General features: G+C 41.4%; 5 protein-coding genes, 4 long non-coding RNA genes, 11 other non-coding genes and 1 pseudogene across 42 annotated transcripts in view; 14 read left to right on the forward strand and 7 right to left on the reverse strand.

The window, feature by feature from the left end:
* LOC137491160 (NACHT, LRR and PYD domains-containing protein 3-like) overlaps window positions 1–2,127 on the forward strand; it is a 17,457-nt pseudogene extending 15,330 nt beyond the window's left edge. The window contains exon 9 of the transcript XR_015483309.1: window positions 1–2,127. This exon is cut by the window's left edge and continues 1,329 nt beyond it. The product of XR_015483309.1 is annotated as an NACHT, LRR and PYD domains-containing protein 3-like (transcript).
* The window catches only part of LOC137491115 (NACHT, LRR and PYD domains-containing protein 3-like), a 70,817-nt gene extending 21,590 nt beyond the window's left edge, over window positions 1–49,227 (forward strand). The window contains exons 1-12 of one of the 2 annotated variants that reach the window (NM_001444601.1): window positions 5,190–5,257; window positions 6,373–6,484; window positions 6,797–6,901; window positions 14,121–14,228; window positions 14,607–14,691; window positions 35,635–35,830; window positions 36,306–38,085; window positions 42,749–42,922; window positions 43,052–43,225; window positions 45,519–45,692; window positions 46,985–47,031; window positions 47,922–48,577. In NM_001444601.1, coding sequence (NP_001431530.1) covers window positions 6,441–6,484; window positions 6,797–6,901; window positions 14,121–14,228; window positions 14,607–14,691; window positions 35,635–35,830; window positions 36,306–38,085; window positions 42,749–42,922; window positions 43,052–43,225; window positions 45,519–45,692; window positions 46,985–47,031; window positions 47,922–48,448 — 3,414 coding nt within the window. In that variant the 5' untranslated portion in view covers window positions 5,190–5,257; window positions 6,373–6,440 and the 3' untranslated portion in view covers window positions 48,449–48,577. Of the gene's footprint in view, window positions 1–5,189; window positions 5,258–6,372; window positions 6,485–6,796; window positions 6,902–14,120; window positions 14,229–14,606; window positions 14,692–35,634; window positions 35,831–36,305; window positions 38,086–42,748; window positions 42,923–43,051; window positions 43,226–45,518; window positions 45,693–46,984; window positions 47,032–47,921 lie in introns of those variants that run through there. The other variant, XM_087245943.2, reaches the window with a different exon arrangement.
* On the reverse strand, window positions 10,387–13,791 carry LOC148680307 (uncharacterized). Its single transcript, XR_015943007.1, has 3 exons — window positions 10,792–13,791; window positions 10,713–10,747; window positions 10,387–10,599 (listed from the first exon to the last, which is right to left on the reverse strand). It is a non-coding gene; the product is annotated as an uncharacterized LOC148680307 (long non-coding RNA).
* On the reverse strand, window positions 38,736–42,491 carry LOC148680308 (uncharacterized). Its single transcript, XR_015943016.1, has 3 exons — window positions 42,406–42,491; window positions 40,234–42,354; window positions 38,736–40,120 (listed from the first exon to the last, which is right to left on the reverse strand). It is a non-coding gene; the product is annotated as an uncharacterized LOC148680308 (long non-coding RNA).
* Window positions 49,228–49,929: 702 nt separating the features above from the next.
* Window positions 49,930–59,610, reverse strand: LOC108183319 (uncharacterized). Of its 2 annotated transcripts, none has more exons than XM_088650400.1 (3): window positions 59,591–59,610; window positions 58,072–58,160; window positions 49,930–51,462 (listed from the first exon to the last, which is right to left on the reverse strand). In XM_088650400.1, the coding sequence occupies exons 2-3, from the start codon at window positions 58,154–58,156 to the stop codon at window positions 50,201–50,203; spliced, it is 1,347 nt and encodes a 448-aa protein (XP_088506526.1). In that variant the 5' UTR covers window positions 58,157–58,160; window positions 59,591–59,610; the 3' UTR covers window positions 49,930–50,200. The 2 variants fall into 2 exon arrangements, with proteins under 2 accessions (XP_088506526.1, XP_087104902.1); XM_087248776.1 differs by lacking the exon at window positions 59,591–59,610 and adding an exon at window positions 58,766–58,821 and having other exon boundaries at window positions 58,072–58,221.
* A 14,105-nt stretch (window positions 59,611–73,715) lies between these two features.
* LOC137491092 (uncharacterized) lies at window positions 73,716–126,697 on the forward strand. Of its 2 annotated transcripts, XM_087248830.2 has the most exons (4): window positions 73,716–73,745; window positions 77,121–77,270; window positions 83,536–86,420; window positions 120,792–126,697. In XM_087248830.2, the coding sequence occupies exons 2-3, from the start codon at window positions 77,186–77,188 to the stop codon at window positions 84,759–84,761; spliced, it is 1,311 nt and encodes a 436-aa protein (XP_087104956.1). In that variant the 5' UTR covers window positions 73,716–73,745; window positions 77,121–77,185; the 3' UTR covers window positions 84,762–86,420; window positions 120,792–126,697. The 2 variants fall into 2 exon arrangements, 1 of the variants encoding a protein (XP_087104956.1); XR_015483352.2 differs by lacking the exons at window positions 83,536–86,420; window positions 120,792–126,697 and adding an exon at window positions 77,939–80,383 and having other exon boundaries at window positions 77,121–77,619.
* Window positions 93,077–93,148, forward strand: trnap-cgg (transfer RNA proline (anticodon CGG)). The gene has a single exon. It is a non-coding gene; the product is annotated as a tRNA-Pro (tRNA).
* trnap-cgg (transfer RNA proline (anticodon CGG)) lies at window positions 93,457–93,528 on the forward strand. The gene has a single exon. It is a non-coding gene; the product is annotated as a tRNA-Pro (tRNA).
* On the forward strand, window positions 98,034–98,107 carry trnat-ugu (transfer RNA threonine (anticodon UGU)). The gene has a single exon. It is a non-coding gene; the product is annotated as a tRNA-Thr (tRNA).
* On the forward strand, window positions 98,533–98,606 carry trnat-agu (transfer RNA threonine (anticodon AGU)). The gene has a single exon. It is a non-coding gene; the product is annotated as a tRNA-Thr (tRNA).
* On the reverse strand, window positions 104,989–105,061 carry trnar-ccg (transfer RNA arginine (anticodon CCG)). Its single transcript has one exon. It is a non-coding gene; the product is annotated as a tRNA-Arg (tRNA).
* Window positions 105,779–105,851, reverse strand: trnar-ucg (transfer RNA arginine (anticodon UCG)). Its single transcript has one exon. It is a non-coding gene; the product is annotated as a tRNA-Arg (tRNA).
* On the forward strand, window positions 112,821–112,892 carry trnae-uuc (transfer RNA glutamic acid (anticodon UUC)). The gene has a single exon. It is a non-coding gene; the product is annotated as a tRNA-Glu (tRNA).
* Window positions 112,981–113,067, forward strand: trnay-gua (transfer RNA tyrosine (anticodon GUA)). The gene is given in 2 exon segments: window positions 112,981–113,017; window positions 113,032–113,067. It is a non-coding gene; the product is annotated as a tRNA-Tyr (tRNA).
* Window positions 113,522–113,594, forward strand: trnar-acg (transfer RNA arginine (anticodon ACG)). Its single transcript has one exon. It is a non-coding gene; the product is annotated as a tRNA-Arg (tRNA).
* Window positions 114,858–114,929, forward strand: trnae-uuc (transfer RNA glutamic acid (anticodon UUC)). The gene has a single exon. It is a non-coding gene; the product is annotated as a tRNA-Glu (tRNA).
* trnar-acg (transfer RNA arginine (anticodon ACG)) lies at window positions 115,303–115,375 on the forward strand. Its single transcript has one exon. It is a non-coding gene; the product is annotated as a tRNA-Arg (tRNA).
* A 10,410-nt stretch (window positions 126,698–137,107) lies between the features above and the next one.
* Window positions 137,108–215,222, forward strand: LOC137491075 (NLR family CARD domain-containing protein 3-like). Of its 19 annotated transcripts, none has more exons than XM_087248391.2 (17): window positions 137,108–137,221; window positions 137,746–137,796; window positions 150,695–150,768; window positions 158,875–158,969; window positions 159,213–159,326; window positions 163,027–163,140; window positions 166,467–166,551; window positions 179,336–179,531; window positions 180,030–181,812; window positions 190,881–191,054; window positions 191,184–191,354; window positions 194,197–194,370; window positions 194,506–194,679; window positions 205,563–205,736; window positions 206,565–206,611; window positions 208,327–208,397; window positions 212,600–215,222. In XM_087248391.2, exons 4-17 carry the CDS (start codon window positions 158,920–158,922, stop codon window positions 212,627–212,629), a joined length of 3,357 nt encoding a protein of 1,118 aa, XP_087104517.1. In that variant the 5' UTR covers window positions 137,108–137,221; window positions 137,746–137,796; window positions 150,695–150,768; window positions 158,875–158,919; the 3' UTR covers window positions 212,630–215,222. The 19 variants fall into 19 exon arrangements, with proteins under 19 accessions (XP_087104517.1, XP_087104516.1, XP_087104519.1 ...); XM_087248390.1 differs by lacking the exon at window positions 212,600–215,222 and adding an exon at window positions 210,965–211,891 and having other exon boundaries at window positions 208,327–208,402; XM_087248393.1 differs by lacking the exon at window positions 212,600–215,222 and adding an exon at window positions 211,042–211,891 and having other exon boundaries at window positions 208,327–208,402.
* On the reverse strand, window positions 137,594–179,693 carry LOC148680309 (uncharacterized). Its single transcript, XR_015942978.1, has 3 exons — window positions 179,669–179,693; window positions 146,470–147,299; window positions 137,594–140,430 (listed from the first exon to the last, which is right to left on the reverse strand). It is a non-coding gene; the product is annotated as an uncharacterized LOC148680309 (long non-coding RNA).
* Window positions 215,223–217,385: 2,163 nt separating the features above from the next.
* Window positions 217,386–286,065, reverse strand: LOC137491167 (NACHT, LRR and PYD domains-containing protein 3-like). Its single transcript, NM_001444537.1, has 9 exons — window positions 286,024–286,065; window positions 256,179–256,319; window positions 254,141–254,284; window positions 243,007–244,825; window positions 242,306–242,479; window positions 241,125–241,298; window positions 222,243–222,416; window positions 219,348–219,394; window positions 217,386–218,919 (listed from the first exon to the last, which is right to left on the reverse strand). Exons 2-9 carry the CDS (start codon window positions 256,312–256,314, stop codon window positions 218,390–218,392), a joined length of 3,198 nt encoding a protein of 1,065 aa, NP_001431466.1. The 5' UTR covers window positions 256,315–256,319; window positions 286,024–286,065; the 3' UTR covers window positions 217,386–218,389.
* Window positions 222,526–228,723, forward strand: LOC147844860 (uncharacterized). The gene is made up of 4 exons (XR_015483875.2): window positions 222,526–225,288; window positions 225,342–225,578; window positions 227,108–227,798; window positions 228,075–228,723. It is a non-coding gene; the product is annotated as an uncharacterized LOC147844860 (long non-coding RNA).
* Window positions 286,066–287,500: the final 1,435 nt, after the last annotated feature.

Raw genomic sequence — 287,500 nt, forward strand, 5'->3', positions numbered from 1 at the left:
TCTGATCCCGAATAATCATCAGGATATCAGACGTGTGTTTGGACATGATGTGCTCTCTTCAACATGCAGCTGTTGTCTTCATTCTGCAGGCTGTTCGCTCTGGCAGTGGCTCAGATATGTGTGCGCTGGCCTATAATAAACAGCAGAGTTCTTCTGCAGTCAGGTGATGTGCTCCATCAGGCACAGTCGTCTCAATAGTATCCTGAAGTGTGCTGTGCCCGATGTGTTCAGATCTTGTAGTGTGCGCACGTTGAAGAGTTGAGAGAATATAAGGGTCATTCCTGGCGTTGGCTAATATTTCAGCTTGAGCAAACTCATGTTAAAAAGTGTGTTGATGATATTGTTAATAGCCTACATAATGAGGCACAATTGAAGCGTTCACAACATCATCTTTTCCCAACTCAGGCATTAAAGCTTTATATTATTTTCTCTTTTATTCTTATTTGCACAGCCGTTATTCTCAACCCCGTAACGGACTAAACTGAGTTTAATAATAGCATTTCACAAAGCTTTTGCTGTAAAACCAACATTTCCCTGTTGCTCATGTGTGCCTCAAACCAGTTTAATGGCTAAAACATCACATTTCTGAGGAGTTTTACATTCAGATGTGATTTAATTACAATTATAAAACTTTTGCACCTGTGCTCTCTTCATTTCTCTAAAAAAGCTTTAACTTTAGATGTCTTACCCAAACCACATGTTCACAATGTCAGGCTTAACATGGCGGCTGGTCCTCAGCAAGACGTTTTTCTATATTTATTTGTTTCTCTTAAACAATCTGAATATCACAGGGCGGAGAATACAGTGACGGGGGTGAAGACCGTAACAGGGTTGAGGAGACACTTTCATTTCAATGTTAATTTGTTTTAATTCATGTGAAATTAAATCTAAGACTAAACCAAAACACTTATTTATTTCAGTAAAACATTTAGGCATTGATCACACTGAGATGACATTAAACTTCATTAAACCAAACTACAGTCAGAATTCAGAACAGTGAAGTGCTGCAGGTAACTGGAGCGTTAGTAACCTTTACAAATGCTGATAAAGGCCTGTGTTCCCAAATATACTGCTGAACAGAACCTACAGTGAACAGCAGCAACAGCTACATCATGACTAAACCTTTATTTCCTGGAACATCAAGAAAAACTGCAGCAGAAAACAGTCTTCTTAATGAAAATGCTTAATAATAATAAAAGTATACAGCCAGACGGGCTGCTCTGTGCTCTGAGTATTTCAGAAACTGCTGATCTACTGGGATTTTCATGCACAACCATCTCTAGGGGAGGAAATATCCAGTGAGTGGCAGTTCTGTGGGTGCAGATGCCTTGTTGATGCGGTCAGAGGAGAATGGCTAGACTGGTTCCAGCTGATAGAAAGGCAACAGTAACTTAAATAAGCACTCGCTACAACCGAGCTCTGCAGAAGAGCATCTCTGAACACACAACACGTCCAACCTTGAGGCGGATGGGCTACAGCAGCAGAAGACCACCAGGGATTCCTAAACCTTTTGACAGCTGAAGCCTCTTTATCTGTAATATTAATATAAATTCTGCCCTTAATGACCCCCTCTCTAACGTTGGCTAATTGTCACATGACAGAGATGAACAAATGAACTGTTTACATAATTAAAGTCTTTTTTTTACTTCACATGTTCTGATTTGATCAGCTTTAACTCATGATGAAACTCGTGACACATTCAATATAAAATCTGCTGCTGATACGGGCGCCATGTCTGAGATAAGATTGTGTCACAGTTACAGAGAAAACACTGCTTCAAATATTCTCACAGTGACTAAATAAAGTTATTGTCAGTATATATTTACTGAAATGTTCTTGATAAATTAGGAGAAAATCTCAATCCTGTTACAAGTTTACAACCCTGAAACAATGAGATGTGTGACGGGGTTGAGTGTGATGGGTTGAGTTACTGAAACAAAATGGCCGCTGCTCCTCGTGTGGTTTAAAAGAGAAGGCCCACATGACAGCAGTTAAACTAGAATATGTCATATTGTTTAGAAATTTACAAACAATTATACTCCATCTTAGTTTTACGTTACAGGGTTGAATTGTTATGCTTGACCGTACCCTTCCTAATCATAATAAACCTCAAATAATGTAAATAAATGACAATATATCTCACCTTCTTTTCCACCGTGCTGTTAAAGAGAGCTGAATGATGTCACTTCCTGTCTGTGATGTAATAATACATAAATATAAATTGCTATAGGTGGAACAATGCTAACGTAATAGGGTTGAGTTTATATTGAGGGATGTAACTATGTAACTTTGTAGCCTGTTTTTCATTTTTTTTTAAATCTTATTTTTAATTTTATTTTTATTTATCACAAGAAAATAACTCAAGTAAATAGTTGTAATACTGAAAAAAAATGTAGACACTGTGTGTATTTGATTAATTTGTTTCTACATGCAATTTCAGAGAAGTGCCTCGGGGACATGACAGATAGCTTTGGTTTGTGACAGAAATGTTGAAAGTTCTCCCAGTTCTTCTTCTTTCCCACCACACATTTATGCATGTGTAAATAATGCTCCATAGTTCCACAATCATTCCTCTGACTGTTAAATCACATGTAAATCTCTTATAACCTCATTCACTTACTGCTTCAAGAAATCCAAGAGGCGAGGGCTGGGACAAATGCAGTGTTTAGTTTACATCCACTAACATGGCCAGCAGGCCTCACTGATCTGGGCTACATCACTGTGTAAATGTTTTCTGCATTGGGTTGAATTTATTTGAACCCTTTCAGAAACACATGGAGTCAGATGTGCTTCAGGCATTAGTGATGAGCCAGTCTAGTTCAAACACAATGACTCTGTGCTAGAAGACTGAGTAACTGTCTTACTTCTGTCCTCACAGAGAAAACTGAACAGAATGCCACAAACTTAAAGCAGGACTTCCAGGACTGAGAGAAATAAACAACTATTAACTGAAGTGAAAGCACAAGCGGCCGGCACTTCTGTTGACATACAGTACATGAAGGGCTCTGTCCGTGAGAGCAATAGCCTTGACCCCCCACTTCTGTGTTCTGCTCAGTTGCTTCAGCTCTTCTGTGACTTTTCTTGACGACTCAGCATCATTCTACACTTTTTATTCAAGCGAGCTTCCCCTGAAAGAAGATTTTATTAGTTTTTATTTAAGGCTTGGTGCTTTCTGTCCAGCCAATATGTGTCCAGATGCAGTTTAATGTACATGTCGACTGAACTCCTTCAGCATGAACCCCATCAAAATAAGCGGAGTCAGCAGTGTGCTCTTCCTTCTGAAACATTACTCCATGCTATTTAAGTTTAATGTATTTATAATTGATTTATTTCATGAAAATGTTATTTATGAAAGTGTTTTTACCTTTTCTGTTAGATTAATACGATGAACTTTAAACACTGACAGTTCTGAGCTTTAATGGCAACAAACTGCAACCAACAGTTCTGGTTCAGGGTTTAGTGGCGGCTTTCTGAAGTGGAGCGAGGAAAATGTCCAGAACACATCAGCTGACACCCGATCTCAATTCAGTTGAGAAATTCAAGAAATGTACAGTCGCCTCAGAGATCTAATGAAGCTGGAATATATTTATTATTCATTCATTCATTTTCTGTTCGGTTTAGTGCCTTTATTAATCAGGGGTCACCACAGCGGAATGAACCGCCAACTTATCCAGCACATGTTTCATGCAGCGGATGCCCTTCCACATGCAACCCATCTCTGGGAAACATCCATACACACTCATACACTACTGACAATTTAGCCTACCCAATTCACCTGTACCTGTAATCTTTCCATTGTGGGGGAAACCGGAGCACCTGAAGGAAACCATGCAAATGCAGGGAAAACACACAGAAAAAGCAACTGACCCTGCCGAGGCTCGAACCAGCGAACTTCTTGCTGTGAGGCGACAGCACTACCTACTGCGCCACTGTGTCGCCTTCTCGGAAATCTTATATGCATAAACGTAAATATATTAAATGTGACCTCCTGTACTTTTATTTTGCCATCCCAGCGCTCACCCTGGGGCTGATGTGTTCAGACTCAGCATCAGTTGAACATCTTTAATCAGCCGCAGGTCATCTAGAGGAGCTTTAACACATGAGCTGTTCACACTTCTGTATGGTCTATATCAGAAAGAGGGACGGTTGAGTTCTGCTGGAGACCTGCACATAGAGGAACACATGGACATCAGACTGCTGATCAATCTGCACAGGAGACGATGAAGAGGAGGAAGACAGATGATGGAGGAAAAGCTGAAATAAATCTATTATCAAGGGAAATATTAAGACAGAATGATGAGGATTTTAGGATGAAGATAAGGAGAGACGACATTTATATAACATTAAAATATTAGTGGAGACAAAGAAACGTGTGTAAGTAACAGAGAGGAGGAAGTGATGTGAACTAGACTGAGGTGAGGACACACTCGACTAAACTAAACACTGACATTAATGGAGTTCAGGAACAGGATTAATGTGGAGACTGTAGAGTTCTAGAGAACATGTTCGATTTGATGGAGGACATATGCAAGAGAACAGTAAAGTGGCTGCAATGCAGTACTGGGAAACACCCACACAGTCTCACATTTACACACAGATCAGGGTAAATTAAGTGAAGCTGAAGTCAAAACTATAATAAAGATACAGACAGAGAGTATGAGGCAGGAATACTGGGGTATAAATGACTCAGGAAGACATCTGTATACAATCCAATGGTGTATCTGTGAAGGAAGAGAAATGGGGAATAATCGGAGTGAGGAAATGGTCATAACCGCCTCACATACAGGACTAAACAAGACACTGTGTTTATAGAGAAGCACACACATGACTTATACTCACATTGTAATCAGTGTGAAACATGTGCAGCATGTAATAATGTCAAGATTATCAATACAAAAGACAAATATTAAGAGAAGTATTTATTAGATATAATCTTACATTTACTCTGGATTATATACTAGAGTCAACATATGGAAGCTACAATAATTCATGTCTGAAAGAATCTGGTCTGTTAAAAAAAAATACAATTTTAACCGGATTTCTTTGTTTAATCAGCGATTTATTTGATTTATTTCCCTTGAATTTATGGTGAGATTTTCCCCGTCTCTCTCCATGTTAGAATCAGCCAGTCCAGCAGGAGGCGGTGAAGCACATTATAGTTTGACAACCGCCAAAATACTGAAGAATTTGACAAACCGAAAGCGTCAAAGAGCTCACATCGTGTTCCTGGTGCACAAGAACGTCTGTACTTCTGTATGTGAGTTTAACACTTCTACATTAAGCTGATTTGTGGAGATGATGAAGGGGTTTATATGTGTATAAGCGTGTTTATAAGCGTGATTTATAGCACTGTCTGCTCCTGAAGCTCAAAGCCTTAAACACCGATTAAACACGTCCAAACACGGTCATTTGAACAATATAATGGGTCATTTGTATCTCTTGAATGTGTTTGTGCTTTTCTATATCAGGTTGACTCGATAATTTCAGCTCATTCAGCACAAAATAAACTTTAAACAGAGTCAGGAAATCGAAAGTGAAAGCAGAGCTTCCGTTAACCGGAAGAATGCGGTTGATCTTTAAACTGCATTTAACTGTCCTCATCATTTCTTCCTCAAGCAAATGTGTAAATATTAGATCTGTTCAACATTATTGTTAATTGCTTTGGCATATTTATCTGACGTTTTCCTGGCTTGCAGTAGTCGACCAAAAAGCTATTTAGTTTCTTGTATGTACACTAGCAGTGTAATTTACTGCCATGTGAAGGGACGCCACCTGAAATCATAGAGGTAAAGTTAGTTTTATATTCGCACATTCGTTCATTTAGAAGTCTCTATATTGTTTACCATGTTACTTTGAATATTCAATAGGAATTAGCATGCAAGTGTGACTTGAAAACAACATTAACACTGTTTATTTGACTGTGAACAATGTTGTACTTTGATAGTCATTGAGTGCTAATATGATTTCACTATTTAGAGTTTGCAAATAATACTTTAAAGAAATTATATTATTAAGGGGAAAGTCCGAATGTGTGAATATAAAACCAACTTTATCTCTATCCTGAAATCTTGCCTAGGGCGCCAAATTGGTTGGGGCCGGGCCTGCTGGTAACGTATCAATACTAACTAACTATTAACTAAGCAAATAAATAAATAAAATAATAAGTTAATAGCTGTCTAAAGCAGAAATTATCGTGACAGACAAACTGCAGTAATGTTAATCATTTTATTTATATATGCTGTGAATGCAGTGAGATGACTGAGACTCAGTTTGTGGTGTCCCTCATCATGTGGTCTGTTTGAGTGTGGTGTTATTAGTGAAGTGAGCATTGATTGCTATAAAGTGTGCATCTCAGTATATTGTCATCTCCAGGTGATGGTCAGTGGCTGATTGTTTCCTCAAAGCTCTGCTAATGTCTGCATTGGTGTTTTAGCTGCAGTATGGCAGAGGAGCGAGTAAAGGACTCTCTCTCAGAGAAACACAGGTATTGACTCTGTTTTTACACCATTATTTCAACACTTTCTCTGAAGAACAAAGACCAACAACAATGATCTTATTTGTGTAGCTATTGTCTGATCAAATGATGAACAAAGCTTCAGTTTACAGCTTCAGCAAATGTGTTCAGATCATTCTAGATTACAGACAGCTCGATCTGGTGACCTGATCAGACAGACCTTCAGTCAACTATTAGTTTGTGCTGAATTAAACTGAACAAACTCATATTTGTCTGATAATCTCTTGTAAAGGAGACTGAAGTTTGTCCTGCAGTTTATTCCTCTGGTGTGTTTGTGTTTAGTGTGAGATCAGGATCATGTGTGTCCAACTTTGTGTCTCTGAAGAGTGGCCGGTCAAAAGGTGAACCACCAGACTTCAGAGAGAAAACACCATCATCAGTCCAAAGGTATGTTGTGTTGTACATTATTGCTCACTCATGGACTGTTTCAGGATTTGCTAGAACATTTTATTATATTTACACAATGCTTTAAAGGCTTGATGTTCAGCATTTATTAAAAAATTATATCCCAAAGACAAGGTGAAGATCAAAGCAAACACAGAAAAATCCAAGTAACAAGATGGCAGACAAATCGTCACCCTGGAGTTATAAGGTTCTCTCTGCGTTCTGAACGATTTTGACAAATTGAGCTTTAAAGTTTTTGCATTCCATAGTAAACAGTTTGTGTGTGACATTTTTTTTTTTTTTAAATAAAGTCTTAAAATGTCAATGACTTATAAAAAACATCCCATAATGTAAATAAGTTGTCCTTTAATTTTAAATTAAAGGGCCATGAAACCCCCTCGTTTCAGCAGGGTGTTTTCACACCTCTACTTTGGAAAAAGTCAGAAAAGTGGGCGTGTCCAGCTCTGTTTAGGGGGGAGTGTCGGAGGAACTAAAGTGGGAGGGTGTGGGAGTGTTTATTTGGGCACGCGCGAGTTTCAGTCAAAATACACACACATGAGAAAGTAATGGTGTTTAACTTACATGGACATCTATAGTCGAATTATTTGCCAAATTATTAAATGTTGGACTTTAACTGCAGTTTGGCTCTTTCATTCAGGGAATTCATTCATGTCTCTCGCGACAAACGAGATATTTGATTCAAGGAACTGCTGTAAGCGTGTATTTTTCATGCAATGTTTGATACCGCACGGCGAATGAGAGAAAAAAAAACTCTGCATTTCCCGGAAACTTAGATGCACACGGCAGGTAGCGTCAGAAAGCCGCGTGTGTTATTCCGGTCACAAAATGCGGTGCTATGTTTGCACTCAGTGCAATAGTTAACTTAATTCGATACGAACAAACTGAATAAACAAAGAGCCCTGGTCGCTCACTTACCAAATCTGTAGAGACAGGACAAATCACCAGCAACTAGAGCCGCGTCATTATGAAGAGAAGACTACAAGTGAATCCGGATTTCAGCGTTTGCAGATGAGAACAGCTCTCAGGTAAACAATAATCCTCCTTAGACACGTAAGTTATTGTTGTCGAGCGTCGCATACACTGTAATCCACACGTGATCCAGCTGAGCTCTCACAGAGAGAAAATGAAAACGAAGCTTAATGGCAGCAAACTATAAAAGCAACACTTCACGCTTGTTTTGCCAACACAACGTGGCGTCTCTGTGGCGTAAACGCTGTGACAGTAATGAATATTAATGAAGTTGCACAATAGAGCGCGCTGATTGGTTTGAACCAAGCCTTACTCATGCATTAATGCATCACACTGTAAGACGTAATAAGACTCACTCTGGCACAGACGCCCAGTTTGCACGCTGGAATACACACTATTTTGTCATGACCGTGACGCAGCTTCAAAAATTCGTTTCAAACAGGAAGTACGAATTTGCTTGAAATAACGCAAAAACAAACAATTTACACTTTTTAGTGAAATATAGGTGTCCTAATAGTGTTTTTAGCAGTGTGGGACACATATACGACTGTGAACATTTAAAAAAATGTGTTTTGGTGTTTCGTGACCCTTTAACAAAAATGTCGGATAGAACTAGGGCTGGGCGATTATTATTATTTTTTTTTCGATTAAATCAAATTTATGTTTTAAGACTATTTAATTTTATATTTAATCGAGGTATCGTGATTTTTTTCATAAAAATATTAGATACATTATAATTGCACCAAAGTGCTTTGGTTCACTCTCTGTATGAAGCAGGTCACACACAAGAAGCACCGCTCAACGACGTGCAGCACCATGTATTTTAGAATTCTTAACACAGTTTTCTATCAGGGAAAACACACCGGCGCCGCAATTCAGGGCGCCCAGCCACGACTCAGGACGCAGTTCATATTTCATCCGAGCCACAGAGCGCCATCTGATTAGTTTCATGTTAAATATCATGCGAATGTGCGCGTCTGGTGTGTGATTCTTTAAACTGTCATGTGTGCTCTGTGTCGTGACCTGCTTGACTGACTGTCTGGGTTTCAATCATGGTAGTGACGGACTGAACACAGAGACTGGACAGCCTAATCAAATCATTTATTTAACCCAATTTATTAATTTAACCCAATGCATGAAGTTGTGGGCATGCATCGCAGAGCTGGTGCAAATACAACAAATACAAGCATTTAAGTGTCTTCAGTTGTGTATTTTTCTTTTGTTAATACCCTTTGCATCAAATGCGCTTTGGTCCACTCTCTCATGCTACTCCACCACTGCGAGGGGATTTACAATCAGACTAATGCAAAAAGTAAAACCTTTCATGACTTCATGCTTCACTAAGTCACGTCTGTGTGGATTGTCAAGACATATTCCCTCATCAAGTCAATAAACTCAATCTCAACATGTACGAAGGATGTAAAAACCTGAAATGTGAAAAACGGCACCGATCTTAGTTCGAACAGCACTGTTCTGTTGGTTTGAACACGAGCAGAGGTGAGCAGTTGTAGCAGTGAAAGTACCCGCCCCCATGACGTTATTTAGCGGACCTAGTTGAAATCCAGACATGCAGGCAGGCAGCATAATACAGAGAGTGGAGCAAAGCGCATCAAATGATCGGTATTTAAAAGGGAGAAAGAAGAAAAATAGATTAAATAGATTATTTTATATTAGACACACATCTGGTGCTTGTATTTGCTCCTGCTATACGTCCACAACTTCACACATTGGGTTAAATTAGGCTTTACAGTTTTTATGTTCAGTTCCTTTCTTCTACAGTATCTTTTTTAAGAAAAAGGCAGCAGCATTACAACCTGACATTCAATCAGAAGAAGACAAAGTCAAAGCCGAGCTGACAGACAATCTTTCCTTGGCTCAGCAAAACTTGCAAAAAATACCTCTGTATTCCCACAACTGCAATATTTACACAAATATTTTTATTCAAATCTTCTGCAACAATATTTAACTCGTGAATTTGTTTTGCATTTATTTACACCTTGTTGACCAGTTTATGTATGGCATGGCCATTAAAAATACAATGTTTCTTAACCAGATGGTGTTTCCAGTTACTTATAAAGAGAATGTTACTTCAGTCATGTTATTGTAATGTTTTAGGTTGACTAGTTACACAATAAAAAAAATCTAAATCATGAATCGTGAATCGGTCAAACTTTATAAAAAAACCTAGATTTTTATTTTTGCCATATCGCCCAGCCCTAGATAGAACCTTATAATTCTAAAGTGACGATATTACAAAAAAAATCCCCAGAACAGAGAGACAGAGATGCAAACACAACGGGCCTCATTAATTAATGCGATGTAGAAACGAGCGCAGATATGAGCGTAAACATCAATCCATGACCATATTCATGTATGATCAATGAAACATTCTTATACAGACAAGCTAATCGTACAGAATGAAAAGGTTTAATTCACTACCGCACTCTTAAATATTCACACTTTAGATGACTCACCCCTAGAGTTTATGACGGGGATGAAGATAACCTGACCAAAAAGAAAAAAGGAATGAATGTGTAAATTTTAGCTGTCTTATCATGCAAACGGTTGATTTATATTATATGCTCACCGGCCACTTTATTAGGTACACCTGTCCAACTGCTCGTTAACACAAATTTCTAATCAGCCAATCACATGGCAGCATGGTTGTTGCTGCCAGACGGGCTGCTCTAAGTATTTCAGAAACTGCTGATCTACTGGGATTTTCATGCACAACCATCTCTAGGGTTTACAGAGAATGCTCCGACAAAGAGGAAATATCCAGTGAGCGGCAGTTCTGTGGGCGCAAATGCCTTGTTAATGAGGCCAGAGGTCAGAGGAGAATGGCCAGACTGGTTCCAGCTGATAGAAAGGCAAAAGTAACTCAAATAAGCACTCGATACAACCAAGGTCTGCAGAAGAGCATCTCTGAACACACAACACTTCCAACCTTGAGGCAGGTGGGCTACAGCAGCAGAAGACCACACCGGGTGCCGCTCCTGTCAGCTAAGAACAGGAAACTGAGGCTACAATTCACACAGGCTCACCAAAACTGGACAATAGAAGATTGGAGAAACGTTGCATGCTCTGATGAGTCTCCATTTCTGCTGACACATTTGGATGCTTGACTCAGAATTTGGCCTCAACAACATGAAAGCATGGCTCCATCCTGCCTTGTATCAGTGGTTCAGGCTGGTGGTGGTGGTGTAATGGTGTGGGGGAGATTTTCTTGGCACACTCTGGGCTCATTAGTACCAATTGAGCATCGTGTCAACTCCACAGCCTACCTGAGTATTGCTGCTGACCATGTCCATCCCTTTATGAGCACAGTGTCTCCATCTTCTGATGGCTACTTCCAGCAGGATAATGCACCATGTCATAAAGCTTAATCATCTCAGACTGGTTTCTTAAACATGACAATGAGTTCACTGTACTCAAATGGCCTCCACAGTCACCAGATCTCAATCCAATAGAGCAGCTTTGGGATGCGTTTATACAACAGTGTGACAGCATGATCATGTGTATATAAAAAAGAAAATCAAACACGGTGAGTCTAAAACTCTTTTGTATGAGGAACTACTTTCTTCTGCAGCTGATGTCAGAACAACAGAAACCGTTTCTACTTCACTAGTGTCACTTTTATAGTAATTTAGTGTTTGAATGATTCTCTAGTGTACTGTCTAAAGAGATGGTAAAACAGCTGATTTTGCTCACATTTAAGATTATAAGGCTGAACGGCTGCCATCAGTTTACAGAGATTTCTCAGTATTTCTCCGTTGTCAGGAGATCATAATAATTATCCCCAAACAAGCTAAAGCAGCTCAAATACTACCAGATTACTGTTGTGTTTGCGTAAGGAAAAATGCTAAACACATGCGGGCATTTCTTCTTTCATTCTGATTACTGATTTAGTCTGCAGTGATGAAAACAGAAGACTCATTAAAAGCAAGCAGACTTTAACTGCAGTTCAACAGTTTCACTTTAAGTCATGAACATTTCATTCATGCCCCCGTGATAAACTGGGCTATTAGACGCAAATAAGGAGTGAGGACTGGCAAGAGTGTTATGGATTTTAATAACGCACGCCGAATGGAGAGAAAAAAACTTCCGCATTTCTTGGTGTGTGTGTGCGCTTGCGGTCCTTTACTGACAGCCGTGTGTGTGAATCTTGGCGGAAATTATATTGAAAAGTCCTACATGACGGTAATAGTCTGATGGCGGTGTTTACTTTAGTAATGCCACTAATATTTGCATACTCCACATGTATTAATCCCATTTCTGTTTAGTTCAGTTATGACTTTAGTCGCATTAAGGTCATCAAAAATCTCTGTTTACGGTTCCAGAATCAGTTTTTGTAGGGCTACAGTTTAACATTCATGTTTAACTGAATAAACAGTGAGTAAACACAAGTAAATCTTATTGAACATCATTTATTTTCATCACCAATTATCAGTGTAGAACAGTTCCTCAAGCAGTTTGTGATGCAGTTTGGAAACAGGAGATGAGCCCCTGGTCTAATGCTCCACCTGGCTCAAAGACTTATTATTTGGGTAGCACCATAGACTGTAAAATATATGGACGTAGTGTCCGTGACGTCACCCATTGGTTTCTAAAGAGCGCAAAAGAAGCCACAAGTAGGCACGGCCAACCGTCGCCATTTTGTTCGCACGTCATCACACCCACGGCGGGATACCAAACAAGGGCAAAGAGGCGGAGAGAGAGCGGAGCTACAGACACCTGCTGGCATTTAGTTTGGACCTGGTTCAGACACACTTTACTTTGGGAGAACGCTTAATACTTCATCACCTGCGACTTGCTTGTATTCTGACCACTTGTGCTTGGTTGTACACTATATCATTCAAGTGTTTAGACTTGTAAAAACACTACTGTAATACATTGAGCCACTAAACATTGCTCTTATGACGTTTTTCAACAGGAGGAAAACGCAAATTACTTCCAAACACTTCAGCTCTAGTCTGTGTTAGTTACTGTAAGACTATTGATAAAATCCAGCATAACACTGTATGACAACGCTTCAGATGACTGTTCTAGAGCCTACAGCTAATCAATCCGTCAGATTCTGGAGTGCATTACAGCTCTAAATATAAACATAAACGATAAAGGATCTTAAATAAAACAAATACATGTATAAAGGTGGTATATAAGTATATAACTTTACTCACATGGGAAACGGAGGCCACGTGAATGGTTTGTGAGCACAATTAAGTGCACTCAGCATGCCATCTAATAATTGTGGGAAAATAAATTGTAGTCTAAAAGGCAGTTGACAGTGTAAAGCCACATAAAACAACACAGAAATACGATAAATATGCTGAGTTCAGTGGCTAATCTGCAGGATTTTGCTGAGGTGACGTGACCTACGAGACCTAGCTGTCACTCAAGTGGCCACTCCCTTAATTATGCAAACTTACTATAACTTAATATAAAGGAAACGGATGAGTTATAAAAAAATTCACCCCCCTCACAGTTGTCATGAAGGGTATTATTAGCTGTATTAACCAAAACCTTTTTTTGTACCAGGCTGTAAACACCTTTTTTTCTGCTGAAAAGTTGGCCATTCTAACAGTGGGCTCAATTGAAATTTGCTCTTTTTTGGAGCCAGGAGCGGCCAGGACTAGCGGAATTTCGGATGAATTGCAGTTTTAGTTACTTCCGTATTGGCTTCCTGAGGGAGAGCGGGAGGTTGCCGCTTGGGTAGCACACATATTCTGAATGCCTTCGGCAGAAGAGCCATTTTAATGTAGATTAATTCAGAGATTGAAAATTTTCTCTGTCTTCCATGTGAGTGTTTAACAATAAATCTACAAGTTCAATAACTCCTGTGATCCTCTGCCTTCCTGAGAGAACTCAGGCATGACAATTTAGAGTATTCTGCCAGATTTAATTTATGAGCAAATAATGAACAATATGAAGAGTGACACAAGTAATGCTTAATTAACTACACTGAACACTGAAACTAATCTAACACACATTCAGCTGCTATAGGAAGAGGCAATACAAGTGATGAATAAAGTTATAGCACTATCTAATTGAGCTCATAAGAAATTATGAGTAATTAATCATTTATAATTCTCTATGAGCTAATTTTGCTACAAAGAGACAACCAGGAGCACAGGGGCTGATTGGAAATGAAACACTGTGCCCTCTTGTGTTCATAAGAGAGACTGCAGCAGGTGGTGACACTTTTTTTTCTCTGGTGTGTTTGTGTGTTCAGTGTGAGATCAGGATCATGTGTGTCCAGCTCAGTGTTTCTGAAGAGTGACCAGTCAAAAGGGTGGAATCCACCAAACTTCAGTGGGGAAACCCCATCATCTTCCGAAAGGTATTCAGTGTTTTACATTATTGCTCACACATGGACTGTTTTGAACATATTAGTCCAAATACATGCGCTATAGGGGAAATGAATTAACTAAAATGGCCATTTTGTGTGTGTGTGTGTGTGTGTGTGTGTGTGTGTGTGTGTGAGAGTGTATGGGTGTTTCCTAGTACTGGGTTGCAGCTGGAAGGGCAGCCACTGCATAAAACATATGCTGGAATAGTTGGCAGTTCATTGCGCTGTGGTGACCCCTGATAAATAAGAGACTAAGCTGAAGAAAAATGAATGAATATCTGTATACAGAACATGTATTATGTTCAGTGTTTGTAAGATGTATCTGTATGCGTTTGCCTCTATGATTACAGTAGTTTTATCTGTTAACAGTGATGAATATGAGTCGGCAGATTCAGGAGACGAGACTCTCTGGAGACACAAGAGCTTCACAGACAATCTCCAGTCCATCTTCCAGGTAGGAAAAACTCATTTTGAGTCATAAAATCACTGAAATAACTCCATGAAACACAGAAATATTTGTTCACAAGACCTTTGAGAACTGAATCTTGTAACCTGCATGAACTTGGCCCCATGCCTAAATAAACTTGCATAAATAGTCTTAAATAGTCTATGGAGGTCCTAAGAGGTCATGCAAAAAACATATTTTCTCTCTTGTTTTCTTGTGATCACGACTTAATTTCTCATGATTTCGACATGGCAAAAAGTTGGTTTCTAGTTATACCAACTTTTTTTTTTTGCTTTTATTTATTCATGTTATTATTATTATTATTATTATTATGTCTTTCTGGAATGATCTAATGTTTCTGCTTCTTCTAAGATGATGCACTAGACATGCATACCGCATTTTCATATCACATTATCTGCAGGGATTGACTTTTGAAAGTAATAGTAAATCACTTGCAGAAAGGACACATTAAAGCATAAGCAGATCTTTATCATTCTTCATCATCTCATTCATTCATGCAGCAGCTTATTTTGAGCTATACAGAACTGTGCTTTAAAATGGTGACGGTTGAGGGAATGTTATTGTAAACAATGAAAGATGATATTATACATGAAATATAAACATGCATGTACAATAATCATGAGTAGGGCTGGGTGATACAGTGAATATTAGCGATAATATTGGAATAATTTTGTGAACCATGTCAAATTTTAAAATATCACCCATATTGAATATTTCAATATTACGCCCCCTTAAGCATTACCATGTGCACTGGAGGCGTGTGGTGAGAGAGGGTCTTATTTAAAGGGCCATGAAACCCCCTCGTTTCAGCTGTGTGTTTTCACACCTCTACTTTGTAAAAAGTCAGAAAAGTGGGCGTGTCCAGCTCTGTTTAGGGGGGAGTGTCGGAGGAAGAAAAGCGGCTTGGTATGGGAGTGTCTATTTGGGCACGCTGAATTTCAGAGTCAAAACACACACCCACAGCGGACAATGTGACTGTGTTTACATGGACATCTGTAGTCGAATTATTTGCCAAATTATTAAATGTTGGACTTTAACTGCAGTTTGGCTCTTTCATTCAGGGAATTCATTCATGTCCCTCCCGACAAACGTGATATTTGATTCGAGGAGCTGCTCTAAGCGTGTATTTTTCATGCAATGTTTGATACCGCACGGCGAATGAGAGAAAAAAAAACTCTGCATTTCCCGGAAACTTAGATGCACACAGCAGGTAGCGTCAGAAAGCCGTGTGTGTTATTCCGGTCACAAAATCTAACACGAGGTTATAGTTTGGTTGTAACTGTTAGTGCTAACTTGTTTACACTCGGTGCAATAGTTTGTTTGATACGAATAAAATACGAACTGAATAAACAAAGAGCACTGGTCGCTCACTTACCAAATCTGTAGAGACAGGACAATCACCAGCAACTAGAGCCGCGTTTTTATTTAGAGGAGACTACAAGCGAATCTGGATCTCAGCGTTTGCAGATGAGAACAGCTCTCAGGTAAACAATAATCCTCCTTAGACACGTAAATTATTGTTGTCGCGCGTCGCGTACACTGTTAATCCACGCGTGAGTCTGCGCTCTCACAGAGAGAAAATGAAAACGAAACTTTACTGCAGCAAACTATAAAAGCAACACTTCACGCTTGTTTTGCCAACACAACGTGGCATTTCTGCCGTCTACACTGTGACAGTAATGAATATTAATGAAGTTGCACAATAGAGCGCGCTGATTGGTTTGAACCAAGCCTTACTCATGCATTAATGCAACACACTGTAAGACGTAATAAGACTCACTCAGGCACAGACGCCCAGTCTGCACGCTGGAATACAGGCTATTATGTCATGACCGTGACGCAGCTTCAAAAATTCGTTTCAAACAGGAAGTACGAATTTGCTTGAAATAACGCAAAAACAACCAATTTACACTTTTTAGTGAAATATAGGTGTCTTAATAGTGTTTTTAGCAGTGTGGGACACATATACGACTTTCAACAGCTCAAAAAATGTGTTTTGGTGTTTCGTGACCCTTTAACACATTTCTGAAATGCAGACTGGAGACGACAAACAGCACAGTAGAAACAGACGGTAGGAGATGATGAATTAGTCCCCAATAGAAACACACTCTGTAATTTCATGATGGTCACAAAACACTCTTAAAATACTTGTCATGTGATTAGCCGGCTAATGAGCTCAGAGTTCTGCTTTGCACTCTTTTCATACAGATTACTAAAATAAAGAGCATTTGTTTTCTAAATGAGTTTGCTCCTGAAGATTCAGCCGTTTTCTCTGACATGTTTGTCAGTCATGTTGACAGAAGACCCAGAAAGAGAAACGACTCCCTGTCAGTTTTACAATAACTTGTAGTTTAGTTGTGATTATGAATGTACACAAATAAAAATGATAATAACCTTTACTGTTCAGATCTGTGTTTATCTCATGAACATGATCAAAATGAGTATTTCAGCTCTTTTTAAGGAAATTGACATCATATATAACAGGGGCCTGTTTCAGAAAGGAGGTTAAGTGAAAACTCTGAGTAGTTTAACCCTGAAATGAGAGAAACTCTGGGTTTTCCGTTTCAAAATGGCAGGTTTGTCAAACTCGAGAAAGCAGGGTAAGTCAAGCCTGTTTCTAAAAGAAAGGTAACTTTAACTCAGTGTCAGTTACTGTGGTAACTTACTCTGTGAACCTAACCTGGTCAGGAGCAGGTTTTATTCTCTCAACTCAGAGTTTTTGTCGGTCTCCTCATCTTTTTCAAAGACGAAGCGGTATTTCTCGTCTTAGCCTTACGTTTCCACCCACCTATTTGAACGCTTATTTTGGAGATGCACATAAAAACGATTGACTGAAACGACATGATGCACATCACTTTGGAAAATACACATAAAAAACACGTGCATAACTGAGTAGGATAAACTATTATTCGATAGAAAAGATGCACATAAACTATGATGAAAACACTTTTACTGAACAAATAACAGAATGTGCATTAAAAAAAAGTTTGTTATAAGAGATCATATGCTGATGATAAAAATGTGTGTGAATGGATAAACCAGCAGGCTGAGCACACTGTAACACGTCTGAAACATTGTTTTTGCTCATTCATTTTAAAAAGTCTTAACCATTTCAGTATTACTGTTATTATTTTATTAATGACCTCCAGAGCATTTGCAGCGTGTCAGGAGTGTCTGTTCTCTGTGTCTCATGCCTTCAAATGCCCCTACATGTTCATTGTGTGTCAGCATTGTCTTCTGAGGCGCAGGGACATTTATTTTATTTATTTATTTATTTATTTATTTATTTATTATTTATTTATTTTTTTTATTGGAAGAATATGTACAATTACAGAATGTTTGCAAATATATAAAAAAGATCCTCCACATTTTACTTATGCAAAAAATAAATAAAAAAAATTTAAAAGAAATTATAACAAAAAATTTCCTTCTATAATTATTGGGTACAAGTGATTATATTACAACTACATGTCTGTATGTATATATACACACACATACACATATATACACACACACATACAATTTTCCCCCTTGGTCTACTAACACAATTTACAGAGTCTACATATGAATATGTAAACCATTATCTGAATTGACGGAGGAAAAAACTTATCATTACAGAAGGAAAAAACGAACAAAATATATATGCACTCAAACAAAATAGATCACAGTATGCAAACGAAAATAATACCCTATAATACCCCCCCACCCCCACCCCCCGTCAGTTTCCGTCTGTAGTGCACACCCTTAAGAAAGATTACTGAAAATGGGAGCTGCCATATGATTTAACAATATCCCCATCAAACAACTGTTCCATTTCTCCCTTCCAAGTACCTTATGAAAGGTTCCCATATTTTAAAAAAATTAGGCTTTTTATTCTGTAAATGGTACCGTATTCTTTCTAAATGGAGTGTGTTTGTGAGTTCACTGAGCCATAATTTGAAAGAGGGAGGAAGTTTATTTTTCCAGAATGTCAGAATAAGTTTTTTGGCTGTTAAAAGGCCATAAGAAATTATTTGTTGCTGAGACTTGGACAATCCAAGCTCGTGCTTTGAAACCCCAAACACAATTAAAAATTCATCTGGATCAATAGTTTGCCCTGTGATTTCAGAAAAAACTTTAAATTTTTTGCACCAAAAGTCCTGTAAGCTAGAACATAAGGCATAACTATGAAGCAGCGATGCGTCAGATATTTTGCATTTGTCACATTTTGGAGAGATGCTTTGAAAAATTTTAGAAAGCTTTGTTTTTGAGTAGTGCAATCTATGTAGAATTTTGAATTGGATAAGTTGGTGTCTGGAGTTTATGGAGCAGTTATGTATTTCTTCCAGACACTCTGTCCATGTTTTATTAGGAATCTCTGATCCTAGCTCGTCTTCCCAAAGTTTTTTGATCGTGGATGTTGTGGGCGATTGGTGGGTTTGAAGGGTGTTATATATGCGGGAAATCATTTTCTCCATACCAAAATGGTCCTTCAGACAAATGTCAAGACAGGAAGGATTGATTGTTGTGGATTTCAAGTAAGAGTGTACATAGTTCCTGACTTGCAAGAACCTAAAAAAATTACTTCTGTGAAGCTTATATTTTTCTTGGATTTCTTGAAAGGTGGCGAAAGCACCATTCTGGTAAAGATCACTAACTGTGTAAATTCCTGCATCTTTCCATTGTGAAAACCCTTTATCTAGTGTAGAAGGTATAAAGGAGGGGTTACCGGCTATTGGCATTGATAAAGATAGTGGTTCCACCTTAAAATGAGATTGGATTTGTCTCCAGGTGCGAATAACACTGTTAATAACAGGGTTGTTTCTATAAATTTCGTTTTTAGATCTTATTGGTGAAAGAATGACAGCACCAAGATCGTAAGGGGTACATTCATCCTGTTCTATCCCGAGCCAATCCAGCTGTCTAGAGTTATCATGTAGTATTATTGATATAACTCTGAGATTAGCTGCCCAGTAATAACAGCGGAAGTTTGGGAAGGCCAGACCCCCCACATTTCTAGCTTTGGAAAGGTGCACTTGTTTAATTCTGTGATTTTTGTAATTCCAAATAAAGGGCAAAGTAATTTTGTCAAGTTGTATAAAAAAAGATTTAGGGATAAACACTGGTATGTTTTGAAACAAATATAGTAGTTTTGGCAGGAAAATCATCTTAATGGCATTTATTTTACCTATTAATGAGAGGGGGAGGGTCCTCCAGAACTGAATATTTGATTTTAATTTTTCTAAGAGAGGAGTAAAGTTAGCTTCTTTTAAAAAGCTAAACTTCTTTGTCACGGTTATTCCTAAATAAGTAATTCTATCGATGGCTAATTTAAAACGAAGTGGGTAGATTTGTGAGAGGTCCTTAAGACCGACTGGCATGAGTTCACTTTTATTTAAATTAATTTTATAACCTGAGAATGAGCTAAATTCTTCAATAACTTTTAGTAAAGTTGGAATACTATTTGCAGGTTTTGTTACATATAAAAGAACATCATCAGCGTACAATGAGATTTTGTTCGTTGTGTTTTTAGTGTTAAGTCCATAAATTCTCTCGTTCGTTCGAATTGTTTCCGCTAGGGTTTCAATGGCCAGGGCAAAAAGAAGCGGGGAGAGTGGGCAGCCTTGACGTGTACCCCTAAATAAATCAAAAGGATGCGACAAAGTTCTGTTTGTGAGTATTCGTGCCCTAGAGTTTTTATATAAAGTTTTTAGCCAAGAAATGAATCTTTCCCCCAGTTGAAATTTATGTAAAAGGGCAAATAGGTAAGGCCATTCTACCCGGTCAAAGGCCTTTTCGGCATCTAAGGACAAGATCACTAGGTCAGACCGGTCTGTTTGGGAGGAGTATAGTATATTAAACAATCGACGTAGATTGTTAAAAGAGTTACGGCCAGGGACAAAGCCAGTCTGGTCAGGTTTCACTAGTTTTCCTACCAATGTGTTCATTCTGATAGCTATTGTTTTGGCTAATATTTTTTGATCCACATTAATGAGGGATATTGGCCTATACCCCTCAACCTCTTCAGGATCTTTTCCTTTTTTAGGTATAACTGTAATTACTGCTTCATTAAATGACTGGGGTAGTTGTCCCTCCTCCAGAGCTGAGGAAAACATATCAAGCATATAAGGTGTTAACAAATTGTTTAATAATTTATATACCTCACAAGGGATTCCATCAGGGCCGGGGGCTTTACCTCCTTTAAGTGACTTTATTGTATTCTTTATTTCATCTAAAGTAAAATCTGCTTCTAGAAATTCTCTATCCTTTTGATCTAGCGTTGGTAAATTACAGCTGTTTAAGAATGTTTCTACAGCCTTGGGATCCTTGTAATCACTTGAATATAGAGATTCATAATATTGTTTAAAACGATTATTAATGTCTTTGGGGGATAATGCGTAAGTCCCAGATTTTGATTTAATTCGATGTATTGCACGGTCATTTTCAAGCTTTCGTAGCTGTCTAGATAACAATTTATGTGGCTTATCACCAAACTCAAAAAAATTTTGTCTCATAAACATTATAGAATTTGAAAGCTTTTCAGATATTAATTTGTTATAGTGATATCTCAGTTTTAATATTTCTTTATATAGATCTAAAGAAGGCGTAATAGCATTCTGCTCATCTAGTTGTTTAATTTGTTTTTCCAAATCTATTAAGGTAGCTTTGTTTTTCTTATTCTTTGCCCCTTTAAATGATATAAAACAGCCTCTTAGATATGCTTTAAAAGTGTCCCACAGAAGTGAAGGAGAGATGTTTGGTTGGTTATTAGTTTCAAAAAATATTTTAAGTTGTGTTTGTAAATACTCACAGAATTTTTCATCCTTAAGTAGATAGGGGTCTGCCCGCCACAATGGTTGAGTATTACCAATTTCTGACAATTTCAGGGCAAATGTAATTGGGCTATGATCTGAGATCAGAATATTATGATAGGTGGCCTTAAAAGTGAACGGAATTAGTTTTAAATCTACCAAAAAATAGTCTATTCGGGTGTAAACATTATGAACTTGTGAGTGGAAGGAGTAATCTCTTCCAGTTGGGTTTGCTAACCTCCACACATCATTGATATTATAATTTTTAATATATGTTTTGAGCAGTTCTCTAGATTTGGATGGGGGAGCACGCTGAGTTGACGATCTGTCTAAATATGGATCTAAAACACAATTGAAATCTCCCCCTATAATTAAATTTGTGGATGAGATATCAGTGATGCGAGAAAACACATTTTGAAAGAAGCATGGATTATCAAAATTTGGTCCATAAATGTTAACCAGGGTTATTGGTGTTGAGAATATTTCTCCTGTAACAATGATAAATCTTCCCTCCTTATCAGTAATTGTGGATCTATGTTTAAATGGAACCCCCTTTCTTATTAAGATTGCAGTACCCCTGGCCTTAGATGAAAAGTAAGAAAAAAAAGACTGACTTGTCCACCTGGCTCTTAGCATCGGATGTAGATCCTTTTTAAAATGTGTCTCTTGTAGGAATATAATGTCTGTGTTCATAGATTTTAAATGACAAAGCACTTTACTACGTTTAATAGGATTATTTAAGCCCTTAACGTTCCAGGAGGCAAAATTCAGAGCTCCCACTCCCTTATCTGGCTTCATACTCAGAGCAGCTGCCATCCCATCAAGTATCTATTATTGTACCTATTTCCCCAAGTATGCACTCCCAGACGGAACCCGATTTGCCATCCCCTCCCAAAGAGAACACTTTAAAAAATATAAAAAAACAAAACAAGAACATACCTGAAAATCCAGGTTTGAGTATACATCAAACAGAATTTAGTAAAATAAACTTGGTATAAGACACGCCCAACTGGCCTTAGCTGACTAACAGGAGCTTAAGTGAACAGTTCCTTTGGTTATAATAAATGTTCGTCTGCACACGCAAACAGCTCGGTTTTTAAAAGTCCATAAAGCGAAGCGTATAAACCTTGTGAAAAAAGATTGCGTATATAAAGTATGTTAAAGGTAGAAAAGTACAGCGTTATCGATCAGCCTTGCACTGTTTGCACAGTCTCCAAGGATGTTACGGTACGTTACCCTCACCAAAATGCCGTTCTGCGTATTCAATCGCTTTGGCAGGGTCGGTAAAGTGTTTTTCTTCTCCATTGTGTGTGACCCGTAGTTTCGCTGGGTACAGAAATCCGAAACGGACGCCTGGTTGATCTCGCAGTAAATTTTTCGCTTTGTTGAAACGGGCACGCTGTTTCAGTATGGCTGGTGGGAGGTCAGGAAATATTAGAAGCTTTTCTCCCCTGAAAGTGATGATTTTTAGCTGTGCTGCTTTTCGGATGATGTCTTGCCATTCGTGACAATAATGCATCTTGACGACAAATGCCCGGGGATATGGAGTGTTATCGGAGCGATTCCTCAGGGATCTGTGAGCACGGTCAATCAAAGGCAGAGTTTCCAGAGAGAGTGCGTTCTTCAACAGGTGCGCGATAAAGTCCGTTGTTTTGTGCCCATCCTCTTCTCCTTCTTTAACATTAAGGATTCGCAAATTTTGCCTTCTACTGCGACTTTCCAGATCCGTACATTTTTCCGTAAGCTGTGTCAAGCTGCTTGTTAACCTTTCGACCTCTTTTTGTAATTGGGAAACCGCGTCGGAAGAAAAAGTTGCGCTGCGTTCAAGTTCAGCGATTGTTTTAGCTTGCTCGCTCATAGTATCTTTCATGGTGGAGATTGAGACATCCACTTCTTTCTTTATAGCCGTCAATTCTGCTCTGATAGAGATCGAGAACTGATCGATTTTTTTGTCGATAGCCTCGACTATTTCTGACTTGAATAGTACGAAGTTTGATTGTAGCTTAGCAATCCCTTCTAGAACTGCGTTGTTAGCCTCGGTGCTAATCTCATCGATGCGATGAACTTGTATGTCCCTCGGGGTTTTGGTCGTCTGCTCTGTATTTTTTTTATTCCTGTTTGGCATCTTAGTCGAATATATCAAACACAGCTGTGTTGCAATAAAGTATTAGATAGTTTAGCTCGCAAATATCTTAAAAGTTGTGGAGCTGTTTTCACATGCGTCTTGCACTCACATGGCGTCACCCGGAAGTCCACCAGGGACATTTAAATATAGAAATAATTGATTCAACTTCTTCTACTGCAGTAAATTTTTACTGTTAATATTTGGCACCAGTTAATCAGGAAGTGTTGATTTTGTTCTCTTTGACTCGTTGGATGGAAATGTTGGTTTACTCGCATGTTTTATGCAATATTCCAGTTTTGCACATACATTTAATTTATATATTTGGATGGAAACACTGCTATTGGCTACATTACAGTCACACAAAGAACAAAGTCACGTACGAGAATGGTTTGTCCTTTTTTAATAAATAAAGCTTAAATTAACTGACCTTCAACAGGGACAGGTACATTAATTAGGATTATTAGTCTTTCTAAAAACTATTTTTAGTTCTGCTTACTTTCATTCATTCATTCATTTTCTTGTCGCTCAGTCCCTTTTTAATCTGGGGTCGCCACAGCGGAATGAACCCCCAACTTATCCAGCAAGTTTTATCCAGCTGCAACCCATCTCTGGGAAACATCCACACACACACACACTACGGACAATTTAGCCTACCCAATTCACCTGCACCGCATGTTCTTGGACTGTGGGGGAAACCGGAACACCTGGAGAAAACCCATGGGAAGTCAGGGAGAACATGCAAACTCCACACAGAAACGCCAACTGAGCCGAGGCTCGAACCAGCGACCTTCTTGATGTGAGGCGACAGCACTACCTACTTCGCCACTGCCTCGCCCGTTCTGCTTACATTCTAAATGTCATATCAACCTCTATCACTTAAGTGATCAATAAAAAGGCAGACACACAAGTGCATTTTTAAATCTATTAAAACTGATCAACATGTATAAAAGTGGGAACGTGTGTAAAGATTTTATAAACGTCACACATTACATTACTTATTTTATTATACTTAAATATTTAAATACTTTAAATGTAAAATTACGCATTAACTTAAGCATCTATAATTTCCCATGCTAACTGTCTCTGTTTCACTGATGCATTCGTGTTGCTTTTTTTTAAATATATGGTCATATTTGCTATAACTCTGCATGAGCAGATCAAGTTCAGCTGGAGAAAGAAATTCTGATCTCTTTTTTTAAGATGTTGTCATAGTCACTCGTAATATCTTTGCTTCATTGATAATGCTTTTTTTATAGTCACGATGTGCGCGCTTAAATCTGAGTTGGTCTACTCAAAGTTGATTGACCTAACTCAGATAAGTTGTTTTGAAACCGAAAACTTGAAACGAAGTTTTCAATCTCTCGGTAAATCAACTCAGAGTTCAAATGTAAACTCAGAGTTGGTTAAACATCTTTACTGAAACGGGTCCCAGATGTGCATTATTCTCTAATAATTCAACAGACTAGTCAATTTCTCCATATATCAGTGTAATAGACGTCTAAACACAGATGGCCTGGTTAAAACAGGACTACATTGTGTGGAGGACTAGTCTCTTAAACATCTTACTCAAAGACTGTGTTGTGTTTTGGTGTGATTTTTGTCTTTTGTAGCTGTGAAATATCTGAAATCATTCAGCAGTAGTGATGGGTAAAGGGGCTCACACACCGCATGCGCCTCTCGGCACCACAAAACGCTGAACTGCCATAGACAGATTTCTATTAGGGTGCCTCCCCAGCCAGGAATGACATGTGGGGCCCAGATGAGGGCTTCATGGGCAGCAAATGTGGGCCCCATTATGGGCTTGCACCCAGGATCCACATTGGGGACAGCCATGAAAGCCCAGACGTACTAAAAGTGGGACCTGTAAGGGTACTGCATGGGTCCTAACTGGGTAATTCAGATGGGTTTTAAGTGGGATCTATAAGGGTCTTATGTAGGTCTTAAATAGGCAATTCATGAAAGACCCATTTGGGCCCCACTGCCTAAAGGGGTTTAAAGTGGGATTGCACCAGAATTCAACCGTGAATGCTCATATGGGCTTAAAGTGGGCTCTGTAAGCATCTTATGTTGGTCCTAACTGGGCAAACATGCAAGGCCCATATTTGTGTTCCCAGTTCAAGCCCATGCCCTCTTGGCCTATAGAAATTCTCTGCAGCACCCTTATGTGCATTACTAGTTTAAACCAATGCCCACTTGGTCCATAAATACAGGGTTCGTACGGGTGCTGGAAATCCTGGAAAATGCTTGATTTTTAATGTAGTGTTTTCAAGGTTAGAAAAGTGCTTGGATTTTGAACAAAGTGCTTGAAACTGCTTGAATTTGAAATTGCAGGACTCCGAAATTACGACCGTTTTGGTTGCATAGGCGCCCGAAATTTTATCAATGCGAGCTTCACGCAGAATGCATTTTTGCACTTAAAAACGCCGAACGCAGCGCTCAGAAACAGTTTTAAACAGTCGTCATGTCAACGTGCTGCAGTAAACAAAGCCCACAATGCCCGCCCCACCTTAAAGCTCTTCTGATTGGCCCACTGCTCTTGCAATGAACCCGAATCGATTGGTTAATATAAACTGTCAATCACTCAGTTCAGATGACAGAGAGCTACTGCCGCGAAAATGTAAAGGTCTGGATCAGAGATAATGGGCACATTGTCTTGTAAGGCCCCCTACCTGGCCGCACCCCTAGTTGAATTTAAAAAAATAAGAATTTAATAATTTTTAAATAAAATGAATCTATAATTTTTTGCCCACATATTAAATAAATGATATATAGTACATATGTATTTATAGTCTACAAAGATTTAACTTATTTTTCAAAGCATTGAATAAAAATACTAATAAAACTATATATATATATATATATATATATATATATATATATATATATATATATATATATATATATATATTTATGTATTTATGTTTATTTTCTGTCTGTCTCTCACACGATGAATCCAGTCCGCGCTGCGCTGCCGTTAGCCTCCTCCGCCTGGTTAATGCTAGCCACTCATCATTTAAAGTTACCATAACGTCTTCTTCTGTACCCTCATTCTCCTGATCATGGGTCAGTTTAAAGATAGTGTGTATGGAAAATGCCTCAATAAAGATGCCTCCTCTCCTCTTTCTCTCGCGTTTGCTAAATCCACTTGTCCACTCATTTTTAATCTATGACAGATATAACGTTACAAATACAGTCTGCTCAGTTTAGTGCCGGTTATTACAAAACTGACGTTTCCGCGCTTGACCAATGACAGCCTCCTGTTTAGTTAAAGAAAGAAAGGCAATTTAAATATGATAATAATATTAATATGTGATCGTGATTTTTTTGCTCAGAGGAAATTGTTGTGATGAGTCAGAAGGCATTGGATCCATTTGCAAGCTTTATTAAAAGCACACATACATACAAACACAAAGGGGCAATCCAGGAGACAGAACGTGGGACAGGCAAAAGTTCAAAGGCAGGCAGATATCTTACTGGTCAGAATAACAGGCTGGAGATCAGGGGCAGGCAGATGTCTTTCGTAATCGTAGAACAAGCACAGGGTCAGAAACACAGATCAGTCCGAAGCAGGGAGTATGGAACGCTCAGAAATGACAGCTAGGCAAATCAAGACTTCGCAAAGAACCAGAGCGTGAGTGTGGTATATATACACGAGAGCTGATGAGCTGCACCTGGACCGCAATCAGTGCCAGGTAGCAGGGCTTATGGGAGTTTGAGTCCGTGAGTCGAATTAGAATTCTGGCGATGGCTCCCTCTGGTGGTGCACAAGAGGATTGGCATCGCCCTCATTTACAACAGAACCCCCCTCCTGCGAGCGGCTCCTGAAGCGAGAAAGCACCTGACGCCGGGGTCTACCGCGCTGTCGGGGGGCTGGTTTCTCTGGGAACCTCTGATGAAACTCTTCCGTGAGAGTTGGGTCTAGGATATCCCTAGCATTCACCCAGGACCGTTCCTCTGGACCATACCCTTCCCAGTCCACCAGATATTGGAGGGCGCCACCCCGACGTCGAGAGTCCAGCACTTCTCGAACGAGATAGGCTTCCTCGCCCTCGATCATGACAGGTGAGGGGGTCCTGGTTTCCGATTCCTCAGCCGCCTCCTCTCGTGGACCACCAGCGGGTTTGAGTAATGACATGTGGAAAGTAGGAGAAATACGATAATGATTAGGCAAGGCTAAGCGGAAAGACACTGGAGTAATCTGGCGTAAAATTTTGAATGGCCCTACATACCTGGGACTGAGTTTGCGGCAGGGTAATCTCAGACAAAGGTCTCGTGTCGACAACCACACCCACTGCCCTGGTTGATACGAGAGTCCCTGGCGTCGATGACGGTTCGCCTGAATCTCTCTCCTCCTAACTGCCCTCATGAGATGTCTGTGAGCCTGATTCCAAACATCCTCACTCCGTTGCAGCCAATCCGTGACAGCAGGTAACTCAGTGGGTTCTCCGGACCATGGAAACAGAGGTGGTTGGTAGCCAAGAATACATTTAAATGGCGTAATACCCGTAGCTGGCTTTATTAATGAATTTTGTGCATACTCTGCCCACATCAGATACCGGCTCCAGTCGTGCTGTTGCTGATGACAGTAGGAACGTAGAAATCGGATGACTTCTTGATTCATTCGTTCAGTTTGACCGTTGGATTGAGGATGGTACCCTGAGGTGAGACTAACATTAATATTTAGATTTTTACAGAGAGCGGACCATACCTGGGAAGTGAATTGGGATCCCCTGTCTGAGACGATATCATCAGGTAAGCCAAACATTCGAAATACATGATTGCACAGGGCTTCTGCGGTTTCAAAGGCAGAGGGCAATTTGGGCAATGGTATTAGGCGACAAGCCTTGGAGAAACGATCAACCACCGTGAGAATGACTGTGTTATTCTGGGAAACAGGAAGATCCGTGATAAAGTCCACAGCTATATGGGACCAGGGTCGTTGCGGAACAGGTAGCGGTTGTAATAAGCCAGCAGGGGTTTGGAGAGATGCCTTCGTTGTTTGGCAAATTTTAAATTTCTGAACATAATTAATCACATCCTTCGTGAGAGACGACCACCAGAAACGAGCTTTGACTAACTCCAATGTTGCAGTGATGCCTGGATGCCCCGAGCTGGGAGTGTCATGAACATGGGTCAGTAATCTGGTACGTATGTTATTGGGTACAAAAATTAGGTGATTCGGACAGTCTACTGGAGGGTTGTTTTCTTGGTTTGCCTCTTGGATCTCGGTAAGTATGTCCCACTGTACTGGAGCCACTAATAAGTTTGTGGGAAGAATGGTTTCATCACTAAGGGTGGGTTTATCTTCTGATAGCCTGGATAGTGCATCTGCCTTACCATTTTTACTCCCTGGTCTATAGGTGACAATGAAGTTGAATCTGGTGAAGAACAAAGCCCAACGAGCTTGTCTGGGATTTAGACGTTTGGCTGAGCGGAGATATTCCAGATTCTTGTGATCAGTTAAGATGGTGAATTGCTGACTAGCCCCCTCCAGCCAGTGTCTCCATTCTTCCAGGGCTAATTTCATTGCCAGTAATTCGCGATTTCCCACATCATAATTTCGTTCTGCGCTGGTCAATTTACGGGAGAAGAAGGCACATGGATACATTTTGGATGGCTGACCCTGACGTTGGGATAACACCGCCCCGACTCCTGTGTTGGATGCATCCACTTCCACAATGAAAGGTAGGTCTGGGTTGGGATGACGGAGAATAGGAGCTGTGGTGAATTGAGTCTTCAGATCACTAAATGCTTGGCGTGCTTCAGAGGACCAGGATAGTTTGTGGGAGTTTCGTTTGGTCATGGCTGTTAACGGTGCGGCTATTGAACTAAAGCCTCTGATAAACCGTCTATAGAAGTTGGCAAAACCTAGAAATCGCTGCAACTCCTTGAGATTCTGGGGTAATGGCCATTGTTGAACTGCCTGTACTTTCGTGTCATCCATAGTAATCCCTTCTGCACTGATGACGTAGCCCAAAAAGGCGATCTGTGTCTGGTGAAACTCACACTTCTCTAATTTGGCGTACAGACGATGTTGAGTCATGCGTTGCAACACTATACGTACATGTTCAACATGTTCCTCCATCGTGTTTGAATATATAAGGATGTCGTCGATGTAAATGATTACCCAGCGATCCAGCATATCCCGAAAGACATCATTCATAAAGGATTGGAACACGGACGGACAGTTTGACAGGCCGAAGGGCATTACCGTGTACTCATAGTGCCCCCTAGTGGTGGAAAACGCGGTCTTCCACTCGTCACCAGCACGGATTCTGACAAGGTTGTATGCACTGCGAAGGTCAAGCTTGGTATAATATTTAGCCTTTCTTAATTGTTCCAGGGCTGGAGGTACGAGGGGTAATGGATAGCGGAATTTTACGGTGATTTCATTGAGCCCTCGGTAATCAATACAGGGACGTAAACTGCCATCTTTCTTCTTTACAAAGAAGAATCCAGCTGAAGCAGGAGATGTAGAAGGTCGAATGAAACCTTTGGCCAATTCCTCGTCGATATATTCAGACATTGCCTTGTGCTCAGGTTGTGACAGAGGAAATATTCGACCCGTTGGAGGACTTGAACCGGGAATTAATTCAATAGCACAATCACTTGGTCGATGTGGGGGAAGTTGAGTAGCTTTTTGTTTGCTAAAAGCTTCATGTAAGTCATGGTACTCAATGGGGATTCGTTCATCAACGAGTTCAGGTAACATATTGGTGGTTCGCAATGGAATTTTGTGAATGGGCTGGATGCACTGTTTCATGCATGACTCACTCCACTGCAATATCTGTCCGTCCCTCCAGGAGATATGAGGATCATGTCGCCGTAACCATGGCAGTCCCAACACCAGTGGATGAATAACTGAATCAATAATGTAGAATTGCATTTCTTCAGTGTGTAGAACACCAACTTGTAACTGTAGCTTATTCGTGATCATACGGATGCGTCCTTCACCCACAGGACGACCGTCTAGTGCTTCCACTGCAAGACAGGAATCATATGAGCTGAGAGATAGTTCGTGATTTAAAGCAAATTTCTTAGAGATAAAGTTTCCGGCAGACCCAGAGTCGACAAGAGCCGTGGTATTAATCATTCTTTTATCAAATTTAATAATTACATGAATCAGTACACTGAAAAGTGCTGGAACATGGGAAGGACTCACCGATTGAACTGGTGTATGAGGTCGTACGCTGCAGGTGGATTCAGATGATCAAGACGGATGGTAAGTTCAATGAGTTCGTTCAATTTCTTTCCTTCGTCACGGCAAGCCAATTCAGATTGTAGAGTGGCAGTCAGACCCCGTCTGAATAATGTCTTCAGTGTGTCCTCAACCCAGTTAGTTTGAGCGGCGAGAGTGCGAAATGACAAGGCGTATTCTGCAGCTGTGTTACGCCCCTGGGTAAGAGAAAGTAACTGCTCACCGGGGCTTCTCCCCTCTGCTGGGTGCTCAAACACTTCCCGAAACTGCTTGAGAAAATTTTCAAACGTGGGGTAGTTACATTCCTCCTCCTTCCATATCGCTGTAGCCCATTCCGGCACTTTCCCCGTTAACAGATTGCATACAAAAGCCACCCGACTAGAATTAGTGGGATATAATGCAGGTTGTTGGTTAACAAATAGTTTGCATTGTAATAGGAAGCCTTTGCAGCGAGAAGGTGAACCATCAAACTTTTCAGGAAAAGCTAATCGGGGACTTACGGTAGCCGGAGCACTGGAGACATGCGTTGGCTGAGGAGCTGTCATGGTAGCAGGCAGGGTAACTGCAGGATTCGGATGACGGAGTTGTTGCATAGCTCTCACCAGTTCCTCCGTGAGAGATGTTAGATGGGTGAGTTGTTGATGATGGGTGGCTAACTGAGCTTGAGCGGAAAGTTCAGTAGAAACTTGTGCTAAAGCTGCTGGATTCTGTAGTGGCGAAGTCTTCTGTTGCGATGAGTCAGAAGGCATTGAATCCATTTGCAAGCTTTATTAAAAGCACACATACATACAAACACAAAGGGGCAATCCAGGAGACAGAACGTGGGACAGGCAAAAGTTCAAAGGCAGGCAGATATCTTACTGGTCAGAATAACAGGCTGGAGATCAGGGGCAGGCAGATGTCTTTCGTAATCGTAGAACAAGCACAGGGTCAGAAACACAGATTAGTCCGAAGCAGGGAGTATGGAACGCTCAGAAATGACAGCCAGGCAAATCAAGACTTCGCAAAGAACCAGAGCGTGAGTGTGGTATATATACACGAGAGCTGATGAGCTGCACCTGGACCGCAATCAGTGCCAGGTAGCAGGGCTTATGGGAGTTTGAGTCCGTGAGTCGAATTAGAATTCTGGCGATGGCTCCCTCTGGTGGTGCACAAGAGGATTGGCATCGCCCTCATTTACAACAGAAATACAGTTGTCTGAGCAATATAGTTTTTGCAGAGAGGGAGGCACCTATAAGGCTAAACATTGTTAAATACCCACGAGACACTTGTGACTTTATATCACATTTGCATTATTTTAAAAAAATGTTTCCTTCCTGTCAAAAATAAATATATTTCCAATCTGATATGTAACGGGGAGAAAAAAAAAGTAGCACGAGTTCAGCTGATGGTGGATTCGAACCGAGTTGATGTTCAATAGCGTCAAAACATGAAGCTGCGCACCTTACAAGGTGCGCCACTGAGGCTGTATTGCTTAACAGCTCTCTACTCATCTTGTCTCTATCAATCAGGCATCGATGGGCGTAAACCCTGAATAGCTTATTACAACTAGATTCCAACTAGATGCGCTATTTGTAATTAGCCTAAAAAGACACTCCGAAATTGTCTTTTTTTCTCCCCGCTCGCAGGGGCCCCTAGTGCGCACGGGCCCCTGGGCCTGTGCCCATAAGGCCCATTGGTTAATCCGGCCCTGCTTGCGGACCTCCAGCCGAAATCATGCGCGCAGAAAACCATTCCCGCGCGCCTCACGCGCTGCTCTGCTCCGCTCCCGGTCTGAATACCAGCTGTATACATGCACGGCGATAAAATGTATTGTGTACTTATGTACTGTGTAACCGGAGTAACTGATGATAATGATCTTATTTTGACTATATGGCTATGAAGCAGAAGAGATGATGAATCAGGGAGGTAAGACTTAACATTAATTCTCAGCCATGTGTCGGGTCTAAGACAACAGATAATTAGGCTACATAAAAGATTTTTTTTTGTATTCTATAGATTTGTCTTTAATATTCAAGCAAAAGATTTCTTAAGAGATCTTAGCATATCACTTTAGTTGTGTCTTTACATTTCTTTCAGTTAGGCTACATGTAGGATGGATTTCTGTTATTATATATTTAGAATAATAATTGTATAATATTAAAAATAATAATAATAAAGATTATTATTTATTTCTAAGTACATTTCTGGTGGTTCGATCAGGGTCCCATTTTAAACTAGAATGCCACTGACTTGAGGCATGTATAGGTTTTCTATATGACGCATTGTAAATAAAATTAATAATAAAGCCCAGAGACACAATATGTAAATGTTATATTACAAATTGTGTTTATCTACACAAAATGCATGTGAGCTTGATCTACAGGCCAACCAGAATTTAGTGGATGCGGTTTTTCCGTTGGGCGCTTTAAAACAACGGCAACTGAAGCCCCACAGAAAAAAGAAAACAGTTATTTTACAGTATTAACCCCTTCAATATGTGTCTTATTATTTATAGAAATATTTTGTATCCGTTTTAAAACTATAGCCAACCTTTTTCTATATTGTAGACAACAGCAATAAAAACACACAATACTCTGCATTTCAGTTATTTTATTAAAAATATTTATTTTACTTCAGCAGCATCACAACAGATGTGGATCAAAAAAGTTTTTTTTTTTTTTTTTTGTAAAAGGTTCGCAAAAATAAAGTTTCACCAAAACTTAACCAAACGACTGTATGGTAGCACAGCCTAACTAAAATTAGAAGCTAGCAAAATTTGGCTGCGTAAACTTAAAACAAAAATAGCCTGAATATTTTTTACGATAGCTATAGGTAATCAGTCGGTGATCAGTGATCAGTCGGTGGAAGTAAATAAAATAAAGCTGGTGTGTGACCCCCCCTATGTTGGTCTGCGCTCAAGTCTCGCCTCTAGACCGCAACTACTCCCTGCAACCATAACCAATCAAATATCAAATTACAGCGCAAATACCAGCATAACCAATCAGAAAGAATGAAAGTAATTTAATTTTAGAGCCAATCAATCATTGTTTTCATGCGCGATTGTCGCTGATGCGTTCGATTAATCGAATAATTGTGCACATCCCTAGTCTGGTGATTATTTGTCATTTATAGATAGGTTATATAAAGACTTATACAGAGAGGTGATACCTTTTGAACCATTAAACATGTTTTCCTTTAACCCCTTAACTGTCACAATTTGACAGGTTGGACATTTGCATACAGTTACAACAGTACCTTATTCTTAACCTAAAGTAATATTGACAAAAATAAAAAGTAATATTAATGAAAGCTCGGCGTCATGGTGGCACAGTGAGTAGCATGTTCGCCTCACAGCAAGAAGGTTGCTGCTTTGAGTCCCAGCCGGGTCAGTTGGTGTTTCTGTGTGGAATTTCTCCCTGTGTTCGCATGAGTTTCCTCTGGGTGCTCTGGTTTCCCTTCACAGTTCAAACACATGGGCTATAGGTGAATTGAATAGGCTAAATTGGATAGTGTATCTGTGTGAATGCAAGAGTGTATGGGTGTTTCCCAGTGTTGGGTTGCGGGTGGAAGGGCATCCACTGTGTAAAACATATGCTGGATAAGTTGGCGGTTCATTCTGCTGTAGTGACCCCTAATTAACAATGGGACTAAGCTGAAAAGAAAATTAATTTATGAAAGCTTGCAAATTATGGTTTCCATATTTGGTGACCGATTTTCAAAACAGTTGACAGAGGAAGAGTTCATTGATTTGCAGCAAGGATATTCTCAGACTCGTAAGGATTCAATTTGTTACAGGAATTTTAAATAGCAATGCACATGAAATATCATGAACGTCTGGTCTTGAAAGTTTGGTACTACACTCAAACAAAATCTGACTGTAAGTTCATTTTTGACAAATCACCTTTAGGTAGAAAAAGACCAAACTTAAAAAGATACTTCATCCAATAACTGAATTATTATTATTTTTTTACCATTTTTTGGATGAACTGTTCCAATAAATCTATGCTCAAGTATTCAACAATTTAATTTGAAATGTTATATTGTGTTTTGTAAAATAGCACAAATTATGGATTTAAATGTGGAAAAGTACATACACCAAATATAAACGTAATTTACTGCGGTTGTTAGGTGCTGGAAAAGCATAAAAATGCACTTTGAAAGTGCTTGAAAAGTGCTGGAATTTGAAGTTAGAAAAGGTGTAAGAACCCTGTAAATATGTCATGCAAGACCCATATATGTGTTCCCAGACCAAACCCATGCCCACTTGGCCCATGCCTGTCCCTTATGGGGCCCATGTAATCAGCTCATTTGGGCTTCCTATGTGGGACTTGTACTACAAAACCTTCATAGGATCCGCTGATTTCACCCAGCCAAAGCCCATGCCCCCAAAGTTCCCATGGAATCCGTACTTTACCCATCCGTGCCCCACATGTCATTGCTGGCTGGGTAGCTATGACGCAGGACACTTCATATTTCTGTTGCACCACAGGACCGCCATCTGGATAGTTTTATTTTTAATAACGTGAATGTGTGTTGCTGGTGTGTGATACTTCCAGCTGTCATGTGCAGGCCATGTTGCAGCGCTGAGCTCCTCATCTGGTGTGTGAACCCCTAAAGTGTAATGTGCTCAAAACCTGCTTGGATGTACTTTAACTGTGTGTTTATCTGAAAATAACCTTTGAATATTCATCAGCTAATCAGAAGCAAGCATTTAACAGACTCGTAGTATACTGTATTATAATATATTTTCATTAATTGAGGAGGTTGTGGATGTACAACTCTGTGTGAATGAATCTGTTGGTTAAAAGTTGATCTTCTCTTTTCTTCACTCATAGAATCTTGAGAGCAAAATGATCAGATTTGTGAAGAATGAACTGGAAAAGTTTAGGAAAATCTTACAAGAAGAAAACAGACAAGAGTTTGTAAAGGAGTTTAATGAGAACAGAAGCAGAATCACAGAAGCAGCTCTTGATCTCACACTCTTCTTCCTGAGAGAAATGAAGCAAGTTCAAGCTGCTGATACTCTCGTGGGTAAGAGACTTATGGATAGACCCACACAAAACCTGCAGATTTCAACAGATTTTTAGTCCATCATTGAGCCTATTTATTTACTTGTGTAGATGTGTGTTCAATTATATTCATTCAGTTTTTATTTAATTTCAGTGATATTGTTGACTAATATAAAAATGTTCATATGATTTATTTACAATACAGTTGGTAGAGTCATATTTTCTGTCCTTTAGTAGATCTGTTATATACGAGACTTGTGCTTTTAACAATTAAGTGGATCTAATTGGATTTGTATTGTAAATATTAAATATTATTATTTTTATGTTTAAAAGTTTTTTTTCATATATTAACTTTTTAGTTATGATACTACACAATTCTCAGAAATAGCAAAAAAAGTCTGAAAGTTCTGTCTGGCCCTACTCATGGTGATCTGTCAGACTGTCACTTACAAATAAGTCAAGACTAAATCTCTCTGTTTCTTTGCTCCTGTGTTTAGGCGAGCTGTTCTTCATTAATCAGCTTAAATGTAGCCTGAAGAAGAAATATCAAAGTGTGTTTGAAGGAATTGCTCAGCAGGGAGACTCCACACTTCTGAATAACATCTACACAGATCTCTACATCACTCAGGGTGCGAGTGAACAGGTCAACACTGAACATGAGATCAGACAGATTGAAGCTGCTTCCAGACGTCATCAGTCACTAGAGATACAAGTTGAATGCAAACATTTGTTTGAAGCAGCTGAACAAGACGAGCAGATCAGAACTGTCCTGACAAAAGGAGTTGCTGGCATCGGGAAATCAGTCTCTGTGCAAAAGTTTGTTCTGGATTGGGCTGAAGGGAAAGAAAATCAAGACATCAGCTTCATATTTTCTCTTCCATTCAGAGAGATGAACTTAAAGGAGAAAGAAAGACAAAGTTTAAAAGACCTCATAACTCAGTTTTTCCCAGAGACTAAAGGACTGAACCTTACAAGAAGCACACGATTCAAAGTCCTGTTCATCCTTGATGGATTGGATGAATGTCGTCTTCCTCTGAACTTTGCTGGTAATGAGACGTGTGGTGATGTATCTTCAGCAGTCTCTCTGGATGTTCTCCTGACGAACCTCATCAAGGGAAATCTGCTTCCTTCTGCTCTCATCTGGATCACCAGCAGACCAGCAGCTGCCAGTAAGATTCCTGCTGACTGTATCGACCGGCTGACAGAGATACGAGGATTCAATGATGCCCAAAAGGAGGAGTACTTCAGAAAGAGACTCACAGATCAGAATCAGGCCAGAGAAATCATTGATCACATTAAACAGTCAAAGAGTCTCTTTATTATGTGCCACATCCCAGTCTTCTGCTGGATTTCAGCCACTGTTCTCCAGAACATACTGAAACTGAAACACAGGGCTCATGCTGAAACACTGCAGGAATCTCCCAAGACTCTGACACAGATGTACACACACTTTCTCCGCTTTCAGATCCAGCAGAGCAGAAGAAAGTATGATAGAGAAAACACAGCAGATGTCTCCTGGGATCCAAAGCTCATCCTTTCACTGGGGAAACTGGCCTTCCAGCAGCTGGAAAGAAACAATGTGATCTTCTATGAGAGCGATCTGAAAGACTGTGGCATTGACGTCTACAAGGCATCGGTGTACTCAGGCATGTGTACCCAGATCTTTAAGGAGGAGACGGGAATCATTCTTGGTACCATGTACTGCTTTCTTCACTTGAGCGTTCAGGAGTTCATTGCAGCCCTTTATCAACATCTGATTCTAGACAGAGACAAGAAGAATGAATGGTTTTTTAAACAGATAAGCAACAATAAAGACATGATTGATTTGCTGAAGGCTGCAGTGGACAAGGCTCTGGAAAGTGAGAATGGGCATCTGGATCTTTACCTTCGCTTCCTTCTCGGTCTGTCTCTCCAGTCTAATCGACAACTCTTACGAGGCCTGTTGACACAGCAGGATGACAGAGACCAGAGCAAAGAGGAAATAATTGCCTACATCAAGCAGAAACTTGAAGGGAATCTGTCTCCAGAGAGATCCATCAATCTGTTCTACTGTCTGAATGAATTGAACGACCAAACTCTGCTGAAAGAGATTCAGTTTCACCTCAGTAGAGGAAGTCTGTCATCTGCTGACCTTTCACCTGCCCAGTGGTCTGCTCTGGTCTTTGTGTTGTTGACCTCAGAGGAGGAGCTGAAGGAGTTTGAGCTTCAAAAATTCCAGAGATCAGACGAGTGTCTCATCAGACTATCAGCAGTCATCAAAAACTCCAAAAGAGCTCTGTAAGTCAAAGTGCTTCTTTTTTTCATCTAAGAAGTAGACGTTTCCTGAATTTAAATAATACAGTATATTATGTTAATGGTCATGAGCTTTAGGTCATTTTTGGATAGAAGCAGTCAAAATGAGTTTGCTTCGCAGGGTTGCAGAGCGCACCCTTATAGACAGGGTGTGGAGCTCTGCCATATGGGAGGAGCTCAGAGTAGAGCCACTGCTCCTCCACATCAACAATTCAATTCATCTTTATTTCTATGGCACATTAACAATGTAGATTGCATTAAAGTAGCTTCACATAGAAGATCATAGTAAATTGAAACAGTGTCAGTTCAGTTTTGTGTTGAAGTTCAGTTTAGTTCAGTTCAGTGTGGTTTACTTTTTACTGCTGAGAGTTCAAACACTGAAGAACAGAAGTCAGCAGAGTTGGCTCAGGCATCTGTCCCACCGGGAGGAAGCCTCGGCGAAGACACAGGACGAGCTGGAGGGACTATGTCTCTCGGCTGGCCTGGGAATGCCTCAGGATCCACCCGGAGGAGCTGGTGCAAGTGTTTGGGGAGAGAGAAGTCTGGGGTTCTCTCCTAAGACTGCTGCCCCTGCGACCCGGCCATAGATAAGCGTATGAAAATAAGAAATGACATGACATCATGTTAATGAACATGAACATTATTGATATCAACTAAACTGCAAAATACATTAATAATTGTTCATTATGTAATGTTTTAGTGTTTTTTAAATAACATTCAGATTCATGTTTTGGCAGTGGTTGTTTAAGGGATAGTTTACCCAAAAAGTGAATTTACTAATTCTTACTCACTCTTCATGGATATAAACCTTTCTAAAACTTTGTTTTCTCCTGTTGAACACAAAAGAAGATAATTTGAAGAAAGCTGAAACCTGTAACCATTGACTTACACACCAGTTGGTTTTCCTACCTCGTAGGTCAATAGCTAATGGTGTTTAGCTGTCATAAAAAGACATGGGGATGATTGGGAGGCCATGATCGTAAGGGCCGATTGAGGGACTTTGGCCAGGACACCGGGGTTACACCCCTGCTCTTTACGAGAAATGCAATGGGATTTTTAAAGACCACTAAGAGTCAGGACCACGGTTTAATGTCTCATCCGAAAGACGGCGCCCACTGACAGTGTAGTGTCCCGTTCACTTTCACTAGGGCATTATTACTCACGCAGACCACAGGATGTGCACCCCCTGCTGGCCTCACCGACACCACTTCCAACAGCAACCTAGTTTTCCCATGTGGTCTCCCAGCCAGGTACTGGCCAGGCTCAGCCCTGCTTAGCTCCAGGAAGTAACCGCTTTTGGGCTTGAGGGTGACATGGCTGTTATCGTCTAAATTGCACACAAGTCAGCTATAAAATGATACAGAACCTTTAAAGTCCTTTCAGGACTGGAGTGGAATGATCACACTGATGTTTTCTCCATTCTGTCTATTTTGACTCATATCTATGCTGATAATTATAAGGTAACAATGACACAGACACACACACACACACACACACACACACACACACTCGTACACTATGGTCAGTTTTGTTCACCCAATTCACCTATACCAAATGTCTCCACACTGTGGGGGAAACTGGTGCTGGGACTAAAACCAGCGACCTTCTTGTTGTTAGGCGAAAGTGTTTACCAATTAACCGCCATCTTAATCGCCATCATACAACCATCTTTTTTATAATATCTTCTTTTAATTGTGCAGGCAGGTAAGACAAATGCAAGAGCTGGATCTAGGTTCAGTTCTAATGTTAAATAAAATCCATACACAAAAATATTGACAGAGCTGAAGAGCAGAAAACACAAGCAAGAGAAACACACACACATACAGCAAACTATGATCAACATATAATGACTGAAACAGGGGAGCTTAAACACACAGAGAATAGTGTGTTAACAAGGGGGTGGAGAGTAACTGGGCAACTAACAAGGGTAACATGGGGAAAACTGGGGTGAACACAGAGAACACAAGGAAAACACAACAGTACAAGGACAGGACAACCAGGACCGTGACACAGCTCCCTTCTAGGAGAAGATTCCAGATAATCCTCAGAGGAAAACACGAAACAAGAGTGAGTTCAGCAGCTGGATGGGTTTCAGTGGACAAGGGTGATGGGGGAGAGGCAGCTTAATGAAACAATGACAGGGTACAGGACAGATGGTGAGGGGGAAACTGACAGGCAGGTGGACAGAGAGGAGGATAAAGCTAAGGCAGGGACTACTGGACAGTAAACCAGAGCAGATCCTGTATATCTGGCTTTTTATCTCAAAGGTTTTGGAGAAGATTGTTTCTGTACAGCTGAATGATTTCATGTTTAATAATAATGTTTTTGATAAATTTCAGTCAGTTTAGAGCTGGTCATAGCACAGAGTCCGCTCTATTGTGGGTTTCAAATGATGTCTTGCTGGAGGTTGGTTCAGGTAGCCCTGTTCTTCTTCTATTATTGGATCTCACTGCTGCTTTTGATACAGTGGACCATGACATCCTCATTAATCATCTTAGAGAACACGCTGGTATCCAGGGTCTAGCCTTGGACTGGTTCTCTTCATATCTGAAGTATAGAACTACATCAGTCAGTTTGGGCAACTCTTGTTCTTTTGTCATTCACTTACTGTGTGGGGTTCTGCAGGGCTCAATATTGGGTCCAGTTTTGTTTTCCCTTTACTTATTTCCATTGGAAATTTTTTTGAAAAGCATGGCATAAATTACCATCTATATGCTGATGACTCTCAAATCAATCCACCCTTCAGGCTATGTTTAATAGTTTGGCTGATATGAGAGATTGGAGAACTCAGCTGCCAGGCTTTTAACAGGCACAGAAAAGGAGAGCACATTACACCTGTACTGGTTTCTCTACACTGACTGTCAATACAGTTTAGAATTCAGTACAAAGTACTGCTGTATGTTTATAAATCCCTCCATGGCCCCTGAGTATATTTCTGAGCTAATTAAAATACACCAACCCGTGAGATCTCTTCACTCTAAGGATCGACTCTATTTGCAAGTTTCACGATCACGCTTGATATGTGGAGGTGATAGAGCTGTTTCAGTTACTGCTCCAAGACTTTGGGCCGATCTTCCACTCTCTTTAAGAACTTCTCCAACTCTTGAGTGTTTTTAGAGGTCACTGAAACACTTATTTTCTTCAGCTTTTACTCGTGTGTTGTAAGTTGATGTATTTGGTTTCTTGTATGTTTGCTTGTATTCTGTGTTTTATGTACAGCACTTTGGTAGCCATCGTGGTTGGTTGAAAGTGCTTTAGAAGTTAATTCAGTTGAGTTGATCAGGATAAACAGCAGGAGCACAGAGCTATAGTGGAGCTGGTGAAACCCTCCATGATGATGCGAGCCCACCTTTCTGGAGGTTTTAAACACCTCTAGACTGCCTGGATGTCCTTAAAGCGGTGGTCTAGAGTGTATTTTTAAGGCTTGGTTGTGTTGATAAGATGCAATGCGATGTGTGCTCATGCTTCATTTGTAGAAAATCAGCTTATTTTTCATATTTCTAACTTTGACTATATACAGCTACTCAGCTAACATGAAGACACATGTCATATGTCCTAGTTCCTCTGAAAGGCCCGTCCTCAAAAGGCTTTGATTGGTCAGCTAATGTTGTTGTCAGCTAAAATTGTGCTGTGATTCGCGGATCGGCTCCACATCACCAGGAAAAGTGTCACGGCCCAACAAGCACACACTTTTGCGCTGTGTAAATCCTATCAGTCAGAGTAGCTGTTAGCCGTATCAGTGTGAGCCTGAATCAGACAGAAAATGACACAGAGGACACAGCTGAAGCTCACGCCAGCTCTCTAAAATATCATCTGACAAGATTCTGTCACATATATTCAGAATAAGCATGTGTGAGTCATATGAAACATTCTCATATCTTTAGAGTGTTAGTTATCTGAGATGTAGAATGCAAGGAAAGTATCCTCATAGAGAGACTCTGCATTTTTTGCACTGAATTTGCACTGAATTTTTAGCTGAAATGTGAGCAGTGCCAAACAGCATTTCCCGTTGTTTACATCCTTGTTTATGTCCTCGCTACAACATACTGTTAGCGCTAGAAACTGTGTCTGATGTACTGGAGAAGACTGAAACTGCTGTACTAGAGTCAACTGAAACGGTGGACATGGCTGGATAAGGCTGAGGAACTGCAGGCAAGATTACAGGGCAGACAGTCCTGATCACTGACATGGAGGAATCTTTAGAAACAAAAACACACAAACAGCAAACAACAATGTATTATATTTATATATCTTCTTTATATATCTTCTTCGAATATATTTATATATCTTCTATATTTCTGTCACATATGCATCTGTTTAATTGTATTCTGAAAAGTGCTTTGAGATGCAACTTTCAAGATGCTACAGAAGATTATTGTCATTAGTTTGTTCATTAAAATATTAATAAATAAAACAATTAAAACAAATTCCTGTCTTAAGTGTTAGGTGTTTAATAAAGAGTTGTGCTATTGGAACATCTGAATAAAGCTATTTAATTGTGTTTTATAGACAAACATACTATTTAAAGCTAAAATCAGCAGATGTGCTCACTAACTAGTGAAGTTAAACCAGTACTACAGTCAGATGTGCTTCAGACTATCAAACACACCAGATTAACACATACATATTGTGTTTGTCCTCTACACAGGCTACAGTTCTGTAAACTCACTGTTCGGTCCTGTGAGAGTTTGTCTTCAGCTCTACAATCCTCAAACTGTGTGCTGAGAGAGCTGGACCTGAGTAACAATGACCTGCAGGATTCAGGAGTGAAGAAGCTCTCTGATGGACTGAAGAGTCAAAACTGTAAACTGGACACAATGAGGTCGGAGTTTAAACGCCTGATTGATTGATTGATTGATTGATTGATTGATTGATTGATTTTTTGTTTTGTTACATCAGACAGATCACATTAACAGTGTGGTTTTTAGTAATGTGTGTTCTTCTTTCTCAGATTGGTCATGTGTAATCTCAATGTTCAGTGTTGTGAGAGTTTGTCTTCAGCTCTACAATCCTCAAACTGTGTGCTGAGAGAGCTGGACCTGAGTAACAATGACCTGCAGGATTCAGGAGTGAAGAAACTCTCTGATGGACTGAAGACTGTGAACTGTATACTGGAGACACTGAGGTAAATTATTCTCTACCCTACAATAGCTACAGTCAGACAGTTTCATATTAGAGCTCTTCATGCTTGAACATGTTAACCCTGGGTGATACTAAACCCCAGATAACAGGAATTCTGGTTTATCAGTGATTATGTTTCACACTGCTCATACTATACCTGTAGTTAACCATCAGGTGATTTTGGGACCCCTGAGATGTTTTGACATGCCCTGACATCTGTGCTTATTTCAGCTACTTATTACACAGAACTGGCCAACATGTGTTTTATTAGTATTCAGCACAAGCTGAGCTACCGTAATATGTGAGAAATATTGATGCACATGCTTGTGTTTTTTAGAAAACAAATATTATGTGTGGTTGTAGGTTTTGAAGAAAAAAATTGCTGAAATAAGATCCATAAACCAGACTGAATGTGCCTGAACCAGAGTTTCGAGTAAGCAGTCTTGTAGACTAGATTATTTACTGCACAATTATGTGAAATTATTCTGTTCTCTCATTCAGAGAAAACATTACAATGATCTACATTTTGTTAAGTTTGTTTTGGGTGATCTCAGCTGTATGTGTGAGTGACAATTCTTATGAATAATTCACACCTGAGAGACAACAGACACTCCCCCACTCACCCATCAAGGGCAGTGTACAGCAATGTCCATCTGCAGAAGCTAGCCCAAACTCAATGCTTGTTGTGTTACTGCTGTGTGACCATGTAAACACTCTGGGTGAACAACATACAGTGCTCAGCATATATAAGTACAGCCCTCACTAATCTCTCTTTTACATTCATATTTTAATAGGAAGCTTTACAGTATTATATTTGTGCATATACAATAGATTAGCCAAATCTGGAGCTCATCTAACAAAATAACTCAGGATAATGGTCCAAAAACTAGTGCACTCAAATGTATATGTTATAGAAAAATATTAAATACAACATGTAAAAAGAGGAAAATTAACAATAAAACATTTAGCTGAAATTAAGTAGTTTTTTGTTTTTGTTTTTTTTTGCAGTATTTAGCCTGAATTTAATTGTATTATCTTTCAATTTCTGAATATGTTTGGTGACTAAAATATGATTGTCATAAATAAATCTGTTTAATAAATGTGTTCTGTTTAAATGCAGCAGAATACACTGCCTATATTGACTGAGAAATGGAGGAAAGTCTTGGTTTTCAGAATGGGCTGTCCTCCATTATGCTGAGCGCTGTATGTGTCTTATACAGCCGCACATATAATATATATTTGAAATGGTGTAAAACGTGTTCGCCAAACTCTCTTGTGCATTAATCCAGCATTTAATAATCATTTCTGAATGAGTCTGAGACACTGAAGTAGAGGAATGACAAACGCTTTAAACACAAGAATAAATCAGATTTAAACATGAAAAACAATTACTGTAAATCTAAATCATATTTGAAGACCTTTAATATAGATTTCACTAATAGTTGCAGTCTCAGTTCACTGTTTGAAAACTTTACCAGGTTGTGTCTGTCTAGATGTCGACATTCAACATTTCCGTGTGAAAGTGAAGCGCAGCAAGAACACAAATAATCATTATAGCAGTGTTAATCCTGTTTCAGAGGAGAACAGTGGATCTGGAGGTGTGAAAGCAGCAGAGTTAAACGCTAAAGTCAAGCTGTTTTGTGTCCTGCTGAAAATATTCTCATATTTGTGCAGTTTCAGTTTCTTGAAAACAAATAAAAGTCTCATGATAAAGTGTGTGAAATAATCCTGATTACTCGCTCATCTAAAACAATATCTGCTAAAGGCTGAATGTGAAGGAGAGTCAGCAGTCATGAATATTGATCAGCTGTTTCTCTCCTGACAGAATAAAAGTCCCCTAATGGACCATCAGTGTGAATGTGACTGTGGGTCAGGTGATGAACACATGAAGAGAGCGGGTTTGTGTTTGTCTGAGCTCATTTTGTTTTAGTCCACAACAGAATCGCAATATAAATGATGAAATCAGCTCATTTCCTGTTGTGTTTTATACATGACTTTAAGATGATCTTCTGAGCTCAAGTGTGTCTTCTTCCCCCTCACAGCAGACTTTACAGCTTGATGTGGTGTATTATGAACAATGTCTTTGCTCTGTACACTTCTACAGATGATGTCGAGTCCTTGTTGAGTGTGTGTGTGTGTGTGCTGATGCGAGGGCTCGATCAATAAGGAGAGCTAATCAGGATGTGTGTGTTCATCACTGCTGTTGACATGAGCAGAAACAGCAGTCAGCATCTTCACAACACAAAGAGATGTGTGATTGTCCAACTGTGTGATGTGGACTATTGCTGTGTTTGTAGATTGTCTGGCTGTATGGTGACAGAGGAAGGCTGTGGTTTTCTGTCTTCAGCTCTGACTTCAAACCCCTCACACCTGAGAGAGCTGGATCTGAGCTACAATCATCCAGGAGATTCAGGAGTCAAGCTGCTCTCTGAACAACTGGAGGATCCAAACTACACACTGGACAAACTCAAGTATGTGGAGCAGCACTGCCTTTTTTATTGTGAATACAGATACTTTGATACTTCACTGCTCTTCTAGTGTCCAGATATGAATCAAAGCTGTTAAATATGTCAGTGCACTGGGGCAGTTCTCACATTAAGCGTGATATTATATCTCATATTAACACTGTACAGTTTCAGCATTGTAGTTGAGCAGTGAAACTTGTTCTCTACATTTCTGCTGAAGAACTGTACAGTATCAGGTCAGAGATGTGTGTGTACTGTTCTCCAAATACGTCCTGTGTATACTTTAACAGCAGGTTAAACTCTCCCTCATTAACTTCACAGACACAGAATGTCCTTTATCACACTTTAATAAGGGCGGAGTAAAACTATAAACAGGAAGAAAATAAACAATATAAATTTACATTCACAATGTGGACATAACAAAGATGTTTCTGGCAAATATCTCACATATCTTGTAATCTGGCTCTTTTCTGCTTCTAAACTAACATGAACACAAAATATCAGGCAATAAAAGTGATCAGCAGACAGTGATGCTGGTTCTGATAATGTCCAGTGACAATCACATGTTGAACAAACTCAAATAAAGCAAATGACAAAAAACTCCTAAACTAATCCTTTATAACTGAAGTATTATGAACAATAAACAGAACACAAACCCACGAAGCTTCCAAAGGGAAAGGAAGACTGCAGATTGGTCTGGATTCACTGCTCTCCAACTTAGCAATGTTTGGAGATGATGAAGAGGCATTTGACAGAAGATGAAGATCTCTATCATATTTCAAGTCATTTACACTGAATTCTGCTTTATTATTGTGCTGCGCTTTTGTCAATTGATCATTGAATGAATCCTTCAGTCTTTATATCTGTCTGTTTCTGTGTTTCCATTCTGTTTTCTGTTTCCACATCTGATCTAAAAGCTCTGTGTGTCATTCAGAAGCTGATTTGACAGCTCCACACACACTCATGTTGTTTTACTGCAGTTATTAATGCACTGAGATCAGCCAATCACAATCCAGCATTCAGCACACACTCCACATGTCTTATTGTGCGTGTGTGTGTGTGTGTGTGTGTGTGTGTTTGTGTGTGTGTGTGTTATAAGCTGATGTTTGTGTACTGACTAACGGACAACCTGTTTGTGTGTATGTGTGTGTGTGTGTGTGTGTGTGTTATAAGCTGATGTTTGTGTACTGACTAAAGGAAAACCTGTGTGTGTGTGTGTGTGTGTGTGTGTGTGTGTGTGTGTGTGTGTGTGTGTGTGCGTGCGTACTGACTGAATGTACATCTGTGTGTGTTTACAGTCTGGATCATGGAGGAGGGAAGAGGATTACAGCAGGACCATGCAAATGTAGGACTACACACACACACACACACTCTTACACACTCTCTCAAACACACACACACACCCATGTACATGATCACACAATTAGACACACACAAACACACACACTTCCTCTCTCTCAAACAGACACACATACACACAGAGCAGTGAACACATGCGTACACACACACACTCTCTCTCTCTCTCTCTCTCACACACACACACACTCTCTCTCTCATAAGCTGCGTCCCAAATGGCACACTATACACTATGCACTCATGCACTATGTACTTATGCACTTACACACTCAACAGGATAGTATATGTATGTAGTGGTGTCCCAAATGGCACACTTATGTTTTTTTTACTAAGCGGAAATTCAAACCGTTTCCCTGATGACGTTTGACGGTTGCCAAATCATTGAAATAAATGACCAAACTATCAAATAAAACCTGCCGTGAGTATTGCCGCATTCACCATCGGGAGGCGCTATAATCACAATCGTAGGAGAATTTTGCTTTCACCATCCAAAATAAATAAAGTTATTCAACATGTGCGTCCGATAGCTCCGCCCCTTCCGCTACGTAAGCAAACATGCGGTCGTTGAGTGCGTGAAGTGTCCATCATTACACACTTCATTTTAGCGGCTGAATAAGTGCATCATCCGGGTAATTAAAGTGCACTAATTATTTTTAAAATTTTCAGTGTGAACACACTACTTACACTATTTATACTACAAAATGGCGTAGAATAGTGCATAAGTATGCGATTTGGGACGCAGCTATACAATCAGACGCACACACACATATACTCCCCCCCCTCTCCCTCTCTCTCTCTCTCTCTCTCTCTCTCTCTCTCTTACACACACACACACACACACACAGCTGTGGTTGTAAATGTGTGTGTTCTTGTGTTCAGATGTCTGTTTCCTCACTCTGGATCCAAACACAGCACACACTCAACTCATTCTGTCTGAGGAGAACAGAGAGGTGAAGTGTGTGAGAGAGAATCAGCCGTATCCTGATCATCCAGACAGATTTGATTATGATCGTCAGGTGTTGTGCAGAGAGAGTGTGTGTGGACGCTGTTACTGGGAGATTGACTGGAGTGGAGATGATCATGTGTGTATATCAGTGTCATATAAGAGCATCAGGAGGAAGAGAAGAGGTGTTGAGTGTTGGTTTGGATATAATGATCAGTCCTGGAGTTTGCTCTGCTCTTCCTCCAGATTCATATTCAGTCACAATCACACACACACTGATCTCCCAGTGAAGCCGCTCAGCAGGAGAATAGGAGTGTTTGTGGATGACAGTGCAGGAACTCTGATCTTTTACAACATCTATAGAGACACAATGAGCCTCATCCACTCAGTCCAGACCACATTCACTGAGCCGCTCTGCCCTGGGTTTGGGCTTAGTCCTGGATCATCAGTGAAACTGAGCTGAAGACTGACGAGAGATTTACCCAGAATCCTCTGCAGGAGCAGTCAGCAGCTTTGTGTGTGTGTGTGCGACAGACAGTGTGTGTGTGTGTGTGAGAGAAAGTCTGTTTGTGTCTGTCTGTGTGTGTGTGTGTGTGAGAGAGAGCGCGTGCGTGTGTGTGTGTGTGAGAGAGAGAGAGTGTGCACGTTTGTGTGTGTGTGCGTGCATTTGTTCACTGCTCTGTGTGTGCATGTGTAGTGTGAGAGTGTCTATGTTTGTGTGTGAGTTTGTATTTGTGTGTGTGTGTGCACGACAGACAGTGTCTATGTTTGTGTGTGAGAAAGTGTGTGTGTGTGTATGTATGTGTATGTATATATATATATATATATATATATATATATATATAAAGCAGCTACTTTTTTAGCCCCTTCACAGCCCTTTGAATGTTTATATTGCATAAACTTTTATAAAATATTTATTTTTGTTTTATTATTAATTTAATTTGTATTTATTTACTTTTTTATGGTAAATACAATTGTCATTACTATACTGTTTTTTTTCCCTATATTTGTGTCTGCCTATTGTTGTAATTTTATTACGTCTTGCTTGTTTATGCATGTAAAGCCTATGTCATATTTTTTGAACATTAAATAAAAATGAATTAATTAATAAAAACATAAAAATTAGATGTAGTATATAATCCCAAATCTTTGAAACAGTCGGTGGTATGGAGTTTCTTTTAAAGTGTGACTTTTAGTTTCAGTTTTTATTTTGCCCACTTAGTAATAGTCACACACACACACACGTGTATATATATATACATACATATATATATATATATATATATATATATATATATATATATATATATATATATATATATATATATATATATATATATATAGCCCCTCATGTTTTTTTTTACATTTTCTAAATTATGTAAAACATAGTAAGAAAATCTTCACAGTATGTCTGAGAATATTTTTTTCTTCTGGAGAAAGTCTTATTTGTTTTATTTCAGCCAGAATAAAAGCAGTTTTTTATTCTTTTTTAAACCATTTTAAAGACAAAACTATTAGCCCCTTTAAGCTATTTTTTCCCTATTTATTTATAAATCAGTTATTAGAGATTAGTTATTAAAACTATAATGTTTAAAAATGTGCCAAAAAAGTCTTATCTCCATTAAACCGAAATCGGGGAAAAAAACAAACTTTTTTTTTTTACTTGTTCAAACTACTTAATTAAAATGTGCTGAAATAACACAACTCTTGAGATTTTGAGATTGGGACAACTTAATGTTCAGTCCAAATAATTTGGTAAAAGTATTAAGTTACCTAAATTTGTGTTGAGACAACATGAAAGAATTGTGTGGAACCCTGCACAAATATGGTGATCGGTTCACAATAAGTTAAAACACACTGTTAGATTTTGCTATTTTGGCTTCTTGGGTCGCTCGCCAATGTATAGATGACTCTTAATACATAAAATAAGTAAGCTGTAAAAAGTTCTTACGGGGTGAAGACTTTATTGAAGACAATGAATAGTGCAGTGCCTCAGCTGTGATGTTAACTTGTCTGTCTTTAAGTAACTTAAACCAAAGTACTGTCTGTGAGACACTAATTTATAACAAAGGATGATCTAATTTGTGAATCATGTTTTAGCTAAGCATGTGATCCTCTCGAAAGTAGTTTTTAAATAAACTTCACTTGAATAAACAGCCAAACTACATGAAAAAGCTGCCGTTTTGAATAAACCCGTGTTTGTGTGGACAAGGCCTCAATTTTGAGGACTCTGCTCTCCATTGTGAAGCTTTAGGTGAGCGCTGAGGCTTCTTTTACATTTAAAGCCCTTTCCACACTCACTGCATCTAAAACGATCCTCTCCTGAGTGAATCTTCATATGGTTCTTAATGGAGTCTTTGCGAGTGAGACTCTTTCCACACTGATCACATGTGAACACTATGGTTCCAGAGTGACCATTCATGTGGTTCTTGAGGCTAGTTTTGGTTGTGAAGCTCTTTCCACACTGAGCACATGCAAACGGCTTCTCTCCAGTGTGAGTTCTCATGTGGTGTTTGAGTGTGGTTATATGTGGGAAACTTTTACCACACTCTGTGCATGTGTAAGGTTTCTCTCCAGTGTGAATCCTCATGTGGATGTAAAGGTCTTGTTTTTGACCAAAACTCTTTCCACACTGTTCGCAGGTGTAAGGTTTCTCCCTAGTGTGAACTCTCATGTGAGCAATCAGGTTTGCCTTTTTACTGAAACTCTTTCCACACTGTTTACAGCTGAAAGGCTTTTCTCCAGTGTGAATTCTCATGTGCGCTGCCAAGTTTCTTGCATGACGAAAGTTTTTTCCACACTGTTGACATGTGTACGGCCTCTCTCCAGTGTGAATTCTCATGTGGGATTTAAAGCTTTGTTTTTGACTAAAACTCTGTCCACACTGTTCACAGGTGTAAGGTTTCTCCCCTGTGTGAACTCTCATGTGAATATCAAGGTGTGACTTTTGACTGAAACTCTTTCCACACTGTTTACAGCTGAAAGGTTTCTCCCCAGTGTGAATTCTCATGTGAATATCAAGGTTTGGCTTTTGGCTGAAACTCTTTCCACACTGCTTACAGCTGAAAGGCTTCTCCCCGGTGTGAATTCTCATGTGTGCTTCAAAGTTTCCAGCATGATAGAAGCTTTTTCCACACTTTTGGCATGTGAACTTCCTCTCTCCAGTGTGAATTCTCATGTGGACTTTAAAGCCTTGTATTTGACTAAAACTCTTTCCACACTGTTTGCAGGTGTAAGGTTTCTCCCATGTGTGAACTCTCAAGTGAACATGAAGGTTTGACTTTTGATTGAAACTCTTTCTACACTGTTTACAGCTAAAATTACATCCAGATTTGGATTTCCGAGGTCTTCTGTGTGATGAAGTCTTTTTAGTCAGTGTGGGTTTTTCATCAGTCGTTATTTCTTGGGGTTTCTCAAACTGCAGTTTCTCATCTATTTCATTCTGTCCATGAGTTTCTTCCTTCAGCACCATCCGGTCTAAAAAAAAAAAAAAAGTTAGCTTTAGTATGAAGACTCAAAGTGACAAGCAAGAAATGAATGTTGAATGTCTTACCATGAAATTACCTTACCATTTACTCTCCATCATGTGGTTTTAAACTTTCCTTTATTGTGGAACACAGTAAGCCAGTAGCGTTTTTTTTTTTTTTTTAATATCTTCGGTGTTTAACAGGATCAAGAAACTCATAAAGGTTTAAATCCACACGATGAAGAGTAAATGGTGAGGCTATTTTCATTTCTGCATCAACTATCCCTTTAAAAGGTTCCTACAATTACCCATTTTTTACAAGATGTAAAATAAGACTTTGGTGTTCCCAGAATGTGTCTGAGGTTTCAGCTCAAAATCAGATCATATACCTTGCAGAATATTTAATTTTAGGGGTCAGAGGAAAACCAAGCTCTTTTTGTGCCTGTGACTTTAGAAGCAAATGATCAAATGAACTCGCTCTAGATTACTCGTGTTGTGTTCCCTCTTGTTTGGAAGACCCGATTGAGACAAATCCTGCATGTCCATAGCAAGTATGCATAATTCACGCTTATATTTACAAGTTTGCATTATTGTATAAAACTTATGCAAATTCTTAATGCCACATTTGCTTTAAACAGGAGTGATGTGGAGATGGCAAGATGACATCCTTTTTACTTGTTTTCATTTATTTGTACTTTTGTCTTTGTTTTCTTGTCTTTGTGTATGCCCTGAGGCTTAGCTGAAGACCTACTTGGTGACATTGTATATACCTGACAAGAGGCAGAAATGCCATCTAAAAAGGTTACTTGTGGTTTGTCCAATCAGGTACAGTGACAGCATAAATATACAATATAATAATGTTAACCCAGGAATTACAAATGTGAACTGTCTGTTAATGAACACCCAGGATTATTTTTTAACCCCAGGTATAGCATGAGCAGTGTGGAAGGTGACTACAGATAACCCAGAATTAATACAGGGTTAGAATGACCCAGGGTTAACTATTTGAAGTGTGAAAAGCCCTAAGAATACTCAGCATCAGCTCTCAGGATAAACAGAGTACAATGACAAACAGCGACTATTGTCAATCACGTCATGATGACCTGGGGCCTGTTTCAGTAATGAGGTTCAACCAACTACAAGTTTAAACTTGAACTCTGAGTTGATTTAGTGAGAGATCAAATACTCAAGAGTTTTCAATTTCAGAAAAACATTTGAGCTACAAAAGTCTTTCAGTCAAGAGCAGAGAGGGATTTTCTCCTTTTGTTGTTTGATTAATGCTAAAAACAGTCGGCAGCAGGATTATTGCGCGCTGTCACTTTAAGAATAGTGCGGCTCTGATATGGTTTCTCTTTCACATGTCTTTTGATTCTCAACTTGTTTGTTTATTACACAAATAAGAGTTAATATGAATATTCACTAAACACAGCACTCTGACCCAAATTTGCATGCATTTGACCATTAAAGCGCTCAGATTAAGATGGCGTTAGGTGTGTGTTCTATATGATGGAATAATCGTTTATCTCGATTAATGGTTTTTCGATAAAGTGGTAGAGGTTGATATGACATTTAGAATGTAAGCAGGACTAAAAAATCTTTTTAGAACTAGTAATAATCCCATTAATCTAGTTACAGTACATGTCCGTCAAAGGTCAGTGATTTTAAGCTAATTATTCATTAAGAAAGGACAAGCCATTCTGCTATGTGACTTTGTTCTTTGTGTAACTGAAATGTAGGCAATAGCTATGTTTCTATCCAAAACTGCGAATTAAATTTATGCGCAAAACTGGGATGTCACATAAAAGATGTGCGAATAAAGCTGCGTTTCCATCCAATGAATCAAAGAGAACAAAATCGTCACTTCCTGATTAACAGGCCCCATTTAAGAACAGTAAAAACAGAATTTACTGCGGTAGAAGAAGCTACATGAATCTTTTATTTAAATGACAGCTCAGAGGACAATGCTGGCACACAATGAACACGTGTTGGCGTTTGAAGCAATGAGACGCAGAGAACAGATGTTCTGGAGGTCATTAATAATATAATAACATGAATACTGAAACGGTGCAGGTGTTTTAGAATGACCAAAACAACATTTCAGATGTTTATAATGTTCTCAGCCTGCTGGTTTGTGCATTCACACACATTTTCATCATCATATGATCTCTTATAACAAACCTTTTTAAACAAACATACTGGAATTTGTTCAGTAAAAGTGCTTGCGTTGTTTACGTGAGTTTACCTTCTCTTATCGAATAAAAAGTTTGTCCTACTCAGTTATGCGCATGTTTCTTTATGCTTATATTTCAAAGGTTATGGGCATCATGACGTTTCAACCAACCAATTTTTTATGCTCATAGCCTATCCAAAAAGCACAATATGTAAGGCTAAGTGAGAAATACCGCTTTATCTTTTAAAAAGGGGAGGAGACCGACAGAAAACTCTCTTTCAGAGACAAGCTCTCTTGCTCTGCAAACAAGTGTGTTCATGACTATACATACAAAGAAAAACAATAAAATAAGATAATATGACTTTGCTACAACAAGCAGCATTAGGCGTGGGCCAGTATAAGATTCTGACAGTATGACAACCTTGAATAAAAAATATCACAGTTTCATGGTACTGTGATTACTCCTCTTAAATATATTCTTTTAAATGTCTGGGTAAAAAAAAAAAAAAACACTTTTTCCTCTTTGAACACAAAACATTTTCTTTTGAGAAACTTTTAAAGTATTTTGGAGCAGTAAACATATCAGGCTAAAGGCTGATTTATACTTCTGCGTCAAACGCCGGCATATGCTACAGCGCTGACGCATAGCCCTTCGCCGTGGCCATCGCCGTCACTGACGTGCACCTTTCAAAAAATGTAACTACACGTCGCAACAACGCCTAGCGCAAGCTCTGTGATTGGTCAGCTTTGTAGCACTGACGAGTATGGGCAGGACCAAGAGCCGCGCGAATGGCGCGAGCGATTGTTTACAAGTGTGGAGTCCCGTGAAGGAGCTCCGGATGGAAAGTTTTGTTTCGTGTTTACCTCATAGTTAAAGTTGTTGCACGTCCGCCGGTTCCTGCCTCAAAATGAGCAAGTTTGAGTCACTTGTACAACCAGGAAGTGTTCAGGAAAAGCAAAACAGAAGCAAAGAAACTCGACACAGAGGAACATTTACACCTCACTGCCAACTAGCGTTTCGGAAGTGTTAATGCAGACCAACGGAGACAGCGCGCAGAAGTATAAATGCACAGCTGCGCGCGTTGCCTGCGACGTGAGTTACGCCGGTCACTTGACGCAGAAGTATAAACCAGGCTTAAATCACTCAATTGAATACTTGACTTCTGTTGTCTTCATTTGTTTTATAAACACAGATTTCTTTACAATTTAAAATGGCATAGCTCAGATGAAAACATTTTAATTTGCCTTATTAAAAAAAATTTTAATTTAATACATTTAATAATACAATAATAAATAAATTAAAAATATATATTATAGATATTTCTTAGCAAAAGATTTTAAATTGTGTGTAATAACAAGCAAGCTTTACTTGTATCCACACACTTATTTTCCTAAATAAACTTTCATTAATATCAAATAATTAAAAATGAACAAATGTTTTAAATGTTTTAAAAACAATAACAAACTAAAATCTACACAACAATCTGTCCTCGATGTCTTCAGTAGTAAATACATGGAGCACGTTTAAACAAATGTTATTGTAAGGAAAATTATTAAACCATTATAATAAATAGAGTTAAAATGACCTTTTTGAATAAAAAGTGGAAAGTTTTATTGAGATGGATTGATGGTTATTGTAGGGGTTTTGGCCAGATTAGGTAGCAAAAGATAAAAAAAGGAAAATGAAGACTTGTTTAAAAAAGATTAAAGACCTACAACACAACATTTCAGTAAATTTAAGACTTTTTAAGGCCGAAAATTTTGATTTTGGAATTTACGACATTTTAAGACCCCGCAGAAACCCTGGTTAAACACAATAGCCCTGGTAATTAGTTATTATAATAATAATGTGATTCTAACTCAGATACTATCTGTGAGAACTAGTAACAACTACTATAAACAATTTTAAACCAATAAAGAAGTCGATGAAAAAAGTTAATTTGGATCAATGTGACATATGCAAATGGAAAGTACTAAGCCAACACCATCACTGTAATAGCAGATATCTTCTATGAGAATACTGTAGGTCAAATATCTTCAGCTCAGTTTAAGTTTTTTTTATTATTATTAGTTGTTTTTATTTATTTTATATAGCGCTGGTGCTCTAGGACGCTTTATAAACAGTAGGATAACAAGAAAAGCAATGACCTTAAGAAGGTAGAGAAAATGGGAGACTAATAATAAATAAAATAATGACAAAAGACACGAGAACAAGTAACAAGAGAGAAACTCATTCCTGTCTTTCAATAGTTATGTTTCCATCCACCTATTTTTATGCACATAAAAAAAACGGTTTATGGAAACACCATGATGCAAAAAAAACTAAGTATGCGCATAACTGAGTAGGATAAACGTTTTATTCGATAAGAAAAGATCAAAAATCACGATGGAAAACACGATACAAACTCCAGTATGTGGATTAAAAAGGTCATGTGATTTTGTTATAAGAGATCATGTGATGATAAAAATGTGTATTAATGGACAAACCAGCCGGCTCAGTACATTATAAAACATCTGAACTCTTGTTTTGGTCATTCTTAAACGCCTTACAGTTTAAGTATTAGTGTTATTATATTATTCATGACCTCCAGAATTAAGAGCATCTTCGTGTCTGACACCTTTAAACGCCACCGCGCGTTCACTGCGTTTCAGGATCACCCTCTGAGGCGCAAGTCATTTATTAGATGAAGAAAAGATTAGCCGCATTTCCACTGTCGGGCATGTGCAAGCCAGGGCTTTTATCATGCAGGGCCGGGCCAATCGCAAGGGAGGGTTGAGCAGTGAGGCAGAAATCATGTGGCGTTTCCACTGTCGGGCTAGTACCTCGCAGAGTGTCATGAAAACCCCGCCCCCAGAACGTCCTCCAAATCAAACGTCACACAACCCGCCCACTTCAGCGGGAATCAGGCGGATAATGCATGCATGACAGATAAAAAGATAGCCTAGTTTCTGCTTTCACTCACCCATAAAACGCTCTGTTTACATGATTTGATTAATATCATCGTATCCATATACTTTATAAATAATATTTCAAACCTCCTCCGGTGTTTATTGTTTTAGAAAATATCTAAAATCTTTTTTTCAGATGGGCCTTTGTAAAATGAAAGTTTAATATGGGTTTAAATGGTTTGATTTATGTACTGTTTATGGGCTACCTAAATTATTATAAATAGATTTTATTTGTTTTATATTGGTTTATTTATTTTATGTGATTTTATTATATGCAACATTTGTAATTATTCAAATTATTTCAATATATCTTGGGCTATTTTATTAGGATATGACACTATTGTTTTTGAGTCTACAAAAACGGACACGAAATTTGTAGAGTTTAATGTCTTTCTGTTGTATTTATGTTGTGCATTATCTTCAAAATAAATAAAAACAAAATCCGCTTGCAGCATCAACAGAGCTGTGAAGAGAGCGCTCTTTTTCTCGGTCTCACATTCACATCCAGGCATCTAAACGTGCACAAACACCTTTTAAACTTGACAAAAACTCTCGATAACCTTTACTGTCTGCTGTGTCTTAAATACGGTGTAAAGATTATTATGCGTTATTGAAACATCAAGGAGGATGCAGCACAGTCACTTATAAATGAAAACTTTATTATTTTGTGCAACAGCCTTACATTTAAAAGGGAAACATAAGGGTGATCATACGCAAAAAGACCCCAGCCTAAAAGGCTAGATGTTTTCTTCTCCTTATTTATTATTATTTATTTGGTTATTTGTTTGGTGCATGTACTCGTGTGCGATCGGAAAACTAGTGTCTGCCTCTCCTTTCACTCCGCCCCGAAGCCCCAGCTGGCCCTCTTTGGCCCAAGGTATTCGGCGGGCCAAAAAAGGCTGGCCCCGATAAAGCCCCGCTTTGGCTCGATTAGGCCCAGGAAGTGACAGTGGAAACGTGACTGGCCTTGGCTCGCCCTGTCTCGCTCGCTTTAGACGAGATAGTGGAAACGCGGCTATTGATGCAGCTTCTCTTATCGCAGCAAATTCCATTTTTACTGTTGATATTTGGCACCAGTTAATCAGGAAGTAATGATTTTGTTCGCTTTGACTTTGTCATTGTATTTGCACTGTTTATATTTTGCACTGTTGTTGTATTTGTACTGTCTGTATCTTGTACTGTCTGGAGCCAGCACCTAAGCTTTCCACTCATCATAGCACACGTGCTGCTGATGATGTGACAATAAAAGTGATTTGGTTTCATTTGAATGGAAATCATTGAGCTTTATTTGCATATCTTTTATGCAATAATCCAGTTTTTTTGCATAAAGTTTATTTGCATTTTTGGATGGAAACATAGCTCATGAGTGCTTGTGTGCATTTAGAAGAACTAGGCAGCACTCTCTGAGCTGCAAGATGGATTTAATTTAATATTATTATTATTAAAATATATCTGAATGAGGATTAAATGACTGAGTTGGTCTTTGAGAATGAAAATCAACCTGTTTGTTCCTGCAGATCTTCCTGTTTGACTGTGAATGTTTTTTCAATCTTCACATCTTCACTCTCCTCTTTAATAAACGCCATCTTTATAACAGTGTGAAGGTCAGTCGCTTCAGCAGGAGTTTTTCTCTGTGTTTGGACACTTTATCCTGTTTAAAATAAATAAAACAATGAACAGAAACAAAATAACTTCTTAACACTTACTTAAACAGTTTCTTTATAAGAGAGTGATTAACAATAAGAAATCAGGTAAGTTTGAGCAAGAAACAATAGCCACAAACAAATGACCTGATTAAAGCTAGTAACATTACTACATTTCTTATATAGTTGTAAACTCAGAATGGAATGACAATATACTATTTAATAAATTAAACCTTCAATAAAGTTATTAAACTTATTACACACATCTCTGTAAACTTATTTTAAAACTTTATTTTTTATGTATATTCTTAATTGTTTTGTTTGTTTTATTTAGCTTATTGCCTGCTTACAGCAATGTGTTGCACTTTTTTTGCACAAGACAAATTTCCTCTTGAGGACAAAAAGTTTATCCTATCTTTATTCAAACAATTGTGCTATACTAATATTGATAATAATATTGTCAACAGCAGGTACATAATTTAGCACTGAATGAAAAAAAAACTGAAACTTTAATCAATCGGTTTATATAAGTGTAAACGCTTTAAAACAAACCTCTATCCAGTTGAATCACAGCGCTTGAACGGCGCAGGCTTATGACGTCACACGCCACGCCAAAATAAAAGTGTTTTAAAACCTTTTTTGCCACTTACTGTTGCAGTCATGACTTATTGATACATTTCTCCTTCGTTTCCACTTTCTCACAGACGCACATATATTCAGTATTTAGAGTTGATCAAAACCTTTACTCTAAACATTTAAGACAATTAAAAAAACTTTTAATCCACTAAGACTAAGTGTTTAAAGCAAAAATCTCAACATTCTAAAAGGTATGACAAATAATCTAACGAGTGTTTGGAGCTGAAACTTTACAGAAAAGGAGGTAAAATAGGTGTCCTTCATGTAAAAAGTATTCATTACTACTACACGTTTTAGTTCTTCAAACTAGTCATGACTTATATATAGTTTTTCTCTGCGTTTGGACACTTTATCCTGTTAAAAATTAACAAAGCAATAAAAATGTAAAATGAATAAAACAATGAACAGAAAGAAAATTACTTATCTTCTTCCTATATGAGAGTTATTAACAAAAATAAATCAGGTAAGTCTGAGCAAGAAACCACAGCCACAATCTAGCTGATTAAAACTAGTAACACAACTCCATTTCTTATATAAAGTGATGTAAACTTAGAATGGAATGACATTATACTGTTTAATAAATTAAAGCTTCAGTAAGACACTTATTACACACACGTTGTTCAATAGTCCTCATTACTGTGAGTAAAATAGTACTTCGTTGTATAAAGGGTTAAAATAATATTGTCAACAGCAGGTTCATAATTTAGTATCAGATGAAAAACCTAAAACTTTAATTAATCGGTTTCTTCTTCTTGTTCTTTGGGTTTTACTGGCGGTTGGCAACCAGACTTGTAGGTGCATTACTGCCTCCGACTGGAATTTGAACAATAACTGAAGTGTAAAAATAGAGGGGAGGGGGAGGAAAGAGGAAGGAAATGAAAAAAAAGAATAAATAAAAAATGTGGGGTGGGGTGGGCTAACAATTAATTCCTCAGATTATATTATCTCTATATTCTTTTCTCTAAATGGGTTTCTTAAACAAATTTAATTATATCGTCATATACCTCACTAGATTTATTCCCTAATAAACCAGCCAATGTGAAATCCTGAAGTTTGCTCTTTTTAACTGATTGAATAAGATCGTATCGTTCTTTATTATATTTACTACACTGGAGTAAAACATGTTATAGGAGCCATATTACTTTTCATTTAATTATAATGTTTATTTGTATACTGATTGGTTTGGGTTTCACAGTGACGTTTTATGTTTTGGTCACGTGGGCATAACTGGCACCTGCTCGAACATATAAAGCGCGTGCACAATCACTCAGGTAGAGGAGAGAAGGAGAGTGGGGTAGCCGTATTTTTTGTTGACCGCAAACAGCAGCGCAAACAGCAGCGCAAACCAAGCAACGCAAAACTGTATCACAACGGCACACGCAACAATCATCACACCAACGCAATAATCGGCACCATACAAAACAGGTATTCAAAGACACAAATTGCTGTATTGTTTTTTCATGCTTCAAGTTACATAAAGTTTTCCATATAACATATTGGGCTCAGTGTCTCTGTCTAAAGCCACCAGCGCGTCACAAATATAAAGGACCCTCACTGCCTCTCGAGCGACTTATAGGAGGCATCAGGAAGTCGCAATATTTTGTCAACAAAAAACGGCATCTTTTCAGGAAAATCATCGCTCGCAAAATCAGCGCACAGACGAATCAGATGCCAAGTAAATGATGCGATTGCAAACCAAATGGGCCACGTCATGTGTTCGTTTACATAGGACAGATAAGTTTAACTGTGGATATATGGGTGGATGAGGAATCTGGTTGGCATTGGTGCATGTTAAAGTTGTTTGGAATGCAAATCGGAAGCGCGAGGTCGCGCGACTTACTTTGGTGTCTGTAGGAAGTCTGCACTTTGCGGCTTGTTTGTGTGATGCCGTGATGTTGTTTGGAAGGAAAATGAACTGCACTGTAAAAAATTGCTGTTAAAAAACGGTCAGATTCTACGGTAAAACAATGTTTTTTCACTAAAACAGTAATATTCTGTTAAAAACAGTGCTTTCTGGGTAACATTTTTGTTTTCGAGAAAGTAACCAACTGCAGAAAACTGTGAGCTAACAGAGTTCAGATTCGATGTTTTGAAGTCTGTGTTTGAAATCACACTTTGTGTCCTTGTTTACTATTTCATACACTAGTTCACTAATGTAGTTCACCTGACAGTTTTAATGAACACTAATGAGTGAATTCAGACACTGATGAACACCTGCTGTTAATAATCACAATTACTGAAGAAAATAAACAAGAAACACAAACAGTGACTTGAGTTACAACATTAAATAAAATAAAATACAATAAAATAAAACAGCTTCAGTCTCAGCAGAGCATCATTAAACAACTCCACAAACAACAGCAGACACACACTTATTACTGACTGATTTGACTTCCATACTATTCTCATTGAGATCCAACAGAAATTAAGGTGTTTTTTGTGTCACCGTAATGGAGTGAGGGGCTGATTTAGTTGGGCTCTTCACCCTTAATCTCATTTAAGAAGACTTTCCAACTGCTGTAATACAGAGTTTACAAAATGTTTGTACTATAGCAATAAAGTTGGGAAGTCAATAAATAGAGAGATCTATTTGTCTGAAATTAGTTCTGATAAATGTTTTGGTATAAATCTGGATGAAGGGCCTCATGCAATAGATTTTATGCTTAGTTGCAGGTATTAATTTAATTAATGAGAAGTGGAAACAGAAAAGATACCTCCGTAATTACTTAACAGTTAAGAAATAACATACAAAAACAGTTCAGTTATGACAAATACACACTCAGACCTCATGAATCTGACCTTGTATCTCAACAATGGTAACATCTCAAATGTTTCATGCTGGAATGCATGCTGGGAGTGGCACAATACAAATATCCCAGCATGCATTGCGGTATAAATAAATGTTGTATAATGGTCTAACAGTTTTCTTTATTTGTGTTTGATTCTGCTGTTGTTTATGTTTAGACTTTCAGTTGCCTGTTTGTGAGTTAAACTGTTAATTTTGTTAGTTGTCACCATTATTGAGGTTCATATGCTGATTATTGATGTCTCTTTGAGTGCGTTTTACACCGTAGAGCAGTGTTATTGTCCAAGATATTCTTAAAAACTTCCAGAAATCATTGCCATATATAGACATATTGTAAAACAATAGATTTAACATTGAATTGGAGCAGTAAATTTTATTATACGAAATGAAAACAGACTCTGCCATTTAATAGCAACATGAACATCACCAGATCTTATTTAGGTTTTTGGCTGGCTTGCCACAACAAAGGAGCTTTTCAAACAAAGTTCTTAACAATTGCAGTAGCCAAGATATATAAATGTTAAAAATTACAGGGCTAAGAGCCCAACTAAAGCAAACTCTGTTCTCCATGATGGTGACGTAAAACTTTAACTTTTTCTCGAGAAGAACTTTAGTAGATGTTATACAAAAATACATGTATTAAGTAATAAGTGTAGCTGGTGATGATGTTTGTAGAGTTGTTTAATCATCCGCTGATCATTTAAATGATTTAATCATTTGTTGTTCTTCAGGTTATTTCATTATAAAACTGTGACTAAAGTTTAATATGTTCTGTTCTTGTTTTTTCCTTCAGTATTTCTTCATTTGTTCATTGTTAATCCTCAATTATCATTTAATTAGTCAGTTAATTAATGAATTTACTTCAGCTTTGCTCCATGTTTCTTGAACACTCAGTATTGTGAACACTTCAATTAAAACTGAAGTATATGCTCTGGGGTTTAAAGGGTTAAAGGTGTGAGAGGTAAAAACACAGTGTAAAAATGTATTTTAACAGTAATATACTGTTAATTTACATAACGGAAGTAGACTGTAAAAAAACAGTATATTGCTGGCAACCACAGCTGCCAGTAGATTACTGTTAAATCAAGGAAAAAACAGTATTTTACTGTAAAACCTGAAGCTAATTTCTTCTGTGTGTCACCGTTGTGGAGTAGAGTAGAGCCAGTGTATGAGTTAAAGATGAACAATGAACTGCTGATGTTATTCTGCATGTTTCTCTATTTAAAGATAGCGGCTGTTTAGTTGCTGATGCAGTCAGAATCTCTCTGGTGATTCCAGATTTACATGTATGTGTGCTGTTGTGAAAAATAAACCGAACTTTTCTAATTAACTAAAATAAGTTATCATTATAAGTATGCTTCTAAGCATATATAGCACATTACTTCATAAACTCATTCAGCAGTTGACCAAGTTGAGGCAGTTGCTTACAGTGAGCAAAATGAGTTCACTTGAGTATTGTGTAAATCAATGTAGTCCATGTATTTTTACAGCAACATACTGTAAAATAACAGTACATTGCTGGCAACTGCAGCTGCCAGTATTTTACTGTTTTTTAATGGGACAATTTTTAACAGTGTGCTGTTGAATTGAATCGAATCGTTTGAGTGTGTTCAAACGTTGCATTGTGTTTGGATGTTGTGATTCACTGAACACTGAATCAAAAGAGTCACTATGAGTCAAACTGGTGGTACCCCGTGCTCGGTTGAAGAGATGGGAAAGAAAAGGGAAAGCAAACTCACTCAAAAGACCTTGCTGAATAAAATTGAGAGATTGCAATGTGAACGTAAACGTGCTGTTGATAAAATCAAAGGGTTGATACCAAAAATGAAAGAATATATGAAACAAAAGGCAAACATCCTTCAAATAAAGCAATGTTTAATGACTTTAAACACAATGTGTGAGAGTGCTGTTAATGCACATGATGAACTTATGCCATTACTTCCTGAGGATGAATTTCTTAAACAAAAGGAATGGTTTTTAAGCATAATGAATTACAGCAGTGTGTTTCAAAACCAAACTGAGCAATGGATCAGTGAAACTGAGCAAACCCAGGGTGTTTCACAGAATGCAACAGAAATGAACGAAAATGTGATTTCTGCAAAATCAAATGAAGTTGAAAATGAGGATGAAATTAATCCATGTGATAGTGTCTCAAACATAAGCTGTAACAAATCATCACTGTCAAAACATTCTTCAACCTCATCTGCACAATTAAAAGCCCAAGCTGAGTTGGCTGCTTTAGCCATGAAGAAAAAATTATTAGAAGAAATACATGCACTGGAAGAAGAGGAGGAAAAGTTGCGTAAAAGGAAAGAAATATTGCAACTGGATGCTGAAATTGCAGGAGAACAGGCAAAACTTGAGGTTCTCAAAACACACAGTACAACAACAAGCGTGATACTGACATCAAATGTTTCAGATGGGATGAACTCTTATGTGGCAAAACAGTCTAAACAACCACTCAATGTTGATGCAGGTGAATTCATTCCATCAGATTCAAATAAGGAGAGATATTTAGGAGCTAAACCCAAAGTCAAGCTTACTCCAGTGTTGGACAATATAACTCCATCAAACATCATTGACCCACCATTTTTGCAAAACCACCTGAATTCTTTCGACATGCAAGATTCACAAGGACCACATGATTTCAATACAGATATTTTCATGGATTCGGAAACCAAAAATTGTGTTCTTGGTCTCATGAAAAAACAGAATGAGGTAACAACACTGTTGATGCAGCAACAGGGGCTTTCAGCTTTACCAAAAAGAGAAATACCCATATTTGATGGTGACCCACTGAAATACCACTCTTTTATTAGAGCTTTTGAGAATGGTATTGAGAAAAATATAAATGACAACTGTGACCGTTTGTATTTCTTGGAGCAATATACAAGGGGCCATGCTAAAGCACTTGTGGGGAGCTGTCATTATATGAATCCAGATCGAGGATATTTGAAAGCAAAAACTTTGTTGAAGGAACAGTTTGGGGACGAACAGAAAGTGGCCTCTGCTTATATGGACAAAGCCCTTTTATGGTCTCCAATTAAAACCGAGGATGTGAAGGCTCTGCAGGATTTCAGTTTCTTTTTTAGAGGCTGTTGTAATGCAATGGAGGATGTGCAGTATCTTCATGACTTAGACATGCCTTCTAATATGTTGTGTATTATTAAAAAACTTCCATATAAACTCAGAGATCGATGGAGGAGCCAGGTTTGTGAGCTGCAGGAAAGAAATAACCAGAGAGTTAAGTTCAAAGACATTGCTGATTTCATTGAGAAGCAAGTGAAAATACTAACAGATCCGGTGTTTGGTAACACACAAGACACTACATCAGTAAGTGGAAATAAAGGAATGAACAAACTTAAGTCACAATATCGATCAGGAAACAAAGGAATCAACTTTGCGACCAGTGTGGGCGCTGTGGAAAGTAAATGTCAGTCTGAAAAGAAAAGGAAGGAAATTATAACAACAGATAAGAAAGTGTGTATGTGCTGTGGAGGAGGACACACCCTAGATATGTGTGTACAGCTGGGGAAGATGGTACACGAGAAGAAGATAGGCTTCTTGAGGGAAAATGGTATATGTTTTGGCTGTTTGTGTACAGGAGGACACATCATTAAAAATTGCCGTAAAAGGATTTCCTGTTCAAAGTGTAACCTTAAGCATCCTACAGTACTTCATAGGGAACCTGCACATGTTATTGAGCAGACTGAGAGGAACACAGTGGTGCCTGTTGACAACATGCTGGTGTCAAGTGGTCTTACAGGGGCTGGAGATGAGGACTGCAAGCTACCCATAGTACCGGTTCAGGTAAAATCTAATAAAGGAAGCAAAATTATTAATACCTATGCATTTTTGGGGAGCACTGCAGTGTTTTGTACAGAGAACTTGATGCACAAGCTTCACCTTACAGGAAGGAAGGGGCGTATTCTTCTACGAACCATGGGGCAGGAGAAGGTTGTGAGTAGCAACATTATATCTGGTTTGGAGGTTGCAGCTCTGGAAGGAGATCGTTTTCTTGAGCTGCCAAAAGTTTATACACAAGAGTCCATGCCAGTGCACCGAGGAAATATTCCAACTAATCGGGATATTAAAAGATGGTCTTACTTAAAACACATTCATTTACCTCAGATCGATTCCGAAATAGAACTCCTGATAGGAACCAATGTCCCTAAAGCACTGGAACCATTACAAGTGGTATGCAGTGTAAATGATGGACCATATGCCATTAGAACCATGTTGGGCTGGACTGTTAATGGACCACTGATGGGAGACAGTGGAGAAAGGGTTAACTGGAAACAGCCCCTGGTAATGGTTAATAGAGTATCAGCTGTAAATCTGAATGAGATTTGGCACCAACAGTTTAAAACTGACTTCCCTGAAAACCGTCTCGATGATTATGCTGGTATGTCAAAAGAAGATCAAAAATTCCTAGAACTAGTGAGTAATTCAGTAAAACATGTGAATGGGCACAACCAAATTGCATTACCATTAAGGAGCATTGACGTCAGCATGCCAAAAAACAAGAACATTGTCGAACAGCGTTTGCATCATCTGAAAAGGAGGTTTCAGAAAGATTCATTATTTCATGCTGAATATAACAACTTTATGAATGATCTGCTTCTTAAAGATTATGCTGAGAAGGTGCCTGTAGAGGAACTAGACTGCAGTGATGGAAAGGTATGGTATATACCACACCATGGAGTGTTTCATCCCACCAAGGGAAAGATGAGAGTTGTGTTTGACTGTGCAGCGAGTTATCAAGGAACATCGTTGAATGCTCAGCTCTTACAGGGCCCAGATCTTACGAGTTCTTTGATAGGAGTCATGACTCGTTTTAGAAAGGAACCAGTAGTAATCATGGCTGATGTTGAATCCATGTTTTACCAGGTACGGGTCTCTTCGGATTACTCAGATCTGCTTAGGTTTCTTTGGTGGCCTAATGGAGATGTGGAACAACAACCTGTTGAATACCGTATGAAGGTGCATTTGTTTGGGGCAGCATCATCACCTAGTTGTGCCAATTATGCCCTCAGAAGGTGTGCAGAGGATTATGGATGTCACTACAGTGAGAATGCAGTAGACAAATTATTGAACTCTTTTTATGTAGATGACTGCCTTGTGTCAGTTGTTACAGAGAAGGAAGCAGTGTCACTTTACCAGGAGCTGGTATCTCTGTGTGCCAGGGGTGGGTTTTCCCTCACAAAATGGATAACCAACAGGCCTGGTGTATTGGAAGCTATCCCTGAAAGTCACAGAGCAAGAGGCATGGAAGGGTTAAACATGGAGTTGGATTCATTACCTGTGGAGAGAGTGCTGGGTTTGGAATGGTGCATAAAATCAGACTGTTTTAAGTTCAAGATTGTACTAAAGGATAGACCACTCACCAGAAGAGGAATTCTCTCTACTATCAGTTCAATTTATGACCCTCTGGGAATGCTAAGCCCTGTCATTTTAACAGCAAAGAAAATTCTGAGAGATTTGTGCAGGAGAGAAATTGGCTGGGATGACACTGTGCCGGAGTCCGTGTCAAAGGATTGGCTGAAATGGCTGCAGCAGTTGCATTTGTTGGATGTGTTTAAGGTGGACCGATGTGTGAAACCATCATGCTTTGGAGATGTTGTTACAGCCCAGTTACACCATTTCAGTGATGCCAGTCAGGATGGGTATGGAACAGTGTCTTACCTGTTGCTGAAGAACCAGCATTCAGTAATGCACAGTGCTTTCATCATGGGGAAGGCAAGAGTGGCTCCGTTAAAATCCGTAACCATCCCTAGAATGGAGCTTATTGCTGCTACCATGGCCAGTCGCATGGACATTCTTTGGAGGAAAGAGATGCATATGGATCTTTTGGATTCTGTGTTTTGGACGGACAGTACATCTGTGCTCAAATACATCCGAAATGAAACCTCACGATTCAAAGTTTTCGTTTCTAATCGGATCTCTCAAATCCTGAAAGTTTCCAGTCCTGAGTAGTGGAGGTATGTGGACACTGCAAGCAATCCAGCTGATATGGCATCTAGAGGTGTTAAGGTGGATGTGTTTATTCAAAACACTACATGGGTGTCAGGGCCTCACTTTCTTTTACATCCGGAGAGTGAGTGGCCTGTAAACAAGGAGGACGTCAACTACCTTTCACCTGAAGACCCCGAGGTCAAAAATGTTGCTGCAACAAACGTTACACAACTCAAAGAAGATCCAGTCACTTACCTGATCAAGTATTTTTCTTCCTGGACACGCCTTAAGAAATCTGTAGCATGGTTCTTGAGGATCAAGGACTGGCTCATGTCTTGTTTAAAGGAAACAAGGCACTTTCATCAGACCGTTGTACAGTCTGACAACAATGCACAGCAGAGCTCCTCCGTGACAGAGGAGATTGATTATTTTAAAAGGACAAGCAGTAAACTTACAGTGGAGGACTTGGACCGGGCTGAGCTTGCCATCATTAAATTCTGTCAGGGACAGAGATTTCCTGAAGAGCTAGCCAGTCTGGAGAAAGGGCAACATATTAAAATATCCAGTCACCTCCATAAACTCTGTCCACAGCTGCAAGATGGAATCCTGAGAGTTGGTGGTCGTCTCTGTAGGTTGGCTATGCCTGTGGAAGTTAAACACCCTATAATATTAACAAAAGATCTTCACATTTCAGAACTCTTGCTGAGACATATCCATCAGGAAGTACTGGATAACTGGTGTGAGTGTAGCCATAAGGAAAGTACTGTCCAAATGCATTGTCTGTCACCGTCTAAATGCTCTGCCAGTTTACCAGTAAATGGCAGACTTGCCACACGAAAGAATAGTCCCAGATGAACCACCATTTACTCGGGTGGGAGTGGACTATTTTGGACCTTTTGAGGTTAAGAGCCGAAGGAGCATGGTAAAGCGGTATGGGTTTATATTTACCTGTCTTGCCATCAGAGCTGTACACCTTGAGGTTGCTCCATCTCTGGATACGGACTCATTCATTAATGCACTCAGGCGTTTCATTTCCAGAAGGGGACAGGTGCGAGAGATCTGTTCAGATAACGGAACTAATTTTGTAGGTGCAGAACGTGAGTTGAAAGCTGCTATTAAACAGTGGAACCAGGGGCAGATCAATGATCTTTTGCTGCAGAAGGGAATCAAATGGAGTTTTAACCCACCGGCTGGCTCTCATCATGGAGGATCATGGGAGAGGTTAATAAGATCAGTGCGTAAAGTCCTTAATTCAATGTTTAAGGTGCAAAACCTGGATGAAGAAGGTCTTCACACAGTGCTCTGTGAGATTGAAGCCATCATCAACAGCCGTCCAATCACCAAGGCTTCCATGGATCCAAATGACCTGGAAGCACTAACTCCAAACCACTTGTTGCAGTTAAAGACTTCACCATCATTACCCCCAGGGTTGTTCCAACCGACAGACATGTATGCACTTAGGAGGTGGAAACAGGTACAATACATGTCCGATCTATTCTGGAAGAGATGGGTTAAGGAATACTTACCTCAGCTACAGGAGCGTTAGAGATGGATTGGAGTTAAGAGGAACCTCGTTGTGGGAGATCTTGTGATCATTATGGACAGCACAGCTCCTAGAAATTCTTGGCCAACAGGTCGAGTGATCCAAACCTTCCCAGACCGAAGAGGATTTGTCCGTCAAGTACGGATTAAAACAAAAACCAGCTGTTTGGAAAGACCTATTACCAAGGTCTGCTTGCTGCAGGAGGCTGAGTTTGATTAAATATGAACTACAGTTAAATTATTTTCTTTTTTTTTGATAATTCCTTTTGTGGATTATTTTTTTTGTTTTTTTTTTGTGGATTTTGCCATTAGGACACAAAGAAGAAAAGTATGGACATTTTACTGTTGGACTTTACAGTTGAACTTTTGTGTGTTTGATTTATGTCTCCTATCTGTAATTTTGGATAATTATTATGTGGTGATCTAATAATTAGGGGCTGGTGTATAGGAGCCATATTACTTTTCATTTAATTATAATGTTTATTTGTATACTGATTGGTTTGGGTTTCACAGTGATGTTTTATGTTTTGGTCACGTGGGCATAACTGGCACCTGCTCGAACATATAAAGCGCGTGCACAATCACACAGGTAGAGGAGAGAAGGAGAGTGGGGTAGCCGTATTTTTTGTTGACCGCAAACAGCAGCGCAAACAGCAGCGCAAACCAAGCAACGCAAAACTGTATCACAACGGCACACGCAACAATCATCACACCAACGCAATAATCGGCACCATACAAAACAGGTATTCAAAGACACAAATTGCTGTATTGTTTTTTCATGCTTCAAGTTACATAAAGTTTTCCATATAACATCTTGGGCTCAGTGTCTCTGTCTAAAGCCACCAGCGCGTCACAAATATAAAGGACCCTCACTGCCTCTCGAGCGACTTATAGGAGGCATCAGGAAGTCGCAATACATGTCATATTGTTTCTTGTTGATTACAGTGTACACATTGCCCAGTTAAGTGTTTCCCTATTTTATATAAAATATGGTTAAGTCCAGTATGACCTATTCTCATCTGAGTTATAATCGTACTTCCCTATGATTTCTGTTCTCCCTTCTTCCAGCAACGACTTGTTTATGTATATTTTATAGATGTCTGCCTGTTTCCCAGTATAATTGCCATACTGATTGTCCTTAATTTAATTTTAGCTTCTGCTTTACTCAATGGGACTTCTAGATCTACTTCACTAATTCTGAGAGCTTGTTTGGCCAAAATGTCCGCCTTTTCATTGCCTTCCACACCTACGTGGGCAGGAACCCAAATGAAATATACAGATTTGCCCATCGTTTTAATATAATGTGTCTTACAGAGTATGTGAACTCTATTATTACTGCAAAACATCAGAATGTTATTTCGCTTTACGTCCATATAGGAGTCATTCAATCTTTCAACACTTAGTCTTAGTGGATTATATAAATTAAACAAAATTGTGTTAAAATGTTTGGAGTAAAAGTTTTGATCAACTTCAAATACTGAAAGTCTTTGTATGTGAGAGAGATAGCAGATGTTGTGTGAGGTGGAAAATGAAGGAGAAATGTATCATGCCATGACTGCAACAGTGAGTGGCAAAAAATACTGAAAAAAAAGACTTTGCCAACAGATTAAAAAACAAATCTTGATTCTATTATTTCTGAAACTCAGTCTGGGTTTATAAAAGGCCGCCATGTTTCTAATAACATAACCTTAGTTTTGGATTTGCTCGATTATGCTGATTCTATTCATTCAGATGGTCTCATTCTTTTTCTTGATTTTTATAAAGCCATTGATACGGTTGACCACCAGTTTCTGTTTTTGAGCATTGAGGTTATTTGGATTTGGGGAAACTTTTGTTAACACGATGGCTATGTTTTATAAAGGAATCAATAGTTAAGTGATTGTTAATTTTAATACTTCTAATGGATTTGATATTTTGTGTGGTATTAGGCAGGACTGTCCAATCTATTCCTTTTCATTTTTATTAGTTTTTATTAGTCCTTAAGCATTGTGCAAAATCAAGATTTGAAAAAAATTCTGTTTTTGAGAGGAAGATTAAGATTTCACAACTGGCAGATGACACCACTTTATTTCTAAAAGATGACTCAAACGTATGAAAGGCTTTAAATTTAATTTCTGATATCTCAAGTGTTTCTGGTCTAAAGCTGAATATCTCCAAATGTCAGATAATGCCTGAGACAGCACTTGAATTTTTTTTTTTGTCTAGGATCAGCAAAACTAAAAATATTCTTAATTCCTGGCTACAATGGGACCTGTCATTATATGGAAGAGGGTCTTTCTCATTTTGTATATCCGACTTTATCTTTATTTGTTGAAAACAAAGTGGCCAAAGAAATTAATACGGTTTTCTTGAAATTTATCTGGAAGAACAAACCTCTTAAATTAAAAAAGGAAGTTCTTTCTAATAGTAAAGCAGAGGGGGTGTCAATTTATTAGATTTTTCTGACACCATATACATTTTTAAAATTAATTGGATAAAGAGATGCCTAACCAATCCAACGTCTATTTGTTTTTTTTATTCCCAACTGCTTTTTTGTCAAAATCTGTAGTCTTTTGTTTCTTCTTAAATTTAATTTTCTTCCCTACAAGCTATCTTTAGCTTTGTCTAATTTCCACCAGCAATGTCTGCTTGCTTGGAAGCTTGGTTATGTTCACAATTTTTCTCCCCACCGATTATTCTTATGGAATAACCGAGATATTACAATCAGAAACAAATCGTTATTTTTCCATAGTTGGTTTCAAAATAATATTAAATGGATCCTTTGCTTGTTTGATGATGCAGGAAACATTCTTTCATGAACCATTTATAACCTACCACTGTTTTCCAACTTCTCCTAATGAATTTAATAAAGTTGTTAAGGCAATATCACCCGGTTTAGTTCACCTATTTAAAAGTCATTGTACATTTAACTGTAAATTTGCTTTTAGAAGGTGTTAGTCTGTTAGATAAGAAACGTAACAATAGCTTAGGAAAATAGGAAAATTTTGTCTAGAGGAAAGTTTTACTGGAGGTCTTTGGTTAAGGATATAGACTGGAATAGAACCTGGCTTTTACCTGGGAAATATTGCATTTTCCGACAAGGCAAAAGAAATGCATTTTAAAATTTTCCATAAAATCTACCCTGTAAAATTTAGTATTTAAAGTTTTTTGGACATCGACAGCTCCTGTTCTTTCTGCAAACAAGCAGAGGAAACACTACTACAGGGGTGGCCAACCCTGTTCCTGTAAAGCCACCTTCCTGCAGATTTCAGTTGCTACCCATATCAAACACACCTGAAGCAATAAACTAAGACCTGAACACCAGGTGATAATTACAGGCAGGTGTGTTAGATATGGGTTGCAACTGAAATCTGCAGGAAGGTGGCTCTCCAGGAACAGGGTTGGCCACCCCTGCACTACTACATGTTTTTTGATTGTCCAATATCCAAGCATTTTTGGTCACTTCTAAATTCTCATATATCTGCTTCTGCCAATGCTGTGAATTGCTTTAATCTAAAAGACTTTAAAAGAGCCAAAAGCTAAATATCTGGAACGCATCATACTTTTTTATCTTATATGGCAAATTTTTCATTCACAAACAGAAATGCACAAATATTTACCCATGCTTTGTTTATTTTAGAATAGAATTTAACTTCCTCCTAAAATCACTTTATATTATTAAGAATAATACAAGAAAAATCTAAGATTCCTAAAATATTATGCAGATGTATTTAAAGAAGATGCTCAATTTTGCTTTCCTTACGGTTATTTGATTAAGCGTCATTGTAATTTCATTCATTTAATTTTGTTTGTTTAATTTATTAATTTTAGTATTAGTATTATTAGTCTAAATCTATTAATATTTTTCTCTTTCTGTCTAATGGTATTATTTGTATTTGTATGTGATTTTAGATATTTTTTCTTATGACTATGTAAATTATTGCTCTTTTTAAAGATCTGTCTGACTTTGTTATGATGTGCTTGAATTGTCAGTTTAAGCATTAATAGAAAAAAAGTTATTCTACTGGAGAAAGGTTTGTTTTAAAGCTTTTACACAGATATATAAAGCGATTGATTAAAGTTTCAGGTTTTTCATCCAATACTACATGATGTACCTGCTGTTGACAATATTATTTTAACCCTTTATACAACGTAATACTATCTTACTCAAAGTAAAGAGGACTATTGAACAACGTACGTGTATTAAGTGTCTTAATGAAGGTTTACTTTATTAAATAGCATAGTTTCACTTTATTCTAAGTATACATCACTATATATAAGAAATGGAGTACTAGTATTAATCAGCTCATTTGTGGCTGTTGTTTCTTGCTCAGACTTACCGGATTTCTTTTTGTTAATTACTTCATATAAAGAAACTGTTGAAGAGAAGTTATTTTGTTTCTGTTCATAGTTTTATTTATTTTAAACAGGACATTTTTATTGCTTTGTTAATTTGTTAAAAGTGTCCAAACGCAGAGAAAAACTATATATAATAAGTCATGACTCATGACTAAGAGTAAGTGGCAAAAAAGTAAAAAAAAGACTTTTATTTTGGCGTGACTTGTGACGTCATAAGCCTGCGCCGCTCTCGCGCTGTGATTCAACTGGAGAAAGGTTTGTTTTGAAGCGTTTAGCCTTATATAAAGCGATTGATTAAAGTTTCAGTGTTTTCATTCAGTGCTAAATTATGTACCTGTTGACAATATTATTTTAACCCTTATACAAAGTAGTACTATTTACTAAAACTTACAGTAATGAGGTCTATTTTTTGAATAAAGATAGGATAAACTTTTTGTTCCAGAGAGGAAATTTGTCTTGTGCAAAAAAGTGCTATAAACAGACAATACACAGCAAATTCATTGGTGTTAAATTTCAAGTGTTGAGGTAATTCAGAGTAAAGTGTTAAAATTCTAGAGTTAGATCGGCATTAGAAGCTGATTTGCCTCCTTGTCACACAGAGTAACATGTATCTACCTTTGTAGAAAACCCTTGTATTTGAGAAACTAATCAGAGTGTCTGAAATCTCGCCACACCCTCATTCACCTGGCCCTTAAATTAGTCAATTAGTTTAGTCCACTAGACAGAGGGAATGACCACAAATAAGTGAATTGAGACACCTGCTGTTGAACACCTGCTGTTAACAAGCACAATCACTGAAGGAATAAGAAATTGAAGGAAGAAATAAAACTACAGACACAGCCTCACACCAAACCAACTGAATTAAAACAGAGGATTAAACAACTCCATTAAATAATAGTATAAGCAGCTTCACTGATTACAGTTTGACTTCATTTATGTAAGAATATTTTTTTTATTAAAAATATTTCATTTGACCTCACCATCATAGAGATCAGAGGCTGCTTATTTGAGCTCTTGAAGCTTTACACTGATATCCTAATGTTTCTCTGACTGTTATAGCTGTGTTTCTTAAACTCATCAGCTATAGCAAGAAAGATCAAGAGAAACTATACTGTTTATGGTTAATTGTTATAGATATAATTTCAGGTGTTTAATAAGTTGATTCATAAAGATATGCAAATATAGTTGTATTAAAACTGCATGGGACAATACTTCTGGCAGTCTGCTGCTCTTCATAGAAAATTCAACAAACAATTAGGATGCAATTAATAATTAGAGTGTCATGCACTAAACATTCAAGCTCCAAATTACTCTTTATGACACACAGGCATCAAGAATCAGGACATGAACCTCAACCGTGGTTGCTGAAAAAAAAAAAAAAAAGAGCTGCATAGTTCATGCCGCAATGCATGCTGGGTGCCAGCATAGTACAAAGCTCCCAGCATGCATTGCAGCATGAATAAATTATGCAGCTTTATGTTTTTACAATCTCTTTCTTTTTCTTTATTTTGTGTTGTTTTTGGGAGGTGATATTTCAGTTGTGTTTTTTTTTACTTGATTTTTATTTTTTGTTTGTCACCATCATTGAGATTCAAAGACTAATTGTTGATGTCTGGGTGTTTTTAAGTTCTGCCATAGATCAACCATTCTCATTGTAAATATTGGTTTTTATTTTTATATATATTATTGGAGCTTCAGTGGTTTCATTTATGTATATTATTTATTTCTCACACATAATTAATATGATACTGAATTAAAAACAAGCAGGAAAGGATGGCTATATTATCATAAATAACTTCTTCAGACTGTCATTTTAATTTTCTTTCAGCTTTCCATGCTATATGCATAAATATTGTAATTAACACTAACTATAGCAGCCAAAATAAAAGACATTTATTGTAAGAAGTTGAAGAGCTTGACTAAAGCAGACTCTGTCCTCCATCATGGTGACTTCAAATGAACAACAGAAATTTCATTAAGAGTTTTTGTTCACATGACAGAAATCAAGTCAAAGGTCAGTAATAGGTGAAGCTCCATGATAAGTTGTTTAATTTGATGAGTTTTTTTTTAAAGATGTTGAAAAATAACATTTTTTATTGTGTAATTTGTTTTATTTTTATTGATTATTATTTTATTTAGAGTTTTTTTTTTCTCAGTTGATTTCATCTTTGGTTTTGGCTTGTGTTTTTCTGTCCTTCAGTGATTCTGCTTGTTAACAGTTGTTCATCAACAATTCTCAATCCTCCTTTAATTAGACACTTAATTGTCTCATTAACTTCATCACTGTCTAAGTGTTCAGCCCTCTGTAGTGAGGACACTAGTGAGGATTTTGCTCTGGAATTTAAGGCTTACGTGTGTTCGAATGAAAAATACAGACTATGGGATTTGTTTTTAACAGAAATATTCTGGAAACTGAATTTACGAATCTAAAATGTTGAAAACAGCAGATTTCTGGCAACCACTGCTGCCAGTATTTTGACATACATTTAACAGATATTTTACACAATAAGAGTTTGCTAATTAACACTCTGGGTGTTAAAAATTTTAACACTTTTAAAAATGTTATTTTAACACTTATAGTGGTTCCCATATAAACACTGAGGGAGTGTTAATTTTAACTCTAAGGTAGTTAAATCTACCAAATCTAAAATTTGCAGTGTGAGATCGATAAAAAAATACAGACTGTTGAATGTGCTTTTAACAGAAATATTCTGTGAACTGAATTTATGAATGTGAAAAACAGCAGATTACTGGCAACCACAGCTGCTGGTATTTTTACGTAAAATCTAAAAATGAAAAAAAAGAAAGAAAAACAGCAAAATGGTTTTTGTGTCACCATTGTGGAGGATAATAGCGTCTCTGTTCAAGTCCAAGATGAACTGAGAAAATTTGATGTTATGCTGTATCTTCTTTTGTTTAAAGGTAACTGTGTAGTTACTAATGCAGTCAAAATCTGTTTGCTACTTGCCATCACACATGAAAACATTATTGCATCTAAAGACTTTACATTTTTTTGCACTAAGCTATGATTTTGTAAACTGAATATTGTATTAGTTCATGAAATATGGTTATTTTTTGTAAATTTATACAGTTCTATAAAACTTCCATGTTTTTCACAAAAAGATTCTGGCAGCCACAGCTGCTGGTATTTTTTCGGAAATTGAACAGATATTTTACACAACAAGAGTTTGCTAATTAACACTCTCTTGGTGTTGACAATGTTAACACTTTCAAAAGTGTTATTTTTAACACGTATAGTGATTCCCATATAAACTCTGAGGGAGTGTTAATTTTAACTCCAAGGTAGTTAAATCTACTATCTAAAATTTGCTGTGAAGATAAATAAAACAAACAAAACAATTAAGAAGATACTTGAATAAAGTAAAAGTGTGTATTAAGTGTTTTAATGAAAGTTTAATTGATTGAATAGCACAATGTCATTCCATTATAAATATACATCACTATATATAAGAAATGGAGTACTAGTTTTAATCAGCTGATCAGTGGCTATTGTTTCTTGATCAGACATATCTGATTTTTGTTTGTTAATTACTCTCATATAAAGAAACTGTTAAAGCAAATGTTAAAGATAAGTTTGTTTCTGTTCATTGTTTTGTTCATTTTAAACAGAATAAAGTGTGCAAACACAGAGGAAATCTCCTGCTGAAGCGACTGATCTCCACACTGTTATAAAGATGGTGTTTATTAAAGAGGAGAGTGAAGATGTGAAGATTGAAGAAACATTCACAGTCAAACAGGAAGATCTGCAAGAACAAACAGGTTAATTTTTATTCTCAAAGACCAACTCAGTCATTTGATCCTCATTCAGATATATTTTAATAATAAGAATACTAAATTAAATCCATCTTGCAGCCCTGAGTGTGCTGCCTAGTTCTCCTAAATGCACATAAGCACTCATTGAAAGACAGGAATGAGTTTCTTTCTTGTTGCTTGTTCTCGTGTCTTTTGTCATTATTTTATGTATTATTAGTCTCCCATTTTCTCTACCTTCTTAAGGTTGTTGCTTTTTTTGTTCTCCTACTGTTTGTAAGGTGTCCTTGAGCACTAAAAACGTCCTTGGGCACTAATGCCGTTTTAAAATTATTATTGAACAAATCCTTATATTTGCGTGTCACACTCACTATACAAATTTATCAGGACTTACTGAAAATGGAAAGGATTGGAAGGACATTTGCTGTGCACTATCATTGATAGGGAAAAGGAGACTCTTTGCTAGATTGACTTTTTATCCAGAAGCATTTCCAAATTCTGAAATTATTGTAAGAGCTTTTGGAATACATGTTTCTGGATTTGACAGAAAAAGAAGATCATCCACATATAGCAGGAGCTTTTGTTTATGTCCCTCTCTGAAAATTCCTTGCAAGCCATCTGAGTTCCTTAATACAGTTGCAAGAGGTTCAATGGCAATGTCAAAGAGCAGAGGGCAGCCCTGTCTCGTTCTTCTAGAGAGTGGAAAGCCTTTAGAAATAATATTATTTGTTTGAATCGATGCTTGGGGCCTGGAATATAAAATTTTAACCAAGGAACAGAATCCAGGATCAAAACCAATTTTTTTAAGCGCTGTAAAAAAATAGATCTACTCTATTCTATCAAATGCCTTATGGGCATCTAAGGAAAGAGTGATTCCGAAACAAGAGCTTCAGCAAATACCTTGCACAAAAGGGGTGTTAGCTTGGCAGTAAACTTCTTATAAAACTCGGACGGGAAGCCATTGGGGTCTGGTGCTTTTCCAGTTTTCAATTTTTTGATTGCATTTTCAATTACAGAAGGTGTTAAATTTCCTTCTAATGCCAACTAATCTAAATCACAAAGGCATGGTTATTCTAAATAATAAAAAAAGCTCTCACGTTCAATCTCGTTTACCTCAGAGCTGTAAACTGTTTTATTTAAGTTTTTTAATTGATCATTAATTCTCTGTTGATCAGTAATAATACTGCCATCATCCTTACTAACTGCTGCTATAAAACCAGCTGCTGAGGATTGTTTCAGTTGGTAACACAATAACCTGCCTGCTTATTTCCCTTGTTCACAATGAATCTGGCGTGAATCTTATGTGGAGATCCTCTGCATTTTCATCTGTCAGGGAGTCATATTCCGCTTGCAGAAGGAGTCTTTTCTTATGGAGCTCTTCGGAAGGTGATGTTGAGTGTTGCTGATCAATTGTATTAATTTTTATTTATAATCTCTGTAAGCCGTTTTGACTTTCACTATTTAAATTTTAATTGCACTAGCTTAATCTAAAATTTGTCCTCGTATATATGTTTCTGAGTATCCCATAGGATGCTATAACTTATCTCTGGGGATTCCTTTGTCTTAAGGAAGAAATCAATTTGAGCATCAATAAATTTTACAAAATCATCGTCTGCCAAGAGTTTTGAGTTAAACCGCCATGTACGTTGAAGGATTACATTGCCTGGAAAACATAGCTTTAGTGAGACTGGACAATAGTCCGAAATAACAATACTACCATACTCTGCTTCTGACATTAAGGGAAGTAACTGCTTGTCCAGGAGAAAATGGTCAATCCTGGAATAGGTTTGATGCACTGGTGAATAGAGGAAAAATTGCTTGGAAGATTGATATTTAAATCTCCAGGGGTCACTTACATTATATGTCTGAAGAAAGGAGTTGATACATTGTGCTGGCTAACTTAATGTATTACTCGAAGAGCTAGATCGGTCCAAAATTGGGTGCAAAACACAATTTAAATCGCCTCCTAAAATTAAATTGTGTCGAGACTAGGCAAAATTGAAAATAAATCTCTGAAAGATTTTTCATTGTCCCAATTAGAAGCATACACATTGGCCAGGACCACAGACATGTTAAAAAGTTAACCTTGGATTATTATGTATCTGCCATTTTTATCCAACACATTTGACTCCAAAACAAACTGTACATTCTTATGTATGAGAACAGCAACGCCCCTTCTTTTGCTGTTAAAATTAGAATGATATATTTGTGTATAGCCTCCTCTATTATGTTTAGAATAGTTTTTTTTCAACAGATGTGTCTCCTGTGAATATACAATATCGGATTTTTACTTATTAAGATGTGCGAACACCTTGTTTTGTTTCACTGGGTGATTTAGCCCCCACACATTCCAACTGGTAAAGTTTGTCTTTACTCCACCCATTTTATGGAGGGCTGTCGAAAACATTTATCAGAAGCATCTAAAAGGAATCTGTGGGTTTTGTATGTAGGGAGATGTGTGGGGGAGAGAGGAAAAAAAAGAGAAAAAAGAAAAAAAATGGGGTGATCACACAAACACTTATAAACACGAAACAACACAACATTGAAACCTTGCATGTAAACTTGCTCACACTTCCAGCTACTCCCACTCTTAACTAGCTTACCATGTGGGATCTTACATATAAAACAAAACCATTTGAACAGCTCTTGATGTTTTAATACGAAGCTACACCATTATTGACAAAACATACTTGAGAGCTAGAAATAACAACGAACATGCTATAGTGGTAATTTAAAAGTTAACCGGAGATTGACATTAACATTTGTATTGTCTTTGACAGCCCAGTGTACTGTCGTGATTGCCTTCATTTCAATGGCTTTCTTCAAAATATCCTCTTGTTCGGAAAAGTAGTGGCATTTAATTACGAAGGCGCATGGCAGTTCCTTGTCGTCCACTGGTTTGCTGCGTATAGTGATTTGAGCGGGGAGACCTCTCCTCAAGATCTTCGCTTTGGTCTCAGCAGAGCCAGCTTCTTTTTTCAAGATACTAAACTCTTTTTCCAGCGTAGTAAGAGAGTCAGAGTATCCACCCAACACAGACTCCAGACCAGTCACTCGCTCTTTCGCTGCATCCACTCTGGTGTTAACCACTCTTCCACTTCCACTCTTGCTTTTTCTAAGATGAAGGCACGTGCACACGCTGCGGCTTCTCTCTTTCTCGACAAGACAGTGTTTTTGTGTTCTTTGTCATGTACGTCCTCGCTGCGTTTATCTGTGCTTAAGCGCACATATAGTCTTAAATTTTTGCTCGACATCGGCAGAACCAAACTTTACAAGTTAAACTCCGCAGACACGGAGGAGCTGCAAAATCTCCGTTTGCTCCAGAGGCCTACTCATCCTCCGACCCCCACTTCAACACCTCGCCCACAATGGAGGCAAGAGAAAGCAGAAGAGGGGCAAGCGTTGGGGGATCTGAACTAGGCTAGCGACTAACCCACACAAACCTGCTATTCCCTTCATCATTCTAGCGAACGTACGCTTGCTAGACAACAAACTGGACTATAGCCATCTACTTCGTTCATCTTAAAAGACTGTAAAGAACTGTTGTGCATTTGTGTTTACAGAAACTTGGCTCAGTGACTATGTTCTGGACATTGCGGTTCCAGTCGTGATACCATTGTAGTCTGCAAAAACTGCTTGCCACTGGTGAAGTTTATGGTTTTAAAGTGCCAGCCGTTTTATCTACAGAGGGAATAAACAGCCATACTGCTTTTTTCTGTTTACATCCCTCCCAGCTCCAATGCCAACAACATGACTGAGGCACTGAAAGACCTGTACCTGCACATCAGTGAGCAGCCTACAGCCCACCCAGATGCTTTTCTCATCCTGGCTGGGGACTTTAACCATGCAGACCTAAAAAGTGTGTTTCCAAAAATACACCAACACACAGACTTTCCAACACGGGCAATAACACACTGGTCTTTGTTTACACCACACAGAGAGGAGCTTCCAGCTTGTGATGCAGCATATTAAGTCTGTCCTGCCCCCTCCTTGGACCCCTTTCAGTTTACATATCGGTCCTACCACTCGACTGATGACGCCATCTCCACTGCACTTCACTCAGCGCTCACACATCTGGACAAAACAGACTCCTACATCCGAATGCTGTTCATAGACTTCAGTTCAGCAATTAACACTATCATCCCACAACAGCTCACTCAAAAACTGGTCCAGCTGTCAGAGTAACACCTCTCTGTGTAACTAGCTGCTGGATTTTCTCAGCGGAAGACCACAAGCAGTACTGGCCGACAGTAACACATCCAGCACCATCACTCTAAACACTGGGGCCTCTCAGGGATGCTGAGCCCTATCCTCTTCACTTTTCTGATTCATGACTGTGCACCATCTCACAACTCCAATCTTTTCATGATATTTGCGGATGACACAACTGTGGTAGGTCTCATCAACAAAAACGATTAGAAAAACTACAGAAGCAAGGTGAGCCATCTGGCCGAGTGGTGCAGAGACAACAATCTCTTCTTTAATGTGGAAAAGACAAAGGAGATAGTTATTGACTTCAAGAAAGTGCACACTCTGCATGCTTCAATGACCATTAACAGTGCGTCTGTGGAGCATGTGAGCAGCACTAAGTTCCTGGGTGTACAAATCACTGAGTATCTCTCCTGGACAAAAAAATCACAGCTACTTCCTCCACAAACTTAAAAGAGCAAGATCACCAGCCTCAATCATGCAGACCTTCTACAGAGGCACAATTGAGAGCATCCTGACCAGCTGCATCACTGTGTGGTTTGGAGCCTGCAATGCATCCTGCAGGAAAACTCTTCAGCGCATAGTGAGAACAGCTGAGAAGATCATTGGTGTCCCTCTACCCTTCCTCCAGGACATTTACAGCACCCGTCTCACCCGAAAAGCCCTCTGCATAACAGCAGACCTCACTTACCCAATGCATAGCTTCTTCAGTCTGCTGCCATCAGGGTGGAGAATGCGAAGTCTCCAGGCCAGGACCAACAGACTGCAAGACAGCTTTATCCATCAGGCTGTCAGGAAGCTGAACCCTCTCCCAACTCTGCCACCACTCCCCTCTCCCTCCACATGCATTTTTGGACTCTGACACACATGAAAACACACACACATGCACACATTCATCTGCACTGGTCACTTTATGTAACATTGGTCTACCAGTTAGACACATCATACTACATTCACATATATTATGAAACTGTCACTTTATCATAATCATCATGTGCACGAGCCTTTTTGCACTATATACTGTTCTTTATCTGCACAACTCTGGTTTATAATTTTTTATTGCGTATGTATATTTTTAGACTACACTTAAAATATATTTTTAGACCACATTTTATGTACAATTGCATATATTGTAAATTTAGATTAAACATCACAAGCGGGCTTGCACTGATTAAACTAATATCGCTGCTCATGAAAAGACCGGTATTGCTATTAACATGACGTATGCATATAATAAGGTACAGTATATGTCAAAATCAGTGCAGTATCAGACAGCACCCGTGAGAACAGCACAGCAAGCGTTAACAGATTCAGTTGTGTCAAGCAGTGCGTGAAGGGCTGGTGAGTGGTCTGTGTATCTTTTGGTCCCTCATTTATAGTATTTATGGTATTTTTTGTGATAATGGGATTTCGTTGAGACATATTTTCCTCATGCATGCATATATTTTTTTGCTTGTTAGTTTGATTAGTGTTGATTTCAAATGCAATAAATCTGTTTGTATAAAACTTGTGGTAACGGTGCTTATAATTGGTGGGTGCGACAAAATTTTGGTTGATGCGCCTACATTTTTTAAATTAGGAGCACTGGTGCTACCAAGCAAAAAGGTTAATTTTGAGCCCTGGTCTACTTTACACATTTTAGAAAAACATTTTGTTTTAATTATGAATAAATACGAATAAAAACAGGTCATTTACAGCTTTCAAATCTGTCTTATCAATATGAACAAAATTACTTTTATGATCAATTATGTAAGAAACTCTGAAAACTGGACTGACAGATTCAATTTACTATAACTTCTATGTTAAGCGGCGTTGACACATTTTACATTGTAAAAGCACTAAATAAACATTAATTGAATTAAATCTGTTTAAATGTGTACACATTAATGGACAGAACAAAATATGACCTGATAAATTTTACATTTAATGTGCATCAAAATTACAGTGTGTGTAGCCAATGTTTCCAGTGTCTTTTCAATTTTCTGCTTTTGATGAAGATATTCATGCAGAGTTTTATAGACTTAATGAAAACGAATGTTTTTTTTTTATTTTTTATATTTTTCAGACCTAATTGAACAGAATGAGGGGAGTAAAGAGGAGGAACATCATGTCAAAAGTGAGGAAAAAACTAATTTACAGACTGATGGTATTTTGAAAAGGAGAGACAAGAATTGTTTCACCTGCACTCAGTGTGGAAAGAGTTTGGCAAAAAAAAGCAAACTTAAGATTCACATGAGGATCCACACTGGAGAGAAACCATTCACATGCACTCAGTGTGGGAAGAGTTTCAGCCAATCATCACACCTTAAACATCACATGAGAATCCACACTGGAGAGAAACCATTCACATGCACTCAGTGTGGGAAGAGTTTCAGCCTATCATCAAACCGTAATAAACACATGAGGATCCACACTGGAGAGAAACCATTCACCTGCGCTCAGTGTGGGAAGAGTTTCAGCCAATCGTCACACCTTAATCTACACATGATGATACACACTGGAGAGAAACCATTCACATGCACTCAGTGTGGGAAGAGTTTCAGCCTATTATCATCCCTTAATCTACACATGATGATCCACACTGGAGAGAAACCATTCACATGCACTCAGTGTGGGAAGAGTTTCAGCCTATCATCAAACCGTAATAAACACATGAGGATCCACACTGGAGAGAAACCATTCACATGCGCTCAGTGTGGGAAGAGTTTCAGCCAATCATCACACCTTAATCTACACATGATGATCCACACTGGAGAGAAACCATTCACATGCACTCAGTGTGGGAAGAGTTTCAGCCAATCATCACACCTTAATCTACACATGATGAACCACACTGGAGAGAAACCATTCACATGCACTCAGTGTGGGAAGAGTTTCAGCCAATCATCGAACCTTAATCTACATATGAGGATCCACACTGGAGAGAAACCATTCACATGCACTCAGTGTGGGAAGAGTTTCAGCCTATTATCATCCCTTAATATACACATGATGATCCACACTGGAGAGAAACCATTCACATGCACTCAGTGTGGGAAGAGTTTCAGCCAATCATCACACCTTAATAAACACATGAGGATCCACACTGGAGAGAAACCATTCATGTGCACTCAGTGTGAGAAGAGTTTCAGCCAATCATCACACCTTAATAAACACATGAAGATCCACACTGGAGAGAAACCATTCACATGCACTCAGTGTGGGAAGAGTTTCAGCCAGTCATCATCCTGTAATCTACACTTGAGGATCCACACTGGAGAGAAATCAAACAACAGAATTTCGCATGCTTAAACTCTAGTATGACCGCAGCTTTGGTGTGGGATGAGTTTCAGCAACTCCTCAGACCTTAATAAACACATGAAGACTCACACTGGAGAGAAACCATTTACATGCACTCAGTGTGAAAAGAGTTTCAACCGATCAGCAAACCCTAATGAACACATGAAGATCCACACTGGTGTGAAAGAGTATATGTGCTTGAGTGTGAGAAGACTTTTCTTACAGCTCCAAATTTGAAACTGCACCAGACGATTCACACTGTTACAAGAAGTGTTATTGGTTAACACATCTGAAAACAGAAGAGGATTCACACTGGAGAGAGACCGTACAGATCTGATCAGTGTCCACAGAGTTTCACTCAATTGCCGCAGCTTGAGAAACACATGGACAAGAAGTTGCACACATGATATGAATGCAGCACAACATTTTTCATATGCACAAGATTTTTCATGTCTGAATAATGTTTAAAAAGGCTGAGGGACGGTATACTCTTTTCTAACACTCCTACACTGGGGTTGTTGGTGGGGTTGTAAATGTGTCGCGTTTCTCCCACTCTCCACACTCTCCAGTGTATTCATGTAGCTAGTGTTGTTTTGGATGATGTTCTCTGTCTGACTCCCTGAATGAGAAACAAATCATGGTTACCAGGACGGTTAGTTTGCAGTATAGCAGGGCATCAAGTTTAGAAAGCCCATTCAATTGTCCTGTGTTGCATCTTTTATTAGTAAAGGATCTTTATTTGTAAGTTCTAGTTTACTACGGTAGGGATGGTATAAAGTTTAACCCAAAGAATGACCAGTCTGTCAGATGAAGAAGAGCCGGAGTCAAAGATTCAAATAAATAAATGAAGTTTACTGAAGATAGTTTGCAGTTTCATCAGCAGAAGCCAGCTCAACATTTGCAATGAGTTCCTAGGTCACTCTGACTTACAGTACAACAATGCAGTAATTATACTCTACACAAGTCCAGAAAGGGTGGGATCCAGGTAAACAGTTCTCATTGGTTACAGCAAAAATAGACAATTCTAAATGCTCGTGTCAATGAAGTATTGTATCTAGCTCCAGATATGGATGGCCTCAATGCGTGCGTTAAGAAAGAATTGTATCTAACTCCAGATATGGATAGCGACATGGTTCCTGGGGGTTAGGTCGACCCTAAGTTATTAAGAGCTGATCTCCGACCTGTGAAAAGCTAAATCAGGGTCACAATAGACACAAGAGACCATCTGTGTTAAAATCTCAAGGATGGACCTTGTACGGTGAGGCAGTGGGGCAGCAGGTAGTGCTGTCGTCTCACAGCAAGAAGGTCACTGGTTAGAACCTCGGCTCAGTTGGTGTTTCTGTGTGGAGTTTGCATGTTCTCCCTGCCTTTGCGTGGGTTTCCTCCGGGTGTTCTGGTTTCCCCCACAGTCCAAAGACATGTGGTACAGGTAGGCTAAATAGACTGTAGTGTATGAGTGTGGTTGTGAATGTGAGTGTGGATGTTTCCCACAGATGGGTTGCAGCTGGAAGGGCATCCACTGCGTAAAAACTTGCTGGATAAGTTGGCGGTTAATTCCGCTGAGGCAAGGGACCAAGCCGACAAGAAAATGAATTAATGTTTCTTGTACGTTCAGCTGTGTTATGAAACTGGTTCCATCAACAGTCTGCTACACTATCCTTACTACACACAGTGTCTATCTCCATACAAAAGGAATTACTTTAAAAAGAATTACAATCAAAACAGATGAATCAAACAGGTAAATTACTGTAGACAATATCAGGACAACTAGAACAGGTGTTTTTCTTCTCCTCTGCATCGATACTTTGTTCAGAGGGACAGAGAGAGAGAGAGAGAGAGATCTCCATGGCCTATGACCTGGTTTTTGTGAGTCTCCTGAAAACAAAATTAAAATAAGCAAACAGAGAAACAAGGACACTGAACATTCTTACATTAAGCAGTGTGAACATATACATTAGATAAATCAAGTCAAAGTTCTATAATTAATAATTAAATTTAGTAAAAATTAATTAAATAATTATATTTAATAAAAAGTGATGAGAAACAGGATGTTGAGAAAAAGGATTAACGTTGATTTGTTGAGATGAATTTGAAGGTAGAACTCTAACTCCTTCAGTCCCCTGTTTTTGACTGAAGCGAATTAATCTGCTCCAGGTCAACCAGTGAGGTCACTAAAGAAAGTGGAAGTAATGACTCGTGCTCCCTACTTAAGCCTAGTTCACACTACAGGATTTTAAACATCAGCAGATCGCTGTGCTGTTCACACTACATGACTTGACTTTGTGTCATTTTAATCTCTGTGGTGTTCACACTACGCAACACTCTGTGAATGATCCACAAGAGGGGGGTCACACACTACATGATCTGACAACATCTCATTCCCCATCAGCTCATTCAAGCTACCAAACCACAGCCAATGAAAATTTGAGGGAGGAGCCATCAGAAAAAGCTGAACACTATTGGCTGCTTGTGTGCTGATTACATCACTGACAGCGTTTCAAGCTTTGGAGAAAGCATTTAAAAACATCGTCAAATCAGCTGATTTATGAGCGGATTAATCACTCATCTGCATGGTTCGAGTGGATAGATACACAAAGTTTTTAATTTTTGTAATTTTATAACTCTTTGAAATAAAACTAACATATTTATAACACCCTGCCGTTTTCTAACTATCAGTGTATTTCTTTCTGACATTGTTATTTTTTTTATTACAAAACAGTAAAGAACTGAGCATTTCTGCCTTAAATTACCATATTGGTCAAAATGAATGCATGCATGTCTGATACTTTTCGCTGTGACTTTAAATGTGTGTGCATTTTCTTGCCTGGCAACTTCCTGCTAACATAAACAAAACTTTCTGATGGCAAAAACATCAATTTACTTCAGATATCTTTCAAAACAGCAGATTCTGTGCCGCCAAATAGCTCCTGTTTGAAAGTGAAAATGAAAGCCAAGACCTTTAAGTGTTTTAGTATCTTAACTACATATTTATAGGCTGTATTACCAAAAAAATATTATATTTTTAAGGTAATGGTGTCATTAAATATGATGCCTGACATTCAAAGCTTAATTTTAATATCTCAATTATAGCTTTGAATGTAAATATGTTGTGACAATATGGTGTTTTATATGAGAACGGTCAGAATGAGCAGTATGGTAATTCTAATAGTTACACAATTTTAGTTCCACTGTTAATATAGCCAACTCTCATGTCTGTGCTAACGCAGAATGAAGCGAGTGCACCGATGCCCATTCTGACCAATCACAGATGTTTCTGCTGAGCTCCTGAACACACAGGCATTTAGCTCATGCTGATATGCTCTCTCATTGGCTGCAGCTCGTCACTACATCTGACCACACGTGGGGTTGAGTCGGCCGACTGCTCTGGAATATTTAGCATGCTGAATGTTGGATTTCCGTCTGCAAGGTGTCGGCGACGCATCAGCGAGCCTCGTTGATCTGTTGTTCATTAGTTCACACATAAAGAGCGGCGAGCGCCGTGCACCCGCAGATTTCTTCCCGATCACAGCCCGATCTGTCGGCGAGCTCGTTAACTTCCAAATCGGGCTCAAATCAGGCTTAAAATCCTCTAGTGTGAACTAGGCATTAAGAAACACATGGACAAAAAGTTGCACACATGATATGAATGCGGCAGAACATTTTCTCATGTGCACAGGATGTTTCATGTCTGAATAATGTTTGAAAAAGCTGAGTGACGCTATACTGTTTTCCAGCACTTCTACACTGCAGTAGGTGGGGTTGTAAATGTGTTGCGCTCCTCGCATTTATGTAAACACAATGATGGCGGCTGAGAGAAGAACAGTTTTATAAACATCTGGCAAACAGCACTTTTGCGGCTTAAAGTACTGAAAACTTTCCTCATTTATGTCCAAGAGACATCAATGACGTATGGCAATGTTATGCAACACACAACATGCCACAACCTGTTCCCCCTGACTTGTCCAAATCCCTGAAGTGCATTTTTAGTATGCCAAATGCTTACGTGCGTTTTCGATAAATAAACACTTCACTCACTGTTGTAGGCATGATATATGGAGTAATCAACCATGTTTTTAAAGGAAATCCATTGTGCCCTTACAGCCACCCATCCATCGGTTGAGCCCTTACAGTTGTCTTTTGTTTTGTAAGGGCATTGTGGCTTACACAGAGGCCTTTTTCTGAGAATGCCGGTATGTCAGCAGATAGTGTTGCCATATAAAGTTGCTGTTTTGCAGTGGCTCGTTGGTCTGAGGCAGGGCTATTCAATTTGTCATGGGGTCCGGTTCATAAAAAGCATCCCAAACAATGGGCTGGAGACTTGCTATACAAGTGATGACACAACTACATATAAGTGCCCATATGCTGTATTTGTACTCATAAAGACACCCACGTTGGCTTTTCCTACATTCAAATGTTAATATATTGTATTTTAAAACAACTGCATTGTCCAATTGACTTTTTTTTTCTTTACAAACATTCACAATGTTGTATTTCACACAACAAAAGCAGTGCATTGCTGAAGTAGGCTTCTTCTACATTCAGACACATTCATATGTTATGTTTTGAGCAGCATAACAATTAGTGATGCAACATTATAGATTTGGTTGTAGGATTATAGTCTGAATAATAGTCATGCTTTCACGGTTATCACGTCTAATGTAAATTAGAACAACAAGCTTTATATTAGGGAAGTAGCTATTTAGATTAACTGTTGTTATCATCTGGGTTCATGCGTACATAATAATTTTAATAATGACTTGTCTAACATATCTTTTGTTTACATTGCACTGAAAGGCATGCACAACTCTTACCGTGAGATGTTTTCTACTGCGTGCGCCCGGACAAAGGCAAGTGCGTTGCTCCACTTGTGCGCGCAAATTGTTTCTGCGGGTTCTCTCCTGTTCAGCTGCAGCTGAGCCGCTTCAGAAATAGCAAACTTGCAAGCGGAAAAGACGTGATCTGGGAATGGCCGCTGCAGTGTATGCGCGTAGTAGCCTTGTACATACTTGGAACTTTAAACTAGCGCACAGTTGGCAACTTGTCATAATTTTTCTGTGCAACAGAAATGCGGCTTAAAGAAGCTTTTAGGATTAATTAACTGTAACAAATTAAAGCACACTTAATAGTGAAATTAGCTAATCTTTGCATCTCTATTAATGATTACAGTGCATTGTACAAAAGGCATTTCCTACAAAATTCAAATGTTTTCGGCTGTCCGCACCACTCACTTATGGTGACTCATGCTCTGTGCAGCCTTTAACTGCAGCTCGCGCTGAACAGACGCACGTCACTTCATAAGTATAGCGTCCGTTTTTCGAATTAACTAAATTTATTTTTGATGTCTTGGTCACACTATTTGGATGGTCGAAACAAACTGCCTTGGGGTCCGGCTTCAGTCCGCAGGCTGCCAATTGAATAGCCCTGGTCTAGGGGTATGATTCTTGCTTTAGGTGCAAGGGCTCACAGGTTCAAATCCAAGACAAGCCCTTGAAAGTGTCTGTTGTTTTGAGGGACATCATGGTGTTCACAGAGGCCTGTTTCAACGGCAGTTTGCAAGCATCAGATATCATCTTGCAAAGGTTTTGATTCCATGGTATAATAGTTAGCACTCGGGACTTTGAATCCAGTGATCTGAGTTCAAATCTTGATGGAACCTTTTCCTTCTTTCCTTGCAGCTTCATATCAGTGAAATGAATGAGACCTATTTCAATCACACAAATTAGTGAGTGGTTCTGATACTATGCGCTGAGATAGCTATTTGATGCTATCACCATCCTCCTCCACTAATCACTTACATAATGTTATGTGTGGTTTTGCCATGCAGCTTTAATCTGTGAAATGGATAAGATCTATTTACCTCACTGCAGCTACTGGATAAAAACAACAACAATTTATAAGCAAAAAAGGGGCTGCGACTCTTTTTTTGGGCAGTAGAAGTCCCGGGTCCAAGTGAAGCACAAGCCCTGCTTCAACGTTTGAGATTTTGAAGGTATGTACTGACTCAATCATTAGAGAAAGATTTCTGACCGTCTGCTTCTGATACCATGTGAAGACTTCAGATTTTATTGGCTCGTTGGTCTAGGGGTATGATTCTTGCTTATGGTGCAAGAGGTCCTGGTTTGCTATCCCGGATGAACCCTTGCAGTTTCTCTGTTTTACAAGGCATTATGTCTTTCATAAAAACGTTTTTCAAAGAATTCCAGTTTGTCAGCAGATAGTGTCGGCACATAAAACATTCCTTTGCATAGTGGCTTGGTTGTTGAGGAGTATGATTCTCGTTCATGCTGTGAGAAATCCCACATTCAAATTTCGGTTGAGCCCTTACAGTTGTCTGCTGTTTTGTAAGGGCGTTGTGGCTTACACAGAGGCCTTTTTTCTGAGAATGCCGGTTGGTCAGCAGATAGTGTTGCCATATAAAGTTGCTGTTTTGCAGTGGCTCCTTGGTCTAGGGGTATGATTGTCGCTTAGGGTGCCCTTGATTCGTTAGAGGAAGATTTCTGACAATCTGATGCTTCTGTCCCCATGTGAAATTCTCTTAATTTAGTGGCTCGTTGGTCTAGGGGTATGATTCATGCTTCGGGTACAAGAGGTACCAGGTTCAAATTCCAGATGAGCCTTTGCAGGTGTCCTGTGTTTTACAGGGCATTATGGCTTACACAGAGGCCTTTTTTCTGAGAATGCCGGTTTGTCAGCAGATAGTGTTGCCATGTAAAGTGGCTGTTTTGCAGTAGTTCGTTGGTCTAGGGGCTTGATTCTCGCATAAGGTGCGAGAGGTCCCATTTTCAAATCCTGGACGAACCATTGCAGAAGTCCCAGGTCCAAATGAAGCAAAAGCCCTGCTTCAATGTTTGATAGATAAGGATTTCTGACCATCTGTTGCTTCTAATGTCTTGTGAAATATTCAAGCTTTTGTGGCTAGTTGGTCTAGGGTTATGATTCTCGTTTAGGGTGCGAGAGGTCCCGGGTTCAAATTCCGGATGAGCCCTTGCTGATTCGCTGTTGTTTTACGGGGCATTATGGCTTTCATAAAAACGTTTTTCGAGGAATTCCAGTTTGTCAGCAGATAGTGTCGGCACATAAAACATTCCTTTGCATAGTGGCTTGGTTGTCTAGGAGTATGATTCTCGTTCATGCCGTGAGAAATCCCAGATTCAAATTTCGGTTGAGCTCTTACTGTTGTCTGCTGATTTGTAAGGGCATTGTGGCTTACACAGAGGCCTTTTTTCTGAGAATGCCAGTTTGTCAGCAATTAGCGTTGCCATATAAAGTTGCTATTTTGCAGTGGCTAATTGGTCTAGGGGCATGATTCTTGCTTCGGGTGCGAGAGGTCCTGTGTTCAAATTCCAGACAAGCAGTTGCAGGTGTCAAGTGTTTTACAGGGTATTATGTCTTTTATAAAAACTTCTTTCGAAGAATTCCAGTTTGTCAGCAGATAGTGTCGCCACATAAAATATTCCTTGCATAGTGGCTTGCCGGTCTAGTAGTATGATTCTCGTTCATGCCATGAGTAATCTTATGTTCAAATTTCGGTTGAACCCTTACAGTTATCTGTTGTTTTGTAAGGTCGTTGTGGCTTACACAGAGGCCTTTTTTCTGAGAATGCAGGTTTGTCAGCAGATAGTATTGCCATGTAAAGTGGCTGTTTTGCAGTAGCTCGTTGGTCTAGGGGCTTGATTCTCGCATAAGGTGCGAGAGGTCCTGCTTTTAAATTCTGGACAAACCATTGCAGAAGTCCCGGGTCCAAATGAAGCAAAAGGCCAGCTTCAATGTTTGTTAGATAAGGATTTCTGACCATCTGTTGCTTCTGATTTATTGTGAAATATTGAAACTTTTGTGGCTCGTTGGTCTAGGGGTATGATTCTCGCATAGGGTGCGAGAGGTCCCGGGATCAAATCCCGGATGAGCCCTTACAGTTTCTCTGTTGCGTTACACGGCATTATGGCTTTCATAAAAAACGTTTTTCGAAGAATTCCAGTTTGTCAGCAGATAGTGTCGGCACATAAAACATTCCTTTGCATAGTGGCTTGCTTGTCTGGGAGTATGATTCTCGTTCATGCCGTGAGAAATCCCACATTCAAATTTCGGTTGAGCTCTTACAGTTGTCTGCTGTTTTGTAAGGGCATTGTGGCTTACACAGAGGCCTTTTTTCTGAGAATGCCGGTTGGTCAGCAGATAGTGTTGCCATATAAAGATATTTGCAGTGGCTGTTTTGCAGTGGCTCATTGGTCTAGGGGTATGATTCTCGATTAGGGTGCCCTTGATTCGTTAGAGAAAGATTTTTGACTATCTGATGCTTCTGACGCCATGTGAAATTGTGTTAATTTAGTGGCTCGTTGGTCTAGGGGTATGATTCTTGCTTCGGGTGCGAGAGGTCCCGGGTTCAAATCCCGGACGAGCCCTTGCAGGTGTACTACCTTTTACAGGGCATTATCTCTTTCATAAAAATGTCTTTCGAAGAATTCCAGATTTTCAGCAGATAGTGTCGCCACATAAAACATTCCTTTGCATAGTGGCTTGCTGGTCTAGGAATATGATTTTTCGTTCATGCCATGAGAAATCCCAGATCCAAATTTCGGTTGAGCCCTTACAGTTGTCTGCTGTTTTGTAAGGGCGTTGTGGCTTACACAGAGGCCTTTTTTCTGAGAATGCCGGTTGGTCAGCAGATAGTGTTGCCATATAAAGTAATTTGCAGTGGGTGGGTTGCAGTGGCTCGTTGGTCTAGGGGTATGATTCTCGCTTCGGGTGCGAGAGGTCCCGGGTTCAAATCCCGGACGAGCCCTTGCAGGTGTACTATCTTTTACAGGGCATTATCTCTTTCATATAACTGTCTTTCGAAGAATTCCAGTTTGTCAGCAGATAGTGTCGCCACATAAAACATTCCTTTGCCTAGTGGCTTGATGTTCTAGGAGTATGATTTTTCGTTCATGCCATGAGAAATCCCAGATTCAAATTTTGGTTGAGCCCTTACAGTTGTGTGCTGTATTGTAAGGTCGTTGTGGCTTACAAAGAGGCCTTTTTTCTGAGAATGCCAGTTTGTCAACAGATAGTGTTGCCATATAAAGTTGCTGTTTTGCAATGGCTCGTTGGTCTAGGGGTATGATTCTCGCTTCGGCTGGCGAGGTCCCGGGTTTAAATCCCGGACGAGCCCTTGCAGGTGTCCTGTGTTTTACAGGGCATTATGTCTTTCATAAAAATGTCTTTCGAAAAATTCCAGTTTGTCAGCAGATAGTGTCGCCACATAAACATTCCTTTGCATAGTGGCTTGCTGGTCTAGGAGTATGATTCTCAAGCATGCCGTGAGAAATCCCACGTTCAAATTTAGGTTGAGCCCTTACAGTTGTCTGCTGTTTTGTAAGGGTGTTGTGGCTTACACAGAGGCCTTTTTCAGAGAATGCCGCTTTGTCAGCAGATAGTGTTGCCATGTAAAGTGACTGTTTTGCAGTAGCTCGTTGTTCTAGGGGCATGATTCACGCTTAAGGCGTCCAAATGAAGCAAAAGCCCTGCTTCAACGCTAAAGCTTTTGAAGGTATGTTCTGACACAATTGTTAAATAAGGATTTCTGACCTTCTGCTGCTTCTGATGTCTTGTGAAATATTCAAGCTTTTGTGGCTTGTTGGTCTAGGGGTATGATTCTTGCTTAGGGTGTGAAAAGTCCCTGTTTCAAATCCTTACCCCTTGCAGTTTCTCTGTTGTTTTACAGGGCATTATGGCTTTCATAAAAAACGTCTTTCGAAGAAATCCAGTTTGCCATCAGATAGTGTCGGCACATAAAACATTCCTTTGCATAGTGGCTTGGTTGTCTAGGAGTATGATTCTCGTTCATGCCGTGAGAAATCACAGGTTCAAATTTTGGTTGAGCCCTTACAGTTGTCTGCTTTTTTGTAAGGGCGTTGTGGCTTACTGAGGCCTTTTTCTGAGAATGCCAGTTTGTCAGCATAGTGTTGCCCTGTAAAGTTGCTGTCTGAGTGAACTATCCTTTTAAGCCAGGAGTCACCAAACTTGTTCCTGGAGGGCCGGTGTCCTGCAGATTTTAGCTCCAACCCTAATCAAAAACACCTGAACAAGCTAATCAAGGTTTTACAAGGTATACATGAAATACTCAGGCAGGTATGTTGAGGCAAGTTGGAGCTCAACTCAGCAGGGACATTGGCCCTCCAGGACCGAGATTGGTGACCCCTGCTTTAAGCTATAGCATTTAGTTTTAATTTGCATTTAGTAATAATATTGCAATACAAAATGCTATTACAGTTGTAACAATTTAAATTATAGGCAATAACAACCGATAACATGTCTCAACTAACATGTCTACAATTACAATTAAAACTTGCTTTATCGAATTTTACATTTTAACTGCAAATTCCTAAAGACAATTATTTAACATGAAGTTAGCCGACCAAAACCATCGTTAGCCAACTAAGGTCGCAAGTACCGTAGTTATAAGCATAGTTTGTTGATTTGCCGTTTCCCAAATCCATTGCTCCACCGAACATTCGCAAACTACGTCGCAAACTTAAGCACTCACAACTACAACTCTGGAGCTGTAGAAACATAGTTCCTGGCTGTGTTCTATTCCCAGTTATCCCCCTATGCCATATTCATTTAGAACATTCTAACATTCAAAGTTTAAATTCAAATAAAAAAACATTAAGATCATCTCCCTTAAGTGTAATTTGCTTTCAAATTATTTTTGCAGTTCAGTTTTAGCAATCGTCATGTTTACAATTGTGCTCCCTTAGCAGTGCACTTTGAAAACATTGATGTCATTTTGAACACAGCCTCAAGCTAAAGCTATAGGTGACCTATTAATTACAGTTTTTTTTCCATTTGTTTACACACAATTACTTGTACTACAGACACAATGACTACTACATGTAACTGATGCACCAACCCCCTGAACCAATTCTGCTAAACTACAAGCACATTTCCTGCTTTACGCTCAAATTGCAGGTTCAAACACACTTTTTTCAAAACACTACACACAATTCTTTGCATTTTGAACAATTTTCATGCAGAAATCTTTTGTTTTCACAAGGAACACACTGTCATTCACAATTGTAAAGTCAGTTGTCCTATTTTGCATACTAACTGATCATATAGGTAAACACCTTTCACAAAGAATTGCAATTTAAAAATCAGAGCTCATCTGGTTCATAACTGGTTTACTGCCCACCCATGTTTTTTAGTTGTTTATCTCCCCCTCCATATTCTCCATTCCTCAAACCTATTGAGGATTTTTTTTCTGCCTGGAGATGTAAAGTGTATGACCGAAATCCACACACACCTATACCCCTTCTCCAAGCTCTAGCAGTAAGATCACAGGTAGGGAAGGTATTACTGTAAATGGTGTCTAGCTCTTAAAAGAGCTCCTCATCAACTCGGCTAGCTTAGTGGGTAGAGCATGAGACTCTTCATCTCAAGTTCGAAGGTTTGAGTCCCATGTTGGGCTTTTCTGTTACCTTTCTGTCTCTCTCTCAGCAAACTTTGATTAGGTTCATATAACAGACCTTTTGAGACAAAGTTCAGCGTTTCTACCACTGTAGGTGACCTTTTACTTAGTCTCTATGGCGCAATCGGTTAGCGTGTTCGGCTGTTTTCTGAAAGGTTGGTGGTTTGGTTCAAGCCCACCCAGGGACGAATTAGGCATTTTGCTGCCTTGCAACTGCTAACACGTGCACTGGGCATAGATCCTGGGCCACATTCTGTCCAGCATTACAAGATGAAGCTGAGATGATACAAGATGAGGATTTAGCAGAACTTTGTCACAGTTAGGGAAGGTATTGATGTAAACGGTAACTAGTTCTTGAAAAAGTTTCTTACCAGCCTGGCTAGCTCAGTCGGTAGAGCATGAGACTCTTAATATCAGGGTCATGTGTTCGAGCTCCATGTTGGGTGCTTCTGTTACCTTTCTGTCTCTCTAAGCAAACTTACATTAGGTTCATATGACAGACCTTTTGAGACAAACTTCAGTGTTTCTACCACTATAGGTGACCTTTCACTAAGTCTCTTTGGCTCAATTGGTTAGCACGTTTGCCTGCTATCTGAAAGGTTGGTGGTTGATTGTTGCTCGGAGGTTTTCCCCCGGGACACCATCAACAGGTTCTACGTCACAATCACTGAGTTCAGATTTTCGAACTCGAGGGATTCGCGCAAAATGATCAATTTGCGTCATTCGCGCCGCACCATTCGCGCGCATCATGCCGCAGGATGTCTATACGCGCGTTTGCATTGACTAAACATGTAAATCACTCACAACTTGGAACGCACGTCAAGCGACATTCTGTCCAGCGTTACAGGATGAAATCAGGATTTAGCAGAACATTCTCCAGGGTAGGGAAGGTATTGATGTAAACGGTGTCTAGCTCTTGAATAAGCTCCTCACCAGCCCAGCTAGCTCAGTCTGTAGAGCATGAGACTCTTAATCTCAGGGTTTTGGGTTTGAGCTTATTCAAGAGGAGCAGGGTCCAGGGTACCGGTCAGGTTTGAGACATAATCATCCAGACTCTAAGGCCGTACTCACACCTCACACTAGGTACAGTTGCCTCAAACCAGGCCAAAGCATGCTTGTCCCCCCTCCCGTCTCCCCCGACGGCCCGCGCTCACACCACAAACGGGCTTCGGCACACTTACGTCATCACTGCTGGCCTGTTCAGTGAGAAGCGCGCTCTCACTCACAAGCACAGTGGAGATTTCTCTAGTTATATCGTTTAAATCGTTTGATATGCAGTCAAATATTTCGCCAAACAGTCCTTAGGGATGCATTGATACGCAGTCAGATATTTTGCCGAACAGATCCGCCACTTCTGGCGCTCATAAACAATCATAAACCCCTCGTGCTGCAGGTATGAGGAGGTCTGCTGAAGGCGCGCAGCTGTCGTGAAGTGAGGAGTTTGCGTCTTCAATAAACGACGGCAGTTTGCGTTCACTGAACAGTAAGAATGATTAATAAATCCATATGAAACAGTCCCTTAAAAGTCACGTCTCGCTTTCAGTTTCGGGCTTTGGCTCAAGTGAACCATGTTCAGGCACACCTCTTCCAACTGGGCCAGGGCCGGCCAAGTGAACCGTGCTTGAGCCCGATTCAGCGCACTTTCACTTCTCAAACGATCCGGGAAACGGACCTGGGCACGGTACGGTACGGATGGCATAGTGTAAGTAGGCCCTAAAAGACCCCTTCCATCTTGTCAGCATTTTCTGCATCATGACACGCTGATTTTTGTTGACTATTGGTTTTTTTCTTCTCCGATTTTTGTTATTGGGCAAATGTCTCTTACAATATATTTTTGTGGCGCTGTTACTTAGCTGGTCAAAGTGCCTGTCTTGTAAACAGGAGATCCTGGGTTCAACTCCCAGCAGCGCCTTAGTGCTTGTTTTATAGAGCTTAACGAAATGAATTATGAAATTGTATAGCTTTGAGGCGTAATGGATAGTGCAACAAATAGAGTTGAACAACCTCTTAGGTTGCCATTTAAAGACTTGCTGTCTTTTTTTTGATCTCTTTGTGCAGAAACATCTTGCCCTCTTTTTTGCGCTGTGGCTTAGTTGGTCAAAGCGCCTGTCTAGTAAACAGGAGATCCTGGGTTCAAATCCCAGCAGTGCCTAATGTACAGGTTCCAGGACTGCTTATTCTTAAGGACGATGGCTTTATATAGCAAAGTGTGGTAATGCCTAACCAACTGGACTTTAATATATCAAGTCCAGACATTTACACATGCAGCGCTACCATTGTTAGGTTTACTTTTCCTTTTTTTTTCGATTAAACAATTAGCCCATGTTAACATCATTTGGCACTGTGGCTTAGTTGGTCAAAGCGCCTGTCTAGTAAACAGGAGATCCTGGGTTTGAATCCCAGCAGTGCCTAATGTACAGGTTCCAGGACTGCTTATTCTTAAGAGTGACGAGTGTTTACGCAGCGGGATGTTTAGCAGTCGGTTTCTTAACAAAACTCAAATCCTTAAGAATGCTGCTCGTTCAAGAGGGCTTTGGACGATGGCTTTATATAGCAAAGTGTGGTAATGCCTAACCAACTGGACTTTAATATATCAAGTCCAGACATTTACACATGCAGCGCTACCGTTGTGCCTTGTCCACAGTTGGCCATTCTTTCATGGGCCAAAGAGTACCAAAAAGTGCTTTCTGTGCAACAGTGCTTGAGGCAGGAGAGCATTCAAGCTCTGTGGTGCAATGGATAGCGCATTGGACTTCTAGGCTGTGAGCTGAGGCTGGGGATTTAATCGGGCTGGGCCAATTGCCTAGGAGGTTAAGCAGTGAGGTCGAAATCATGTTGCGTTTCCACTCTCGCGCTAGTAGCTCGCAGCACGTCACGCAAACCCCGCCCCCATAACGTCCCCCGAATCTAACGTCACACAACCCGCCCACTTCAGTAGGCAGATAAAGCACACCATCACATTCTCACGAAACCATTCAAATGAAGACAACTGAAACAAACAAATGACATGTTACTGTACAACATTACATTGTATTTTGTTATGTAGCGGATGCACCCCGCTACGCACATAAGTTTAAGGATGACCGCTATAAAAAGTGGTCACCCGGAGTCCCCGTTCCTGTTCCCCCAAGCACACACACACAGGCCAAGTTGTCAGAAGGGGTATCAGATTTATTAAACAAAAAGATCAAAATCAGAATCAGGGAACAAAAAGGCCAAAACAAGAAACAAAACAAGGTACGTTACCTAATATTAAACCTCTTACCTATACCAAAAATAAAATTCCATAAATAAAGCATACAATTCTAACCTCCATAACTAACCACAAAACAGGAGAAAACTGGACAAAAGAAAAAGGGCCTTCCCGTTGATCATTCAGCACTAAGGTAAATATTAGCCACAGCTAACACATGATACCGTCCTAGTACCGTATTTAACAGAGTATCTCACCAGATGACTTTGAAACAGGGTTGGAGAAAGGCATTACACAATCAGCCACCGCTAATGCAGGTTACCGTCCTATTACCGTATTTAACAGAGTATCTCGCCGGATTACTTTGAACAAAAGGTTTCAGACAGATCACTGCCGCACAGAGAACTCAGAGCGAGCTGCTCAGACACACACAAAAGCGAGGGGAAACAGGAAGAGAACTCGATGAGGAGCGTCAACGGCGTGCCTTTATAGCTGGCGCCGCCCCTCTCACAGCTGCACCTGATCTCCGCTCATGTGGAGAGAGAGAGAGAGAGAAAGAGATAGATAATGGAGGAAACACACAGGAACAATACACACTTGCATTGTCAAAATTAATGTTACTCAATATGTAACAATGTCTATACGCACATGCCTGTGTGTTCTTATTTATCATATTCATTTACTCACCAAACGACTGAATTTGAAACTAATTTTCATGTGAAGCAACACGCCCCTTCAGCTACTCCAGAATGCAGCAGCATGAGTGGTCTTTAATGAATTGAAAAGAGCACATGTCACTCCGCTACTCACCCGTTTGCACTGGCTGCCAGTTGCTGCTCGCATCAAATTTAAAGCTCTGATGTTTGCCTACAAAGCGACCTCTGGCTTTGCTCCCTCTTATCTGCTCTTACTTCTGCAGATTTATATGCCCTCCAGAAACTTTCGTTCTGTGAATAAACGTCACCTTTTGGTTCCATCCCAAGGAGGGAAGTAATCACTTTCCCGAACTCTCGCATTCAATCTGCCCAGTTGGTGGAATGAACTCCCTAACTGCATCAGAATGGCAGAGTCACTTGTTAGTCGTTCAAGAAACAGAGTCACTTGTTAGTCGTTCAAGAAACAGAGTCACTTGTTAGTCGTTCAAGAAACGACTAACAACTCAACTATTTAGTGTCCACTTCACTTCCTAATCTGCAATTGCCTCTAGCTATACCACTAACTGTACTCAAAAAAAAAAAAATCTTACATTACTAATGCTTTCCTTTTTAGACTTTACACACCTGAAACTTGCCTACAGCACTTATTCATTGTTGCTCTTATAGTTGTGTAAATTGCTTCCTTGTCCTCATTTGTAAGTTGCTTTGGATAAAAGCGTCTGCTAAATGACTAAATGTAAATGTAAAACAGCGAGCTGTGTACACGCCCCCAAAATGACACATTATAACACATCATAATAAAAATCTGAATTGTTTTTTGAACTGAACCTAAACTGGCACACTCAGAAGAACCACAATAATAGTGTTAAATCATAAAAAAAATGGGTAAACTATGTTACTTTTAAACAATGTGTTAACTTTACTATTTATTCTATAATCATCAAGATTGATAAAAAAAGTTCAACACATTCACACAGCAGTGAACGTGTGCACACACACACTCACACACAGCAGTGAACATGTACACACACACACACACACACACACACACACACACACACAGTTAGAACAGTAGGCCTACATACTGTATCTACCTTGGAAGAAGCGATGTGGTTCTTTAAAGTGTTGTTTTACATATGGAACCTGATTAAATTTTACTATAGTTTCTTTGTAAAAACAGCTGTCCATAATTCCTGAAAATAGAAAAAAAAAAGATATAAATAAAGAAACTGCAAAGAAACGATTAAATCATATTGAAGAAATTTGAACTAATTTTCTAACACAACTAGCGGTCCAGGTCCCTGGCGGGATATGGCTCCCCAGGCATGAATTTTTTTGGATGCTTTGCTTTCGGTTTTACAACATTATTAATAGGGTCTGTACTATTACTAAATTTGTAGGACATGTAAGCTCGTATAAAGCAAATATCCTAAATAAAGAGATGCATGAATGAATGTTAATTGAATCTTTTCATTATGGCATTGTTCAAAATGGCTTACCTGGCTTTTCCATAGGTCCACCTGAGTTGTTTTAATGGTTTTCTAATATTGCAGACTGAAGCTCACTCTGAACCTTTTTAGCAGATCGCTCATTGTCCTTGTTAAGTTTTTCGTCAATCGTTTTAAGTGCAGCACTATACAACAAACACATACAAAAATTTTATTAATAACTTTTTGACATCAGTGTTGCTGAAATACTTGATTTGACAAGATGATAATACACAATACCTGTTCATTTTCCTTGCAGTTGTTTTTCTAGGAAGGCCTACAGGTCTTTGATGTCTATAGTGTCGTCTTATAGTGGTGTTGTAGACGTGCACACCCGACTGCAACAGGAAAGCCCTGATGTCAGCAAGAGAGTGCTTTGATGTGTTGATGCATCAGTTTTTTTTCATTGCAATAATTGGTTGAAATGATCTGTAATTAAATCTATAAATGAAACACAAAACGGTTATGATAGCTAAGTGATTCTGAGTCGATTTGTTAATGTGCTGCAATATGCAGTAAGGTTGTTAACTGTGCCCGATGAACTGTGAAGTTTGCGGCCATCCATTAACATGATCATCAACGTAAATGGATGAATAAAACTAGCGCACGCATTGCACTGGCAAAAATAATCATCATGATTATGAATGTGTTGCTTAAATGTTTGTATAAACGCATATGATGCTAAAAGCTTAGTTTGGTATTGTGAGAATGAAGATATCTGCAACTTTGTAGTCAGTTTTTTGTAGTTAAAGTTTGCTTAACCAAAGATTGATCTAATCCACCTGTGACCCACCCAGTAAATATGCAGACAAGTTTTTGATTAGCTGACCGGAGCATTAACAGCACCCAGTGATATAACTGAGGAATCAAGTGGGATAAACGTGATAGAGGGATTAAATGGTAAAGTACGGGGAAATCTCGACAAAAACGCAGGGTTAAGTTGCCTAAAGAAATTTTCCGGTAATAGGTCAGTAAAAAAATATATTTTACAACGTCCTCTTTTTGATAGACGTCGTCAAACATTCTGCCCAAATGCTCAGGAGAAACCTAATCATATTAACATTTCCCTAGACTATATGACACTTGATAGGTAATTTCCCTTTATTTAAGAGAATAATTTAAGGATGTTGCATATTATTCGGTTATCAAGGAAATTGTTAAGTGTTGCAGGACATAAGTGCAAGTAATAAAATATAGACTAGGCTATAGCTTATATTTTATTCATTCATTCATTTTCTTATCAGCTTAGTCCCTTTATTAATCCGGGGTCACCACAGCGGAATGAACCGCCAACTTATCCAGCAAGTTTTTACACAGCGGATGCCCTTCCAACCGCAACCCATCTTTGGGAAATAGCCTATATCTCCTTGCGCTCAACAGCTATAATAAAGCTTTACATTTATTATTTTTTTTATTTAACCACACCAGACAAAAACATAAACACTTGTTTGCGCGGGACTGGATGACAGAAAAGAAGGTAGGTTTCTGATGGTTTTACTCTCTGTTTGCGTAATTTCTAAATGCTCTGTTTGCGTGATTTGATTAATGTCATCTTATCCAAATGCTTCATATTTAATATTTCAAAACTCTTTTGTTGTGTATTGTTTTTTGTACATATAATTTAGCTATGCCCCATATGGTCCAAAACCAGACAGGTAGACAAATCTAAGCTTGTTTTTAATAACACAAATATAAATATGCATATAATAAACAATACTGCTGCTAATAATAACATTATAAAAAAAAGAAGAATTTCACAACCTGTATGAGCCCATAAGGCCGCAAGTGCCACAGACCCTGTAGAACTTTTCTTAGCTGATCTTCACCGTGACCTATTTAGTTATTAATAACAGCTCATCTTTTTACAGAAAGAGGACCAGGAACTCAAAAAGGGTAATTATTATACCATTCTTTCTTTCCGTTATCTCCTTCATGATTATTTGTACTGTGTTTTCCTACATTTCATGTTTTAACATCATTTTAACTTACTTAAGAAAACAGTGGAGAAGAGGGTGAAGAAGCGCATGGTCTCCAAAATAGCGGTAATTTAATAATATAATAATATATATGTATAATAAAAAAATGATTTTCTGAAATCAACTCGACTGGCCCGATTCCAAATTCAAGTTGGTAAACCAATTTACTGTTCCACCAAACATTATTATACACCATAGTAGCATGTAGGCTATAAAAAGGCAACATATCAACTCATGAGCACGATGATTGACATATAATATTTGTAAATAAGTGGTTGGTAAAACCTCTTCTTGGTTCACCGCAAATCTTGCCTTAAAAGGAAAGTGCATACTTTAGCCTTACCCTGAGTTTGTTTACACTCTGCCTGTATTAACATACATGCTGTATTTTAATATGGCTAATTTGGATGAACTGGCTCTAACTTTTGACAGCTTTTTCTTCTTTTTACGCGGTTATGGGCGAATTATATTTCACACGCAAGGTGACTAAAATTTAAATTCAAATACCAAAGATACTGAGCCATTACTACAAGTAAAAAACCAAACAAAAAACAAAACAACAATTATACTTTAAAGGAGAACATTGACGTTTCGAAAAAAAAATTAACTGAACTACAACTAAATTATTAAAAATAAATTTGCGGGACTTCATTTATGTCCTGCGGCAAAATTATTTTTTTTATACTTTTAGTGATCTGCTTGAGGTAGGTCAATTTATTTTTATGCTTAATCAACAACAGAATCATAAGTAAAAATGTAAATGAAGATATAAATGAAAAAGCTTATTAAATGACTGTCCTAGTCCTATCAAAATAGCAAACAACATCTTTTTATATTTAGGCTAAAAGACTGCTTTATTTATTTATTTAGGCCTACTTATTTGTTCTGAATGTTTGTGCTTATATTTGAGTTGTCTTTTATTTCTTCAATTCTACTTTCCAAAATAAATCCTCATTGCACTTAACAAGTTTACAATGATAATAAAGCGTGTTAACAAATGTTTAATGATAGAATTATAATGCTTTGTTTTATCGTTTCATCTTTAGTTATAAGAACAGTAGCATATTTACAGCTGCTGTATAGGCTATTTCTGTCTGTTAGCATCCCTTTGTGCCCCTTGGCGGCATATTCACAGACTGCGGTCATACATTAAAAACTCGTGCTTGTCCATTTAAAGCGGCGGCGGTATATGCCACGGCGGTAATAGCCACATTGAACTCTCAACTACTGTAAATCATTCTAACATGTACAATACAGACAAAAAAGCAGTGGCAATGGTTTGGTTATTAGATTTGTTTATGGATCTTGAAAAACCCACCAGCTTTATATGTAAGCACAGAGTACCCTTTTAGTCATAACAGGAAATATGGATGACAATAAAGGAAGTTAATGACACACAAACACATCTCAAGAAGGTTTTCACAGCTACTGTGTTTTATCCAACAACCATTGCTCCCAAGTTGAAGTGAGACCTTCAAAAGCGACCCAGGTGGGACTTGAACCCACAATCCCCAGCTCCGGAGGCTGATGCCTTATCCATTAGGCCACTGGGCCACGTCACCAATAGTACAAACATTCTTGGCTCATCGGTCCTGGGGTATGGTTCTAGCGTATAGTGCGACTGGTCTTGAGAGTTTCAAATTCCAGTCAAAACCACTCTCATTAACTTGAAATCACAACCTTTCTGCAGCTATTTTCTTGTTTGCATTTCATCATCATCCACCTAACATGAGACCGTTAGTTAAGAGCCATGGGGTACTTGAAGTCAAGATCTCCATTACTAGAGCTTAGCGGAACCTTTTTGGTTTGTAACGTGACAGTGAGATTCAAGCAAGAATGGATGAATCTTAATTGAAGTGTGCAGCAAGTCTGAGAATTCGAAGCTAACCATTGTCCTCAGATCATCACACCTAAGCTTTGAGTAGACAAGCCAGGATTTTTTCACACAACTTAAATGTAACCCAACAAACAACCCAAACAGGACTTGATTCCACAATTCCCTGCTTCAAAGGGTGATGCCTTATCCATTAGGCCACTACTAGCATTTGCTATAATTGTTATATGACTCAGGAAGTTCTTGTAACTCAGAAAACAGCACTTTAGGATTCCTATTGCTTCCAGACGATCTGGTGTGTACACCCAATGACAAAACAGCTTCTCTGAAGAGTTTTCCATTATCATGTCTTTTTGACCTAAAGGTATGAACCTAGCTTTTTGAAGGACACACTGGATTGTGCTGCTCAGTCAACTTAAAAGCAACTGAATCAAAGACAACCCAGGTGGGACTTGAACCCACAATCCCCAGCTTCGAAGGCTGGTGCCTTATCCATTAGGCCACTGGGCCGTTTTTTACTGCCTGTGAACAGTAATATGCATCCAGGGAGTTACTGACGCACGCAACAAAAACAACATGAACAAAAAGTAGATTGGACCGGTTTCACAGAATTTATTTTTTGGCACTGCAAGGCATTTCCTCAGGGCTCGTTGGTCTAGGGTTATGATTCTCGCTTACGATGCGAGAGGTCTGGGATTCAAATTCTGGAAGAGCCCTACATCTGTCACAAAAAAACTGTGGTGCGTTGGTGTTTCTATGTTACTTGTAGCACATTTTGCTGTGACTTTAGTTAATGAACATTTAGTGGATTTCTGATCTGAATTAGTCTAACCTGTACAATTATACAGACAAAAAGCAGTGGCAATGATTCGGTTGTTAGATTTGTTTATGGATCTTGAACAACGCACTAGCTTAAACGTAAGCACCATTTTTATGTTTGTCTCTACTCTGTAGGCACCATGCAGGATTCAAAAAGACCATTCGCGTTAGGTATTTCGTTACCCTTTTAGTCATAACAGGTAATATGGATGACAATGAAGGAAGTTAATGACATGCAAACACATCTCAAGAAGGTTTTCACAGCTACTGTGTTTCATCCACCAATCACTGATCCCAAGTTGAAGAGAGATTTTCAAGAACAACCCAGGTGGGACTTGAACCCACAATCCCCAGGCTGATGCCTTATCCATTAGGCCACTGGGCCACATCACTAATCTACTATCAAGGATCTCTTGTATGCCTTCAACAAGATGCCACCGCATGGAAAACTGCACTTTAGGATCTCGATGCCAGTTTGCATCCCGTCAAATAAGAACTAATGGACAAACATTTTCTTTCTGCAATCATTCATATTCCTGTCTCATTGGTCCTGGGGTATGGTTCTAGCGTATAGTGTGACTGGTCTTGAGAGTTTCAAATTCCAGTCAAGGCCACTCTCATTAACTTGAAATCACAACCTTTCTGCAGCTATTTTCTTGTTTGCATTTCATCATCATCCACCTAACATGAGTTTGTTAGTTGAGAGCCACGGGGTACTTGAAGTCAAGATCTCCATGACTAGAGCTTAGCAGAACCTTTGAGGTTTGTAACGTGACAGTGAGACTCAAGCAAGATTGGATGAATCTTAATTGAAGTGTGCAGCAAGTCTGAGAATTCGAAGCTAACCATTGTCCTCAGATCATCACGTCTAAGATTTGAGTACACAAGCCAGGATTTTTTCGCACAACTTAAATGTAACCCATAAAAACACAACCCGAACAGGACTTGAATCCACAATCCCCAGCTTCGAAGGGTGGTGTCTTATCCATTAGGCCACTGGGCCAATACTAGCATTTGTTATATCTGTTGTATGACTCATGAAGTTCTTGTAACTCAGAAAGCAGCACGTTAGGATCCCTATTGCTTTCAGACGATCTGGTGTGTACACCTAATGACCAAACAGCTTCTCTGAAGAGTTTTCCTTTGTCATGTTTTTTTGACCTAAGGGTATGAACCTAGCTTTTTGAAGGTCACACTGGATTGCGCTGCACAGATACCTAAAAGGAACTGCATCAAAGACAACCCAGGTGGGACTTGAACCCACAATCTACTTCTAATCTAAATTAGTCGAACATGTACTATTATACCGACAAAATAGTTTGCTACCCTCAGGCAGATGGTTCTGCCGCATCCGGTCACGTACCAGCTGGCTGAAGGAAAGTTTCTTCCCTCAGACTATCAGGCTGATGAACACTTAACACACCACACACAGACTCTACCATACCCTCACTGCACACCATCAATATGTAGCATGCACTGCACTTTAAAAAATCCATACTTGAAACAATACTGCCTACAACTATGTGGACATCTATTCATTGTACACATCGCTGTCAATTTCACATTGTCGTTGTATTTGCACTGTCTGTATTTTGCACTGTCATTTCATTTGCACTGTCTGTATTTTGTACTGTCGTTGTATTTGCACTGTATTACTCTGTATTTTGTGCTGTCTGGAGCCAGCACCTAAGCTTTTCACTCATCATAGCACACATGTTGCTGATGATGTGACAATAAAAGTTAGTTGATTTGAAAAAAAGGAGCGGCAATGATTCAGTTGTTAGATTTGTTTATGGACCATTGTAATACGGATGACAACAAAGGAAGTTAATGACACGCAAACACATCTCTAGAAGGTTTTCACAGCTACTGTGTTTCATCCAACAAACATTGCTCCCAACTTGAAGTGAGACCTTTAAAGACAACCCAGATGAGACTTGAACCAACAACGCCCAACTCCAGAGGCTGATGCCCTATCCTTTAGGCCACTGGGCCATGTTCCCAAGTTTTTGTCATGGAGCTCTTGTATGCCCTCAACAAGATGCCAACGCATGGAAAACTGCACTTTGGGATCTCGATGCCAGTTTGCATTCCATCAAATAAGATGGTTTGCAACTAATGGACAAACATTTTCTTTGTGTAATCATCCACATTCGTGTCTCATTGGTCCTGGGGTATAGTGTGAGACTGGTCTTGAGTTTCAAATTCCAGACATAGCCACTCTCGTTAACATGAAATCACAACCTGTCTGCAGCTATTTTCTTGTTTGCATTTCATCATCATCCATCTAACATAAGACCATTATTTGAAAGCCACAGGGTACTTGAAGTCAAGATCTCCATTACCAGAGTGTAACGTGATTGGATAATTCAAGCAAGATTGGATGAATCTTAATTGAAGTGTGCAGCAAGTCTGAGAATTTGAAGCAAACTATTGACCTTAGATCATCACGCATAAGCTTTGAGGAGACATGTCAGCATTTTTTCCATACAATTTATATGTAACCCAACAAACACAACCCAAATGGGACTTAAACCCACAATCCCCAGCTTTGAAGGCTGATTCCTTATCCATTAGGCCACTGGGCCAATACTAGCATTTGCCATATCTGTTGTATGGCTCAGGAAGTTCTTATAACTCAGAAAACAGCACTTTAGAATTCCTATACCATATTGCATTCAGACGATCTGGTGTGTACACCTAATGACAAAACAGATTCTCTAAAGAGTTTTCCATTGTCATGTCTTTTTGACCTAAGGGTATGAACCTAGCTTTTTGAAGGTCACACTGGATTGTGCTGCATAGCCAACTTCCATCTCTTTGAAGGAATTCAATTAGAATTTTGATCATATTTTGGAACCATTCCTATAGGATTGTTTTATAGTACAATACATAAAAATCCTTTTGGATAATTTCTACAGTATTTCAATGAGATCCAATTTATATCTTAATTAAGATATGCTTTTTTTTATAAGATATGCTATTTTTATACAATAGTTTTGAATGTATTATGCTGTTTGCTAAAGCTCACCTTTATGTACTTGAGTGTACAGTATTAGTGCACAAATTTCCAAAGAAACATGTCTATACCAAAAACATATACAATGTCGCTAGACCAAACTGTGGGCTGGCCCACTCGAAACAGAAGTTCACTTTGGGCCCATAGCAAGTCCACACAAAGTGGAGTGTATATAGCCACAATGGGCGAAGTATAGGTATACTATCTGAGTCAGAAGTATGTCCTGTGAGCATGCTCTGTGGGCATTTAGTAATTAACAAAATAGTTAGGTCCCACTAATACTAAGTTGAGTCCAGGCACAAAATGTGCCTATAAGGTCCCAGTAAAGCACTTTTATACAGGGCCATTGAGGCTTTAACACAAAACAAAACTAGTTCACTTCTACTATGTAGCAAAATAGCACAATATCACTTCAACTGCATAATTACATATTTTGAAAGCATAAACTAAAATCAGTAATAAATGAAACATCTAAAAATATAAAGACAACATGGACTATTTTCCAAAGGTTTGGGACAAAACTGCTTTAGTTTATAAAAATCCAGATATAAAAGTAACCTTGTAAATAATTATTCCTTTTTAATATGTTAACCTTTCAATTTGAATATGTTAAAATATAATTTATTCCAATGATGTTAAAGCTGCATTTGAGGCATTTGTGTCCTACATAAAATAATTTGAGACAAAACAACAAAACATATAAAAATATACTTAGTTAAAAGAAAAACAAAGTAAGATTTTCATGTGTGTATTTGTAACTTAAAGGGTCACGAAACACCAAAACACATTTTTGAGCTGTTGACAGTCATATATGTGTCCCACACTGCTAAAAACACTATTAGGACACAAATATTTCACTAAAAAGTGTAAATTGGTTGTTTTTGCGTTATTTCAAGCAAATTTGTACTTCCGGTTTGAAACTAATTTTTGAAGCTGCGTCTTAACCATGAGATAATAGTGTGTATTCCAGCGTGCAGACTAGACGTCTGTGCCAGAGTGTGTCTTATTACGTCTTACAGTAGTAATGGTGAAATGAAGCTTTCTGAACCAGTGAAGCGCTCGACTCAATTGTATCGGAAAAAGGTTCGTTACTCGAAGCTTTCTAAATCAGAGCTCGATGAGGACCTCTTCTGGTGAAAGTGTGGGAAAGCACTGTGTTGCCATAATGTCAAATGTTCACAACTGAACAACTCATTCATGTAGTAATACAACAGCAATATAAACAAATTACTCAATTACTGTAGTTTTTACACAAGATATATTACATTACACAACTAATGATTGTAGTAAAATCCAAGATATTCACAAAGTTTATCATAACACAATTAATCACGCTCCAAGCAGGAACGAACCAGCGAATCCTGGTTGAAAGGCGAGTGCTCCAGGAGGACGCTATGTGAACAATGCTTTAGGGTTGCTTTCACCAGATTGTCTCTGTTAAACACAATACTATGATATGCGGTGGTTTTCTTTAAAGATAGTCATAAAAAAAATACGCTAATACACTTTAGTATTGTTTAAAACCTTTTTCTAAAAAATACTATTGTAGTTTAGTTTAATTACTGGTGTGTGGGACTGGTGCAGTGCTTTGAAACAAATGTATGTAATAGACGCCAATTCTCTCGCTATACACTTTACTATGAGGGTGTTTAAACCTTTGAATCAAAATTTGAAGCAGTCACGTGGGTAAAGGCGAAAATGAAGCTTCGGACGTCACTGATCACGTGATGATGGCAAAACGAATCAAGCTCCGGTACACTGCTTCACTGCGAGATGTATCGTTTGTTTGATACATGCTCCGAAGCCTCGGCGCACAACGTCACATCACTATCTTACAGTGCGGCTCGAAGGACATCTTTTGCATTCAGAGCTGCTTTCGTGAAGAGATCATCGGCAACACTGCTCAAAGTTTACCATAGAGGTGAAAAGGAAGCTCCCTGACCAGGAATTGAACCCGGGCCACAGCGGTAAGAGCATTAAGTCCTAACCACAAGACCACCAGGGAAGGCCTGGCTAAAGGTTGCCCTCTAGCCTAGCTGTGGGCCTCCACCCAGGTGTGCTGCAGCTGCTCTGACAAAAATAACTCTAATGTTTGCAACCTCCTCCTAGAGAAGAGAAAGTCTCAGAGCCTGGTTCAAAGTTCTTCTACGGAGGGACTGTCACATGCTCTGTGTAAAAGCATCCTATCGACACCACAACTTGCCATGACAACAAAGCACAGCATGCGTTGAATGAACTCCATGTTTACCGGGCCATGTGCTCTTTCCAATCAGGATGCTACTGAGCACTACTGGCGCGGACTGGGCCAGTGGCGCAATGGATAACGCATCTGACTACGGATCAGAAGATTCTAGATTCGACTCCTGGCTGGCTCGTTCAAGATTTTTTTGCGTTGCTCTCAGTGCAGTGTGATCGCGGTTTGCCCCTGCCGGAGTTGTTCGGTTCTACTCTGGAGTGAATCGAGTTTCTGGGGCCGCCAGCACAGAGCCTGTGGGGTGCTCTCCTGGGTTCAAAGGATGCCCCAACTGCTCTCATGTCTTGGTCCCGTACATCTCTCAGGACTTCCAGAAGAAACCAGTACAGCCACTCTCCTGGGAAGACGGCAGTGACAGCTTGTAGACCAAAATGTTTGCTGTGAGGCTAAGGCGTTCTACTGCAGCACAGATACGCATTCGAAAAGCAGACAATATTCAAAAACAAAGTGCCAACCTAAAACAAGATTGCTGTCAAAATGACCACCTCAGACAAGTGTGAGCAATGTTTCAGTCTCTGTTATATGTCGGCAAATATGCCACACAGTGCAGATGCTCATACTACTGAAAAGGAAGTTACCTGACTGAGAAAGGTATAAATAGAAATCGGAGCCTGCTCCAAATGGCCTCCTGGTCAGCTCCAAGCGGGTGAGACTTGAGCTCGTACATGGCACAGAATACAACCTATCGCAGTTTATTAAAATCACACCTACCCCAGCCCTAGGCCCAACCTCACGGTAACCTGCTGTGTTTTATTCAATTTTACTCCTACCCCAACCCTATACACAACCTCAGAGTAAGCAGTTTATATATTTTTTTTTATTTTTATGAATGTCTACTACAACTACATAAATCGCAAACCCAGCCTACGTGCGGCATAAGTGCCTACCACTTAGAGGTCATCCAGGCAACTTGCAGTGTAATCTCCTCCACTTGTAGGTCTCTGAGCTGCAGCAACACATACGCGCTCTGACACACAGACACAAAAGAAACCATTGCTTTTAACCTCCTCTTGGAGAGGAGTGAGTCTCCGACCCTGGATCTCAGGTCTTCTATGGAGGGACTGTCAGGAATCCTGTAAGAGCATCCCATCCACACAACCTCTTGCCATAAAAACAAAGCAGAATGTGTGGTGAAGGAACTCCGGGTTGACAGAGCCTTGTCCTTGCTCCAAGCAATGTGCTAACAAGGTGCTGAACAGAGTGACGGTGGCACAAAGGTTAGCGCTTATGACTACGGATCAGAAGGTTCTCGGTTACGGAAACCAAGAAACTGTGTATGAGAGAGTGCGTAAGTGTATGAGTGGCACTTGTGCAAGCGGAGCAGGGACGTGCCAGCGATCAGAATGAACTGGAGTTTGTGCCAAGACTGGCTTTCCAAAGTGGCAGTTCCCATATGGTCTAGCGGTTAGGATTCCTGGTTTTCACCCAGGCGGCCCGGGTTTGACTCCCGGTATGGGAAGGCTTGAGTGCTTTTGCTTCTGTCCTTTTTGGCCAGCGGTCGGACTGCAGCTACCTTATAGGATGTGGTTGTGGAACTGCGCTGTAAGCCTTCGATAGCTCAGTTGGTAGAGTGGAGGACTGTAGGTAGGATGATGGCAATCCTTAGGTGGCTGGTTCGACTCCGGCTCGAAGGACATCTTTTGCGCTCAGAGCCGCTTTCTTGCCTTCGCCAAGTGAGTTCACCACTGCTCAAAGTTCAGCATGGAGGTGAAAAGGAAGTTCCCTGACCGGGAATCGAACCAGGGCCGCGGCGGTGAGAGCGCCGAATCCTAACCACTAGACCACCAGGGAAGGTCTGGCTGAAAGTTGCCGTCAAGTCTAGCTGTGGGCCTCCACCCAGGTGTGCTGCAGCTGCTCTGACAAAAATAACTCTAACGTTTGCAACCTCCTCCTGGGGAAGAGAAAGTCTCAGAGCCTGGATCACAGTTCTTCTTGGGAGGGACTGTCACATGCTCGGTGTAAGAGCATCCTATCGACACCACAACTTGCCATGACAACAAAGCACAGCATGCGTTGAAGGAACTCCATGTTCACCGAGCCGTGTCCTCTTTCCAATCAGCATGCTACTGAGCACTGCTGATGCGGACTGGGCCAGTGGCGCAATGGATAACGTGTCTGACTACGGATCAGAAGATTCTAGGTTTGACTCCTGGCTGGCTCGTTCAAGATTTTTTTGCATTGCTCTCAGTGCAGTGCGGTCGCGGTTTGCCCCTGCCGGAGTTGTTCGGTTCTACTCTGGAGTGAATCGAGTTTCTGGGGCCGCCAGCACAGAGCCTGTGGGGTGCTCTCCTGGGATCAAAGGATGCCCCAACTGCTCTCATGTCTTGGTCCCGTACATCTCTCAGGACTTCCAGAAGAAACCAGTACAGCCACTCTCCTGGGAAGACGGCAGTGACAGCTTGTAGACCAAAATGTTTGCTGTGAGGCTAAGGCGTTCTACTGCAGCACTGATACGCATTCGAAAAGCAGACAAAATTCAAAAACAAAGTGCCAGCCTAAAACAAGATTGCAGTCAAAATGACCATCTCAGACAAGTGTGAGCAATGTTTCAGTCTCTGTTATATGTCGGCAAATATGCCACACAGTGCAGACGCTCATACTACTGAAAAGGAAGTTACCTGACTGAGAAAGGTATAAATAGAAATCGGAGCCTGCTCCAAATGGCCTGGTCAGCTCCAAGCGGGTGAGACTTGAGCTCGTACATGGCACAGAATACAACCTATCGCAGTTTATTAAAATCACACCTACCCCAGCCCTAGGCCCAACCTCACGGTAACCTGCTGTGTTTTATTCAATTTTACTCCTACCCCAACCCTAAACACAACCTCAGAGTAAGCAGTTTATATATATTTTTTTATTTTTATGAATGTCTACTACAACTACATCAATCGCAAACCCAGCCTACGTGCGGCATAAGTGCCTACCACTTAGAGGTCATCCAGGCAACTTGCAGTGTAATCTCCTCCACTTGTAGGTCTCTGAGCTGCAGCAACACATACGCGCTCTGACACACAGACACAAAAGAAACCATTGCTTTTAACCTCCTCTTGGAGAGGAGAGAGTCTCCGACCCTGGATCTCAGGTCTTCTATGGAGGGACTGTCAGGAATCCAGTAAGAGCATCCCATCCACACAACCTCTTGCCATAAAAACAAAGCAGAATGTGTGGTGAAGGAACTCCGGGTTGACAGAGCCTTGTCCTTGCTCCAAGCAATGTGCTAACAAGGAGCTGAACAGAGTGACGGTGGCACAAAGGTTAGCGCTTATGACTACGGATCAGAAGGTTCTCGGTTACGGAAACCAAGAAACTGTGTATGATAGAGTGCGTAAGTGTATGAGTGGCACTTGTGCAAGCGGAGCAGGGACGTGCCAGCGATCAGAATGAACTGGAGTTTGTGCCAAGACTGGCTTTCCAAAGTGGCAGTTCCCTTATGGTCTAGCGGTTAGGATTCCTGGTTTTCACCCAGGCGGCCCGGGTTCGACTCCCGGTATGAGAAGGCTTGAGCGCTTTTGCTTCTGTCCTTTTTGGCCAGCGGTGAGAGCGCCGAATCCTAACCACTAAACCACCAGGGAAGGTCTGGCTGAAGGTTGCCCTCAAGTCTAGCTGTGGGCCTCCACCCAGGTGTGCTGCAGCTGCTCTGACAAAAATAACTCTAACCTTTGCAACCTCCTCCTGGGGAAGAAAAAGTCTCAGAGCCTGGATCACAGTTCTTCTTGGGAGGGACTGTCACATGCTCGGTGTAAGAGCATCCTATCGACACCACAACTTGCCATGACAACAAAGCACAGCATGCGTTGAAGGAACTCCATGTTCACCGAGCCGTGTCCTCTTTCCAATCAGCATGCTACTGAGCACTGCTGATGCGGACTGGGCCAGTGGCGCAATGGATAACGCGTCTGACTACGGATCAGAAGATTCTAGGTTCGACTCCTGGCTGGCTCGTTCAGGTTTTTTTTGCGTTGCTCTCAGTGCAGTGTGATCGCGGTTTGCCCCTGCCGGAGTTGTTCGGTTCTACTCTGGAGTGAATCGAGTTTCTGGGGCCGCCAGCACAGAGCCTGTGGGGTGCTCTCCTGGGTTCAAAGGCTGCCCCAACTGCTCTCATGTCTTGGTCCCATACTTCCCTCAGGACTTCCAGAAGAAACCAGTACAGCCACATTCCTGGGAAGACGGCAGTGACAGCTTGTAGACCAAAATGTTTGCAGTGAGGCTAAGGCGTTCTACTGCAGCACAGATACGCATTTGAAAAGCAGACAATATTCAAAAACAAAGTGCCAACCTAAAACAAGATTGCAGTCAAAATGACCACCTCAGACAAGTGTGAGCAATGTTTCAGTCTCTGTTATATGTCGGCAAATATGCCACACAGTGCAGACTGGGCCAGTGGCGCATACTGGCACCTGTAAGTCGTGGTTATTCTTGGCTACACCGGCCAATCACGTTCCGAGTTGGAACCAAGATTTTTTTAAATTCATGGTTACGCTGGCCAATCACGTCCTGAGCTGGAACCAAGATTCACCCTATTCTTGGTTACGGCAGCCAATCATGTTCCGAGTTACAATGAACGCTATGGCCAATCAGAGCCCTTATACCATTCAAGATTTGTACTGTAATAACAGATTTTGTTGCAGATTAATTCGGACAACAATTGCAAACTAAGTATTTTTATAACAAGTTGGTTTAAATGAATAACCATTACAGTAACATTAATTACTACAACACGATTATTATATGATTGTTATAGATGTTGTATAACGTTATTTGGTAAGATTAACTTAGCCGACCAAGCACTCTTTAAAGTTTTACTACAAACATTTTAATGCAGTTATTATACATTACAACACTTTATATTATTATTTACTACCATAGTTACAATAATGCCCGTGCATTATTCTAACACATCAATGAATCACTCACTTATAATAAATATAAGGCTCATTTCATCAGTCACTGATTATAAACAAATATTATAATAACGCTCACATATGACTACATCACTAATCATAAACTAATCTAATAAATCCATCACAAAACAAAAAAACAATATGGATCACGCATGAATGCATCACTAATAATAAACCAATAATAGAATAATGCTCACACATTAATTCATCACTAATAATAAAGCGATAATATAAGGGTCACACATTAATGCATCTTCAATAATAAACAAATAATATAATAATGCACACGCATTAATTCATCCCTTATTATAATCCAGTAACAAAGTTAACATTAATAATCTTCTTTAATTTTCTATTTCACAGACATAGATTAAATTTAGTAACAGACTAAAATATAAGTAACTTCAATTTAAAGAAATAGTTTGATATATTGAATATGTATGAAGACAGTTGTGCCTTGTCTACTAAAGAAAGAAAATTGATTGATTTATGTTTAATACAAGCAAGGCGTTGTATTGCTTTATGCTGTTAAAATGTTAATCGCCCCTCTATTGGATTTTGGTTGAGAAACCTTATAACATGCTTGGCTCTTGAAAAGCTCACATATATAATAAGGATAAAATCCTCTGAATTTTGTGACATCTGGGAGGTGTTTTTGTACTTTGTAAAAAACGGAGATATTGAAGAAGCTTCAGAAGTCTGAATTTGTGGGATGTTTATTGGTGCTTGATTTTATTTTTATTTATTTATTTATTATATTTTTTATGTATATGTGTAATTTATTATTTTATTTATTTATTTGCATTTTTTTATTATTATTTTTTTCCCTAAGCCTGTCTAGGGTAAGTTTTGGGTTCAATACTCAATAAAGACATGTTATACAAAAGTAATAGTTTGAATGCACTGCTTTTACATGTAATAAAACAGTAGTTTTCAAAATGTAGACAATATTTTCTTTTTGGAAATGAAAATGTTGTCTTCAAAAACAATTACGTTACATGTACATTATTACATTACAAAAGAGATAAAATAAAATTTAACTTATTCACTCTCAACTGGGACAAACATTGTTATTAATGATGTAATTATTTTATTGATGGCAGCCTGAATCTGACAGATAGAGGCAACAAAAGTAAAGGAAGCTAACAAAGGAAAGTCATACAGAAAACTGTCCCCAGAGGCAGTACTGGACAAGACCAAAGAAACTTAAATGAGCACCATGGAGATGTGATTAACAGAAAACATCTGCTGGGTTTCTTTGAAATCCAGTTTGGTGAATTTTGTGGCCAAACATTCAGGTGGGTGGCTGAAAATGCGAGCTGGAACCGAGGAATCATCAGGGTGAAAAGAGAGGTATAGCTGGGTATCATCAGCATAGCAGTGGTAGGAAAATCCATGTTTCTGGATGACTGGTCCTAAAGATGTTGTGTAGATGGAGAAGAGAAGTGGCCCAAGAACAGAGCCTTGAGATACCCCACTGTTTAGATGCTGTAGGTTGGACACCTCTCCCCTCCAAGACACCCTGAATGACCTGTCAGTGAGGTAAGATCTGAACCATTGTATAACAGTGCCCGCAACGCCCAGTGACTCGAGCGTAGATAGCAGGATCTGGTGGTTGACAGTGTCAAAAGCAGCTGACAAATCCAGCAAGATGAGGACTGATGATTTAGAGTCTGCTTTAGCCAGTCTGAGATCCTCCACGACCGAGAGCAGGGCAGTCTCAGTTGAATGGCCTTTCTTAAAGCCAGATTGCCAGCTTAACTAGACTAAAAGCTTACCTCTTGAAAATGTAGCAAGCTAAGCTAAAAACTCCTTGGCAAAAGTAGTGTAGCTACATCCAAGTTATTTTTACAATATTCATATTTAAATCGAAGCAACTTAAATCCAAGTCAATCATATCTTAGTGATCAATAAAACTGTCAATGAAAAATGATTCAGTTCAGTTATTTACTGTAAATATTATGTTGTACCAAACAGAAACAAATTATGTTATATAACAGCAAAAACTAAAATCCAATAAAACCAGGTTACACAAATAAAATACTATAGTTATTTATAGTAAAGGGAAATACTCTGCAATAAGCATTATATTGTATATATTTTTACAACTTTTCATTAATGAATTACACCCTAATCTAATCTCTCTGTCATCTTTTAATCAAGCAAGTTTCTCGTGTCAGCCCAATGATTGTTTGGCTACATCTCCAACCAGAGCAAGAGGTGGCAGTAACGCATCAAAAACTTTGTTATCGACCACCGTAAAACAGGAAGAAGAAGAAAATGTCATTCTTCTAATGTAGAAACTTCTTTGTTATTGATCGGTAAAGCTGTTTCAGTAACCGAAGAGGCCTCCGGTGCACAGAACTGCACAATAGGTGGTTGGCGCTGACAAGCAGTAATACACACGGTGTGTTTGGCAACCCCCCATATGGGAGTCCAGGGCCGTAACATCCACTATCTCTAACGTTAGCTTAAAAGATTTCCGGCATCAAAAGCAGTAGGCGTTGCGGTCATTTCCTGGCACAGGCTTAACCCAAACTCAATTCGGATTCCTTGGCCACAGCGACACTTTCCCATTTTAGCCGACAAACCGGGCTAGTGACTATCTTGTTCTGTACCTCACCTCAAGTAACCATATGACGGGTGCGCACACTTTCGCGATTTCTGCTATAACGTGGAGGTAGAGGTGCACTCAACGTTACGCTGCATTAATTTTAAAATAGCCTACATTAGTAACAGTTCATTTTGTTACGGTATAAACTTAATCCTAGGAAAGGCAAAAAAATGCATAAAATTAAGACCTTTGTAACAAAATTCAAGACGTTGTATACCAAATTCAAGGCTTTAAGGCCTTAAATTGAGATTATCAAATTTAAGACTTTTTCAATGCTTTTAAGACCCCACGGGTACTCTGGACATGGACCTTCAGCATGCAGTGGGACAGTTTGCTGCTGAGTGTGATATGGCAGAGAAAGAAACAGCACCTCGAAGTCAGAAACCATAATGCTTGAATGGAAAACAGTGGCCACCTCCAGTTTGGCAGAGAGTCCTTACCCCAAATAGAGTGTCTGATTTTTTTTTGCCATGAGGAATGTAATATGAGATTAAAAGATGGATCAGTGCAGCGGCAGCAGTAATAATAATAATAATTCCTTACATTTATATAGCGCTTTTCTGGGCACTCAAAGCGCTTTACACAATGGGGGGGTTCTCCTCCACCACTTCACCAGTGTGTAGCATCCACCTGGATGACACGACGGCAGCCATTTTGCGCCAGCCCACACATGATGAAGCCAATTGAATATGGCCATGATGGACAGAGACCCCTACTCTTTTTTTTTACATTTTTAACAACCACACGTTAAACATCTTAAGACGGTGCTCACTGAGCAGTATAGCATCCCCGTCACTCAAACACACAGACCAAAGGTTGGGCGCCCCCTGCTGGCCTCACTAACACTACTTCCGGCAGCAACCTAGCTTTCCCATGTGGTCTCCCATTTAGGTACTGACCGGGCACAGCCCTGTTTAGCTTCAGTGGGCGGCCATGTGAGAGTTGCAGAGAGCTAGCTGCCAGCTGGTAATGGAGTTAATGTGATTGTCTGTTGTGGTGAAGGAGCTGAGACGAAAGGTAATCTAAGTACCTACTGTCACCCATGGTCATGACTGAAAGGACAAGATCTCGGATACAACCGGACACATTTTACAAAGTGTTTTGACCCGCTTGTTTGAGTTGCAGCACAAAAGAGAGATGAGCCAACAAAATAACCTGAATGCAAATTATTTATTATAAAATGCAACTCATAGAACAATCAATCAATGCAACCAACAAATGTTTAGGGATACTAATGAAGATAAAGAACTTAGGATATAATCACAACAACACTTTAACTACATGATATAAGTAATGCAAAACAAAACCATAAGGTTAAAGAGCATATTGTAGGTTAAAAAACTGTTTTAAAAAAAAGTAGAATCGTTTGTGAAAATACTCTATAATACCATAAAATACCATATTAAAATGTTTTACGAAGTGCAAGGGCACAAATTTGAAAGAAAATGTGTCTGTTTTCCCACTTCCGCTTTTTTTTCTAACCACCCCGGTGACGTCAGTGCAGGGACTTATCTGACAGACGCGCACTGTTTACAGTGGGGCAGAGGAGCTAATAGCAGAACTGGTTGTTAGTTTTGGCGTAATTTATCATCATCGTGGTATATTATTGCGTTTATGGAAACTGTACAAACTCCAGCCTGTCAACAGATCAAGTCCACAAGTTTCCTCTTGCTATTTTGGTTCGTGAAATGGGATGAATCCGATAAGAGTGATAGCTGGCGCGAACGGCGAGAAACACTCCTGGATCAGTCGGAGATGCAGCTCGGTGAGCTGTACACGGTAAGACAACTCGTTTTTCGTTTATGTTTTTCAACTTTCAAGTCTGTACGCATTATTATTTGAGTAATTTGAAGCAACGTGATGTGTTTACTTTGGAGTAGCCGATAGCACGGCTGCTAGCTTGTGTAAGATTAAAAATATGTTCAGATAGATGGCAGTTAAAGTGTGGAATCTGCGTTACTGTTCGAAATGTTAGATTTACTTGGATCTTCATCTTTGTACATTCTGATTGGCTGAATGCCAGGTTGGTTGTTACATTTGTAAGCGCTGACTGGTGAAAAAGAAGTAAAGACAGGTCACGTTTCACAAGCCGTCTCCGGTGATTTATTTTATTTACTTTGAGAGTGAGTCACGCAAAATACTCGAACCCTATATTACATTTGGTGGCAGCTGGGTTATTTTTGCATTTTTGGCGCTTTTCGCGGAGTTTTATTAGCGTGACTGCCGCGAAATTGGCACCATTTGGACTTTGCTCTCCGATTGTGTCACCGGATTTATGAAGTGATAATTGTGTAAATATTCGGAAGAACAACCACACGACTTGCCACACAAGGGTGAGATACAAACAAATGAACAGAAAGTATGTCTGAGACTGAGTCTGCTGCTGCTGCTGCTGCCAGCTCTTCTGCCAATTCATCCTCTAGTTCATCCAGTGCTAGTGGCAGCGTAAACCAGCAGCCACTGGCACCTTTTGTGGCAGGCAATTTACACATTGAACTTCCAGCTGCATTTAAAGGGGATGGCACTGAATCATTTTCTAGTTGGGCTCGTCGTTTTGAAGTGGCTGTTAGAGCAATGACACCACAAGGAACAGATTTGATGAACATGTTATCATCCGTGTTGCCAACACGGCTATCTGATGCTGCCTTTTTGTATTGGGACAGCCTTCCAACTCCTGTAAAGACTAACTACAACACAGTGACAGAGAGACTAAAGCATGTTTTTGGGCTTCAACAGTCATTGCCATTTTTCCAAACTCATGTGAATGCTCGCCCTCGGAAAATTGGTGAAAGTTTAGAAGTATTCAGCGCTGATATTACTCGTCTTGTCCTAGAGGCTTTTCCTGACTATGATATTATTGCCCAGGAAGGTGAAAAGTTTAGACGTTTTGTGGCTGGATTGGACCCAGCTTTACAAGCAAAAATTCATGAACAAGGTGCAACAGATATGGATCAAGCCCTTATAGTTGCATGTCGCTGTGAACGGGCCCGTGCAGCTATGCAACTTCATGCAGGGTCAATTCAGTCTACACAAAATCAAAATCAAGTGGCCGCTGTGCAGTCTCATCATACTGAGGGAAAGTTACTTCATGCTGTGGAGCAATTAACAATAACTGTGAATGAACTGAAAAATGATGTACGCCAGCTACAAGAGAAAAATGCTCATCTCACACACTGTTTGGAGTTCTGGGAGAGAAACAAAATTCCTTCAGTAAAGCAACAGCCTAGAGTGACACGTAGCCCTTCACCAACATATCATAATCCACAACATCAGTCTGATAATGCTCAGTCATCTAAGAGCTGGCGAAAGGATGCTGCAGTGTCAACTGATTGGCGTCGCACGATGACAGGGGACAGTGACAACTCATGGGGAGGTGACAAAGTTAGACCTTATTACTCATCAGAAAGGGCTTCAAACTTTTCAGACCGCAGGTATCGTAATGACGAATATAGACGGGCTCGCAGCCCTAGCCCAGTTCGTCGGTGGAGTAGAGATGAGAGCCCCCAGAGCCGACGCGTTGTACGCTTTCAGTCCCCTGACAGCCAACACCCATACAAACAACAGGGAAACTTCCACTAGCTGATGTTGAGGGGCAAACATCAGCTTCAACCTCCCTGCCTCACACCGATTTTACAGTTAGTAAAAACTATGAGCACATACAAAGTCCCAACAAAGTGTCAGCAAATATTTTGGCAATTGTGGAAGGAGTTGAGGTCTCTGCTCTTGTGGACACTGGCTCTACTATTTCTATTGTTGGGGAAGACTTTCGAAATTCTCATCCCATGTTGAGAAAACGCCCCATAAAAACTTCCATGGTGCTTGCACGCTCTGTCACTGGACAATGTCTGGACACTTTAGGAGTTTTAGTTTTGGGCCTGAGACTTGGCACAGAGTTACTGCAGCATGATTTCCAGGTTGTTAGGGGTGCACACCATCCTATTATTTTGGGCTGGGACTTCTTACAAAAGCATCATGCTCTGATTGATGTGACAAATGAGAAAATGTCCTTATGGAATTTTGAGCTTCCCTTGCTCTCTACAGGTCATGAAGCTGCAGCCTGTTGCAATGTTTCTGTGCTTGCATCTACCAAACTACCGCCATGGAGTGAAACGGTTATCACAGCATGTGTTGCGGGAGCAACAGCTGTTTCTCCTGTGCCAACAGCCTACACAGGTGTCCTGGAACCCAACACGGCTAGTAATGTGGCTGTTGCACACACCCTCAGCGAGGTTCGGAATGGTCTGACTACAGTGCGGGTTTTGAATACCACAGAGGAAGACATCGAAATCCATGCAGGCCAGCACCTGGGTGAGTTTCAATTTCTTTCTGCTCTTGACTCAACAGTTTTGGAGGGAGAATGTTGTAATATTCTATCTGATCCTTCGGCCGCTACCCCCTCTGTATCCATTGATAATTCAGATCTGTCGGCATCCCAAGTTGAATCCCTAACAGCGCTGTTGACTAAGTACTGTGATATTTTTAGTAAGGATTCTGATGACAGAGGGAGAACAGGCATGATTAAACATCGAATTCGGACGGGGGAAGCCCTGCCAATCAAACAAAGGCCTTACCGTGTTACCCCTGAACAAAGACAAGAAATACAGCAACAGGTGACAAAACTTTTAAAAGCAGATGTCATTGAAGAAAGCTATAGCCCATGGGCAGCGCCTGTAGTGTTGGTGCGTAAAAGGGATGGAACATGGCGATTTTGCTTAGATTACAGGAAGTTAAATTCAGTAACCGTGAAAGACTCTCATCCTCTACCTAGAGTTGATGATGCTTTGGATGCTTTGTCAGGATCTGCTTGGTTCTCCACAATAGACCTTCAGCATGGTTATTGGCAAGTGGAACTGGCAAAAGAAGATCGTGAAAAAACCGCATTCACCACAGGTGATGGGCTGTACCATTTTAAAGTTATGCCGATGGGTTTGACAAATGCTCCAGCAACCTTTCAAAGGTTGATGGAAATGGTGCTTCGTGGTCTGCCATGGAAAACATGTTTGGTGTATTTGGACGATGTCCTTATTTTCAGTAAGACATTTAATGATCACCTCCAGCAATTGGAGGAAGTGTTCACCAGATTCAAGTCCTGTGGGTTAAAACTCAATCCCTCCAAATGCTCTCTTGCCAAAAGGGAGGTTCAGTTCTTGGGCCACATTGTATCTAAAGACGGGATAAAACCTGATCCAAGGAATGTTCAAAGTGTCCAAGATTGGCCTGTACCACGCTCACCTACTGAAGTGAGGTCATTTTTGGGATTATGCTCTTACTATAGGAAATTTATAAAAGATTTTGCTCAGCATGCAGTCCCTCTCCATAAATTGACAGAAAAAAATGCTAGATTCAGTTGGACAGTTGAATGTAATGAGGCATTTACCTATTTGAAACATGCCCTATCTCACCCACCTATCGTTTCTTTCCCAGATTTTCATCAACCGTTTCTTCTGTACACAGATGCCTCTGCATCTGCTATTGGAGCTGTTTTAGCCCAGGAAAAGGGGACTCAAGAAACAGTGATCGCATATGCCAGTCATGTCCTCACAAAAGCTGAAAGGAAGTGGTCCACGTATGATAGGGAACTCTGGGCCATTGTGTGGGCTGTGAGACATTTCCGCCACTATCTGTATAAGCAGCATTTCTTCATCATTACGGACCACAAACCTCTCATGGGGTTAAGGAAAATACCAATTGACAGCGATCGCACTGGGAGAAGAGCCCGCTGGGCCCTTGAATTGGATCCATTTGAATGGACGGTCATACACCGAAAAGGACTAAAACATGCAAATGCTGACGCCCTATCACGTCGTCAAGCATCGGATTCAGCTATGGAAATCCCAGCCTCGTCTTCAGGTGAGGCTAATGTTGGCTCTCCAGTATCTAAATCTGACAGTGGTTACTTATCTGCTGCACAGGGATCCAAAGTCTTGGGTCCATCAGTCAGTATAACCCATGTTTCACCAACCTTATCTGCCTGTGTGAATCAAGAGATGGAGAGAACTCCATCTCTTATGCTACAAATGGCTACTTCTGAATCAAGTTTTATAGAGCACCAAAAACAGGATCCAGTTTTAAAGGAAGTAATAAGTTGGAAACTAAAGGGGTTAAGGCCACCATACAGAAAGATAAGCAAACGGTCACAGGAGGAGAGGATTTTCTGGAAAGAATTCACAAGGCTCACGCTACATAATGGTCTTCTCTGTCGAGAAATCGTCAATTCAAGTACGAAGTCTGTGACTTGTCAGGTCATTGTACCTCAAACTTTAAGGAAACAAGTCCTTCAATCTCTCCACGGCAATCCCATTGCTGGACATCTGTCAGCAGAAAAAGTTGTGAAACAGGCACAACAGCTCTGCTTCTGGCCTTTCATGTCCCGGGACATATATGAGTGGTGTAAGAAATGCGTTCCTTGTGATGCCCGACGCACCCCAATTCCTCGTCAAAAAGCACCTATGAAAACAATAACAGCAACTGCACCTTTTCAGAAAGTGGCTGCGGACATTCTTGAACTTCCTGTTACAAGTCGCGGAAATCGATATGTTCTTGTTGTGCAAGACTATTTTTCGAAATATGTTAATCTTTATGCTATTTCTGACCAGAGGGCTACCACAGTGGCAAAGTGTCTGTTTGAAAATTTTGTCTGTGAACATGGAATTCCAGAGGTCTTACACACAGATCAAGGGCGACAATTTGAATCTGAGCTAATTCAAAATCTCTGTCAACTGGTGGGCATTCAGAAGACCAGGACTAGCCCCTACCATCCACAATGTGATGGTATGGTTGAGCGTTTCAATAGAACTCTTATTGACCAGTTGACGAAGATTTTGCAGCAACAGCAAGGAGAATGGGATGATTATCTCAGACAGGTAGCTTTAGCATATAATACCAGTCCCCATTCATCGACCGGCTTTACTCCCTTTTTCCTGACACATGGTCGGGAAGCCAGATTGCCAGCTAATTTACTGTTGCCAAAGAGTTCACCGCAATCTCCAACCAAGTCAGTCCCTGAGTATGCTGTAGATATGATCAGTAAACTTGAAGATGTATTTACAGCTGTTGCCCAAAACAGTGAACATGCCTATCATCAACAGAAGCGACATTATGATAGGAATCTGAATTTTACCCCATATCAAGAGGGAGATCTTGTTTGGCTGCATGACCCAACCACAGTAAGACAGAAACTTACACCTCACTGGAAAGGACCCTTTGAAATTGTGGAATGTTTGGAGTCAGAGAGGGATGTGGGTGTCACATACAAAATCCACTATCTTCTGGATGATCCAGAAAAATGTCAAATTGTTCATTACAACCGACTGAGACCATATTGTGCACCAGTTCCTCAAAAACCGCAGCAAACTACCCTCTCTGCTTCGTATCCTTCCCCATCCTTGACCGCTCTATCAGGTGCGTTACCTTTCAAACCACCACAATTTGCACGGTGCACACCTAACTTAACATCAGAAGACCAAATCCTCCCACAGGCACCCCTTCCTCTTCAAGTGCCTTCTTCCTCAGTGGACCCAGCCAGTGTTACGTCCACACCTAATCAGAGTTCAAGTTCAGCTCCAATGACATGTCTAGGCCGGCGTCCAGTTAAACTACCTGGATATTTAAGAGATTATCTTTTGACATAAGGGACTCTAAAAAGCTACTTTAACAGGTAGTTTCTTTCTTTTTTCTTTTCTTCTGTTTTTCTTTAATTTTGTAACTCTAAAGAAACGAGGACGTTTCTTAAGTGGGTGGAAAAAGAAATGTAAGATTAAAAATATGTTCAGATAGATGGCAGTTAAAGTGTGGAATCTGCGTTACTGTTCGAAATGTTAGATTTACTTGGATCTTCATCTTTGTACATTCTGATTATGCCAGGTTGGTTGTTACATTTGTAAGCGCTGACTGGTGAAAAAGAAGTAAAGACAGGTCACGTTTCACAAGCCGTCTCCGGTGATTTATTTTATTTACTTTGAGAGTGAGTCACGCAAAATACTCGAACCCTATATTACACTTGTATTGTTAAGCATATTAAATATACTTTTTTAAAACGTGTAAAAATGTACACATATGATAAGACGGCTAGTAGCATCAGTTTGCTAATATAATAAATGTCTTGTATAGTTACAGCGTTGTGACTTTGTTTGCTTTGGGGTGTGTTTATTAGACTTTGGGAGACAGATTATGACCCGGAGCTGAAGGCTTTCTCTCCACTGGCCTCTCGGTCAACTTCACTTTGGCTCACAGAGTAACCTCAACTAAGGTAAAGTGGATTTTATATTCGCACATTCGATTAGTGACAGCTTGTGTGACACACTCTCAGTATTGTTTACCATAGTACTTTTATTATAATGACTGAAATCACACGTAAATATGACTTAAAAACCACATTAGCACTATTAAACTGACAGTGAACAATGTTGTACTTTGATAGTCATTGGCTGCTAACATGATATTAGGGATTAGCAAATAATACTCTTCTAAAATTATATTATTAGGGAGAAAGTCAGAATGTGTGAATATAAAACCAATTTTACCTCAGACATTCACCTCGTTCATCGGGTAAAATATTATGACCCCTATCGTGAATTATTTGTGCATGGTATTATTTGATAACAAAAACTAGAAGGGCAAAGAATTACTACAATATTTCTATATAATGCAGGCAGGTAAACTCACACTATCTTTGATTTCCTTTTTTTTTTTTTAAATATTGAAAACGTGTAACTATTGACTTCCATATCTGTTTTTCCCACTATAGAAGTCAATGGTTACAGATTTTTAGCTTTCTTCAAAATATCTTGGTTTGTGATCAACAGAAGAAAGTCAATAAGGTTTGAAACCACTTGAAGGAAAAAAAATAAAATTCTGTACTGTCAATGAGGAAAAGCACTTTTTTATTTACATATGAGGAATATTCATCTTGTAGAAGAAAAACAAATAACATTCAAAAAATTGAAGTTTGTTCTTACATGCTCAACTTATAATGGGTACAGTCTACTGTATATGTGAGATGGTTTGCAGTTCACTATCCAGGGGTCTGCAAATGTGGTTGGGTTTTCTGTATTGTGTTATATTAAAAATCATATGGTGAATTTTAAAATATACATTATTAATAAACATGATTTAAACTTTTGCATTATTTCCCCAGAATATATGCATCAGCCCTCACTGCGTGTCTGACGGTGGACTACTGGAGTTCATCACAGGCTCGACGAGAATGCAAAAATGGCCACTACATTTGCTCTCCTTTCTAGATCCTTCCAGCGGGTTTACAAGGATGAGGCTGTCGGCATCTTTTTACAAAGCATTCAGAATTTAACACATATTAAAGACATGATGGTGTGGTACCCACATAAACGTTGGCCAACTTACTGAAAAATTATTTTAGGTTTACTTTTCAATGGGTCAGATGGTATATTTTCTTTTCAGTATACACACACACAGATACTTTTACATATATAAAGAGTACAAATGCTGGGTAGTAACACTGCTTATGATTTTGTGCTATATAAATAAAACTTGAACTTGAGTTGCATTTAGAATTTGAGCTTGAATTAGGGTTGAAGTTTATTTAATCATAAATGCAGATCAGATCTGTTGATCAAATCTTTGTAAATATTTTATACTGTAACAACTGTACTTGTCTTTTTATGGATGTAGCCTAAATGGGATCTGATACAGATAATCTTATACCCAATGAAAAAATGACAAAAAGACATATTTAAAAACGTTCGAGGTTACTAAAGTAACCCTTCGTTCCCCGAGGAGGGGAACGGAAGCACTATAAGTGGATGCTCTAAATCCACGTATGGGAGGTTCGGTTCAGAAGCTACTCGTCTGAAAGAGTATTGAACGGGCCAATTAAGAATGAATTGGCAGCGCAAGCCTGCGCAGGTGAGCGGCATATGCAATCAACTGAGTATATAAGCACGCCTGGCGCCAGCAGACGCTATCCTTTTTAAGCTGTAGAGACTTTTAACAGCTAAGGGACAGTCATTATGGCGATGGAGTATAGTGCTTCCGTTCCCCTCCTGGGAACGAAGAGTTACTTTAGTAACCTCGAACGTTCCCCTTCGGGGGAAACTCCAGCACTATAAGTGGATTTGATGTTCTAAATCCACGTATGGGAGCCCATTGAAAGCGCCATAATGACTGCACCTTACCAACACCCACCATGAGAGAGCGGTCAGGCAAGCGTGACCGCCTAGATCATGAGAGGCATGGTCCTCCAACGTGCCCTTGGCCCTAACTTATCCCACTTCAAAAGAAGTTTTACAGAATAGGTATCTTTTTTGGGAGTCGCTAGCATCTAGATAATTCTAGGAATAAACGACAGTACGTTGGGAAGCGTGCCATCCCAGTAGGGAGGACGCTGCGGAGACCATCCGCACCCAATAGGGGGAACAAATGGAATTACATATGGACTAACCCTGAAAGGGGTAGTGCGCATAAAAGGTGGTTAGCAGATAGGGAAAGCACGGGTCTGCCCAGGGGGGGAACTTAACCGTGGCGGAAAAGCATATGGGGATCACCAGCGGGGATCGGCTATAGCAGGCACCTATACCCAAAACGCGGGCTGACCAGCGGGTAGACCTACAACATAATGGGCCAGCAAGTGACTCCTCCGCTGAGTCAGTGCTGGGGGCCTCGGAGGAATCTGCAGGGCTCACCGAATGGGGAACTTACTGACAGACAGGAGGGTGCATATCTCTCCGTGTTAGGGAAAAAAGGCACCGCAAGCGTGTACAACACCTACCGAGTTGTTTCCTCAATCACCAAAGGTACCTAACACCCTTGAGGAAACCGGCTCCACTTGCAGATTATAAAATCTTGCAAATGTGTTGGGTGTCGCCCAGCCCGCAGCTCTACAAATGTCTGTTAAAGAAGCGCCGCGCGCACACGCCCAAGAGGATGCAACGCTCAGAGTGGAGTGCGCATGCACTCCCAGGGGGCTCGGCTGACCTCTGCTCAAATAAGCATATGAAATGGCCTCCACAATCCAGTGGGATAAACGTTGTTTAGACACGGCACTTCCCTGCTGCCGTCCGCCATAACAGACAAAGAGCTGCTCAGAAGATCTAAAGTTCTGAGTACGGTCCACATAAATGCACAGAGCGCGAACTGGACAAAGTAAGGACAGGGCTGGGTCTGCCTCCTCCGGCGGCAACGCTTGCAGGGTTACTACCTGATTTCTAAAGGGAGTGGTAGGAACTTTGGGCACATAACCCGGGCGGGGTCTCAGGATAACTGAGAAAATCCTGGCCCGAATTCCAGGCACGAGTCACTGACCGAAAATGCCTCCAGGTCCCCGACCCTCTTAATGGAGGCCAACGCGACCAGACCAGCAGACCAGCAGAGCTTGTCCCTGAGAAAGTAGGTCCTCTCTCAAAGGGATCTGCCAAGGGAGGGCCGTCGCGAGGAGGGAGAGCTCTGATAACCAGGTCCGGTTGGGCCAGAGGGGCGCAACTAACAGAACCTGCTCCTCGTCCTCCCTGACCTTGCACATTAACTGCGCGATCAGGCTCACTGGGGGAAACGCATACTTGCGTATGCCCCGAGGCCAGCTGTGGGCCAGTGCATCCGTGCCGAGAGAGCCCTCGGTCAGGGAATAAAACAACTGGCAATGAGCGTTCTCGGGGGAAGCAACAGATCGATCTAGGCCTCCCCGAATCGCGCCCATATCAGCTGGACAGACTCGGGGTGGAGTCTCCATTCTCCAGAGTGAATCTGCTGCCGTGAGAGCGCATCGGCTGCACGGTTGAGCATACCTGGGATGTGAATGGCACGCAGCGACTTCAGCCGCGGGTGACTCCAGAGGAGCAGACGGCGGGCAAGCTGAGACATGCGGCGAGAGCGCATACCCCCCATGCGGTTGATATACGCCGCCGCCGCCGTACTGTCCGACCTGACCAGCACGTGTTGCTGCTCCAGCGCCGGAGAAAAACGGCGGAGAGCAAGGAACACTGCCAACAGCTCTAGGCAATAGATGTGCCAATGCAGCTGGGCACCTACCCACAGGCCCGCAGCTGCATGCCCGCGACACACGGCTCCCCAGCCTGTGCTGAAAACATCTGTCGAAACAACAACATGACTGGACGCCTGTCCCAGAGGCACACCGGCCTGCAGGAACGAGGGGTCGTTCCATGGGCTGAGGGTGCGGCGACACAGCGCAGTAACAGAGACTCGGTGTGTGCCCGCATGCCATGCGCGTCTCGGAACTCGATCTTGAAGCCAGTGCTGAAGTGGTCTCATATGGAGCAATCCGAGCGGCGTGACAGCTGCAGCGGAAGCCATATGCCCCAGGAGACTCTGAAAATATTTCAGTGGGACCACTAACTTGCTGTCGAGCTCCCTCAGACAGTTCAGAGGCAGGCGAGCACGCTCTCCGGAGAGGCGCGCTACCATGGTGACCGAGTCCAGCTTCATCCCGAGAAAAGAGATCCTCTGCACCGGGGCGAGTTTGCTCTTTTCCCAGTTGACCTGCAACCCCAGTAGGCGGAGATGCCGGAGCACCTCGTCTCTGTGCGCAGTCAATTGCTCCCGAGAGTGGGCTAAAATCAGCCAGTCGTCGAGATAATTGAGTACGCGGATGCCCGCAAGCCGCAGAGGCGCTAGGGCACCCTCCGCGAGTTTGGTGAAGACCCGCGGAGACAGAGAGAGCCCGAAGGGGAGGACCTTGTACTGCCATGCTCGACCTTTGAACGCAAACTGTAGAAACTGACGGTGGCGTGGAAGAATGGAGACATGAAAATACGCGTCCTTCAGGTCTATGGCTGCAAACCAATCCTGAGGACGAACGCATCGGAGGATGCGCCTTTGCGTAAGCATTCTGAACGACAGCTTGTGAAGGCAGCGATTCAAAACGCGCAGATCTAGGATTGGCCGTGACCCACCGCTCTTTTTGGGTACGATGAAGTACGGGCTGTAAAACCCGCTCTCCATCTCGGCTGGAGGTACCGGCTCGATTGCACCCTTCACCAGGAGGGCAGCAATCTCCTCTCGCAAGACAGGGACGGACAGGGGATTGACCCTGGTGAAACTCACGCCCGTGAAGCTGGGAGGCCGTTTGGAGAACTGTAGTTCGTAGCCGAGTCTGATCGTGCGTATGAGCCACCGCGAGGGGCTGGCCCGCGCTAACCAGGCAGGCAGAGCCCTCGCTAATGACGTCATCGCAGCAATCGTTGACGTTGGAGGGGCAGCGCGGAGCGGGTGAGCTGATCCGGGGAGCGCGAGGGTCCCACAGAAGAGCTGGAGGAGAGCGATTCGCTCTGGCTCCGCACCCTGACTCCGGAGGGGGGGCTTGGGGGCTGGGAGAAGGGAGACCGTCCCCCCAGCACCCGTGAGCCGCTGGCGGAGCATGCAGACCTTGCGAGCTGAGAGACGGCGCGTCCCAGGCTGGCAGGGCCTGCAGTGCCCGTGAGCCACTGGCGGAGTGCACCGAACCTACGAGCTAGAGAGCTGAGCTCAAACTGGCAGATTTCGGGCTGTCACCTCCGGAGAAGTGGAAAAGTGCCCTTTCATTTCATGGCAGTAAAAAGTGCCGTTGGAAATGGCGCCCCGCCCTCCAGCAGGGAAAGAGCAAGTTCCCTCCTCTCCCGATGACCTGTCCCAGGGACGCTTCGCGGTCCGTTGCCAGACTTTGCGGCGTTCTGGGCAGGGGGAGTGGCCTGCTTCCGAGGTGCAGCTCTCGTAGGCGGGCGCCTTGGGCGAGGAGCAGGTATGGATGGCACGGCGGGCGGAGCGGGCTTACGGGGCCGCCGATTAGACATCACCCATCGGACTGCTCTCTCACTGCCTCGAATTCCTGGGTGAATTCGCAGACTGTGTCGCCGACCAGCTTGGGATATGGGCGAGTCAAGAAAGCAGACTTTGTCAACTTCGCGCATATCAACCAAGTTTTGTTAGAGGTAGGGTTTCTGGACCACTAATGTGGACATCGTCCTCCCCAAAGCACACGCAGTGGACTCAGTAGTTCGAAGAGCTTAGTCGGCTGTGGTGCGAAGCTCATAAGCCTGGTTTGGACCCACCCTCGTGCAGCTCGGCCGGTGCCTGTGCTTGGTAGCGCTGGTCGGTGGCTATCGCATGCAAGGCGGATGCAGCCTGATCCGTAGCTTTGTAAGCTCTAGCTCCGAGGGAGCCGAAAACTCACAGGCTTTGGATGGGAAACGAGGCAGACCCCGCCAAGAAGAGGCGCTGTGCGTATTAACCGCCATCGCACACTCAACCTGAGGAATCGCCACATACCCCCTGGCCGCTCCACCACCAAGAGTGGTGAGGGTGGAGGGACACGCAGCACGAGCAGAAAAAAGGTGCTCTTTAAGACCGCGTGAGCCTACTGTGCGTCGCCGGGAAGAAGGGAACGCCCCTCTAGTCGGTCTGGCCGCGGAGCTGGGGGATAAACCATCTCCAACCCACGGCCGAAGCAGCCTGGGAAAGCACGGCTAACACGTCCGTTTCAGTATCCATTTTGACAGCGCTCACCTGCCCGAAGGGGGCGAGTGGGTCCGGAACATCGTCGGACAATGAGAGCCCACCCTCCGATGCCGCGGAGGACATCTGATCTCCGGTGTCAGCGAGCGTGAGAGCTACCATCTGATTAGACAGATCACTCCCAGCGCCCGAAGCTTGGATGGAGCGCTTGGAGGAGCGAGAGGTCCGCGAGCCCTTAGGCGGCGGATTATCTCTCGCTGGAACCCTCAGATCTGCCCGAGCGCCCGCTGCAGAACAGGAGGCGACTGGGGTGGCTCGCTCTCTCACGAGAGTTTGCCACGATCTCAACTGCGCGACGGTCATGGCATCGTAGTGACGACATGAACCGCCCCCGAGCACCACATTAACATGCTGGACCCCCAAACATGTAATGCAGTGATCATGCCCATCATCCGGAGCCAGGAAACCCCCGCAACCAGAAACGCACAGTCGGAGCGCCGTCCTGAAAAGGACGTGCTGCACGACTGTGTTGCTCTTTTAGGATGCTTTGCAACAATACGCACTGCTCTGGAGGACCGGACACAAAGGGACGCCAGGCAAGGGAGAAACCCAGCTCGACCATCTGCCGCTGCGTGGACTCGCTCTGGACCGGGAGACACTCGTTCGCTCGAAGTGGCTGTAGACAGCAGGAGGAACCCTCATGAAGCTCGATCAGAAAAGTCTCTGAAGCGAAAAGGATAGCGTCTGCTGGCGCCAGGTGAGCTTATATACTCAGTAGATTGCATATGCCGCTCACCTGCACAGGCTTGCGCTGCCAGTTCATTCTTAATTGGCCCGTTCAATACTCTTTCAGACGAGTAGCTTCTGAACCGAACCTCCCATACGTGGATTTAGAACATCAAATCCACTTATAGTGCTGGAGTTCCCCCCGAAGGGGAACTTATTTTAATTGATATAGTATTTGATGTTGTTTTTATTTTAATACAGAAGCTCTGAAAACCTTTTGTAAAATTAATAGATTTTTCAGTACCTTGTTTACATGTTTCTGCATTATTCCAGACGTTCTGTGTTATTTGTGTTTTGTATTCACTTATCTACTATTAAAAATAGTGTCAATGTGGCATAACTGTGTTAAATGCTCATTAGTTTCTGTAACTGGTAAGTATTAATACTTATAGATGATCAATACTAGCTTTGCTGTTGCCAGATAAGATTTTGTTATCTTACATATCTCTCTGTAAGCCAACACTGGCCTCACCATAAACCTGCTCTGTTCTCCCTCACAAGAGTTAAATTACACTTCTCTGACTGCTGTTCTGTCTGCTGGTCTGTCCACAGGCTTATAATTGTATGGCTGTGGTCTGTCATTTGTGTGAGTCTCTCAGAATATCTTGGCAACCAAACGCACACCATGATCAGTTGTCTTCATAGTGTTTATATGCACAAAATCCCTGATCCGACGTCACTTCCGGTCTGGCGATTCAAACGCGGAAGTAAATTTCCGTGACTCCAAACGGCTTAATAATAAACTTTAACGTATATTTTAAAGAAAATCTAATTCTTACTTTACTCTTACACACATTGTCTCATTGGGGTGTCTAACCTGCAATATGCTCTTTAAATGTAAGTTGAGGTGATCGCAAGTTCACAACTGTGAGGTGATGTGCTCTACCGGCAGGATAATCTATATTATTTTGCTGTTTTTCATATGCGCACATTTAAGATTTGAGGTAATAACATTGCCATGATTGTCAAAGAAATCAAAACATTATTTTCACCCCAACGCAATTTAATCTGGCACTAAAGGCTAATAACTTAATTCTTATATTTGCTTATTTTAATTCTTATATTTGCTTTTTGAAGCCTATGACTTCTCACCATGTATCTTTTCTACAGCATAGAGTGTAAGAGCATGTCTATTACCAGAAAAACTAAATTAAAAGTATATTTTAATTGAACACATCACAGAACAGTCTGTTTAGCGTTGTTAAAAGGCAAAGCTGAATATCTGTGGTTAAAGTGCCACCCAGCGGTCAACTGGTGCTGGGGCATCAATTACCGCCGTCGCCGCGGTATGAATGGCGGCAAAAGGAACACATTGAAGTAGTAACATCTGTATATTAAGTATATCTCTCATTATTTCTTAATTTCACCTGTCTTTGTATACAATGCCAAAAATATTAGTAATTTATTAGATACAAATGAATAATTCGATGTCAGAGCTCTGGGTTATGAAACCCTAATGCAATACAAGAAATACGTTCGAGAGGTTCACAACTAACTTGCATTTCCTGACTCCAGCATATATACAAATCTGATATTAACAGGTGGAATTTGGTGTAACGTCACTTTTCAGTCATTCTGAAGTCCTTTGGCTCTTGTTCCCCACCACATACTTCCTCTTTTCTGAAACCATTCTCTGCATACCAGAACTGAACAATTACTTCTACTGAACTTCTACAAGCATCATGCTCCTTGTGACATGTCTAGACTTCGTATTAGACAGCAGTCTGGAACAAGGGCCCCCGCACTAAATTTATTCTTATTCTGCTATTTCACTCTTGACAGCAGTTCCTTCTAAAAGTATGCAGCACTGTAAAAAAGAGGAAATATGCCTGGTCAATATGGTATCATACAAAAGAAAAAGATTGATTAATCTTTTGTTAGTCTAAACATTTTTCTAATAAAAATAAAGACACAAAAGTAATACAAATAAATTCCTTTTTTCCCACAAGATACACTACAGCAGTTATTTTTTAATGTCAATTGTTTTTTTTGTTTTTTTTTAAGAAATGTTTTGTTAAATAAATAGTTAACATCTATATTTTGCTTGATTTGACACATTTAAAATTTGTGGATATGAAATAGTATTTTATTTAAATTTGGTAAATACTTAATTTGAGCTCTGAAAGGTTATGTGAAATTAAAACTAATTGTAATACAACACTATGAAACCATGGCCCATTTGCTCATACACGACACACAAAATGTGAAGTGAATGAGGAGGCATGTGGACATAACACAAAATATAAATCAAGTAATTTTAGCATGTCAAAGTCAAATTTATGCATAAAAAATATATTTTCCCAACAACACAAGTGTGGCTGGTGAAAATGGTGAGTGGCTAGTGATGATAAAAATCTACTAGCCACAGTGGCTGGTTATCAAAAAAGTTAATATCAAGCCCTTTTCACGTCTATATTTACACATATGTGGTTAATAGGATGCTGCTTTATATTCTTTTAACATGTAACTTTACTTAAATGTCCATTCTTTATATTTCAGATTACATTCCACTCCTGGCTGTAGCAGCACCAGATTTGGACAATTTATAAATCTAACATGCTCTTTGCCTGTGGATTCTCCTGTTTCTCAGTGGGTGTATTTAGGGGAATATTCCAATGTTTTAATGACAAACAATTTAATTATTTGCTTGGGCATAATAATAAACATTTTGCATTATAATACCATTATTTTCTTCTTCTGTGTATTTGCTGCCACTTAAAATGTATTTTGTGTATTTACAGAAGAACATGTATTTTAATAGTTAATTAGAAAAGGGGTTTATTATTATTTAATTTAGAACACAGTATTAAAGTGTAGGAGTAAAGTTCACTGCTGGAAACCCTGCTGCCAGTAATTTACCATTAAATTACAAGATACATTTTTACAGTGTAATCTTATACAGTATATGTACTCTAAGGCTCCCTCCCATATACTGCCAAACCGAAAGCTTGACTTGTCATTAGTTGGCTTGGTTCTTTGCTGAGGTAAGAAGACACGACACTGTTAGTGAAGCCAGTCAAAAAGGTCAGATTGTGTACCAGTTGCTCAAGATCGTCTGTAATTCTGCATGTAAGTTTTATCCTAATATTCTTATTTGTGGAAACGATGAAGGGATTTTATGTTTAAGTGTGATTTTAATGTCAGCTGTTGTACTGAAATTTGACTCCTCATGAATGCGCGTTACGCAGTTGAAGTTAAACACAGTTTTACTCACAACAGTTTATCAGAAAGCTTTCAAGCTATCAACATTTTTTCACAGTTGACAGCAAGAACAAACACAGAAGCTGATTGATAAGCAACACCTAAACTTATTTAAAAGAATTCAAAACACCAACTGGAAAACATTTAGGTGTTCAACTTTGTCTAACTGCATGACGTGCATGCATGAGGAGTCAGTTTTCAGTACAACAGCTGTCAGCCTCAAACACTTTTTAACCCTCAGCTGTCTCTGAATATTTCTAGCAATAACTTACTAAATAAATAAATAATCGTCTAAACCTGAATTTATATAATACGCATATATCAAATTTGAAACAGGGTCAGCGGCTGACTGTTTTCTCAAAGCTCTGCTAATGTCTGCATTGTTGTTTTAGCTGCAGTATGGCAGATGAGCGAGTAAAGGACTCTCTCTCAGAGAAACACAGGTATTGACTCTGTTTTTACACCATTATTTCAACACTTACTCTGAAGAACAAAGACCAACAACAATGCACTTATTTGTGTTGCTATTGCCTGATCAAATGATGGACAAAGCTTCAGTTTACAGCTTCAGCAAATGTGTTTAGATCATTCTAGATTACAGACAGCTTGATCTGGTGTCATATTTACCAGAGCTCAATATGTGTAACATTTGCTGTTTAAAGTCTTGCACAACATCAGAATTAAAGCTGCCTGCAGAACAGTTATAGCTTGTGCTTATAGAGGAGATCAGTGGCGGTACTAGACCAAAGTAACTGGGGGCGGGCAGGGGCACTTTGTACTTTTAGGGGGCACACTTTAACATACATCAAAAACTATTTAAATAAATATTAGAAAATAATTTTTATGCATCACTGCAGTCTTCATAAACATTCATTAATTTTCTTTTCGGCTTAGCCCCTTTATTCATCAGGGGTCACCACAGCGGAATAAACCACTAATTTATCCAGCATATGTTTTACGCAGTGGATGCCCTTCCAGCTGCAACCCATCACTGGGAAACACCCATACACTCATACACTATGGACAATTTAGCTTAACCAATTCACCTATAACACATTTCTTTGGACTGTGGGTGAAACCGGAGCACCCAGAGGAAACTGCACGCCAACATGGGGAGAACATGGAAACTCCACACAGAAATGCCAATGGACCCAGCTAGGGTTCGAACCAGAGACCTTCTTGCTGTGAGGCGATTGTGCTACTCACTGCGACATGATGCTGCCCTGTCTTCATAAATAAGCTAATCAAATAACTTAAACTCGAAAAAATCTTCCTTGTTCATTTATTTGACAAGTAACTTTGTATTGTAGGATAACACATTTCTAACATTTACACCTGTAAACTTTAAAAGATGCTGTTGAAGTCCATTTTTTGCCCTTCCATTAATTTAAAGTTTCCAAAGTGATCTAAATTAAACAAAGGAGATTTTCACAGTATTTCCTATGAAATACAAATAATTATTCTGGAATCATAATAAGTCTTATTTCGTATAGATTATTTCTTGAATAAAAGCAGTTTTACTTAAAAAAAGAAATAATTAAGTCAGTGTTATTAGCTTCCTTAAGAAATATTTACTGTATATTTTATTGATTGTCTACACAACAAACCAGTTATACAATAACTTGACTAATTATTCCAACTTTCCTAGTTAACATAACCTAATTAATCTTTAAATTACATTTTAATCAGAATCAAAGACTGTAGAATTTTTAAAGGGACTTTGTCTGAATACATCTATCTTGCTAAATAACTAGTAAAATGTTATGCATTGACTGTCACCATGGGAAAGATAAAAAAGTAGTTATTAGAAATTAGTTAATTAAACTATTGTTTAAAAACGTGTTGTAATAAATCATGTGTTGAAGACTCGTGCTTTATGTCACGACTGAAATCAAAAACGAATGAAGGCAAAACTAAACGAGTTAAATATTACTTTTACATGAGCATGACTGAAAACTAAACTAGATCAATGTGTTACATCTGTTCCCCTTCGGTTGGGGAACTCCAGTGCTATAAGTGGATTTGATGTTAAAATCCACGTATGGGAGGTTTCGGTTCAGAAGCCGCTTGTCTGAAAGAGTATTGAACGGGCCAATGAAGGCAATGAATTGGCAGCGTAAGCTTGCACAGGTGTGCTTCATTGCCAATTATCCCAGCATATAAGCACACCTGGTGCTAGCAAACGCCATCCTTTTCGCTTCAGAGACTTTTCTGATCAAGTTCATGAGGGTTCCTCTTGCTGCTACAGCAACGACGAGTGAACGAGTGTCTCCCAGTCCAGAGCGAGTCTGGCGTTTCTTTAGGTCCGGTCCTCCAGAGAGGTGCGTATAGTTGCAAACTTTCCTAAAAGAGCAACACAGTCATGCAGCACGTCCTTTTCAGGATGGCGCTCCGACTGTGTGTTTCTGGTTGCGGGGGTTTCCTGGCTCTGGATGATGGACACGATCACTGCATTACATGTTTGGGGGTCCAGCATGTTAATGTGGTGCTCGAGGGCGGTTCATGTCGTCATTGCCATGCCATGCATTGCCATGACCGTTGCGCAGTTGAGATCGCGGCTAACTTTCGTAAGAGAGCGAGCCACTCCTGCTCTGCAGCGGGCGCTCGGGCAGATTTGAGGGTTTCAGTGGGAGATAATCTGCCGCCTAAGGGCTCACAGACCTCTAGCTCCTCCAAGCGCTCCATCCAAGCTTCGGGTACTGGGAGTGATCCGTCTAATCAGATGGTAAATCTCACGCTGGATGACACCAGAGACCAGCAAGCGAGCGCCGTCAAAACAGATCCTGAAGCGGACATGTTAGCCGTGCTTTCCCGGGCTGCTTCGGCCGTTGGGTTGGAGATGGTTCATTCCCCAGCTCCGCGGCCGGACCGACTATATGGGTGTTACGTAGAGGATCAGAAGGTGAAGCCTTTGAAGCCTCTCGTCCCCTTCTTACCGGAGGTGCACAGTAGGCTCACGCAGTCTTGGAGGGCACCTTTCTCTGCCCGCGCTGCGTCTGCCTCCGCCCTCACCACCCTTGATCCCAGGGGGTATGAGGCGATCCCGCCAGTGGAGCGCGCCATCGCGCCATCTTTGTCTGCGTGGCGCCCCTACTTGAAACTCTTTCAGAGGCTCCTGAGGCAATGGCATCCGCTGCGGCTGTCACGCCACTCTAATTGCTTTATATGAGACCACTTCAGCACTGGCTTCTAGATCGAGTTCCAAAACGCGCATGGCATACGGGCTCACACAGAGTCTCGGTTACTGTGCTGTGTCGCCGCACCCTCAGGCCCTGGACAGTCGTCCAGTCATGTTGTTGTTTCAACAGATGCTTCCAACACGGGTTGGGGAGCCGTGTGTCGCGGGCATGCAGCTGCAGGCCTGTGGAAAGGTGCCCAGCTGCATTGGCATATCAATCGCCTAGAGCTGTTGGCAGTGTTCCTCACTCTCCACTGCTTTTTCCGGTATTGAAGCAGCAACATGTGCTGGTCAGGATGGACCGTACGGCGGCGGCAGTGTATATCAACCGCATGGGGGGGACGCGCTCTCGCCGCATGTCTCAGCTCGCCCGCCGTCTGGAGTCATCCGCGGCTGAAATCGATGCACGCCATTCAAATCCCAGGTATGCTCAACCGTGCAGCCGATGCGCTCTCACGCCAGCAAATTCACTCTGGAGAATGGAGACTCCACCCCGAGTCTGTCCAGCTGATATGGGCGCGATTCGGGAAGGCCCAGATCGATCTGTTTGCCTCTCCCGAGAACGCCCATTGCCAGTTGTTCTTTTCCCTGACTGAGGACTCTCTCGGCACGGATGCACTGGCCCACAGCTGGCCTCGGGGCACACGCAAGTATGCGTTTCCCCCAGTGAGCCTGCTCGTGCAGCTATTGTGCAAGGTTAGGGAGGACGAGGAACAGGTTCTGCTAGTTGCGCCCCTCTGGCCCAACCGGACCTGGATATCAGAGCTCTCCCTCCTCGCGATGGCCCTCCTCTGGCAGATCCCTTTGAGAGAGGACCTACTTTCTCAGGGACAGAGCTCCATCTGACACCCTCGCCCCGATCTTTGGAACCTCCACGTGTGGTCCCTAGATGCGAGGAAGACTTAGGTAACCTACCGTCTGCAGTGGTTGATACCATCTCTCAGGCTAGAGCCCCCTCCACGAGGCGCACCTACGCCCTGAAGTGGAGTCTTTTCACTGAATGGTGTGTCTCTCACTCTTGCGGGGCCTCTTTTTCCTTAACACGGAGAGATGTGCACCTTCCTGTCTGTCAGTAAAGTTCCCCGTTTGGTGAGCCCTGCAGATTCCTCCGAGGCCCCCAGCACCGAGGAGGGGAACGGAAGTGCAATACTCCGTCGCCATAATGACTGTCCCTTAGCCGTTTAAAAGTCACTTCAGCTTAAAAGGATGGCGTTTGCTAGCGCAAAGTGTGCTTATATGATGGGATAATTGGCAATGAGGCACACCTGCGCAAGCTTATGCTGCCAATTCATTGCTTTCATTGGTCCGTTCAATACTCTTTCAGACAAGCGGCTTCTGTACTGAAACCTCCCATACGTGGATTTTAACATCAAATTCACCTATAGCACTTCCGTTCCCCTCCTTGGGGAACGAAGGGTTACTTCTGTAACCTTGAACGTTCTCCGGTACTTGCCGACCGTTTCTAAGTTCAAGACTGCATTTCCGAAAGTAAAACTATGTACACTGAATTCTGATTAATAATACCTTTGCATATCCGAGCACTTCTCTATTAAAAGTTTTGAAATAGCTAATAAAAACAGAAGTCTAATATAATCAACAGTGGACATTTTGATAGTGTTTCACAACATGAACATGACTAAAGTTGAGTATTTTTATTGCCTGTGTCAATTTGGGGGTTAACTTCTGACGAATGCGGGGAACTGAAGTGTGCAGCACCGTCACACACGCTGACAGAGAGAGCGAGAGAAAGCGCTAAAAAGCAGAGACAGTGCGCGCCACATGACTGCGTGCGACACTGAGAGCGCGCACCACCGATGGCTGATCTCGGTTCTCCGTGGCGTTTTGACACAAAAAGGGCGGCCAAAAGGGGTCCAAGCTTGTTGATACTGCCCCCTAGAAGCGCCACTGGAGGAGATCAAATAAAGATCAACTAGAACTTTATTTAATACAAATGTGTCGAGGAGGGAGAATAAGAAATTTACCTAAACGACTACGCCACCCGGTTATGCCGGGAATAACAACAACCACAACAAATAATAATAATAATATTTAACAGGCACCTAGGTTCGTAGCCAAAGTAGGGTGAGCATGGAGACGTAAAATCAGAAAAAAAGAACTTTATTGAAATACAAAAGTTAAAAACATACAAAATTCTTTAACATGAGCCATTTAGAATAAAAAAAAAAATATATATATATATATATATATATAATTCAAAACAATAGATCGGGGTACCAGCGGAAGTTTGCAAGTGTCCACAACACCAAGGAATACACACACACACGCACACAGAGACAAACACACACAGCCCCAGTGAAAACACAGCAAACTTATTTCACACAGCAAAATCTGTTTAGCACAGCACTCAGTGTATACACACACCAATACAAGGCACCCAGCTGGGTCTCCCCCCATAAACCAAATAGGTTTCAAAGAAAATACACAAGACAATTACAAAACAAAAAGAAACTATTAAAGAAAAATATTTTTAAAAATCACAACCAATAAGTAACAATTTAGAATAGACCTGAACAGAAAGGGGAAATTAGCAAAAATCACTTGAATGCATAACAATAACATAAATCACAATACAAATATAACTATTCAAACGAAAACTATAAAAATAATAATATACAAACAAACAAAAATCACAAAATAAGGCTCAGGCAAGACAGCAGCGATGCCACCGCAGTTGTCAGACTTGGTCACCAGTCATTTTAGAAACCCTTGTGCACACGGTCACCTGTTGTCACAAAGCCACAAATTACAAATAAAAACAAAATTAAAACAAACAAATGCTCTGCCATACATACCGTACAGATGTTAGAACATGAGCTGCGTCCCAAATAGCACTCTATACACTATGCACTCATGCACTATGTACTTATGCACTTACATACTCAACAGGATAGTATATGTATGTAGTGGCGTCCCAAATGGTACACTAATGTTTTTTTTACTAAGTGGAAATTCAAAGCGTTTCCCTGGTGACGTTTGACGGTTGCCAAATCAGTGAAATAAACGACCAATTGATCAAATAATACCTGCCTTGAGTATTGCTACATTCACCATCGGGAGGCGCTATAATCACTCTCGTAGGAGAATTTTGCTTTCACCATCCAATAAATAAAGTTATTCAACATGTGCGTCTGATAGCTCCGCCCCTTCCGCTACGTAAGCAAACCTGCGGTCGTTGAGTGCGTGAAGTGTCCATCATTACACACTTCATTTTACTGGCTTAATGAGTGCATCATCCGAGTAATTAAAGTGCACTTATTATTATAAGAGTTTTCAGTGTGAAGACACTACTTACACTATTTATACTATAATGGCATAAAATAGTGCATACGTATGCGATTTGGGACGCAGCTATGGCCTCACTTTTCAAACATCGGAAGTTATTGGTAAACACTAAATCGCCACCTACGCAGATCAAAGCACCCAAAGCGCCGGGAACCAGAGCAGGCAGAAAGCACGCCGAACGAACAGCTTCTGATGCAGAGCAGCTGAGGACCAAACCAGTCAATCCTGGCAACACGTTTACTATGGTTACTACCCAAATGTACTGAGGTGTACACAAACCAAACTTCCGCACTTACCGTGACTTTCAACCGGAAGGGTTTACCAATCAGAAAAAAAAGACGGCAACACCGATGACACATACTGAGTTCTTCTTCTTCAATTTAAAGGCGGTTGACAAACAACAAAATTGTGTATTTCCGCCACCAACTGGTATGGAGTGTGGATCATTATGACTTACTCCCTCAACTACCGCTTTCTTTTATTAAATCCTTCCCCATAAATGAGAATTTTTAAGATATATCAATAAAAAGGAAAAAGTTTTATTTCCTGAGTTATTTTGTAGGATGTCATCTAATTTGAATTGAACTTTTATTTCTTCTAAATTCTTACTAAATTCTCTCCTTTCATTTTCATATTTCATGCAATGTAATATCACATGTTCAACTGTATCCTCTTGTCCACAAAACTCACATTGTCCTGTACCATGTTTACCCATTTTAAAAAGTGTACTATTTAATTTTGTGTGTCCAAATCTCATCCTGGATATTATTATCTCCTCTCTCCTGTTTTTTCCTACACTTCTCATTTTTCCTACTTTCTTTTTAATTGTATAAAACTACCGGCCCTTTTTTTCATTTGCCCATTGACTTTGCCACCTTTCCTTCATTCTTTTCTTAATAATACTCTTGACTTCACTTTTACTTATACTTACATTTAGATTGATGTCATTATTTTTAACAGCTTGTTTTGCTTCCTTATCTGCAATTTCATTTCCTTGAACACCTATATGAGCAGAAACCTATAAAAATATTACTGTTAGACCCATCATTTGAATTCTGTACAAGGTTTGCATTATTTCTAATAAAATGTCTGGTCTACTTTCTGAATTACTATATGGTAAACTTAGTGAAACCAAGTGAAAAACTCGAGTCTGAACAGATTACTGATTTTAAAGGTCTTATCTCCTCTACCCATTGAATTGCTAATAAAAGTGCTATCATTTCTCCTGTATATACAGAAACTTCGTCACTAATCCTTTTTCCTACCGATATTTGAAATTCAGTAACTGTAAAAGCCACACCTACTCGATTTAAACTCTTAGAGGCATCTGTATATATTTTAACAAAACTGTAAAATTCATTAATATATTTTTGTACTTATAATAGATTACACTCCTCATCCTTTCCTCTCTTTTCTAATAATGTAAAATCTACCGATGCGTCTGGTAGTAACCATGGTTTAACTACTGGTAGGGGTACAGTAGGACTAATATTTAATTGACTTACTTTTATTTCTGTTGCTTTTTTTAACACTGTCCACCCAAAACTTTTATTTTCTCTCCTCTCTTTTTCCCAACATGGTTTTAGTGTTTCTAATGTTGGATGTTCTTGATTATGCCCTTTCAAATTTACCCAGTAACTTACTGACAGTTGGACTCTTCTCATTTCCAAAGACATTTCCCCTATTTCAATTTGTAGTGCTGTAATTGGTGTAGTTTTAATTGCTCCTTTACTTAATCTTAATACCTCATGTTGTATTTTGTCTAGTTTTTTAAGAGATGTCTCTGCTTCTGACCCATATACAACACACCCATAATCTATCACCGATCTAATCCACCCACAATAAATTGCCTTTAATGCTACCCTATCTGCTCCCCATTCACTACCTACTAGACATCTCATTATATTTATTATTTTCTTACATTTGTTTATTATTTTCTGAATATGAACTGTCCGTGTAATTCTCTCATTAAACCAAATTCCTAAAAACTTAAAATGTTTAACTCTTTCTAGTTCTTGATTATATAATTTTACTTTAATATCATCTCCGATTTTTTCTTTGTAAAAAACATTATTTTAGTTTTATCCACTGAAAATTTAAAACCCCATTTATGTGACCATTTTTCAACATTATTTATAGCTTCTTGTAATTTCCTAACAATGTATTAAATATTCCTTCCTCTTTTCCAAACTACCCCATCATCTGCAAAGAGTGACATTCCCAGCCCACTCTCTACCTCTTCAAACACGTCATTTATCATTATCGAAAATAATATTGGGTTTATTATACTTCCCTGAGGTGTTACATTTTCGACTGTGAATTTTCCTGAATAACTATTTCCTATTTTCACTGTTATTGTTCGATTTTCTAAAAATTCTTTAATCCATTTATACATTTGTCCTTATACACCTAACTTCCATAGTTTAATTAATAAACCTTCTCTCCACATCATATCGTAAGCTTTTTCTATATCAAAGAAAACAGCCACTACACTCTCCCTATTTATTTGTGCTTTTCTAATGTCATGTTCAAGGCACACAACTGGATCCATTGTATTTCTTCCCCTCCTAAACCCACTCTGGTATTGAGAAATACATTTGTTATTTTCTACATAATACATTATTCTTTCATTCACCATTTTCTCCATTATTTTCCCAATATTAGATGTTAAAGCAATTGGTCTGTAATTTCCTGGATTTGTCCAATCTTTTCCCGATTTATGTATAGGTATTATCATTGCTTCTTTCCATGTTTGTGGTATTTTCCCTTTCTCCCAAATTTTATTGTACATTCTTAATAACACTTCTTTGGATATTTCACTAAGATGACTTAACATTATGTACCATATTTGATCCATGCCTGGAGCTGATTTCTTTGTTTTCCTCAGTACACGATTTAATTCCGTCTTCATAAATGCCATGTTTAATAGTTCACTGTTGCCTTCCTCAATTTGTATTAGTTCCTTATAATGTTCTAATGTTCTTAACTTTCCTCTTTTTCCCTCTTCACAAATATTGTCAGATTTATTAATTTTGACAAAATTTTTTGCCAGTATTTCAGCTTCCCCCCCAGTATTCCCTCACAGCAGTTTTCTCTTCATGTCTCAATACTGGGTAATTAAATTCTCTCTTTATTCCACTCATTCTTTTTATCATTCCCCATACTTGACTAATTTATGTTTCCCTTCCTACCGTATTACAAAATTTCCTCCAATATTCCTTTTTACTATTTTTTATAACTCTTCTTACATTTGCTTGTTCCCTTTTGTAATCAATAAAATTCTGAAAACTATGGTACTTTTTTATTTTTTAAAAGCTTTATTCCGCATTTTAATTGCTTTACCACATTCATTTGTCCACCATGGTACAATCTTCTTCTTTTTCTTATGCCCCTTCTTCGGATTAGCCTGATTTGCTGCATACAAAATAGCATTACAAATATCATTATTGTCAACATCTTCATCAACTTCAATATTTATCATTTTTTCCTCACTTAAATCTCTGAATGTCTCCCAGTCAGCTTTTTCAAAACACCATCTTTCTGTTTCTCCTACTTGATAATCTTCTATATTTATTCTTATTTCAACTACTATTGGGTAATGATCACTTCCTATCTTTGTTTCCCTAAGCATATCCCATAAGGATATTCCTGCTAAGGAATTTGAAACAAGCGTTTGGTCAATGGCAGTTTCTTTTCCTCATCTTACATTAATCCTTGTACCTGTTCCATCATTTAAGCATACCATTTCTTTGATCTGCAATAATTCCTCTATAACTAATACATTCCCATCATTCTCATCACCCCATATCGTGCTATGAGCATTAAAATCTCCACAGCATATAATTTTCCCTTCTAAATGTACCATCAATTCATCTAAAATTTCTAGTGATAATCTTTTACATGGGTTATAAAAATTTATAATTTTAATAGTCTCTTTATTTATAAATACTTCTATTACTATTACTTTTAAATTTTTCCCTTTCTCTAAAACTTTATATTGTATACCTGGCCAAGGGCGTTCGCGAGTGAATATTCTCTATATGGGGCGTCTGCAGACTTGGATCCAGGCCGTTTTACGATCCACAATTTTACACCCCTGTTGTTCCTAATGTGTCCAGTAGAGAGAATGAAAAATACATGGCCAAATAAAACATTTGAAGTCAACGTTTCTAGAATATTAAATGTCCTGTTCATAAATATATATTTTAAATTAGATTAGGCTAAATATGAACGCAAAGTTAATGTTTCGGAAAGTGAGTTATAAACTCACTAGATAATACGCAGAATTGATACACTCATCAAATAATTTCAGATATGCAAAAGCCCAATTGCAAATTAATTTAGATTCATTTAATTAGAAAAATTAAAAACAAAAATAGTTGAGTAGTGTAACGGTTAATTGTAGCCTAGTTATACGTTTTCATATAGCGATATGGATTTTGTTGTATTGTTTATATATAAAGTTGCATTTTGAAAATAAAAAAATTATAACCAAACAATACAGTGTGATATGGAGTAATGATGTGCTGTGATGAGAATGCAGTGGTATTGACTACCAAACAACATTTAGACAAACAATTCCCTACTTTCTAAAATTCCAAGGACCATTTGGCTACCTGACAAACAAAAACCCAGACAACATCATATTTTTTTAAGATTTATTTATTGACAACAATATCCCTACAGATTGCCAGTTTTCTTTAAATGAAGCTGAATCCTTGCATCAAATTCCTGCTCACTGAAAAATAAACAAATAAAGTCATGTATAAACACTCTGCAAAAATCATTTCCTCACTTAAGAGTGTCTGACTTGTTTCTAGACCGAAAATCTAAAAATTCTTAATCCTCAAAAACAGTAAAGAATGGAAAATGACAATCAAAAAACATTTCATGCCATTTTATATATTATCTGGGCCTATGCAAAACATATCAAAACATTAAGAATTATAACTTAAGGTATAACAAAAGGACCAAGTCATTATTATTTATTTTTTGTTACTTACAGCTACAAATTGTGATCCTGACTTTCCCATATTTAACATATTTAATTATTTTCTTTGTAATAAATTGTTACAATCAATATTATAAAACAATAAGTGATAAACAATATGAATGCATGTGCAATGCAAACTTCATTGCTAATATATAAAATGTACTGTACAAAAATTAGTAGACCATTTATTATTGTGAGTTTCTCTATGCATTTATAGGTATATGATTTAATTTTTTAGTTAATTGTAATTATATATATTGTAATTGTTTAAACTAGAAAATTATTGCATTATTCATTCATTCATTCATTTTCTTTTCGGCTTAGTCCCTTTATTAATCTAGGGGCGCCACAGTGGAATTAACCGCCAACTTATCCAGCACGTTTTTACGCAGTGGATGCCCTTCCTGCCGCAACCCATCTCAGGGAAAGTATTGCATTTGTAGCAGTTTTACTCTGGTTGTGTGTGTTTTTTCCCAATAAGACAACAGCGGCGTTGGAGGTCTCAAGTTTGGTTTATTCTGTATAAACACAGAGAGCACAATAATATGCTGAAATCTCTCTCTCTTTTTCCACTCAGGCTCGCGTTAGCAGAGCGAGAGAACATGCAACCAACTCAGTCAGCGGCGAATTCAACACTCTTTGCATTAATAATAGCCAACAAATTGACAAAAACAATAGGTAAAAGAAAATAAATACAAATAAATAGACCACAAAAACTAGCAGTAAAGAATAAACATTATAGTATACATCAGATAAGTTGTAAAAGGAATATAATGTTTCACTGGTCACTACATTAGTGAGCAATAGAATGAAAAATAGTGTCAAATATCAGAAAAGATACACAAATAAACATTTAACACTATAAAATACATTAATATATGCAAAATTATATTGCTTTGCAAACAGACCTCATTTTACACAACTTGTATAATTAGATTTCAAACATCACTTAACAAAACATAATAAACATACCTGTAAAAACACAGAGAGCACAATATTATGCTGAAATCTCTCTCTCTTTTTCCACTCTGCCAATTAGAAAGGAAAGTCACTTTAAGCACTCAAAATGTGATTATTTACATTCATCTTCGATACATCATAGTTTTATCACGTTTATACTTTCACTGTCACATAAAATAACTCAGTGAACTCGCTTGAAAATCCTTACCAGGCTCGCGTTAGCAGAGCGAGAGAACATGCAACCAACTCAGTCAGCGGCGAATTCAACACTGAAGATGGCGCTGCCTGCCCACACACCGCATGAGTTGCTGTGTGCGCCACTAATATGTGCTCTCCATAAACATTTGCCAACATGGTTCCGCATAAAAAACATCTCTATCAAAACTATATACAAAACATTATAATTAAGAAAAGAAAATATAAAACAAAAGTAATTAAAAAGTAAAGTTTTGATGAAGTTCACTAATAATTTGCATTGGTATATTTTATACTTATTAGCTCAGCTACATACTCCCCTCTGAACTTCACAAAACTTGCACCTCAAGGTAAGTATTCAATTAGGAAAAAAAATTAATTTAACTAGTATTTATCTGAGAAACTCAACTGTCATTTAATACGCAAGTCACAGCAGCATATATGCTTCCCACCTAACAGGGTAAGTGGTCCAAACAGGTTGATCAGGCCTACTAAGACGCACTTGCTATAATGGTGCCCAAAACACCATCATATTGACCTCAACAAGACAGTGACTTGAAAACTCAGAATTCCACACACTGTGAGAAATTGACTCAAAAGATAAGATTCTATAAGATTATCAGGACTTATGACAATAAAGATTTCGCAAACTCACTGACTGAACTTGTCATTCTCACATTTTGAGTCATGTTTTGAATTAACCTATTTACAGGCTTCACAAGTCTTCCGACCCTAGTCCTAACTGGAAGTGAAACTCTACTGGAAGACAAAACAACAGATTCAGAGGTATTTGCACCCCTAGTCAAAGCTCTGTTTGATACCAGTGAGTCTGTCTCTGAATGAGTTTTTGTCACTTCAGAATGAACCATGACATCTTCACAACTTAAGGCGTCAGACTGCACTATAGAAGGACAAGTCCTAGAAGCTTCAGGGTTCACTACCAATGACAGAACACTCTCTGTGTCAATAGGTACACTGTCTGGGACATCATCTGGGACTAATGTCTCTGCAACCCAACTAGCAGTTCGATCTGCATGACTACAAGCAGACAATGGTGTTAGAGCGCCACTCAATGCACTGCTACAATCATCTAGTTCACAGTCATCACTGAATGAGGGTTCAACTCCTTCAGTCTCAATTGGCAAGAAGTTAGCTTGTAGAAGCAGGTTTCTATGAACTGTCTTCTCTAACCCATTGTGGGTGTTACGGATGCGGTATGTGTGACACTGAGGGTTAAGATCAACAACGACATAAGGTGTGGAGTCCCACTTGTCAGCTAGTTTTCTCCGTCCCCGTTCACCTTTGTTCGCCAACAAAACCTGGTCACCAACTTCAATCCTGCATCCTTTTGTCTTCTTGTTGTACAAGTCCGCTTGCCGTTTTTGACTGGCTTCAGAATTCATTTGAGCAAGAGACAAAGCTTCTTTCAAGTCATCCCTTAGACGTGTCACATAAGTATCATAATCAGCAATGGCACAGTCTCTTTCTATGCTACTGAACATCACATCCACTGGAAGCTTGGGAATTCTGCCATACATTAGATAAAAAGGCGCATAGCCAGTTGACTCGTGGGCTGTGCAGTTATAGGCAAAGGTCAGAGTTTGCAACATTTGCGGCCACTTTTGCTTGTTCCTTGGAGGTAATGACCTAATCATGCTACCCAGGGTCCTATTAAAACGTTCAACATGGCCATTGCCCATGGGGTGATAAGCAGTTGTCCTAGACTTTTTCACACCAGCGACTTCCAGTAGTTCACGTATGAGTTGGCTCTCGAAGTTGGCACCCTGATCCGAATGGATCCTCTCAGGGAAGCCATAAATACAGAAAAACTTATCCCAAAGAATCCTCGCTACTTGCTTTGAAGATTGACTTTTACAGGGAAAAGCACAGGCCATTTTGGTAAAATGGTCAGTTATGACCAGGACATCCACACTGCGACCACTGCAATCCTCAGCACTCCAAAAATCTATGCATACTAACTCCAGTGGGCATGATGTCTTAATGCTTTCCAGAGGGGCTCTTCCTTCAGGTTCGGGCGTTTTGCTCACGACACACCGTTTACAACATTTAACATGTTCACGCACATCGTGCTCCAAACTTGTCCAGAAGAACCTCTGTCTCGCAAGGGATAAAGTCCTACCCTGACCTTGATGTCCAGCCTCATTGTGGATCCCCAAAAGAGCCTGACTGACAAGGGAAGCTGGAACGACATACTGCCACCTCTTTTTCCCTGTCAGGGCATCCTTTGTCACCCTGTACAACACTCCATCAAGCATTTTAAGCTTCTCCCACTGTTTAAGGGTTTTGAGCACCTCAAATGTCTCACCAGCTCTCTCACGCCTAGAAGGCTTCTTTGCTCTGCTCACGTAAAACAAAACTCTTGAGAGGATCTTATCATCTTGCTGCTTCTGTCGCAACTCACTTAGTGAGAACACAGGCAGTGGACTGGGACCTGGAGTCAACAACTGGTGAGTACCTTGAGAGAGCCATTGGATCGCCCTATCAGATGCTCCCGTTTCCCATTGAGTATGGACATCAAGAACTGCTGATACTTCAGTGCAAGTAAGAGAACAGTGTTCTAGTGGCCTACAGGCTTGGTGTTCAACAGTGCATATGTTCGCACTTAACCTAAAGGCATCCTGAACAGTGTTTTCTTGAACTTTTTCTGCCTCATTTAACAGAACACTGTATGGTTCAGATATCAGTCTTTGACCAACCCTCTGATGGACGAAGGGCTGTCTACTTAGCGCATCAGCGACCACATTTTTGCTTCCAGGTATGTATTGAATGTTAAAGCTATAGGGGGCCAGCTTAGACACCCACCTCTGCTCGCATGCGTCTAGTTTGGGCTTTGTTAATATGTACGTTAAAGGATTGTTGTCCGTCCAGACAGTAAAGTCGTGTCCTTTCAGCCAGTGACTGAACTTGTCACAGACGGACCACTTTAAAGCTAGAAATTCCAGACGATGGGCAGGGTACTTAGTTTGTGCCTTGGTGAGGGCTTTGCTGGCAAAGGCGATTGGGCGTGCCTTATTTTCACCTTCTGGTACTTGGGAAAGTACAGCCCCTAAACCATCCAAGGACGCATCGGTGCATAAAATGAATGGTCTGCTGAAATCGGGGTGTGCCAGCACAACAGAATGTAGCAAAGATGACTTTAAATTCTGAAAAGCCTCACTATGTTCACTTGTCCAGTCACCAGGGTTTAATTTCTTAAAATTCATTTCACCCTTTTGAGATGTTTTCCTCCCTTTAGGTGCTGCTGTCAAGTTGAACAGGGGCTTAGCTACACTGGAACAGTTAGGAATAAACTTCTGATAATACATCACCATTCCTAGAAATGACTTGATCTTTTTTTGTGAGGGTGTTACTCCATCTGACATCATGAGGTCTGCTTCAGACACAGCCGATATGGCACTGACCTTATCCGGATCTGTTGCCACTCCAGTCTCATCAATGATATGACCCAGAAACTTCACACTACGTCTTAACAAATGGCACTTCTTAGGGGCCAATTTCAGTCCGTGTGCCTTCAGCCTAGTAAACACAAGCTCAAGCCGTTTAATGGCCTCCTCTTCATTTGGGGCATACACCAAAAGATCATCGAGATAGCACAGCAGTGTGAGAAAATTCTGATCTCCGAAGATGTTGGTCATGAGTCTCATGAAGCTGGCGGGACTGTTACAGAGCCCTTGTGGCAAACGATTAAATTCAAAGAGGCCCATGGGAGTTGTAAAGGCAGTGAACTTTCTGTCTTCCTCGGATACAACGATGTTATAAAACCCAGAGGTCAAGTCCATTGCACTGAAGATGGCATTGCCTCCCAAAGCTGCCAAGCAGTCTGCCTGATGAGGCAGGGGGTGGGCATCCTTAACAGTTCGAGTGTTCAGCCAGCGGTAATCCACACACACCCTAAGATCTCCAGTCTTCTTCCATACTAGCACAAGTGGTGAAGCCCACTCACTATACGACTTGCGTATTATCTCCTGTTCTTCCATCTCCGAGAGCACAGTTCTCAGCTTTAGATACTGAGCAGGAGGGACACGGCGGTATGGAAGTCTGAAAGGACGATCATCTGACAAATGAATTCGGTGGACAAACTCCTTGGCTTTCCCACAATCCAATTTATGCTTCGAAAACACTTCCTCATGTCTTTTAATGAGCTGCACTAACTCATTCTTCCAATAAGTGGATACTTCGCACGAGTCAATATCCAGGTCTCCAAGGTTAAGTTTTTGCATGCTCTCATGAAATTTGGAGACTGGGCGATCTTCCTCATCAACAATATCACCAACAGTCTTCTGGCAGTGCACACTCACCATTTCATCATCATGATCATTAGGCACACAAAGGTCCTCCACTGCCACAACAGGGAACACATCGGCAATTTTGGAGTTCCTTTTCAGCGTAATAGGCTTATCAAGAAGATTTATGATCTTAACTGGGACCCATCTATCTCCAGACATGGACGCTATAACTCTTCCCACCATGACACTTTTTTTGTGGGTCAGTGTCTTTGTAGGTTCAATCATAATAGCACTACCTAAGGAAACTGGAGCAGTCTGTGGTAGCTTACCCCACACAAGATGTTCCTGTTTGGGCAAAAGAGTGACAGCTTGGGTCAATTTAGCAGTGCCCACAATGTCAGGGATTTTGTTACCCTCCCATCTGTTTATGCCCGACAGCATGTTCAGGAACTGCTCAATTTCAGGTTCTCCAGACAGCACAGGGTGGTTCACAACATTCCAATAATTAGAGTCTTGTTTGAGCTGGGTGAGTAAGAACTTAATAACATTAGTACCCAGAATCAACTGGTCTTTTTGATCAGGCACAACTAACGTGGGCACACTTAGCTGTTTGCCATACACATCCATCTTTAGCTGGTACACTCCACTTGGTTTAACTTTAACACCACCACAGCCGATGAGAAGGATGTCCATATGTGTCTGATCAACTTGTGCAGGCATTCCTTCACTCAACAACTTTCGTTCAGTTTCTCCATTAATCGTGCAAGCCATGGATCCGCTATCTAGCAAAGCTTGAACTGAAACTTTATCATTCAATAACACTGGTGTATAGAACAGACTATCTGACTTCTCTAGCTTGGTGATGTTCTGAAAAAAAACAGTATCATTGGAGGCAGATTTGCGACACTCATCATAAACAGAGAAATTATCATCCATAGCGAGGGTGTGATGCTGTACACTCACATAGTCCCCTCCAAAATGTGAGTGCATCAGTTTCCCTGAACATATGAATCCGAAGCAGGAGGTCCAGCTGGGCTGACAACTTTGTGACACTGCTTTTGTTGATGTCCAGTTTCTAGGCATGATAAGCATCTCTTTTCTCTCATACAGTGTGAACGGGTTGAATGATTTCTGTCACCACAGACTCTACATGGAGATGTATTGCGCCACTGCGTTACTCTTGGTTGTGAGGCAGGAGCAGGTTGGCTAGTACGCTCCAGCACCCTTTCTAGCATGTTTAAAACACGCTCCAAAATGCCAGCTTCTGAAGATGGCGATTCTGCAGCCTTGAGTGGACTATCAGGGACAAAAGCTGGAGCAGCTGCATTTAAGCTCTCACCACCAGGAACAGTGTGTGGACTGGACAATACTTTGGCTGTAGCAACATGAACAGACTTAACTACATGAGTGACAGGCAGTATCTTAGACTGAACATCTCTGTGGTGCTCATCTATGGCTTCCTGGATTTCAGTGATAGTCCATTTACTTATAGGTTTACACCTAAAGACACTAGAAAGGCCTGGGTCTGGGCAATTCCTAATGAACATCATAGAAATCTCAGAACTCATGTTTTTTATCCTCGCGCCTTGTTTCTGCAAGTGACTGTCTGCTAACTCAGCAGCTGTATTTAACCTAACCCAGTAGTCAACAGGGCACTCATTTGCTTTGGGTTGTGTCGCATAAAAGTCAGCTAGGGGTTGACAGGATCCAGGATGTTCACTAAAATAACGTCTTAACACATCATAGATGGTTTCAGGGGAGATGGCTTCATCAGGGTTGCACTTCAGTTTAACTTTAACAATATTTTTAGCCCTGCCTAGCAGATGGCTCAGTATCTCATCTACCTGATCTTTGTTAGAGCAATCTGCTTTGTGGAGATACAATTCCATCAGCTCTATCCATTCCTGAATCGTGCATTTGTCTGAATCATCACCTCTAAACATAGGAGGTTCTCTGATGTCTGGTTTAACAATTAGACTGACATTAGCGAGACTATGGCCTGCACTAGTGGATTCAGGGACAACACGATTAACAGTGACTGAGTTAGAAGTGGCAACTGGAGTTTGGCTAACTAACAGGCGGTTGACAATGGAATCACCTATTTGACTGCCTAATTCACCAATAAGGTCACGTAACTGCTGTGCAACATTATCATCGGCGTTATTAGGAGTAGAGGCAGTCGGACCAGCAGGTTCGTTTGTTGGAGTATTGTGTGATTGAGGACTATAAATTAACGCTCTAGGTTTACCAGCGGTAGGGATTTCCACACCCAACAGCCCTCTACCCCTCCCAAGGTATGGTGTCATAAACTCAGAGTCTTTTCTTACCCCAGCCATGGTATGATTTTACAGCAAAATAAGCACAAAGGATAACTAACCTCAGAAAATGTGAAATAAATTAGATGAGGAGAAACCAAAAGTTCATCAGTATCAAACCGCAGAATAGTCTTTGTCTTTTCAGTCTCTTTTACGAAGCAGCTACTGGAACAGTGGTGAAACGGAATCTTCAGCCTCCACTTACAGCACACGAACGCCACGAACATGTAGAACAACTCCGGTGGTCGGCTGCAGCTGACTCTGTTGATCCAGTAGGTCACGGCACCATTTTAATGTAGCAGTTTTACTCTGGTTGTGTGTGTTTTTTCCCAATAAGACAACAGCGGCGTTGGAGGTCTCAAGTTTGGTTTATTCTGTATAAACACAGAGAGCACAATAATATGCTGAAATCTCTCTCTCTTTTTCCACTCAGGCTCGCGTTAGCAGAGCGAGAGAACATGCAACCAACTCAGTCAGCGGCGAATTCAACACTCTTTGCATTAATAATAGCCAACAAATTGACAAAAACAATAGGTAAAAGAAAATAAATACAAATAAATAGACCACAAAAACTAGCAGTAAAGAATAAACATTATAGTATACATCAGATAAGTTGTAAAAGGAATATAATGTTTCACTGGTCACTACATTAGTGAGCAATAGAATGAAAAATAGTGTCAAATATCAGAAAAGATACACAAATAAACATTTAACACTATAAAATACATTAATATATGCAAAATTATATTGCTTTGCAAACAGACCTCATTTTACACAACTTGTATAATTAGATTTCAAACATCACTTAACAAAACATAATAAACATACCTGTAAAAACACAGAGAGCACAATATTATGCTGAAATCTCTCTCTCTTTTTCCACTCTGCCAATTAGAAAGGAAAGTCACTTTAAGCACTCAAAATGTGATTATTTACATTCATCTTCGATACATCATAGTTTTATCACGTTTATACTTTCACTGTCACATAAAATAACTCAGTGAACTCGCTTGAAAATCCTTACCAGGCTCGCGTTAGCAGAGCGAGAGAACATGCAACCAACTCAGTCAGCGGCGAATTCAACACTGAAGATGGCGCTGCCTGCCCACACACCGCATGAGTTGCTGTGTGCGCCACTAATATGTGCTCTCCATAAACATTTGCCAACATGGTTCCGCATAAAAAACATCTCTATCAAAACTATATACAAAACATTATAATTAAGAAAAGAAAATATAAAACAAAAGTAATTAAAAAGTAAAGTTTTGATGAAGTTCACTAATAATTTGCATTGGTATATTTTATACTTATTAGCTCAGCTACACATTATATTAAATGTAATTGAATGCAATGCAATTTTAAAATTTAAAATAAAATTAATTCTTTTTTTTTTTTTTTTTTTTTTTACATCTGTTTAGATTAATTTCAATATTTAAGAAAGTCAAATTTGGAGAAATAATGCAGTGTAGTTGTAGTGTAGATTTGGCTGACAACCCAGACCACGCAAGTGTATTGTTTAATCTATGAGAAAATATATATATATATAAATTAATTATTAAATATATAATAATTTCTCCCTTGCTGAGGCACTTTATGTAGGTTAATGTTCTTTTGCTTTTTTGTTGAGGTAGAACATGTAGCTAGCCTGCACATAGTTAACTAAAATTTGTCAAACTAGCACACTGCTGTTATATTACACCAATTTGTTTGTGTTGACATACACTCTTGTCGACCTTAATCTAATTAAAATGTTTAAGTTTCATGTTTGCTAATGTTTTAAACACGTATTTAACACACCTCTTCATCGTGTCGCGTTTGGTTGGGTGTGAAGTTCTGGAGGCTTATAATAAGACTGTACTGCCTCCCTCTACTGGACGCATCAGGAACAACAGGGGTTTAAAACTGCCCGGGCCGTAAAACTGCTTGGGCCGTAGATCTGTCTGGATCCAAGTCTGCACTCTCCCCCACCTCGAATATTTTGCGGTACAGCGCCCCCTGGACAGTGGTCACAGTTTTTCGGCACAACACCGCCCTTCAGAAACGAAAGTGAAAGTGTTTAGTTGTTGTGTTGCAGATTTAAACAACCAGTCCAGAACTCATCATTTACCAACACGGAACAGCTTTAAATCTCTAATGTCTTGACAAAACCTGTAAGCTTTATGTGAATGTGTGTATGATGTTATTATAATCAAACGGATGATGCTGTGATTCTTCATTAGTTTAGTCGTGATGAGCTTCTGGATTTGAGTGTCTAAGCTGCTGATCTATTCCTGCATTCAGCTGAATTATGAAAGCTGATCAATGACTGGAGATCTGTGTTTGTTCATCAGTTTCTTCTAGAGTTTCTGCTGGAGATCAAACTCTTCAGGTCCATCATGGAGGACACACACACACCTGGAGATCTGGATTTATCTACAGGATGCAGGTATTAGTCCTACACTTGACATTTCATATGATTATTTTCTACAGGATATTATATTTACTTTCTGTTAGTTGTTTTTAATCTGTCTGAATATTTAACACACACAGTCAGCAGGTTTTTGTACAATTATCATGAAAAGTATCATGAAGTGCTGTTTAAACAGTGTTTTAATGATGAAATGTTGAGTAAATCTGGTGTGTTGATTCCAGTGTGTGCAGCGCTGAACTTTAATCTTCTCTGTTTTAGTTCAGTTCATCAGAAGAGAGCAGAAGCAGAGCCCAGCTGTGTGTCTATGAAGAGTGACGCGTCAATGGATCCACCATTATTTTTTAAGAGTGGAAACACAGGACCTGCTGTCAGGTAGATCATCTCTTTAATATCTGCAACTGATTGAGTATTTTCATAATAAATAAATCAGGTAATTAGTTTTGTGGATCTGTTAGGTTTCAGATGTTAGATGTTGTATCTGAGCTCTGCAGGATAGTAATTGAAGATCTCCACTTTACACTTCAGGCCACAATTGATGGTGTTAACAAACAAATCAGCGCTTTATTAATAGTTAGTGAGGTAGAAGGTGGGTTTAGGTTTTGGGTAGGATTAGGGATCCACAATAAGATCATACTGTATGACTACTAATGAGCAGTTCATATGTTCACATTACACAGATAATAAGCCGGTAGTTAATAGTATGAATTGTGAGCTAAACTAAAGTGTTCCCGATCTCCTGCCATAAAGGGCTTTTCCTGCACACTTTCCCCTGCTGTTTCTGTGCTGTACTAATCAGCCATTCCTCTGATCTAAGCCTGTTTTCTGTCATGACTGTCTGTGTCCACCAGATGCCACTGTAGTTCACCAGCACTGTCAGCGAACTACAGTGGTAAAAAAACTACATCCCACGTGCAATACACCCGGTATCACTTACACTGATTGGCCATTCACTGCTGTTCCCATTTCCTGTTGATTTCCTGGACTATTTATACAATCATTCACCCATTGTTTGGAACTGCGTCGTTTGTCTTTCTTGTCTTCATTATCTAGTAAGTCTTGTATAGCGGGTTTGTTATTTCCTGAGCCTTGTTCCTGTTCCTGATCCCGATTCCTGTCGTAGCTTCTTGTTTTGTTGTTTATTTGTTACTTTGTTATTTTGAACGCTGGACACCTTGTTTTTCTGTTTGCTGCATGATCTCTTAATAAAACTGCACCTGGATCCTTCACCTTTTCTTCCTGTTTCAACTACTAACCGTGACAGAACGATGCAGTTCATATGGATCCAGCAGGCGACGAGATCATGCTTCTAAAACAAGGTAACCGCTCCATAGAGCGTTACATAACAGAGTTTTTAGACCTGGCCCCGAGCAACACCTACAGTGATTTGCTTCTAATGATGTTTTTCCAAGGAGGACTTTTAGAACCAGTCCGATCCCAAATGCCATCATATGAGGAGGACTGGAACATCTATCGTTTCATTGAGCATGCACTATTGATTTCTGGCTCTCCTCTGTCTATCACCCTGGTGGAGGAGAACCCTCAGGATGGAGGCCTGAGGGGAAATCAACAACTAGATCTGTTTTCGGCGCCTGCTACATTATCTTCAGAAGGGAGGAGAAGAGCTAGATTAAAGCTGCGGGCTTTTCTGCATCGGGCTGTTCAAAGACCACCTTTTTCTGAGCCTCTTGAGAGACTTCTAGAACTTTGTGAAACCCCAGTGTCTGCTCCAGCCCCACAATGCCCGCCAGTGTCGGCTCCAGCCCCAGAGCATGCTCCTTCTTCTGCTGACAACGCCCTTCCTCTTACTCAGACGACCAGGTGGAGGCGTAGGAAGAGGACTGCCCATGCCCCAGAGTGCCCGCCAGTGTCGGCTCCAGCCCCAGAGCGCCCGCCAGTGTCGGCTCCAGCCCCAGAGCGCCCGCCAGTGTCGGCTCCAGCCCCAGAGCGCCCGCCAATGTCGGCTCCAGCCCCAGAGCGCCCGCCAGTGTCGGCTCCAGCCCCAAAGCGCCCGCCAGTGTCGGCTCCAGCCCCAGAGCGGCCGCCAGTGTCGGCTCCAGCCCCAGAGCGCCCACCAGTGTCGGCTCCAGCCCCAGAGCGCCCGCCAGTGTCGGCTCCAGCCCCAGAGTGCCCGCCAGTGTCGGCTCCAGCCCCAGAGTTCCCGCCAGTGTCGGCTCCAGCCCCAGAGCGTCCGCTAGTGTCGGCTCCAGCCCCAGAGTGCCTGCCAGTGTCGGCTCCAGCCCCAGAGCGCCCGCCAGTGTCGGCTCCAGCCCCAGAGCGCCCGCCAATGTCGGCTTCAGCCCCAGAGCGCCCGCCAGTGTCGGCTCCAGCCCCAGAGCGCCCGCCAGTGTCGGCTCCAGCCCCAGAGCGCCCGCCAGTGTCGGCTCCTGCCCCAGAGCGCCCGCCAGTGTCGGCTCCAGCCCCAGAGCACCCCGCCAGTGTCGGCTCCAGCCCCAGAGCGCCCGCCAGTGTCGGCTCCAGCCCCAGAGCGCCCGCCAGTGTCGGCTCCAGCCCCAGAGCGCCCGCCAGTGTCTGCTCCAGCCCCAGAGCGCCCGCCAGTGTCGGCTCCAGCCCCAGAGCGCCCGCCAGTGTCAGCTCCAGCCCCAGAGCTCCCGCCAGTGTCGGCTCCAGCCCCAGAGCGTCCGCCAGTGTCGGCTCCAGCCCCAGAGTGCCTGCCAGTGTCGGCTCCAGCCCCAGAGCGCCCGCCAGTGTCGGCTCCAGCCCCAAAGCGCCCACCTTGCCCTGCCAGAGCCACCCAGGCTCCTCGCCCAGCCAGCGATACCCCGGCTCCTCGTCCTGCTGGCACCACCGCGGCTCTTCGCCCTGCCGGCGCCACCCCGGCTCCTCGCCCTGCCGGCACCACCCAGGCTCCTCGCCCTCCCGGCGCCACTCAGGCTCCTGGCTCTGCCTGTGCCACCCAGACTTCTGGCTGTGCTGGCGCCACCCAGACTCTTTGCTCTGCTGGCTCCAGCCTGGCTCCTTGCCTTAACAACGCCATCCAGACGTCTTGCCCTGCCGGCTCCAGCCCAGCTCCCTGCTCTGCCGACCCCAGCCTGGCTCTTTGCTCTCCCGACCCCAGCCCCGCCAGCTCCAGTCTCGCTGCCTACAGCCCCGCCGGCTCCAGTCCGGCTGCCTCCAGCCCCGCCGGCTCCAGTACGGCTGCCTCTAGCCCCACCGGCTCCAGTCCTGCTGCCTCCAACCCCTACAGTTCCAGTCCAGTTGCCTCCAACCCTGCCGGCTCCAGTCCAGCTGCCTGCAGCCCCGCCGGTTCCAGTCCAGTTGCCTCAAACCCTGCCGGCTCCAGTCCAGCTGCCTGCTGTCCCGCCAGTTCCTGTCCAGTTGCCTCTCCAGCCGGCTCTCCACAAACCTCCTGCCTTGTGTCTCCTGCGGGATTGTCCCTGGGTCATCCCTCCCGTTCCTCCATGGTGGCTCTCCTCACTGCTTGGGACAGACCCAAGACTCAACTACTAACCGTGACAGTTTTCACTGAAGCGCAGTCATCATCATGTTGTGTTGGCCTCATAGATGCTGCCGATCAACACATTTGGTTTCTAGAATTGATATTTCTTAAGTTCTCCTGCTCATTCAGTCGTGATAGATGATGGTAAACGAACTTGTCTTGCTGTCCTTAAAGTCTGGACTGGAGCTCTGCAGACAAACCCCCAATGAGTGACCTTCTGAAGACTGAGTGATGAGGAGGAGGATAAGGGGAGCTGCTGGAGGCGGGAATAACAGTCAGATGACACAGTGCAGTTTATACTGCTGCTTATATAGTCATGTGATGATGATTGACACGCCTAAATGATTAAGCTCCTCCCACACCTACACTCTGGACTTCATTCAGTGATTTGATGATTAGTTTCAGCTCTAATCTGCTCTAATAGTGCTGCATTTCTGTTGGGATTTCTCTACTAGAAATGAGCCTTGATCTGTGTTTGCTGATATTTTCCACATTCAGACAGTTTCTGTTCAAATATAAAGAAAATTAATTTAAGGGTTTTTTGTAAATGAAGAATGATTAATATCAGGTTTGTGCAGTGTGTGCAGAGCTCAACTTTAATCTTCTCTGTTTTAGCTCAGTTCATCAGAAAACAGCAGACGCAGAACCCAGCTGTGTGTCTATGAAGAGTGACGCGTCTATGGATATACCAATGCAGTTTAAGAATGAAAACACACGACCTGCTGTCAGGTAGATGATCTCTACACACACACACATGATTACACTGCAGCATTTGTATTATCCTGTGTTTCTAGAAGATCAGAAAAACAAGTATTACATTTACAGGAGACTTCAAAACTAAATGTCCACACACTCACATCTGATCATTAGTACTAATAAAGCATTAATACTCAAACTGTTAGAGTTAGTAGAGTGAGTTTACAGGCTTTTACAATATTCAGCAAAGTGTGGGTGATCAAGAGATTTTAGTCAAGATGAATGAACAAGTTCTTAGAGACAAACACACCACATTTCACCTGATAAGTAATTATAGTCAAGAGAGATACTAATTTAAGACAAAACTGTATTCAAATCTTCTCTGATTATCTTAATCAAATCAATGTTACAAAGTTAAAGTGGTAAATGTTAAAGGGGATCAATATTACAGCGCTGTTACTGAAATCCTGAACTTTGAGAGCATACACTTGTATGATCTGGAGATTATCATCAGAAAGAAAAACTATATTCAGTCAGAAAGTGAGCTGACAGAGGACAGAAGCAGAGCAAACACAGTCATGGTGAAGCAGTGAAAGATTCAGACAGTAGAGATGGAGAGGATTATTATTTCTTATTGATGGCAAAACAGCTTACTAGTATAAGATCACAACAACCTACAGAACTACAGACAGCAGAATACAAGACTCAGAGGAACACGAGAACAGAAAAGTATACAGTAAAAGAAACAGCATTACCACGTTACACACTACAGCAGCTGAACAGGCAATGTAGGAGCTTTAGTCCTCATGCTTGTGCTTCCTCTAATTTTCATCTTAAAAGATTTAAATGTCTTCAGTGAGCATCCAGCATCATTGTGAATAAATAATATCAAATTAATGAAGTATTACATTTAATAAATGACAAACACTGTTTACAGCATTTTGAGTAGTAGACGTGATCAGTGTGTGGTGTTCAATGTGATCAGTGTGTGTCCTGTTTAAAGTGATCATTGTGTGATGTTTATAGTGATCAGCGTGTGATGTTTAAAGTGATCAGTGTGTGGTGTTTATAGTGATCAGTGTGTGGTGTTTAAAGTGATCAGTGTGTGATGTTTATAGTGATCAGCGTGTGATGTTTAAAGTGATCAGTGTGTGGTGTTTAAAGTGATCAGTGTGTGATGTTTAAAGTGATCAGTGTGTGGTGTTTATAGTGATCAGCGTGTGATGTTTAAAGTGATCAGTGTGTGGTGTTTAAAGTGATCAGTGTGTGGTGTTTAAAGTGATCAGTGTGTGATGTTTATAGTGATCAGCGTGTGATGTTTAAAGTGATCAGTGTGTGGTGTTTATAGTGATCAGCGTGTCATGTTTAAAGTGATCAGTGTGTGATGTTTAAAGTGATCAGTGTGTGATCAGTGTGTGATGTTTAAAGTGATCAGTGTGTGATGTTCATAGTGATCAGTTCGTGGTGTTTAATGTGATCAGTGTGTGTGATGTTTAAAGTGATCAGTGTGTGGTGTTTAAAGTGATCAGAGTGTGACGTCTAAAGTGATCAGCGTGTGATGTTTAAAGTGATCAATGTGTGGTGTTCATAGTGATCAGTTTGTGGTGTTTAATGTGATCAGTGTGTGTGATGTTTAAAGTGATCAGTGTGTGGTGTTTAAAGTGATCAGAGTGTGACGTCTAATGTGATCAGTGTGTGATGTTTATAGTGATCAGCGTGTGATGTTTAAAGTGATCAGTGTGTGTTGTTTAAAGTGATCAGTGTGTGATGTTCATAGTGATCAGTTTGTGGTGTTTAATGTGATCAGTGTGTGATGTTTATAGTGATCAGCGTGTGATGTTTAAAGTGATCAGTGTGTGATGTTCATAGTGATCAGTTTGTGGTGTTTAATGTGATCAGTGTGTGTGATGTTTAAAGTGATCAGTGTGTGGTGTTTAAAGTGATCAGTGTGTGGTGTTTAAAGTGATCAGTGTGTGTTGTTTAAAGTGATCAGTGTGTGGTGTTTAAAGTGATCAGTGTGTGTTGTTTAAAGTGATCAGTGTGTGGTGTTTACAGTGATCAGTGTGTGTTGTTTACAGTGATCAGTGTGTGGTGTTTAAAGTGATTAGTGTGTGGTGTTTAAAGTGATCAGCGTGTGGTGTTTAAAGTGATCAGCGTGTGATGTTTAAAATGATCAGTGTGTGGTGTTCATAGTGATCAGTTTGTGGTGTTTAAAATGATCAGTGTGTGCTGTTTAAAGTGATCAGTGTGTGATGTTTATAGTGATCAGCGTGTGATGTTTAAAGTGATCAGTGTGTGGTGTTCATAGTGATCAGTTTGTGGTGTTTAATGTGATCAGTGTGTGTGATGTTTACAGTTATCAGTGTGTGGTGTTTAAAATGATCAGTGTGTGCTGTTTAAAGTGATTAGTGTGTGGTGTTTAAAGTGATCAGTATGTGGTGTTTAATAATAGTAAAACAGTAAATAATATTAGACTAGATATTCTTATAATACTAGATACACTTATATACAGCTTTAAGTGACATTTAAAGGCTTAACTAACTTTCTCCAGAAGAAAAAAATTATATCAGACATGCTGTGAAAATTTCCTTACTCTGTTAATTTGAGAAATATATATATATATATATATATATATATATATATATATATATATATATATATATATATATATATATATATATATATATATATATATATAAAATAAAAAATAATCAAGGTGGGGGGGGGCTAATAGTTCTGACTTCAACTGTATATAATCATTTGGCAGGCGGGCGTTTTCATCTACATTGACTTATAGTAGATACAAATAAATAAAAAATACAATTACAGAGTGAGCAAAAATATGTCTTGTTTAGTCTAATGCAGTAGGCTACAGCATGTGTTTTTATATAGACATAGTCTATAAATTAAGTAATAAAAAATGTAAAATAAAAGTAAATAGAGTTGCTGCATCATGTCTTACTGGGTCAATGTTTTTAAATAACAAAAAGCAAACCAAAATATCTAATATATGGAATAGAAGTAGAAATATTGTGTGCAGAAATTTTAAGCTTATTGAGGATTCATTATTTTATTCATTAATAAATTGTCTGGTAGTCTACATGGTACAATATCTAATACAATAGAGTACTATATTAGCAGTCAGAGAATTACATGAAAATGGTAGAGAAGTGGTGACAATAGCAGCAGAGGTGACCTGAGATTGAAAAAATTCCCGGCCTGAATTATTGTCCCAGTCCGCCCCTGCTGTCTCCTCATTATGAGCACTATAGCACATGTAATATTTACAGTGTTTGTAAGATATATCTGTATCTGTTTACCTCTAAATGTATTACTACAGTAGTTTTATCTGTTAACAGTGATGAATATGAGTCAGCAGCTTCAGGAGACGAGACTCACAGGAGACACAAGAGCTTCACAGACAATCTCCAGTGGATCTTCCAGGTAGGAAAACTTATTTAGACTTATTAACTCCACGGAGATAACTCAATGGTACTAACTAAAACCCTGACCTAACTAAAAGTGTCTACAAAATGAATAATCTTAATAGTCTGTGCTGCTTTGGTTTTTCATATATTAAAATAATATTTCTTGGTCATTCAGAGGTCTCTCAGTAATTTACAGGCACTTCAAGAGTTCCCACTTAGATATGCTTGGCATTAAAAGCAGGTTTGGCAAGCTGTCCCGAGAGAGAACCCTGAGCTTGGAGATATATGAGCCCAGTGCTCCCGCCTGGTCAATAAGCATATCAGGGGATCCGAGATCAGGTAGGTCTCGATAGCTCCCCAAAATGCTTTTAACTCGGGACAGCAGGCGAGTTTTTCGAAGAATTTCCCCCCAAAAGCTAGAAAGTTTTTACTATATCCGGCTGCTGGATATAGTGATTAAGGAAGGGAAAGAAGAGTAGGGAGCTCCAGTTGAAGCAAAGTTTGAAACAGAATCCTGCAGGAGCCTGAGCGAGGTTGGGGGGGAGGCTAGTGAAGGGGGCCATAAGGGGTGGGTGGGGTTGGCTCATTAAGAGTCAAAATATGCTTGAGGAACACTCCAGATAGAGATAGAGCAGGGAAGTGGCAGCGCTATATATAAATATATATGAATATATATGAGAGTATATATATATATATATAGTAGACTTCTGTAAGTCAGAATAGGTGCTGCGGGAGTTATGCCTAGTTCACACTTAAGGATTTTAAGCCTGATTTGAGCCCGATTTGGAAGTTAACGAGCTCGCCGACAGATCGGGCTGTGATCGGGAAGAAATCTGCGGGTGCTCGGTGCTCGCCGCTCTTTATGTGTGAACGACTGAACAACGCATCAACGAGGCTCGCTGACGCGTCGCCGACACCTCGCAGACGGAAATCCAACATTATGCATGCTAAATATTCCAGAGCAGTCGGCCGACTCAACCCCACGTGTGGTCAGATGTAGTGACAAGCTGCAGCCAATGAGAGAGCATATCAGCATGAGCTGAATGCCTGTGTGTTCAGGAGCTCAGCAGAAACATCTGTGATTGGTCAGAATGGGCATCGGTGCACTCGCTTCATTCTGCGTTAGCACAGACATGAGAGTAGGATATATTAACAGTGGAACTAGAATTCTGTAACTATTAGAATTACCATACTGCTCATTCTGACTCTCATATAAAACGCCATATAGTCACAACATATTTACAATTAAAGCTTCTATTGAGATATTAAAATTAAGCTTTGAATGTCTGGCATCATATTTAATGACACCATTAACCTAAAATATAATCTTTTTTTGGTAATACAGCTTATAAATATGTAGTTAAGATACTAAAACACTTAAAGGTCTTGGCTTTCATTTTCACTTTCAAACAGGAGCTATTTCGCTGCACAGAATCTGAAAAATATCTGAAGTAAATTGATGTTTTTGCCATCAGAAAGTTTTGTTTATCTTAGCAGGAAGTTGCTAGGCAAGAAAATGCACACATATTTAAAGTCACAGCGAAAAGTATCAGACATGCATGCCGTCATTTTGACCAATATGGTAATTCAAGGCAGAAATGCTCAGTTCTTTACTGTTTTGTAATAAATAAAATAACAATGTCAGAAAGAAATACACTGATAGTAAGAAAACGGCAGGGTGTTATAAATATGTTAGTTTTATTTCAAAGAGTTATAAAATTACAAAAATTAAAAACTCTCTGTGTATCTCTCCACTGGAACCTTGCAGATGAGTGATTAATCCGCTGATGCATCAGCTGATTTGACGATGTTTTGAAAAATGCTTTCTCCAAAGCTTGCTACGCTGTCAGGGATGTAATCAGCACACAAGCAGCCAATAGTGTTCAGCTTTTTCTGACGACTCCTTCCTCAAAATTTCATTGGCTGTGGTTTGGTAGCTTGAATGAGCTGATGGGGAATGAGTTGTTGTCAGATTATGTAGTGTGTGACCCCCCTCTTGTGGATCATTCACAGAGTGTTGCGTAGTGTGAACACCACAGAGATTAAAAGACACAAAGTCAAGTCATGTAGTGTGAACAGCACAGCGATCTGCTGATGTTTAAAATCCTGTAGTGTGAACTAGGCTTTAGGGGCTGCATTTCTTATTTATTGCCATCTCCAGCAGAAATCAGGAAGTGAGGGTGAGTGGCAAGTTTGGCGAGACTCTTGCGTGAGTCGATTATCAAGGAACACTCCTACTGGAGATAGAGCAGGGAGTGACAGCGGTCTATATAAATATATATCTATAAACAAAAAATCCACTGGGTGACACTCAGGGGTGTTAGGGGGGGCAGGATTCGGGAAATGGGAGGGGGCGGTGAAAACTCCTGCAGAAATGGCCGGGGGTGGCGGGGTGACAAGGGGGCTTGGAGGGAACTCAGATTAGCTATGTGACTGAGGGATAAACCTGAGAGTAACTCAGGCTAGTAGGAAAGAAAGAAGAAGGTAAGATGGCTGGGTCATGCTCTCGCCCTTGTGTGAATGTGGCTTGGTGTCTGGCGAGAGTCATCTGGCCTTCTTTTGAAGTGCCTTTGGCTAAGACGTGTGTCTTGAAGGCATCAGGGGACCATCTTCCTAAAGTCTGTAATAGGGCTCGGCGGAGCGACTCTGCTGTTGCAGAGGTGCAGTGATAGTCAGTAATGGAGCATTATGAGTGCTAAATATTGTCAATGGTGATATGAAGACTAAATAAAGAGGGGCTCAGCTGGAGTGCCATTGCAGAGGTGCTGTGGGTGAATGTAACTTGGCGGGGCGTCTCTACTGTTGCAGAGGTGCATTGGTAGTCAGTATATGTAATATTGTTCGTTGTTGTTGAGGGAAGAAGAAGACAGGGTCGGCGATTCAGGTAAGCAAATGCTTTTATTAATTGCAAACGCCACCACACATGTAGCAGTGAGTGTGTGTGTATATGTGTGTTCTCTCTCTCCTCCCGGCTGCTCCTTCTCTTCTCCTTAAGAAGGGTGTCTCTCCGGCTCAATCACTAGAATAAACAGGTGTTATTTATTATTTCTGATTGGCCTGCTGATTAGCCGCCGGGCTCTGAGCGTGCTCTCCCCCCTCATTGGGTGTTTGATCATGCTTACCTCTCCACATACCCCCACCGCCCGCCTCAGGCCGGGGAGCCGTCCGGCCTGCAGCCCTCCCCCCCCCGCCCTGGAGAGGAAGTCGGCTACAGCCATCTGCACCCCCGGTCTGTGGATCACCTTGAATTTAAAAGGCTGTAATGCTAGATACCAACGGGTGATCCGCGCGTTGGTATCCTTCATACGGTGGAGCCACTGGAGAGGAGCATGATCTGAACAGAGGACGAATTCCCTGCCCAGGAGGTAATAACGAAGAGTGAGAACGGCCCACCTTATCGCCAAACACTCCTTCTCTATGGTGCTGTACTTAGCCTCACTCTTACTGAGTTTGCGGCTAATGTACAGCACCGGCCGTTCCGCTCCTGCCACCTCCTGGGAGAGAACCGCCCCCAGACCCCGATCGGATGCGTCCGTCTGTAAAATAAAGGGGAGAGCAAAATCAGGAGCGTGCAATAGCGGCCCCCCGCAAAGTATAGATTTTACCTTTGAGAAGGCCTGTTGGCACTGCTCCGACCATTGGACGGTATCCGGTCCCTCCTTTTTAGTGAGATCGGTCAATGAGCTGACAAGGGCCGAATAATTAGGGACAAAACGCCTATAATATCCTGCCAGCCCCAAAAACTGTCTCACCTCCTTTTTGGTCTTAGGTCTCGGACAGGTTGCAATAGCTGCAGTCTTATCAATTTGGGGCTGCACCTGCCCGTGACCTAAGTGGAAGCCCAGATACCTTACCTCCACTCGCCCAATTGCGCACTTCCGGGGGTTGGCCGTGAGCCCGGCCCGTCTCAGCGCTGACAATACCGCCCTCAAATGTTGCATATGCCGCTGCCAGTCATTACTGTAAATGATGATGTCATCTTAATAAGCAGCGGCATATGCTGCGTGAGGGCCGAGTATTTTATCCATCAGGCGCTGAAACGTCGCCGGTGCCCCAAACAGCCCGAACGGAAGCGTCACAAATTGGTGTAATCCGAACGGCGTAGTGAAGGCTGTTTTTTCGCGGGATATTGGAGATAAGGGGATCTGCCAATATCCCTTCGTTAAATCCAATGTCGAGTAATACCGAGCAGCACCTAACCGGTCGAGCAACTCGTCAATACGCGGCATTGGATAGGCGTCGAATTTCGACACAGCATTGACTTTTCTATAATCCACACAGAACCGGACCGAGCCGTCCGTCTTAGGTACCAAGACAATCGGGCTGGCCCAGTCGCTGTGGGATTCTTCTACTACTCCCATTTTCAACATATTACTCAATTCTTCCTGAATCACTTTTTTCTTGTGTTCAGGCAGGCGATACGGCCGGGTCCTAACGACCACGCCCGGTTCGGTCTCGATGTGGTGCTGAATTAAATTAGTTCGACCGGGTAGGGGTGAGAACACGTCAGAATACTCTCGTTGAAGGTGTCGGATATCGATGAGCTGGCTAGCCGAGAGATGATCGCCCCCGGTGACCACAGCGCCCGGCCGCTGTCGGCCGGTGCTCTCTGGCCCCAGGTCATCCTCATTTGTAACCAGCGTAGCCAGCATCACCTCCTCCGGCTCCCTCCACTGTTTTAACAGATTAATATGATATATTTGACGTGAACCAGCCCTATCCGAACGAACTACCTCATAATCGAGATCGCTGACTCGTCGTGTGACCACAAACGGCCCTTGCCACTTGGCGAGTAATTTAGAGCTGGAAGTGGGTAGCAGTACAAGTACTTTATCTCCCTGTGAAAATTTACGGAGTTTAGTGCCCTTATCATATCGCCGGCGTTGGTCATCCTGGGCCTTAAGCAAATTCTCTGTAGAGAGCCGCCCCAGTGTGTGGAGTTTTGCTCTAAGGTCCAGAATATATTGAATTTCATTTTTACTATTAGAAGGCTCGTCCTCCCAAGCCTCTCTAACAACATCCAAAACCCCTCTGGGCTGTCTGCCATAGAGAAGCTCGAAGGGGGAAAACCCCGTGGAGGCTTGGGGAACCTCCCGCACAGCGAATAATAAGGGCTCCAACCACTTATCCCAATTTTTCGCGTCCTCGTGAACGAATTTACGGATCATTGATTTAAGCGTGCGATTAAATCTTTCCACCAGCCCGTCTGTTTGTGGGTGATAGACGCTGGTGCGAACAGATTTAATGCCCAATAATCCGTAAAGCTCGCGCATCGTGCGTGACATGAACGCGGTGCCTTGATCAGTGAGAATCTCCTTGGGGATTCCCACACGGGAGATGAGGCGAAACAGCGCCTCCGCAACGCTCTTTGCTGAGATATTACGGAGCGCGACTGCTTCCGGGTATCGGGTTGCATAATCCACCAGAACTAATGCAAACCGGTGCCCGCGTGCGGATCGCTCTTATGGCCCGATGAGATCCATACCAATTCTCTCGAAGGGGATCTCCATAATCGGTAAAGGGCGCAACGGCGCTTTTGGGGTGGCCGGTGGATTTACCAGCTGACATTCACTGCACGCAGCGCACCATCTGCTGACGTCACCGTGAATGCCCGGCCAAAAGAATCGGGTCATGAGGCGATTTAGTGTGGCCGCCTGACCTAAATGTCCGGCCATAGGATTAGAATGAGCCGCCTGAAAAAGCATTTCCCGGCGGCTCTTTGGTACTAATAACTGGGTTGTATTTTCTTTTGTCTGAGTGTCTTGGGTCACTCGATACACCCTATCATTAATAACCGCAAAATACGGATAGGAGAGGGGTCGATCCGGCTGGAGGATTTTCCCATCAATAACCTGCACTCTTTCGAGTGCATGTTTTAGTGTATCATCACGCGACTGCTCAAGGGGAAAGTCTTTACACCGGGAAATTCCCAGCCCTTCCCCTGAGTCAGCGCGTGACGTCACTGCTTGGGATTCCCCCAGCTGAGCGTCACGTCCCCTATCCAGCGATTTCTTCTTCCAAGAAGCACCCGCACATAAAACTCCCAATAATCTATTAAATCCAGGCCAATTAGTTCCCAGAATTAGCGGGTGTTTGAGGTGCGGGTTAACTGCCACCTCTACTCTATGCTTTTTCCCCCGGAATTGAATGTCTATTGCCGTTAGCGGGTAGTGAATTATATCCCCGTGCACACACCTTACCCTTACCGTGCGGCTCATATCCAATGCCGGGTCTTGAAGCAGGCTTTGGTGGATGGAGGTCTGGTTACACCCCGAATCCACCAAAGCTTGATACGTACCCCCTTTCATACTCACAGGTATCTGGTATAGCCCGTCGCGACCGGGGGCGATGACTGGCGCGGCGGGTACGCGGATCAACGCACTCACCTCCTTTGCGGAGCAACTTTTTAGTGCGCTATCCTCGCGCCCGCGGCGCCAATGCATCGGCCCAGACCTTCCCACTATACCCCCGGGGCCAGCAGGACCAACCGATTGAACCGGAGAGAGACCTGACGCTGTTTTAGAAGCAGCCAGGGGTCGAAACTCCACCCCTCCGTCCTGATAGGCGCAACCCTTCAGCGAGACCGGCTGCGGACCCGCCTTTGCGCACTGCTGTCTGGGTGCTGGTGTGGGCGGTCTCCGCACTCTGGGCCTGGGAACAGGACGGGAGAGAGAGAGAGACAGAGAAAGAGGGGGAGAAGAGAGAGAGGTTATCTCGCCGACCCTGGACCTCGCCACCAGGTGATCCTCCGCCAGCTGGATGGCCATTTCCAGATCGTTCGGCCGGTGGCACTGGACCCACTCCGATGTTCGGGAGGGGAGGCGGGCGATGAACTGCTCCAGCACCACGGCATCCATCAGCTGGGCTGTAGTTCGGCCATCCTGCACCAGCCATCTGCGGCAGGCGTCACGGAGCTGCTGAGCGAACACAAAGGGCCGGCCGTTTTCCTCCAGCTCCATGGAGCGAAAGCGCTGACGTTGCTCTTCCGGGTTGCGGCCGGCCCGCTGGATAATGGCTCGCTTTAGGTGAGCGTACACCAGGAGATTCCGAGCCGGTAGCTGCTGTGCGGCGATCTGTGCTTCTCCCGACAGCAGCGGGATGACTCGTACCGGCCACTCGGCCCGCGGCCAGCCACACGCCTCCGCTAACCTCTCGAAGAGGTCCAAAAACACTTCCGGATCGTCCTCCGGTGCCATCTTCTGTAGCGAGATGGGAGGGTGGGCGGCAGATGTCGGAGCGGGCCGGATCTCCTGGTTCAGCAGACTCCGGATTAGCTCGCGGTCCTCCCGCTGGGCCTCTACGAGGACTTGGAAGCGTCGTTCCAGATTTTCCCTCAGCTCCACCAGCGCATGATGTTGTTGTTGGTGGAGGACCGTGAGCGCCTGGATGACTTCCGCACATGGATCGGTAGACGGAGTAACCATTCTGGCAGCGAAGTTTCTTCTTCTTCCCGGGTTTCGGCACCACTGTAATATTGTTCGTTGTTGTTGAGGGAAGAAGAAGACAGGGTCGGCGATTCAGGTAAGCAAATGCTTTTATTAATTGCAAACGCCACCACACATGTAGCAGTGAGTGTGTGTGTATATGTGTGTTCTCTCTCTCCTCCCGGCTGCTCCTTCTCTTCTCCTTAAGAAGGGTGTCTCTCCGGCTCAATCACTAGAATAAACAGGTGTTATTTATTATTTCTGATTGGCCTGCTGTTTAGCCGCCGGGCTCTGAGCATGCTCTCCCCCCTCATTGGGTGTTTGATCATGCTTACCTCTCCACAGTATATTATATTAATGCATGTTCCCGTAAGAATATAAAACCCTGTCGTTAGTGATATGTAAAGGTGAAAGTGAATAGGGGTTTGGCTAGAGCGTCACTGCATTGCGCTATAGGGGTGTGTAGCTCAGCTAAGTGTCTCTGCGGCTGCAGAGGTGCAATGGGTCAGTATGGAGGCAATGTGTGCTCCTGCATAAGCATATACTGCTGTATTTTTGCAGGGAAGTGTGATTATAATAGTATTGGAAGTGTAGTCAAAATGTATATATATAATGCCCTTGTGTAAATAATCTGTTTACTTAAAAAGAAGGGGAGTTCTTCATCATGCAAGTTAGATCAGCTATGATAGGGTGTAATGAGGGATGAAATTTGATGTTAGTTCAGAACATCTCAAACCAAAGTCTAGTGTGAATATGTCGTCCAGGGTGTGGGCTGTATGAGTGGAAATGTGTCTTTGTGAAAAGTGAAAATGCATTTGGAATGGATGTAGAGTGTGATGGGTTGAATGAGGGCAGTTTCAGGAGCCGGCAGACGTGAACTCTTAAATGAGAAAACAACAGAGAGTCAGAAATTAAATCATTACAACATAGCACATATACAGCAGACTTAGTTAATTGTTTTAGCCATTTGTGCAAGGTGTCTTTATAAGGGGATAAACAACTGTAAACGGAAGCGCCTTTGTTAATGCATGTTACGATAACTTTGACGTCACAATGTGCAAGGGTTGTAGAAGTGGGCCTTTGTCCCCCTGCGGGGTGGCAAATAGATGGAGAGCTGAGGGTATGGGGCGTGTCTTGGCTGGTGATCCAGGAAGTTCCTCTTGGAGAGCAGGTGTGATGATAGTGGAGTTTAAACTTCTTACTGATATGAAGTTGTTTAAAAGCGAATGTATCTAACACAGTCGATGTATGAAAAGTTACTCCATTGCCAGAAATGTCCTCCTCTTGTTTGTAGCAGCAAAGCAGGAAATAGTTTCTTTGCAGTTTCACATCTCACAGACTTGTCATATAAACCTGTCTATGACACTCGTGTGTATTGATAAGTGAGTCACTATTGGCATATTACAAAAGAGGTAATGCTTGATGTTTAGGATTTTTTTTATTATATTTTTTTAAAATAAATAATTATTATTAATAAAATGTAAATATATCAACTGCCAACATCAAACTTGAAAAACGATGTTGCCACTTAGTAGGAACTGTATGAATGTAATGTTTATCATGGCTTTAACTCAATCCATGATATTTGACATGTCTGGAATCTTTAAATGATCTGATTCATTCACAGAGTCTTTGCACTCAGTCCATTCATGAAACTGCAAGAGGGAAGGCGGGACCATCTCAGGTTTGCAAAGCTCATTGGATGGTGAAACTTCTCCTTTCAGCTATTGGCTCCTTGGAGTATCAGTCAGAGTTTGGAGTGCAAAGGTCGGCGGCCATTTTGTAGATCAAATCGCAACGGTGTTTATGCTTGAAAGACGGGCTCCATTCGCTCCAGCAGCTGATTTGGATAACACTGCACTTCCATGGATGTTTATCAACGTATGAATGTTTTGTGGACTAATGTTTAGGAATTAGATTGACTGGTCATTTACATTCAAACTACTTCAGCTGTCAGAATGTTATGGATCTGCTGACAAGCGGGAGGCTGAGAGGTGAGTTCTTCGTTTAAATCATTCCATTTCACGCTGGTCTCTCCAGACGTCCCTTTAATGCATGCGCTTTACCGAAAGTAGACCGCTTGATCAGTGGGAGTTCGGCTTCATTGCGGTGGCTTGGATCGCCAGCGTTATGAGTTTTAGTCGGAGTTATGACTTGTGTGGGGCAGTTGAAGTAGAAGTTGTCTTACGGGGATTCAGTCTCGATTGCTTGTGAGGTGGCGGCAGGAGTTTTGAGGAGGGCGGAGTTCTGGCTGGAGGAGGAGGAGTAGTAGTAGTAGTAGTAGTAGTAGTAGTAGTAGTAGTAGTAGTAGTTGTTGTTGTTGTTGTTGTTGTTGTTGTTGTTGTTGTTGTTGTTGTTGTTGTTGTTGTTGTTGTTGTTGTTGGTGGTGGTGGTGGTGGTGGTGGTGGTTTGTTTGTGCTTCCCTGTCAAAAGGTTAAATGATGCTGAAGCGTAGGTTAAATGCTGGAGCGTTTGTAGCAGGAAACATTCTTCCAAAACGAAGATAGAGCAGTAAGGAGAAAATGATCCATTTATAGTGAGCTGGGAACGCTCTGATTGGATTGCTACTGATTACGGATGAGTGGCCAGCAGTGCTCAATCATATCACGTGCTCCTCTCAAAATTAGTTTATGAAACTTCACATATGAGACGGTTTTGGGTAATTTTTGACTCAATGTTTCATATTTCAACCAGTTTTACTCAGAATAGCTGGATCTTGTCTGACATCGGCCTGTTTTATAAAATATACATTACAAATATCTGGATATGACAACTGCATCTATTGACAAACAACATGCAACATACCAAACTAAAATCCTGTGCTTGGTTAGCTAATAAGAACAGTTGAGAGCAGAGATGCCCAAGCTAGCGTCCACGGGCCAAAGTTGGTGTATGGTAACCTTTGATCTGTCACGTCATCCCATCTAAGAGAGGGTTTGTTGGGGAGGGGAGGGGAGGGGTGATGCCTTTAAAACACATTATCATTTCAAATTTAACGTAACCTTTCATTTGTTTTTGTTTTTTTTGTTAAATTACAAAAAAACTGAGATAAAACGTCATCGGTGAGCAGATGAAGAGAAAGGCTGGTGCAGCTTGACTAGTGGATTTGGCTGTAAACTCTATTTATTTTTTTAGCTCACATAAGCACAGTAACGTCTCCCCTCAACTGTAAATCTTTCCTATACAGACAGTGATAATCCAGATGAGAATTTCTTTTACAGAAATCAGCTAAAGCTGATAAATCATCCACAAACCTTCTCCAAACACGTTCATATTGCCTTGACATTAGATTTGCTCTGCTGGTCTTTAAACTCCTGCTGAAATGAGCTATGTGTTTGTCTCTGTCCAATGACAGTGCACGTTTTATTTACAAGCTAATGAGGGTTTACCTCGACTTGAGACAAAGGGCTCTAATTTGACGGTCCATGCGCAGAGCGCAAAACGCAGGGCGCAAACGCTTTCAGGGCGTGTCAGAACGCATTTTTGCTAATTTTAGGACGGGAAAATCCACTTTGCGCCGTGGCGCATGGTCTAAAAGGGTTGAGTTTATTTTCTTAATGAGTTATAGGTGTGTTTTGAGAATAAACCAATCAGAGTCTCATCTCCCATTACCTTTAAGAGCCAGCTGCGTCGCGCCATAAGCGCATTTTGACGTAAAGTAAGTTCACTTTCGCTTTTGCTCTCGGGGATAGGGAAACCTTTACGCACAGACATCAATTAGCCTATAAATGATTAATTTTGTTTGTTAAGCGCAAAGATTTGTTTCAAAACTATTTCTAAATTCAGTTCTAATTTCCAGCAAACGAATAAATGAACAATAATTACAAAGTTTGGTCAAAATACTGAGTTATTTCCAAATACACCTGCTGTGCTCCATATGGTCTAAAACCTGCAGGTGGACAAATCTAAGCTTGTTTTAAATAAAACAAATATCAATATGGATATAATAAATAATACTGCTAATAATAATAACTTTATACAAAAGCAAATTGAATGAACTGAAAAAGCCTCCCGAGATGAAGAAAGTATGAAGGCAGTGGTTTTTATATTCATGTAGGCTACAAATTAATATGTTTTGTAATATTTTAATCATTTATATTTATATCCTATATATATATATATATATATATATATATATATATATATATATATATATATATATATATATATATATATATATATATCCTTAATGTATTATATCTTTTTCATATGTAAAGATGTTTTTTGCGTATTGGTCTGCATCTTGTGTGTAGTGTGTAAGCCAGGCACACTTTGAGCAAGACAACTGACCGACTTTGTTCTGGTCTCAAGAACAGACTATTTACAGTTTCTCAAAATAGCAACGCGCCAAAACACACCTGCTTTTTTAGACCAGAACGCCTATGGGCGCACATTTGAGCACAAATGCATTTGCTATTTAAACAGTGTGGCGCAACACCTCAAAATGACCCTTGTGCTGAGCTGAAAGTAGCAAAAGACAATTGCGCCGCGCCTTGCGCCGTATTGCACCGGTTGTATGATAGGGCCCAAAAGCTGATTGGTGGCTCCCACTTGTGGACTGTCCAATTACATTTTTGTAACTTAATTATTTATTTTCAACTCGGGAAAAGCATTTGACAAAAGAAAAAGAAAAGCAAGTGGCAAACAGATAGAGAAAAGCATTAGTCAAATGACATTTAAAAAAGCTGTTAAAAAGGGCATTTAAATGCATTTGAATTATTTATTAATACACATTTTTATTGTTTAATCAATCAGCATTTTAAAATGATCACATAAAATGATTTATTTTTTGTACATTTAAATATATGTAGAAGTGCATTGTTTTATCGCTTTATTAAATGACATTTAAAATCACAGTTTAAATAAACACATTTATTTATTTCAATTTATTTGTCTATTTAAATTGTGATTTATTTATGAATTTATAAATTAATAATTTGATTCTTCATTTTATTTCTAACGGGCTCTCCTGTTCCTCTATACCTAAAGCCACTGTTCAGATATTTATATAATATGTATTTCAGACATTTATCAGGTATTTGACCTCAAACTCCTCCTTAAACATCTCGCCCAAAGCTTTCTTTTGTTGAGTTTTGCTGCGATTTCTAACTGGTGTAGCTGTGAAATATCTGAAATCATTCAGCGTATTGATATGCAAATGCAATGCACTCAAAACCTGCCTGGATCTACTTTAGCTGAGTATTTATCTAAAAAAATAGCATTGAATGTCTATCAGCTAATCAGAATCATGCAGTTTAACAGACTCATATGATTATGCATTATAATGTATTTTTAGTTATTGGGTTTGTGGATGTACAGCTGTGTGGAAATGAATTATTTAATTAAATATTGATCATTTCTTTTCTTCAATCATAGAATCTTGAGAGCAAAATGATCAAATTTCTGAAGAATGAACTGGGAAACTTTAAGAACATCTTACAAGATGAAAACAGACAAAAGTTTGTGAAGGACTTTAATGAGAACAGAAGCAGAATCACAGAAGCAGCTCTTGATCTCACACTCTTCTTCCTGAGAGAGATGAAGCAAGATCAAGCTGCTGATATTCTCCAGGGTAAGAGACTCATTGCATTTTTAGCCCATCATTCAGTCTTTTTTTAATTTTTTCAGTCTATTTATTTACTTGTGTACATTTATATTTATTCATTTTTTTTTTACTTAATTTCAGTAACATTGATGACTTATATGAACGTGTTCATGATTTATTTACAGTGCAGTTTGTAAAGTCTTATTTTCTGTCCTTTAGTAGATCTGTTATATAAGAGACTTGTGCTTTGTTTACCAATTAAGTGGATCTAATTGGATTTGTATTGTAAACATGAAATATTATAATTTTATTAATTAGAAAGGTGTTATTTTTTTTATTTCATATGTTAAGATTTAATTTTTACTCCCAAAGTTTTGATATTCACAAAATCATTCTGCAGTAATCTGCAGATTTTTTACTAAATGTCTGAAAGTTGTGTCTGGCCCTACTCATGGCGATCTGTCAGACTGTCACTTACAAATAAGTCAAGACTAAATCTCTCTGTTTCTTTGCTCCTGTGTTTAGATGAGCTGTTCTTCCTTAATCAGCTTAAATGTAGCCTGAAGAAGAAATGTCAAAGTGTGTTTGAAGGAATTGCTCAGCAAGGAGGCTCCACACTTCTGAATAACATCTACACAGATCTCTATATCACTCAGGGTGCGAGTGAACAGGTCAACACTGAACATGAGATCAGACAGATTGAAGCTGCTTCCAGACGTCATCAGTCACTAGAGATACAGGTTGAATGCAAACTTTTGTTTGAAGCAGCTGAACAAGACGAGCAGATCAGAACTGTCCTGACAAAAGGAGTTGCTGGCATCGGGAAATCAGTCTCTGTGCAAAAGTTTGTTTTGGATTGGGCTGAAGGGAAAGAAAATCAAGACATCAGCTTCATTTTTCCTCTTCCATTCAGAGAGATGAACTTAAAGGAGAAAGAAAGACAAAGTTTAAAAGACCTCATAACTCAGTTTTTCCCAGAGACTAAAGGACTGGACCTTACAAGAAGCACACGATTCAAAGTCCTGTTAATCCTTGATGGATTGGATGAATGTCGTCTTCCTCTGAACTTTGCTGGTAATGAGACGTGTTGTGATGTATCTTCAGCAGTCTCTCTGGATGTTCTCCTGACGAACCTCATCAAGGGAAATCTGCTTCCTTCTGCTCTCATCTGGATCACCAGCAGACCAGCAGCTGCCAGTAAGATTCCTGCTGACTGTATCGACCGGCTGACAGAGATACGAGGATTCAATGAAGCCCAAAAGGAGGAGTACTTCAGAAAGAGACTCACAGATCAGAATCAGGCCATAGAAATCATTGATCACATTAAACAGTCAAGGAGTCTCTTTATTATGTGCCACATCCCAGTCTTCTGCTGGATTTCAGCCACTGTTCTCCAGAACATACTGAAACTGAAACACAGAGCTCATGCTGAAACACTGCAGGAATCTCCCAAGACTCTGACACAGATGTACACACACTTTCTCCGCTTTCAGATCCAGCAGAGCAGAAGAAAGTATGATGGAGAAAACACAGCAGATGTCTCCTGGGATCCAAAGCTCATCCTTTCACTGGGGAAACTGGCCTTCCAGCAGCTGGAAAGAAACAATGTGATCTTCTATGAGAGCGATCTGAAAGACTGTGGCATTGACGTCTATAAGGCATCGGTGTACTCAGGCATGTGTTCCCAGATCTTTAAGGAGGAGACGGGAATCATTCTTGGTACCATGTACTGCTTTCTTCACTTGAGCATTCAAGAGTTCATTGCAGCGCTTTATCAACATCTGATTCTAGACAGAGACAAGAAGAAGCATGGATTGTTTTTTATAAAGAAAAGTAGAAATAAAGGCATAACAGATTTGCTGAAGACTGCAGTGGACAAGGCTCTGGAAAGTGAGAATGGACATCTGGACCTTTACCTTCGCTTCCTTCTCGGTCTGTCACTCCAGTCGAATCGACAACTCTTACGAGGCCTGTTGACACAGCAGGATGACAGAGACCAGAGTAAAGAGGAAATAATTGCCTACATCAAGCAGAAACTTGCAGGAAATCTGTCTCCAGAGAGATCCATCAATCTGTTCTACTGTCTGAATGAACTGAACGACCAAACTCTGCTGAAAGAGATTCAGTCTCACCTCTGTAGTGGAAGTCTGTCATCTGCTCGCCTTTCACCTGCCCAGTGGTCTGCTCTGGTCTTTGTGTTGTTGACCTCAGAGGAGGAGCTGGAGGAGTTTGAGCTTCAGAAATTCCAGAGATCAGACGATTGTCTCATCAGACTATCAGCAGTCATCAAATCCTCCAAAAGAGCTCTGTAAGTCAACGTCCTTCTTTTTTCATCTGTAGAAGTAGAAGTCCATCTATTAGCCCAATGAGGAAACTAACAGCATGGTCAAAGGTTTAATGCATGTCAGCCTTTTCTAGTGCTTCTGAAAAGAATTTTGTTATTTTATTATAATTTATTTATATTTGTTTTTAGCTCAGAATTTAATCTGACTCTGATTTTAAGTGACTGTCAAATTTAACCTGTATTTCTAATTGTAAGAACGAATCACATTCATCATTTATGACTCAATGTTGAGTTTTGATCTATATCTGTTCCCATACTCCTCAGTTATAAGTTCATTAAATGTTTGGGAGAAATATCTAAGTAACAGCGCTATGCAAGTAAACTACATTGTCTAATAGCGGAAATTGCACACAAGTCAGCTATAAAATGATACAGCACCTTAAAAGTCCTTTTTGGTAAGAGTGGAATGATCACACTGATGTTTCCTCCATTCTGTCTATTTTGACTCATATCTATGCTGATAATTATAAGGTAACAATGACACAGACACACACACACACATACACACTCATACACTATGGCCAGTTGTGTTTGCTCAGTTCACCTATACCATATGTCTTCGCACTATGGGGGAAACTAGAGCTGGGACTCAAACCAGTGACCTTCTTGTTGTTAAGCGAAAGTTTTAACCACTAAACCACTGTGCCGCCCTCTTCTTTATTATATATTCTTCTAATATATTATATATTCTAAAGTTTTAATGTTAAATATAATCCATACACAAAGAAATTGACAGAGTTGAAGACCAGGGGGTATTCTAGAAAGCTGTGTCAATTTACCATCTGCTAAACCCTGAACTCTCGGTTGATTTACCCAAAACCTGCTTACCTCGAGTATGTCGGTTCCAAAACAGCTGATAAGAGTTAGTTAAATCAACCTCCTGAAGATAACCGCAGGTTAATGTGCGCCCACGGTACACACCTGAAGTCACTTTAATAAATTTTCAATAAAAGAAAGAAATATAAGATAAGAAATAAATAAGAACAGAAAAAGTAAAGAATAACAAAATGCATTAGTTCATTAAATTACACATGCCGCCCTCCCGTTTATTGTAATAAAAAAATTAACTTATCTTTAACATCCTTTTTGAGTATGTTGTGTAACCATTCATGCATTTAATTTTCCTGGCATTAGTTTCTTAAGGCCACAAAACAAATGTGTATTGACTAGTATATAAGGCTTATAGAAATTGTAATCCTTCTGGAGCTAGAAGAGCTCTATACAAAGTCAAAATTAAACACAGAAACATTCTCTGAAAATGTTATATTTGATAACTGGAGCTGTATTAAACACTCTAGAATATTCTTTCTGTCATGTGGCTAATAGTTAGGATGCTGAGGCCTGTTTAACTGCTGTGGGCCACCAGTTAGAGGAGCTGCTCTGTCCTTTAATAAAGGCTCATCAGTGGTTATGTTATTTGACTTAACCCACACAATCTGCCACTGTTGTAAGTGATTGTTGTCAGGTAGCTGTAGCTTCTTTTTATGCTTTTTGTTTTGCATGGAGATGAAGTTTCTTCTGCCTCAACTAACAAGCAGTGAAATAAATTTGTTTGCACTTTTCCATATTTAAGTTTTACTATTGCATCACAAAACAATCTTTTATATTTAATTTAAAATGTATTATTTATTCATTAATATAATTTATATTATATTAATTATATTATATTATATTATATTATATATTCTAAAGTAGCTGTATAAGATTCATCTTCAAATATGAATAAAATCACATGAGCATCACCTTAAGGTAAAAAATGTATTTGAAAAAACATGTTACATGTTGAAAGGTGCGTGTATAAAGCATATTTTTTTAAAACATATTTTTTGACAAATTATATTTCTTATCACTCTTCCATCTCTTTGGTCTTCGTGGGTCACTGAGGTTGCCTCTGGGTCAGGCTGCAGGTAGGGTGTCACCATATAAGGCGGAAATGGGTATCTTTGTCCTCCAGCAAAGAACAATGTAGTGCCCAGTAATGATTCAAGTGTATAATAAAAATATAGTAAAAAAGAAAAATTGTGTAAAGCAACATCACTACTTAAAAAAAGATATTAAAAGTGTATAAAGAGTGTGTGTGCTTGAATAGATGTATACATATGAACGACGTCCTACATCCTAAAATATGAATAAATTTTCCAACAAAAGACAAAGCTGCCACTTCTTATAATATTATATAAAAGCTACAGAAAAATGTGAGAAAAACAAAATATCTATATGTAAGGTTCAAACTTGCTCCGCTGTGCGCTCCGTTGTTCTTTAATGACTATTGCCACGCTCTGAATCATCAGTTTAATGATATGCAGTGGTTTACGACCAAGGAACTGGACAAAAGTGTGTAAAACAGTTCAGTGCCAGGCATACTGTACAGGTGAACGTACATATTGCAACATTGTAGTCTAAAATGCCCTGACGCAAAAACAAAGAGCTGCACTGAGCAGTGTTAACCATGTGCAAAGTCCCATGGTTTGTCATGTTTTATTTCAAAAGTTTTGTTAAATACATTAACGATTCTTTTGAAAATCGTCAATGTTCATTCATATATACGTTAGGTTGTGAAAAGAACTATGCACTTATAACCCTCTCACAACAAAAAACTGTATATCTGTGCTTTTACATCCATAAATATTCTCATCAAAAGAGCCGCAATGCTCAGTAAACTCTCTGAAAAAGACAAACTCTGGAACAATGCTCCAGAGCAGGTTATCTTCAGGGAGTAAGTTGCTTTGGCTACCTAACATACCCCAGAAGTTACCTCCGATTTTGGAACCAAAGCTGAGATTATCCACCTACTTACTCTAAAACTTACCCGGGTATGTCACATAACCTGCTTTCTGGAATACCCCCCAGAACAGACCAAAATCCAAAGGCAAACTAAACAAAACATAACAGGGCTTATAAGGACAGAACCAACTAGACAACAATGAACAGCTAAAAACAAGGAGTGATCCTGTGAGCAGGCATACAGGAAGTGAAAAAAAAACACAAAACAAGAGCTAGTGCCCTCAAGAGTCTACATGAGGGCACTGCAGCAGATGTGACAAACACACTCATTGGCACAGACACACACTCATACAATATGGTGAGTTTTGTTTACCCAATTCACCTATATCATATGTCGTCACACTGTGGGGGAAACAGGAGCTGGGACTCAAACCAGCGAACTTCTTGTTGTTAGGCAAAAGTGCTAACCACTGAACCACCATGCGACCCTCTTCTTTATCATATCTTCCTCTAATCGTGCGAGCAAAGCCAATGCAAGAGCTGGATCTAGGTTCAGTTCTAATGTTAAATATAATCCAAACACAAAGAAAATGCCAGAACTGAAGAGCAGAAAACACAGACAAGAGAGACACACACACATACAGCAAACTATGAACACATAATGACTGGTATAATAATGAGAGGTAAGCGTGATCGAACACCCAATAAGGGGGGAGAGCATGCTAGGAGCCCGGCGGCTAATCAGCGGGTCAATCAGAAATGATAAATAGCACCTGTCTTTCTAGTGATTGGGCCGGAGAGACTCCCTTCTTAAGGAGAACGGGAGGAGCCGTCGGGAGAGGAGAGAGCGCACACAAACACGCAGACACAGCCTGCAAGTGGTGTGCATAAATAAAATAAAGTATATTGCTTACCTGATATCGCCGACCCTGTCTTCTTCTTCCCACACAACAATGAACTTTACTACAGTGGTGCCGAAATCCGGGGAAGGAGAAGAGCCTCACTGCCAGAATGACCACTCTGTCAAGACTGCCATTTGCGGAAGCTATCCAGGCCCTCTCGGTCCTCCACCAACAACAACATGAGACGCTGGTGGAACTGAAGAACATCCAGGAACAACATTTCCAAGTCCTCATGGAGGCCCAGCGGGAGGGCCACGAGCAAATCCGGAGTCCCAGGAGATCCGGCCCGCTCCGACATCTGTCGCCCACCCTCCCATCGCCTTACAGAAAATGGTGCCGGAGGATGACCTGGAAGTGTTTCTCGACCTCTTCGAGAAGATGGCGGAGGCGTGTGGCGGGCCGAGTGGCCGGTAAGAGTCATCTCGCTGCTTTCGAGCGAAGCCCAGATCGCAGCACAACAGCTACCGGCCCAGAATCTCCTGGAATACGCTCATCTGAAGCGAGCTATTCTCCAGCGGGCCCTTTGCGTTCGCCCAGCAGCTCCGTGATGCCTGCCACAGATGGCTGGTACAGGATGGCCAAACCACCGCCCAACTGGTGGATGCCGTGGTGCTGGAGCAATTCATCACCCGCCTCCCCTCCCGAACATCGGAGTGGGTCCAGTGCCACCGGCCTGACGATCTGGAGATGGCCATCCGACTAGTGGAGGATCACCTGGTGGCGAGGTCCAGGGTCGGCGAATTAACCTCTCTCTCTTCTCCCCCTCTCTGTCTCTCTCTCTTCCTGTTCCCAGGCCCAGACTGCGGGGACCGCCCACACCTGCACCCAGACGGCGGTGCACAATGGCGAATCTGCCAAGCGTCCCAAGAGGGGCGGGGCCCCATTCGGGCAGAGGGGTAGAGCAACAACCCCTGGCGGTTACCCAGACAGTGCCAGGATTCTCTCCGGTTCAATCGGTTGCTCCTGCTGCCCCCGGGGGTATAGTGGGAAGGTCTGGGCCGATGCGTTTGCGTCGCGGGCACGAGGATAGCGCACCAAAAGTCTGCTCCGTGAAGGAGGCGAGTGCGCTGATTCGCATCTCCGCCACGCCAATCATCGCCCCCGGTCGCAACGGGCTATACCGGGTACCAGTGAGTATAAAAGGGGGTACATATCAAGCTTTGGTGGATTCGGGGTGTAACCAGACTTCCATCCACCAAAGCCTGCTTCAAGACCCGGCATTGTATACGAGCTGCATGGTAAGGGTAAGGTGTGTGCACTGGGATGTAATTCACTACCCGTAACGGCAATAGACATTCAATTTCGGGGGAAAAAACATAGAGTAGAGGTAGCAGTTAACCCGCACCTCAAACACCCGCTGATTCTGGGAACTAATTGGCCTGGATTTAATAGATTATTGGGAGTCTTATGTGCGGGTGGTTCTTGGAAGAAGAAATCGCCGGATAGGGGGCGTGTCGCTCAGCTGGGGGAATCCCAGGCGGTAACGTCACGTGCTGACTCAGGGGAAGGGCTGGGAATTTCCCGGTGTAAGGACTTTCCCCTGGAGCAGTCGCGTGATGACACGCTAAAACATGCACTCGAAAGAGTGCAGGTTATTGATGGGAAAATCCTCAAGCCTGATAGACCCCTCTCCTATCCATATTTTGCGGTTATTAATGATAGGGTGTATCGAGTGACCCAAGACGCTCAGACAAAAAAAGATACAACCCAGCTATTAGTACCAAAGAGCCGCCGGGAAATGCTTTTTCAGGCAGCTCATTCTAATCCTATGGCCGAACATTTAGGTCAGGCGGCCACACTAAATCACCTTATGACCCGATTCTTTTGGCCGGGCATTCACGGTGATGTCAGCAGATGGTGCGCTGCGTGCAGTGAATGTCAGCTGGTAAATCCACCGGCCACCCCAAAAGCGCCGTTGCGCCCTTTACCAATTATAGAGATCCCCTTCAAGAGAATTGGTATGGATCTCATCGGGCCATTAGAGTGATCCGCACGCGGGCACCGGTTTGCATTAGTTCTGGTGGATTATGCAACCCAATACCCGGAAGCAGTCGCGCTCCATAACATCTCAGCAAAGAGCGTTGCGGAGGCGCTGTTTCGCATAATCTCCCGTGTGGGAATCCCCAAGGAGATTCTCACTGATCAAGGCACCGTGTTCATGTCACGCACGATGTGCAAGCTTTGCGTATTATTGGGCATTAAATCTATTCGCACCAGCGTCTATCACCCACAAACAGACGGGCTGGTGGAAAGATTTAATCGCACGGTTAAATCAATGATCCGTAAATTCGTTCACAAGGACGCGAAAAATTGGGATAAGTGGTTGGAGCCTTTATTATCTGCTGTGCGGGAGGTTCACCAAGCCTCCACGGGGTTTTCCCCCCTTCGAGCTTCTCTAAGGCAGACAGCCCAGAGGGGTTTTGGATGTTGTTAGAGAGGCTTGGGAGGACGAGCCTTCTAAAAGTAAAAGTGAAATTCAATATATCCTGGACCTTAGAGCAAAACTCCACACACTGGGGCGGCTCTCTACAGAGAATTTGCTTAAGGTCCAGGAGGACCAATATGATAAGGGCACTAAACTCCGTAAATTTTCACAGGGAGATAAAGTACTTGTACTGCTACCCACTTCCAGCTCTAAATTACTCGCCAAGTGGCAAGGGCCATTTGTGGTCACACGACGAGTCAGTGATCTCGATTACGTGGTGGTTCGTTCGGACAGGGCTGACTCGCATCAGATTTATTACGTTAATCTGCTTAAGCAGTGAAGGCAGCCGGAGGATGTGGCGCTGGCTACACTTGTTACAAACGAGAATGACCTGGGGCCGGAGAGCTCCGGCCGGGAACGGCCAAGCGCTCTGGTCACTGGGGGCGATCATCTCTCAGCGAGCCAGCTCCTTGACATCCGGCACCTCCAACGGGAGTACTCTGACGTGTTTTCGCCCCTGCCCGGTCGTACTAACCTGATCCAGCATCATATCGAGACCGAACCGGGCATGGTCGTTAGGACCCAGCCATATCGCCTTCCTGAACACAAGAAAAAAGTGATTCAGGAAGAATTGAGTAATATGTTGAAAATGGGAGTAGTAGAAGAATACCACAGCGACTGGGCCAGCCCGATTGTCTTGGTACCCAAGACGGATGGCTCGGTCCGGTTCTGTGTGGATTATCGCAAGGTGAATGCTGTGTCGAAATTCGACGCTTATCCAATGCCGTGTATTGACGAGTTGCTCGACCGGTTGGGTGCTGCTCGATATTACTCGACATTGGATTTAACGAAGGGCTATTGGCAGATCCCCTTATCTCCAATATCCAGCGAAAAAACAGCCTTCACTACGCCGTTTGGATTACACCAATTTGTGACGCTTCCGTTTGGGCTGTTCGCGGCACCGGCGACGTGTCTGATGGACAAAATGCTCGGCCCTCACACAGCATATGCGGCTGCTTATGTAGATGATATCATCATTTACAGTAATGACTGGCAGCGGCATATGCAACATCTGAGGGCAGTATTGTCGGCGCTGAGTTGGGCTGGGCTCTCGGCCAACCCACGGAAGTGCGCAATTGGGCGAGTGGAGGTAAGGTATCTGGGCTTCCACTTAGGTCACGGGCAGGTGCAGCCCCAAATTGATAAGACTTCAGCTATTGCAACCTGTCCGAGACCTAAGACCAAAAAGAAGGTGAGACTTGGCAGGATAATATAGGCGTTTTGTCCCTAATTATTCGGCTCTTGTCAGCTCATTGACCGATCTCACTAAAAAGGAGGGACTGGATACCGTCCAATGGTCGGAGCAGTGAAAACAGGCCTTCTCAAAGCTAAAATCTATACTTTGCGGGGGGCTGCTATTGCAGCTCCTGACTTTGCTCTCCTCTTTGTTTTACAGACGGACAGCGGTCAGGGACTGGGGGCGGTTCTCTCGCAGTCGGTGGCGGGAGTGGAACGGCCGGTGCTGTACATTAGCCGCAAACTCAGCAAGAGTGAGGGTAAGTACAGCACCAAAGAGAAGGAGTGCCTGGCGATCAGGTGGGCCGTTCTCACTCTCCGCTATTACCTCCTGGGTAGGGAATTCGCCCTCTGTTCAGATCACGCTCCTCTCCTGTGGCTTCACCGCATGAAGGATACCAATGCGTGGATCACCCGTTGGTATCTAGCTTTACAGCATTTTAAGTTCAAGGTGATCCACAGGCCGGGTGCACAAATGGCTGTAGCCGACTTCCTCTCGAGGGCGGGGGCTCTCGGGGGGGGGGGGGGGGGTGGGGGGGGGGTTGGGGGGGTTGGGGGGGTTATGTGGAGAGGTGATCGAACACCCAATAAGGGGGGAGAGCATGCTAGGAGCCCGGCGGCTAATCAGCGGGTCAATAATGAAAAATAACACCTGTCTTTCTAGTGATTGGGCCGGAGAGACTCCCTTCTTAAGGAAACTCCCTTCTTAAGGAGGAGCAGTCAGGAGAGGAGAGAGAGCGCACACACACACACACACACAGACACAGCCTGCAAGTGGTGTGCATAAATAAAATAAAGTATATTGCTTACCTGATATCGCCGACCCTGTTGTCTTCTTCCCACACAACAACAAACTTTACTACAGACTGAAACAGAGGAGCTTAAACACACAGAGACTAGTGAGTTAACAAGGGGTGGAGAGTAACTGGGCACCTAACAGGTGTAACATGGGGAACCCAGAGAACACAAGGAAAACTCAACATTACACGGACTGGCCAACCAGGACAGTGACACAGCTCCTTTCTAGGAGAAGACTCCAGATGATCCTCAGAGGAAAATACAAAACAAGAGTGAGTTCAGCAGCTGGAGGTGTTATAGTGGACAAGGGTGATGGGGGAGAGGCAGGTTAATGAAACCATGACAGGGTACAGGACAGATAGTGAGGGGGAAACTGACAGGCAGGTGGACAGGGAGGAGGACAAAGCGAAGGCAGGGGTTACTGTACAGTAAACCAGAGCAGATCCTGTGGTTCAGGATAAACTGAACTAAAATTTTGCATTCACGGGTGAGGCAATCCTCATCACTGGCACTGATAAATATAATTACGTATTTTCTGTATTTCTATGATGTCTATCTCTGTTTGCTTTTATTTGTTAATATGCAACTTTTAAATGTGCTAAAGGAAATGATTATTATTTAATTTTGTTCATGTGTTTTATTGTCTGTCTTCTGTGGACCTTTTTGTGTGATCTTCTCGTCTTTTAATAAAATTATTTATTGGACTATTCAGACATTTGAAGGAAGCCATTTACTTTTGTTGCATAAACCTAAATCCTATTAAAAGCTAAAATCAGCAGATGTGCTCACTAATTAGTGAAGTTATAACAGTCACTACAGTCAGATGTGCTTCAGACTATTAAACACACCAGATGAACACATACATATTGTGTTTTTCCTCTACACAGGGTACAGGGCTGTTATCTCACTGTTCGGTGCTGTGAGAGTTTGTCTTCAGTTCTACAATCCTCAAACTGTGTCCTGCGAGAGCTGGACCTGAGTAACAATGACCTGCAGGATTCAGGAGTGAAGTTTCTCTCTGATGGACTGAAGAGTCAACACTGTAAACTGGAGACACTGAGGTCTGAGTTAAAAAACCTGATTGATTGATTGATTGATTGATTGATTTTCTTGAGAGATTTTTTGTTTTGTTACATCAGACAGATCACAATAACAGTGTGGTTTTTGTAATGTGTGCTCTTCTTTCTCAGATTGGCCACATGTAATCTTACTGTTCAGTGCTGTGAGAGTTTGTCTTCAGCTCTACAATCCTCAAACTGTGTGCTGAGAGAGCTGGACCTGAGTAACAATGACCTGCAGGATTCAGGAGTGAAACTTCTCTCTGATGGACTGAAGAGAAACTGTAAACTGAAGACACTGAGGTAAATGATTCTCCACTCTACAATAAATAGAGGCAGTTTCATATTGTGTTACCAAATGTGGAGGCCCTTTCAGTAGATTGGCAGAAGATGAATAAACAAATCATTTGCAGGAATGTGATTTTGTTCATATCTCAATTTCAGAATTGAGGTATTTCTTTTTCCTGATGTACACCATAAGGGTGTTAAAACAGTTCAGCATCTGTTCAGTAATAGATCATATCTGGTTGTTACATACTGATGTAGTTTATCTCATATGCGCTTTGTCATTGTAGCTGACCATGGTGAGGGAGGTGAGCAGAGGTATTAAACACTCCAACTACTTTAGAAAGCAGATATCTGTGCACAATCACTGCTTGTTAGTTTGCTGGACAGTCTTTTTGCTGCACAGGGAGACAATGAAAGCTGTAAAGACAAAAAAAAATGCAGGGATGTGATTTTATTCATTTCTGCACATTGATAATGATTAAATGATTATATCTATGTGTTGACTCTGAATAAAAAAAGACAAATCTATTTAAATATAAGCTATCAGTAATACTTGTGGATCCAGGCTGTCTGTAGAACGAGTTTTCTCCACTGCGTCTGTCATGGGTTAGCTGTGATCAGCGCAGTCATCAGCATCATCATTTCTGTAGAGGAACACGATGACCAATCACAGGTGTTTAAGAACTCGCTTAACAGTGCTCAAAAAGCAAACAGGATTAATAATTCAATGTCAAGTCAAGACAATGTTTATTTATAAAGTGCTTTTAAAGACAACAAGTGTTTACCAAAGTGTTGAGCAGGCGTGCACCATTTAAAACAAAGGACAAACAAAGGGCACAAGACCCTCATATGGTTTAATGTCAAAGAGTGAAATGAGTTTTCAGACTAGATTTTAAAACAAAACGGTTTAAAACTTTTAACATGTAGAGGTAAATTATTACAAACTCGCTTGTGTTCTGACCACATGTGCTTGGCTGTACACTATATTAATAAAATGTTTAGATGTTTAAAGACACTGCTGTAATACATTGAGCCACTGAACATTGCTCCTATGACGTTTTTCTACAGGGGGAAATAACCTCCAAACACTTCAGATATAGTCTGTGTTAGTAAATGAAGGCTATTAATGAACTCCAGCATAACACTGTATGACAACACTTCAGATGACTGATCTAGAGCCTACAGCTAATCAATCTGATAGATTCTGAAGTAAATTACAGCTCTAAAAAGGCATTCTTAATGATAAATGATCTTATACAAAACAAATTCATTTATAGAGAGGCTATATAAGTATATAATTTTACTCACCTGGGAAACAGAGGCCACATGAACGGTTTGTGAAGTGCACACAGCATGCCATAACATCTGATATTTGTAGGAAATAATTCCAAAAGCCAACTGATTGTGTAAAGCCGCATAAACAACACAAAAATACATCGAGTTCAGCGGCTAATCAGCCAGAATCAGCTGAGGTGAGGAGACAGCGACCAGGGAGACCTAGCTGTCACTCAAGTGGCCACGCCCATAATTATGCAGACTTAATATAAAGGAAAATAAATAAATAGAGGAAAACGGATGAGTCATAAGAAACATCACCCCCCTCACAGTCAGTGGCGCAAAAAAGGGGTATGCAGTATATGCGGCGCATAGGGGCGCCACACATGGGGGGCGCCATTGAGCCAAAACTATTTTTGAAATTATCCATATTAGGAGTTTCAAATAATATATATATATTTTATACGCATATATTATTGTATTTTAATAAATTAAAAAATCATTTAACTGAATAATTGCAATCCTGCATTTTCAGATGGATACTGTTCTTACATGTGTGGTTTCTGTGTGGAGTTTACATGTTCTCTGTGTTTTCGTTATTTATTTTCTTTATTTCTGTTATTTATCCATCTGTTTCACTTTATTTTAAAAAATTGCTTTGAGATGCAACCTTTAAAGATGCTACAGAAAATTATTGTTATCAGTTTGTTTATTAAAAAAATAATAAACAAAAAATATTTTAAAAAGTATTTCCCTGTGTGTATATATATATATATATATATATATATATATATATATATATATATATATATATATATATATATATATATATATATATATATAAACATTATTTATAAAGATATACAGGCCTACAGAATTATCATTGTGTATGAACGTGAATAGCAGCTGATGTTTTTGATCTAACGGCCACAAAACTTGATGCTGAACGCTGTGAGTTTGTGTCAGGATGATGATACATGAGCCGACTTTATGAGCAATGTTGTACAGTATTACAGGGCGTGATGCTGCTTGGCTTCTTTCATAAAATTGGCAACAAACATTTTACATACAAATTGGTAATGTTGGTTTGTTTATAATATTGTATCAATAGTATGTGAGGACTAGTTACCTACCTATCTCACTCATTATCCTTCACCTTAGTCCCTGATTTATCAGGGGTAGCCACAGCAGAATGATTTATTCCAGCATATGTTTAACACAGCAGATACCCTTCTGGCTGCAACCCGGTACTGGGAAACACCTATTCACATACACTTATACACTAATGCCAATTTAGTTACCCATTATTCCCCTACACCGCATGTCTTTGGACTGGTTGAAACGGCTATTTTTTACTTTTGTACATTTTTAAGACAGTACTTATTTACTTTTACTTAAGTACAAAAGTGTAGTCAGTTCTTCTACTTTTACCAGAGTTGTTTTTACCATGAGTATCTGTACTTCTACTTAAGTAACGGATGTGTGTACTTTTGCCATCTCTGCTACAGTCATATGTGCTTCAGACTATTAAACACAACAGATCAACAATATTCAATCAATATTGTGTTTGTCCTCTACACAGGCTACAGTTCTGTAATCTCACTGTTCAGTGCTGTGAGAGTTTTTCTTCAGCTCTACAATCCTCAAACTGTGTGCTGAGAGAGCTGGACCTGAGTAACAATGACCTGCAGGATTCAGGAGTGAAGAAGCTCTCTGATGGACTGAAGAGCCAATACTGTAAACTGGAGACACTGAGGTCTGAGTTCAAACACCTGATTGATTGATTGATTGATTGATTTGATAGATTGATTTGATAGATTTTTTTGTTTAGTTACATCAGACTGATCACATTAAAAGTGTGGTTTTAGTAATGTTTGTTTTTCTTTCTCAGACTGGTCATGTGTAATCTCACTGTTCAGTGCTGTGAGAGTTTGTCTTCAGCTCTACAATCCTCAAACTGTGTGCTGAGAGAGCTGGACCTGAGTAACAATGACCTGCAGGATTCAGGAGTGAAGCTGCTCTCTGATGAACTGAAGAGTCAACACTGTAAACTGGACACACTGAGGTAAATGATTCTCCACTCTACAATAACTACAGTCAGACAGTTTCATATTAGAGCTCTTCATGCTTGAACATGTTAACCCTGGGTGATGCAAAACCCCAGATAACAGGAATTCTGGTTTATCAGTGATTATGTTTCACACTGCTTAAACTATACTTGTAGTTAACCCTCAGGGGTCTGAGGGGATTTTGGCACCCCTGAGATGTTTTGACATGCTCTGACATCTGTTTTGTAGAAATAAATATTATGTGTGGTTAGTAGGTTTTAGAGAAACAAATGTAGCTGAAATAAGTAAATCTAAAACCACACCGAATGTGCCTGAACAAGACTTTAGAGTAAGCAGTCTTGTAGACTAGAATATTTACTGCACAATTATGTGAAATTATTCTGTTCTCTCATTCAGAGAAAACATTACAATGATCTACATTTTTTTTATGTTTGTTTTGGGTGATCTCAGCTGTATGTGTGAGTGACAATGCTCATGAATAATTCACACCTGAGAGACAACAGACACTCCCCCACTCACCCATCAAGGGCAGTGTACAGCAATGTCCATCTGCAGAAGCTAGCCCAAACTCAATGCTTGTTGTGTTACTGCTGTGTGACCATGTAAACACTCTGGGTGAACAATATACAGTGCTCAGCATATATAAGTACACCCCTCACTAATCTCTCTTTTACATTCATATTTTAATAGGAAGCTCTACAGTATTATATTTGTGCATATTCAATAGATTAGCCAAATCTGGAGCTCATCTAACAAAATAACTTATGATAACAGTCTAAAAGCTACTACAAACAAATTTATGTGTTATAGAAAAATATTAAATACAAAATGTAAAAAGAGGAAAATTAACAATAAAACATTTAGCTGAAATTTAGTAGTTTTTTTGCAGTATTTAGCCTGAATTTAATTGTATTATCTTTACATTTTTGAATATGATTGGTGACTAAACTATTGTGTTCCTAAATAAATCTGTTTAATAAATGTGTTCTGTTTAAATGCAGCAGAATACACTGCCTATATTGACTGAGAAATGGAGGAAAGTCTTGATTTTCAGAATGGGCTGTCCTCCATTATGCTGAGTGCTGTATGTGACTTATACAGCCGCACATACAGGGGCGTAGATTTAGGGTGGAAGGGACATGTCCCCACCAATATCCACAAACTACCGAAATGTCCCCACCAAAAATTTAATTCACTTAAAAACATTGCGCTGTCAGTATAAACCAAGACATGCTGAAAGGGTTAAATCACGTTCTCTCCTCGAGTTGCACCGCCCCCAAACACATATGAATATTGTGATTGGCTGTGCTTTTCCCTGCTGTCATGTGAGTGGCTGCTTTCAGATCATAGTTTCAGATACAAACAGCGCCAAAACAAATGCACGGGGGGGAAAATTCCCCGATGTGTGTGAGGTGTGTGACAGAAACACACACAAGTGAGGATGGAGGTAGCAAAAAAGGTGGACACAAAGAGCTTTTTTCAATGAAAAGTGTAAGTCACATAAACTTAAGTTCGCTACTGAATGAGTCCATCATGGTAATCCTGCTATTGCTGGTGTTTTCACCGCTTTTACGGTCAGTCGAATGTTAAAACAGACTGATATAGTCTGTAAACAATATTCCCTGAAAACTAACTGCAGAATAAACACCTACATGTAAACGTATATGACCCTGCCAGTTCTCCTAATCTCTTAGAGTAACATCTCCAAGTTCAGGTGAAACAATTTGTCAGAAAAACTACAGCCTGTGCTCCATCTTTTAATAATACTGTGAGACATGTTTAATTTGTTCGAAAAATGAACTAAATTCTTTATTAAGCTCTCTCTATATCAGTTAATAAACATTTTAACATGACACTTTCAGGCCTGTAGCCAGCTTATTGAAAGAGAAGGGGTTATTTGTTTTCGTGAAAAACAACCTTTTTGCAGTTATTCACCTGAGGTATAAATAATACATTTTATTGACATATTAAGAACTAATTTTTGCTGGATAATCTTGTTGGATAGTTATTGTAACTACACTTTTTGATGTACCAAAACTATTTCCTACCATTTTGTCAAATTGCTTTATTTACACGTTTAAAGTTTTATTAAAATTTTATAAATAATAAAAATACTTTAAACTAGAAATTAGGACTTTAAATTCATAGAATAAAGAAATGAAGAGTACAGATGCCAAAACCTCTAAATGCCATGTAAAATGAGAATTTTTCTCAGCCTTGTATATTTATGTTCAGTTATTTCAATTTAAAGGCAATGAAAAGAACGTATTTGTCACTATAAAAGGTAAATCACTGAGTCCACACACAGGAGTTGGAGAAAAATGCTCATTTTAGAAGAAAATATTAAGTGAAGTTTATTCATAAACTAATTTCGAGAGGATCACGTGCTTATGATTTATCACGTCCAGTCTCGCATTTGCTAATCACTAATCTTCCAATCATATGAGCCCTAAGGCACCATAAATAGTCTAAGTTTCCAGTTCACTTTATCTTCGTTTGGAAGACCGCTCAGCCTCAGACTGTGCTCCAGCTATCCAATTATAGCCGCTCATCTCCAAAACAGCAACTTCTACAAACAGATCCAGCATTTATTCATCATCATCAACATCATTATCATCCGCAACTGCTACCGCTATCTTCTATTCCCTCCAACAATCAATATCTCCAACAAACAAGCCATCATGAACAACGAGAACATCAACGAGCAAGCTAACAACCAGCCAGACCTTCTCAACTCTCCCTCCGAAAACCAACCTCTCCCCGCTCCGCCTGGCTCTCAACCCGAACCCGAGGCCGTCACAAGAGGCCGACGCATGACACGCTCCACCGCTACTAGGTCCCGTCAAAACTTATCACCAACGCAATCCACTCCAAGGCAACAAATCTCTTCACCTACCTCATCTTATATCTCCGCAACCTCCTCAGTCATCCATCCAAGTAGAATCACCGTATCAGAAATCAGGAACAAGCTCGCCATCCTCGGAATCAACGCTCCCAAAAATCTCAAAAAACCGGAACTCCTTAAACTTTACAAAAACGCAACATCGGACTCCCTTCCCTCTGCAAGTCCTCCTCCAAGATCAGCCGCTCAGGAAAATCCGATTCGATTCACTCCATACCCGCAAGCCTCCCGTTCACAACCAGGAAAGAAGAAGTCAAAACAAAAACACACAGCAAGCCACTCCCACGCAAGATCGCAACACCAGGAAACCCAGCCGCCTCCGATGACGTCACTCATTCTCCCACAGCAGGACTCCATTCAAGAGAACCCAGCCTCTCTCCCTCTCCCTCTAACTCTTTCTACCCCCTTCTCCTGGCCCCCCGCCCCCTCTAGCTCTCTCATTAGCCCTCATCTCCCTTCTACCTCCAATGCTCAGTTTCATCCTGCTATTTCTGCTCCCCCTGCTCTTCCTCCAAATCAATCCTCTTCTTTCCCCCCCCCCTCCTCTTCCGCTCCCCCCCCTCCCTCCCAAAACCTGCCTTTTGCATCTCAAAATCCTCCAATCAATATTCCATCTTTTTCTTCTTCACTTCCCCTCGCTCACTCTAACTCTAACCCTACCTGCTCCTTTTCTATTCCTAATCAAGTTTCTTCTACACGCCCCCCTTTCACTCTGTCATCTGCCACGCCCCTCCCACCGCCGAATAACGCTCTAGCTATGGAACCTCCACCCATCTCTAATTCAGCCCGCAACCTAATCCTCTCAGGTGCGGATATTGACCTCATTTCACTCCTCTCACCTATAGCACCCCCTGCGGCAGAACGCCAGGTTGATTGCGGCGAATTTTCAGTATCCCTCAAATCTTCAGTTAATAATCAGTCCCGCACCCTAACCTTAGCCGAATTTTGCATAGCCTTTTCAAGATTCACCGACACAATTTGTTCAGTATATCCCCATAGGAGACGCGAGCTTAACGATTACATGGCAATTATTGCCGAGCTCGCGTTATCCTATGGGGGCACCCACTTTTTCACTTACCACAAGCTATTCTCCGCTAAATGCGCTCTGCGCGTTACCCAGTGGAATCAGTGTCCCTACTGGGGGGCTTTGGACACTGAGCTCCACAACAGGGTATTTTTGGGTTGCCGCAATCTAACCTGTGCTGTCTGTCGCTCCTGTCTGCACCCCACTACCTCCTGTCCTTTAGTTAACCCTCTTCCTGATCCAACTCAACCTCCTTCTAAATCTACCAGCTACGTTCCTAACCCTTCCAGTCGTAACATTTCTTCTATTTTTTCTATCCCTAATAAACCCTCTCTTCCTAGCCGCGACATCTGCCAAAACTTCAACTTGGGTAGATGTCATAGAATGCCATGCCGATACCTTCACCTGTGCTCCTACTGCGGCGGCGCCCACGCTAAGATAATCTGCCAAATCCTAAGAGCTAATAATAAAAAATCAAAAAATTATTTGTCGACTCCTGTGAATATTTCTAACCTTGCTCGGGAACTAAAGTCTCACCCTGACACTAACTTTTCTGATTTTCTCATTGCAGGTCTAACCCACGGATTCCACCCAGGTGTTGCAGCTCTCCCTTCTCTTAATTTAATCTGTCCCAACCTGCAGTCTGCGACCTCCGAACCCGAAACAGTCGATTATCTTATTAAAAAAGAAATCGACAACAAATTTATGATCGGACCTTTTAAGGCTCCTCCATTCAATATTTCACGCATTAGCCCTATTGGTGTCGCAACACGAAAATTTTCCGGCAAAAAACGCCTCATAGTCGACCTTTCGTCCCCACACAATTCCTCTTTCCCTAGCATTAACAGCACGATTCCACTAGAAGAATATACGCTCAACTATCACGACATTGATCAAGCAATCTCTCTCATTAAGATAGCCGGCCACAACGCCTGGCTAGCCAAAGTAGACATCTCTTCTGCCTTTAAAATCATGCCAATCCACCCAGACTTCTGGCACCTTTTTGGCATTTATTGGCGCAACCAATTCTATTTTGCAGTCCGACTAACCTTCGGATGCAAAAGCAGCCCAAAAATATTTGACATGATGTCAGAAGCATTATGCTGGATTCTATCCAATAATTACGGAATTCCATACCTCATCCACCTTCTAGACGATTTTCTCATTATTTCTCCCCCGTCATCTCCTCCAGCCAAACACCTAGCGATCACCCAACAAGTTTTCGCTGATCTCGGAATTCCTCTAGCAGAGGAAAAAACTTCAGGTCCCAGTACTTCAATCGAATTTCTGGGCATTAATCTAGACTCGCACAAATTTCAAGCATCCCTTCCCAAAGAGAAGATCGATCGGATCATTTCTCTATCCCAAATCTTCCTCGAAAAACAGATGTGCACAAAACGAGAACTCCTATCAATTCTCGGCCATCTAAATTTCGCTATGCGCATCATTCCACAGGGCCGCCCCTTTATTTCACACCTCCTTCAACTATCCACCACAGTTCAAGGTTTAGAAGAAATAATTATTCTCTCTAAACCAAGTCGCGACGAACTCTGCTTATGGATCTCTTTCCTTAAGCAATGGAACGGCTGTTCCTTTTTCTATAGCGACTTAACAACTTCCCCCATCGACATTAACCTATACACAGATGCTGCCCCCTCTATTGGTTTCGGCGGCTACTACAAAGGACACTGGTTTGCCTCAACATGGCCACCCCAATTCAATTCCATTCCAAAAGACCAATGTTCTTCAGCCCTATTCGAACTCTACCCCATTGTCGCAGCAGCCATCTTGTGGGGGGACGAATGGTCTACTTTTAGCATTCTCATTCACTGCGATAACGAAGCCACAGTGCATTGCATCAACAAAAGGCGCTCCCACTCCCAAGCACTTATGCCATTTTTAAGACGTCTTATCTGGATTTCTGCTAAAAAACAATTTATCTTGATTGCTGAACACGTACCTGGTTGCAAAAACCAAATTGCTGACTCTCTCTCTCGCTTCTCTCTACAGAAATTCTGGCAACTGGCCCCGGAAGCAGACCCTCACCCAACGCCTGTACCTCCGTATTCAGAAACGATATTGCCATAAACCACCCACTTCATAATCTTCACCAAACTTCTCTATCTCTCATCCTGCAAGCAATAGCTCCTAGAACCCTCAATGCATACCTCACAGCATGGAATTCGTTCAAACAATTCCATATTATACACCAACTTCCTTTTCCTGATTTTTCTCTCCTCTCTATCACTTCCTTTATATCCCACCTTCACACCGCAAATCATCTACAAGCCAGTTCAATAAAGAGCTACCTTAGCGGGATCCAGTTCTTTCACAAATTAATCCATGGGTCTCCTTCCGACGCCATCTCAAATTCGCAAACCTCCCTTCTTATCAAGGGTATTCAGAAAAACCACCCCACCAGCCCTGATGCCAGACAACCCATCACACTCAAAATCCTTACCTCATGCATCCACACCCTTCGCAAAGGGTATATTTCCTCCCATACAGCCCGCACCTTAGATGCTATGTTTAATCTAGCATTTTTCGGGTTTCTTAGATGTTCCGAATTAACAGTTACATCTAAATTTAACCCTCTACTCCACCCCACTATCTCAGATCTAGCTTTGCAAGATAAGGAAACCATCTCTTTCCTTATCAAACAAAGCAAAACAGATCAAACCCAGAAAGGACACTCTATCCTCATTTTCGACATACCTTCTCCTACTCGCCCATTCCAAACCCTCCTAGCCTATCTTAATCTAAGAAAATCTCAAGAAGCTAACCCTATGGCCCCGCTTTTTACTGACGACGCTAACCGTCCAGTTTCTCGATTCTGGTTCCAAAAACACCTTAAAGAAATTCTTCGCCTATCAGGTTTTTCCCCAGAGCCTTTTTCCAGCCACTCATTCAGGATTGGCGCAGCCACTACAGCAGCCTCTAACGGGCTCTCACACAATCAGATCCAGACCCTTGGTCGCTGGTCTTCTGAAGCTTTTAAATCTTACATACGCCTCAGTAAATACCACCTCAAAGAAGCACAAAAGGCTCTAACCAACCCCCAAGCAACTTCCCACAAGGCTCCAACTCACAAAGGTACCTAATAGAGCCTCAATTCTCGCTAGAGTCATCCTAACCAAACTCAGCAGAAGCCTAATCGTCCAACAATGGCACCCCTACAGGTTTTGCCAAGGACGCCCCTAATGGCCATTACAGTTAGCATTCCAGCAACCTCAATTTGTTATTCAAACTCGGACTTCCACGAGGTCGCTCCGAGCTCCAACTCTCGCAAGAGTTATACAAATCCTCTCTTCCACTCACAGATATCTATGTTTTCCTATCTACACCCTACCCTCAAGCTCTAACCTCCTTAGAGGTCGCTCTAACCTCCGCAGAGGTCACTCCTATCTACACCCTTCCCTCAAGCTCAAACCTCCGCAGAGGTTACTCCTATCTACACCCTACCCTCAAGCTCAAACCTCCGCAGAGGTCACTCCTATCTACACCCTACCTTCAAGCTCAAACCTCCGCAGAGGTCGCTCCTATCTACACCCTACCCTCAAGCTCAAACCTCCGCAGAGGTCACTCCTATCTACATCCTACCTTCAAGCCCAAACCTCCGCAGAGGTCGCTCCTATCTACTCTCTACCCTCAAGCTCTAACCTCCGCAGAGGTCACTCCTATCTACACCCTATCCTCAAGCTCAAACCTCCGCAGAGGTCACTCCTATCTACACCCTACTTTCAAGCTCAAACCTCCGCAGAGGTCGCTCCTATCTACTCCCTACCCTCAAGCTCTAACCTCCGCAGAGGTCACTCCTATCTACACCCTATCCTCAAGCTCAAACCTCCGCAGAGGTCACTCCTATCTATACCCTACCTTCAAACTCAAACCTCCGCAGAGGTCGCTCCTATCTACACCCTACCTTCAAGCTCAAACCTCCGCAGAGGTCACTCCTATCTATACCCTACCTTCAAGCTCAAACCTCCGCAGAGGTCGCTCCTATCTACACCCTACCTTCAAGCTCAAACCTCCGCAGAGGTCACTCCTATCTATACCCTACCTTCAAGCTCAAACCTCCGCAGAGGTCGCTCCTATCTACACCCTACCTTCAAGCTCAAACCTCCGCAGAGGTCGCTCCTATCTACACCCTACCTTCAAGCTCAAACCTCCGCAGAGGTCGCTCCTATCTACACCCTACCTTCAAGCTCAAACCTCCGCAGAGGTCGCTCCTATCTACTCCCTACCCTCAAGCTCTAACCTCCGCAGAGGTCACTCCTATCTACACCCTACCCTCAAGCTCTAACCTCCGCAGAGGCCGCTCTAAACTCAAACTCTCACAAAGCTCCATCTTTCGTAAGAGCTACTCTCCTCCACTCTCTGCTCCATACCTTCACTCTACTCTGGCCCCCGCAGGGGTCACTTAGAGCTCCAACTCCTACAAGATTCTCTCAAAGTTCTCTTTCACTGCTTCAAACCTCCTATTCTCCCCTTCTTCTTAACCCCGAAAACCATGACCCCCGCAGGGGTTCCTTCAAACTCTAACTCCAGCAAGAGTTATTAGAATCCTCTTTTCACCCTTATTAATCCTATCTAATTAATGCCCATGCATTTAACCTCTTTTCTTCTACTATATCCAGCAGCCGGATATAGCTCTAAATTTCCTGCCTTTTGGGGGGTTTTTTCTTCGAATACGCGGCTGCTGTCCCGAGCGATTAATTCTGCATTTTGGGGAGTTCTGAGATCCACCGAGCTCAGGCTCCCTTCTTGCTCTGCCAACGGGAGGAAGCCCCGGGCTCGAGGAGCCCTTGAGCTCGGGGCTCTCTCCCGGGACAGCATGCCAAATAAGCTTTGTAAATCATCAGCTAAGTGTGAACTCTTGAAGTGAAGTTTATTCATAAACTAATTTCGAGAGGATCACGTGCTTATGATTTATCACGTCCAGTCTCGCATTTGCTAATCACTAATCTTCCAATCATATGAGCCCTAAGGCACCATAAATAGTCTAAGTTTCCAGTTCACTTTATCTTCGTTTGGAAGAAACCCCCCTCCTCCCCTATTCTCCTCCTTTACCTGTAATTGGGCGGCACGGCGGTCCAGTGGTTAGCACTGTGAACCACACAGCAAGAATACTGCCGGTCCTAGTTCGATAGGACCGGTGAGTGTTTCTGTGGGGAGTCTGTATGTCCTTCCCGTGTCCGCGTGGGTTTTCCCCGGGCTCTCCGGTTTCCTCCCACCATCCAAAGACATTCAACATACTTAACAATCAAGCTGGTCTAATTCCTTACGTTCCCTTAGCTACAGCGGCAGGGGAGTTCTGAGATCCACCGAGCTCAGGCTCCCTTCTTGCTCTGCCAACGGGAGGAAGCCCCGGGCTCGAGGAGCCCTTGAGCTCGGGGCTCTCTCCCGGGACAGCATGCCAAATAAGCTTTGTAAATCATCAGCTAAGTGTGAACTCTTGAAATGGCATTTAGAGGTTTTTGCATCTAAACTCTTCAAATATGTAAATATACTTATTTTTATATACAATTTTATAATTATACTTTTCTTTGGGACATCTGTTAACTTGATTTAAATTAAAAACTGAAGCCTATAGGCAAATAACAAACTGGCCAGCGCATTCAGCCTTCCTCAGTGAGAATTTGGCCATTTGAATAATGAAATAAATTCAAACATAATAATAATAATCCAACTTTTGGTCTTTCAAACCACTTGACCCCCCTTGGCTACGCGCATGACTATTTAATTTAACTTAATAAATTGTAAGAAAATAGGAAATACTTAATAATACATTTTAATAGCAGTTAAATAATAAATAGCAATATATATAATATATAACATATATATATATAATATATAACATATATATATATATATATATATATATATATATATATATATATATATATATATATATATATAAACAATATTCATTCTTGGCGGGGGTGACTCGTCCCCAGTCCCCACCAATGTCAAGCGCAAACCTACGCCCTTACGCACATATAATATATATTTGAAAAGGTGTAAAACGTGTTCGCCAAACTCTCTTGTGCATTAATCCAGCATTTAATAATCATTTCTGAATGAGTCTGAGACACTGAAGTAGAGGAATGACAAACGCTTTAAACACAAGAATTCAACATTCAACATTTCCGTGTGATAGTGAAGCGCAGCAAGAACACAAATAAACATTATAGCAGTGTTAATCCTGTTTCAGAGCAGAACAGTGGATCTGGAGGTGTGAAAGCAGCAGAGTTAAACGCTAAAGTCAAGCTGTTTTGTGTCCTGCTGAAGGTTTGAGCTGCTCTCATATTTGTGCAGTTTCAGTTTCTTGAAAACAAATAAAAGTCTCATGATAAAGTGTGTGAAATAATCCTGATTACTCGCTCATCTAAAACAATATCTGGGAAAGGCTGAATGTGAAGGAGAGTCAGCAGTCATGAATATTGATCAGCTGTTTCTCTCCTGACAGAATAAAAGTCTCCTAATGCTCCATCAGTGTGAATGTGACTGTGGGTCAGGTGATGAACACATGAAGAGAGCGGGTTTGTGTTTGTCTGAGCTCATTTTGTTTTAGTCCACAACAGAATCACAATATAAATGATGAAATCAGCTCATTTCCTGTTGTGTTTTATACATGACTTTAAGATGATCTTCTGAGCTCAAGTGTGTCTTCTTCCTCCTCACAGCAGACTTTACAGCTTGATGTGGTGTATTATGAACAATGTCTTTGCTCTGTACACTTCTACAGATGATGTCGAGTCCTTGTTGAGTGTGTGAGTGTGTGTGTGTGTGTGTTTGCTGATGCGAGGGCTCGATCAATAAGGAGAGCTAATCAGGATGTTTGTGTTCATCACTGCTGTTGACATGAGCAGAAACAGCAGTCAGCATCTTCACAACACAAAGAGATGTGTGATTGTCCAACTGTGTGATGTGGACTATTGCTGTGTTTGTAGATTGTCTGGCTGTATGGTGACAGAGGAAGGCTGTGGTTTTCTGTCTTCAGCTCTGACTTCAAACCCCTCACACCTGAGAGAGCTGGATCTGAGCTACAATCATCCAGGAGATTCAGGAGTCAAGCTGCTCTCTGAACAACTGGAGGATCCAAACTACACACTGGACAAACTCAAGTATGTGGAGCATCACTGGCCTTGTGCTTTTACACTGAATGGCTTTAAAAAGACACTAGAAAGCTCTTTTGTGATCAGCTTCAGTTTTCTGTGAGGGTTATGGGGTGAGGACAGACAGAAGATACAGCTTGTAGAGTATTCCAGTCATGTCTATGAAGAGCAAATCATTGAGTGTGAAATGAATCTCCTCTGTAAATGTTGGAGTGTATTGGCTCAGTTACAGTGACATTAAGCGGGACACACTGTACAGTTTCAGCATTTGAGCTGAGCAGAGAAACTTCTTCCTCCATTTCTGCTGAAGAATCCTACAATATCAGGTCAGGAATAGGGTTGGGGATTGAAGATGGATTCAGATTCTGGAATCAGACACTTTGGATTAATGTTCAGACTCTTGTTCTAAAATCAACATCTGGATTCCTCTTCTCTGTGCACACATGTGTATTTTTCACTTGCTAATCTGTCAGGAACTTGGGCGCTGGCGAGCAGCTTTAATAATCTGAACATAGTTTAGAGATGGACTGCAACATGTGCTCAAAGGCTGCATGTGCTGAAGAACGATGGCAAAGCTAAGTGTGATCACTGTAATAAATGAATGTTGCAGCAGGGTGTCTCCATCAACATGAGCAGTATCTGCGCTCGCTTCACCAACAGCAGAGGAAAAGAACGCACTGTGTTACATTCATTGTGCATCCCGGCTCAACCAACAAGTGTTGTGTGTTTTAGCTCAAGAGTTTGGAGCGTGTAGCTGAGCGGCTCAGTGCTAGCTTTAGCTTATTAGCTGAGGGGGAAACTAAACAGCTCATTCTCTCCATCTGTGTGTGTTTACAGTCTGGATCATGGAGGACACACGAGGATCACAGCAGGACCACGCAAATGTAGGACTACACACACACACACGCACACACACACACACACGCACGCACACACACACACACACTCTTTCTCTCACATACAAACACACGCACACACACATGTCTCTCTCTCTCACACACACACACACACACACACAGACACACACAGACACACACACACACACTCACACGCAGGAATATGCACACGCAAGCACATGCACACACACACACACACACACACACACACACACACATACACACTCTCACACAAACACAGACACACACACACACACACACACATACTCATACTCACACTCTCTCTATCTCTCTCTCTCACACACACACACACACACACACAAACACACACAAGGATTACAGCAGGACTGCACAAATGTAGGACTACACACACACACACACACACACACATACACGCGCAGACTCACACAAACACTCTCACACACTGAAATGCACGCGCACACACACACACACACACACACACACACTCACACACTCTCTCTCACACACACAGGCACGCATGTACGCATGCACACACACATACACACACACACACGCGCATGAACGCACACAAACACCAACACACACACTCAAACTCACGCACGCACACACACACACTCTCTCTCTCTCTCTCACACACAGGCATGCATGTACCCATGCACACACACACACACACACACACACACACACACACACACTGTCCCACACAAACACACATACACACACACACTCTCTCTCTCACACTCACACATGCACATACACAATCACACAGACACTCACACATGCGTGCACACACACACACACAAACACACACATACACTCACACACACAAACACACACATAAGCCTGGTTTATACTTCTGCGTCAAGTGACCGGCGCAACTCACGGCGCAGGCAACGCGCGCAGCTGTGCATTTATACTTCTGTGCGCTGTCTCTGTTGGTCTGCATTAACACTTCCGAAACGCTAGTTGGCAGTGAGGTGTAAATGCTCCTTTGTGTCGAGTTTCTTCGCTTCTGTTTTGCTATTCTGAACACTTCCTGGATGTACAAGTGGCTCAAACTCGCTCATTTTGATGCAGGAACCGGCGGACGTGCAACAACTTTAACTATGAGGTGAACACAAAACAAAACTTTCCATCCGGAGCTCCTTCACGGTACTCCACACTTGTAAACAATCGCTCGCGCCATTCGCGCGGCTCTCGGTCCCGCCCAGACTCGTCGGCGCTAGCAAGCCGACCAATCACAGAGCTTGCGCTACGCGTTGTTGCGACGTGTAGTTACAATTTTTGAGAGGTGCACATCAGTGACGGCGACGGCCACGGCAAAGGGCTATGCGTCAGCGCCGTAGCCTACGCCGGTGTTTGACGCAGAAGTATAAATCAGCCTATACACTCACACACACACACTCTCTCACACACACACACAGTCTCTCTCAGGCACACACACATACACTCACACACACACACTCTCTCACACACACACACAGTCTCTCTCAGGCACACACACATACACTCACACACACACACTCTCTCACACACAAACAGTTTCTCACACTAGCGCACACATTCTCTCTCACACACACACACACACTCTCTCTCACTCTCCCTCTCTCCATCCTCTCATACAAACACACACACATCCTTTCTCTCTCTCTTACACAAACACACGCACACACACACACACACACACAGCTGTGTTTATAAATGTGTGTTCTTGTGTTCAGATGTCTGTTTCCTCACTCTGGATCCAAACACAGCACACACTCAACTCATTCTGTCTGAGGAGAACAGAGAGGTGAGGTGGGTGAGAGAGAATCAGCCGTATCCTGATCATCCAGACAGATTTGATTATCTTCCTCAGGTGTTGTGCAGAGAGAGTGTGTGTGGACGCTGTTACTGGGAGATTGACTGGAGTGGTGGTGTGTGTATATCAGTGTCATATAAGAGCATCAGGAGGAAGGGAGGAGGTGTTGAGTGTTGGTTTGGAGGTAATGCTCAGTCCTGGAGTTTGATCTGCGATTCCTCCAGTTTCTCATTCATACACAATCACACACACACTGATCTCCCAGTGAAGCGGCTCAGCAGGAGAATAGGCGTGTTTGTGGATCACAGTGCAGGAACTCTGATCTTCTACAACATCTATAGAGACACAATGAGCCTCATCCACTCAGTCCAGACCACATTCACTGAGCCGCTCTGCCCTGGGTTTGAGCTTTATTCTGGATCATTAGTGAAACTGAGCTGAAGACTGACGAGAGATTTACCCAGAATCCTCTGCAGGAGCAGTCAGCAGCAGTGTGTGTGTGTGTGAGAGTGAGAGAGTGAGAGAGACAGACTGTGTGTGTGTGTGTGTGTGTGTGTGTGTGAGAGAGAGAGTGTGTGCGTGTATGTGCGTGTGTCCGTGTGTGAGAGAGTGTGTGCGTGTATGTGCGTGTGTCCGTGTGTGAGAGAGTGTGTGCGTGTATGTGCGTGTGTCTGTGTGCATGTGCTTGTATGTGCATGTGTGTATGTGCATGTGTGCGTGAGAGAGAGAGACAAAGTGTGTGTGTGCATGTGTGTGTGTGAATGTGAGAGTGTGTAGCTGTGTGTGTGTGTGTGTGTGAAAGTGTGTAGCTGTGTGTGAGTGTGTGTTTGTGTGTGAGAGAGAGTGTGTGAGTGTGTGTGTGTGTGTGTGTGTGTGTGTGTGTGTGTGTGTGTGTGTTTGAAAGTGTGTAGCTGTGTGTGAGTGTGTGAGAGAGAGTTTATGTGAGATTGTGTGTGTGTGTGTATGTGAGAGCGAGTGTGTGTGTTTGTGTCTGTGTGTGTATGTTTGTGCATGTGTGTTGTGTGTGTGTGTGTGCATGTAAGAGTGTTGTGTGTGTGTGTGCATGTGTGAGTGTGTGTGAGAGAGAGAGAGAGTGTGTGTGTGTGTGTGTGCATGTGAGAGTGTTGTGTGTGTGTGTGTGTGTGCATGTGTGAGTGTGTGTGAGAGAGAGAGAGTGTGTGTGTGTGTGTGTGTGTGAGAGAGAGTGTGTGTGAGAGAGTGAGTGTGTGCGTATGTGCGTGTCCGTGTGTGTGCATGTCTGTGAGAGTGTCTTGTGTTTGTGTTTGCGACAGAGTGTGTGTGAGATTGTGTGTGCACGTGTGTCTGTGTTGTGTACGTCTCACTTTCTTTTGTTTGTGTGTGTGTGTGTGTGTGTGCATGTCTTTCTGTGTGTGTGTTTGTGTGTGTGTGTGTGTTTGTGTATGTGCGTGTGTGTGTGTGTGTGTGTGTGTGTGTGTGTGTGGGAGAGAGAATTGCTTTAAAACTGTAAATCTCTTGTCGGGTGATGTGCTCCATCAGGCACAGTCGTCTCAATAGTATCCTGTAGTGTGCTGTGCCCGATGTGTTCAGATCTTGTAGTGTGCGCACGTTTAAGAGTTTTTTTTAAGAGGGTCATTTCTGGCGTTGGCTAATATTTTAAATTGAGCAAACTCATGTTTAAAAGTGTGTTGATGATATTGTTAAATAGCCTACATCATGAGGCACAATTGAAGCGTTCACAACATCATCTTTTCCCACCTCAGCCATTAAAGCTTTATATTATTTTCTCTTTTATTCTTATTTGGACAGCCGTTATTCTCAACCCCGTAATGGACTAAACTGAGTTTAATAATAGCATTTCACAAAGCTATTGCTGTAAAACCAACATTTCCCTGTTGCTCATATGTGCCTCAAACCAGTTTAATGGCTAAAACATCACATTTCTGAGGAGTTTTAGATTCAGATGTGATTTAATTACAATTATACAACTTATGCATCTGTGCTCTCTTCATTTCTCTAAAATAGCTTTAACTTTAGATGTCTTACCCAAACCACATGTTCACAATGTCAGACTTTAACATGGCGGCTGGTCCTCAGCAAGAGGTTTTTCTATATTTTATTGTTTCCCTTTAACAATATGAATGTAACAGGGTGGAGAATACAGTGACGGGGTTGAAGACCGTAACAGGGTTGAGGAGACATTTTCATTTCAATGTTAATTTGTTTTAATTAATGTGAAATTAAATCTAAGACTAAACCAAAACACTTTTTTATTTAAGTAAAACATTTAGGCATTGATCACACTGAGATGACATTAAACTTCATTAAACCAAACTACAGTCAGAATTCAGAAGAGTGAAGTGCTGCAGGTAACTAGAGCGTTAGTAACCTTTACAAATGCTGATAAAGGCCTGTGTTCCCAAATATACTGCTGAACAGAACCTGCAGTGAACAGGAGCAGCAGCTACATCATGACTAAACCTTTATTTCCTGGAACATCAAGAAAAACTGCAGCAGAAAACTTAATGTGTCTTCTTAATAAAATTCTTAATAATAATAATAATAATAGAATTATACAGCCAGACGGGCTGCTCTGTGCTCTGAGTATTTCAGAAACTGCTGATCTACTGGGATTTTCACGCACAACCATCTCTAGGGGAGGAAATATCCAGTGAGCGGCAGTTCTGTGGGCTCAGATGACTTGTTGATGCGGTCAGAGGAGAATTGCCAGACTGTTTCCAGCTGATAGAAAGGCAACAGTAACTCAAATAAGCACTTGTTACAACCAAGGTCTGCAGAAGAGCATCTCTGAACACAACACGTCCAACCTTGAGGCGGATGGGCTACAGCAGCAGAAGACCACCAGATATTCCTCAACCTTTTGACAGCTGAAGCCTCTTTATCTCTAATATCAAGATGAATTCTGCCCTTAATGACCCCCTCTCTAACATTGGCTAATTGTCACATGACATTGAGATGAACAAATGAACTGTTTACATAATTAAAGTCTTTTTTTACTTCACATGTTCTGATTTGATCAGCTTTAACTCATGATGAAACTCGTGACACATTCAATATAAAATCTGCTGCTAATACGGGCGCCATGTCTGAGATAAGATTGTGTCACAGTTTCAGTGGAAACACTGCTTCAAATATTCTCTCAGTGACTAAATAAAGTTATAGTCAGTGTATATTTACTGAAATGTTCTTGATAAATTAGGAGAAAATATCAATCCTGTAACACGTTTACAACCCTGAAACAATGAGATGAGTGACGGGGTCGAGTGTGACGGGGTTGAGTTACTGAAACAAAATGGCCACTGCTCCTCGTGTGGTTTAAAAGAGAAGGTCCACATGGTAGCAGTTAAACTAGAATATGTCATATTGTTTGGAATTAAGAAAACAATCATACTCCATCTTAGTTTTACGTTACAGGGTTGAATTGTTAAGCTTGACCGTACCCTTCCTAACCATAATAAACCTCAAAGAAATTAAATAAATGACAATATATCTCGCCTTCTTTTGCACCGTTAAAGAGAGCTGAATGATGTCACTTCCTGTCTGTGATGTAATAATACATATAAATTGCTATAGGTGGAACAATGCTAGCGTAATAGGGTTGAGTTTATATTGAGGGTTTTTCATTTAAAATAAATCTTATTTTTAATTTTATTTTTATTTATCACAAGAAAATAACTCAAGTAAATAGTTGTAATACTGAAAAAAATGTAGACACTGTGTGTATTTGATTAATTTGTTTCTACATGCAATTTCAGAGAAGTGCCTCAGGGACATAACAGATAGCTTTGGTTTACGACAGAAATGTTGAAAGTTCTCCCAGTTCTTCTTCTTTCCCACCACACATTTATGCATGTGTAAATAATGCTCCACAGCTCCACAATCATTCCTCTGACTGTTAAAGCACATGATAATCTCTTATAACCTCATCCACTTACTGCTTCAAGAAATCCAAGAGGCGAGGGCTGGGACAAATGCAGTGTTTAGTTTACATCCACTAACATGGCCAGCGAGCCTCACTGATCTGGGCTACATCACTGTGTAAATGTTTTCTGCGTTGGGTTGAATTTATTTGAACCCTTTCAGAAACACATGGAGTCAGATGTGCTTCAGGCATTAGTGATGAGCCAGTCTAGATCAAACACAATGACTCTGTGCTAGAAGACTGAGTACCTGTCTTACTTCTGTCCTCACAGATAAAACTGAACAGAACGCCACAAACTTAAAGCAGGACTTCCAGGACTGAGAGAAATAAACAACTATTAACTGAAGTGAAAGCACAAGCGGCCGGCACTTCTGTTGACATACAGTACATGAAGGGCTCTGTCCTTGAGAGCAATAGTCTTGACCCCCCACTACTGTGTTCTGCTCAGTTGGCTTCGGCTCTTCTGTGACTTTTCTTGACGACTCAGCATCATTCTACACTTTTTATACAAGCGAGCTTCCCCTGAAAGAAGATTTTATTAGTTTTTATTTAAGGCTTGGTGCTTTCTGTCCAGCCAATATGTGTCCAGATGCAGTTTAATGTACATGTCGATTGAACTCCTTCAGCATGAACCCCATCAAAATAAGCGGAGTCAGCAGTGTGCTCTTCCTTCTGAAACATTACTCCATGCTCTTTAAGTTTAATGTATTTATAATTGATTTATTTCATGAAAATGTTATTTATGAAAGTGTTTTTATCTTTTCTGTTAGATTAATATGATGAGCTTAAAACACTGACAGTTCTGAGATTTATAATGGCAACAAACTGCAACCAACAGTTCTGGTTCAGGGTTTAGTGGCGGCTTTCTGAAGTGGAGCGAGGAAAATGTCCAGAACACATCAGCTGACACCCGATCTCAATTCAGTTTAGAAACTCAAGAAATGTACAGTCGCCTCAGAGATCTAATGAAACTGGAATATATTTATTATTTATTCATTCATTTTCTTTTTGGCTTAGTCCCTTTATTAATCTGAGGTCACCACAGCAGCATGAAACGCAGATGCCCTTCCAGATGCAACCCATCTCAGGGAAACATCCATACACACTCATACACTACTGACAATTTAGCCTACCCAATTCACCTGTACCTGTAATCTTTGGACTGTGGGGGAAACCGGAGCATCCTGAGGAAACCCATGCAAACGCAGGGAGAACACACAGAAACGCCAACTGACCCTGCCGAGGCTCAATCCAGTGAGCTTCTTGATGTGAGGTGACAGCACTACCTACTGCGCCACTGTGTCGCCTTATCAGAAATCTTATATGCATAAATGTAAATATATTAAATGTGACCTCCTGTACTTTTATTTTGGCATCTCAGCGCTCACCCTGGGGCTGATGTGTTCAGACTCAGCATCAGTTGAACATCTTTAATCAGCCGCAGGTCATCTAGAGGAGCTTTAACACATGAGCTGTTCACACTTCTGTATGGTCTATATCAAAAAGAGGGACGGTTGAGTTCTGTTGGAGACCTGCACATAGAGGAACACATGGACATCAGACTGCTGATCAATCTGAACAGGAGACGATGAAGAGGAGGAAGACAGATGATGGAGGAAAAGCTGAAATAAATCTATTATCAAGGGAAATATTCAGACAGAATGATGAGGAGTTTAGGATTAAGATGAGAAGAGACAACATTTATATAACATTAAAATATTAGTGGAGACAAATAAACGTGTGTGTGTGAAACAGAGAGGAGGAAGTGATGTGAACTAGACTGAGGTGAGGACACACTCCACTAAACTCAACACTGACATTAATGGAGTTCAGGAACAGGATTAATGTGGAGACTGTAGAGTTCTAGAGAACATGTTAGATTTGATGGAGGACATATGCAAGAGAGGAGGAAATTGATTAAATATGTAAATAATAATGGACATGAAGAGACGTTTAGAATATACATTGTGACAGTACTGTCTCTTCTTCCAGTGAGACCTGGTCAAGATGGCAGGCAGCAGTTTCACATAAAAATGGGATCCTATTGATGTTGATTTAGCTATAATAGTAAAATAATACACTTTATTTATATTGCGCTTTTCTCAAACTCAAAGCACTAACAAGAGCATCAAAACACAGAAGAACATCAAATACACAAAAGGTAAGAAAGATAATAAAAATATACATATTAAAAGAAGGCCTCATATAAATATTTATTTCTTTATTTATAGGCTTAGCCCAGGGCAGGCTGCGCTGAGTATTTTAAATAAGTGGGTTTAAATTAAACACAATAGGATCGTTGGCTGTGCGCGAGCAACATCTCAGGTAGCCAACTCTTTTAAGAGCTGAACTAAAAGAAGTTTTAGGGCAATAAGCCTATACAATACGGTCAGCTGCAATGCCTATTTCACATGCGTTTTCCGACACAACAAGACTTTCGAGACTTTCTAAAACCCTGGATTAATGAAGAAAGTGTCTAATTAACTAATTAAACACAAACTTATTATTCATAATAAATAATGTGTTGTAGTTCAGACTAACAGATGAGCTCGCTGTCTGTGCGTCGCAGTAATAGTGAACTTGACATTTGCTCTTTGTGACTAAATTATGTTATACAGCGGCTCCAGTTCCATATAGCACATATAAATATTGCAAATAGGCTACGATTCGGTTCTGCCAACTGTTTGCATTTTATTTTATGCATTTACTGTTTCATGAAATAATAAAAAAGGAAAGTGCACTGGTTAAGAGCGTGATGCACAAAGAAATTCACCCATTCTGAAGTTCTCTTTAACCTAATAGGGTATATGCCGAGCTAGTGCTGTTCCCATGCTGATCCACTTCCGGTGACCTGTTATTGTGAACTTTTTCCCATTTTATACGGTTCCTTATACAGCATCGATGTTGTGATGTCATTAAAATACATTCAGTTAAAAGAACTTTAGCATTTATTTAATTGTTCAAGCGTAAAATGAGACAAAAAGCCGTTTACTCGCACGCTCCCGTCAGAATCGGCAGGCTAACGCAGAAGCTCCACTGAATATACTGGGGTGAAATAAATGTTCATATTATAAAGATATGGCGGGGAAATGTCATTTAATGCAGTGCTTCTTGTACAATCTGAGACCCACCTTAAATCGGATATCCCTCAGCCAGTGGAGATCGCGGATTTTTAAAGACAGACCTTAAACGTACCGGATTTTGCATTGGCATTCAATTCGCCGGAAGCGCTTAACCCAGGTTAATGGCAAATTAAAAGTCCTATTAGCATGCTTCGGCATATACCCTTTTCTTCTTAAATTGTAGAAAATCTTTAAAATGACAGGCCTTTAATCAAGCCTTTTCCATCTGGAGAATTACAGTTATTAATAGCTTAGTCCTTATTAATGATCAGTTAATAAAATACATCATTCACAGATCTACTGAAGAATAAGACGAATGCGCAATAACTATAATATTTTTACACTTTACAGCTTTACAGTGCGTGCGTCAAACATGTGTTCATTGATGTAAGCCTGCTAACTGATCAAATGACAGAATATGTAAACTTAGTTTATATATATATAATTAAATAATAATAATAGTTCAAATCCTGCGTGCTGGTCCACAGAGGGCTCTTATTTTGAGGGCTACGTCACGAGCTCAGATTTGGTTGACCAATCAAAGGAAAGTTGGCGTTTCAGCACCGCCTACATGTGTATAATCAATTTTGAAGTCGTTTATCCGTTTTCCTACCCTAAATTACAATAATTTAAATTTAGCCAAAATCTCGTTTTTTCAATTATGGTGAGCAAATGAAAAACAGAAAAACGACCGCTTTCTTCATTTTATTGTTTTGTTTCAGGACGAATGTGGATTGGACGGAAGATACCCTGATTCACATGGTCTCCATTAGGTTGTGGGTTGTTTCTCTGGATGTCTTCCAGCAAGCGTTCCTGTTCTTGTTGGTCTTTTGACTAATCATCTGACCCCTTTTGTTCTGATCTGTAATATGAGGTAAAAGCAATGATTATACAAAAGTGTTGCATGGAATTTAACAAGAAGAACCCGTGTAACGCCAATCTGCATCATTTACTGATTTATCTGGAGCAGAAAAGTAATGAATTGCCCAATAAGCCTTACTGTAGCTGCACAAATAGGTGATGGTGATCAGCAACAGGCTTAGTGATTCAGTAAATCTCCCTATAGACTGACAAAAGCAACACACGGTGCTCTGGCAGATACAGTAAAGGACAGAGAAATCCTGAGGTTTGTAGCTGCTCATTGAAAAGAAAGTAGATACGTATAAAACAACTGAGATAATCGCACCAAGAATGAGAAGCAAACATTGCTTTTTGAAGATATGGAGCCAGAAAAGAGAGGCCTGATTTTGGGGTCTAGTGTGCATTTTTGTATTACTGTTATTGATTAGCTCAAGTTAAATAGTTTGGTTTTACTCTGATTTGCATGGATCAATCATTCTGTTTTCACCTTTAATTAATATAACTTATTCCTCTTTAAGTCAAAATATGAACTGAACTTGTCAATAGTGTTCATTTAACATTGAGCGGATGCTAGTTGCTTTACCCATTGAACATTCCAGTGATTATTTATAAAACATTTTACTTACCACAACTTGCCTACTGCTTGACATGGATAACCCGCTGATTTACTGTGTCATCGCTGCAGTACAAACGGTCCTACATCCTCTTGAGACACTCTGCTGCAGCCAAGGCATTTTATACTGTCTGCACAACGGCAATACAACATGCAATTTAATAAAAGACTTATTAAAAAAACTGTATATGTTCTTGCATGATAAAAGACAACACATTTAATCATATATATATAATGACTCGTAATGAATGAGAGTGATCAGACATTTACTGAAGCATTATTAATCCACAGTTGTGCTGGTGAACATCAGTTAATGCACTGAGAGTCAACAAAAACTAACAGAGAACAACTTTACTGTCATCAACTAACATGAACAGATCAATAAATACTGGAATAAATGTGTTTTTATTGTTCAGTTCAAGTCAAATCATGAAGAAGATCAGAAGAGCAGAAACAAACGTCACACTTCATTTCTCCTTTATTCATTGAGCTGCTGGATTTCTCTACAGTTGATTCAAGATTTGACAGAGATTCAGACAGGATTCAGACATTTCCATGTTCATCATCACATTCTAATATCAGCAGTGGATTTGACATTAACTTTTATTATTTGTGCTCAAACAACAGAGAAACAATGAAGAAGATCAATCTGTAGACAAGAATGAGCTGATCTGAACACAGCAGCATCCTGGAGGACACTTCATCAACATCAATGATGACACTGATGAAGACTGAGACACACACACACACACGCATGCACACACACACACGCACACACACACAAACATGCACACACACACACACATGCACACAAACACACGCACACACACACACGTGCACACACACACACACACACACACACGTGTTCTCTCTCTCCCACACACACACACGCACAAACATGCACAAACACACACAGACTTTCTCACACACACACTCATGCACATGGACACACACACACACACAACGTCTGTCGTTCGCACACACACACACAAATACAAACAAGCACACACGCACACAAACACACACAAACAGACTTTCTCACACACATGCACATGGACACACACACACACACACTGTCTGTCGTGCACACACACACACACACACACAAATACAAACTCTCTCTCACACACAAACATAGACACTCTCACACTACACACACACACACAGCAGTGAACACATGCACGCACACACACACACACACAAACGCGCACACTCTCTCTCTCTCACACACACACACACACAGACAGACACAAACACAGACTTTCCCTCACACACACACACTGTCTGTTGGACACACACACACACACACACAAATACAGACACTCTCACATGCACACAGTCACGCACACATATTCTCTCACACACAAGCATGCATGCACACACACAAATACAGACTCACACACACAGACACACACTGCTGCTGACTGCTCCTGCAGAGGATTCTGGGTAAATCTCTCGTCAGTCTTCAGCTCAGTTTCACTGATGATCCAGGATAAAGCCAGAACCCAGGGTAGAGTGGCTCAGTGAATGTGGTCTGGACTGAGTGGATGAGGCTCATTGTGTCTCTATAGATGTTGTAGAAGATCAGAGTTCCTGCACTGTGATCCACAAACACTCCTATTCTCCTGCTGAGCGCCTTCACTGGGAGAACAGTGTGTGTGTGATTGTGACTGAATGAGGATCTGGAGGAAGAACAGCTCAAACACCAGGACTGAGCATTACGTCCAAACACACACTCAGCACCTTTTCCCTTCCTCCTGATGCTCTTATATGACACTGATATCCACACACCATGATCATCTCCACTCCAGTCAATCTCCCAGTAACAGCGTCCACACACACTCTCTCTGCACAACACCTGAAGATAAACATCAAATCTGTCTGGATGATCAGGATACGGCTGATTCTCTCTCACACTCTTCACCTCTCTGTTCTCCTCAGACAGAATGAGTTGAGTGTGTGCTGTGTTTGGATCCAGTGTGAGGAAACAGACATCTGAACACAAGAACACACATATTTACAACCACAGCTGTGTGTGTGTGTGACAGAGGGAGTGTGTGTGAGTATGTGTGCGTGCATGCGGGCATGTGTGTGTGAGAGAGAGAGAGAGAGGGGGGGGGGAGTGTGTGAGTGTGTGTGTGTGCATGTGTTCACTGCTGTGTGTGTGAGTGTGAGAGAGAGAGGAAGTGTGTATGTGTGTGAGAGCGAGTCTGTGTGTATGTGTGTGAGAGAGGGCCATGCTTGTGTGCGAGTGTGTGTATATGTCTGATTGTGTGTGAGCCTGTGCGTGTGAGAGAGGAAGGGTGTGTGTGTGTGTGTGTGTGTGTGTGTGTGTGTGAATGTGTCTGATTGTGTGAGTGTGTGCATGCGTGTGTGTGTTTGAGTGTGTGTGTGTGTGTGTGTGTGTGTGTGTGTAGTCCTACATTTGTGCAGTCCTGCTGTAATCCTCTTCTCTCCTCCATGATCCAGACTGTAAACACACACAGATTCACATTTAGTCAGTACACAAACATCAGCTTAACACACAGACACACACACACACACAGACGCACACACACAATAAGACATGTGGAGTGTGTGCTGAATGCTGGATTGTGATTGGCTGATCTCAGTGCATTAATAACTGCAGTAAAACAACATGAGTGTGTGTGGAGCTGTCAAATCAGCTTCTGAATGACACACGGAGCTTTTAGATCAGATGTGGAAACAGAAAACAGAATGGAAACACAGAAACAGACAGATATAAAGACTGAAGGATTCATTCAATGATCAATTGACAAAAGCGCAGCACAATAATAAAGCAGAATTCAGTGTTAAATGACTTGAAATATGATGGAGATCTTCATCTTCTGTCAAATGCTTCTTCATCATCTCCAAACATTGCTAAGTTGGAGAGCAGTGAATCCAGACCAATCTGCAGTCATCCTCGCCCTTTGGAAGCTTCGTCAGTTTGTGTTATGTTTATTGTTCATAATACTTCAGTTATAAAGGATTAGTTTAGGAGTTTTTTGTCATTTGCTTTATTTGAGTTTGTTCAACATGTGATTGTCACTGGACTATATCAGAACCAGCATCACTGTCTGCTGATCACTTTTATTGCCTGATATTTTGTGTTAATGTTAGTTTTTAAGCAGAAAAGAGCCAGATTACAAGATATGTGAGATATTTGCCAGAAACATCTTTGTTATGTCCACATTGTGAATGTAAATTTATATTGTTTATTTTCTTCCTGTTTATAGTTTTACTCCGCCCTTATTAAAGTGTGATAAAGGACATTCTGTGTCTGTGAAGTTAATGAGGGAGAGTTTAACTTGCTGTTAAAGTATACACAGGACGTATTTGGAGAACAGTACACACACATCTCTGACCTGATACTGTACAGTTCTTCAGCAGAAATGTAGAGAACAAGTTTCATTGCTCAACTATGTAGGGGATCAACCTACGTTTTAATATCGATCAGGGGTTTATTAGCTCATTTCAATGAATCGGATCCTGAAGATTCGAATCATTGATTTGACTCAAATGAGTCAGATTGAATCAGATCAAAAGATTCACACTTTATCTACCATTTGTCCCGCAAATAGAAGACATCGTATCTTACCAATCTTGTTTATATTATTTACGTGGCCAACGATAATAACATAACACAGTATTGGGTTAACTTTTAGCAAGGTAACAAGATCTACAGCTCGAGGCAATGACTTAGAAGCACATAAACAAGAACACAGTTCTTACAAAATGAGTACAAAGATTTATTGAGCTACACTACGATAAATGAAACTAACTACGTAATAAGCAAACAACAAACAAACACACACACACATTCACACATACACACAGAGGCAGTTCAGAGGATGCAAAATGAGTTGACAACGTCCCAAATTAATTCTAATACTTCTTGCAAGATCTTAGAATAACACCTGAGAAACCACAAAAGCAGAGATATGGCTTATCTTTAACTGCTTAAGATCAATCTGCACAAGATCAGCAAGAGACAACATTAGTTTGTGTTACTTGCGCCCTTTTTGCTGAAGTCGAATCTCCCTCGCCGGCTGGCCTTGGGGAAACACGGTGCTCCTGATTGGGTGGTGACTCGCTTCGATGACGTCTTTGGGATTCACACGCTTGTGAATGGCTGTTGTCCTGGGTTACCTAGGTGACGGACTGCTGAGAGTCGGTTTTGCGGAAGTTCGTGCAGTTTCGTGAGTCCCGAAACTTAAGAGGTTTGCGTGGAAGTTCGTGGTGACCCAATCGCGTGGCGGCGCGGTGTCCGGGCAGGCGAAAGGGGGCAGAGAGCAAAAGCATGCGCAAGCTAGCTGATGCAAAAAGCAAAGTTTCTTTGTTGCAGGGCGTTTTTAAGTGACCTGGTCTGGTTCGTCCCCATGGCACTGTCTGCCAATGAGCAGTTGCCATGAAGCCCGGGGCCACGCCCCGTACTGACGTAGGAAAGGTCATTAATTAACAGACTGCATGTAGATTTCACGTGGTAGAACTCTTGCAAGATTGAAACTATCTTACATCAAACGTTACAAGATGAATACTGTTTGTACTACTAGTTTTTCATTTACACCAACGTATTGCAAATGTCACTAGCTTTCGTTCAATACCAGACATCATACATTTCAGACACATACAGATTATTTTACAGTTATAAGGGTTAAAACAACACATTGATTAACCTAGTTGATTGGAATAAACAGCATATGAGGAACATTATGGCATATTATTCAAAGATACATCTGCCTTAGTTCTAACATTAAGAGATTAGCTTTTGTTCATATGCATTAATGTTTCTAGAGGTCTCTTTGTCTCTACGAAATTGTGCTTCTAGCAGGATGTGCCCAAGGCGAGCACATGACCAGGAGTCAATTAAAAGTCTCGTGAAATGGTTTCCGCTGAAGATCCTGTAAGGGCCATTGTGTTTTAATTTAACTGATTTAATTAATCATTGGCTAGTTAGCCGAAGGGTACCAGAACATCTGCGGAGAAGTACTGGTCAGAGGAGCCCAAAATCAATTGGCGCTCTGTTATCCTGATGGTATAAGCCCTCAAGCTAGTTCAATGAATGAGACCATTGGAGTTGCCCAAGATTTCAGATTCAACTTGTGTTGACCACTGAAAAAGGCCGATGAGTTCCTACAACTACAATGCTGAAACTGTACAGTGTTAATATGAGATATAATATCACGCTTAATGTGAGAACTGCCCCAGTGCACTGACATATTTAACAGCTTTGATTCATATCTGGACACTAGAAGAGCAGTGAAGTATCAAAGTATCTGTATTCACAATAAAAAAGGCAGTGCTGCTCCACATACTTGAGTTTGTCCAGTGTGTAGTTTGGATCCTCCAGTTGTTCAGAGAGCAGCTTCACTCCTGAATCTCCTGGATGATTGTAGCTCAGATCCAGCTCTCTCAGGTGTGAGGGGTTCGAAGTCAGAGCTGAAGACAGAAAACCACAGCCTTCCTCTGTCACCATACAGCCAGACAATCTACAAACACAGCAGTAGTCCACATCACACAGTTGGACAATCACACATCTCTTTGTGTTGTGAAGATGCTGACTGCTGTTTCTGCTCATGTCAACAACAGTGATGAACACACACATCCTGATTAGCTCTCCTTATTGATCGAGCCCTCGCATCAGCAAACACACACACTCACACACTCAACAAGGACTCGACATCATCTGTAGAACTTTATATCAATATAAACAAAATATTACCCCAGCACATTTGGGCTCCACATCTGGTAAGACTTAAGGGCTGTTCACACAGAAAGTGATTTTGAATGTTGACACCCACAGACAGACACAACCTGGTAAAGTTTTCAAACAGTGAACTAAGACTGCAACTATTAGTGTAATCTATATTAAAGGTCTTCAAATATGATTTAGATTTACAGTAATTGTTTTTCATGTTTAAATCTGATTTATTCTTGTGTTTAAAGCGTTTGTCATTCCTCTACTTCAGTGTCTCAGACTCATTAAGAAATGATTATTAAATGCTGGATTAATGCACAAGAGAGTTTGGCGAACACGTTTTACACCATTTCAAATATATATTATATGTGCGGCTGTATAAGTCACATACAGCGCTCAGCATAATGGAGGACAGCCCATTCTGAAGTGATGTTTTGTAAACAAATTTCGGGAGGAGCATGCGCAGAAGTTTCAGTATCGAATACGTCATTGACAATTATCCCATCATCAAATCAGTTCTTGAGCAGCCCCTATATATACCAAAGCTGTCTTACCTGCAGCATCTCACGACTTTATCATTGGCACAACCAATCGCTGTAGCCTTGTCCAAACAGCAAATTTCCATGAGGATGACATGGCTGCTCCTGCAAACTCCAAGCCGACGTTTAGCGCATCAGCACTCGGCAGAGCATATCAACAGAGTCCGAGGTCTTAACTTAGGCCTGCCACGCCGCCGCTCTACCAGACACCAGCAACAAACCTGAGCCGCTACCCAGTTTGGCAACCACCGGCCCAGATCAAGCGAGTGCCAGGCCGCCGCTCTACAGGCGAAGCTCCACCATCGGCCAATTCGCCATGACAGCATGAGTATGTCTCTGGACGGCCTCGTCCATCCCCCACACACAGAACATTTCCACTTAGTAGCACCTGCAATGCCACTGCTCTTGGCGCCCCACATTTAGGAATAACAAGCCTGTCCGCTCGTAAGTGTGACGTCACGCGAAGCGGCTTCCAGGTCCAAACGCTCTATTCAACTGCATGGGGAGACTCACGAAATGGTAATTATAACGTTTACAAAGCGATTTATTACTTTCGAAGATCATGATCACAATATATATGTCTGTGCCTCATACATGACGCAAGAGATTAATTTTTATAAATTGTTAAAGTTTGGTATATGTTATGCAGCAAGCCCAAAAATGGTTATGTACACTATGACTTCTTATAAACTAACTTAACGTGTAACATGATTAAAATTGATCATAAACGAATAATTTCGCAACTTACTGCACGAGGAGACTCAAGAAATGTTAACAAGCGGACTCTTTCCTCATGCCGCTTGCAGATGAACCAGGTTTGTTAAGGCCGTGACATAGTTCCAGTGTGAGGCCGCCTCCGCTGATGTCACTAACGCCGGCAGCCCCTTCTCTCTTCTCTTTTTCTTCCACCTGTGATTCTAGGGCCAACAGTAGAGCGAGCATGCCTTCGCAACGGCTCTAGCCCCAACTTTCTTCAGGCCCTGACGCAAGTTCCAGCATGAGGCCGCCTCTGCTGACGTCACTAATGCCGGCAGCCTCTTATCTTTTCCTTCCACCTGTGATCCTAGGGCCATCAGTATTGCGAGCACGCCTCCGCAAACGGCTCTAGCCCCCAACTTTCTGTCAGGCCCCAATGAAAGTTCCAGGGCGAGGTCGCCTCCGCTGACGTCACTAACGCCGGCAGCGCCTCCACTTTTCTCTATTCCTTCCACCTGTGATCCTAGGGCCATCAGTAACGCGAGCATGCCTCCGCAAACGGCTTAAGTCCCCAACTTTCTTTCAGGCCCTGATGCAAGTTCCAGCGCGAGGCCGCCTCTACTGTTGTCACTTGCGCCGGCAGCCCCTCCTCTCTTCTCTTTTGCTTCCACCCGTGATCTTGGGCCACGTATAGACTATATTCCTTAGATTCATTGTCAAGGTACTTAACATGTAAAAAACCTTAAGTACCTTAAGTTCCCTTAATCCTATCAATTAAGTTTTCCAAAGAAATTAAATGGAAAAATCAGTGGAAATGCTCCATCATTGCCCCCTTTTTACTATTTCAACCCCTAAACCTTTCCTAATCCTGGTCATTAACCCCTTCAAGTAGTTTTATTATAAGGTTACTGCCGCACAGCGACCACTCCCACTGGGGACGCATACACTATTATGTACTACTGCAAGCGCAGTGACTGCTCCTACGGGAGACGTACACCATATTATTATGCACCACTGCTAGCGCAGTAACCGCTCTCATTAGAGACGCACACCTTATTTATCATGCACCACTACAAGCACAGTTACCGCTCCTACAGGAGTCACACACCTTATCATTTTGTATCATTGCAAGTGCAGTGACTGCTCCTATAGGAGTCGCACACCCTATCATTTTGTACTGTATTGCAATTGTACTTACCGCTCCTACTGTCAGACTCCTTATCATTATGCACTACTGCAAGCGCAGTAACCGATTCTACGGGGGATGCACACCTTATTTCAATCTACTGCTAGTGCAGTGACAACTCCTACAGGAGACGCACACCTTATTATCATGCACCACTGCTAGCGCAGTGACCGCTCCTACAGGGGACGCATACATTAATATTATGCACCACTGCAAGCACAGCGACCGCTCCTACGGGAGACGTACATCTTATAATTATGCACCACTGCAAGCGCAGTGTCCGCTCCTACGGGAGACGTACACCTTACAATTTTGCACCTGTTACGGCTCAGTATCTGTGCCTGTGTTTGTTTGTATTTTTTTCTCTCTCCCTCCTTCTCTACCTATCATTTTCTTTAGGTCCGCCCAGCTCATCTACCTATTGGCTAAGCAAGATGCCAGTCATCATTACCATTTGCGATGACGTCATCATTGTCCAATCACAAGCAGACTTCCCCACTTTAAAAGGAAGCCGGTGCAGTCGAAAGCTAGTGTGACGAGGGTATAAAGTAGGGTTTAAATCTCTTTAAATAAAAATAACCGACTACGCCACCCCGGGAGTTACCCAGGGAAACAACTATTAGAAAAGGACACAGGTTCGTTTCTCCCAGAAAGGCACAGAGACGTGAGGTAATGCAAAAGTACAAAAATATTTATTTGGAATAAAACTGTCAAATTGTACGGTCCTTAAAAACACATCAAAAACTCCCACTTCATTATTAAACACAAGAAACAATAAATAAACAAAACCAAACCAGGATTGGAGGTTCCCACTGACTGGGTACGAGTGGACAGACTTTACCCCAGCACACGCACACACCAAAGTGCACTCAAAAATCACGCTATCACGCACTCAGTGTCCCACAGCACAGGGTAGAGAAACACCACCACCAGTGGAAAGTGACCCGTCATCCACCGGGGGAAACCTCAGTTCCTGAAATAAATAAAAATAAAAAACCAACAAAACACAAATAAGTGGGTCAATCAGGTTAACACCTACTTTACATGATCTAATTGAAAGATAGCTACAGCTGTAGTTGCACCATCTGACCTACACTAAACCCAAACATTAACAGTAACTCGAAATAAGACTAATAAACACACAAAAGAATAATCTTAATAACGAAAACAAAATCAATGCTTTGCATAAATTAAAGACACAACAAAAAGCAGAACACTGCTAATGTTAACAAATCAATGATCCAACACAAGTAAACAAATGAAAGAATGAAGGGGAGCACAAAGCAGCACGCTAAGAATTATTGCAGGCAGTCCCCGCTAACAGCTGCATTGGTGGTGTCCAAGCGGCAGCCAATACGCCGGCATTAGCATTAGCAGCAGTTGAAGACGATCTCCGGTAACCACGGCAATAGCGATGAACACGGGAGCTAGTAAGCAAATGATACCAGAGGAAGATCCGACGTAAGAGAGAAAGGGGAGAAAGAAAGGGGAAAAGGGAGGATCCTAAGGAGAAAAAGCGCAAACAAGCCCATTAACATGGTCCTTTAAATGATCACACCAAATCATACGTGCTTCACTTACCAATGGGCGCACACTCAGACACGTTCTAATCACTCGTTGGTCAATACAATACAGCAAGGTACCGGAATTAATAGCTGTACGGCATGAAACACGCAGGTTAAATGCGGCTAAACCCCATTACTCAGCCAGTTAAAAGCTATCACATACCTGCAATTGAACAGTCATCCAGCCACCACAGCCAAGGGAAAAGCCACCGCCACACGATGCACTAGAACAATGCCAAAAGAGAGCTTAACGTGGGTCGAATCAAACAACTTACAAAAAATTCAGAACGAGCGCAGAGCCTCTACCTGTAGCCGCGGCTACAGACACCCAAACCAGTGCGTCGGAGTCGGACGTGACGTATCCCAAGCACCAACCAATCAGGTTTAAAAAGGCGTTGCTACGTGCCGATTGGCCGATGTCAATGCCAATCAGCTGCACAGCACCATCACATTTTGGTTACTCATATCAATCAGCTGCACTACACCATCACACTAGCTTGCTTTTTGCTTGCTCATTGTTGTGTGTTTGCTATGTTGGTTGACTGTGTGTTTTGCTGGATGGCTGGATTATGTGACAGTTTCTTGTGCTATGTGTGTTATAATCATTTGTGCTGAAATCGATCTTAAAAAGTGTTCTAATTGTGTTTTCTCTCTGATTACCAGATATACGACATCCATGGGATTCGAGGAACAGGGTAGATGTCACGTGACCTACATGTTGCTACACGTAGGAGATACCAATGTATTATACACACTAGTTTAGAAGTGTGTGCCACTAATTGTAAGTTTTGTTTACGTTTGTATTTAGAAGTGTAGTTTAGATAGGCCGTGAAAACGCTGAAGACTTTTCTTTTTCTTTCTTTTATTAGATAATATAGAGATTGTGGGTTCTAGTTAGAGTTGTGTTTTGTTATATTATTTTCTTTTCTTTGGCGCCACTTTTGTTCCTCCTCCCCTTTATTACAACCATTTATTTATTTTTGTTTTCTTTATCTTGTATATACTTTGTTTATCAGTTATCCACTTTGTAAAATAAATATATTTTAAATTATAAATATTTTGGCATAATTTGGTTGTTTGTCTGCTCAATTGCCACCACCATTCATAAAAGGGTCATCATTTTTAAATGTTGCGTTAACCCTAGCCTTTCCATCTTAAATAACCATAAAAGCACCACTGCAAGCGCAGTGACTGCTCCCACGGGAGACATACATCTTATTATCATGCACCACTGCTAGCGCAGTGACTGCTCCCACGGGAGACATATACCTTATTATCATGCACCACTGCTAGCGCAGTGACCGCTCCTACGGGGGACGCATACATTAATATTATGCACCACTGCAAGCGCAGCGACCGCTCCTACAGGAGATGTACATCTTATAATTATGCACCACTGCAAGCGCAGCGAGCGCTCCTACGAGAGACGTACACCTTACAATTTTGCACCACTGCAAGCGCAGTGACTGCTCCCACGGGAGACATACACCTTATTATTATGCACCACTGCAATCGCAGTGACCGCTCCTACGGGAGACACACACTTGATTACACACTACTGCTAGTGCAGTGACCACTCCTACGGGAGATGCACATCTTCTTATGCACCATTGCTAACGCAGTGACCGCTCCTACGGGACGCCCGTCTCCCGTGGGAGCAGACACTCTTGCTGGAGACATTCATCATGCACCACTATCAACACAGCAACTGCTTCCTCCCGAAACACATACCTTATAACTCAACAGCACCCCTCCAAATTTTTTAGACCAGCAAATTTTGAGGGGCTTGCACATTGTCTGGCTGCTGTCCTGTAACTAATAGCGTTTTTTGGGGAGCATTCTGGGGCCGGGCTAGATACTTCGCTCGAATACCAACTCCTCTTTGTTTCCTAATAAGGGGAACAACTCAAGTTGGGGTGTCTCCTCGAGCTCAGAGCCCTCCCCCCGGACAGCACGCCCAACATGCTTTATACATAAACGAATGCAAGTGTGAACTCGTGAAGTGATTGTTTGTAAACAAATTTCGGGAGGAGCATGCGCAGAAGTTTCAGTATCGAATACGTCATTGACAATTATCCCATCATCGAATCAGTTCTTGAACAACCCCTATATATACCAAAGCTGTCTTACCTGCAGCATCTCACGACTTTAGCATTTGTTCACCACCCCGTCACCTCACCTCTTGCATTGCATTCCCGGTGGGAGCGTTCTGGGGCCGGGCTAGATACTTCGCTCGAATCCCAACTCCTCTTTGTTTCCTGATAAGGGGAATAACTCGAGTTGGGGTGTCTCCTCGAGCTCAGAGCCCTCCCCCCGGACAGCACGAGAAATATGGTCCTGCATTTATTCTGGCGCTCCTACATTTATTCTGGCGCTCCTGCATTTATTCTGGCGCTCCTACATTTATTCTGGCGCTCCTGCATTTATTCTGGCGCTCCTGCATTTATTCTGGCGCTCCTGCATTTATTCTTATATAAACCATCATTCCAGGCTTCCTGTTGCGCCACCGACAGGATGACTGCTTAATCTTCGAGCTCGCCGACGGTTAACAAAATAACCCCCTAAAACCTGATTTTGTGAAACTTTGGGAGTATTAAAGTAATGATGGAGAAAGGGGTCACCACAAGGAGCAAAATAACATCGAATGTATCAGAAAACAACCCTGAAACAAGTCAAGTAACGTTAAACAGAAGCCGTTCCCGGACACCATCACCTCATGGCGAAGAGGGCCCCGAGGTCAGTCTGCGGTGTATTCTCATCGAACTTCGAGAATTCAGAAAGGATAACATGGAGCAGTTTGACGAATTCAAACAGGAATTAAAAAGAACGAACGATAGACTGGAAGAGGCTGAGGAAAGAATTGAAGAGACCGAGACCACGCTACAATTAGCATCGACGCTAATCAAACGCCTCATACAGCGCCAAGCTAATCTGGAAGCCAGAGTGCTCGATCAGGAAGGACGGGCACGCAGAGATAATCTAAGGATTTACGGTATACCTGAAGACAAGGAAGGCACAGACATGATTGAGTTTCTAAATAATTTGCTGAAAAACGCATTGGACTTACCCCGGGACCGTGAACTTGGAATTGAACGAGCACATCGAGCGTTACAACCGAAACCCAGTAACCCGGAGGCAAAGCCACGCTCAATAGTAGTGAAATTTTCGAGCTACCGGACGAAAGAAGAAGTGCTTCGAAAGGCCTGGCAGAGAAAAAAGGTGTATTTTAATGACACTCGTTTCTTCGTAGACCACGACTTCCCTTTAGAGGTGCTTAAAAAGCGAGGAGAGTATGTCGAAGTCAAGAAAGTATTGAAGGAGAAGCAAATAAAATTCCAGACCCCATACCCGGCAAGGATGCGTGTTTTCTATGAGGATGGCACCCAACTGTACCAGAATGCGACGGAGGCGACGAAAGACTTGGTCAAGCGTGGATTTACGGTCGCGGTGGTGAAACCTTCCGTGGCAATAGAACAGGAGGAAATTACAGCTAAACAACTAACCACCTGGCAACCGGTACTGAAACGACGGGACCGGGGAGAAGATCAGAGATACGGAGAGGTGGCCGGTGACGCACAACCCAAAAAAGCTTCCCGTAGTCAGTATAAGGAGAAGCTTAAGCAATTTAGAAAATGAACAAAAACGGAATTCTATACATCTAATCCAGGAAAACAGCTAAGATCTCATATGTCTTTCACACCAGTATTTTATCCTATCTGACTGTTTTTGAAACAATCATCTGAATGAATAATGTTATATTCCTAATTGCATTCGAATAATGTTTGAAAATGTCGGTACTTGATTATTGACGGTCATCCAAGGATAATTTTCTTTTGGAGTTAGACTTTTTTTTTGTGTTGTCTGGACTAATTTACGACCAATTAATAGGGCCCCACTTCTTGAATAAAGTGGACATTTCCCTTACGGAGGCTTAAAACGCAGTAAGCCCCATAAGGCTCTTTAGAATCGAGCCTCTACACCGGAAGCAACTGTTCTTGTTAGTTACGGTGGTGTAATGTTCCTTAAAATTGTTCTAATTTGGTATCAGTTTAGTATCTATAATTTAAGAGAGGCAATGTCAAAATATACACTACGGTCAATAAGAGAGACGCAGAGGGGAATTAAATTGGTTAGTAAACTACAAAAATATGAATAAAGGTAATCTTAAAGTTATTACATTTAATGTAAATGGAGTGTTGAATCCAGGTAAGAGAAGTCAAATACTGTTAAAAATGAAAAAAGAAAATGCAGGGATAGTGTTGTTACAAGAGACACACCTTACACCAATAGAACATGAAAAATTAAAGAGAATGGGATTTTCCAAAGTGTATTATTCTTCTTACAAATCAGGACATAGAAGGGGAGTAGCAATATTAATTTCGCAAAAAATACCATTTGAACACCTCTCAGAAATTTCAGACAAGGAAGGGAGATATATTTCAGTAACAGGGAAAGTTGAAGATATTAATATAACTGTATGTAATGTATATGCTCCCCCAGGAAGCAAGTTATCTTTCTATAGGAAAATAATTGACTTAATGATAGAAGGCAAAGGAATTGTTATATGTGGTGGAGATTGGAATATCCGTCTTAATCCAAATCTAGATTCATCAAAAAACTCTAAACTCACCCCCCTACATAAAAAAATAAAAATTTTAATGAATGAGCTAGGTATAGTAGATCTCTGGAGAGATCTTTATCCAACAGGCCGTGACTACACTTTTTACTCAAACCCCCATGATGTATACTCACGAATAGATTATTTTTTTGTACTCAAGCGAGATCGACATAGAGTACAAACCTGTGATATTGGAACGATTGACCTATCTGATCACGCCCCTCTCTCTTGTACTATACATATTAGAGATAATCCAGGAAGAACATTGTGGAGATTAAATACAAATATGCTGAATAATCAACAATTTCAAACTCAAATTAAGGAAGATATAAAGTTATTTTTTACAGAGAATGATAATGGAGAAGTTAACCCAGCCATATTATGGGATACATTAAAAGCAGTCATTAGAGGTAGAATCATATCACTATGTGCTCAAGAAAAGAAACAAAAACGATTAAAATTAACAAACCTTAATGAAGAACTAAAAGATCTGGAATTACAACATAAGAAGGAAATCTGATTTAATGACTAAAATAAAGAAAATCAGAAACGAGATAAATTTAATATATGCACAAGAAATCGAAAGAAAGATTAAATTTACAAAACAAAAATACTATGAATCTGGTCCAAAGGGCACTAAATTGTTAGCAAGAAGGATGCAAAAACAACAAATTGAGAGATCAATATACAAAATAAGGGATTTGAATTCTAAAAATACACTACACAAACAACATGAAATACAAAAGACTTTTAAAAACTATTACGAGCTCTTGTATACTCAGCCACATTTAAAGAACGCCCAACAAATAGAACAATTTCTCAATTCTATCAACCTACCAGTTGTAACAGAAGAACAAAATAAAATATTAACTGCTGAAATAACTGAAACTGAATTAGTCAACGCTATTTCTAATCTTAAATCAAATAAGTCACCTGGCCCCGACGGGTTTTCATCAGAATGGTATAAAACTTTTCGATCAAACTTAACTCCAAGCCTACTCCAAGCGTGCAATATCACTATAAAAGAGGGTAAGATGCCCCCATCATGGAATGAAGCAGTAATCTCTGTTTTACCAAAGGAGGGGAAAGATAAATTAGAATGCGGTTCATATAGGCCAATCTCGATCTTAAATGTTGATTATAAATTATACACAGGCATTCTCGCCAAAAGACTGGAAAAGATTCTTCCGCAGCTAATACATAAAGATCAGACAGGTTTTATCTCGCAAAGACAAACTTATGATAATATTAGAAGATCCTTACATATACTAAATCATATATATCAGAACAAAATGGAGGCTCTTTTAATCAGTCTTGACGCGGAGAAGGCTTTTGACTCTGTAAATTGGTCTTTTTTATATAAAGCTCTTGAAAGATTTGGCATACATGAAAACTTTATAAAAGGCATTCGTACAATTTACAATAAACCAGTAGCCCGGATAAAAATAAATGGATACCTCACAGACACCATAACATTACAATGTGGGACAAGACAAGGATGCCCAATCTCACCATTGTTATTTGCTCTATATATAGAACCTTTGGCACAATGGATAAGACAAACTAAAAATATTAAAGGTATAAACATAAATGGAGATATTCACAAGCTGGCATTTTATGCAGATGATATTTTGATTTATTTAAGCACACCCACAACCTCACTTCCTGAACTAATGACTTTACTGGAGAAATTTGGTTCCCCTTCGGGGGGAACTTCAGCACTATAAGTGGATTTGATTGTAAAATCCACGCATTGGGAGGTTCGGTTCAGAAGCTACTCGTCTGAAAGAGTATTGAACGGGCCAATTAAGAATGAATTGGCAGCGCAAGCCTGCGCAGGTGAGCGGCATAAGCAATCAACTGAGTATATAAGCTCACCTGGCGCCAGCAGACGCTATCCTTTTCGCTTCAGAGACTTTCTGATCGAGTCGATGAGGGTTCCTCCTGCTGTGACCAGCGATTCTGAGCGAACGAGAGCATTCTCCCGGTCCAGAGTGTGTACACGCAGTGGCAGACGGTCGAGCTGGGTTTCTCCCTTGCCTGGCGTTCTTTGGGTCCGGTCCTCCAGAGCGGTGCGTATAAAGTTGCAAACTTCACAGAAAGAGCAACACAGTCGTGCAGCACGTCCTTATCAGGATGGCGCTCCGACTGTGCGTTTCTGGATGCGGTGGTTTCCTGTCCTCGGATGATGGGCGCGGGCACTGCGTTACATGTCTGGGGGTCCAGCATGTTAATGCGCTGCTCGCGGGCAGTTCATGTCGTCATTGCGATGCCATGACTGTTGCGCAAGATCGCGGTTAGCCTTTGCAAAAGGGCGAACCACCCCAGTTGTCCCCTGCTCTGCAGCGGGCACTCGGGCAGATCTGAGGGTTTCAGCGAGAGATAATCCGTCGCCCACGGGCCCGCGGACCTCCCGCTCCTCTAAGCGCTCCATCCAAGCTTCGGGCGGGGGAAGCGATCCGTCTAACAGATGGTAGCCCTTACGCCCGATGACACCGAAGACCAGATGTCCACGGCATCGGTGGGTGGGCTTTCATTGTCCGATGATGATCCAGACCCGCTCGCCCCCTTCGGGCTGGTGAGCGCTGTCACTACGGATCCTGAAACGGACATGTTAGCCGTGCTTTCCCGGGCTGCTTCGGCCGTGGGTTGGAGATGGTTTATCCCCCAGCTCCGCGGCCGGACCGACTAGAGGGGCGTTCCCTTCTTCCCGGAGGTGCACAGTAGGCTCACGCGGTCTTGTAAAGCACTTTTTTCTGCTCGTGCTGCGTGTTCCTCCACCCTAACCACTCTTGACGGTGAAACAGCCAGGGGGTATGTGGCGATTCCTCAGGTTGAGTGCGCGATGGCGGTAAATCCGCGCGGCGCCTCTTCTTGGCGGGGTCCGCCTCGTCTCCCATCCAAAGCCTGTAAGTTATCTACCTCCCTCGGAGCTAGAGCTTACATAGCTGCGGGCCAGGCTGCTTCCGCCTTGCATGCGATAGCCACCTACCAGCGCTACCAAGCGCAGGCGCTGGCCGAGCTGCACGAGGGTGGGTCCAACCCAGGCTTACGAGCTTCGCACGGCCGCCGACTTAGCTCTTCGGACTACTGAGTCCGCTGCGTGTGCGTTGGGGAGGACGATGTCCACATTAGTGGTCCAGGAGCGCCACCCCTGGCTGATATGCGCAAAGTCGACAAAGTCCGCTTTCTTGACTTCCCCATATCCCCAGCCAGGTTCGGCGACACTGTCTGTGAATTCACCCAGGAATTCAAGGCGGTGAGAGAGCAGTTGGTGGGTGATGTCTTATCGGCGGTCCGTAGCCCGCTCCGCCCGCCGTGCCATTCATACCTGCTCCTCGCCGAAGGCGCCCGCCTACGAGAGCTGCTCCGCCCCCGCACACGCCTCCGGCGAAGCGAGCGCGTCGGGCACCTCGGAAGCAGGCAGCCCCCCTGCCCAAAACGCCGCTAAGTCTGGCAACGGACCGCGAAGCGCCCCTGGGACAGGCCATCTGGAGAAGAGGGAACTTGCTCTTTCCCCGCTGGAGGGCGGGGCCCCATTTCCAACGGCACTTTTTACTGCCATGAAAACATTATGAAAGGGCACTTTTCACTTCCCCAGATGTGACAGCCCGAAATCTGCCAGTCTGGGACGCTATGCTTTCTAGCTTGCAGATTCGGTGCGTTTCACCAGTGGCTCACGAGCGCTGGGAGGACGTCTCCTTTCTCCCACCCCTCGAGCCTCCCCTCCGGAGCTCGGGTTTGGAGTGAGAGCAAATATCTCACCTCCAGCTTTTCCGTGGGACCCGCGAGCTTCCCGGATCAGCACACTCACTCCGCGCTGCCCCACTGCTGGTACGTCAGCGATTGTAGCGATGAGTCCATTAGCGAGAGCTCTGCCTGCCTGGTTAGCGCGGGCCAGCTCTTCGCGGTGGCTCATACGCACAATCAGACTCGGCTATGCGATTCAGTTCGCGAAACGGCCCCCCAAGTCACGGGTGTGTATTCACCAGGGTCAGCCCCCTGTCCGCCCCTGTCTTGCGAGAGGAGATTGCTGTCCTCCTGGCGAAGGATGCAATCGAGCCGCTCCCTCCAGCCGAGATGGAGTGCAAGTTTTACAGCCCACGCTTCATCGTGCCCAAAAAGAGCGGTGGGTCACGGCCAATCCTAGATCTGCGCGTTTTGAACCGCTGCCTGCACAAGCTGCCGTTCAGAATGCTCACGCAGAAGCGCATCCTCCGGTGCGTTCGTCCTCTGGGTTGGTCTGCAGCATTAGACCTGATGGACGCGTATTTCCATGTCTCCACTCTTCCTCGCCACCGACAGTTTCTGCGGTTTGCGTTTGAAGGTCGAGCTTGGCAATACAAAGCCCTCCCCTTCGGGCTCTCTCTGTCTCCGCGGGTCCTCACCAAGCCCGCGGAGGGTGCCTCAGCGCCCCTTCGGCTCGCGGGCATCTGCATACTCAATTTCTTTACGACTGGCTGAATTTTGCCCTCTCTTTTGATTATGCACAGAGTTGATTATGCACAGAGACAAAGTGCTCTGGCACTTCCACCTGTGGGGGTTTCAGGTCAACCGAGAAAAGAGCAAACTCGCCCCCGTGCAGAGGATCTCTTCTCTCGGGCTGGAGCTGGACTCGGTCACCATGGCAGCGCGCCTCTCCGGAGAGCGCGCTCAGCTGATGCTGTACTGTCTGAGAGAGCTCGACAGTAAAATAGTGGTCCCACTGAAACTATTTCAGAGGCTCCTGGGGCATATGGCATCCGCAGCCGCTTCATGCCGCTCGGATTATTCTATATGAGACCACTTCAGCACTGGCTTCACGATCGAGTCCCCAGACGCGCATGGCACGCGCGCGCACACCGAGTCTCTGTTACTGCGCTGTGTCGCCGCGCCCTCAGCCCTTGGAGCGACCCCTCGTTCCTACAGGCCTGGGTGTCTCTAGAACAGGCGTCCAGTCTTGTTGTCGTTTCAGCAGACACTTCCAACACGGGCTGGGGGGCTGTGCGTTGCGGGCATGCGGCTGCGGACCTGTGGAAAGGTACCCAGTTGCATTGGCATATCGCCTGGAGCTGTTGGCAGTGTTCCTCGCTCTCCACCGTTTTTTCCGGTGCTGGAGCGGCAACACGTGCTGGTCAGGACGGACAGTACGGCGGCGGTGGCGTATATCAGCCGTATAGGGGGTATGCGCTCTCGCCGCATGTCTCAGCTCGCCCGCCGTCTGCTCCTCTGGAGTCATCCGCGGCTGAAATCGCTGCACGCCATTCATATTCAGGCAAGCTCAACCGTGCAGCCGATGCGCTCTCACGGCAGCCTTGCGTCCTGGAGAATGGAGACTCCACCCCGAGTCTGTTCAGCTGATATGGGCGCGATTCGGGGAAGCCCAGATCGATCTGTTGCTTCCCCCGAGATCGCTCATTGCCAGTTGTTCTTTCCCTGACCGAGTGCTCTCGGCACGGATGCACTGGCTTACAGCTGGCCTCGGGGCACGCGCAAATACACGTTTCCCCCAGTGAGCCTGCTTGCGCAGTTACTGTGCAAGGTCAGGGAGGACGAGGAACAGGTTGCTGGTTGCGCCCCTCTGGCTCAACCGGACCTGGATGTCAGAGCTCTCCCTCGCGGTAGCCCTCCCCTGGCAGTCCCTTCGAGAGAGCACCTACTCTCTCAGGGACAGGGCACCACCTGGCACCCTCGCCGATCTTTGAAGAGATTTTAGACGCGAGGAAGACTTAGGTAACCTCCGATTGCGGTGGCTAATACCGTCACTCGGGCTAGAGCCCCCTCCCCGAGCGCGCCTATGCCCTGACGTGGAGTCTATTCACTGAATGGTGTGTCTCTCGCTGAGAAGACCCCCGTAATTTGCCAGATCAGCGTTGTGCTTTCTTTACGCCGAGAGAAGTTGGAGAGCAGGCTGTCGCCCTCCACACTCAAGGTTACGTGGCTGCCATCTCCGCTCTCATAACGCGGTGGCTGGCAGCACCGTGGGAACGCATAACCTCATCATCCGGTTCCTCAGGGGCGTTAAGCGAATTAATCCACCCCGCCCCCTCTCATGCCCTCTTAGGATCTCGCCCTCGCTACACAAGCCACGTCAGATCCCTTCGATCCTCGACTCAGTATCTTTCTGTCCCTGAAGACAGCTCTGCTGGTCACGTTGATATCGATTAGAGGGTCGGGGACCCGGAGGCATTTTTCGGTCAGTGACTCGTGCCTGTAATTGGGCTGGCTTCTCTCACGTCCTGAGACCCCGCCCGCGATATGTGCCCAAGGTTCCTACCACTCCGTTTTAATACGAGGTAGTGAGCCTGCAAGCGCTGCCCTCGGAGGAGGCAGACCCAGCCCTTCTTATTGTCCAGTTCGCGTTTTGCGTATTATCCGGACCGCACTCAGAGTTTAGATCATCTGAGCAGCTCTTCGTCTGTTATAGCGGTCGGCAGCAGGGAAGTGCCGTACCGAAATAAGTTCCCACTAGATTGTGGATGCCTTTCTTTCACTATCAGAGCCGAGATGAGCCGCGTCCCCCGAGAGCGCGTGCGCACTCCACTCGGAGCTTCGCATCCTCTCGAGCGCGTGCACGCGGCGCCCCTCTAACAGACATCTGTAGAGCTGCGGGCTGGGTGACACCCAACACATTTGCAAGGTTTTACAATCTGCGAGTGGAGCCGGTTTTCCTCAAGGGTATTAGGTAACCCTTGGTGATTGAGGAAACAATTCGGTAGGGTGTTGAAACACGCTTGCTGCGCCATTTTCCCTAACACGGAGATACGTGCGCCTTTTTATCTGTCAGTAAAGTTCCCCGTCAGGTGAGCCCTGCAGATTCCTCCGTGGCCCCCAGCACTGACTCAGCGGAGGAGTCACTTGCTGGCCCACTACGTTGTAGGTCTGCCCGCTGGTCAGCCCGCGTTTTGGGTAAAGGTGCCTGCTATGAGTGATCCCCACTAGGCGATCCCATATGCTTATTACGCCACGGTTAAGTCCCCCCCCTGGGCGGACCCGTGTCTTCCCTCCCCGCTAACCACTTTTTTGCTATGCGTACTCCCCTTTTTAGGGCTAGTCCATATGTAAATTCTGCCATCTATCCCCCCTTGGGTAACGGATGGCCTCCGCAGCGTCCTCCCTATCGGGATTGCACGCTTCCCAACGTACTGTCGTATTTTCCTAGAATTATCTAGATGCTCACGACTTCCCAAAAAATATATATAAATCCGTAAAACTTCTGTTGAAGTAGGATAAATTAGGGCCAGGGACACGTTGGAGGACCGCTCCCCCCATGATGTGGGTGCGTCACGCTTGCTTGACTATCTCCTCATCGGGGGTGTTGGTAAGGTGCAGTCATTATGGCGCTTTCAATGGGCTCCCAATGCGTGGATTTTACAATCAAATCCACTTATAGTGCTGAAGTTCCCCCCGAAGGGGAACGTTCGAGGTTACTAAAGTAACCCTTCGTTCCCCGAGGAGGGGAACGGAAGCTCTATACTCCGTCGCCATAATGACTGTCCCTTAGCTGTTGAAAGTCTCTTCAGCTTAAAAAGGATAGCGTCTGCTGGCGCCAGGTGAGCTTATATACTCAGTTGATTGCTTATGCCGCTCACCTGCGCAGGCTTGCGCTGCCAATTCATTCTTAATTGGCCCGTTCAATACTCTTTCAGACGAGTAGCTTCTGAACCGAACCTCCCAATGCGTGGATTTTACAATCAAATCCACTTATAGTGCTTCCGTTCCCCTCCTCGGGGAACGAAGGGTTACTTTAGTAACCTCGAACGTTCCTATGCAGGCTATAAATTAAATATACAAAAAACACAGACCCTATCTTTTAAATATACACCCCCAGTAACTATAAAAGACAAATTTAATATGAAATGGGATCAGAAATCACTGAAATACTTAGGAATTCATTTAACAAAAGAGATTTCAACATTGGCAAAAGTAAATTATGATCCTCTACTAATAAATATTAAAAATGATATACACAGATGGAATGTCGTTTCTTTCTTGAGCTTTAGCCAGAGAATTGACGCAATAAGAGTGAATGTCCTTCCTCGATACCTCTATTTATTCCAAGCTCTCCCAACAGAAATACCCCAAACACATTGGTCAGAATTGAACAAGACCATTTCTAGATTCATTTGGCAGGGGAAAAAAACCAAGGATTAAATTAAAAACAGTAGAACTTCCAAAGGAACAAGGAGGAATGGCTTTACCCTACTTTAAGGATTACTTTTATGCAGCCCAGACTAAATATCTGGTTAACCTATGTAACCCAACATATCAAGCAAAATGGAAAGACATTGAAATTACACTAATGAATGATCCTCCATTACAAGCGATATTAGCACATAAAAACCTGGGGGGATACATAGAAAAAACGCAAAATTTATGGATTAAAGCCCAATTAAAAATTTGGAACATTAAAAAAGAAGAATACAAACTGAATGATAAACTACAAATAATTCAATGGTGTGCTTATGACACTGAATTCAAACCAAATCAAATGGACTATAGATTTAAATCCTGGATTTCTAAAGGAATATTAACATTCTACTCACTCACAGAGAAAGGCCTTTTGAAAGATTTTGAAAGTCTGAAGAAAGAATATAACCTGGATAAATCTGATTTTTATAGATACCTTCAATTACGTAACCACTTTGAAAATAATATTAAAATTAAAACAGATCTGGATGACTCAATACTGAAAATTTTTATAGATGCCTACAAAGGCAGTGGGAGTAAAGGTATAATTTCAAAACTTTATAAAGGATTTAGATCGATTAAACCCCATTCAACAGAATATGTTAAAGAAAAATGGGAAAAGGAAAGTAATTCCATTATTACGGTGGAAGAATGGTTAGACATATGTAGATTTACATCAAAATGTACTAATTCACATATGTGGAGAGAATTTGGATGGAAATGTCTAATGAGATTTTTCATCACGCCAAAACAAAGAGCATACACCACAGGAAAGAACACTAAGTGCTGGAGACTATGCGGGTCTCAGGAACCTAATCACTGGCACATTTTTTGGGAATGTCCAGTAATAAAACAATTTTGGGTAGAAGTACATGGAGTAATAGAAAACATACTTAATATTACACTACCCTTTCAATTTATAGTTATTTATTTTGGAAGCTCTGATATCCAAATATGTAAATCTGATAAATACTTACTTGATATTTTAATAATCGCAGCCAAAAAAGCAATTACAAGACACTGGTTACTTCCTGAATCCCCAACAACCCAAGAATGGCTAGAGATAGTATATAATATCTATGTGATGGAAAAAATTACATTCTCCCTTCGACTCCAAATTAATACATTTAGAAACATCTGGTCCAAGTGGACTGATTACGTTAGATTGCTCCATCCAATCTTCATAGAAATATAAAACTATTACTATCTAATTCCCATCCACATAACAAACATTTTTCAATTTACGACCCATTGCACTCCCCCTCTTAATCCTCTTTTTAAATTAGTAATTCACAGTTGATAATAACCTAAAGTTGAATGAATAAATAAAGATTTGACCTATGGAAATTTAGTATTGATATTATTTATGTTACCATTTTACTGTTATTTTCATATATTGTATTTGATGAAACCTTTATTTATTTATTTTTTTAAATATTTTTTTTATTTTTTATTTTTTTGTGTTCTGTTACTTTAGAGTTTGTGAAAAAGAAAAATGTTAAGCAGTGGGAAATGTTTTCTCTTAAGTGGAATCATTGTACTGTGTTTATTGCTACTACAAATAAAAAATTATAAAAAAATAAATAAATAAATAAACCATCATTCCTGTCATCCGGGGTTTAGTATCACCCAGGGTTAACATTTTCAAGCATGAATATCTAATATGAAATAATGTGGGCTATTATGAAATATTTTTGTAGTTATTGTTGAGTGGAGAATCATTTACCTCAGTGTCTTCAGTTTACAGTGTTGACTCTTCAGTCCATCAGAGAGCTTCTTCACTCCTGAATCCTGCAGGTCATTGTTACTCAGGTCTAGCTCTCTCAGCACACAGTTTGAGGATTGTAGAACTAAAGACAAACTCTCACAGGAATCAGCAGTGAGTTTACACGTAACAAATCTAAGAAATAAGAAAACAAATCAAATTTAGATTGTATTTTTTTGTCACTCACTTCATGTAAATAATAACTTTAATGTCACGATCGGTGAAGGGAAAAAGGAGCGAGGACCCAAGCGCAGAGTGAAGTAGGATTTATTAATAAAAAAATAAAATAAAAGACAAAAATAAACAACCCCGAGGGGGAAAACACTACTACAACAAACAATCAATCAAACAAATAAACAAACAAACAAACAAACTTGACTGCGCAGGCATGACAAGGCAGGGCTGGACACAGCAGGACAGGTAAACATCGACCACATATGATGACGAACTCGCACAGGACAGCAGACATAAGGGTTTATAAACTGTAGGAAATTAACACAAAAACAGATGAACATAATTAACTAATAATGGGTTAACAAGGAGGGTGGGACTAGACAATAGACGGGAGAGCGCATGACACAGAGAGGCAACACAAGCCATGCGCTCACATAAAACAGGACAAGAACATGCAGCCAATGAGAGAACTCATTAACCGCATGTTCATGACAACAAACACAACCCTGAAGCACACGACAAAAGCACATGACCACAATGTAAACACCAAGCCACGTGCTTTGACAAGAGACGCAAGACACGAGCACACGATGAATGAAAACACTCACCGTGCGCTCACACACGCAGCGTGCATGCTTCATCCCAGCGCCGACCAAAACCGAAACCAACAAGACTGAGACGCTGGGAATGAAACACCACGCTGCTGACAGACGAAAACACAAACACAAGTACAAGAGCGCACGCGTCTGAGGGACGCAGAGCGCGCGCGCGGCCACATCAAGCAGGAGCGCGCACACTCTGCGTACACCCACGACGGCGCGCACGCACACAGAGACAGAAACAGGACCAGACATGGGTAGTGTCCGAGCTCTGCCACCAAAACAAGAATTTACAAGACCAGAGTGGCAGAACCCTGACATTTAATCAATCAATCAATCAGTCAGTCAGTCAGGTGTTTGAATTCAGACCTCAAGATCTCCAGTTTACAGTGTTGACTCTTCAGTCCATCAGAGAGAAGCTTCACTCCTGAATCCTGCAGGTCATTGTTACTCAGTTCCAGCTCTCTTAGCACACAGTTTGAGGATTGTAGAGCTGAAGACAAACTCTCACAGCACTGAACAGTGAGATTACAGCTCTGAAGTCTGTGAGGGAAAAGAAGAAATAATGATTTTGCATTTATCTATTAATCCAGAGCAGAGACAAAAACACTTGAATGTTGTCTTTTAGTTTGAGCAAAGGTAAAATCACTATATGGACTCTGTAAATACTGAATTTAAGGGAGAATACAAGGCTGTAAAATAAACATAAAAGTATTCTTTACCAAACAATTGACAGTTTTGTGTGATAATTAATTATTACTTATCATTATTAAAAACTTTCTCCGTTTTCCAAACTTATGTTAACAGATTAGTTATCAGTTTTTAAAAGGTGAGATTATATTATTGTATTGCGTAAAAAGAGAGTCAAAGTATTGAAAAGAATGTCTGAAAGTGGAGTAAACATAAGCAGAACAGATATTGTGTACAGCTGGAGATCAGTGATACATATTTGATGTGAAAGCACAAATAGTCTGTGCTGTTTCTGCTCTGCATGTATATGACTCATGGGTTGCAGATGTGTTGCAAATCGATGTGTGAAATGGGCATAAGTGTATCCAGAAAACTCTTACAGTGCTCTTCTGGTGTTCTTGACCACTGGCATCAGTCTCATCAGTGCTTCATCAGATCTTCTGTATTTCTGCAGTTCAAACTTCTCTTGAGTCTCTTCTGACATCAGGAGCACAAATACCAGACCTGACCACTGAGCAGAGGACAGATCCTGTGATGTGAGATTTCCAGAGCTCAGACTCTTCTGGAGGTCCTCCACAAAGTCATCCTTCAGTTCATTCAGACAGTGGAAGAGGTTGATGGTCCTCACTGCTGATTTCTCCTCCTCTATTTTCTCTTTGATATAGTTTGTCGTTTCTTTGATGTTCTCGGTTTTGGTCTTCAGTCGTGGCAGAAGCTTCTTCAGGTCACTCTGATTGGACTCCAGTGTGAGACCCAGCAAGAACCGGAGGAAAAGGTCCAGGTGTCCATTCTTGCTTTGTAAAGACCTCTCAATTGCAGCCTTATGAAGTCTAAACAGGGGCTTTTTAGAGAGTGGCCATATTAGCTTTTTTCTGGAATCAAGAAATAGATTTGCTTTTCTGTTTTTGTAGATAAAATGCACATAGAGAGCAGCGATGAACTCCTGAACGCTGAGATGTACGAAGCTGTAAACTGGTTCCTCTGAAATGATATTTTCCTCCTGAAACATTCGAGTACATAACCCAGAGAACACTGTTCCCTCACTGATGTCTAGCCCACACTTCTGCAGATCTGTTTTGTAGAAAATCAGATTTCCTTCCTCCAGCTGTTTAAAGGCCAGTTCCCCAAGCTTCAGAACAATGTCATCAAAAGACCAGTCATTGACTTTAGGGTCAGAGTCAGGGCTGTATTTTTTGTTCATCTGCTGCTTTTGACACAGTAAGTAGCTGGTGTACATCCCTGTGAGAGTTGTAGGTATTTTTTCATTGCTCTCTTGACCCAACAGAGGCTGAAGAACAGTGAGAGAGATCCAGCAGAAGACAGGGATGTGGCACATGATATACAGACTCCTGGATTTCCTGATGTGACTGATGATGTTTCCAGCAACCTCAGCACTACTGTTTTTGTTGAAGTACTGCTTCTTCTGCTCATCACTGAATCCTCGCACCTCAGTCACCTGATCAATGTAGTCTCGGGGTATCAGACTGGATGCTGCTGGTCTGGATGTGATCCAGATGAGGGATAAGGGTACCAGTTGTCCCTTTAAGAGATTTGTTATTATCTCACTCACTGTCATTTCCTGATCAACATCAGTACATTCATCATCCTCCTCAAAGTTTAAGTCAAAGCGATATTCATCCAGTCCATCAAAGATGAACATGACCTTCCCTTGTTCTTCAGGAAGAGAGCTCAGTCCTCCAGATCTACTAAAGAAGTACTTGTTAAGCAGACCTATGAGACTGTTCTTTTCTTCTTTAATCCGATTCAGTCTACGGAACGGCAGAGGAAATATGAAGACTATTTCCTGATTGTCTTTTTCTTCAGCCCAGTCTAGGATGAATTTATTAACAGAGACAGTTTTTCCCACTCCTGCAATCCCCAGTGTCAGGACTCTTCTGTTTTGTCGACCTGTGTCAGGCTGAACTTTAAACATGTCATTACACTTGATTGGTTTATCCTCGGCAGTCTGTTGGTTGTGTTTTGACTCTATCTGCATCACCTCATGGTCATTCTCTCTTCCTCCAGTCTCGTTCTCCACCACATATAGATCAATGTAAATATCATCCAGGTACTTTTGATGACCTGTCTGTGAATTACCAACCAATATCTTCTCATAGTTCTGCTTTAATTTCTCCTTTAGTTCATTGCTGGTGTTTGTGTAATCAACAGGAGGAGCTTTACAGTTCTCTACAGCTGCACCTTTACAAGAGAGAGGAAACAGATTTTTTATCAAAGTAAAACATGATTATGTCCTGTGCTTCCCATTATGAAAAAATAACAATTGCACATATAAAGTAATTTGTTCGATCCTTTAAATGGCATTACAACTTATGGTATGGTAACTTAAATAATCAGGGGTAGGTGATTTGACTTAAATCTTATATTGTATTGTTGTTAACAAAGTTGATTACTCAGAGTAATGCAGGATTAGTCAGAAGAATTCTCCAGAATTGAAGTGTTCCTTTTACAGTTTTTAGAATTACAGCATACTCTGCAGATCATTTGCTGTCTCAGTATTTCCTGACCTAATATTTGGTTAATTTTTTTTCACAGGGACAGCTGTCTGAAAACAAAACATGCACACAAATATAGAGATATTTTATTTTTAAAAGAAAAATATATTAATTTATTATCTTCAGAAAAAAGCGTCTTTCTTTTAAGGAAGAAAAGGCACAGGGGCTCAAGCCTCCAAACAAGATCCAAGGACAACTTCAACCCACCTAACAGACATGTCAGAACAGCTTATTTTCCTGGTTTTAATATTGTGGCATGTTGTGGACAAAATAACGCTGTAGATTTGTAATGTTTGCTGTGTGGTATCATTTCAGAATGCATGTTAGTGAATGTGTCATGGATGGATGACATCCAACTCCAGATGAGCTTTCTTGTGTGTTCATGTTTGAGGATTCTTTATTGTTGTACAGTTTGTCATAATGACAACCGAGATCCTACAGTCTGTGTGACAAAGGAGATTGTCACTGACCTGCGGCAGAACTACATATAAACTTTTTTCCTTCACACGCATCCATTAAAACACTGTATTCCATACTCACCATCAGCCGATCACAGGGTGCACACTGGAGTCGCGCTGCTGCCGGAACGCATACATACAGACAAACACGCACACATTTCTAGTTAATGATCCCGATATACATCCGATCCGTTATCACAAAGCATACATAACACTTACATGAAGCATATTCACTTACCTGTTGTTCAATTGTGTTTGTGTTTGTCTCGTCTCGTCTCGCTGATCTTCCGGGCTGCGCTATGATGGCTATGGAATGCCAAAAGGGCCAAAAAGCCTAACGCGTTCATTTTATGCACAAGTGTGCACTGCGCATGGGCAAAAGGGACCGCCGGCCGGAGATCCTATTTGTTGTATGTATGGAGAGAAAGATTGTCCGGGACAATAAAACAAAAGTGGTTTATAAAAACTAGAAAATATAAAAATAATTAGTTATGGGGTAAAACTGTATAGTATGCAAATGTAGTGTATACATATAATTAAAATGTTGATCAATGAAATGTTTATAGATATAGTTATTTGATACTTACCTGCTGTGATGATATGAGCCATTCCATACCAGTCTCCCCTGCTATAAAAAGGGCAGAGTGAGCACAGTATGGTGTGGGGTGTAGGAGTAAGGTTGTAGAGTGGTGTGGAGAAGTAAGTTGATTATTGGATTTCTTTATTTGCAGAAAGAAAACGATAGCCAAGTGCTACTTGTATTGTAAATATATTTTTTTTGTTTTGTTTTGTTTTGTTTTGCTGGTTATTATTTTTGGGGGATTTTTTCTACTGAGCACTGTAAATAAAGACACTTTGAACCATAGTGCTATTTCGACTCTGCCAATTTTTGAGGATTTGAAAGGTCTGGGACCTGAAGAGAAAAATCGTCTCCGTAACAAGTGGTGTCAGAAGTGAGATGGCAAGTCGAAAATCAGTGCATTCAGGAAAACAGACAAGGAAGGGTCTGAGATCCCAGAAAAAAAACAGCAATGGAGGAGGTTGCATGGGACACGGTGGATGAGGACGAAGAGGTCACCAGTGAGAAGGGTGCTAAATCCAGCCCTACTCGAGACCCACCGGTTGCAACCACCATAGAGGAAGACGTAGTAGTGATGATGAGGACCTTTTTAACAGGCCAGCAAAAGAGTGGCCGTGTCGACTGGTACCTCTTCTCTCCGGAAAAGCACTAGAAGCATACCTCGCTATGGATGAAGATCGGGCTGATGTCTATGAGGATCTTCGTGAGGCACTGCTGGAAAAATTTGACATCTCAACAGAATCATACCGACAACGATTCCGGCAGACGGTGACACCTGCTGGAGAAACCCCCACAGAGACCTATAATCGACTTAAGGACCTCTACCGACGCTGGGTTCAACCGGAGCGGAGCACAAAGGCAGAGATAGGAGAAGTCATCATCTTGGAACAGTTCCTACGAGTCCTGCCATATGAAGTACGAACCTGGGTGAAAGAGCATGAGCCCATGGATGGACTAGGTGCTGCCAGGCTGGCCACACAATACCTGAATGCACACAGAGGTCAGACGCATACACGGGCTACTGCAAACCGAGGGGCCAAACACACTGACAAAGGAGATGAAGGTACTGTTTCTTTTGTTCCTAACAAAAAACTTGTGTGTTTTTACTGCCAACAAGAAGGGCATAAAGCATCAAACTGTCCCGTACGAAAGTCCAAACTAACAAGTCTTTGTTATGTCCCAAGAGAGGGTTATGAGAAAGATACGGTTATACATGCAAAACAGCATATAGATGTTGTGGTCAATAGACAGACATTGAATGCACTCCTTGACACTGGCAGCAATATGTTTTTCATAAAACAATGTTATGTGCCAGCAACTCGCATTGACTTTACACACACACAAAACATTCTATGTGTTCATGGGGACCAGAAAAATTACCCTACCATTGAGATAACTGTTCTAATTAAGGACCAACCATATTTGATGACGGTTGGAGTGGTAGAAGGGTTACCCGTAGGTATTAGGATGGGATCTACCAATTGTGAGTGAACTGTTAAATAAGACTGATGGGTGTACAGATGTTACTTCTGGTGTGTCATGTCCTGTACTGACACGTGCACTAGCTAAAGTGGGTTTAGAACCCCTACCAAACTTGGATGACAGCTTAATTCAAGGGGAGGGAAAAACTAAGAAGTCACTGCGGAAACGCTACATGGAAAAACAGTTGGGTTCACCCATACAAAAAGAGAAAACTGAGGGGTTGCACGTTACTGATTGGGACATTCCAACCAACATAGCCCAGTTACAAGCTGATGATGTTACCTTAAGACCTTTGTTTAAAAAAGTATGTGAGGGGGCAAATACAATTGAGATTCTTGGGGCAGAAAAGTATGTAGTTGAAAATGATGTACTGTATGTCTTGTCTGATGGTGTCAAACGTCTTGTTGTTCCTGAATGTTGCAGACCACTGATTTTGCACCTAGCACACACCATCCCATGGTCAGGACACTTAGCACATCAGAAAACATACTATCGCATCAGTACATGTTTCTTTTGGCCATCCATGTATACTGACGTACACACATACTGCTCTACATGTGCTGTCTGCCAGAAAACCAGTTCTGTTCGCAGGTCAGAACGAGCTCCTTTGCATCCATTGCCAGTGGTCACCACTCCCTTCAAACGGATAGCGATGGATATTGTCGGGCCTCTGGAAAAAAGCAGCACAGGCAACCAGTACATTTTAGTGATCTGTGATTATGCCACCCGCTACCCAGAAGCCTTCCCTCTACGTAGCATCACCACAGCAAAGGTAATAACAGCACTAATACAACTGTTTTCCAGGGTTAGATTCCCAGATGAGATCTTAACTGATCAAGGTACAAACTTTACCTCAAGCCTTATGAAGTTACTACATGAGCAGTTGGGCATTCAGTCGATTCGGACAAGTCCATACCACCCACAAACTGACGGTTTAGTTGAACGGTTTAATCAAACCCTCAAGAGGATGCTGAGAAAGTTTGTGAATGACACCGGGAAAGACTAGGACAAATGGCTGCCTTTTCTGCTTTACCTCTTACCCCTTTGGTGCAAACAATATGATAAATTATCATCAATCCTTGATAATTCGCACACTATAAATTTAAAACACACATTATTGATTTTGTTCGCTGTAGCTGTGTTGCTTACATCATAAAATATATGTTTTAAGACAATTCTAAATATTATTCTGCAGAAACAACTTCCTATTGATCCAACTTTTTATATGACTAATTGCCAAAAATCTAAATAACACAAAACATTAATATGGGCTGGCAGAAACAAAAGCAGCTGGAAGTAGCCAATAACATACTTATTTTTATTATTATTCAGGCACAAGACGCTGCCAAACAGTCAAACATAGTGACAATAAAGATAATTTCTTTTTTAATTGGATATAAATGTTAATACTGAAAAAAACATATTGTATTTTGTAGTTCAAATAACTTTAAACATCTATTTAAATTAAAATCAAACTAAATCAGGAAGCATTTTCTAGACATACTCGCATATAAATCAAATTAATAAATATGTACAAAAAATTTTCAGTTCTCAGAAATAATTCTAAATTAAGTGATTTTTTTTTTGTAAAACAAATTAATCTTCCAATGAGATAAGTAAAATAATCTTATTTAAAACATAAAACAATCTTTTTTTATTTACCCTAATTGTCAGATTATTGAGCTTTTTTTAATGAAAAATTCACATTATTTTGACTAAAAATCTTTCTAGAAAATGTTTATTGGTTTAAAAATTTTTAGATATTTGGACTACAAAATCACACAAAAACTATAAGAAAGAAAATAATTTTGCAGTGTATTACCAACTCTAAATTGTATAAATCAGAGGCTTATTTTTTTTAATCGCCAAGTTCATGAAAAAGCATTTTGCTGCTGTTCCGTGCACTGCTGCTTCAATCACGATATCAAAGATTCTGCGATATATTGACAGATCACAAGATAACCAGCCACAATATATCACAATTTTGGTAAATGAAGGGGGAAAATGCATCAAAAATGTATGATGAATTTCTTTAATAAACACGCATTTATAGAATTGCAACAATGTAAAACAAGTGCTCATCTGTCAATCAAGCTTAAAAATGCTGATGTGCAGAGAGCAGTTTATGACTGAAGAGAGCACATCTCTATCACAGCAGCAAAATCTCAATTTAGTGGAATATGCATTTAAGAAAAAAACTGCCAAAATAGTAATTTATTGCAATTTATATACACTTATTACAACTTGACCAACTAATTTTATGTAAACATGGAAACATTTTATGCTTAGCCCTGGTTTATTTTTAAGAAAAAAAAAATGTATTCCCTCTATTTTTTCAACTGATCAGAATGCTCTGAGAGGTGAGCACAGTCTCCTCTGAGCACGTATGTTTTCAACAGTGTAGAACATTAGTTATTTACTCACATATTTAAGTTTTTTAATTCCCCTAATATTTTTTGCCAAAATACCATCTACAAGATTTTGACAAGGTCTGTAAGAGTGAAATAAACGCAAGGCCTTTCTAATTAAATGTTCATGTCCTATTGATATCTTTATATATTTTGGCGGAGTTAAAAAGTTTGAGCGCATAAGAAGTTGCACTGGCCGCGGGCACGCGCGAGCGATATAGCGAAGTAAAATCGTGTCTGTTAGAAAGAAACTAGTGGCAAAAACGGGGAGCTGGATGTCTGAAACACACAAATACATTGGCCCAGCTTGGACAGAAGAAAGTGTCTGTATGCCTGAGATATTCACCATTGCAATGGCTCATCTCTCAGACTCAGTGGTTTACATGACGCTGGTGTATGTCTAATGATCCGCCATTACGGGAAGCGCCACCTGGTGGCGGCTGGGTGTACTGTAGCTAAAGCGGTTATCTGCTGCAGTCGGTGTTGAAAACTGATTAATTAAATCAGATCTTTTGTAAATTTAGGTAAATATCTTGGCGCCTGAGTATGTATTGCGGTCAGAAATAACACTATAAATGGGCATATATTTTGTTCCACCACTAATCCACAAATTAACAAACTAAAACGAAAGTCACACAATAATTTCAAGCACTCTTGGGGGCCCCCTGGTGGCCACGGGGCCCTAAGCAGCCGCTTAGTTCGCTTATGCCTTGGGCCGGCTCTGGGGTTCTCACCCTTTGAGCTCCTCTATGGATGGCGAGTCCAAGGACCCCTGGAGCTGGTGAGGAAAAGCTGGGAAGCACCGAATACTGCAGGAGAAGGAGAGACCAACATTGTCAGATTTGTATTACAGATGAGGGACCGACTGGACACATACCGCGAACAAGCACAAGAAAACCTAGAGAAAGCCCAGAAAGCTCAGAAATTGTGGTATGATCAGTGGTCCAGACAGCGCGAATATCAACCTGGACAGAAGGTACTATTGCTCCTACCATCATCCACAAATAAACTGCTGGCAAAATGGCAGGGACCTTATGACATCCTCAGAAAGACTGGACCTGTAACCTACGAAGTACTACACCCTGACAGAGGGAAAAAGAGTCAAATCTACAACGCCAACCTCTTAAAAGAATGGCGAGAACGTGAGCCTATGATGAAGAAGGCTATGCTTACTTGCAAGGTGGATGCACCAGAAGAAGAGGAAGAGGACAAGTTAGATGAGGAGACTCCGAGAAGGTTCCAGTCAGTGGTGAGTGTAGACCATCTAGAGGAAAAACAGAGAGTCGAGTTGATGGATGTATTACACAGTTACCCGGAACTTCTGAGGACACAGCCAGGAAGGACTAACCTGGTGGAGCACAGTATCTATCTGACTGACCCAACACCAATCAGGCAACGACCTTATCGAGTACCAGAGAGCTTGATAACTCCATTGAGGGCAGAAATCAAGATGATGATGGACATGGGGGTGATTAAATCCTCTACAAGTGCCTGGAGTAGTCCAATAGTCCTTGTGCCAAAAAAGGATGGGACATTAAGGCTATGCCTGGATTTCAGAAAGCTAAATGCAGTATCAAAATTCGATGCCTACCCCATGCCACGTATCGATGAGCTCGTTGAAAGGATAGGGAGAGCAAAATATATTACAATGCTGGACCTATGCAAAGGCTACTGGCAGGTGCCACTAGAGAAGACCTCCCGAGAATACACCGCTTTTCGGACACCAGTCGGCCTCTATCAGTTTACCACCATGCCCTTTGGGTTACATGGGGCCCCAGCAACCTTTCAACGCCTTATGGATCTAATACTGCAAGATTGTGAGGACTGCAGTGCAGCTTACCTGGATGATGTGGTAATCTACAGTAACACCTGGAAAGACCATCTCCAGCATTTGCACAAGATTTTACACAAGATCCAGAAAACAGCACTGACCCTGAACGTCACAAAATGTGAGTGGGCCAAACATGATACGAAATACCTGGGATTTCAGCTTGGGAATGGTGAGGTGCGTCCACAACTGGATAAGGTGGAGGCTATCCGCAATTGTCCACGACCGAGAACCAAGAAAGAGGTACGATCATTTCTTGGACTAGTTGGATGGTACCGTCGATTCATTCCCCAATTTTCTGAGAAAGCTGCACCCTTAACAAATATGACAACCAAAATGGTAAAGAATCCAGTACCATGGACGAAGGACTGTGAGCACGCATTCACCTACTTAAAAGAATGTCTCTGTACCTTTCCTGTGCTGAGGAGCCCTGATTTTGCAAAGAGATTTCTGGTTCAAGTAGATGCATCAGCCAGAGGAATAGGAGCGGTGCTGTTACAAGAAGACTGAGGTCAGAAGTATCCTGTGCTGTATCTAAGTCGGAAGCTGTTGCCAAGGGAAACCCGATATGCAACAATAGAAAAAGAGGGATTGGCAATCAAATGGGCCTTGGAAAGCCTCCGGTATTATTTACTAGGCAGAGAATTTGACTTAGAAACTGACCATAGGGCACTGTCATGGATCCATTCAATGAAAGATCAAAATGCCCGAGTGACTCGGTGGTACCTGTCCTTACAGCCATACAAATTCCAAATACGGTACAAGGCAGGGAAAGAGAACATCATAGCCGATTACCTGTCTCGATTGTCGGACACCTTCAATCCTGGAGAAGGGTGAAGTAATGTGACAGAGGAGATTGTCACTGACCTGCGGCAGAACTACATATAAACTTTTTTCCTTCACACGCATCCATTAAAACACTGTATTCCATACTCACCATCAGCCGATCACAGGGTGCACACTGGAGTCGCGCTGCTGCCGGAACGCATACATACAGACAAACACGCACACATTTCTAGTTAATGATCCCGATATACATCCGATCCGTTATTACAAAGCATACATAACACTTACATGAAGCATATTCACTTACCTGTTGTTCAATTGTGTTTGTGTTTGTCTCGTCTCGTCTCGCTGATCTTCCGGGCTGCGCCATGATGGCTATGGAATGCCAAAAGGGCCAAAAAGCCTAACGCGTTCATTTTATGCACAAGCGTGCACTGCGCATGGGCAAAAGGGACGGCCGGCCGGAGATCCTATTTGTTGTATGTATGGGGGAGAAAGATTGTCCGGGACAATAAAACAAAAGTGGTTTATAAAAACTGGAAAATATAAAAATAATTAGTTATGGGGTAAAACTGTATAGTATGCAAATGTAGTGTATACATATAATTAAAATGTTAATCAATGAAATGTTTATAGATATAGTTATTTGATACTTACCTGCTGTGATGATATGAGCCATTCCATACCAGTTTCCCCTGCTATATAAAGGGCAGAGTGAGCACAGTATGGTGTGGGGTGTAGGAGTAAGGTTGTAGAGTGGTGTGGAGAAGTTGATTATTGGATTTCTTTATTTGCAGAAAGAAAACGATAGCCAAGTGCTACTTGTATTGTAAATATATATTTTTTGTTTTGTTTTGTTTTGCTGGTTATTATTTTTGGGGGATTTTTTTCTACTGAGCACTGTAAATAAAGACACTTTGCACCATAGTGCTATTTCGGCTCTGCCAATTTTTGAGGATTTGAAAGGTCTGGGACCTGAAGAGAAAAATCGTCTCCGTAACAGTCTGACATGAGAATGATGTCCATGTATCATTACACAATGTGAGCCAGCTTTACAATGTGTTCTTGTTTCAGTAATGTTTCTATTCCAACTTTATTCTAAGCTTTTTTTGCTGTTGTTTTTGTTTGTTCAACTCTATATTCCATATTTGTTCAACTCTTCTGTGCAAATGAGTAAGGAATGATTGTGTTTATGGTTTTATCTTTGTGTGCTCCTGAGATGGAGGTCTTCTCTCTTTGTACAGCATAAAAGGCTTGATAGAGATCATGAGGTTGGATTATTATTCTGCTAATGCTCAATTATTTCAATAGCCATGCAGACTCCTGATGACTGAGAATGAGGGACAGGTAAATTAATACTTCACAGAAATCCAGTTCTTACATGAACTTTTTTAAGAACAGGATAATGTCAATCAGTTACTGAGCAGTGTGTCTGAGTGAGCAGAGTGCAGTGATGTACCGGTTTCTGCCGTGTTTGAGCTGCTGTTGATGAACACTGGGCCCATGAAGGTGTTTCCAGTGAGTACAGGAGCATTTACATTTGCTTCTCCTTCAGCTTGGACATCAAGACAGACTGCAGTATGATCACTGCTGCTCGCCTGATCTGCAATAGAGACAAAGATTAATACTGTTTACTAAAAGACAACTATATTATTACTGATAGTACTATTGATAACCCATTACATTTGTACAGCACTTTTCTCAGTGCTCAAAGTGCTTTAAGGCCAGGTAATTGGACAGCATAGGACCCTTGGTTGGTGTCTGGCTGGTTAGTGTGTTTGGTGTGTTACACACGTCACCTTTTAACAGGTGAACTTCAGATCGAGTGGTTCCATTCAGTGTATTAAGTTATTATCAGCTGAAGAGAGAGCTCTGATAGTCTTAGATAGTCAGCAACGAATCAGAGCGCGAGATTAAAAACTAAAGTGATGTAACCAAGTAAACGATTCAAGTTAAGAGCGAGCACATTTTAGAGCCAGGAATTTACTGCATTTCTCAAATATTTCCAGAGTTCTTACCAGGTCTAGAAAATATGATCATATCACCCCAATGTTCTCCTCCTTACACTGGCTGCCGGTTCAGCTTTGTATTGAATTTAAAATATTACTTCTCACCTATAAAGCTCTAAATAATCAAGCTCCTGTTTATCTAACCAACCTTCTGTCTCGCTACAATCCAACTCACTCTTTAAGATCTCAAAACTCAGGGCTTCTAGTAGAACCTAGAATAGCAAAGTCCACTAAAGGAGGTCGAGCCTTCTCTTTCATGGCTCCTACACTCTGGAATAGCCTTCCTGATAACGTCCGAGGCTCAGACACACTCTCCCAGTTCAACACTAGATTAAAGACCTATCTGTTTAGTAAAGCATACACTCAGTGCATCACTTAGTGGGTTTCCACACAAGTTTCTGCATCTTGTTTATATACACTATGAACAGCAGCTACGCTAATTATTCTCTTTAAACTCTATTTCCACCTGGGGATACTCATCCCGAGGTCCTCAGATTATGCGGAGTCACTGATTGGATCCAAGACCAGCGACGAGATGATCCCAAGGATTCCATATCCGGGACCAGGCCGTATCCTGAGCTGCTGCTGCGCTGATGGTCATGGGGAGTGGAGAACATGAGACTGATTCCAGCGACGCTCCAGGGACATACGAGTCTTCGCTGAGGCCAGCTTCCAGCCTCCACCGCGGTGACTGAAGCTCTGCACAAGACTTTTGGCCAGCGGAGAAATTAAAATGGTCGTGCCGAACTGAGTCTGGTTCTCTCTAGGTTTTTTTTCTTCACTCCCATCAGGTGAAGTTTTTTTTCCCTCTCTGCTGTCGCCACTGGCTCGCATGGTTCAGGATTGGTAGAGCAACGCTACGCATTTGCTCTTCAGTGTTTGAACTCTCAGTAATGATTAAATCACACTGAACTGAGCTAAACTGAACTGAACTTAAACACTAAAAAACTGAACTACACTGTTCCAGTTACTATGACCATTTATGTAAAGCTGCTTTGACACAACCGACATTGTAAAAGCGCTATACAAATAAAGCTAAATTGAATTGAATATTTCCAAACGACGTGGATTAGTAAATTATCAAACTTATTTGTGGGAGCATGTCCCTCCATAGTGAGTAACAATTACTCTGACAATGGTACTGAAAGCTGCTTTGTTTACAAAGTTCTGGTTTTCCTTTATTTGATGAGAAAACAGATACTGCCACCTGTCTGTGTGGAAATCCATGTTCTCTGACACAGAACAGTCGCCTGTTTGGTGAGAGCAGCATTGTGCTCCAGACAGAAGTAGAAGTGGCTGGCATGAGTTAACATGAGCATGAGTCGGCTTAGTGAATTTTAAGTGTTTGGCTGTATTTACAGAGCTTTAAGTGTAAAGCTCGATTTACAGAAATACAATTCTAACATGAATTTTAATGAGAGTTGTATTCATAATGTCAATCACAGTTAATGAGCAGTGTGTCTGAGTGAGCAGAGTGCAGTGATGTACCAGTTCCTGTAGGGCTTGAGCTGTTCATTGTCACAGGGCCTGCGTTGGTGTTTCCAGTGAGTAAAGGAGTATTTGCAACCGCGTTTGCTTCAGCATTCACATCAGTACTGACTTCAGTTTGAGCACTGCTGCTCATCTGACCTGCAATAGAGACAAAGTTTAACACTGTTTACTAAAGGACATCTATTTTATTACTGATAACACTATTAATAATCCATTACATTTATACAGCACTTTGTCAGGATTCTGCCACTCTGGTCTTGTTAATTCTTGTTTTAGTGGTTCTTGTTTAGAGTCCAGACACTAGTCCTGCCATGTCTTGTGTTGTGCTCGAGTTTTCTCAGGTCAAGCACTGCTTTTGTCATTGTGTGTAAGTCTCTGTAAGAGCACCATTTGTGAGCACGCTTGGACTGTGCGCGTTCCCGCTTGATGGAATCGTGAGAGATCTGAGCGTGTTAGCTAGCATTTTCTTTCCCAAACACGCATTTTAGATGCCATTTATCAAACTCAAGTTGTAACTGACTGAGAATCAGTTTGTGTTTCTTATTTAATTATTTCATAGACTTTTAATTTAAAATGACAAAGTACAAAGTTGTGTGGGGTTGAAACTTTTTTTTATGAAAACCATACATAGTAACCAGGAAGAAAGTGTTTATTTGAAATTTGAAAAGAATCAATGCAAATTTTAATTTGGTTAAAATGCTGAAAAACAAGTCAAATGAGGACTGTATAGAATTTTTAATACTTTTTTTTCAAATTTCTAAATTAGATAAAAGAATATAGATATAAGTGGTGTAGGAATTTGTTTTTTTTTTTTACTTTACTAAAGATGCATAGAAAGTGCAATTGCAATCATGGCCCACACTCCTAACCAGCAGGTGGCGGTAATGCACCTAAAAGTTGTATGCCAACCGCCAATAAAACTCATAATATTAAGAAAAAGAAGAGTAACTAGGGAAAAAAGGCACCTCATGGCAAGTGAAGAAGAATTTGTTTCCCTGCTTCAGTTTTATTCATCTGGATTCAAGAAGCATGACAAGACACAATAAGAAGTTCCTCTTTTTGTAATAAGCAGCCAATGAAGTAAGTACACTTATCCTATATGTGTTGTTTGTGAATTTTGTTGTTATATAGCAGAAAACATGTTTGTAACAGTGCATGTACAAAACTCAAGTTGTTAAAGTTTACTCTGTTTCAAGGATTTATGAAGATAATGTATATCTTTATATACTTATGTTCTTTGTATTCTGTTTTACTCTGTGTATATTCAGTTTTCACGGCATTTCGAGTTGGTTGGTCATATTCATGGTGAACCAGTCAATAAATCGCCAGTCATCAGAGAATGACCCCCAGTGCTCGTGAAATTACTAGGGGGAGCTACACAAGTTAATGAACTGATTCTTTCACTATTATAGACTTGTCTATCTTCACGGCTGCTTCGCGCTCCAATCTCTGTGTATCTGTGTTGGCAGTGGATGAAGAGCGGTAAACTGAGTGCAAACACAGATACACAGATATTGGAGCGTGAAGCAGCCATGAAGATCCGTTGAGTCATCCACACTTAGCGGCGCTTCAATGTTAGCCGCTTTTAAAACTTCAGTACCGGAACAACACTATTACAGACAACACAAGGCTGTGCTGCAGAGGACTGCAGTGTTTTATCACTCAACGGGTTACATAGGCTAAAGTAGGAAAGCGTCCTCACGCTGTTTAACTGCTGCCATGAACTGAAGCCTAGGAGGACACTTGAGCACATTTTTCTTACAGAGATTGTAATGTTGTTTGATGCCTAACTTGCTTTTAATTATTTAAATTAAACTTACTGAATTATATTAAAGTGATGTTTAATCCATTTCTACCTTTTAAAATCTCGGCAATAGCTGGAGGTTTATATAAAGTCCACAGCATGTTACTGCAATGTTAACAGTGCTGGTCCTACACTTCTGTTGTTCTTCCCACCACAGCCTTGCTTTGGTTCTTTAAAATAGTTTGGTTCTTTAAAGTTTTGGTGAGCCTGTGTGAATTGTAGCCTCAGTTTCCTGTTCTTAGCTGACAGGAGCGGCACCCGGTGTGCTCTTCTGCTGCTGTAGCCCATCCGCCTCAAGGTTGGACGTGTTGTGTGTTCAGAGATGCTCTTCTGCAGAGCTCGGTTGTAATGAGTGCTTCTTTAAGTTACTGTTGCCTTTCTATCAGCTGGAACCAGTCTGGCCATTCTCCTTTGACCTCATCAACAAGGCATTTGCACCGACAGAACTGCCGCTCACTGGATATTTCCTCTTTGTCGGAGCATTCTCTGTAAACCCTAGAGATGGTTGGGCGTGAAAATTCCAGTAGATCAGCAGTTTCTGAAATACTCAGAGCAGCCCGTCTGGCAGCAACAACCATGCCACGTTCAAAGTCTCTTAAATCCCCTTTCTTCCCCATTCTGATGCTCGCTCTGAACTGCAGCAGATCCTCTTGACCATGTTTACATGCCTAAATGCAGTGAGGTGCCGAGATGAGATGCATTTAAGGAGCAGATAGGTGTAAAAAAGTGGTCGGGATTATATTTGATCTGTTTTTTTAACATTCTATATAGCTTATTTAAAACTAATCTTTATTTAGTTTTCTTTCTAACTTTCTTACTTTACCAGCTCAAAAGCTGAGTAACATCCCTGCTGAAAAATCCAGCCTAAACCAGCCTAGGCTGGTTGGCTGGTTTTAGCTGGTCGACCAGGCTGGTTTTAGAGGGGTTTTGGCCACTTCCAGGCTGGTTTCCAGCCATTTCCAGCCTGGTCTTAGCTGGTCAGGCTGGGAGATGACCAGCTAAAACCAGCTTGACCAGCCTAGCCAAGCTGGGAGTCCAGCCAAAACCAGCTATATCCAGCTTAAACCAGGCTGGTCAAGCTGGTTTTAGCTGGATTTGGCTGGTCATTTTCCAGCCTGACCAGCTAAGACCAGGCTGGAAATGGCTGGAAACCAGCCTGAAAATGACCAAAACCCCTCTAAAACCAGCCTGGTCAACCAGCTAAAACCAGCCAACCAGCCTAGGCTGGTTTAAGCTGGATTTTTCAGCAGGGATGTCTGCCATCCTGCAGTCTGATGTCAGAGTGATGAAGCTCCGTCCTGTCTTACTGTAATTTTGCTGAAAGTACCAAAGACCACCACTGTGTGAAGCTTATCCAAGTTACTGCTTACTGTAGTCTTTTAGAAAAGCTTTATCATTGTTGTTTGTGATCCTTCTCTTTCTGTGTGAAGCTGTAGTGATGTGGGTGCTATTTCATTTCCGTGAACCCCTTGTCTCTTGTTAATGTTTAAGGAATTAGTGTGTGTTTCTGTTGTCAATTTTGTTTATTTTGTCTGTTTAAACATTTTTACTCCCAATAATTAAGGCTCTTTTTGTTTGTTTGATTTTATGCTTCTGACATTGCTTTTAGCATTTGTGCTTTTGTTAAACTGCTTGACCATAAATGTAAACATGTTTATCATGTGGTGCAGAGGACTGCTACTTGCTCACCTCAACCAATCTAAACTAACTCTTTATCTCAGTTACTCTCTTACCTTGGACATTTAGCATCAGGAACACAACATAATAAATAACACCACTTAACCTTGAGCTAAAGAGTGTCATTGTTACGTGTGTAACTTAGATTGTAACATGTACAATATTATCAAACTTGGAAAAGTAATTTGTTATATTTCTGCATTACAGCACAAACGCTCAGGTTACAGAAGTAACCCTTCGTTCCCCGAGGAGGGGAACTGAAATGCTATAGGTGGATTTGATTGAAGAAAATCCACGTATGGGAGGATTCGGTTCAGAAGCCGCTTGTCTGAAAGAGTATTGAACGGGCCAATGAAAGCCAATCAATTGGCAGTGTAAGCTTGTGCAGGTGTGCTTCATTGCCAATTATCCCAGCAAATAAGCACACGTGGAGCGTGCAAACGCCATCCTTTTAAGCTGAAGAGACTTGCTAACAGCTAAGGGACAGTCATTATGGCGATGGAATATAGCATTTCCGTTCCCCTCCTCGGGGAACGAAGGGTTACTTCTGTAACCTGAGCGTTCCCCTTCGGGTGGGGAACTCCAATGCTATAGGTGGATTTGATCTAGAAAATCCACGTATGGGAGAACTACGGAAAACGCTATAACGACTGCACTTTACCAACGCCTCCAATGAGAGGATAGTCAAGCAAGAGTGACGCACCCACATCATGGGAGGCACGGTCCTCCAACGTGTCCCTGGCACTTACTTATCCCACTTCAAAGGAAGTTTTACGGATTAGGTATATTTTTTGGGAGTCGCTAGCGTCTAGATAATTCTAGGAAATATGAAAGTACGTTGGGAAGCGTGCAATCCCGATAGGGAGGACGCTGCGGAGACCATCCGCACCCAATGGGGGAGAAAAAATGGCAATTACATATGGACTAGCCCTAAGAAGGGTGAGTGCAGATAAGAAGGTGGTTAGCGGATAGGGAAGGCACGGGTCCACCCAAGAGGGGGGACTGAACCGTGGTGGAAAGGCATATGGGATCGCCTAGTGGGGATCGCACATAGCAGGCACCTATACCTAAAATGCGGGCCGACCAGCGGGCAGACCTACTACGTAATGGGCCAGCAAGTGACTCCTCCGCTGAGTCAGTGCTGGGGGCCATGGAGGAATCTGCAGGGCTCACCTAACGGGGAACTTACTGACTGACAAGGAGGTACACATCTCTCCGTGTAAGGGAAAAATGGCACCGCAAGCGTGTTACAACACCCCACCAAGTTGTTACCTCAATCACCAAGGGTTACCTAATACCCTTGAGGAAAACGGCTCCACTCGCAGATTGTAAAACCTAGCAAATGTGTTGAATGTCGCCCAGCCCGCAGCTCTACAGATGTCTGTTAGAGAGGCGCCGCGTGCATGCGCCCAAGAGGATGCAACACTCCGAGTGGAGTGCGCACGCACTTTCGGGGGACACAGCTCGCCTCAAATAAGCACATGAAATGGCCTCCACAATCCAGTGGGATAATCTTTGTTTGGATACGGCACTTCCCTGCTGCTGATGGCCATAACAGACAAAGAGCTGCTCAGATGATCTAAAGTACTGAGTACGGTCCACCTAGATGTGCAGAGCGCGAACTGGACAAAGTAAGGAAAGGGCTGGGTCTGCCTCCTCCGGGGACAGCGCTTGCAGAGTTACTACTTGGTCTCTAAAGGCAGTGGTAGAAACCTTGGGCACATAATCCGGACGGGGTCTCAGGATAACGTGAGAATAATCGGCCCGAATTCCAGGCACGAGTCACTGACTGAAAAGGCCTCCAGGTCCCCGACCCTCTTAATGAAGGCCAATGCGACCAGCAGAGCTGTCTTCAGGGACAAAAATCTTAAGGATACTGATTTGAGTGGCTCAAAGGGATCTGTGCGCATGCTCGTGAGAACGAGGGCGAGATCCCAAGAGGGCATGAGAGGGGGGCGAGTTGGACTAATTTGCCTAGCGCCTCTGAGGAACCAGATGATGAGGTTGTGCTTTCCCACGGTGCTGCCACCTACCGCATCATGATGAGCGGAAATGGCAACCACGTAAACCTTGAGGGTGGAGGGCGAAAGCCTGCTCTCCAGCTTCTCTTGAAGGAAGGAGAGCACAACACTGATCTGGCAGGTTCTGGGGTCTTCTCTGCGAGAGACACCATTCAGTGAATAGACTCCACTTCAGGGCGTAGACGCGCCTCGTGGAGGGGGCTCTAGCCTGAGTGATGGAATCATCCACCGCAGACGGTAGGTTACCTAAGTCTTCCTCGCGTCTATTGACCACACGTGGAGGTTCCAGAGATCAGGGTGAGGGTGCCAGATGGTGCCCTGTCCCTGAGAGAGTAGGTGCTCTCTTAAAGGGATCCGCCAGGGGAGGGCCGTCGCGAGGAGGGAGAGCTCTGATATCCCGGTCCAGTTGGGCCAAAGGGGTGCAACTAGCAGGACCTGCTCCTTGTACTCCCTGACCTTGCACAGTAACTGCGCGAGCAGGCTCACTGGGGGAAACGCATACTTGCGCATGCCCCGAGGCCAGCTGTGGGCCAGTGCATCCGTGCCGAGAGAGTCCTCGGTCAGGGAAAAGAACAACTGGCAATGAGCGTTCTCGGGGGAAGCAACCAGATCGATCTGGGCCTCCCCGAAACGCGCCCATATCAGCTGGACAGACTCGGGATGGAGTCTCCATTCTCCAGAGTGAATTTGCTGCCGTGAGAGCACATTGGCTGCACGGTAGAGCATACCTGGGATGTGAATGGCTCACAGCGATTTTAGCCACGGATGACTCCAGAGGAGCGGACGGCGGGCGAGCTGAGACATGCGGCAAGAGTGCATACCCCCCATACGGTTGATATACGCTGCCGCCGCCATACTATCTGTCCTGACCAGCACGTGTTGCTTCAACACCGGAAAAAAGCGGTGGAGCGCGAGGAACACTGCCAACAGCTCTAGGTGGTTGATATGCCAATGCAGCTGGGCACCTTTACATAGGCCCGCAGCTGCATGCCCACGACACACGACTCCCCAGCCCGTGTTGGAAGCATCTGTTGAGACAACAACATGACTGGACGCCTGTCCCAGAGGCACACCAGCCTGCAGGAACGAGGGGTCGTTCCAAGGGCTGAGGGTGCGGCGACACAACGCAGTGACAGAGACTCGGTGTGTGCCCGCATGCTATGCGCGTCTTGGGACTCGATCGTGAAGCCAGTGCTGAAGTGGTCCCATATGGAGCAGTCCGAGCGGAGTGACGGCTGCAGCGAATGCCATATGCCCCAGGAGCCTCTGAAATAACTTCAGTGGGACCACTAGTTTGCTGTCGAGCTCCCTCTGACAGTTCAGGAACAGGCGCCTCTCCGGAGAGCGCTACCATGGTGACCGAGTCCAGCTCCATCCTGAGAATAGAGATCCTCTGCACATGGGCGAGTTTGCTCTTTTCTCGGTTGACCTGCAACCCCAACAGGCGGAGGTGTCGGAGCACCTTGTCTCTGTGCATATTCAATTGCTCCCGTGAGTGGGCTAAAATTAGCCTGTCGTCGAGATAATCGAGTATGCGGATGCCTGCGAGCCGAAAGGACGCTAAGGCTCCCTCCGGGAGTGTGGTGAAGACCTGCGGAGACAGAGAGAGCCCGAAGGGGAGGACCTTGTATTGCCACGTTTGATCTTCGAACGCAATCAGCAGAAACTGGCAGTGGCGCGGAAGAATGGAGACATGAAAATATGCGTCCTTCAGGTCAATGGCTGCAAACCAATCCCGAGGACAAACGCATCAGAGGATGCGCTTCTGCATTGTGTAGACAGCGGTTCAAAATGCGCAGATCTAGGATTGGCCGTGACCCACCGCTCTTTTTGGATACGATGAAGTACGGGCTGTAAAACCCGCTCTCCATCTCGGCTGGAGGGACCGGCTCGATTGCACCCTTTGCCAGGAGGGCAGCAATCTCCTCTCACAAGACAGGGGCAGACAGGGGGCTGACCCTGGTGAAATACACACCCGTGAACTTGGGGGGCCGTTTCGCGAACTGGATCGCATAGCCGAGTCTGATTGTGCGTATGAGCCACCACGAGAGGCTGGCCCGTGCTAACCAGGCAGGCAGAGCTCTCGCTAATGGAGTCATCGCTACAACCACTGACGTACCAGTGGTGGGGCAGCGCGGAGCGGGTGTGCTGATCCAGGAAGCGCAAGGGTCCCGCGGAAGAGCTGGAGGAGAGCGATTCTCTCTGGCTCCGCACCCTGACTCCGGAGAGGGGGCTCGAGGGCTGGGGGAAAGGAGACTGTCCACCCAGGGCTTGTGAGCCATTGGCGGAGCATGTAGACCCTGCAAAATGGAAAGCAGCGCGTTCCAGACTGGCAGGGTTCGTGCTGTCACATCCGGGGTTGGGGAAAAGTTATTGAAATTTTGGTGGCACTGAAAAGTACCGTTGGAATATGGGCCCCGCCCTCCAGCGGGGAAAGAGCAAGTTTCCTCCTCTCCGGATGGCCTGTCTCAGGGACGCTTCGCGGTCCGTTTACCGGACTTAACGGTGCCCTGGGCAGGGGCGGCTGCCAGCTTTCGATGTGCTCAACGCACCCGCTTCGCCGGGGGCGGGGCAGCACTCGTTGGCGGGTGCCCTCGGTGAGGAGCAGCGGAGGTGGATGGCTCGGCGGACGAACCGGGTTTACGGTCCCGCCGATAGATGACATTGCACATCGCATCAGACTGCTCTCTTACCGCCTTAAATTCCTGGGTGAATTCACAGACGGTGTCGCCGAACAGGCCAGCCTGAGATATGGGCGAGTCAAGAAAGCGAACTTTGTCGACATTGCGCATATCAGCCAGGTTTAGCCAGAGGTGGCGTTCCTGGACCACTAGTGTGGACATCGTTTTTTCCAGCGCACACGCGGCAGACTTAGTAGTCCGGAGATCATAGTTGGTCGCGGTGCGCAGCTCGTGTAACAAGCCTGGGTTAGACCCACCCTCATGCAGCTCGGCCAGCGCCTGCGCTTGGTAGCACTGGTAGGTGGCCATCGCATGCAAGGCGGAAGCAGCCTGGCCCACAACCTTGTAAGCTCTAGCTCCGAGGGAGGCAGATAACCTACAGGCTTTGGACGGGACACGGGGCGGACCCCGCCAAGTAGGGGCGCCACGCGGGCAAAGTTTGACCGCGATGGCGTGCTCCACTGGTGGGATCGCCTCACACCCCCTGACAGCTCCACCGTCAAGGGTGGTGAGGGCGGAGGGACAAGCAGCGCGGGCAGAGAAAGGTGCCCTCGAAGACTGCGTGAGCCTACTGTGCACCTCCGGGAAGAAGGGGACGAGAGGCTTTGAAGGCTTCGCCTTCTGATCCTCTATGTAACACCTAGCTAGTCAGTCCGGCCGCGGAGCTGGGGGATGAACCATCTTCAACCCCACAGCCGAAGCATCCCGAAAAAGCACGGCTAAAATGTCCGCTTCAGGATCCGTTTTGATGGCGCTCGCTTGCCCGGAGGGGGCGAGCGGGTCTGGATCATCGTCGGACAGTGAAAGCCCACCATCCGATGCCACGGAGGACATCTGGTCTCCGGTGTCAGCGAGCATAAGAGCTACCATCTGGTTAGACGGATCACTCCCAGTGCCCTAAGCTTGGATGGAGCGGTTGGAGGAGTGGGAGGTCCACGAGCCCTCAGGCAGCGCATTATCTCCCGCTAAGACCCTCAGATCAGCCCGAGCGCCTGCTGCAGAGCAGGAGGCGACTGGGGTGGCTCGCTGTCTGACGAAAGCTAGCCACGATCTCAACTGCACAGAGTTCTTGGCATCGCAGTGATGACATGAACCGCCCCCGAGCACCACATTAACATGCTGGACCCCCAAACATGTAATGCAGTGATCGTGTCCATCATCCGGAGCCAGGAAACCCCCGCAACCAGAAACGCACAGTCGGAGCGCCATCCTGAAAAGGAAGTGCTGCACGACTGTGTTAATCTTTTAGGATAGTTGCAACTATACACACCACTCTGGAGGACCGGACCCAAAGAAACGCCAGGCAAGGGATAAACCCAGCTCGACTGTCTGCCGCCGCGTAGACTCACTCTGGACCGGGAGACACTCGTTGCTCGAAGTCGCCGTAGCAGCAAGAGGAACCCTCATCGACTCGATCAGAAAAGTCTCTGAAGCGAAAAGGATGGCGTCTGCTCGCTCCACGTGTGCTTATATGCTGGGATAATTGGCAATGAAGCACACCTGCAAAAGCTTACGCTGCCAATTCATTGGCTTTCATTGGCCCGTTCAATACTCCTTCAGACAAGCAACTTCTGAACCGAAACCTCCCATACGTGGATTTTCTACAATCAAATCCACCTATAGCATTGGCGTTCTCCACCCGGAGGGGAACTAATATATCAACACTGATAGCGCAGAGCCTATATTATAGATAGATAGATAGATAGATAGATAGATAGATAGATAGTGTGTTCCAGTGTCTATCAATGCTCCAAAGATCAGTACATCTGAGAAAGTGGCTCTAGTCTTGATGTTTTAAAGCATGTTTAAGTTTACCTTGATGGTAGTAAAAGTTGTGTGATAGTGTGTAATTTAAAAGCAGCATGTGCACTGATTTAATCATGGAATACCTGGATGGTCCATTACATTTTCCAGAATCTGCTAAATGCAGGTTATCCAGGTACTCAATGTAGGGCTGGCCGATTTTTTTTGATTAATTCGAATTTACGTTTTAAGACTATTTTATATTAAATCGAGAAATCGCAATTTTTTAAATAAATACATTAGAAACATTATAATTGCACCAATGCACTTTGGTTCACTCTCTTTATTACCTGACTGCTTGTCTGGGTTTCAGTGGTAGTGACGGACTGAACACAGAGACTGGACAGCCTAATTTAACCCAATGCATGAAGTTGTGGGCATGCATCGCAGAGCTGCATGGTTCAATTACAACAAATACAAGCATTTATCTTAAGTTGTGCATTTTTTTGTTTTTTGTTAATACCCTTGCATCAAACATGCTTTGGTCCACTTTCTCACATTACTCCAGCACTGCCTGACGAGGGAATTTACATTCACACTCATGCAACAAGTAAAATCCTACATGACTTCACGCTTTACTAAGTCACGTCTGTGGATTGTCAAGACATATTCCCTTATCATGTCGATAAACTCAATCTCTCAACATGTATGAAGGACGTAGAAACCTGCCATGTGAAAAACCCGCACCGATCTTAGTTTGAACCGCGCTGATCGGCTGAGATCAGGTTGTCTGTCTTCTGTATATCATACAGCCTATACAGATCACACAATCTCAATAAACACCATGTAAATGTATAAATATTTCGATAAGTATTGTTAATGGAATATTTATAACGATACGATCTTGCTTTTGGTTATATGCCGGCTTTGAGCTCTTTACGCGCTTTTTATTTTTAAAAAGCTTTTTATTTTTAAAACCAGGTAATATAATCTCCCTCAGAGGTATTGGAGTTTAATACCGTGGTGCCCTGTAACCAACACCGCCCTGAAAGTTTACTCTTTTGAGGGTTGAGTTATACATTACTAATAGATTTTTAATAAAGTCAATTAAACATTAACTTAAAATTACCACACTCAAAATATATTTAAGTGTTAGTGATAATATTGCATTCACATTAAGTGTACTTAAGTACAACTTTTGGGAAAATGTACTTTTACTACAATACATTACTAATAGATTTTTTATATCTTAACTTATTTTAAACTTAGGATTAGTATGTAAACAGTGTACTAAAAATCAACTAGTGTTTAAAGCATTTAAAGCACACTTTTGAAAAACACACTAATAAAAGTCTTTTGGATGTTTTTCTGTAGTGTACTTTATTGTAGTACACTAAACATTTATTTATTACTGGTATTTAGTATACTTTTGTTAAGTGTACTAAAGTCCTACTGAAGTATAAACATACTTTTAATTAGTATATTTATAGTGTAAAACCATCAAACTTTTATTTAACACAAAAAAATAACAATGTACTAAAAATGTATTTGCGGGTATTTAAGTGTATTTTAATTACATTTAATTATATATTTTTTCACCTGGGCAACCTGGAGTCAGCTACAATTGTAACTGCCCATGATTTTAGGCAGTCACTTTGCTTGCCATGATTGGAGTCAGCACAGGAGGGCGCTCTAGACAAATAGGTTGTAAGTGAGACAAAGCAGAGTAAGAGCAATTCACGTTTGTTCACGGGCAGGCACTTTTTTCCAGGGGTTTCAGTACAGCGTAACCGCTATTACATCATCGGGTGGGCGTGGCCTATCTGTGAATTTGCATAGGTCACGGATCATGCGCAGATTGAGAAAACAGCCATTGGATTCAGATACCTGTACGTATTCGCAGGGGTTTTGTGTCAAATGCCTTTTATATGCAGTACAAAATAGCTGTCCTGATCGCAGGTGTTTCATATGAAGTCAGTGTATGTTATATTAAACAAATTAACTTAAGATACCTCTCTGATTACATTAATACTGTTATGACTTAAGATACCTGTCCCGATCCCACGGCTTTTGTGTCAAATACTTTATATATCATATACAGTAACATCAGATACCTGTCCTGATCTCAGGTTTTTCATGTATGATCACTATTATATTATATACATTAACATCAGATACCTGTACTGATCTCAGGTGTTTCATGTAGGATCACTTTTATATTATATACATTGACATCAGATACCTGTCCTGATTGCAGGTGTTTCATGTAGGATCACTTTTATATTATATACATTAACATCAGATACCTGTCCTGATCGCAGGTGTTTCATGTGAAGTCAGTGTATGTTATATTAGACAAATTAACTTAAGTTACCTCTCAGATTACATTAATACTGTTATAACTTAAGATACCTGTCCCGATCCCAGGGCTTTTGTGTCAAATACTTTATATATCATATACAGTAGCATCAGATACCTGTCCTGATCTCAGGTGTTTCATGTATGATCACTTTTATATACAGTAACATCAGATACCTGTCCTGATCTCAGGTGTTTCATGTATGATTACTTTTATATTAGTTAACATCAGATACCTGTCCTGATCTCAGGTGTTTCATGTATGATCACTTTTATATACAGTAACATCAGATACCTGTCCTGATCTCAGGTGTTTCATGTATGATCACTTTTATATACAGTAACATCAGATACCTGTCCTGATCTCAGGTGTTTCATGTATGATCACTTTTATATACAGTAACATCAGATACCTGTCCTGATCTCAGGTGTTTCATGTATGATTACTTTTATATTAGTTAACATCAGATACCTGTCCTGATCTCAGGGGTTTCATGTATGATCACTTTTATATTATATACAGTAGCATCAGATACCCGTCCTGATCCCATGTGTTTCATGTATGATCTCTTTTATATTAGTTAACATCAGATACCTGTCCTGATCCCAGGTGTTTCATGTAGGATCACTTTTATATTATATACATTTACATCAGATACCTGTCCTGATCTCAGGGGTTTCATGTATGATCACTTTTATATTAGTTAACATCAGATACCTGTCCTGATCTCAGTTGTTTTGTGTATGATGACTTTAAATAAAAATAGAAAATAAATATGAGTTATGTTAATTAAATAAGATCGAGAAAGAAAAATTAACCACGATTTATTACAGAAAATGTGGTATTTATTTGTTTAAACATGACTGAATACCATATTTTAAACTACAAAAACACGGTTAATCTTACCACAACCATTATTATTTGGTTTATATATAATATATTATACTATATTGTATATTGAAAACTTCCGGTGGCGCTGCACTGCTGGCGACACGGGCACTTGTTGCTGCTGACGTTTTTTGTGAAATTACTTTTGAACTTGCTGGTATACTTAATTATTTAAACTTTGTGGCGGTACACTGGTACTTTAGTAGTTTCGGGTGCAATATCAGTATGACGACTTTCGTAGAACTCTTTATTGGCCTGCTAATAATCGGGCACCTGTTTTCTGCCGGCTACACGCACATAACAACGAATAGCGACCTGATCATGGTATACACAAGAGAGGACTTGCTTCAGCTTCGGTCAGCCGACTTTGATGCTCCACCTAACCTTCCCGACTGTTTGAGAAACAGGGTGACGGCGAGTACATGTCGTCGGAAAAGAGGTCACAGAGGCGGCGTCCGGCGGCGTTTTCGCCGACGTGGAAACAGACCCCCGTTACCTGCAATTATTCTAAGTAACGTCAGATCATTGCAACAGAAGATGGATGAACTGCGCATCAAAGCTAGAGCCTGCTTTGAGTATCGAGAGGCGGGTCTCCTGGCACTGACTGAAACATGGCTTCGTCCGGAGATTCCGAGTTCGCTGGTAGAGGTACAAGGCTTTTCTCTTATTCGAGCCGATAGATCTGCCGCCTCAGGAAAAAGCAGAGGAGGTGGAATCTGCGTTTATGTGAATGAGCGTTGGTGCAGTCACATAACAATAAAATCTGCAGTATGTAATCCGGATATTGAGCTCTTATGCTTGAGTTTGAGACCTTTCTACCTCCCAAGAGAATTCGGGAATATATTAATCTGTGTGGCTTATGTTCCACCTTCCGCTAAGGCAGCTATAGCCACCAGTGCTATAAGAGACTGTATTCAAGACCAACTTGAACGTACACCAGGAGCGCCGGTGTTTATTCTTGGTGATTTTAATCATTGTAAATTGGAGACTGTTCTTTCTGGATATGATCAATATGTTAAAGACAATACAAGAGACAAAAATGTTTTAGACAAATGCTATGGGAACATCAAAGAGGCATACACGTCCAGGGTAGGACCTCCCCTTTCTAACTCTGATCACAATACTGTGTTTTTAATTCCTACGTATAAGACTCTTTTAAAGAAAAATAAACCCGTGGTGAAGACTGTGAATGTTTGGTCAGAGGACAGCGTTGAAGCCTTGAAAGGCTGTTTTCTCTGTACTGACTGGGAAGTTTTTCATAGCGAGGATATTAATGAAACTGCCACGGTAATAACAGATTATATTAATTTCTGCACTGAGAATGTGATACCAAAAAAGGAAATAGTCATCTATGCCAACAATAAACCATATATCACAAAGGACATTAAAGATTGTATTAAGAGGAAGAAGTTGGCCTTTCATAATCATGATCATCAAGGATTAAGAGTTACTCAGAAGGAGTTAAATGGATTATTAAGAGACGCTAGGATAAAACATAAACAATGCCTGGAGAATAGACTACACATGTCTAATTCTAAACAACTGTGGGACTCTATGAAATCTATGTCCAATATGCAGTCTTTTACTCCCTCTATTTCTATTTTTGATGACTCACAGAAAGTGAATGAGTTGAATGACTTTTTCTTAAGATTTGAGAATTGTGAATACACCCCAGACAACAGTTCGGAGGTAATGTCTCCTAGAGGTGTTACTTATGATAGGCCACTGATTGATCCTAAGCAGATAAATTTTTATTTTAAACATATTGGCTCAAATAAATCTGCAGGTCCGGATGGAATTTTGCCATACACTGTTAAATGCTGTGCTGATGAACTGACTCCAGTTTGGGTTCACATATTTCAAAAATCCTTAGACTCTGGTATTGTTCCTAGTTTGTGGAAAAAATCACTAATATTTCCTGTTCCCAAGTTGGCGAGGCCCTCTGAGTACAATGATTTTAGACCGGTGGCATTAACATCTGTTATCATGAAATGTTTTGAGAAATGTGTGGTGTCCATTGTAAAATCAGAAGTTGCTAGTAATTTAGATCCTCTACAGTTTGCCTATAGGTATGGCAGAGGTACTGAAGATGCAGTTAATAGTATTTCACACTTGATTCTTAAGCACTTAGAAAATCCTAAAGCTTATGCTCGACTGCTTTTTATTGATTTTAGTTCCGCTTTTAATACGGTCCAACCACATTTATTAATTGAAAAGATGGAACAGCTTAATATAAACCCATTCATATGCAAATGGTATTTCTCATTTTTAACAAACAGAACTCAGGTTGTCAAGGTTAAAAACATCTGTTCAGAGGAAAAGAACAGTAGTACTGGGGTTCCACAAGGCTGTGTCAGTTCACCTAATCTTTTTACACTTTTTACAAATGAATGTATAAGTAAGCATTCACAGAATTTTATTTTTAAATACTCTGATGACACAGCCATTTTAAGTTTACTTTATGAGAAGGATGATATTGGGGTTATATATCAGTCAGAAATTAGTCAGTTCATTGATTGGTGTGATAGAAATAAGCTAAAAATAAATACTAAGAAAACAGAAGAGATGGTATTTGACCCAAAGTGCATAGGTGACCATCGTCAAGTGGTTGTACATGATGATCCTATTACTCAGTCAGATACCTATAAGTACTTGGGCATTCATATAGACAGTTCTTTCACATGGAAAACACACATTGATTGGGTTTGTTCTCGTTTACACCAGAGATTGTATTTTTTACGGAGGTTGCGTCTTTTTGGAGTCAACAAGAAGCTCATTATGCTGTTTTATAAAGCAGTTCTTGAAAGCATTGTCAGGTATGGCATTACAGTGTGGTTTGGCAACCTTTCTGTTCAGTGTAAATCTAAACTGATGCATCTCTTAAAGACAGCATGGAAAATTGTCGGGCACAATGAAAATTTTAATCCTCAAGTTTTATATGAGAACTGTGTCCTCAATCAGGTGGATAGGATTGTAAAGGATCCAACTCATTTTTTGTTTCCCCAGTACGAACCGCTTCCCTCTGGTAGAAGATATAGAGTCCCAAAGTGTAGGTTAAACCGTTACAAGAAATCCTTTGTACCTGTGTCAGTGAGTTTACTTAATAAGAGTATATCTTAATTGGCACCATAAATTTTGTAATTGTTGTATTTTTTACTGTTTTTTATTGCTCCTGTCAAGGACAATAAAGTTTTACTACTACTACTACTACTACTACTAAAATGGAAGTACAAAAGCCCAGAGACAGTAAAACGGATTAAAACGAGGTCAGCTGTTTTTGTTAATGAAATCTTTAAAATATAACATTATAAAAACAAAAAAAAAATAACCTGTATGATTGTTTTTTCCCCTCGTTATCCACCGCGGTAGGTTCTTTATCCATAATCATCCTCTTTGAAATAACCGCGATAATAAAGAACCTGTACTGCGCATGATCGGTGACCTCTTAGTATTGTTTTTTTTTTTTAAGGGGGCGTTTCCCAAACACCGACCGAGCCACGCCCATTTTACGTCGTGGTAATGAAACCCCTAGAATTTAGTGCATGCCTTTGTTCACGAGCTAACAGGTACAGCTCGGAAGAAAGCCTTGAGCTTTAAGTGTCCCTTCGGCAAGCATTCGGTGTATACAACAAAGAACTGAATGATGATTTATGTGATGAACTTTATTGTATCTAAGTAAACCATTGTAAAGGCACCCGTCAAAAACTCTCTGCCTATTTATTGAAAGCTGAAGGGCTGCTACAGTAAAACTCGCTCCTACACATGGCGTTTGCATCACGTTGGTGATTCATCACATGAGTGTCATGTTACAAGCCTTCATCTCGTCTGTGGCACTGCATGGCATCTACAAGAGACTGAATTCACACTAGGACGGCGACTTTACACGGTTAACTGGGAAAACTCTTCATTCATGAAAGGCTGAAAGGTGACTGCAAACAAATGTTGTGGACTCAGAGGTACAAGAAAGGGAAAAATATTTATCCATTTTTCACTTTTGGGATAATTGCAATTTTTAAAGAAAAAAAAGGATTTTTATTTTTGTATGCTTTGTTGAATTTGTATGCAGTAATTTAAGTTTGAGAATGAGGAGTGACTAATGATTTAAATGCTCATGTTTCAAGGTGTTTGTGTAATGTTGGGCTTATATTCATGATGCATGTATTAGATAAAAGTCTGCAATTTTAAAGTGTTTAAAGTCTTAAGAGTTATACTGTTGTTGCACATGTGATTTGACTTATTCCCTTTGCTATAATATTTTAAGTGTTTAAATTTGTCTGATGTAAGCAGGTTGCTGATTAAGTTTTAGACAGACAAAATGGACGACACAGCGGAGCAAATGGCAGCACAAGCAAGTCAAAGGTCAGTTCTTGATAAAGATCTAAATAGTACAACAGAAATGCAACAGGTTAGATCAAGATCAAGCTCTCAAAAAAGAAATCCCACAGAAAAGGGTTTAGAAATGCAAAAACGAGACAAAAAAGCACGAGAAAGCTTTTAATAAACCTTATACTTCCTGGAAGCAATAAAAAAGCTAAAGAAATTAAATGTAAATTAAAAGTCTTATGCACATGTGAAGAGCTTGAGCAAATTTTGAAAGACATTCAAACTAGTCAGGATGTTGTCACTCAACATTATGCCCCATTACTGCGTAATTAAACTCGAGAGATTGTAAGAAGAGTAGATGTTTGTTCCATATTGAGTACAGATATTTGTGATTTGGTGAGCCAACGAATAAAAGCTGTTGATGTCATTCAAAAAAGGGAAGTAGTTAAAGAGAGAGTTAGGCAGATATTGAACAAAGAGGGGTATGAGTCTATATTTGGCTGTACCAATAGAGAGACCATTATCTCCGTATCGTCACAGACTGTAGAAAGTTTGTCAGCTGTCTCAGAAACTTCCTCTAAGGCTTCAAGTAAACAAGCTGATACAAGGGCAGAACTTGTGGCTAAAGTAGAGCAGAAAAGGGCCATTCAAGAAATTTCCAATCAGCAAGCTTGACTAGTTAAACTGGAGAATGACTGGAAGCTGGAAGAAGCACGAATGTTAGCGGAGATTAAACAGAAAGAAATTGAAATGCGCTCCAAGTTAGAAGAAGAAAAAGCAAAATTGGCATTTGTTACAAGTGGAAAAAGATGTTAACGTAGCTGCAGCTCGAGTGAAAGCTTATAACAATGCCGGAAGCAGTCTTGAAGAGAGCAGTTTGGAAGACGACGAGACTGGAAATGTCATTTGTTCTGAACGAAGAAAAGCTTCTAACAAACCTTAATGTAATCCTGTGATAAATCCAGTACCTTCACAAACATTTCAAGAAGAAAGGAAAACTAAAGAGACTGAGAATTTAGCTAAAGCATTAGTGAACTCCTTACTCCTTAGTGAACTCATTAGTGTACAAGTCGTTTACCTGTTCCAGAACCAACCACTTTTAATGGCGATCCTCTGTAGTTTATTGAATGGAAAATGTCCTTCGCAGCACTCATTGATTGTAAATCCATCCCAGCAAGTGAGAAAATGTTCTAATTAAAAACCTATCTTGCAGGAGAAGCTCGTAAGGCCGTAAAAGGGTTCTTTTATAAGGACTCGGATGATACATATCAGGGTGCTTGGATAGTCTTAGAGGAGAGGTATAGAAACCCATTAATTATTCAGCGTGCTTTTCGAGAGAGACTCATGAGATGGCCCAAGGTGAGAGTAAACGATCCATTTTCCTTGAGAGAGTTCAGTGATTTCTTACAAGGTTGTGTTGAAGCTATTCCACATGTCAAAGGCTTGTCCATCTTGAATGGTTGTGAGGAAAATTACAAGTTGCTTAAGAAGTTACCAGAATGGATTGTCCGTAAAAGGAAAAGAAGTGTTGTTGAAGAGTTGGAAATGACACGAGACTATCCAAGTTTTAAGCAATTTGCTGAATTCTTGAAGAAGGAATCAAAGATAGCTTGCAACCCTTTCACTTCTCCACTGCTAGCCAGTTCAAAGGTTCCAGATGAAAAGAATCTGAAAAAAGCAAAAACTTTAAATATTAAGGCTCAAGTGAAAGATTCAAGACCAGAATTCAAGGTAACATCACCATGTTCTGTGTGTAAGAGTGAAATGCATAGAATCATCAAATGTCCTATCTTTGCAGAGAAGCCCATGGATGACAAAAGATCTTTCATTCGTAAAAATCCCCACTTAGACAAGGAATTTCAAGGAAGTTTTGTTCATCGAGTGTGAAAGAAATGAGAGTTCCAACAGCTAATGATGTCTTGAAAGTATTGGAGTATGACTTTAATGAGAAAAGTTATGAAGACAAATATGTGTCACAGGAAGATGTCCGCTTTATTTGTTATCTCAGTGATAACATCAAGCATAAAGAAGATATACCTCTTCCTTTCAAGAGCAGTACTCCACCTTCACTCCCTAACAACAAGAGGCTGGCATTATTATGTCTGCAGTATTTAGGTAAGAAGTTAAGGTCAAATCAACAGTACCATGAGAATTACAAGATTTTGAGAATTACAAGATCAAGGGAGATGCAGAGATTGCTTCGGTAATACCTGATAAAGAAACAGCATGGTATATACCACATCATGGAGTTTACCACCCTCACAAGCCAGACAAGTTAAGAGTAGTATTTGATTGCTCTGCAAAATTCTGTTGCATATCTCTTAACGATACTCTTCTTACTGGTCCAGATTTGATTAATTCTCTGGTGGGAGTACTTTGTAGATTCAGGAAGAAAGCCGTTGCTGTGACATGTGACATCGAAAAGATGTTTCATCAATTTCATGTCCCCCCTGAAGAGAGAGATTATTTAAGATTCCTATGGTGGAAGAATGGGGATTTAAAAGAAGAGCCCATTGAATATAGAATGACAGTGCATCTTTTTGGTGCAGCTTCATCTCCTGGGTGTGCAAACTTTGGCCTGAAGTATCTCACAGAGAAGTACAAATCTGAATATTCTGAAGTTTCTTCATTTGTGAAAAATAACTTTTATGTGGATGAAAGCTTTATTTCAGTTCCATCTGTCCAGGAAGTCAAAGATTTGATACCAGAAGCTCAAACCCTGTGCAAGCTTGGAGGATTACGTCTCCATAAGTTTAATTCAAGTGAAAAAAAAAGGTCTTGCGCTGCGTGGATTCTTCACAGTGGGCAGTTTCTTCAAAGGCACTAAATTTGAGTCCTGAATCATCGGGGCATGTTCTTGGCATACAGTGGTCTACAAAGGATGACACATTCAGAGGAGAAGCACTTTAGCAATGAGACCAGCAGCCTGTAAATACATTTAGACTTGTTTCAGTTGTTGTGTATGGTTTGAGGACTTGTTTTCAGCTGTTTGTGTAAGGTTGTAGGACATTTTAACTTGTTTTAAATTGTATATAGTACTAGAAAACTTTACCCACTGTTTCCTTGGTTACTATAAGAGCTTGTATGTTGAACGCGGGCGGTTTTGCGTCGTCCACCGCAGTTTCGTTCGTTGTTTTACTCTCGAGGCGTGTCCAGCTGAATTCAATCAGCTAGTGCTCTGGGGTGTATATAAGCAACTAGTCTCACCGCGGCAGCCTCGTGTGAAGACCGCCTCGTGTGAAGACCGACGAGTGTAAAGACCATCGACTCTACCTTCGCCATCGACTCTACCTGCGCCATCGACTCTACCTGCGCCATCGACTCTGCGCCATCGACTCTGCGCCATCGACTCTACCTGCGCGACTCCACCGAGCAAAGACACCGACAAAGCACTTGAGTATGTTACTTTTTTATTTTACTTTATTTTTGCACTTATTACTGTTTTCATTGCACTTTTATTATGCGTTTACTAATTCCTGTTGCTACTAACACTCGCAAAGCACGTGAGGTATGCTCTATGCAAAATCCTCACAACCTTCGTTCAATTCATGTATCTGCTATTTCACAACTCTCTCTCTCCGTGGGCCTCTGGAATTTTCAATCAGCTGTTAACAAGGCAGATTTTATTACCTCCATAGCTACATATTCTGACTATAATCTCATGGCTCTAACTGAGACCTGGTTGAGGGCCGGAGGACACTGCTACACATGCTACTCTTTCTGCTAATTTCTCTTTTTCCCACACTCCTCGTCAGACAGGGAGAAGGGGTGGGACTGGATTACAGATTTCCAAAGAATGGAAATTTACTCTGCGACGGTCCATGCCAACAATCAGCTCCTTTGAATTCCATGCAGTCACCATTATCCACCCCTTCTACATGAATGTGGTTGTCATCTACCGCCCACCAGGTAAATTAGGTCACTTTTTAGATGAACTGGATGTTCTTCTCTCATCTTTTTCTAACTTTGACACTCCCTTGTTGGTGCTAGGTGACTTCAACATTCACATTGAAAGACCTCAAGCTGCTGACTTTCAGACTCTGCTTGCCTCTTTTGACCTAAAAAGAGCACCTACTTCTGCTACCCACAAATCAGGTAATCAGCTAGACCTTATTTATACTCGACACTGCTTCGCTGATCAAACAATATTAACTCCACTACAAATATCCGATCATTTCCTTCTGTCTCTCAACATCCACATTACTCCTGAGCTGCCACACACTCCAACACTGGTTGCCTTTCGCAGAAACTTATGCTCTCTCTCACTCAATAGACTATCCACCATTGTTTCAGACTTTCTTCCTCCATCTTGAAAACTCTCTGCACTTGATACGAACAATGCCACTGATACACTCTGCTCCACACTAGCATCATGTCTAGACAGATTATGTCCTTCTACATCCAGGCCAGCCCGTGCCAGTCCTCCTGCACCCTGGCTCTCGGATGCTCTCTGTGAGCATCGCTCAAAACTTCGGGCTGCAGAGAGAATTTGGTGGAAAACTAAAAATCCTGCATGGCTCTTAACATACCAAACTCTTCTGTCTTCTTTCTCAGCTGAGGTTACTTCTGCAAAGCAGACATATTTCCGTCAGAAAATCAACAATGCAACTAATCCTCGCCTACTTTTTAAAACATTTTCCTACCTCCTCTATCCTCCTCCTCCACCAACATCTTCCACACTTACTACTGATGACTTTGCTACATTCTTTTGCACCAAAACTGCAAAAATCAGTGCTCAATTTGCTGCACCTACAACAAACACGCAAGATACACCACCAACACCACACACACTCATCTCTTTTTCTCAGCTCTCTGAGTCTGAAGTGTCCAAACTCGTGCTATCTAGCCATCCAACCCCCGGTCTGCTTGATCCCATTCCCTCTCATCTCTTGCAAGCCATCTCTCCTGCAGTCATACCAACACTGACTCACATAATTAACACATCTCTTGACTCTGGTTTATTCCCCACTTCATTTAAACAGGCTAGGGTAACCCCACTGCTAAAGAAACCCAACCTGGACCAAACGCTACTTGAAAACTACAGACTGGTATCCCTGCTTCCATTCATGGCCAAGATTCTGGAGAAAGTCATGTTCAATCAAGTCCTGGACTTTCTTACTCAAAACAATCTCATGGACAACAAGCAATCAGGCTTTAAGAAAGGCCACTCAACTGAGACTGCCCTGCTCTTGGTCGTGGAGGATCTCAGACTGGCTAAAGCAGACTCAAAATCATCAGTCCTCATCTTGCTGGATTTGTCAGCTGCTTTTGACACTGTCAACCACCAGATCCTGCTAGCTACGCTCGAGTCACTGGGCATTGCAGGCACGGTTATTCAGTGGTTCAGATCTTACCTCTCTGACAGGTCATTCAGGGTGTCTTGGAGGGGAGAGGTGTCCAACCTACAGAATCTAAACACTGGGGTACCTCAAGGCTCTGTTCTTGGGCCACTTCTCCATCTACACAACATCTCTAGGACCAGTCATCCAGAAACATGGATTCTCCTACCACTGCTATGCTGATGATTCCCAGCTATACCTCTCTTTTCATAATGATGATCCCTCGGTTCCAGCTCGCATCTCAGCCTGCCTGTTGGACATTTCACACTTGATGAAAGATCATCATCTTCAGCTTAACCTCGCGAAAACGGAAATGCTTGTAGTTTCTGCCAACTCGACTCTACACCATAACTTTTCAATCCAAATGGATGGGGCAACCAATACTGCATTCAAAATGGTTAAAAGCCTTGGAGTAATGATTGATGACAAACTAAACTTCTCTGACCACATTTCTAGAACTTCTCGATCTTGCAGATTCGCACTTTATAACATCAGAAAGGTCCGACCCTTCCTATCTGAACATGCAGCTCAACTCCTTGTTCAAGCTCTTGTTCTCTCCAAACTGGATTACTGCAACTCTCTACTAGCCAGGCTTCAGCTAACTCTATCAAACCTCTTCAGCTGCTCCAAAATGCAGCAGCACGAGTGGTCTTTAATGAACCTAAACGAGCACATGTCACTCCGCTGCTCATCCGTTTGCACTGGCTGCCAGTTGCTGCTCGCATCAAATTCAAAGCTCTGATGTTTGCTTACAAAGTGACTTCTGGCTTTGCTCCTTCTTATCTGCTCTCACTTCTGCAGATGTATGTGCCCTCCAGAAACTTGCGTTCTGTGAATGAATGTCGCCTCGTGGTTCCATCCCAAAGAGGGAAGAAATCACTTTCCTGATAACTCGCGTTCAATCTGGATAAAAGCGTCTGCTAAATGACTAAATGTAAATGTAAATGTTTTAACACTCAACTTAAAGATCAGCCTTCAACACGTCAAGGTATTTTGTCCATTGTATCTTCCTTATATGATCCCATTAGATTTGTTGCTCCTTTTCTTTTGAAGGGAAAGTATATTTTGCAGGAGCTCTGTCAAAAAAATATGGAATGGGACGATTCTCTCCCTGATGACTTAATTCCACGGTGGGAGGAGTGGAAAAATAGTCTCCAGGACTTGAAAGATTTTACTGTTCCAGGATGTTTCTATCCTCCGTCCTTTAGTAGGATTGCTTTGACAGAGTTGCACCATTTCTCAGATGCAAGCAACCTTGGTTATGGTGCATGTTCCTACTTAAGAGTCAAGAGTGACAAAAATGAAGTGCATTGTTGCCTAGTAATGGCCAAGGCTCGAGTGGCACCTATAAAAATCAAGAGTATTCCAATTGACTGGAATTGGCTGCTGCGGTGGTTTCTGCTAGACTTGAGTGTTTTGCTAAAAGCTTAACTGCAAATGATGATCGATTGAGTTCTTTTGGTCTGATTCACAAGTTGTTCTTGAATATCTCAACAATGAAGCAAGAAGGTTTCACGTGTTTGACGCTAATCGTGTTCAATTGATCAAGGAAATCACAAATACAAGCCAGTGGTATCATGTCAACACATCTCAAAATCCTGCTGACCATGCCTCTAGAGGTTTACTCATTTCAGAGTTGAGATCTACTAACTGGATGACTGGACCTACATTTTTTGGGAGCAAGAAGTGTGTCCAGCTCCAAACACTTCAACTGATTTACTTGTGGGAGATCTAGAAGTCAAACTTGTACAGGTACGGCTGACTAAAAGTAGTGATACTGCTAACTTCCTTGATCGATTTGGTCACTTCTCTCCCCCGAGGACTCCAATCAATGTTGTTGTTCGAATAAAAAGGCTAGTATTAAGGAAAAAATGTCTTAAGGATATTGTCACCGTAGAAGAACGCAAGTGTGCATTACAGGCTGTGATTAAGCTTATTCAAGAACGAGCCTTCTCCCAAGACATCCAAACAATGCAAGGAGGTAAGGCTCTTTAGAAATCCAGTTCACTTTTCCACCTGGATCCCATCTTGAAAAATGGTCTTTGTGTTGGAGGAAGGTTGAAAGGGTCATCTCTTAGCAAAGAGGTCAAACATCCATTAATTTTGCCCAAAGAGAGCCACATTATCAACCTTATTACTACCACAGCAAAATTTGCAATTGAGGAAGGTCCCAAACTCTTATGGAACTCAGGACACATGGATTTTGGATTATTGGTGGTAGTAATTTGGTTGCTAAGTTATTCTACAATTGCGTTCAAAGTCGGAAACTCAGGCGACCAGTGGAGGAACAGGAAATGGCAGAACTTCCAAAAGAACGTACTGAAGCCTCTTCCCCTTTCCGCTACACAAGTATGGATTGTTTTGGTCCATTTATTCTAAAAAAGGGATAAAAGGAGTACAAAAGATACAGCCTTCTTTTCACTTGCCTTTCATCACGAGCAGTCCACATTGAAATGCTGGAAGACCTATCAACAGACATGTTCATTAATGCTTTGAGATGTTTCATAAGTCTGCGAGGAGCTGTTCGTCAACTTTTTTGTGACTGTGGTACAAACTTTGTAGGAGCTAGAAATGAATTCAAACAGGCTCTTAAGGAATGTGATGTCCAAACACTGGAGAGGTATCTTGCGGAAAATCAGTGTGAGTTTATCTTTAATGCTGCCTCAGCTAGTCACTCAGGTGGTGTCTGGCAACACCAAATTAGGACTGTGTGTAATGTGACGAATTTTACTCTGTCTTTGTGCCCTGGCAGACTGCATGACTCTTCTTTAAGAACATTGTTTTATGAAGCGATGGCTATTGTTAACAGTTGACCATTAACTGTGGATGGAATAAATGACCCAAAAACACTAAAACCTTTAACTCCTAATCATCTTGTTTTAATAAAATTTGAGACTGCAATTCCTCCCCCAGGGAAGTTTCTAAAGAAAGACGTGTATGCTACAAAAAGGTGGCGCAGGGTTCAGTACTTGATTGAACAGTTTTGGAGTCATTGGAAAAGTGAATATCTCCTGAATATATCCACAAGACAGAAGAGGCACGTACCTCGACGTAATCTTAAAGTAAATGACATTGTAATCATTAAAGATGACATGCTTCCAAGAAACAAATGGCAGTTGGGTAGGGTTGTTGAGGTCTTTCCAGGTAACTATGGCCTTGTTAGACGCATTAAAGTTCAAACAGGAGAACAAAAACAGAAAACGGGTTTGGGGCACCATTCTCCACATTCCGTTATTGAGCGACCAATCCAAAAATTGGTCGTTATAGTTGAGAGTGAGTATTTGCAACTTTCTTGCATCAGACAAATTATGTTTCCTTCATTTCCTTCTGTCTCTCAACATCCACATTACTCCTGAGCATCTCTCAACATCCACATTACTCCTGAGCCACCACACACTCCAACACTGGTTACCTTTCGCAGAAACCTACAATCTCTCTCACCCAATAGACTATCCACCATTGTTTCAGACTCTCTTCCTCCATCTCGCAAACTCACTGCACTTGATTCGAACAGTGCCACTAATACACTCTGCTCCACACTAGCATCATGTCTAGACCGATTATGTCCTCTTGCATCCAGGCCAGCCCGTGCCAGTCCTCCTGCACCCTGGCTCTCAGATGCTCTCCGTGAGCATCGCTCAAAACTTCGGGCTGCGGAGAGAATTTGGCGGAAAACTAAAAATCCTGCACATCTCTTAACATACCAAACTCTTCTGTCCTCTTTCTCAGCTGAGGTTACTTCTGCAAAGCAGATGTATTACCGTCTGAAAATCAACAATGCCACTAATCCTCGCCTACTTTTTAAAACATTTTCCTCCCTCCTCTATCCTCCTCCTCCACCCGCATCCTCCACACTTACTACTGATGACTTTGCTACATTCTTCTGCACCAAAACTGCAAAAATCAGTGCTCAATTTGCTGCACCTACAACAAACACGCAAGATACAACACCAACACCACACACACTCACCTCTTTTTCTCAGCTCTCTGAGTCTGAGGTGTCCAAACTTGTGCTATCTAGCCATGCAACCACCTGTCCACTCGATCCCATTCCCTCTCATCTCTTGCAAGCCATCTCTCCTGCAGTCATACCAACACTGACTCACATAATTAACACATCTCTTGACTCTGGTTTATTCCCCACTACATTTAAGCAGGCTAGGGTAACCCCACTGCTAAAGAAACCCAACCTGGACCATACGCTACTTGAAAACTACAGACTGGTATCCCTGCTTCCATTCATGGCCAAGATTCTGGAGAAAGTAGTGTTCAATCAAGTCCTGGACTTTCTTACTCAAAACAATCTCATGGACAACAAGCAATCCGGCTTTAAGAAAGGCCACTCAACTGAGACTGCCCTGCTCTCGGTCGTGGAGGATCTCAGACTGGCTAAAGCAGACTCTAAATCATCAGTCCTCATTTTGCTGGACTTGTCAGCTGCTTTTGACACTGTCAACCACCAGATCCTGCTATCTACGCTTGAGTCACTGGGCGTTGCGGGCACTGTTATACAATGGTTCAGATCTTACCTCTCTGACAGGTCATTCAGGGTTTCTTGGAGGGGAGAGGTGTCCAACCTACAGCATCTAAACACTGGGGTACCTCAAGGCTCTGTTCTTGGGCCACTTCTCTTCTCCATCTACACATCATCTCTAGGACCAGTCATCCAGAGACATGGATTCTCCTACCACTGCTATGCTGATGATACCCAGCTATACCTCTCTTTTCATCCTGATGATCCCTCAGTTCCAGCTCGTATCTCAGCCTGCCTGTTGGATATTTCACACTGGATGAAAGATCATCATCTTCAGCTGAACCTCGCAAAAACGGAAATGCTTGTAGTTTCTGCCAACCCGACTCTACACCATAACTTTTCAATCCAGATGGATGGGGCAACCATTACTGCATCCAAAATATTGAAAAGCCTTGGAGTAACGATTGATGACCAACTAAACTTCTCTGACCACATTTCTAGAACTGCTCGATCGTGCAGATTTGCACTCTATAACATCAGAAAGATCCGACCCTTCTTATCTGAACATGCAGCTCAACTCCTTGTTCAAGCTCTTGTTCTCTCCAAACTGGATTACTGCAACTCTCTACTAGCTGGGCTTCCAGCTAACTCTATCAAGCCTCTTCAACTGCTCCAGAATGCAGCAGCACGAGTTGTCTTCAATGAACCTAAACGAGCACATGTCACTCCGCTGCTAGTCCGTTTGCACTGGCTGCCAGTTGCTGCTCGCATCAAATTCAAAACTCTGATGTTTGCCTACAAAGTGACTTCTGGCCTAGCACCTTCTTATCTGCACTCACTTCTGCAGATCTATGTGCCCTCCAGAAACTTGCGTTCTGTGAATGAACGTCGCCTCGTGGTTCCATCCCAAAGAGGGAAAAAATCACTTTCGCTCACGCTCACGCTCAATCTGCCCAGTTGGTGGAATGAACTCCCTAACTGCATCAGAACAGCAGAGTCACTTGCTATTTTCAAGAAACGACTAAAAACTCAACTATTTAGTCTCCACTTCACTTCCTAATCTGCAATTGCCTCTTTGAATATCACACTAATTGTACAAAAAAAAAAAAAAAAAAAAAAAAAAACTACTAACACTTCCCTTCTTAGACTTTACAGACCTGAAACTTGCCTTTAGTACTTATTTATTGTTGCTCTGAGTTGTGTAAATTGCTTCCTTGTCCTCATTTGTAAGTCGCTTTGGATAAAAGCGTCTGCTAAATGACTAAATGTAAATGTAAATGTTAATTTTGTATGTGGATTTATTTTGTGAGTTAAATTTGTAGTTAAAATCATGTATGATATTTGTTTTGTTTGTTTGATTCATACCATGATTTGATGGGAGTGTAACTGCCCATAATTTTATGCACTCGCTTTGCTTGCCATAATTGGAGTCACCACAGGAGGGCGCTCGACTGATAGGATTAAAGTGAGACAAAGCAGAGTAAGAGCAATTCACGTTTGTTCACGAGCTAACAGGTACAGCTCGGAAGAATGTCTTGAGCTTTTAGTATCCTTTCGGCAAGCAGAGCGAGGTATGTCTTGTTTATTGTTTGATTTATTTGAAAAATGTTAGATGTTTTGTAAATGTTTGTTGTTTATTCTTCTATTTTGTTTGTTTGTTTTCTCTAGTTTTACTGTGCTTTTGGTACTTTGGTCTTTTGATGCTTCGGTGTATACAACAAAGAACTGAGACAATGATGATTTATGTGATGAACCTTATTGCATCCAAGTAAACCATTTTAAAGGCACCCGTCAAAAACTTTCTGCTTATTTATTGAAAGCTGAAGGGCTGCTACAACAATTAACCCTTCCCATTCAGTCAGAAATCTTGCAGTGATCTTTAAGGAGCAGTTGTTCTTTAAACAGGTAAGCACAAACACAGCATAATCATGCAGTCATGACAACTTTGAGATATTCAATAACCGAGATCTGAACCCTTGGCTCATAGACCAACAATGGCTGTATCATCTTGACATCTAACTACTGGGAAAAAAAATTCAATTTATTGTTCTTCAGCCCTTCTTCTCCAGAAATGTACACTCATAAAACAAACTAAATGCATTTATGATACTATTATTAGAGCTTCTGTGACTCAACACTTGCTGTGAGCTTAATAAATGACTGTTCCTGTTTACAGTAGAAAAGCTGCTCATTTCACTGAATGAGTCTGTAATTGATCATGAAGACACAGTATCACAACAGAATGAAGATGTCAACTAAGTTTCAGGCTCAGAGTTCACAGCAATATGATAAGAAATACTGTTTGAGAATCATCAATCACTCATAAACACAGATGAGTAATAAATCAGAGATTCAGAATGGTCAGCTTTCTGTAACTGTCTTTCAGAAACAAACTGTACATTAAAATGTGGAAAGTAAATGATCAGAATATCTTTAGCTCAGCAGTGAAGCTTCAGAAACACAGAGAGACGATCGACGACTTATAAGACGACACTCACAGATGATATAAAGTACAGAAAGAGCAAACTCTCACCTCAGATAATGCCTGCAGATCTCTCTGTTCCTCCGCTGAACTGTCGAGTTGAGCAACAGATCTGAAAACTCTTTCACTTCTGGAAAACTTGTCTAAACCTGTTTGAGACATGAGAACATGTTTACTCTGCACCTGTAGACACGGTAATCTCTCACACGCTGCGCTGTTTAATCCGTTACAGTATACTGGATATTCAAGGTGTTTTCTTCATCCTCATCAGATCCTGATTAAACTGAATTCCTCATCCAATGCAGAAAAGCAAGAGGATCATGACCTGTATTTACAGTGATTATATTACTACTGATCAAGGTAAACTCCTGAATGCTGTAAAGCTGACACCAGCGCCTCTTCCTCAGTTGTCCTGTACCCGTGTACTGTACTTTTGAGCATTGTTCTGCTGAACTGTTCTTCTGGTCGACTGTATTTGATCATAACAGTTGAGTACAGTAAGGGTTATCATGTGTCTGTAGAAGCAGAGATCATGACAAACAAAGATCTGGAGATCATGTAAACACACTGCAGTTTTTACAGCTCAGAGGATGTGGAATCACACAGGACTGATGATGATAAATAATAGTGAAGCAAACCCTCACTGATGATCCTGATATCATTCACAGCAGCTCATATTAAGCTGGACTATAAAAGACTTTCTCCAGCTGATTTCCCTGAATATACTCTATATATATACTGTGGTGTTTGTGTCTTCATAAGTGTGCTTTTCACTGTTTCAGAATCAGGTATTCATTGGAAGAAGGAGGCAGTCCTCCAAATAAACCTGTTTTATGTGTTCAGGCAGCAGAATTTGCATAGGCAAATATTATGCAAATCGGGACAGAAATGTTAACGTCTCTTAAAATGTTAACATGTTGCACTCATCTTAAAATGTCAACGATCAATTTGTACAGCGAGTAAGCTTTACGAAAAGTCTAAACACGAACAGTACAAGAGCTTGTATAGCTTCGGTACAGTTAAACATTATATACAGAAGTATTAAAATCAAAATGTAAATACAGGAGCAAAGGAAACGTTGCAAAACACATGATTACACAAAGAGAGTAAAGTTTATATGAAAACATCAGTCTTAAACAAGCAGCTTAAAGAAATCCTGTTCAATTCAGTTGTGCTTTGCTGTGAGCACTTTCCTTTCGGTCATAAATTCATCAGGTTTCGGGTCTTCCCTGGGCAAAAGTTGGCTCGGTTGGGGAATAAAAAGCAAGATAATTATGTGTCTGGTCGGCCATACTTGTTACACTAGTTTCAGATCAACGCAACCTTAACTGTCCTGTTTTCCGCCACGTTGTTTTAAATTGTAAAAAAATTTTGCACCACTTTGTGGACTCATGGATGTTTTGATCTAGAAATAAGGTGTTTTAAGGTGCATTGTTGGTTTGTTGCTATTTTGAGAAAGTGTTATCACGAGTCCCCACAGCCGGCCCGACGCGTCTCTAAGCGGTGACCTGTACACTGTTAATACGGA

This window comes from Danio rerio, chromosome 4 (assembly GCF_052040795.2).
Source record: "Danio rerio strain M-AB ecotype USA chromosome 4, GRCz13ab, whole genome shotgun sequence".
Classification (NCBI taxonomy): Eukaryota; Metazoa; Chordata; class Actinopteri; order Cypriniformes; family Danionidae; genus Danio; species Danio rerio.

Coding starts and splice junctions, on each gene's coding strand:
- LOC108183319 (XM_088650400.1), bottom strand. CDS start 58,156: ATGGCGTTTATTAAAGAGGAGAGTGAAGATGTGAAGATTGAAAAAACA. Junction 51,463..58,071: donor AGATCTGCAGGAACAAACAG/GTTGATTTTCAT, acceptor TTTTTTTTTTAG/ACCGGATGGTGCTGAAGGAA.
- LOC137491092 (XM_087248830.2), top strand. CDS start 77,186: ATGGTGTTTATTAAAGAGGAGAGTGAAGATGTGAAGATTGAAGAAACA. Junction 77,271..83,535: donor AGATCTGCAAGAACAAACAG/GTTAATTTTTAT, acceptor TATATTTTTCAG/ACCTAATTGAACAGAATGAG.
- LOC137491167 (NM_001444537.1), bottom strand. CDS start 256,314: ATGAGCAGCAGTGCTCAAACTGAAGTCAGTACTGATGTGAATGCTGAA. Junction 244,826..254,140: donor CTCAAACACGGCAGAAACCG/GTACATCACTGC, acceptor TCTCTTGTAAAG/GTGCAGCTGTAGAGAACTGT. Junction 219,395..222,242: donor TACACACTGGACAAACTCAA/GTATGTGGAGCA, acceptor GTGTGTTTACAG/TCTGGATCATGGAGGAGAGA.
- LOC137491075 (XM_087248381.1), top strand. CDS start 158,920: ATGGAGGACACACACACACCTGGAGATCTGGATTTATCTACAGGATGC. Junction 191,055..191,183: donor TGTAAACTGGAGACACTGAG/GTCTGAGTTAAA, acceptor CTTCTTTCTCAG/ATTGGCCACATGTAATCTTA. Junction 194,680..205,562: donor TGTAAACTGGACACACTGAG/GTAAATGATTCT, acceptor CTGTGTTTGTAG/ATTGTCTGGCTGTATGGTGA.